This window comes from Zootoca vivipara, chromosome 5 (genome assembly GCF_963506605.1).
Source record: "Zootoca vivipara chromosome 5, rZooViv1.1, whole genome shotgun sequence".
NCBI classification, from domain to species: Eukaryota; Metazoa; Chordata; class Lepidosauria; order Squamata; family Lacertidae; genus Zootoca; species Zootoca vivipara.
In genome coordinates, this window is record NC_083280.1 from 41,636,805 (window position 1) to 41,890,023 (window position 253,219).

A 253,219-nucleotide genomic window follows, 5' to 3' on the forward strand; every position below is an offset into this window, starting at 1 on the left:
CATTTTATTTACATTTCTTGCCTCCCTTTCCTTCAAGGCGCTCAATGTGGTGTACTGTACATGGTTTTCCTTATTTTATCTTCACAGCAAGTGAAGTGACTTAAGGCCAGCCAAGTGAGCTTCATGGATGAGTGGGAATTTGAACCCTGGCCTCCCAGGTCCTAGCAAAGCAAGAGTACGGTACAGTAAATGCAGACCTACGGTAGCACTGAAGGCAAGAGGAAGAAAGTGCTCAGCTCTGCGCCTCTGGTGCAACGCGGCATTGCATCGCAAACCGTGAACTACATCTCCCAAGAACGTTTGCAGCCGGCCCGCCTCTCATTGGCCGGCACATCCGTGACATCATGTGTTTTGGCTCTGGGAGGTCACATGTTTCGGGGTCTCCTTTGTTTTGAGTTGAGCTCGAACTTGAAGCAGACAAAAAGAGAGAGCGCGAGAGCGGAGGAGACGCGGAGCCGTTGTGCGGCTCCTTCTGATCGGCAGAAAACTGTGATTGACAGGTAAATGGCTTGGCTAAACTCAGGAGGCCAAAAGTATAATTGGGGTCAGGTGGCCGGCGCAGGAGTTATTTCCTTTCGAAAAGCAGCATCAAGAGGCGCACAACCATAATAATACCTACAATTGTAATGGGTTCGAATGCAAGGCTCGTGGTAACTCCCGTACAGTAATAATTACAAACAGAAAATATGTCCTCCCTTAACATTTATGTTTTCACCCCACCCCAGTCCGGCTTTTCTAGGAAACTTCGTATGAAATGAATTTCAGCGAAGATTAAATTGCGTCTGGATTCTGCTATGGTGTTCTGTTTTTAGATCAGTTGTGTCAGGTTTGCAAGGGAGAGAAAATCCCGTTGATATTGCAATGTCTAGCCGTTGTTATGTTGGCAGGGCAGAGATAAGTTGCCCTGGCGCAATTTCCATTTTCCCCCTCCTGGCTAGTATTAAACACGCAGCGAAGCACAACGCCGTTAATACTGTCGAGCGCCTTGTTCGTGCGCAGAGAAAGGAAGTAGAGTTCAGCTGGAGGTGGAAAACAATGTGCGTGGCGACTGGCGGGGGGGGGGGGGAGAGAGAGAGTTCGCCTCTTTCCTAGGTCGGTACTTAAGGACACGTAAATTCCGGATTTGCACTGCCATTGGGCGAGGGAGGGGAGCAATACTGCAAGTTCTTGATTTCGAATGGTAAAGTTGTCAGGCCTCTTGTTATATTAAGGTTTCGTGCTTCGACACCCAAGGATTACGAGTGGAACTCGATAAAGAATTTTTTTCTCTCCCTACTTTTTCCTCTTTCCTCTAAACAGTCCACCCAGTTGGACATCTACTCCGTAGATTGGCCAGGCACTTGTGTTTCAGGCCGGCACTAGAAAGCTGGATTGGTCAGAGAATGTTGACAGATCTGGATCAATCTCGCGAGCATCTGGAAAGTGTTCCATTCCTCCCCCCTCCTCTCTCTCTTTTTTTTTAACAATGTTCCTGCGTTTTGATATGGACGGTCACCCTGGTCTAAATTTGGTGGCTGTTTTATGCTTATGCGAATAGGCTGGTTCGTGCACTCCGTCTTCGCTTGCGCATCGTATTCCCGTTGGGGTGAATCCTAGTCACTGGAGCTCCGCTCCCCCCCCCCCCCGCCCTTGAGGTACTTGGCAAAGAGGCTGCGTTGGCTGCAAGTTCCTCTGGACCAGACCACTTTTTCAGGAGGGGGGAGGAGGGAGGCCTCGCAAGGAGCCGTTGGAACACGCAGGCCTTTGTGAGGAAGTGGAAATGCTGCTCCGACGCTTTGGCTTAGACCCGAACCGCGAAGAAGCGTCGGGAGGCGGAGTCGCCTGAGGCCCAAAATATACAGTAATCGGGTCCGGGTGACCATCCCTTAGCGCGTTATGGTTGGTTCTCCGCTCCCTTCTTCGGGACAGCTGGAGGAGTGATTGGATCGCCGCACCAGCCGGAGAGAAGGGGGGGAGCGGTGGGAGAGTCGCGCTCTCTAATTGGACATAAAATGCGGGGGGCGAGGCTTGTCTTCCAGGGCTGTTCAGGGTGAAGGTGAACTGGAGGATGTGTTCGAGCGCGCGCCGGGCCGAGGCGTCGCTCGGGTTCGAGCCGAGGCCGCTTGTATAACGGCTCGAACCGGACGCTCACTGCAGGTTGACGCGAGAAGGCCGTTATTTTGCCTCAAGTGCTTTAAAGTGACGCCTGCCTTTCAGTCACGCGCCTGCTTTTACCCGGAGTTTTATTTCTCATATAACACACTTCGAATGTGACTTAAGTCAAATGAACACCTTTCCTCCTGCTCAGTTAGTGCTGGGCTCTTTACATGTTCTTCATAGGGCCCGTTGATGCCACAGCGAGTCTCGCAGCAAATCATACCTCTCTTCAGTACAATGGGAAATAATGAAACCCCAGAAGAATGACGAGTGTTAGTCATAGTGACATTTATTTTTGCAGACCAAACAAAACACAGCCCCCCCCCCCCCGTCCTTGTAAAGGGTGGAAGGAGACTTGTGTAATTTCGAGATGATCTGGAAAGGAAAGAGGAAAATGTTGCCAGGTACTTTGGCTCTGCTGTCTTTTTAAAAACAACAACAACAACATGTTTTAAGTAAGGGAATTATCTGGAAAGGAAACGAGGTGAACATTTGCAACTGGCTAATAAGTAGCATCATAATGTTGACTGACATACATTTCACTGGCGAGTTAAGCAGAATTATTAGTTGATCGTATCTGTCCAAAGAGAACATTTTATGGAACGTTAAGATTTCCTGGTAGTATTTACATTCTCAGATTTCAGCCCTGGGGTGGTGGGGCACACAGGGAGCAGAATAAGGTGAAGTGAGGGAGATACATAGGTAACATTAGGTGAACACAAGGAAATACAGTTAGGCATATTGGGTCTTAAGGAAGTCAATATCAGTGTCCTGTTTCTGCTATTTTACCTGATCTCAGGTTAATTATAAGAAAAAAATTATAACAGCATAAGTTACAATGCAGTCTCACCTACTCAGAACTGTTGGCAGGAAAGGTCAAGCTGCCTGATACACTGTATTTACAAAGAGCTAAGGAGATAGTAAAAAGACTGAACTGCAAACCATGACCTAAAACCTTACTTTAGCAAGTACTTACTTTTGGAATCACTTTGATGGCCTTAGGTGAACCATTCTTTTCTCATAAAGGTGCAAGAACAGCCCTGCTAGGTCAGGCCAGAGTCCCATCTAGTTCACTTCTCTGCTCTCACAGTGGTCTGCCATATGATTATGGGAAACCTACAAGCAAGACCTGAATGCTCTCTCCAGAGCCCTCTATCTGTAATATGAGAATAATCATACTTACCTATATTACTGATCTATTTTATTATTTACTCTCTATCTCACACTTTCTCCAGGGCAGCAAATACATCACAACAAAACAACTTTAAAAAAAACCCACAGATCATTCAACAGTGATCTCAGGGTTCTTGGGAACAGTGCTTTCAGCCATCAAATGACTGGGTAAACATGAATACTTTTTAAACTTCCTCCTAAAAGTCAGCAATGAGGGAGGGAGACACTCCTGCACAGAGGGGGCATTCCACAAACAAGGAACCACTTCTGAATTGACCCATCATGAGTCAATGCCAACCAGACAGCCTCCAGTGTTGGCACCTACCGTATATGCAAAGTGGTCCCCAGCAGCAACACCAGTTTCAAAGTGCAGTATACGAAAGGCAGATACAGTCACAGTAAAACAAAAAAAGTTATTATTAACCTAAAATACTGTAAAAGAGCCGGGAATATTTAAAAAGCAGTCCTAGAATGAAAGTACATTTAAAGGTGGCCCTATACTAAGAAGGTCTGGAACTAGATAGTTTTCAAAGTCTGCCAAAAAATAGGAGATGAAGAGGACAAATGTACATGTGCCTCTCTTGGGAGGTCATCCTAAATTAGGGTGCCGTAGCAAAAGAGGGCATATTTCTCATCGCCACCTGCTGCACGTCTGTTGATGGGAGGACAGAAGGAACAGTCACAGAGATATAATAAAGTTCTTGGAGAGGTTCACATGGGAGGAGATGATTCCCAAAAATACCCTAGGCCCCAGACACTTTGGGGATTTAATGAGAAAAACAAGTACCGGTACCTTAAATTGAGGCTGGAGGCAAACTGGCAACCAGTAAAACTGGCAGGTGAACTGTATGCGCTCCAGTCTATTGACCCCAGGGGAAACTTGCAACCATATTTTGCACCAATTGGAGTTTCCAAACTGTCTTCAAGGGTATCCCCAAGGAAAATGCATTACAGAAATCCCACTTGGAACTAACTAGCTCAGAAACAAACTTAACTAGGGCCAGACTCTGCTTCTCCAGAAGAAAGTACGACTGAAGAACTATCGGTAAATAAAAATATACTCCTATACACTACAGCTACCTGTATATATAAGAATACAGTGGTACCTCTACTTATGAATTTAATGTGTTCCGAACACACATTCGTAAGTTGAAAAAAAATTGTAAGTCGAATCCCATTGGGAGAAAAAAATTGTAAATAGAAGCAACCCTATCTAAAAATTCGTAAGTAGAAAAAAATCCTATCTAAACCGCATCCAAGATGGCGGACGGAGCTCCATTAGTAAGTAGAAACATTCGTAAGTAGAGGTACCACTGTACTCTAAACTGTGAACCTACTGCTTCAGGGGGAGTATGACCCCACACAAAACCATCTATACACTTCTTCCAGGTTGTTGTAAAGATTATTGATGTAGTAGATGTGAGGCACTTTGTTAATAGCTTAACTATTGAGTCTCTGAATCACATATTAAAGTTATTTAAGGTCTAGAATAACAATCAAATGGTTTTAAGATGACTTTTTATGTCTAGTATTAAATATGGGTGTAACTGGGCAAAAGCAATGAAATTGTAAGTGATATTTAAATAAAAGAGACAGCTTAAATGCTAGAAACTTATGTACGGTATATTTATCTAAGGTAGACAAGACTAAAGTGAGATAATAGCAAGAGTCATGCTTCTAGGAAACACACCTGGTAAATTCAGTCCGTTGATTTGTGCGAGATAATGCATGCATGCATAACTAATATATTCATATTGTTTCCATTTCACATGGCCTGGTCACATTGAAATGATACTTTATGAGTTTTGAGCTGAGAAAAGAACTTTTATTTTAGATACATTCAGAAAGCGCAGGAATGAATGTGAAATAAGGCAGAGCAGAGGGAAGGAAACTTTCTATCTTTCCCCTTGTTCTTCTCCATTTCGTAATCTTCCAATAATGACGGACCTCTAGTCATTGATGCAGTAATAATCTCACTTAACCTGGGAAATTTAAATTGCCTGATTTCTTGATTGCTGTGGTCTTTCACCTTTATTTTCCCTTAGGTCATGGCATTTTAAATTAAGGATTCATTTGCACAGTTGATCTCATGACAAATGCTTTTGCCCAGTTTCAGTTGGTGCACCAGTTGCGCTCATTCTTGGCACAGCCAGACCTGGCCTTGGTCCCGTGTGCACTAGTTACATCTCGACTGAAGTACTATAACATGCTCTGTGTGGAGCTGCCCTTGAAAACTACTCAGAAACTTAAATTGGTGCAGAATGCTGCTACTTAAAATCTTGACAGGGGCAAGGTGAGCAGAATCATGTAAACCTTTCATTATATCAGGTGCACTAGCTTCAACCTCAGTTCCAAATGCAACTCAAGGTGTTGCTTGAAACCTATTAAGGCCCTAAATAGCTTAAGACCAAGCTACTTGAATGACTTTCTCCTCTTACATGAATTTCCCCATTAGTTATGTTTGGCTGTTATGTCCCACTTGCACATGCTATTGCCTATTTCTGTGGTGGCATCTTGTATGTGGAACTCCATGCCCCATGATTTAGGTTATCTCTTTATTTATGTTCCACAGGCAACTGAAAAATTAGGGTGGTATCCAACTAACTTATGCTTGTGCAACAGAACTCCTGATGTTTGCTCCACTCTCTTCCTAAATTTGCTCCGGGGGTAGAAGAAAACCCAGAACAGATTTGGGGAGAGGGATTTGGTTTTACAAGTGTAAATTTTAGAAGCAGTTAGTTGGATATCATCCTTTATTTTTTTAAGCAAAGTTTTGACTGTAGACAAGTAAAAGCCAAGACAAGGAAGGTAGGAGCTAAAAATAAGGCTGCCCAAGAGAGATGCAGGTGTTTTCAGGGACCAAAAGGGTTAATACAAATACAGCCAGATCCTCCCTTTTGTCGTATACACCTGTTACCTCATCCTCCCAACTAGAGTTATGATCAAGTCTACTTGCAGCCAAGCAAACACTCCTCCACTGATTCTGTATCTTACACTGGGTCTGTGTTCATCTTAGTTCTTGGTGGATGAAGGGGAAGAGACTGGATCCATGGTATGATGTAGGAGGTTATCTAAAGCCCCAGGTGAAGTATTCAAGTAACTTGGCTGGTCAAGCTGCTTAATGGGTTTTTCAGGTGTGCTGGGGTTTTCTCTGGGGCCTCAAGCATCTTTATTGCATTATGTTCTCCCAGGATATTGAATATTCAGCCATAGGGGCCCCAGATTCTAAGCTTACATTTTAAAAGCAGTCTCTGGCCCTCCTAGAAAGAAAGCTCTGAAACAAAATGTGCAGATGCTCTTCAAAGAGATTCCTAACCTCCCTTGGTGGGCTAAGAGTGCTCTTTCCCTTGACTATGCTTTGATGGTTGTGGGAATGAGGTTGCAGTCAGCAAGCGTAGTGGTTGGTGAAGCTTTAGCCCCTTTCTCCTTCAAGGTCCTTCATGGTATAGGACTGAAAAGTTCAGTATGAAACATGAGCACGGCTGGTATCTGGGTGGCACTTCACTCATAAGGGCATGCAAATGTCCATGCAGCGTGTGTGACTCAGTGATGTTATATGCACGACCATCTTGGAGCCGGATGTTTAGAGAACCAAACCTAGTTACTATCATAATGTAATTGATGGCATTTGCAATTTGAACTAATGCTTTGGAATTATTTTTTCTCTTTAGCACCCAAAAGACGACACTCATCAGTATTTTCTCCATGGTATTATAAAGAGTTGATATAACAATGGTACTAATAATGTTGGGACGCAGATTGAACAGAGGGGAGAGCCGAGCTCAGGAATCCCCGGTCACGAAGCGTAAAGTTTTTGAAATGGACCCAAAGTCTTTATCGGGCCACGAGTTCTTTGATTTCTCTTCTGGCTCATCCCATGCTGAAAGCATACTGCAAATTTTCAATGAATTTCGTGACAGCCGCTTGTTCACAGATGTAATAATCTGTGTTGAAGGCAGGGAATTTCCTTGTCATCGAGCTGTTCTTTCAGCATGCAGCAGCTACTTCCGAGCTATGTTTTGCAACGATCACCGAGAAAGCAGGGAGATGTTGGTAGAAATCAATGGAATTTTTGCAGAAGCCATGGATTGTTTTTTACAATATGTATATACAGGCAAGGTTAAAATCACAACAGATAATGTGCAATACCTCTTTGAAACATCAAGTCTCTTCCAGATAAGTGTTCTGCGTGATGCTTGCGCTAAGTTCCTGGAAGAGCAACTGGATCCTTGCAACTGCCTAGGAATCCAGCGTTTTGCCGATACACATTCACTGAAAACACTCTTTACCAAATGCAGAAATTTTGCACTGCAGAATTTTGAGGATGTGGCCCAGCATGAAGAATTTCTTGAACTTGGAAAAGATGAACTCATTGATTATATTTGCAGCGATGAACTGGTAATTGGTAAAGAAGAAATGGTTTTTGAAGCCGTTATGCGCTGGGTTTATCGGGCTGTTGAACTCAGACGCTCAGTGCTACAGGAAATTCTCACACATGTAAGATTGCCCTTGTTACACCCCAACTACTTTGTTCAGACAGTGGAAGTCGACCAGTTGATCCAAAACTCCCCTGACTGCTATCAGCTGCTGCATGAAGCAAGACGATACCACGTACTTGGAAACGAAATGATGTCCCCAAGAACTAGGCCACGGAGGTGAGAGGGCTGGGTTGATTTTTGTTGTTGTTACATTCCTGAATAAATTCTTCATTATACTGATAGCTTTTATTTGAAACATTCAGTCTATTAAAAAACATTTAACCAATTGACCAGATAACATACTGTATTTTGTATTACCTCAGTAAAGATGTGATTTGCTTTTTATCTTTAGGCTTCTTTGTGTTGAAAAATTAAGGAACAACATGAGACAGAATGTGCGGGAGGGAGTACATCACTACCACACAAGAAATGTTAAACACATTTGAGTGCTTTATATTTCAGTTACTTCAGTTGTTATGTCTTGAAAGTTTCTGAAGGCTAGTTGTTTTTTTTACTGAAACAGAGAAACATGACACCCCCCTGAAAATGTGACTTACAGGGCAATCCTAACCATGTTGGGATTTGGGGAGGGCTCAATGGTAGAACATCTGCTTTGTATTTAGAAGGTCCTGGGTCCAGTCGCCAGGTAGGGCTGGAAGAGACCCCTGCTCTAAACACCGGAGTGCTGCTGCCATTCAGTACAGATAGTGCAGTACAGTCCTGCACACAAACCTCGGTTTGCGACCGCTTTGGTTTCCGACCACCGTGGACCCAGAAGTGTTTACATCCGGGTTCCGCAGCGCTCGGATGCGCAGAAGTGATCTGCGCAGCGCGCGCACACGCAGAAACGCTCTATCAGCGCTTCGTGCACGCGCAGAAGCGTGCCTTCAGCAAGCGACCGATTCGGGGCACGCCCGGCTCCGCGGAACTGATTGCGGTCGCAAACCGAGGTACCACTGTACAGTGAAACCTTGGTTCTCGAACTTAATCAGTTCCATAAGTCCATTCAACTCCTCAAAACCAAGGTGCTGTTTCCAATTGGCTGCAGGAGCTTCCTGCACTCAAGCAGAAGCCACATCAGACGTTCGGCTTCCAAAAAATGTTCGAACGCCGGGACACATTTTCGGCATTTGGGAGCCGATTTGTTCGTCAACTAAGCCATTTGACAACCAAGGTTCCACTGTACTAAATTAGATAGACTGGTCTCAGTCAGTGCAAGGCAGCTTCTTATGCCTACTCAGAATTAAGTCCAGTGGGGCTTCTCTGCAAGTAATTGGCTTCGAATTGCAGCTTTTTAAGCATGTCTGAATTTCTATAGTACGTGCCTATAGACTAGGGATAACTTTTCCTGCTTCATGTGAACTCTGGTCCATTAAAGCCTAGTACCAGTGGATTGGTTAGTCTTTAAGGTGCCACAACTTTGTTTTAGTAAACTTGTGGATTTATTTATTTTGGAAATTAAAAATATATATTTATGTTCTAAGAATACAAAAAAGTATTTACTACTTTGAATAAATTAAGGACAGATAAATTGACTTTTGTTTTTCATGTTTTCTTCAGATTCTGGTTTATTTATTAGGTTTTTCAATAAACTACTTTGGTTTTTTTGTTTCTAGGTCAACTGGCTATTCTGAAGTGATAGTTGTTGTTGGGGGCTGTGAAAGAGTTGGGGGATTTAATTTGCCCTATACAGAATGTTACGACCCCATGACAGGAGAGTGGAAATCACTGGCTAAATTACCAGAATTTACAAAGTCTGAGTATGCAGTTTGTGCTTTGAGGAATGACATCCTCGTTTCAGGTAAACAATTTATATTACACAAACAAGCACTGTAGTGAGAATACTATTATCATCAGTTTATGGAAGTATTGTGGGAAATGGAGAGGTGGACTTAGTGCTACTTTTGCACATTGTCAGAAGCACTGAAAAGTGAATGCACAAATTACTTAGGCACCCACTTTTGGATAGCATTCGAAGAGGTGACTTACATCACCACAGCTAAGTTATATGTGAAATGCACTTTACCACTAAGCACAAGTTTTCCCCAGCTAGGTAAACAGCATCCAAAGTGTAAACTACTCCAGAAAAAAGTACATTGGTGGAAAGAGGTATTGCTTTAATTGCTCAGTAGAAAAGAATTCTAGGAAGTGTTTTCATATATTGTTGTGAACTTTATTTTCAGAAATATACTTTTATCATGATATGGCATTGTCCACAACTGGGCACAATGGAGCCAACCCTTTGTTTAATAACAGCCAAATTCCTGTCTTTTCTTTTCTTTCAAATGAGGTGGAAGAATCAACAGCCGTGATGTGTGGATTTATAATTCTCAGCTTAACATTTGGATCAGAGTTGCCTCTCTAAATAAAGGGAGGTGGCGTCATAAGATGGCTGTTCTTCTTGGTAAAGTAAGAGATATTTGTTATTTTCTAATAACATGGTTGAAATGAACATCACATATCTAGAAATCAGACTGCATTCTCTCAATTAATTGCACCACTTTTAAAATTGAAGTGGATGTCAACTCAGTTCTGATTTTTAGTCTGTGCTATATAGAACTACACATTTTGCCAGTAAAAAAATAATAAAAGAAAATGGCCAAGGAAAATAGTTTATTTAGGAAGCCTCAGTTTTAAGCATGCACAATATGTGAGATTGTATATTATATTTACAGTGCACACAGTGTGGAAATTAAGGAAGGAGTCTTAATTTCCAATATCCATGCTTTTTGGTGTGTGTGAATTTGTAACTGCATTAACTTCCTTTTCTTAAACTGCAGGGGGGGAGGGATTGGTCCTAAAATACATAAATACATTTTCACAACTCAACAGGTCACAAATGAAAACATTGAGGCTTTGTGTAATGCCACATTTTGGTTTGCTAAAGTAGCCAGGCAATAAGCATATTCTGGCAACATTCTCTTTTTACTTTTAAAGGTATATGTGGTTGGAGGATACGACGGACAAAGCCGACTGAGCAGCGTAGAATGTTATGACTCATTTTCCAATCGATGGACAGAGGTAGCATCTCTTAAAGAAGCAGTGAGTTCTCCAGCAGTTACCAGCTGCGTGGGCAAACTGTTTGTGATAGGTGGAGGTCCTGATGACAACACATGCTCTGATAAGGTTGGGTAATTGTATTCACTTTCTTTTCTCTATTTTAGTAACATTCAAAATGAATAATATATAAAAATTACTAGTAATTAAAAACCAGCGAGAACCTACCATAACATGTTGCAAGATATTCCCAACTCCTGTTCTAGGCCAGGGGTTCCCAACAAAATTTTCTCGAGGACCCCTCATCGAGCCGCTATTGTGACAAGGACCCCCATTAATTCCTAATCCTAAAATTAAAAAGTGAGAGCCAAATTAAGTCTTTTTAGTTACAACAGAGTACTCCAGTTAGTTTAAATTTTCAGTTCTTAATGAGATGAGTTAAATCTGTCCTTTGAGTCCATTATTTCTGAAATATTAGGTTCCAAACTTGAAACTTTCACTCTGAAATCCGACTGCATGTCGAGCCGATTCCTATATTTGTTTTTCATGAAACACATGGAAGAAAATGCTTGCTCACACCGATATGTGGTTGCAAATGGAAGGATCTTTTTTCTCCAAGTTTCTTGTACTCCTTGCGTGCTGATGCCCAGAAGTCTGTAATTTTATCACTGATGAAAATGTTTTTCATCGTACCACAGCTGGACAGATCCACAAGTTGATCTTGCTCTTCTTTTTTTGTGTATTTCTTCACAGCTGAAGGGATTTCGAATCCATCTGTCGTCAGGGTCAGGTTCAGGGAAATACTCTCTAAAAGTGGTGGCTAGGCTGCGTAGATGCTCGGCTACATTGATCTTGATCTGGTCAGGCAAACTCTCCTCTGATGGCTCCAAGAATTGTTTTAAAGTAGAAAAGTTAGTTAGTTACTTGTTTTCTATCCTTGACGCCCAGATCTGACACTTTTTGACCATAGCACTAATCTTATCCTCAACTTTGAACATGTTTACATTTTTTCCTTGTAAACTCAAGTTTAACACATTCAAGTGTTCAAACACATCAGCTAAGTACGCAACTGAGCAAAGCCAAGAGAAGTTAGTGAGAAAATCCGCGTACTTTGTGTCAAGAAGGAAGAGACGAACCTCGTCTCTAAGTTCAAAAAATCTTGACAAGATCCTACCTCGAGAAAGCCATCTTACTTCCGTATGAATAAGAAGTTGCTCATGCTCACTGCCGATCTGTTTACACAACAAAGAAAATAATCTGGATTGCAGAGGTCGAGTTTTAATGTAGTTGATGATTTGAACTACTTCTTTAAGTATCTTTTGCAAGTCTACACAAATCCAGAGTGGACTCCCTGAGTGTCTTGCACACTTCCTTCTGGCAACTCCTGCAGCCCAACTGGTGCCAAATGTATTGCTCGGCTTTCCTTTGGACCACATCAGCGAGGCTGAAAAGGGGGTGTCTTATAATTTTGCAGCCCAGGACCTCCATATACACAAAGTGACCCCCAGGGAGGTCACTTTGGTGCAGAGGCACACTCCATTGCCTCTTGATACAAATGGATGCCAACCACAACAATTAATTATAATATTGCATTTTATTGTATTACACTTTGAATACTATGGAAGTAAAAGAAGCAAAGAAAAATACAATTAAGGAATTATACAGCATATCACAATTTCTACAACTGCAATAAAATTTACTAAGTGTTCCCCCAAGACCGTCAGCAATATTAAGGTGGTCCGTTGGCACATCGCCCCAAGGAATCCTGGGAATTGTAATTTGTTAAGGATGCTGGGAAATTGTAGCTCTGCTATGGGTAAACTAGAGCTCCCATAATTTTTTGGGGGGTGGGGGTTCGTGTTTTGAATCTGCTGTAAAGGTATGTATCATGTTTCACAATGGGCAAAATGCTTGTTTTTTGGGGGGAGTAATATCCATTTCCATTTGGTTTTTTTAAAAATGTTTTTAATACTGAAATATTGCACACAGTGATATTTCTGTAACAAAGGCTGCCAAGACCTCTTTATATATAAAAAAGAATTGTGGCCCGTATTAGTTAGTACAGTATGATGGGCGTTCCTTTTCCAATTGGATATTTTACATCAGGCTCCATGTCTTGGGCCTGACCTGATCCCACCCAGATCAAAGCTCCATCCCATTGACCCACACAGCCTGTTTGCTGTCACTTTCCTCGCTGGGCAACATTTGCTGGAACTGGGGGAGCTGGAGGCACGAGGGAAGTGGCTGGAGGAGGAGGGGGAGGTCCTGATTGTTCCTGCGTCTTTGTGTGTGTGTGGAGAGAGAGAGAGATGTGTCGTCGGCTTCTCTTCTCCTTTGGAGAGGCTCCTGAGTCGCAGGTGCGACGTGAGCTGCAGACAATGGGCGCTTTGAGAAAGGAGGCCGCGCTATGGGGGCGGGGAAGCGGCGTGCGCTTTGGGTCTGGCGATCTCCAAAAGCTACTGCGCAGGGCCGAGTCAGAAAAAAACTTTATAAAAAACCTTTGCATCCATTTAAACACCACCGCATTCCGTTGATTCAAGCTACAGGACCGTGACAGAACTATAACAGTGACAGAACGCTAACAGAACTCTTCCAACAGAGCAAAGCCTCTTCTCCCTCCTCCCTATGTCCCAGTGAGGGAGAGGGTGGCAGCGGCAGCGCGTTCGGGGGCCCTCCGATGTGGGCTTCAGCGCGCTCGGAGGCTCGGGGGCTCTCTTTCTCCACCGGAGCGCCGGCGCTCCGCAATGTAGCCTGCCCCAAGCCCCAAGGCCACGGCCGGGCGTCCTCGGCGCCGATCCGGTGCGGTCGCTGGGGGGGGGGGTTCGGCTAACAACGCAGCAGCGGCTGCGGTTTGGGTTGCTTTTTACCGTTTGGGGGCTGATTTGGCGGCGCTGGCACGTTGGTTGAGTTTAGGAGCTCCACGCCAACGTGCCCGCCGCCATCTTGCCTCGCCGGAAGACCCCGTTGCGGACCCCTCCGGCATAGCTCGCGGACCCCTGGGGGTCCGCGGACCACCAGTTGGGAACCTAGGTTCTAGGCTCCAGCAAACCTGAAACAGAAGCCTCATAGTTCTGTTCTGTGTTTTGGGTGGGGAGCCTTCAGGAGGCATAAAAGGAAAATAGATACTTGTGGGGGGCAGGGGGTTAATATTTCTCCACCCTCCTAAAGCCTTTCTGTGCTGTGCTATATAGAGCTAAGGTATTCAGTTTGCAGGGTGGGCTTCCTTTCCTGAGCATTTTATTGCTTTATAGTGGGGAGGGATGTGGTTTTTTATTCCCCATCTCCTAAAACCTTGCTTTATAATATGTATTCCAACAACCCTAATCTCTATGTCCAGGCTTGTGTAAGCTAGGGGCTTGAACCACCACTCACTGCCAGTATTTCCATTGTTCCTGGAGACAAGGCAGCTCATAGTATGCAGTCCTTATCAGGCTGTTTGGCGTGGAGGTTATCTTCTCTTTTTTGTAATGTGTTAAATAATAATACCTAACAAGTCCCCTATGTCTGCAGAAATTGCTACATTGTTTGTGGGTGGCCCGATTTTACTGCCAAACTGATAGGCACAGAACCATCGAAGTTATTTTAGAGCCCTCACTGCCTTGCTTGGCATCTCTGGAGGGGGTTTTACTGCCTTCCATCCAAGCTTAGAGGAGAGTCTACCTTCAGGATAGACTGACAAAACACAAATGGTCAATAAGTGGCATGAGGTACTATGCATGTGTGCTGAGTCCTCTGCCTTTATTATTGTGTTGGGGAAATTTTTGATGCTTTGCAATGGGATAATATTTCATATTCCCCCGGGAATGGTGAAACCTCACTTTTGTTTGTGGGTTGCCCTGGCTTGTCTTCAAAGTGATTGGCCACGGAGCAACAGAATTTTACTATTATATAAAACGGTTGCATTACTAATGTTTTGCCCTGTGACATGAAGTCCTTATAGAGTCTCACTTGCTAATTGGGTTGGCATGAAAAGTTCTTTGATAATTTGCAATTACACAGTTGACTTGCTCAGCCATTTAAAGATATCATTCAATCAGTATTAACAACTCGGGGAAGCTGAAACCATGATATCAAGTTAGACTAGAAGAGCTTTGAAAGTAAAATGTGTTTGTTACTTTTCAGGTTCAGTCTTACGATCCTGATACTAATTCTTGGCTACTCCGTGCAACAATCCCCATTGCAAAGAGATGTATAACAGCTGTATCACTAAACAATCTCATCTATGTTGCGGGAGGGCTCACAAAGGCAATTTATTGTTATGATCCAGTTGAAGATTATTGGATGCATGTGCAGAATACATTCAGTCGACAGGTAACAACAAAGAACTAGCAAAGTTGCTCCTTTGTACATTGTATTTATCCAAATTTTAAACACATTGTGTTAGATCCAGATAAAAGCACATCTAATGAGGCTGACAAAAGCTAACTTTCTCATGAAAAGGCTATACCCTAAGAAGCAATGAAACAGGCTGGTGTTCATGTTAGCTTTCCAAACTTTTCATGTTGGTGAAACACTTTTTAGACATGCATCATTTCGCGACACAGTAATTCAGTTTTACTAGCAAACCAGCGGTTAAACTAACCCCTTTCCGGTTCTGGGAGGAGCCAACTTCAGCCAACACACTAACGTGTTGCAACAGTTTGGAAAGCTCTGGCCTACAACAGAAGGCCTAACACTTAGTAGAATTACACAAACCCTACTACTAGAAAACAGTTTATCATTTTGCTACAGTACTTTTGCCAACACATTTATAAAACCCATAAAGAAGCTTACTCGGAGGGTACCGGCCTCTGCTTATCCTATATTTTTACTCCTGATTTTCCTCTCATCTGTTTTGTGTAATATCTAACATCATTTTTGTCTGTTGTTTTGTAGTTTTCCATTCTTTCCAAAGTGTTCTTCTACCTAGTATTTAAGACAACTCACAGCTCTTCTGCTTGTACTCCTTTTCAAATGTTCCAGCATATTTCCTCATTTGCTGCCAGTTATCTATCTTAATTTTGTTTTCACATCATTCCTCTTTTCTTATATAGTACTGTGCATCCATTTTCTTAAACTTATCACTTACTTGATACTTATCTAGCCTTTTCCCAGCACAGTTGGCCAAGGATAGAATCCACTACAGATGTTCAACTATTGGGCCAAGATTAACAAAATGCTACAAAATTATTATGCTGCTCAAATCCAAGCCCAGACTGAGGAAATAGTTTATTGTAGCCTAGCACATCTATTTTAGGGTGCATCAGGATGAGAATAACATACTAATAATCACAGCTATAAATGTTTTAATTATCAATTTTCTTCATGTATTTGATGAACAGGAAAACTGTGGCATGTCTGTGTGTAATGGCAAAATCTACATCCTTGGTGGGAGGCGAGAAAATGGAGAAGCTACAGATACCATTCTTTGTTATGATCCTGCCACCAGCATCATCACAGGAGTAGCAGCAATGCCCAGGCCAGTCTCATACCATGGCTGTGTGACTATTCACAGATACAATGAAAAGCACTTTAAACTCTAAAAAAGAGGAGTCTGTAAATACAAACAAGTGGCATATTACAATCAGGATTTGAAAGCTGCCTTTTCCAAAGTATCATCTGGAAAGATACAAGATTGTACTTTTTCCTTCTACAATTTTGAAAGTGATTCCTATTGTAATTGTTAAATGTTTTCAATAACCACAATTCAGTCATTTTTCCCAGAGCAATCCTAACCCTTGATCTGTACTGCTGGTGGGGTAAAAGATGGGCTCCCTCTCTAGTGGGATCAGTTGGCACCGGGCTCTGCTGCCACAGTGTCCCCCATTGTGCCCACTGAAAGTGCAACAGAGCAACGCTAACACAGGCAGTGACTGCCATAAGAACCCAAAATGGGCAGGGTGGAACAGGGCAAGCAATGGAACTGCTAAATCCAAAGCAGATCCATTTCATGGCAAGGAACCTGATTTGGGCTTCTCGGCTACATCAGCAAGGAGCTAGTGGAGCAAGAATGTTGGAAACAACTATCCCTGCTCCCCCGCCCCCCCCCCAGCCCAAATGCAGATGTCACAGTGATCCTTCTGCTCTGTTCCACCCTGCTGTACCCTGGGCCCAGTTAGGATTGCTCTGTCCTAACATGTTCTGGTTTGAAAACTTATAAAACTGGCACTTATCAATTTATATTAGTAATTATATTAGTAATTAGAGCATGTTCACTTCTATGTTATCTGTAAAACAAAACACCTTGGATTTTGGGTGTATAGCAGTGCCTTTGGAAGTATTCATCCCTATTTTATATGAAGCATTATCTGCATATTTTCATACCTTATTTGTGGTAAGCACTGTTAACAACAGTGTGGGCATTAGAATTGGAATTCTGTCTGAAGATCTAAATAACTTCCAAATATTGCATTGGCCTTTGGTAACACGATAGACCCCTCATCAGTAAGCACTATATGTACAGGGACATTCAGTGAGGAAAGCACACACCAATCACACATGGTTATTTGAATATAATCATGGGATTGCTTTAAATCTTGCTTCTACACCAAGTCTGAGAAGCTATTGATTCTCCCTTGAGTGTTCAGAATTCCCACTTGAAAGCTATCTGAGCTCAAATCACAAGTATCCACTAGAAATGTTCTGTAGAACCTATGAAGATTTTCTCTGATTAAGATTAAATTTGTGCTCAGGTTCAGTATTGTTTACTGTTCTCAGATAGCAAGTCAATAGATCTTAGGGGTAGGGAGTTCTTGATTATGATAATACCTTTAGAACCAATAAGTTAAAAAAACCTGTTGATTAATACCGGTTTGTCTTAGTTTTATTTTTTTTAATGGAATAGGGCAGGCAATGCAGCTATTCTTGAAAATTTGGCAGAGATCCACACCTTGTGGTATGAATCATCATCTGAGTTACAATATTTTACTGTAGCACTCCTTAAACAGCATAAGTAAATTTGTTATACTTACTCATGTCTCCATGGAAGAACTCTGTTATACCTGGTCACTGAATTAGTAACTAAACATGTAATTGTCACTGCACTTAATTTATGCTGTATTTTGTTAATGATCAGTGGCCTGTGATAGACACAGCACAATAATAATTTGCTGCAAATGATAAATAACTGATGCAGCTACACAGAACTGACAAAATTAATTATGCAAACATGTCTAATACAAGAAAAGTCCATTATGTCATATTAAACTGTAATTTTAATTTGTACTTTTATGTCAGTTTCCTGAGCCTTACTTTGACAAGTTTCCTAACTCTAATATATGACAAAGTTTGTACTTAAAGTGTTTACGTTGCTCTGAATACTATTCTTTTTAGGACAGTGCATATGATGCTTATGTAAGCCAATCCATAGCCTCTCATTTTTATGCATTTCCATTTTACATTGTCCATCCAACGTATACTAGCTTTATGGGTCTGCAAGGTTTATTGTTTCTTAAACTGACATTTTAGTTTTATGTAAAAATAGATTGTGAAGCAGTGAATGAAACAATGGTCCTTGCAACTACTTAATCCGGCACATTCCAATGAATGCAATTATTAAGCAGTAAGTCTGAGTTTTGTGGCCTTAGTATCCCTTATTTAACACATCTGTTTTGTTAGGAGGTTGTTGAGCCAATATTTGTTTTCAAAAGAAGATATGGCTCAAATGACCCACTGAGTGCTTTCTCATATGTTATATGACTGTGTTGAGTCTTCCATGTTCTGACTATGGAAGCAACTACATAGTAGTATCATTGCCTGTGCTTCTATCATTGAGTAAATTGTGCTACTACTATTTTCTAGATTAAGCATCTTATATAGTGAATATTCAATATTAGCTGTATGAATGAGCAATACTATATCTTAACCAAAGATTGCATTTTTCTGATCAATATTTTTTCTTTAAAACATAAAAATTAATGCATAAAGTGTATATCACTTTGTATGTTTCTATAAAGAAAAAAAGGATGAAGTGGATCCTCATGCCATTATTCTTTTGAATGGGTATACATTTTAAAGAAGTAGTTCACAAGTGGCAGATATTAGACAATTTACTGGATGGTACCCAATACCAATATTTTCATGGCTACTCTTTTGGAGCCAACATTAAGCTTGGCTCCCATTGATATTGGGCCATGCACAGACTATGATGTCTGCATTTTTCCTTTGCTGATTTCTTTTTACTTTGGGTAACATCGCAATCACTGCAACCTTAGAACTTCAAGTTTAAACACACATATCTGGGAAAAGGCCCCATTTCTTTTGAATATACATGTATAGGATTGCACTGCAAATCATCTGTGTAACATCAATTATTTGAGACACTTTAATGATGCTAGTTTAAAAAATCTGTTTGTAGTTGCAAATAAATCAAACTGCTTTTAGCTTTTTGAAAACGGTACTTATGCATCTGCTTGTAGTTTGGCATATGTCAGAATAATATTTGCTTTATGCAGGAAATTAACCTTTACAAACTTTATATATAGTTTATTTTATCCTAATTTACTTGCATGCTCACTCTCCCTCCTTAGAGTTTACTTAAGTGGAATTCACATGGAAAAATTGATTAAGGGGGAAACAGCTGCATGTTTTACAGTGATTTGCATCCTTCAGCATGAATCTTTATGGAATATATTATTTCGCTTTAACTCACCTAAGTTCACTTTTGCTGTATACTGCGAGCTGGGTCCCTCTTTTTTGACTATCCTCTGGTCTGTGCTTTGATGCTGTGACATAGCTTAGCCTCCAGGAAACCTGATACTTTGCATCAGTGCCTTTTTTCTGGGGATACACAAGGGTACGCAGTACCGGCACATTTTTTTCCTAGAAGAAAAGCACTGCTCTGCATGTTTGTTTAGTCCCAAGCGAAAGGGGGGTGACTTCTGATATAAGGAATTACAGCCTTACTATACTAGCTGCAGACTTGATCCTCAACCTGTGCTTACTGTGCCTTAAACCTGATCCTGGTTGGGATCCAGCTGTGGACACAATAAGGCCTACCACTGCCTAATTCTGATTTAAACCACATTCATTTGTGGGATGGGCACACAAGTCATCTGTAAACCTCAGTAGTTTAATTGTATTTTTGTAGCCCCATCAAGGCTGCAGATTCTACCTCCTCAGTCATGCAATCTGGGTGCATATCCCATTCCTAGGAGAAAATACATTTGCTTTCACTTTTTCTTTCTCAACACTGCTTGCACTAGTATCTTGACTTTTGATATGCAGAAGTAAAATACTATGTCGGGTATTCAACTCCAAGTAGACACATTGTAATTAATGAACATGACTAAGTTAGGTCCGTTAATTTCAATAGGTTTATTCTGAGTTTGCTTATTTGAGTATCTTCCTAAAACTGGTGAAAATATTATAAAACAAAGAAAGCAGAATATTTTACATGATGAAGCGATCTCAGGAATCACATTTCATTTTCTAATTGAAATAAAATATACATCTAATCCAGTGATAACAAGTAGAAAGTTACTGATTTATATCCAAGTGTCCTAAAAAAGGAAATATTTGTGGAAAAGAATGAGATTTGGCAAACCAAAAGTTCTCATTCCTATGAATAAGAACCATTGCCAGATAACAATAAATATACTGTGCTACACTTTGCTTTTGTACTCGTGAATAACTGTACAGTCATTGTCAGGAAAGATGGCGATTAAATATGATCTAATGAAGCTCTGTTTTTTAAAAAAATGCTGTACATATATAATGTTTGTGTTTACAGTTCCTTCTGAATTGCACGTATAAAGTTGTGCCTGCTTTGTAAATACACTCAGCTTTTTATGGTTGTGAAGCACCATCCCAGATATACATTGGATTTCATCTTGAAGTTGTTGGTTTTGGGTTGTTGTTTTTTTACCATTTTAGAGGTCTTTTTTAGTTGATTAAAGTTTATACAGACAATTATCAGTAAATAGTGAACACATATAGTTAAAATTGCAATATATATTTGGGCAATAATGCTTTTTTAAAGATGAGCAATTTATTTACTTGACAAAATATATTTACAGTGCAAGCCTATAAGTATCTACGCAGAAGTAGGTCACTGAGTTCAATGGGGCTTACTCCTAGCTAAGCAGGTATAGGATTGCAGCCTTAGGTGTAGCTATAGCCCATTGTGAGAAAACAGTTGCTGAACATATAACATAGAATCATATATCTTGCAAAAGATACCTGTTCAGCAACATTTCCTGGACCCTTGTAAACAAACTTACTTCAAGAGCAATTCAAAAACTGACTTGTTAAAGCATAGAAAATGTTACCTGCACGCAAAATGAAGATACCTGTTTGCATTTGGTGAGCTCAATAAATATTCACAGTGGTTTCAAAAAGTGAAATGTATTCATATTTGGTCACTGAGTTGTGCTTGCTGCAATTTTTTTTTATCTTTCCCAAGATTGTATATTAACATTGCCAGTTGCATGAAAGAAGTAGTGAAGGAATGGGTGTTAACAATTTTGATACTGAAATGAAACATTTGTTAAGGATTTCGTTTTGAAAGAAGTGAGTTTTCTACCTGTACTTCCATTTCTCTAAAACTAGCAGTCTGGGAAATAACTTTGATTTTATTATTGCAATCTAATTCTTAGAAAAACGGCATTGTTTCAATCTGCTTCTTTAAAAATATTGCACCCAAAATTTGAGATGAGTGCCTTCTAGACTTGCCTCCTTGGCAAGTCTAGTACATTCTGTTTAACATAATACCCTGTACACCGCAGGAAGGCAGAATCCAGACTTGTGAGATGTACTGTACTTTACTAGACCATCAAGATCCTTGATACAAGATACAGTACAAGATACAGTAATAGTTTGGAATGGGGATAGTTTGAGAGATGTACACCTAGAATTAAGGAACAGGGCATCTTAAACACATGCTCAGCCCCATAATTTATTCTCAGTACTGAACTCACTGTTTTTTCACAGAAAATTCTATGCCCCGTTTCCTCTAAAGCTTTCTTATTCTTGACAGTCCAATTTTGAAAGAGTGAAAAGCCTTTTACGTTGGCGTTATTACTATTGAAAAGCAGAAATCCTTGCTGATATACTGTAAATAGTCAAGAGATCCTGATCTATTTCCATATCCATCCAGATACTCTGTCACTTTTAAGCACCCTGAAAAGGTTGCTTTTGCAAGATTTTCAGATTTAGCAGTTTGACGGGTATACAATGAGTTAACTTAGTACGTTTCAAATCAAATTCTTACATGAGATTTGTCCTCCTAATATAATTGAAAAGTATGTTGCTTAATATTTTTCTTACCAATGAAAAACTCAAATAGGCCAACATTCCTTTTCAGTTCAGTTACAGCGCTTTCTGAATACAGTAATTATGTCAGTACTGCAGGATAAATGGCAGCTAAACATATAAAACTCATCATGTGAAATCTTACAGTTGTAACTCAAGGATTTCATCTAGTGACAGCAGTTTTAACAATTATCATTCATTTATATGCTTTATGAATGCATTGCCCTACCTAAGTCTGTTCTCAGAACTATGTTAACACTTAGTTTGTATTGTTGTAATGCTCAAATGATTCAGACAATATTTTAATGTTTTGTGTATGTATTTATAGGTATGTGTGATTTCTTTTTGTAATCATTTTAGAATATTAAAGATGGTTATTTAGAAATTATACATTTGAAGCTACTGTGTAATGATATGTAGCAGTATTTAAGTGTGTGTGAAAAGCATGTGATTTTAGCTTATTTTGTATAATTAATCCAAAGAATAGAGAATCTGTATGTTTGTAAACAAATCTATTCTTGGTGTAATCTTTGCCAAAAAAATCAAATTCTGAATAAATATTGCTAATTTGCATAATTTTGGTTTGCCTCTTTTCTTGCTTTTTTTTCTCATTGAGAATTTTGCCCTACCAGAGTTTGGAAAACACAGGTTTGTAAAGATTGGCCATATTATTCCCATGCTTATATACTCTGAATAAACCTCCTTTGTTTTTCACTGCCACGTGTATGTTGGTTTCTCACTTCTTGCAGATGGAAATATTTATTTTCCCTGTGCTCAGAAACAGCGTTTACTATTGCTGGGAAGATGCCATTTTACACAGCAAGCGCTGCTATTTTCTGAGTTTTATGTCATGCTGGCTCAGACCAAGTCTTGGTCTGTTTCCAGCCATGGGCATTCACAAGCCAGAATATACTTAAAGATGAAAATTCAGATTCTGCAAAAGATTCAGTACAAGGCTATATGCTACTGAGCTTATATAATTGTGCTTATAACTGCATCTGTCAGCATGAAAATCTCCATTATTCAAAGTATGGGTGTCCAGTTGGCAAGTTCCTTGCATACTTGTAACTCAGTAAAAGATCACAGCCTTGGCACTATAGGACCCTTTATGCACACAATTTTAACTAGCTGAGACTAGTTTATAATACTTTGGTGTGCTGCTCCTTATTCAGTGTGGAGCTGCAAATAGGAACTAGGATATGAAAAATATTGTGTGCTGAAATAAGTTCAGAACCACCTCAAATCATGTCACTGGTGCCTACTTCACTATATCTACCACCTTATCAAGTTCAACATTGCAGATAACTTGGTTGTTATAATTCCTCCTCTAAACACTACCAATATAATTTTTGAACTCAGAGATCCGGAATGGTGGTCAACCAAAATTCTTCTCCCAGGTAGCAATTTCCGCAACAAGCTTTCAATCAACCTGTTGTTGTTGTTTAGTCATTTAGTCGTGTCCGACTCTTCGTGACCCCATGGACCATAGCACGCCAGGCACTCCTGTCTTGCACTGCCTCCCGCAGTTTGGTCAAACTCATGTTCGTAGCCTCGAGAACACTGTCCAACCATCTCGTCCTCTGTCGTCCCCTTCTCCTAGTGCCCTCAATCTTTCCCAACATCAGGGTCTTTTCCAAGGATTCTTCTCTTCTCATGAGGTGGCCAAAGTATTGGAGCCTCAGCTTCACGATCTGTCCTTCCAGGGAGCACTCAGGGCTGATTTCCTTCAGAATGGATAGGTTTGATCTTCTTGCAGTCCATGGGACTCTCAAGAGTCTCCTCCAGCACCATAATTCAAAAGCATCAATTCTTCGGCGATCAACCTACACACTCTGAATTATCACTGGGGGGGGAAGATAGACCCTGTTCCCTAGACTATTAACAGCTAAGCTTCAAAAATGCCACCCATTTTCACTACTGTTTGTGCACTTAGACCTACTGGTGAACATGATTAGCAACAGGACTGACAGCGAAATTACTTGTAACCATGGCCATAGCCAAAGGGGGCAGGGAGGGGCAGCTGCCCCCCCTAGATCAAGTAAAACAGTAGAAATACTTAACTGACTGACCAATCACGATGGTTCTGGCCCCCTAACAAAACTTTTGGGCCCCCAACAAAGTCCTGCCCCCATAACAAAAATCCTGTCTACACCCATGCTTATAACTAGAGTTATCAACAACAGCAAAGCCCATTAAATATCAACATGTTCACAGAGAACACTGCCCTATTTATATCCAACCTGAATAATTAGATCCCCATGTTAATGTTGTTAATGAAGAGCTTTGGGAACTTGCGAAAGAGTTTGGGATCCACTGCTGTACTGCATCATTTATCTCAGGAAAGGATTCGTCAAGCCTGGAAAAAAGGTGGGCAGCAGATACGTGAAGACGAGGAGTTCCCCCCTCTTCTTTCTTTTGGACTCGCTGTTCGTGAGAGATCAGCGGAGAGATCTGGTCCTTTCCGGTTGCATGTGAGCAACCCACTGCCCAAGATCACAGCTTAACGAGCCGTTCCAAAACCGACCATTACATTGGTTCCAGGTTCATTTTAAATTTAGCCCGATTTGCGGGGGTTGGGGGGGTGTTGCTCTATAACTGACCAGCTTCCCAAATTCTAACCCCTAAGATTGCAAACTAGCAGTCCCCCCCTTTTTTTAATTGCGGGGGCCGAACTGCTACGGGACAAAAACAATATTGCAAAAAGCAATTAAAAATCGCAATCGACCAACAGGAGATAAAACATTACCGTAGTCAAAAGAGGAAAGAAAAGGCACTTAAAAAAAAGTTTCTCAGGGAAATAGAAAGAAAGAAAGAAACCAGCGCCTCGGGCTCCTCGGATCCTTCAGCATCTGGGCTGAGCCCAAGCCGCGGCTGCAAAGAGAGCGCCCTGCCGGCGGCGCCCCCTCGCGAAACCGGCTTTTCCCAATGCCCGCCCCTTCTCCGCTCTCCGCCTGCGCAGCCGCGCCCCGCCGTTGCCGTGACGGGCAGGCGAGAGGGGACGGAGTTGATGGCGGCTGCGCGGTAGAGACGCTGGCCTCGCTGGAGCTCAGGGCTGGGCGGAGGCGAAAGGGACTCACTGGCGGCGGCGGCGGCGGCCCATCGGGGCGTCTTCGGCGAAGGCGGGTGAGTTGCGCGGCCCCGAGACGGGGCTCCGCTTCCCGCCCGCGGGGCTGAGGAGGAGCGGGGCGTTTGCGCGCGGGGGAGAGAGCGCCCCCCTCTGGCGCGGGGCCTCGACTCTGGCAGCAGGCGCGGGGGTCCCCATCCCAAAGAAGAGGGTGTCGAGGCGCTCGCCTCCGCCAGAGTCCCCGAAGTTTGCTCGCTCGTGCAACTTGGTCGGCGCTGGAGCCGAAAAGTCCCATCTGGCACCCCGATCCTGGCCGTGTTTGCTTGCTGCTGGAAGTAAGACCCGCGGGAGCTTATGGTTAACTTTACTCCCAAGTTAGCCCTCTGGAAGCTGCAGTCTTGCAGACGGATCCTAACTAAGCGCGTTTACTTGCGGGCACGCGCAGCCCCAGTCCCTCGTCGAGTTTGCTACATGTCCCGCGGATTGCAACTGGTTCGCCTAACGCTGCAAAGGATCGGGCTGTTAAAGAGGGCAGTACGATTTTATGGCTACCTGGAAACAAGTTGCCAGGCACATGTAGGACCAGCCAAAGCATTGTTGTTTCTCACAGGGGTCTTCCCAAAGGCCACCCTACTGAGTTTTGCATGTTGCGTGAACATCTTGCTAGAAGCCATCCTTGGTGTGCTTTTCCTTGATGCTCCTGCAGTCATTCAGGCTTGTTCTGAAGACCCTCAGAAAGTTGGCTCCTAATAGCACAAATGGCTCCTTTGCAAACTAGCATGCCACAGTGACTCACTGTTCCTGTGCCAGCTTCCTTGTAGCCCCATCATAACTTGCTTCCCAGTGCAATCGTTTATGTCTACATCTATTCTGAAGTAAGCCCCATTGTGTTCAGTAGGACTTGCTCCCGCTTAAATGAGCTTTAAAGTCCCACGGTGTTTGGTAGTAATGCACCGTGACCGAAGCAGCATTTTGCAATGCCTAATAATAGCTTGAGCTATCAGCTTGTTTTGCTTTGGTCACTCGTAGTTGTGATTTGGTAAAGATCTTAAGTTGGAAATTGAAATACTATTCTGCTCGTAACAGAACATGCTGGGAAACTTGAGCTTCAAGAAAATGATTGTTTTCACTTGTCTAAAAGAGTTTTTCTTCAACAGGGGTAACTGGAAAGGAAACTGAAAAGCCTTCAACAGAGGTACAGTGACATTTGAGGGAAAACAGATTCTGCCTTTTTGACACATCTGAGGTAAAATATTGCAGAAAGGTTTTTTTCCATTCATAATGGCCTTTCATTGTCTTTCTGTGTGAGTCATTCACCGAGGACATCTATGTATTCACTCATATGTCTTCGCACATAACTTTGCTAAGGAGAGTGAGCAGCAAAAGGAAGGTTTCGACAATGTGTGAAGAAATAATTGTGCAGGATTAGGGCCTTTGTTGGTGGCTGGTCACACATTTGCCCCCTCTAGGCATTCTGATGCCAGGTAGAAGAATAATCCAAGGGGGGCACGGGCACTAGCTCTGTCTCCCCTTGTTGCCATTCTCTTCACCCCCCATGAGTAGCAATGTGAAGAATATCTGTTTGGAGTCTCAAACAACAAAATGAAAATAGTCCATCATAATAGCAGATTATGCATTAATAGTAGCCCTCAGGTGTTCTGATGCTATTTAGATAAATTATTGCAGTAGATGCACACACACACACACACACACACACACACACACACAGAGGGATGGTTATGCTGCTTTGTCCTTGGTCATTCTCTTCACCCTCCAAGTTAGAGGACAATTGGGAGCCTTCTGAACTCACGACACATTTTAGATCTCTGGAAAACACGTTTCTGGAGCGCGAACATAATGATAAGTCTGAATACCTTGCTCATCCCTATGGGGTGCCCTCATTGTAGTTGCTCTTCATAGCTTCAGAATGCCTGACTAACACTACTGTTACTGCAAAATCTGTTGCACTGGACTCTTTTCACTTTGTTATTTGAGGCTCCATGCAAATGATAACTTTTCAGAGATTTGGAGGCTGTATAGTGGAGCTGTCTGTGGTCCAGCGGTTTATTTCTAATTTTTAAATATCTTGTTTATCCTGTCATGGTCTTTGGTCACCTCAATTTAGCTGGGTTTTGTAGCATTTCAGATGGTACCCTCCCCCCAAAAAAACCAAGAGAAACTCATAGAAATGTAGCCAGCAGTAGATGTGCGGTTGTTTTTATGTGACTATTGCTTATGATAATTCAAAGAAAAACAAGGTACTTGCACTTGATTCCTAAACCAAAAGAGCTTTTTTTAAAAAAGAGGAAAATAAGAAAAAAGAAAAATAGGACAGGTTTTTACCGCAAAGTAGCTCAATTCAGAATATAGCTTGAAGGAGCTGGATTACTTTATAGATCTTGGAGTTTTGGGGAGCTGTTGAGACAGAAACTCAGTTCACAAATTACTTGTGTGTAGGTACTCAAGATTTCAAGCTGATGCAGGGCTGTGTTTCTCCTGATATTGTGATGTTCTGCTAGCTCTACCATCTGATATGTCTGCATGTTGAGCTGCTTTTGTTTAAAGGTTGTGCACAATGAGGATGCCGAATTGCACAGGGTTCCTAATCCTGCAGAGCCCCTAAGTGTTAGCAGTTGTTCATGTTTAGGGGTTCCTTCGGAGGCAACCATGTTTCAATGTGCCATCATCAGAGAGTAGATGTAGCAAGACATTGTGAGATGAGAAGTGTGGTCCTGTTCTGGGTTGAAACTATGAGTTCCCTACACACAAGTAGCATATAAATTGATCTGTACTCTTCCTCCCAGTTGGAAGGTTTACTTCTTCTGCAATGTGACCTTGTAAATGGAAAGATGTTGTCAGATGTTTGAATTCACTGTTTGTTTCCCCCCCCCCCTTCCCTCTAGTGAAGTCGCCAAACATGTCCGGAATCAAAAGAACTATAGAAGAGATGGACCCAGACTACGAGGAGATCTCGCATGTACCTACAAATAAACGTCATAAAGTAGCTGAGCAGTCAGGTAAAAAATAAAAAATAAATTCGGAAATTGAAGTGGGACAGAGATAAGAGGAGAGTCTATAGGTATTGGTTTGTGTTAGATTTCTAAAATATGCAGAACGCTGCTGTTTTTCTTTCAAAATAATAGAATTGGTTTCAATATTTCTTTGTGTGAAATTCAAGAGCTTGACTGATGGATCAATTGCCACCATTTCCCATTTAATTTTATTAAAAACTTAAATTACTATAGCCAGACTGTACCTGAACTGCAATAATACTTGTTATTACAACACTCTTCTCACATGTTCTGTGGTAGTGGATTATTATTATTATTATTATTATTATTATTATTAAAAACCACCTTGTTTAGTCGTTTAGTCGTGTCCGACTCTTCGTGACCCCATGGACCATAGCACGCCAGGCACTCCTGTCTTGCACTGCCTCCCGTAGTTTGGTCAAACTCATGTTCGTAGCTTCAAGAACACTGTCCAACCATCTTGTCCTCTGTCGTCCCCTTCTCCTTGTGCCCTCCATCTTTCCCAACATCAAGGTCTTTTCCAAGGATTCTTCTCTTCTCATGAGGTGGCCAAAGTATTGGAGCCTCAGCTTCACGATCTGTCCTTCCAGGGAGCACTCAGGGCTGATTTCCTTAAGAATGGATAGGTTTGATCTTCTAGCAGTCCATGGGACTCTCAAGAGTCTCCTCCAGCACCATAATTCAAAAGCATCAATTCTTCGGCGATCAGCCTTCTTTATGGTCCAGCTCTCACTTCCATACATCACTACTGGGAAAACCATAGCTTTAACTATACGGACCTTTGTCGGCAAGGTGATGTCTCTGCTTTTTAAGATGCTGTCTAGGTTTGTCATTGGTTTTCTCCCAAGAAGCAGGCGTCTTTTAATTTCGTGACTGCTGTCACCATCTGCAGTGATCAAGGAGCCCAAGAAAGTAAAATCTCTCACTGCCTCCATTTCTTCCCCTTCTATTTGCCAGGAGGTGATGGGACCAGTGGCCATGATCTTGGTTTTTTTGATGTTGAGCTTCAGACCATATTTTGCGCTCTCCTCTTTCACCCTCATTAAAAGGTTCTTTAATTCCTCCTCACTTTCTGCCATCAAGGTTGTGTCATCTGCATATCTGAGGTTGTTGATATTTCTTCCGGCAATCTTAATTCCTGCTTGGGATTCATCTAGTCCAGCCTTTCGCATGATGAATTCTGCATATAAGTTAAATAAGCAGGGAGACAATATACAACCTTGTCGTACTCCTTTCCCAATTTTGAACCAATCAGTTGTTCCATATCCAGTTCTAACTGTAGCTTCTTGTCCCACATAGAGATTTCTCAGGAGACAGATGAGGTGATCAGGCACTCCCATTTCTTTAAGAACTTGCCATAGTTTGCTGTGGTCGACACAGTCAAAGGCTTTTGCATAGTCAATGAAGCAGAAGTAGACGTTTTTCTGGAACTCTCTAGCTTTCTCCATAATCCAGCGCATGTTTGCTATCTGGTCTCTGGTTCCTCTGCCCTTTCGAAATCCAGCTTGCACTTCTGGGAGTTCTCGGTCCACATACTGCCTAAGCCTGCCTTGTAGAATTTTAAGCATAACCTTGCTAGCGTGTGAAATGAGCGCAATTGTGCGGTAGTTGGAGCACCTGCACCACAGCTATTATCTTAATTATTCTCTCTCTCTCTCTCTCTCTCTCTCTCTCTCTCTCTCTCTCACACACACACACACACACACACTCATATAAAAATATAAAAACATTTGGGTCCAAGCTATGCATTTAACCAAATGTGTAGTTTGGTCCATGTATGGATTGCTGAATTTATGTGTCCAACTAGGCTTTTGATGAAGATCTCCTGAAATGGATTCAGTGATTGACTGTTCAACTTCATCAAGCCCTTGTCAGAGCTTTCTTTCACCAATCTTCATAGTTTGGAGCTGTCATTCATATACTGTATTCATATATCAATTATTGTATTATGGTTCTTTAAAATATTACCGTGTTTCTCATATTATAAGACACGTCTTATATTTATTTTTCTCTCAAAAAAACACACTATGGCTTATTTTCAAGGCATGTCTTATTTTTTTCCTCCTCCTCCTGCCGCGGCCGGCATTGCTGCTACGCCTATCACTATGTCTTATTTTCGGGGTATGGCTTATATTCCTTGAATGCTTAAAAATCCTGCTATGGCTTATTTTATGGGTATGTCTTAAAATATGAGAAACAGGGTACATATTTTTCTTTTATTATTTAAAAGTTGTGGGGTCACACATGGGTGCATACACACATACAAACAAATAAGAATGGCATACTTTTTTCATTTCTTCATACTTGACCTGGTCATTTTGATACTAAAATGCAAGCAAAAAGTATGCCAGAAATCCACACCGTCTTCCAGGCATGGAGGACTGTGTTGTTGCAAATGGCCTTAACTTTCTTGCCCATGAGAATATTCTTCCTCTTTGTGGACTCTTCCTTAACAGCACGAGATGCTGCAGTACAGAAGATTGAGGCAATTATTAAAGAGCAGTTTTCTGTAGAAATGAAGAATAAAGAACATGAGATTGAAGTCATAGATCAGGTATACAAATTTCAAGCTCAGTATTCTGTGGGAAGGGTTACAGTCACTATACTTCATAACGGGACTTTCATATTCTCTCCCCCCCCTATTCATAGCGCTTGATTGAAGCAAGAAGAATGATGGATAAACTGCGAGCCTGCATTGTTGCAAACTACTATGCTTCTACTGGTCTTCTTAAAGTCGGAGAGGTAAAACTGATAGTAATGGAGCATGTGACTTTTTGAAAGAAAAAAATGTGTTTACGAAAAAGGAAAACTGCCAGATGTTTGGTGGTCTGCAACCTCCAAGGAAGCCATGGTCAGATGGGTGCTAGACTCTGCAAGTGTTTATCAGCACAATATATGCTTTAATCAGGTGGACATGTTACTTTCTGTCATAACTTTACTTCTGAGCAAAACTGAGATGTGCTGCCTTCTTCGTTGTTTCAGGGAACCAAGACCTGCGACCCTATGGTTTTTAACCATCCATCTATCAAGAGATTTTTGGAATCTCCCTCCAGATCATCGTCTCCTGCTAATCAGGGGTCAGAAACTCTGTCAGTTAACCATTCAGAGAGTGAATCATCCCAGCACATGGACTTTCTGATGGGAAAGGACAATGGCAGCCTGGATGTAGAAGAGCGATTATCAAACAAGCTCGACCAGAGGCTGAGCAAGAATTCTGGGCAGGTAAAATGAAGCCGATGTGTTAAAACAAGGCAGGAGGAAGGGGGCATAGCTGCCAAGTTATCCCTTTTTTAAAGGGATTTTCCCTTATGATGAATAGGCTTCCTCACGAGAAAAGGGAAAACTTGGCAGCTATGGAAGGGGGGGGGGGGTAGTGTTCTTTTGTATTCAAAGGCAGACGTGGCAGATATATTCCTGACTTCTGCTGTGCCTTCTGAAACCCACAGAGATGGTTTCATCTTCAACACTCCTCATTAGCACTGTTGTAGAAAGGGGTCAATTACAGGTCTAATTATATTGCTTTTTGCTGCCTGTTTTCTGCTGATGTAGCACTATATGCAGCGATAATTTCAAAAGCATTATGCTCCATCATCCACAACATTTCCCCCCTTCTTAACTTTATTTTGTTTTTGTTTTTTATTAAAGATTTTCTTGATTTACAGAAATATATGCAATGTCTCTCGTAACATTTTTTACAAATCGGTTTCATTTGTTGAGACATTGGGAAGAAAGAGGGGGATAGAAATAGATAGAGGGAGATGGGGTTCTTAACTTTATTTTTCAGCTTCTACAAATATATATAACAAATAATCCCCATATACACCCCTCCAAGACATGTTCCATGCATATACAATTCAAATAATACAGTCAGAAGTTTGTACAGTTTCTACAACACCTTTGGAGAGGGCAGAGAAAAGGGTTATTTTCATCTTAGTTGTTGTTTTAAATGTAAGAGAATGTCGAATTGGTCTGTGACCGTTCAATAAACTTTGATTTGATTTGATTTGAATGTGAGAGAATTACGGTCCCTGTCCCTCAGAGGAGTGGAAAGAAATTTAATCCCCAGTATTGGCAAACCTAACCCTTTATGTGATGAGGCAGAAAAACCCTTTCATGGAACAAACCTAAATTGACCCTTTTTTAAAATTCTGCAGCAGCTCTGCATCTCCCTACTCTTGCTTAGATTTGCAAATGTACTAAACAGCTTTAAAAGGGTATTTTAAAATATGCTGGTGGTTTTATCATTTTCAGGGTTGTTCTCTATTGACCTTTTACCGCAGGCAAGTGTATGTCCTTTTTGCAACTTAAACAGTAGCTGTATCTTCCTTGCAGGGGGTAAAATTAGAGTAAATGTGTGTGTAAGCAGATTTCTAAACAGATTTTATTTTGTCCTCAGGGCACTTCTGGTGTTGCTAGAGGTCACAAAGGGGGCCTGAGAAATGCTGGCCACTCAAATGATGAACATTCGCGGCTGTTTGTGAAGAAAACCATAGTGGTTGGCAATGTCTCCAAGTTAGTATCTGAAGTCTTGTTCCTGAAGTCTTCTAGTGGATCGCACCTAGAGAAATGGCTAAACAATGTGTGATTTAATATTTCAAAGCGATTCTTTCTTTCCTCCCTCTGCCAGGTACATTCCTCCTGACAAGCGAGAAGAGAATGACCAGTCCACTCATAAATGGATGGTGTATGTACGAGGGTCCCGAAGAGAGCCCAGCATTCATCACTTTGTTAAGAAAGTCTGGTTCTTTCTTCATCCCAGCTACAAACCTAACGATCTTGTCGAAGTCAGGTAACAGCACTTTCGGTGAAACTTCCAACATGCCCCAACTGACTGACAGATTTTCAGAACCTCAGTGATTTTTACTTAGGGGTGGGGTGTGTGGTTCCAGTACTCTGGGAAGGGGGTTGAAATCCTCCCTGGCTGATATGTGGCATCATATGCCTAAGAAGGTAAACGCAGAAGAGTGCATAACCCTTCCCCTACCTGCTGTTTTTCAGTCAAGATCTTATGCCAGAGTAAGCCTGTATCTGAAGCCCAGCAGAAACAAAAGGCATACTGAGCAGAAAACAGATGGCAGAGATTGTGTGAAGCAGCTCAGCTCTTCACCCCATCTGTGTGTCTTCTCAGAATTTCAGCTTCCTGTCTGTTTTTTTAAGCATGGTGCTGAGATGTGTATTTAGCTATATCACAGCTGGGGAACCTGGGGTTCTTCAGATGTTGTTGGGCCTCCAGCCAGGTCCCACTAGCCGCAGCCAACATTGGCCAATGGACAACGATGATGATGATGATTACAATTTATTACTCTCCCTTTACCCTAAGGTGCCAGTGCAGGTTACTAGGTAAAAACGTAAAATACCCCTGGACAGTTAAGTCCAGTCAGAGGTCACTGGGGTGTGGCGCTCATCTCGCTTCAGGCTGAGGGAGCCGGCGTTTGTCCACAGACAGCTTTCCAGGTCATGTGGCCAGGATGACTAAGCCGCTTCTGGTGCAACTGGACATCACGACGAGTGCCAGAGTGCATGGAAATGTTGTTTGCCTTCCTGCCACAGCAGATCTAGTTATCTACTTGCACTCGTGTGCTTTCAAACTGCCAGGTTGGCAAAAGCTGGGACAGAGCAACGGGAGCGGGTTACTAAAAGAGGAACACAACATTAATAATAAAACACAGCACTGCAAACAGTTTAAAACAACTCAACATTACAAAAATAAGATCGGTTCTAAAAATATACATCTCAAGTGTCAAAAGCCAGGGTAAAGAGTCTTCAGCATTTGCCCAAAGCTGTATAATGAAGGTGCCAGACAAACCTCTGAGGGGAACTGTAATCCAACATAGGGGGGACCACGGATTATTTCCTCAGGAGCCTGCTAAAACCTTTTCTAAAATCAAATAGCCAAGACTGCAAATATTAGGGAGGCTTGAAAAATTTGAGTAGTATGTTCAGTACTTGAAATCCTTAAGATTCTTTGGCACTGTCTCGAATACTTGAATATTACCATGGTAACTCTTTGCTGGTCTTCCACCTTATATGGGCCTTGTTGCTTGTTCTGCTCCTCCAAATCCCAAGCTCAGAAGTATCTTGTTTGTAGTGGAAGACTTTTGTTTTGAAAAATGATCCTTATTTCTAGAGAGCCTCCTTTCCACCTGACTAGACGGGGCTGGGGAGAGTTTCCTGTCAGGGTTCAGATTCATTTCAAAGACAGCCGGAACAAAAGAATTGATATCATACACCATCTGAAGGTAACTTTGCTGCAATGATAATGCATAGATGAAAATACTCTCTTTGTATTTTTATTGTTTTGCTCTCACAAGAAATAACACAGTAAACCCTGTTTTCTATGCTAGTCCTTTTATGGTTCAGAATAGTTGTGTCTTCTGTGAAGCAATGCCCTTCTCAGGGAAATAAGTATGGCTCCCTCTTGCTTGGCTTTTAGAAGAGTCCTAACTTTTTTCTTACTATAGTTTTGCTTTGGGGTGATTTTAGGGCACTGTGTTTTATTTACTGGTTTTATTTTATTTAACAAACGTTTATATACTACTTGATTGTAACAAAATCTCTGAACCTAAAACAGAACAAATAGCCCTCCATGCTCAAACAAGTCAGAGTGCGTAGTATCCAATGCCAGTCATTCTGGCATCTGAGACAGAAAACCCTACATGTACCTCTTCCCCACCCCTACCCTCTGCAGTTAAAATACAAAAATAAGAAATTAAAAAGTCAACAACTTTCTGGCATTTTGTGGTATACTCCAAACCAACTGCACGGGGCAAAGCTTCACTCTGCCTATGGGCAGGGCCAGTTCTGTTTATTGCTATGTGTTAAGTTTTGTGTATGTGTATATATTTGCTAATATTTGTGACAAAGACACCTAAACTTTTCCTTTCCTATTTGTTTCATACAGTTGGATAGGACATACACAGGTCTCCAGACGCTAGGTGCTGAAACGGTATGATTTTTAAAAGTTTTCCCGGGCTTTTCTTGTAAAACTGTAGAATGGAAGCAGTGATCACTTTCTTTGGCCATCTCCACCCCTGCCCCCCAAAGTATGAGCAGTAAAAATAGCTATCAAGCAGCTTACATGTTGAAAGTGCATTTTGTAAATTGTGTACTGCTCTTGACAGGTAACTGGTTGGGCCAACAGTGTCTGGTTAGCTTTGACATGGGGTGCCCATGCTGGCTGCTCTTGGTCTTAGGCAGGATTTTCTGTGACCTTTTAAGGCAGGCATGGGAAGCCTCTGGCCTGCAGGCCAAATTAGGCCTGACAGGCAACCCCATCTGGTCGAGGCGATTTTGTTCCACTTGCACCCAGCAGTCCACTCATCTGAAGTCATATGTAGAACTGCATCTGCAAAGGGAGCGTTGCAGTTGGAAACCTTGGAGTGCACTCATGATTGTTCCTTTGCAAGTACCGCGGGTTACAAACACCTCAGGTTACAGACTCCGCTAACCCGGAAGTAGTACCTCAGGTTAAGAACTTTGCCCCAGGATGTGAACACAAATCGCGCGGCAGCGGGAGGCCCCTTTAGCTAAAGTGGTACCTCAAGTTAAGAACGGTTTCAGGTTAAGAACGGACCTCCGGAACGAATTAAGTTCGTAACCAGAGGTACCACTGTAAAGCATTTAAATTCAGTGCTGAGTACAAGTTGCATGCCTGGGGTCAAGTTCACTCAGGAGATCCCAACTGGATTTGATGTTAGGGATCAGCTCCCTAGCAGATTGGCAGCATGGCTTGCATTTGGTGGCAGATTTTAAGCAATGCTAAATGTAAGCCCTGCTAGTTCAGATGGGGATCGGATCCACCTGATGTCATATGACCAGCTGATGTTCTCTGAGCAATACCTGCTTCTGTGGTTGGTTGCTTATACTTCAACTATTGGGTTACTTGAACTTGAGTTCAGGTGGATTTTAAGCAAACCAACACAATTCCCCCAAACCAGGAGTTTCTGTTGATGGGTGCAAAAGGTTTAGAAACTGGTGCCCTTTGTATCTGAGTATGCAGCGAAGTCCCTCTCTGCATTGTTGTTTTTCTCTTGAAAGGTGGTGGACGTTGAATTGCACCGGCATTCTTTTAGAGAAGAGTATGTCTTCTCCCAGTCTTCAGATTCTGATCTTTCTGATGCCCCCACCTCGTTGCATTTGCCATTAAATATGCCAGCGCCTGTAAAAGCATCCTCACCAATAAAGCAGATGCATGAATCCATTACGCACACTTCTGTTGAGAAAGGTAAAATAAAAACACTGGTGTTACTTTAGTTGGCCCTTCTGTTGTTAACAGCTGTGTTTGTGTTTATTAACTAAAAATAAAATTAAATATTAATATTAATAAGGGAGGGAGGTCAACATAATATGTGTGTGTGTTAGAGGTGGAGGAGAATTTGACCCAGACTGGAAATTGGCTGATCTGTCCATCCCATAGTATGTATCCACCCTAAAATATATTGGGAAGGGCCATAGCTCTGTGGCAGAAGGTCTCAGGTTTAGTCCTTGACCATCTCAAGGTAGGGCTGGGAAAACCTTGGAGAGCTATTGCCAATCAGTGTATACTCTATGGACCAATAGTCTGACTAGGTATAAGGCCGTTTCCTTTGTTCTAAACAGTGTTAAGTTGTAGAGTACATTATGATGAATAAATTCTGCTCCTGAAACTTATTGGAGACGCATCCTAGTTGACGTGCAGTTTCAGTGGGTGTGTAAGGAGAGAAACTTTTTATGGAATAAAAAGTCTGAACAGGAAAACACTACGCTGCTTTGGAGATGGCAGCCTTTCAGATATTGAGAGCTCATTCCGAGGGGCAGAAATAGGATACAAAGTTGTATTTAACATTTTTCTTTGTCTGCCTAGAAACACTTCATAACACTTTTAAAAAAACTTTTATTCATCAGGGTTCAGATCTGAAGCCGAAAGACATACAACCTTCTATTCCTTGCCATCATCTTTAGAACGGACTCCCACAAAGCTGGCTCCACAGAAAGTTACTTTTGGTTCTCACGGCAACTCAGCTTTTCAGCCAATTGCTGCTAGTTGCAAAATAGTGCCTCAGGGTCGAATCCCAAGCCCTGCGGAGTCTCCGGGCAAGTCTTTTCAGCCCATCACCATGAGTTGCAAGATTGTGTCAGGTATGGCTTGGTTTTTGCATCGAATAGTGTTGTACAGCGAGATTTAGAATAAACTGCCTGCTCTTGCACTGAGTACAGTTACAATTGTGAGAAGGGGTGGGGGAGTGCCACAGAAGTCAAGCCTGAAGCATGAGATGGTGACACTCAAGTAGACGACGCTATGTCACATTTGCAGCCTCCATACTTAGGAGTAGTTTTGCTCCTAGTCTACTGAGCCCCTGTCTTCCAGGTTGTAAACTCTATAGTTCGTAGGTAATAAGGGGCAAAATGCTAAGAAGCATTGCAAAAGTTTTAATGCTACTGGGGATGAACAATGTTTGTCCAAGAAGAAGCCCACAGCCTTATAGGCACATAGGGCCAGATTCTTGTGTCCCTCAAATTGGCTGGGAGGTTGTTGGGGGAAGGTGAAGCAGAGGGGAGATTTTTCCATCTGATGGAGCAATCTCCTTAGCACTACCTTGATAATTCCTTCCATAGTCCTCTATAGTTTGCTGTAGAAGTTGGGATGGAAGAAAGTAGCATCTTCCAGTGTTCTGACTTTCTCTATGGAAGCCTGTTTCTGAAGGAAACACAGCAGGTGCCTGATTTTCATGGAGCTGCTTCTACACTTGCAGTAGAATTGATTCTGCAAATTGCTCCTATTGTTGTTGTTGTCATTACGTTACCATCACTTTGGATATCTGTCTAACATTTACAATGGAGAATCCCTTTCTGTTTCCTTAGGATCTCCAATATCGACCCCAAGTCCTTCTCCACTACCTCGAACTCCAACTTCCACTCCAGTCCATATGAAGCATGGGGCTGCCACCCCTTCAGTCAATAACCCGTACGTTATTGTGGACAAGCCTGGTCAACCGGTTGGGGCAGCGGCCACGAGCACAGGTGTGGACTAGATGTGGGTGGGGAAGAATGTGCTCTCCTTTCCAGAGCCTTTGCAGTGTGTGCCTTGATTTGCCTCAGAGGCAGAATGCGCAGAATAACCCCTAACCCCTTGTGTGCTTTGCTCATGTCTTAATTGTCATGGCTGGATACCGGTGGAACAGCCATCTCCCTCACTAATTTTTGTTTTGTTTGCAAAAGTCTAACCTACGCTTAGCCTAACCTAAGACTCCTTACTCCACAGACCTTACGACAGCCTTTAGCAACCCAGTCCCCTCTAGATATTTTGGTCTACAACAAAACATCCATCCGAAACATCTTGCAGACGCTGGGTTGTTGAAGGCTGCCTTATAGCGTGCTTTGTTACCCTCATTCGCTTCCATCCTCTTTGATCAGTTGGCCAGGGACAAGCAGTTGTTGTAAAGTGAATTGCTTGTCCAGTCTTAGTTCCATTGAGCAGCTTGTTGCAGCTTTAGACATACCATGCAAACATTCTTCACTGCAGGCAGTTCCCTGTAAAAGTGATTGTGTTGTGTGCATGCTAAGAACATAGGAAGGTATCTTACACTGAGTCAGATCAGTGGTCCATCTAGTTGTCTAAACTGACTGGCAGCAACTCTCCAGGGTTTCAGGCAGGGAGTCGCTCACAGCTCTACCTACAAATGCTGGGACTTGAACCCGGGGTCTTCTCCATGCAAGGCAGATGACCTGCCATTGAGCTACTGCTTCACTTTTCCTACCTGCGCTTCTCTGTTCTACAGTGTAACACAGGCTTCCTCAACCTCAGCCCTCCAGATGTTTTTGGCCTACAACTCAGAGGAAGGGAAGCATACAAGCCCCACAAGAGGCTTGTTCTTGTAACATTAGACCAGGCTTCCTCAACCTTGGCCCTTCAGGTGCTTTTGGCTTACAACTCCCATGATCCCTAGCTAGGAGGACCAGTGGTCAGGGATGCTGGGAATTGTAGTCTCAAAACATCTGGAGGGCCAAGGTTGAGGAAGCCTGGTGTAACATATAGAAGGTGGGGGATGGGAACTTTCGCACCCAGAACTTTTTAGCTCGGAGCCACTGCTGAGAGATGGGGAAAGTGTGTAGGAAATGGTGGCAACCATCTCTCACATGAGTTGTGCCTAGTCCTGGCAGAGCTGTAGATTCTCTGGGGCTGCAGTCGGCATAGGGGCACAGAAGAGGTGTATTGCTTTCTAGCAAAATGGGAAGCGGACTGGCGAATGAGCACCCATCCTCTGTGGCTTTGTGGGTGGGAAGTGACTGTGTCCCTCTCTGCCTGTGAACCGCCTGCCATGTTGCCTTCCTTGCAAGCAGGCACCGGTTGTTCCATCCCGCCAGTTGTCTAGCAAGGAAAAGGTGATTCTGTTCAGAGCGCTGTAATGTGACAGTTGTTAGTACACACTGAAGCTACACCAGGATGGCCAAATGTGTGCTGTTGTATTTCTCAATATATAGGTAGCCCTGGAAGTAAGGCTACAAGTGTTTCTCAAGCTTCTCAAGGGACGGCATCTCCCGTATCCAAGATCCCTGGGAGCAGTTTAGTAACCTCTGCTGTCAAGGTAACATTCGTTTGTTTGGCTTTTCTATTTTTGTTTTGTTTTTAGAAACTTGTTAAGGTGGAGCATTTTGTCTTTTATTCCGTGATAGTCCATGGCAGTGTAGTGTCTTTTTATGGAAACCATTCGTAGAGTTCTGGTTCATTTTATTTATTCATTAAATTTATATCCTACTGCTCCTCCCAGGGTGGCAAGCAGTAAGTGATAAAACATCGTAAAAACATGGTTAAGTGTTTTATTTCTGCATCCCAAACATCTCTTAGGTTGGGTCTGCTTTCAAATGTCTCTCAAGTGTTCTATCCCTAGTGTTCCCCCACCAAAACCACAATTTTCTCTGTATTTCATGGCACTATTTTTCAGTGGTGTTTGCAGAAGCCAAAATGCCAGTTTGCAACACTGTCGTGTGTGTCTCTATTTCTAAGTCCTACTGAATTCAATAGAGCTGGCATCCTAGGTAAGCATGCATAGGATTAGGGACTTGGGACAATTCCACACCCCACCCCCACCCCGGGCAAGGCAATGAACTTGCCTTCATCTGCCAGAGGAAAAAATGGTTCAATGGGTAGTTTGGGCATGGCCTATTTATAAATTACATTGGTGGAAGACACATGATCTCCGTAGTCGCAACATGATTCACATTTCCAAAAATCAACAAGTAAGCTGAGGTTATTGAGCGCATTTCTTGTTAAGTGTGGTGTCATCTTCTGTGTAGGCACAAATTTTGTATTCAGGGCAAACAGAGAGGTAGCACTTGACAACTTTATAGCTACCATTGTCAAAATAATATTTATGTAAACATTTGGGGTGAGTGGAAGAGATTCCAAAGAGCCAGTGATGATTGGGAACCGAGCCAGTAGAGAAGCACTGGGAGCAATTCATTTGGCTTTTTAAGCTGACACAGAGGAATAATGTTAGTATACTTCTGGGCTGGGGAAGACGTCTCAAAGGTACAGAGCTAAATTGTTGCTGATAAATGGTACTTCAGAAGGTGATGGATTTGTAGCAGAATTTGGAACTTTTGAATACTTGCTTTTATTACTGCTTACAAAAGAGAATATTCACCATTAGCTAGATCATCTTAAGAAGGGATAGTTAAGCTTGTTGTGTGTTTCAATAGACTGCTTCCAGCATTTAAAATAAGATAATGTTTGTCTAGAATTGTTTCCTATGCAACTTGGGTGTTGATGCAAAAGTAGTAGAGAAAGCCATTCCTTGGTCACTTATGAAAACATCTCTACGTAGCAAGTTCTGTGCCATTTTAACCAAACTTGGCACAGGTTAATGATGGTGATTTGTAATGAACAACATGCGTTCAGTAACAAGCTCATTGTATTTGGGAAGATTTTAATGAATCAAAGCCCTCCGAAAAGTGAGGATCTCTATTTCTGTACCTAACTAGGGCTGCTAACCAGTTAAATGCACTAAACATTATTTTTGCATCTGCCATTTTAACTGTTCAGTTGAGTACATTTATTACCAAAAGTTCAGTATTTAAAGGAGGACAGCATAACTTATGATATAATAAAGGTATGATTGCTAGAAGTTTAGATTCTCTTTAATTTTAGAATCACAACAGAACCAACGGCTTTAAGGTAATAAAACTTTGTGTCGTTAACTCTCCGTGAAACCCAGAATTTTTTGCAGGCCCGGGTTGGCTTATGTTCCTTGTCTTGAATAAGCTCATTTCTTGTATCATAGTGCTTTAAAAAAAATGCATAGTTAACTTAATTGTCTGCTTTGTATAATTCTAGCAGGAAGACTCTCTCTTTGCAACCATGCCGCCTTTGTGTCCAATTGGGAGTCATTCCAAGGTACAAAGTCCTAAATCTGTGACCGGAGGATTTGGAACATTTACAAAGGTATTGGAAGTCTTATTACTCTCTTTGCAATGTGTAGCAGCAGTGCAAGCAGCATTTAACAGTGTAATTTGTCATAAAGCATTCTAAATGTGTGCTTCTAACTTTCGAGATTTTTGTTATTGCTTGCTCAAGTAGATAGAGACTTTATTTGTATTAGCTAGCTAATAGCCAAAGCAAACTTGCCCAAGTATTGAAAGAACCCATTTTGATTTTCGTTTCGCTCTTTCCATAGTGTCTAGGGAACATAATGACCTGACAAATTTACCTTTCCACCTTTTCCTTTTTTTATCGTTACACAAGCAACTGACTTTCTTTGGGGGAAGATGTTAACATATAAGTAATATATGTGGTGCTTGGTCTTTATATATCAGTAAATATTTGGCAACTGATCTACCATGAGCTCTGATATTATACAGTCAAACCTTGGATCCTGAACGCCTTGTGAATCAAACGTATGGCTCCAGAACCTTGCAAACCTGGAAGTGAGTGTTCCGGTTTGCGAATGTTCTTTGGAACCGGAATGTCTGACGGGGCTTCTGTGGCTTCTGATTGGCTGCAGGAGCTTCCTGCAGCCAATCAGAAGCCGCACCTTGGTTTACAAACATTTTGGAAGTCGAACGGACTTCCGGAACGGATTCCGTTCGACTTCTGAGTTACCACTGTACTGCTTCAGGGCAAACCAGACATGTTTCAGATATTTTTGCAAATGTACTCCTCTTCTGGTAACTTCTCTCAGAAGCTGTTCTTACCGTGTCCCCTGGTTTTAGGATACAGATGCAACTAGGAACTTTTCAGGGACAGTCATATATGAATTACTTAGTGCTCAAACAAGCAACCTATTTGTTTATTGTAAAAAAAAAAAATAGACAGCCATGGTGTGAGAGCTTTTATGGTTTTTTTTAAAGTAAAGATTAAATTCTTACATTCCACTTGATTTATTTGAAGGTAATAATCAAGCAAGAGCCTGGAGAACCGCCCCAACAGTCTCCAGCACCAGCACCAGTGACTGCGACAACCTCTCAGACCTCAGTGCAGCAATACGTTACGGTGAAAGGAAGTCACATGATTGCTTTGTCACCCCAGAAGCAGATTGTGAGCACTGGAGAGGGATCCACATCATCCAAGGTAAAATAGTTTTCATTTCTTTTGATTTCCTTTGGCTCTTTTCACCTGGCTGTAGGTCATCCCAACCTGTTTTCAAGCTGTAGTGTGCAGACGTAGATTCGAACCTGGATTTAGTTGCCTGCTGTGCTCCGCTGCTGAAGTGTTTTCATTGATTTCATTTATACGTTTGTTTAAAACTTTTTTGGTGGGTGAATGGAAGTATAGAAGTACCTCAATTAAATAAATGCATTTGTGTCTACTAAAGACACAGTCAGTGCTTTGGGAGTGTGGGAAAACACCAGTACAGGAACCATGTAGTTTCTTTGTAAACCTGCATTTTGCATCTGGGTACCATGTCCTGCATCTGTTCCCACACAGCTGCCACTTCAGGCCCAGTTTGTGCAGCTGACCTTTTTGCATTTTTTAAATCCCATTGCAGTAATATTGTATCAGTTGCCTTAGAAAAGTTATTATATTTGTTATCCATAGATAGGTTTGGGTTTATGATGGGCTTTTAAGTGGTATAACGTTCATATAATCAAACTGAGTTAATTGATTATTGTTATGTTTTGAGTCCGTATGTTATAATGCTGTGTTGTCTTTCATGTTTTCCTACTCTCCAATGGACCAGTTTAATTAATAGATGGCCACAATCTGTTTTACTGTAGGTCATTGGTGTTCCAGTCGGGTCTACTTTACCCAAGCAAGCTGTGGCTATCGGTGGCGGGCAGATACTAGTAGCAAAATCCAGCCCTTCAGTCACAAAGGCCGTTGGTGGAAAGCAAGTTGTAACACAAGGAGTTGCAAAAGCAATTGTGAGTGGCGGTGGAGGGACCATCGTGGCTCAGCCTGTGCAGACTTTAACGAAAGCTCAGGTGCCCTCAGGAGCTCCCAAAAGTGGAACCCAAGGACCAGGTAAAGCTATCTTATTTGCAGACACTTTCAGAAACAATTGCATGGAACCAGTTAATTAGTATGCAATTCTGGAATATTGTGGTAATCTTCTCAATCCAGTTGAGGTGGGACATGCATAAATTTACCAAGCAGGACTGTAGAAAAAGCATTTTTAGTGTTAGTTTGTACTGTTGTAACCCATGTCTAGGCACTGAAGGGAGCTGTCTTCATGTTACACCTGTGTAACATCACACTTCTGTATCTATTCCTATTGAAAATGCAGTGAGAAACAGATTGTCCAAGAGCTGTTTACCACAGCAGCTGCTTGCAAGAAGTGGTCTTTTGCCTCCACCAGTGCAGATTTCTTCATTCTTTCTAAAGAATATATTTTGTTAGTTTTTAGAAAGACAGGAGGAGCATGGGTGCAGGGTCAGAAAGACAGTTTGCCCCCTTCCAGTGGAAATTTCTTGTTCTGCCTTGTGAGCTTTCATTTGTTCTTCTTCCTTGTGACTCCTCTGCCTTCAATAACTTCTGCTCCTTCAATAAAGTTTTGCTTATGCCCACACACTCCTCTTTACAGAATGAATTCCCCAAGCATACGCCCTTTTGCAGTTCTGTTCAGATTCTTCCTCACAGCCCTCTCCTTCCACAAGATCTTGTTCTGCTAAAGCTTCAAAGTATTCACGTGCATGTTGCCTCCATCTTCCACCAGTCTTAACTGGAGGTTGAACGCTCTCTGTATATAGAGCGTTTGCCTCTTCCTTGCTGTGTGAAGTGACTTGAACTTGAATCCCAGTATGAAAAAAATATATTGTTGCAGTCATAGTGGAAGTCCTTGGCTCGCCATCTTCAAAAAAAGTACTCTGGAAATAAATAAAAATGATACAGAAAAAGATTATTGCTGGTTTTGTCTGTTCCTATTTAAAATAGTGTTTGGCAAAAGACGGTCTCCGTATAGCTGGGCGATCTTCATTTTTGTTTCTGCTTTTCCTTTCAGTGATGGCAACATTGCAACTTCCAGCCACAAATCTGGCCAACTTGGCAAATCTGCCCCCCGGGACTAAGCTGTACCTTACCACAAACAGCAAGAACCCTTCTGGGAAAGGAAAGCTGCTGCTTATACCTCAAGGAGCCATTCTGCGAGCCACAAACAATGCCAGTTAGTGTTAAACAGGTTGAATCTAATGTGCTTGGTGTAGTGATTCCGTAACACACATGAATGGAGTAGACGCTGCTACCCTAGTCTGGCCACGCGGCGTTCCCCTAAAGGCAACAACTGTTATCCTTGAAGCTTGTTAAAATGCATAATGGGACTGGGCTGCCCTGCCTATGTGATTGTTTTGTTTGTTCCAGATCTGCAGTCAGGCTCTTCAGCAAGCGGAGGTGGGGCAACCCAAAGCACAAGTACTGGCTTATCACAGCATCTTACCTACACGTCCTACATCCTCAAGCAAACACCACAGGTCAGTCATAGTACAGTTTTCCGGGATGAAGGCCCATCACATGGGCCCATGGTTCCAGCTGTCATCCAAGAAAAGGAAAGGCACTCAGAGTTGTAGGAAGTAGGCAGGACCAGTCCTCTTCAACCGCATTTCTTGCAGTCACTGTGGTCTTTGTTTTGGACTTGGGAGCGGGAGCGGGGGTTCTCCATGAGTTTTGCCACTCCCTGCTGTTGATCTCTGCTGTTGCTGGATGCTAGATAAAAGATGAATGGCTCTGGCTTAGGTCACTAATACAATTGGTTAGAGCAGGGAAAGCCCATGTGGTTGCTGGGCTCTAATTTCCACCCTTTCTAACCACTGGCTATGCAAATTGTGGCTGATGGTTGTTGGGAATCCCAACAATATGTGGAGGGCACTACATTGGTGATATACTCCTGGGTTAGAGTATGCCTTACATTTGAGCCTAAAGGCTTAAGAAGCAAGAATCTGCCTACTCGGGGCCCTTGTCTTGAGAAAGGACAGTCTCTGTGAATCTGCATTGACATTTTTTCTTGTCTCCATAGCAAAGATGTAAGAGTTATAGTTGTGCAGGAGGCAGTTGCATTATGTAGTACGCTAGTGGCCAGGCTGAACTCAATGAAACAAACAGTGAGGAAGGCGTGTTTTATGAACATTTGAAACCGTTTGACAGGATAATTTTAAAATAAAAATAAAATGTTGTTCATTATTAGCCATCCCCAGCCTGTCGCCTTCCAGATGTTGTTGGACTTCCAGCTCTCTCCCATAAGTCCCAGCCAGCATGGGCCATGGCCAGGCATGAGGAGAGTTGGGAGGCCAGCAACATCAGGTTGGGGGAAGCTGTAGAGTTTCTTAACTGAGATGAGGTGGTATTGCCCAGATAAGTGGTACTGGAAGAGCAAAACAGTTTGCCTGTCCAAAAATCAAAGCTGAGAGGGCCAGAATTTGCAGTAGGGCTTCTTCTTCGGAGAGGTTTCTCTTTGGTGATGGTGGTGGGAGCAGAGTCCTCTGGGCACTCACTGTAGCAGTTTCCTTCTCTTGGTCCAGGGCACCTTTTTAGTTGGCCAGCCATCTCACCAGAGTTCTGCGAAACAAGCAACATCTGGAACAGTTGTGCAAGGTAATGCAAGTGCCGGGACACCATCTGCACAAGGACACCAGGCGTTGAAAGTGATAACTGGACACAAAACGGCAGCTCTGTTTGCACAGGTAACTACCATGTTTGATTGGGACTGAAAGAGCAAACACACAACTTTGGGCTTGTGTGTACAGTGAAACAGTAGCCCTTTCAGTATGCCTACATATCATGTAACTTCTGAAATGGGAGGGGGCTTTCAAAAGGTGCTTGTGATATGACATGGGGCGGGGGAGGTCAGTTATCCAAATGAAATAGTCCTCATCAGAATAGTGGGATTGGGAGTGGCGAAGTAGAAGCAAGGAATTACTTTCACTTGCTTTCCAAAATTAACTGTATTGATCTGTTGTACAAAAGGATAGAATAGGATAGAATATAATAGAATAATAGAATAATAGAATAGAATAGAATAATTTATTGGCAAAGTATCAACCATACTTGGAATTTTGCTTCAACTACATTGCATTGCAATGTAAAGAAAAAGCGTACCTCATACAAACACTATTCCCCTCACAATACAGTGGAACCTCGGTTTACGAACACAATTGGTTCCAGAAGTCTGTTCATAAACCGAAGTGTTCGTAAACCGAAGTGAACTTTCCCATTGAAAGTAATGGGAAGTTGATTAATCCGTTCTAGACGAGGAAAAACACCCCCTAGAACGGATTAACCGCTTTGCTCCGATGCCTTCGCGGAGGCTGGGGAGCGTTTCCGCGACTGGGCTGCAGCCGCGAAAGTGGTCCCCGGCCTCCGCAAAGATATCGGAGCAAAGCCCCAGCCTCCGGAAGGCATTGGAGCTGGAACTTCGCTCCGATGCCTTTGCAGAGGCGGTCCCCGGCCTCCGCAAAGGCATCTGAGCGAAGTCCCGGCTCCGATGCCTTCCGGAGGCTGGGGAGCGTTTCGCGACTGGGCTGTGCAGCCGCGAAAGCAGTCCCCGGCTACCGGAAGCCGGGGACCGTTTTCGCGGCTGCACAGCCCAGTCGCGGAAACGCTCCCCGGCCTCTGGAAGGCATCGGAGCGAAGTCCCAGCTCCGATGCCTTCCGGAGGCTGGGGAGCGTCGCGAAAGTGCTCCCCGGCCTCCGCAAAGACATCGGAGCGAAGTCGCTCTGATGCCTTTGCGGAGGCTGGGGAGCACTTTCGCGACTGGGCTGTGCAGCTGCGAAAGCGGTCCCTGGCTTCCGGTTGCCGGGGACCGCTTTCGCGGCTGCACAGCCCAGTCGCGGAAACGCTCCCCGGCCTCCGGAAGGCATCAGAGCCGGGACTTCGCTCCGATGCCTTTGCGGAGGCCGGGGAGAGTCGCGAAAGTGCTCCCCGGCCTCCGCAAAGGCATCGTAGCGAAGCCGCTCTGATGCCTTCCGGAGGCCGGGGAGCGTTTCCGCGACTGGGCTGTGCAGCCGCGAAAGCGGTCCCCGGCTTCCGGTAGCCGGGGACTGCTTTCGCGGCTGCACAGCCCAGTCGCGGAAACGCTCCCCGGCCTCCGGAAGGCATCGGAGCCGGGACTTCGCTCCAATGCCTTTGCGGAGGCTTGGGAGCTGCGAAAGCGGTCCCCGGCCTCTGCAAAGGCATCGGAGCGAAGTCCCGGCTCCGATGCCTTCCGGAGGCTGGGGCTTTGCTCTGATGCCTTTGCGGAGGCCGGGGACCGCTTTCGCGGCTCCCCAGCCTCCGCAAAGGCATCTGAGCGAAGCCCAGCCTCCCCGAAGGTATCCGACGCTCCGATACCTTTGGGGAGGTTTGGCCTTCGCTCCGATGCCTTCGGGGAGGCCGGGCCTTCGCTGCGGGCCTCGAGGAGGCATCGGAGCGAAGGCCCGGCCTCCCCGAAGGCATCGGACACTCAGTAGACCTCCGGCACCTCGGTTTACTAACTTCCGGGTTAGGATAGTTCGTAAACCGAAAGTTCGTAAACCGAGGTGTTCGTAAACCGAGGTACCACTGTACAACAGCACAGCGAAAAGACCCCATACCACCAACTGGCCTCCCTTCCGCCCACAACTACAGATTCAACAATTTGATGGCACAAGGAAAAAAGCTGTTCCTGTGCCTAGACGTTTTTGTATGTAGAGTCCTGTACCGACATCCGGATGGGAGTAAATCAAACAGGTGATGACCAGGATGCGAAGGGTCTACAGCAATTCTCTCTGCTCTCTTCCTGACTCGAGCAACATAAAGTGTCTCTATTGGAGGCAAACTAACACAAATTACCCTCTCTGCAGTTCTTACTTCTCGTTGGAGCCTCTTCTTATCCAGCTTAGAGGCTGTACCATACCAGACAGTAATGGAATTACAGAGAACAGTTTCCATAGTAATCCCATCAAACCCAGTGGGACTTTCTTCTTCTTGGTATTCCATGTTTGCAGGCCCATCCCAAAGCATTTAAAAACAGATTGGGAGGAATGCCTGCACATTTTCATCACATTTTTTGGCAAACCTTTGATTCCTAGGAAGTTGCTGTTTCCACTTACATTTTTATTTTAATTTCAAAGGCAGCTTCCAGTGGACAAGCATCACTGATGAAAATATCCGATAATACCCTGAAAACCTTGCCAGCATCCTCGCAGCTCTCAAAACCTGGCACCACTGTGCTAAGAGTATCTGGTGGAGTGATCACTGCAGCGACAACGTCGTCCGTGACTCTGCCAACAAATGGAGTTGCACAGGTGAGGTCAATTGGTATGTCAGGTTTCTAGTGTGCAAGTGCAACCGCTCAGGAAAGTGCGGCTTCTGCTTCATCAGTTTCGATTCCCTTGAAGTAAAAGGTATTTTAAATTTTCAGAAACTGTCCTGCTTGCTACTAGCTTTGCTTAAAAAGAAAAGAAATCCCTTGGTGCAATTGGATATTTTGGCTTGGCTTATTCACCCAAATTATTGAGATGAATTTTAGTTTTACTGTAGTTCAATATTTGTGGTTGCCACTAACCCCTGACTCCTCTAGTTCTGTGGCTTGGCAGAATTTTTATTCATTTTGTTACATGTGCGCCTCTCCTGCCTCCCACAGTGGAGCTCCGGGCAGCATACAGATCCCAGGCTGGATCAGCAGGCAGAGGAGGGCTTAGGCAGCTCTCCTGTTCACTCTGTGATTCTCTCCTACAGATTGTTATTACTATTCATTAAATTTGTATACTGCCCTTCATCCGAAGATCTCAGGGCAGTTCACAGAGGCCCCCACTTAATCTTGGGTTACGTGCATGTCTAAAAGCACAAGTTTGCGAGGGTAATGTGTACTTCCACATTAAGTTCGTAAGGGATGAATGAATTCGTAATCCGTGCTGGCTGGTGTTCTTCAACCCAATATTCGATCATTTTAACACAGCAAGCGGACAGTGCAAGTTCTAGCTCATCTCCAGCTGCAGGCCCTGTAGTGAAGGCGTCTGGACAGCAGCCACAAGTTTCTGCCAACCAGGGCCAAGCAGCATCGGCTGTGCCCAATAAAACAAATGCATCTGCAGTTGTAAGCATTGCTTCTTGGGTGGCTGCCCCAGCCCCAACATCTGGGAAAACTGCAGTATCAGGTAAGGAAAATTCCCTTTCCTTTGCTCCTGCTACCTTTTAAATCTAGACCTATAATGCATTGATATTTTGGGTGCTGAAATGGCAGAATTTGGAGGACCTAACTAGGCCACTGTATTGACCTCTTTCAAAAGGAAATCAAAAGTGCTGGTGTTTGGTCTGCCTCTAGGCCATTTAGGAGTTTATCCTGAGGTCAGCCTTCACACGTATGCATGAGCTTTGAGTAGCATCTGCTCTTTGATCCATTATTAATAAAGTGCCAATTGGCGAGTTCCGAGGATGCGGCCTTTTTAGTGGTGGCAACACTATTGCCGAATCTTCTCCCTGGAAAGTCCACCAACTTTCTTCTGGAAAAAAACTTTCTGTCAGACAGTTTAAAAATCTGCTGCTGCTGTGCTTTTCTGCTTGTTTTCCTTGGTTTATTTAATGTGTGTTTTTATTTATGGGGGAGATGGTTTGTAAGCCACTTTGTGGGGAATTTTTTTTAGATACGGGATATAAGCAGTTATAGTAAATACTTTGATATGGCAGCAAGTGGTTTAATTTTTTTGTATGTAAGTAACTATTTGGAAAAGTTAAGGTGCAGCTAAATTCCACATCTGTGTCTGCTAAAAGGGTACGGCGTTCTTAAACTCTTGCACTGCTTCCAGAAGATGCACAGATAGGCAAAAACCTATGTTTTCAAGGGAAAGGAGTTCCACAGCTGAGGGTCTGTTGCTGAGAACTCCTCTCTGTGTGCCCTTGAGAGGTACATGGATGTTTGACTGAGAGGGCCCTCACAACACACAACTAGACTTAATGTGGACAATATGTGATCAGGAGCTCCTAATGGTTATTTCACTTGCCAACCTGATTTGGCTCCCCTGCAGCTGCTAGTCTTCTTCTTCTTCTTCTTCTTCTTCTTCTTCTTCTTCTTCTTCTTCTTCTTCTTCTTCTTCTTCTTCTTCTTCTCATCCTCCTCCTCCTCCTCCTCCTCCTCCTCCTCCTCCTCCTCTCTTTTGATATCTTTAAATTATAAATCCTCAATCACAAGAATGAAGTGTGTTTTCTTCAACATAATTTACCTGTTCAACTCCATTTCCAAATAACAGAACTTTGTTCTGGATAGGCAGTATTTATCAGTGGTACATCGCTACATCACTGCTTTAGAAACACTATCTTTGCAGAAACAACAATATTAATTATTGCTATTATTTTTGTAATTTTGACTTTTCAATTGTAGCCACAAATTGACTGTTTAATTTGTCAGACTTCCTTAGTGGTGGTTTTCAGTTGATGCTTGATTCTGTTTTTATCAGCATCCCTCCCCAAGAGCTCTCTTTAAGCATGACTTCTCTTCTAGGATTGTTAAAGATCCACTCCAGTCAAAATAGTCCCCAGCAAGCTATTTTGACGGTTCCCAGCCAACTCAAGCAACTTGGTGTGAGTGCTGCCTCTGGAGGAGTCCAAACAATATTGATGCCCGTGAACAAAGGTAAAATGCAGTTTGGCAAGACTACAAGTGTGTACATATGCTTTTGATGAGCGGTAACCATACTATGGTTTAGGTAACCATATCTTGGCTTAAGAAACTAAGGCATGGATTTAACATTTTGGCTGCACACGCAGCCCCTTTGTGCAAAAAACTAGCTGACCAATTATGAAGTCTATTTACTAGAGTTTCCCATTTCATCTCAACCAGGAAATTATAGTTATGAGCTTTGGAACAATCCAGGTTATTAAGCCAACTTCAAACTAGAATAGCCTGGATTGTTCCAAAGCTGCTAACCACAGTTTCCTGGTTTAGATGAAATGGGAAACTATGGTCAAGTGGATACTTCCTGGTTTGTTTGCCAGTTTGTACAAAGTGGATATGTGCACAGTCAAAAGGCTTGTTCATATCTTAACATATTAAGTGAAGGCATGATCATCCAAATGCAGTTGTTATTACCGGTATGTGATACGCAACACACACTACTGACACTTAACTACAGTATAGACTTAAGTTACTATAAACAAGTTACAGTTTCTGCACCAAAATACTATAAACAATTGATCTGTCCATCTCCACTAAGGATTAGTAAAATAATTGAGCAATACAATTGTCTACCAATTTGTTTGTTTGTTTGATTGATTGTTGAAAATATCTACATATCAATGTGAAACCAGTGTTTTTCTTTTCTCTCAGTGATACAATCACTTTCATCCAGCAAAGTGTCTGCTGTCACACCCGTAACCTCAACAAATGCAGTTGTTCCAAGCCCTTCTGCAGTGTCTGTTGCAAAAGGTAAAATTATTTGTCATTGTGATCAGACCTTGCCCTTGCTCATCTGTGGAAAATCACTGACATCATTATTAGCGGTTGTAATCGGATTTATTTTATGTTTGACTTTTCTTCTGTGGACATTTTTACCAGGACATTTTACGCAGATACAAAGTGTGAGGGACAGGGGATATCGCGAAGTCCCTCCCCTCCTGAGTTCAAGCCCGTCCCCGAGCAAAGGGGAAAGCAGGGAGAGTTCCGATTCCAGTGGGGAAGCAGGAAGTCGTGTCCGAGGCTCAGGCAAGGTAGAGGAGCCAGGGTCCCAGGTGGGACAGGAAGGGGCAAGCAAGGGGGGAAGACCCATCCCTCCAACTCCAGAATTACGCAGGAAGAGGAGGGGCAAGAGGATGGGTCTGCCAAAGCTTTTGTGTTGGAGAAAGACGCGCCAAAAGCCATTAGGAGGTTCTGAAACCGACTGACAACATCGCTCCGTGTAAATAGCAATGACTTGAGCACTGTAAATACGCAGCACCAATAAAAGAATAAAATGCAGAGCTGCGTAGCGTCGTTACTCTGAAGTAGTCCACTCCGGCCACTGTGACAGCAACCTCCTAATCATTTTTGGGCTACTTCGGAGTTGCCGGGATGAGCGTGTCCGAGGCGGAGAAGTGGCGGCAGATCGCTGAGCAAGCCCAGCTAGAACTGCAACAGCTGTCGCTGCAGGCGCAGGGAGAATTGAAGGCAGCTAAAGAGGAGACTAAGAAGGTCCAGGACGACCGGCTACAACTTGCGGAACAGGTGAGAGAGCTCCAGGAAAAAGAGCAGCATTTAAGGGCGGTGGCGGTAGACCTCCAAAACAAGCTGGATGCAGAGAAAAACAAGGCGGGAGGGGCTCCCCAAGTCCAAGTGCTGCCAGGAAGGAGAGCAGGGACCCTTGTAAGCAAGTTCAATGGAGACCCGAAGGAGTTTCAGGGCTTTGAGACTGAGATCGTGTATGCTCTTGAGCTGCACCAGAATGAGTTCCCCGATGATGAGCACAGAGTAGCGTTTATTGTGGAACATCTCACCGGAGCAGCCAGGGAGTGGCTAAGACCATTAATCGCAACCAAGAATCCTTGCATGAAAAATGTCCAACAATTTCTAGAAGGTTTGAGGACGATGTATTCGTCCGATAGTCATTTGGACCAGACTAAGGAGGAACTGCATAATTTACGCCAAGGAAATATGACAGTTCGCGCATATTGGGCGAAATTCACCATGCTGGTGCACAGACTGGGGTGGGTTTTGGATTCGCCTCCCATGCAAGCTGCGTTTTACTTGGGTTTGAGCGAGGAGGTGAAGGATGAACTCTCGAGAGGTCCAAAGCCCAGTACTATGGATCAGCTGAGCAAAGCAGCTCTGGCGGTGGGGGTGAGGCAGGAATCCCGGTGGAACGACAAGCAAGCGACGCGCGCAAAGCGGGCTTGGTTCCCACGGTCGCAGGAGAAGCCACTCCCTCAACAACCCTTTCAGGCCACGCCTGGAGCCAGCCAGGACCAGGAGCCCATGCAGATTGATAGCGCGCGCGCGCGGGCTTTTCAAACCCCAGCGGCGCCAAGACGCAAGGAGGGAAGGGGCGGGAATTGCTTTCTCTGCAACTCACCCCAGCATCTCGTCAGAGACTGCCCACATCGCAGGGAGTGGCAAGGAAAGGCGGGAACGGTGGTGCCCTCCCCCACTGACGCAGCACCACAGCAGGGAAACGGGAAAGCCTGGCTGCAGGAGACAAGGGGCAGCAGCCAGGCACAGTCAGCAGACAACAGCCCCAGCCCGCCCACCCGCACAGAGAGGTGCAGAGCCAGCCCACCCCTCCCAGAGCAGGAGTGGTTCTAGAAGTGACGCTAACGCTCCCCAATGGCTATCCCCTGACGGTCCTCGCCTTAATTGACAGTGGGGCGTCCGCCAACTTCTTCTCGAGAAGCTTTGCAGAAGAGCACCAAATCCAGCTTTTGCAGTTGGATTTTCCTCTGCACGTAGCAACCATTGACGGCAGGGAGCTGCTGGGAGGGGCCATCACACATCAAACCCCCCCCATGAGAATGACGGTGGGAAGGCACTCAGAGACACTGGCGTTCAACGTCACCACCATCTCAGACCCCCCCATCGTCTTGGGCATGAGCTGGCTGGCGCGCCACGACCCCTCCATCAGTTGGCACCAGAGGTGCATCACGTTTGGGTCAGACTTTTGTCTGGAACATTGCATGCAGCACCAACCAGGGGAGGGGCCTCCGATAGCCACGGTGGCCACCATGCATATCAAAGGGGGTGAGGCAATACCCAAGCAGTACTGGGACCTGCAGGAGGTCTTCAGCGAAGCGGAGTCCGACCACCTACCCCCGCACAGGCCTTTTGACTGCCAGATCAACCTGGTGCCAGGGGCGACGATACCCCCAGCCAAGCTGTACGCCATGTCAGACCAGGAGCTGGAGGATCTGCGCGCTTTCATCGACAAGAACCTCAAGCGGGGGTTCATAAGGGAAAGCAAGGCAGCAGGGGGCAGCCCGGTCTTCTGGGTGGACAAGAAAGACACGCAACAGCGCCGTCTTGTGGTGGACTTTAGACGGCTGAATTCGGTGACAGAGCCCGTGGCTTTCCCCATGCCCAGAGTGGATGATCTCCTGACAGCGGCACGCAGGGGCAAGATTTTCACCAAGCTGGACCTAAGGGGGGCGTACAACTTGATCAGGATCCGGGAAGGAGATGAATGGAAAACCACGATGTTCACGCCTCTGGGCTCTTTTGAATATCTGGTGATGCCCTTCGGTTTGCAAGGGGGCTCAGCATGCTTCCAGGCCTTCATGCACCACGTCCTGGGGTCCCTCCTCTTCAGGAAATGCTTGGTCTTCCTAGATGACATCCTTATCTACTCGAATGACCCAGTGCAGCATGTGAAAGATGTCAGAGAGGTGTTGCAACGCCTGAAGGAGAACCACCTGTATGTGAAGCTGGAGAAGTGCAAGTTTCACACCAAAGAGGTGGACTTCCTGGGCTACAAGCTGTCAGACAAGGGGCTGGCGATGGACAAGGACAAGGTGCAGGCCATCCTGGACTGGCACAGCCCCAGGACGCGCAAAGATGCCCAACGCCTACTAGGCTTCGCTAACTTCTACAGGAAGTTCATCAAGAACTTCTCTCGCGTTACGGCTCCCATCACGGACTGCCTGAGAGGCAAGCAGAAGTTCAAGTGGACACCAGAGGCGCAAGCAGCGTTCGAAAGCCTCAAGAGAGTGTTCGCCTCAGACCAAAACCTGTTCCATGTGGTGCAGGACGCGCCCCTACGCATTGAGACAGATGCTTCTGAAAAAGCTGTGGGCGCAATTTTGTTGCAACTGGACGCCAACAGGGAGTGGAGACCCTGTGCCTTCTTCTCCAGGAAGCTGACACAGCCTGAACGCAACTACACAGTGTTTGATAGGGAACTTCTTGCGATCTACGCTGCGTTCCAGCACTGGCGACACTTCCTGGTGGGCGCGAAGCACCCCATCCAGGTGTGCACAGACCACAAGAACCTGGAGTTCTGGAGAACTGCCAGGGTGCTCAACCAGCGGCAGATACGGTGGGCAGAGTTCTTCTCGAACTTCAACTTCTCCATCCACTACATCCCGGGGGAGCAGAATGTCAGGGCGGATGCCCTCTCCCGCAAGCCAGAGTACATGGAGGAGGAGGCGCCACCAGCCCCAAGGCACATTTTCCCCCCGTCGGCATGGTCCTGCGGAGCAGCTGTGGTGAGCGAGGCAGAACTCACAGCACTGACGGCAGCGGATGAATTTGCCAACCGCATCTTCAGAGAACTGAGAGGGGGGAGGGAGCAGGCAAAAGACTTTGCAGAACGCAGAGGGCTGCTTTTCTACAAGGGTGCGCTGTACCTACCCACCACCCAGCTTCGCCGTACGGTCCTCAAGCAGATGCACGACAACCCTACAGCGGGGCATTTTGGAAGGGACAAAACCGCTCACCTAGTCATGAGACACTTCTGGTGGCCAGGGGTGCGGGAAGATGTTCGAGACTATGTAAGGGGCTGTACCACCTGCCAGCGGGCGAAGGTGGTCAGAGCAGCGCCACCAGGGTTGCTGGAGCCCTTAGCCACACCACACAGGCCGTGGGAAGTGGTGTCCATGGACTTCATCACAGATCTGCCTTCGTCCAGGGGTAAGACTGCAGTGTTGGTGGTGGTGGACCTTATGTCCAAAATGTGTCACTTTATACCGTGTGCCAGGGCAGTCTCGGCAGAAGAGACAGCCAAACTGTTTGTTGATCACATTTTCAGACTGCATGGATTACCTTTAAGGGTTATTTCGGATCGTGGCCGCCAATTTGTTTCCAGGTTCTGGCGGCGGCTCATGAACCTCCTGCAGGTGGAGGTCAGCTTGTCGACGGCTAGACACCCGCAGACCAACGGACAAGCGGAGAGGGTCAACGCCATTCTGCAGCAGTACCTGAGATGCTACGTCAGCCAGCGGCAAACGGACTGGGTGGATCGCTTGCCACTAGCAGAATTTGCCTACAACAATGCAGTGCACGTCTCCACAGGGGTGTCGCCCTTTAAGGCCAATTACGGGCGCGACCTCAGATCTTTCCCAGAGAGGGAGAGGGAGGAGGAGGAGGAGGAGGGCCCACAGGCTGAGGATTGGGCAGAGGAACTGGAGACGGTGCACCAGCAGCTCAGAGACCACTTGGAGAGGGCCAAGGAAGCGTACAAAAAGGGGGCAGATCGCCACAGGCGACAAGGGGAGGTCATCAGGGTGGGGGACAAGGTGTGGTTGTCCTCGGAGGGCCTTCCCACCAGAGGGAGGTGCAAAAAGCTGGCACCCAAAAGGCTGGGCCCCTTCACGGTCACGCAACAGGTAAACCCGGTGGCATACAGGCTGGCACTGCCAGAGGACATGAGGGTGCATCCAGTGTTTCATAGATCGCTGCTGTCGCCGTACAGGGAAAGCAGCAGGCTCCGAGACAGCGAACAAACCCCCGAGGGAGGGGGGGAGAGGGAAGGCAGGGAGCAACTCAATGAGGCCACGGCCATCCTGGATTCAAGGTGGGGGGTGGGGGGACTGGAGTACCTCATGGCATGGGAGGATGCTCCACCGTCCCAGAATGAATGGGTCCCAGCCACTCAGATACAGGAGGAATTCTTGGTGGAAGAATTTCACGCCCTCTTTCCCCACAGACCCAAGCCCTGGCACATGGAAAGGGAGGGGGAGGAGGAGGAGGCACGGGAGAGCAGCTCACCATGGCGCTGGGAAGCGGAGTTTGAGGAACCAGAGGATGAGGTATGGGTGTCACCGAGATCCACCCAGTCAGAGGAAGGAGCAGATTGGCAGAACGTTTTTACCCCCACCAGCTCTGACGCCACGGACTTTTTGGGATTCCCGTCCGCCCAGGCGGAAGGGGGGGGCTCGCAGGACTGGGGGGAGGTATTCACACCAACGGGCTCGGAGAGCACTGAGTTCTTAGGCTTCCAGTCGTCACCGACACATGGGGGGGGCCTGGGGAGGGGTGAAGGAGAGCTTGGGAGGGGGGTGGATGTGAGGGACAGGGGATATCGCGAAGTCCCTCCCCTCCTGAGTTCAAGCCCGTCCCCGAGCAAAGGGGAAAGCAGGGAGAGTTCCGATTCCAGTGGGGAAGCAGGAAGTCGTGTCCGAGGCTCAGGCAAGGTAGAGGAGCCAGGGTCCCAGGTGGGACAGGAAGGGGCAAGCAAGGGGGGAAGACCCATCCCTCCAACTCCAGAATTACGCAGGAAGAGGAGGGGCAAGAGGATGGGTCTGCCAAAGCTTTTGTGTTGGAGAAAGACGCGCCAAAAGCCATTAGGAGGTTCTGAAACCGACTGACAACATCGCTCCGTGTAAATAGCAATGACTTGAGCACTGTAAATACGCAGCACCAATAAAAGAATAAAATGCAGAGCTGCGTAGCGTCGTTACTCTGAAGTAGTCCACTCCGGCCACTGTGACACAAAGACTTGCCAGCCTGATACTTTCATGGCAAATGTACATGCAGAAAAATGGCATAGCTGATAAGCCTGATCCCAGGAATGGCAGGTCAGGTCTCTGGATCTCTCAAGTGCCCTGGTTTGAACCCTAACCCCAACTACCTCTGGCACTAACACTACCAACAGTAGGTCCATGCCTCCAGATAATTCTGTGGCAGACAAGCCCTGATTCCTCACCAGCAAAGCTCTTTCCCACCATTGTAGAGGTACCTCCGCCCCATCAAGACAGCAGGACTGAGAGCATGGATCACTCCAAGATTTATTTATTAAGCTAACAAATAAATCTGCAGTAGAGTAGAACAATGCTACAAGATACTCAGAAGGCACTGATATGTCCATGGTCAAATTCCTTTATACATGAGAACTAAAAACGCATACTGCTGAGGCATAACAATATAGGTGCATTTTTCTCTGTAAGCAGTATCCTAAAATGTGGTTAATTAAAAAATGCTTTTCAGCAGCTCAAGAAATACAGAGGTGGTTTCACTTGGGAGTCTTAGGGATAGTGCTAATGAGCTTTTAATGTATTCTTCCCATAAGAAGCTGCTGGTCTCAGCAGAAATGTTTTCCAAAATAACAGAACAGAAATATTCTTGTGTGGGAAATGAAACTTCAGGTCATTATCTTCCAAAAGAAAATTATTCCAATATTCTGGACGGTGCTGTTGACTTCAATTCCTCCACCAACACTGCTACCATCTTCTTTTTCCTAATTATTCTTTTTTTTCTGTCAATTGGATGGAGACTTTTCAGAAGAGCATGGATATTTTAGAACTGTTTGGATGAATTGCAGGATTTTACACATATTTTATAGGACAAGCAGGGACCTGGTTGCTCCAGCAACAAATTCCCTGGAGTAACCAGCCAGCACCATCTCAAGGTCATTTTCTTGACCTATAAATACATAAAAATTGCAGTTATTCAATTATAAATAACAGCTTTTACTCACTCCTTTATTAGCTAATTGACAGGTTCAAGGTTAGGCAAACATATATATTTTTCCTACAGCTGTCTTTAAATTTTTAACAGGTGTATTTATTTTAATTATTCTTTTATCTTCTGAAGTTAAGCTGGAGCCTGATTCAGGAGGACAGAGCTGCAGTTCGCTTGTCTCCCAAGATGGTCAGGTGACAGTGAAAGCAGAGGAAAATTCTGAACTTGGAAACTATGTCATTGGGTAATTATTCTTGCCAAGTTAAAACTTCATGAGTTGCAATAGGGATATTGTTCACTGGGGGCCATATTTGTGTGTGGGGGGGGTACTCATAATAAATGCTTAGCTATACATTTAAACTTCACTTGGATTACATGAGGTGGAATTCCATGCATCTCCTTTTGCTAACACAACAAGACAGTAAGAGCTGTTCGGCAGTGGAATTTGCTGCCAAGGAGTGTGGTGGAGTCTCCTCCTTTGGAGATCTTTAAGCGGAGGCTTGACGGCCATATGTCACGAATGCTTTGATGGTGTTTCCTGCTTGGCAGGGGGTTGGACTGGATGGCCCTTGTGGTCTCTTCCAATTCTATGATTCTAAGCCCTGCTGATAAGAAATGAAATTTCTTCAAGTGAAATAGTGGCTCACAATCCAAAAGTTCTAAGACTAGCTATAATGGAACTTATGTGGGCACCAAATGAGTAGGCAGAGTTCTTGCTGGCCAGAATAAAATTCCGGTACTGCCGCTCACTTCACCGAATGGCTTTTGATCCAGTGGAGGCATCAACTAATGTAAGTGACGGTGCAGGAAGAGTCAAGGGGACAGAAGTAGGAAGTGGGAATTGGCAAAAAAAATCCTCCCCTTCCCTTAACATTAGCACATCCTTCCATTGGGTCAAAAGCTGTTCGGCTTGGATTTCACCCTATGCTCTGCAGATGCACACTTGACAGTGCGCTGGTTGCTGCATCAGTTTCATTCTGTCTGCTGGATACAGCACTGAGAGTTGCTTTAATGTGCTTTTGCAAATGGAGCATGGAAACAAGTTAGCTAAACCTTGTATATTTTTCTATAGCTCTCTGCAACAGCTGGATATGTTATGTTAGTCCTTCATGCATTTGAGTTGTGCTAACCAGATGCTTCTTGAGAAGGGCCTGTTTTGGGGCATCTTGTGTGCATGAGTTGACCTAAAAGCAATAATATAAAACGTGCTCTCATGATTTTTTACAGGACAGAGTATTTGGACAACCTCCAGCAACTTTTGACAGCAATAGTAAAGAAAGTGCCATTGATTGCTGAGAGAAGTAAGAACCTTCAGGAAAACACACACACACACACACACACACACACACACACACACACACACACTATTTGCATGCCACCTTTCCATAGTTCAAACCATGTTTGAGGCAGCTTACATCATGAAAAACATCACCTAATTACAAACGTAACAAAAGTAGTCATAATCAATAAATAAAAGATTTAAAAGTACACAACCAAATTGAACAATTTCTTTGCCAGTGAACTATGACCTCTGTGGCCATTTAACTTTGAGATTTCATCATGGGAAAAAGCAAAAGAACTCAAAAGATGTTCTTTGCAAAATATATAGAAATCTGGACAATCTCAGTACTCTGTATAGTTCCAATCTCACTACCCAGCCAGATGGGCAGGGTATAAATGATAAATTATTGTCATTATTATTACTTAACCTTCTCTGCACAAGTTGTGAGTGTTGCAGGCTGCAATCCACTATTCATGTTGTTTAAAATGTTTCTTAATAACTCCTTATTGGAAGATACGAGTGGTAGTGTGCTGAACTCTGACTCGAATTCACACAACAAAAATTCAACTTAAAATCAAAGTTGGGGTGCCACCACAAAAAAGGCCTGCTCCTTTGTGGTAGGATAACATGCCTCTGTTAAATAAGTAATGCCTCTCCAGATTACTAGAGATCTTCTGCAGATGCCCCTCTTGCATACTGCCACCTTCAGGTACTTGGGGTCTCAAGCCATTTAGGGCATTAAAAGTATGCACTGACCCCTTAAATTGGGCTTGGAAGCAAATAGGCAGCCCGAGTAGATCTTTCAGAATAGGTGTCTGAACAGCTCTGGTTGTACTTGAGCAGCTATGTAACGCATTGCAGTATTCCTGCCAGGAGGTTATCAAAGCACGGTTCACCATGACTAGGCTGTCATGGAAATGGTTGCAAGATGACAATGGCATCAGTAATACTCAGAAGGAACTACGAAGTTTCCAAAGCATTTCACATGCATTATCTCGGTAATCCTTAGCCTTACTGACAGACCGGAGATACGTATCTTAGCACTGCTGGTAGCTGTTTGCAGCCATTTGTCAATTTAATCCATCTGTTGCTAATTAAAGTATGCATTGATTGCCTACCTGCAAGCTGCCCATACTGTTAGCACTATTAATGTTTCCCTGGTAACTAACCTTACATGGCTTGAGGGAAGCTTGAAAACAGCAGGAGCAAATGTGCAAAACTAGGCGGCGTAAAGAAAATGTAATGACAGGAGATGCCGTAAATATGTGTAATGCCTCTTTTTTTAAAATGCTGTGTAATTGTGTGGGCCTCCTATTTGGGAAACAATGCTCTTCACCTCTGTTTTGCATTATTCCCCCCCCCCCAAGCCTCTTTTCTGCTCTTATATTTTCTTTTCTGGCATTTATGGGTTCTTTTTACCAGCAGAGTTTCTATACCTTTCCGCAGTGTCGTCGGTTTTTTAACACAATTGGCCTTAAGTGATTTTCTTAGCCTAGTTTAATGGACAAAGGTAATTCCTTATTATGGGTGCTGCTGACCAGTTTTCATTTTTGAGAAATCAGAACTCTTTGTTTCCATTTTCCTCTTTCGTTTCACTTTGTCCTTTGGCTCGCTATAAGATAATACGAACTTAGAAAGTGCTTGTGTTCTATATGCCTCGTAACTAAGGGAGTTTGAGCCTTTTTCTCTGAGGAAAGGCAACAGAAGAATCAGTATTCACTGAGTGGGTTGTCTATTAAGAACGGAAACCCTGAAAGCGATTTGATGCTATTAGAATGTCCTGCTGTGGCAGCCATTTCGCTTACTCTCTGAATCGCTGTTCATTTTGGCGGAACACAGGAGTAAGTGTTTAGATGTGATTGCCACTTATTTTTTAATTCTGAGGCTCAGGAAATGTACTCAACACACACACTTGTACTTTCTCCCTCATGCAAAATGATGTGCATAACAAAATGTTCAGGAATAGCCAGTCACACAATAAATTTAGTTTCATAGCTGTTAAAATTTATATATATATATTTTTGGTGCTTTCTCCCTGCTTTTTAGCTGAAGATGCCAACTCTTATTGTGCCAGTTCTGTGGAACAATATTATAGCTGGAATATTGGAAAACGGAGAGCTGCAGAGGTAAATCTTCTTAATGTGCTCTATAAAAATGAGCTTAAACCCTCAGAGAAATGTCTGGCTGGAAATCTGTGCTTTTGTGGAGCTGATTTTTATTTTTAAAACCTCTTCCAGAAGCCTAGCTTATTATATATATATATATATATATATATATATATATATATATATATATATATATATACATACACACACTCATTTTCTTATTTCTAATATAGTGATATTGGCTTAATAAAATGTAAATAAATTTGAGGCTTCCAGATATTTTTAGCACTAAGTGTGAATCATTGTGTAAATTTCCTATGACTTAATTTGCGTTAACTGTTTTTTTTTTCTGAACTTTAAGTTGGTGTAACCTGCCTGCTGAAGGGTGAATGATGATGGTAATATAAGAAATAGAAACGTGGTTCTTTGAGACTTCTACCGTGTCCTCATTCTGCGATGTCCAAGTTTTGTCTGAATAACCTAGATCATATGGAGTTAGTCAGGAGGCAGCATGGTTTAGTGGTTAAGAGTTTTGGACCAAGAATTGGGAAGACAAGGTTCAGTTTCTCCACGCAGCCATGAAGCTTGCTGCGTTACCTCCACCAGTCATACAGTCTCAGCCTAACCTACTTTGCAGGAATGCTTTGCTCATAAAAGGTGGAGAAACTGTATGTTGCCTTGAACTCATTAGAAGAGGGTGTGTAATAGAAATCGGACACACACACACACACACACGGTTATGTGCCCAAGGAAAGTGGCAAAGACTTGCTAAAAACTTCAGTGGGTCTTGCACTGGGGGGGGGGGGAAATCATGAAAGCTGTAATGAAATGTAAAAACAATGAAATTAAGGACACCTTCACTTTAATTTCCCATTGGAGATTTATTACCATTGTTAAACATACTATGACTAACTTCTTGGCCTATCTCTGGACAGAGGATTTGCTATTCATTTCTTCTTGTTTTGTTTTTTTCCTTATTTGTTCTTCTGTTTCTCTTTCCTGTTTCACAAAACGACCCCTCTGTTGCGCACAGAATCCAGGAAAGTAGGGAGGGCACCCAAACAAGGCACACATTGTCGTCGTCGTCCCCCCCCCAAGATGTAGCAGGCTGCAACAATAGACCCATTTGCCTCTACAAGTAACAAAATAGTTAGAAAGCTTTAGTCTGCAAACAGGGAGGGAAGCTGGGAGCATGATTCATGAAATTGTACAGGAAGGGACTGTGCTATGTGTGTGGCAAGGGGCTGGTGGTGCAAGTTTGTAATGCACAATTAAAGTACCCCTTGTTCTTCGAATCATCTAGAAATACACTAAGAAATCACCATCAACTTTAGTTTACAGATTGAAAATCTAAGGCCATACACTGATCAAGAAATGAACCCGTAACTATTTCTTGGGAATAACATGTAAAATTACCTATTTTCCTAATGCCCTATTTTTCATCATGGATCTGATGAAATGCATTCATGTTTCAAAAGAATTTTGATACAATAACTATATCTGCAGTGCTCTTGGTTGTTGTTTTTCTGCAATGAACTACAATGGATTATTTATTTATTTTTACTAATTTGCCATAATTGGTCCTATTTTAAAGTTGTAAAAGATGGATAAAAACAGTGGGGTTCTTTTGTTCTAAATCTTATCTCTTGTCCTTTCTGGATTTCCCCCCATTATAGTGGCAACGAGCACTGACAATAAGGAAAATTCTCCACGAAATCATAGAGAAACACCCAAAATTTCACAGCATTGCCCCCTTGAAAACAAAGCAGGTTGTAAATTGGTGTCGCTCCCGTGGCTACACACCACCTGACCCGGAAACACTGAGGAATGAAGATTCCATAGAAGATGTGCTGACACAAATAGACAACGAGCCAGGTAAGGAGTCTTATTCCAGAACATCTGTATCTTGGTGGTGATTTAAGAACGCGCCACCTCCAGAATTCCATCTATAAGCCCCTGGTGCCAGTTCAGTTCTGTTCTGTCCATTGCAGTTTGTGCTTTGGGGATCATGCACTAAAGAACCCACCCAATTTAAGAAAATTTGCTCTGATTCGATGCTCCTTTGCTCTTTGTTGGGTTTGGTGAGATTCAAAAGAAACCACAAGGTTTTTCAGGCCATCACCACCATTAGAGGCACAGGAGAAAACGTGGCAGTCCGGAAACCAAGTTGTACCTGATTTTGACAAAGCAAATCTAGAATCCGTGTTGCATGGCATGGTGTATTTATGGTGCACTATTTAACTGTGACGGATTGCCTTTCTGTTATAAGGGGTGGGGAATATTTTCTATTCCAAGGGCCACATTCCCTCCAGGTCAGTCTTCAAGGGGCCACCTTGCCGGCAATGGCAATGGCAAAAACAGGCAGAAAAATTGATGTGATTCTTACCTCTGTGCAGTAAGCTACATTCAAGATATGCAGTGGTAGTTTCTAAACACCCACTTCTCTCCATCCTGCATGCATTATTGGAGTGCATGGACACATTCCAGCCAGGCAAAAGCATGCATGGAGGGTGTAGATAAGGACTTGGGGAGAGGGGATGGCCTGGGAGGAAATCCTGAGAGCTGGATAGAGAAGCTTGAAGTGCCACATTTGACCACCAAGCCTGAGGTTCCCTAGCCCTACTTTATAGACAGAGCATGCTGTTAACTTGCTCATTTGGAAGCTCTTCCAAATTGAGATAGGTTAGGAACTAGCAATAGGAGGGACCCAGGTGGCGCTGTGGGTTAAACCACTGAGCCTAGGCTTGCTGATCAGAAGGTCGGTGGTTCGAATCCCTGTGACGGGGTGAGCTCCCGTTGCTCGGTCCCAGCTCCTGCCAATCTAGCAGTTCGAAAGCACGTCAAAATGCAAGTAGATAAATAGGAACCGCTACAGCGGGAAGGTAAACGGCGTTTCCGTGTGCTGCTCTGGTTCGCCAGAAGCGGCTTTGTCATGCTGGCCACATGACCTGGAAGCTATACGCCGGCTCCCTTTGCCAATAATGCGAGATCCCAGAGTCGGTCATGACTGGACCTAATGGTCAAGGGTCCCTTTACCCTTTACCTAGGAGCTAGCAAACGTCGTTTTGCAAAATCCATAATTGATTTTGGAAACAGAATTGCTGCCCTCCCTTACTTTTCCAATCTCTCTCTCCTGAAAGTTTCAATTCCATTTGGCAGACATAATTCAGAAGCATTCTATTACTACTAAATGACTTCTATTGAAAGTTGATATTTTCTACACTCTTCCCAGAATGGCGGGTGCTTGCTTGTTGGGAAAGAGTGGGTTGGGTTTTAAGTGGCAGCGAGATTGGGGATTAAAGCAGGAATAGGCAGAAGGAATGATTCAGCATCTGTTTATTCATTCTGCAATGCAGAAGATGTTTCCGGGTTTTTCTATCCAAAACTTGAAACTGCAGAAATAGAAGCCAAAAATCAGATTTTACTGGAAAGCACTTGACGTAGTATTAAAAACGAGGACATGGAAAGGGAGGAAGGGAGGGGAGGGGTGGGTTTAGGTTTCTGCTGACCATCCCTGGCTTCCTGATATATGTGGATCTAGAACGTGTTCTGTAGGGAACGTCACATCAAGAAAGACTGCAGTCAAGCCTGCAGTGGACTAACACAAAAGGAGGCAGCATGCCTCTGTGGCCCAGTTCTTGCTATATGCACGACTCACTCTGATGTGGATTCCTGGAGTGTGTTTCTGTTGGTCTATAGAACTTCACAAATGTACCCTTGTAACCATTTTAAAGAGCTTGAAAAGGAAGTGCTTTCTCTTGGTGAGAGTGGGCCAGTTTCTCTCCGTTGTCTACACTGGTTCCACCTTGTGCTCTACCAGGGGAGGTGATGAGAGAATGAGAGCAGGACATTCTTTCTGTGCATCTGCCATGTGTTTGCTTTATGGGTAACTTTCCTATGGGCTACTGCAGAGAAAAGCTCTAGACTTGCACATCTGACCCCATAGGCATCTATATTGTTTCGGAGAAGAGCGAAAATAAGAGAGGTGGTCTCGCTTTCCTTCTGTCCATAACATGTGATCAAATTTGTAAAGTTAGTGCCCGGTTCTAAATTAATGTGTTGCAAGTGGAAGCATTTTCTTTTCCCCTTTGTTGCTACCCTTGGACCCAGATACCGGGGGGGGGGGGGCAGGGCACCTCCTTTTCACTTTGAAAATATTTCTTTCTTGTTTGGAACATTGATTCTAAAAATCATTTGCCTTAGGGCTAAAAACTGTCATTCTGTAACCTCTTAATTTGGGCCTGGAAAGCAATGGGCAGCCAATGCAGAGTGCTGTCTTTGGCCCTTTAACCTCCTATGCAGTTTGAGGCCAAGATGCCTGAAGGACTGCCTGCACTTATATTAGCCTGCTAAGGTTTACAGTCGGCTACTAAAAGGCCATAGGTTCCCCATTCCTAGACAAAGACCTGTGATAGGACTGGAGCCAAGTACCCCACTCCTCTTCTCCAGAGCAGTTTTGCACTTGTTAGTAAAAGGCTCTTGAAATGTTGATGCCCACTGCGTATGAGTTGCTTTTTAAAGCTTCCTCCTTCGTCACAGTAATATCTATAAACAAATATTCTTATGTTTACTGAACAGTGTGTTTCCTCACTCCAGTTCTAAAGTCAACAGCTCTGACTTGCATTATTTTTGTGTTTTTTTACAAGGAGGGCAGTGAAATAGGCACATTTATTCCAATAAGACTAAAGCTTGACAGTGTGGATGCAAACCTGTAATGTTTACCCAGCTGCTGTGGGACTGGAGTCAGATTGCGTTAAGAAATGTCAGTCCATCTACAGCATCAGTCTCTCTATTTTTATGGGCTCCTTTTCAGGCATAACGATGATGGCAACTTGAGATGGCAGGATGTTGTCACTGGAAACCATGTTCTGGTGTTGGGCGGTAGCAATTAGGGCTTTTTCCTCCTTGCAGTTCAGCACAAACTCTGAATGCCTTTTAGTTGCACCCATCTGTCACTAGATGCAGATCTGTTTGTAAATCCTCTTTCTGTCTTCCCAATTGCTTCTTGGGAAAGAATGCTCATCTTCTTACACCACTGGGGAAGAACTGTGTCGAAAGCTGGAAGAGCTGGAGCGGTTCCTCAAGCAAGAGCCAGACAATGACGAGGAAATAGACATTATCAACGTTGCTGAGCCTCTGAAAATAAACATTAAAAAGGAACCAGAGGAGAAGCAAGAGGAAGCAAAGTTCTACTTGGCACCCCAACCTACATCAGAGTTTGTGCGTGAGACAGTGGAGCAGGTACAGAGAGAAATGCTCTTCATAGCTAGTTGAAGAATTATTCAGTGCCTCAAGCTCTTGACAGTACTGTATAATACATTTGTCCTGTGATACAATGGATGCTCGGGTTGCGAACGTGATCCGTGCGGGAGGCACGTTTGCAACCCGCAGCATTCGCAACTAACCCGCGTCTGCGCACACACAGGTTGTGATTCGGCGTTTCCGCACATGCGCAAAGCGCAATTTAGTGCTTCTGCGCATGCGCGTGCACCGAAACCCGGAAGTAACCCATTCTGGTACTTCCGGGTTCGGCGCGGAGTGCAACCCGAAAAAACACAACCTGAAGCGGCTGTAACCTGAGGTATGACTGTACTTGCAAGCTGTGTTGACTTTTTCTTTACAAGGCTGGTTGGAGCTTGCTGGTACTCCTAGACTGCCTGTAGTGTCTCGTTCTGGGTTTAATCCCCACCCTCAATTTGCCTACAGCAGCTTTCCTCAGTCTGGTGTCCTCCCCATGCTTGTCTGTTTTGCTGGCTGGAGATGATGGGAGCTGTAGCCTGAAACATCAGGAAGAGGCTCTAGGTTGAGGAAGACTAACTTAAACTGATAACAAGAATCCCAGGACCTGATGTGGAGATGGTGACGTTTAGCCCATAGCAGAAAGAGAACGGGGCTCAACACAGAATGGGCAGGCCCAACTGGGGGATCCAGAAATTTTCCTGTGATGTGTCTGCCACATATCTCCCCCACCCCTCCATGCCAGCAAGTAGTTCTGTCAGATTGTCAGAATCCCATATTAACAGAATGTTTTGGTCCTATTTGTCTGCTCCTTTGTTTAGTAGTCAAGAGCAGTAACCTTTTATTCACCCTCTCATTTTATAGATAGGAATTTCCTTTCAGCCCGTAGAGCTGCACAAGAACGTCTATGCGTCCGTAATAGAAGATATGATTTTAAAGGTAAACTGTTATAAAACTTTCTGTCATTCAACAGTGTGACATCTGAGTCATAGCTTATTGAGTGAAATGCAGAAAATTTAAGTTGTGGCTTATATGAGACCGCATGTCCCAATCCTGTTTTATATATATTTATATACCAGTAGGTATGGTGTTGACAAGTTAAACAAACACATCTTTCTTTGTAAATTTGTGCATGGTGATGTGTCGATTTTATAAGACATGGTTTGCGATGATTAAAAGCATTTCTTAACTGTTTATGTTCTCTATCCTTGAAACCCTCTTTATAACAGGCCACAGAGCAGCTGGCAAGTGATATACTAAGAGAAGCTTTGGCAGTTGGTTACCAAGCAGCACCTCACAGCAGGTATACTTGCTTAGGTTTTACTTCTCCTGTGTAACTTGTGTGGCATTTGTGCATTAGACAGAATCTGTGTTTACTTTGAGGACCATAAATTTAAATTGGTTCAGAACTAAGAGGCACCAGAGGTCTCCAAATCACTCACAGACAGTGATAAGACATGGTTCCGTGTCTTCTGGTTGATATTCTGTGTGCCCCCCAAAATCCACTGCAATCCTAGATTTCTCAAGGTATTTTCTCTAGGCAACAATCATTTCTCTACCAGGGAAGAGAGAAAAACAGCTTCAAAATGGGCCAGGGAATCCTGATTCTAGAGAGATGTGCACTGGGGAATATGCAAAAATGGCTTCTCTTTTCCATTGTCTTTAGGAGGAACTTCCTGAGTTATTTTAAAGCCATTTTTGCATCTTCCTTTGAGCTTGTGTGACACTCTCTAGTCTAGCACTTATCAGCCACAGCTCTGATTTGTTAAAAACCACTGAAAGGAGGGATTATCTCACAAAGCAATTGCTTCAAATGGAGCCTCACATTTTGTTTGTAACTTTTGTTCTTAAAGGGCTTCAGGATATTACTATTTTAAAAATGAAAGTTCAGAGTCTGGGCAGGCCCTGATAATAGTAAGAAATTAAAATTTGTTCACGGTACAAATCCAGGGCCATCTTAAGCATATTGGGCGGGCAGGCGCCGTGGTGCAAAGATTGCTCCGGCGCGCCCCCCGGCCCCGCCCCGTTTCCCGCTGCAGCGGGCGGGCACAGCGGCACCCCCCTGGCAGCCCAGCGCCCTGCGCCACCCAGCCTTGCCTTAGAGCCGGCCCTGTACAAATCAATACCAGTTTATAGCTGCATTTTTATTTGCACTTGTGGGTTTTGTTGTTGTTTGCTTAACCAGGTGCTTAGATGGAGGCTTGAGGACTAACATTCCATTGATATATTCTCCCTTCTCCCTGCCAGGACTCCAAGAGAGATTACCGTGATGAATATTCACCAAGCCATCTGTAACATTCCCTTTCTGGACTTCCTCACAAACAAGCATATGGGCATATTGAGTGACGAACAGTGATCTGGCTGGAAATCAACATGAACAGCAGAATAAAGATCTTGGCACAATCCCATTGTGTTCAAATAAATATATATTTTAGTGTTTGGACTAGGCTACCTTGGATACTACAAATTAGTGTTTCAAAAAAAATTAAAAAGAGAAAAATCTTTTAAAAAAAAGACCTGTTCCAAATTATCTGCCTAATTTCATTAGCGGTTGCTCCTAGGTGAGCTACCTGTGAAAATTATGATAGCACATTAGATCATGGCCTAGACTGCTGGACTCCTGCTTTAGCAAGGAAATGATTCATTGCATAGGGCTAAGTTAGTGTAATTCAGAAATAAATGCAAGCTTCCTATTCTCTTTGGAGAATAGCTTCCTCTGACATTGGTGGTTAATTGTAATGATGGTGGTTAATTGTAATGATGGTTACCGGAAACAAGCCAAATTCAACCTATAGTTCATGAAGCTGGCTTGTTTTCACTTGCCATCAGTTGGACAATATGTTAAACTCTGGTTAGTCTAGGACAGAAGCAAAAGCTTCTGATATCCTTGCTGTTGCATCAGAGGAAGGGAAGCATACAAGCCCCACGAGAGTCTTGCTCTTGTAACATTAGACCAGGCTTCCTCAACCTTGGCCCTCTAGGTGTTTTTGGCCTACAACTCCCATGATCCCTAGCTAGCAGGACCAGTGGTCAAGGATGATGGGAATTGTAGTCTCAAAACATCTGGAGGGCCGAAGTCAAGGAAGCCAGCATTAGACCAGTGTTTCCCAACCTTGTGCCTCCAGATGTTTTGAGACTACAATTCCCATCATCCCTAGCTAGCAAGACCTGTGGTCAGGAATGATGGGAATTGTAGTCCGAAAACAGCTGGAGGCACAAGGTTGGGAAACACTGCATTAGACCATGACTGAGCATTACATACCAATACAACCAATGAGTGGCTTAGGTGTATAAAAAGGCAGCAAATTCTGTTATGGTGTAAGATGACATAATAAAACATGGTAAGAATTCGTCTAGGCTAGGTTGAAAGCTTGTCCAAGTTGACAAATATTGGCTCTCAAAAGGAAGTTGTTGCCAACCCTCAAATCACATGCCTAATTTTTCATCTATACTGCGAAAATAATATTCTGTCTCCCCTCCCCCCCAATGGACCACAATTGGATCCTTTACTTGACCAATAAAAAAAAGTTAAGCTATAGCACACTGAGCTTTCCTCTAATTTTTTGCTGAGTCAGTTCAAATCTTACTTTATTTTCTGATTTTAAAATCTTAAATTGTGAGGAGCCATTTGTTTGAATTCCAGATAATAGGAATTGTTTAGCCCACACTAAAGTATGTAATTGGAATGTAATACCTTGGCTCAGAGAATACTTTCTCCAAAATTTGTTGGTTTTCATGTATGTGGCTCTTAGAATATTAAGGCACTAGGAAGTACAGTTTTAAAAAGATTTTTTTTAATGTAAAAAAATCAGTCCATTTGGTGACCTAGATACAGTCCATGTGTGGCTTCCTTCTCGTGATCTTTACTGAAAACATGCAGTGCCCTGCCGGACACTTCTCCAACATTTTACTGACCACACTGAACAATCCAAATTATCAAAGGGGAGATAAATTTCAATGAAATTAACCTGGGTAGAGTGCAGAGTTTTTATTGTGCTCAGCATACTTTCAAGGTGGCTATACAGTGTTTGTAGGGGACGTGGGTGGTGCTGTGGTCTAAACCAGGCATCCCCAAACTTCAGCCCTCCAGATGTTTTGGACTACTATTCCCATCTTCCCTGACCACTGGTCCTGTTAGCTAGGGATCATGGGAGTTGTAGGCCAAAACATCTTGAGGGCCGCAGTTTGGGGATGCCTGATCTAAACCACTGAGCCTCAGGCTTGCTGATCGGAAAGTCAGGGGTTCAAATTTGCACGACAGGGTGAGCTCCCGTTGCTCTGCCCCAGCTTTTGCCAACCTAGCAGTTCGAAAGCAAAGCAGTGCAAATAGGTACCTCTGTGGCAGGAAGGTAAATGGCGTTTCTATGTGCTTTGGTTTCCATCATGGTGTCCCATTGTGCCAGAAGCAGTTTAGTCATGCTGGCCACATGACCTGAAAAGCTGTCTGTGGACAAATGCCAGCTCCCTCAGCCTGAAGCGAGATGAGCACCGCAACCCCATACTCACCTTTGACTGGATTTAACTGTCCAGGGGTCCTTTACCGTTTTCTTTTTAGGGTGTTTCAGCATTGTTTTCTTTCATTCTGTAAGTCATTCTGCAACCTTCCTGGATGCCCACACATCCTGAAAAACCCATAACCTTCCGAAGCTGTGCAGAAGACAGCAATGCTGAATACCAGGTGCCTGGCCTGCTGTTCAGGAGGGGGGAGGTTGGGGGGGGTGTAAGCTGGGTCTCTCAATGCAACAAAGTTTTTGGGTGGTTAAAAAAAAGATTTCAGTAACAAAATGTGATCAGCATGTGCACCAATCTTAGAAGCTCAGTAGCACACATCCTGGCTTCTCACACTTCAATTAAAACTCAGGGGAAGATAGGAGATATCACAAAGCTATCCCACTGGACATTTTGAGATTTGGAATTGCAGGCAGTTAGGGAGGCTATAGAGTATTGCAAAAAAGTTTTAACGGGAAGCGGGAAATACCAACATACACCCGCTGCTCAGCTGCCTCAAACAATAAGGTAAGCTAAAAATAAACCCACACAGTATAAAGAAATTCTAAAGCACCCTGAGAAAGTGGCAGAAAAACAGACACCTGTTTGCCAGGTGGAGAGAACTTTGAGGGCATGTTTCGGCATGAAAACCCTTAACCTCGCTGTCAGGCTTGTTGACATTTAACTAGTCCACTCACAGGCCAGCAGCAAAAAGTACTAACATCTATCAGTAGATGACTTGTAGGTGAACAATCTGAAAATAGAGCAAGAACACTGAAACCAATATTAATCAACCTAACAAAGAAAGGCTGTTGTATTGAGATAGCAAAGGAGCTGTTTCTCGGTGGAAAGGGGGGGGGATCTGCCCCATCCAAAGTTCAGCATGCTTCAAGTGATTTTTAAATTTATTTTGGGCAAACTTCCTTCATTGGGAAATGAAAATGGTGCCCAGCAGTTACTCTAGGCTGGTTCGGTAATGGTGAAGTAATAATGCTGCTTCCACACACCCAGATTGCTTTTGCTAAACCAAAGTGAATGCTTTCAAATGTGTTGAAGGCTACCATTGTCCAAAACGGTCCTTGGCTTAAATTCTTTGCTTTGCCTGTATTATAATGTATAATTGTGTAATATACATTTACAATAAATTTTCTTTATTAAACATGATGGGGCTGGACTCTACTACTTTTTTCATGCTCCAAGCCTATGTTGCTTTCCTATACATCTGCAATTCAGAAGAGTCAGGAGGTGAGTGGCAGCTGCCGTGTCAATGCCCACCAGTCCTACTAAATTGACTACTTTTTGTACTTTAGGAATGGGGAATTGTGGCCTCCATATGCAGAGGCTCCCAGACTCCATCATCCCCAGGCAACCTCTGCTAAAGGTCAGGAAGGATGGGAGTTGTAGTCAAGCCACATCTTGAGGGCCATAGGTTACCCATTCCTGCTATGCTCCCTTCTCAGGTGAATCGGTTTTTTTCCCTTGGAGAACGCTGTTCAACAACAGTTGCATAGCAGTCTAAACTTCCATAAGGACTACAGAATACACTTGCAGAACCAGCTACCATAAAGATGGAACCACATAAATACAGATGTTTACTTTTGTTGCCTGAAAAGCACAGTATCATTGTCTAAAGCTACTTCTCCCCCAAAAAACTATTGGAACAGGGACCAAGATGAAGAGTTAATTTTTACTTACCTGATGCTTATCTTCCAAAATTTCAGAGATTAAAATGAGAGGCAACTGTAATATCCCAGTCCTACCTCACATACCCATATGCTGAGGGGTGTGGAGCTACTGTACTTGAATTTTTTTGCCCTTCACTCTTACGAACACAAAAACTTAGAAAAACCTTGGTTGAGTGCTTCTCTGCTGTATGTCCCACCAAGACTCCAAAGAAACATTATTGTGGTAGTTCTCCTGACAAAATTTCAATGTCCAGGTTGTGTTCCCTTAACAATATTCAATCTTAATTACCAAGCTCTATGGACGATTCTCCCAAAATCCCTGTGTCCCTTGACTGAGAATATAATAATACAGCCTGTTTCTTTCTCTCTAGCTTTAAATAAATATCTAGGCCTTGAATAAAAGGATGCCCCTCTCTTCCCTTTAAATTGTAGTCTTTCTCAAACAAGCCCACCTTTTGAATAAAGTCAATAAGACAAAGAAGTCAATTGTCATACTGATGAATAACAGCGAGGCTTGCAGGATGCATGTTGCCACAGCAACCAATTGCCAGTAAAATGGAGAGCTAAGGAAAGTTATATTGACAGAAGAATTATAGGACTGCTTTACACATTGAAAATAGTATGAAACACTCAAGTGCAGCAGCATGTTAGGATTTCATTTCATCTTATATGCAAGTGTGCTGCTGTGATGGGCTATATATATATATACTTCTATACTGCAAAATACACAGCTGTTCAGCCACTACCGATGCACAGAACTAGATGGAAATAGCATCATCTGTGAAGAGACCCCACCCCAATCCTTAAACAGAGGTGGATTCCTCCTCCTTAATCCTTGCCAGAATACCTGCCATTTACTGAAGCAAAAAGTACCTGCGGCTGCTTAATCCTTCTACTTTTCTTTCAAAGAAAGGGGCATTTTTTTTTATCAGAATACAGGAAACACTTGTGTATCTGCAAAGGCAGCTTCCTACAATAGTTTATAACATCCTGCATAAGGCTGGGAAACAATACTGCAATGTGTTCATAGCGTAGGAAGTGACTTTATGGAAAATAATCCCCCTCTTTCCCGCTGCACTACCACACACAATAGTGCCGCTCAGTTGAGCCCAAGTATATATAAACTGCAATGCATCCCATACAGTAAAGAGCACTGCCCTGATCTAATGTGAGAGAGCTGTGACCAGAAAGGGGTTTATTTTGTGAATCTGTTCTACCAGGACCACAAATGTTGTTCTAGGTGTGGGGCACCAAGCATGTATGTGCAATGCTCTTACACACCTAGAGACCATCCAACAGGATCAGAACTATCAGCTCTCTCCATGCACAGATCACCTGCTATGTGGGGAGATGAGGAACAGATTCAGGCACTGAATCAAGGCACTCCCTAGGGCTGGCCATATTTTAGGTTGGGGGGTGGGGGAGAACAGTGGAATTCAACCAGTGCAGATCTCAGCAACACTCTTGGTTCCCTAAAGCAGATAATAGATTACAAATGTTATTCCTCCTCGGTATACATGCAAACCATCGAAACGTTTTAGTACTCCAAACAGTTTCCATTAAACTGAAGACTGAAAAAGAACCTGTAGCCAAAATACATTTTTATTAAATTATCTTTAACTCCATAAAATACAAACTTCATGTATAGCTGCTTTGTTGTCATCTTTTTTTTCCTTTTAAGAAATCTTATTAAATTAAAAGGAAGAAACCAAATAGGCAGTGTGGTTTTCTTTTGTCTGTTTAGTAAAAGTCTGAATTGCAAATAACTGAACCAGTTAAAAGTCAACTGCTTAAATATATCAGAAATCGTCAAGCAGAATAAACAGGTTTTTGCTCAGAAACATTCAACATGCAACAAAGAATACTTTAACTATGTTCCTGAAAAACCATGATTCTTATCCCCAATCCCTTCCCCAAATTCTTTCTGTGTGTGCTTACATTAGATGTAGGGCCATCTGTCAAATGGTCCCTGTATGAAATCTGATTGATTAGACAAGCACCCACTTATGAAATAGATGAAGAATGAGTTCCAAAAGCAGTTTGTGATATGGCATGATGTACGAAGGAAAAATGAAATGAAATAAAAACTCCTTTTGGGCATACCCAAGCCTTTGAAGGTGACTAAAGTAACTCTGGATCCTGGCTGACTGATGAAATCCTGTTAGGCACATCTACATCCCACTGACACCAGTAGAGGGTGAGCGGACTGTCATCTCTTTTTCTTTTATAATAACTGGGAGTTTGGGACACCCAGTTTTCTCAGGATTATACCCAATATGGTTCTTGCTTAGCCACTTATGAACAAACTGAATATTTATGTTATCAAGAACTTCTTAATTCGAATGGACAAATGTCAAATTCGAGTGCCCCAGTGCAAAGCTCCCACGACTCCAATACAAACACATACATGTACTGTATAATTGGAGTAAGGGCCTTGGGGCCTCCCAGAGATCAAGTATTGCTTTTGGTTTTTTTTCCAGAGCCCGCCAATACTAGTCAGCATTTGTGTGGAGCACCATGAAGTCCCTGCTTGAATATAGCCCACCAGAAACTGTCCACCGCCAGTGGGAAACCCATGACCCTCCACATGTTGGTGAGACTACAACTCCCATCAGCCTTGACCACTACCTGTGTTGGCTACAGCTGATGGCAGTTGGAGGCCAACATAATCTGGTGGACCCCAGCCTACCACCGTAGGAGTGACGTACACTGAAGTCCCTAGGATCAGGGCAATAGATCATCCTGACATTTACAAATGTCAGTTGGCAATTCGTTAAAATATATACAATATATGAGGAACTGAACTAACACTAAGAAATGGCTTATTAAAAGAGCCTAGGCAAAAGCTGCTTTTGTCTCAATATGATACAAAAATGTAGGCTAATGAAATTTCAAAATGATCCCTGTTTGCAAATTATGTTATTATAATAGCCACTATGTAACATTTCTTTAGTACTAGCATTACCAATATGCAGGCAATAATTTAGGATTCTGAAGGCAATCAATGTTCTACCTTGCATTCTCAAAACAATTAATGATAACTAAAAGAATACTAAGCATACTCTTATTATTATTTTGAGGGGGGAAATCATCTGTTCTATGTACAATATTTACATACATATTAAATAGCACTATTACAACTTGAATTGGTCATTGCTTTAACATCTGGTCCATTGCAAAGTTGTGAGCTAAACAAGTTAGTGCTACCAGTTCCCAATAAAAGCTGGTACTGTGTCGGGAAAGTTTCAATTTCCCTTGCAATTTGCCTCCGATGGGTTTTTCCTCCACAGGATGTAATAGTTTCCCCAACCCTAAAGATGTAACAGGTACTTCAGGGTGGCTATACCAAAGTTGTGGAATGAACTTCCTGGAGAAATACGGTACATAAATATACCTCAGTGACCATAAATGTGAGGCCTACTACTTTTCACAGGTGTATCCTAGCTATTGTATGTAGGCCCAGCAGTAGTTGGTGCTAGGTATTAACATTAGGAAATGTTTATGGTGCTGTGATCCTTTGGCTGTTATCTTGTGTTTTTAGTTATATTTCTATGGTTTTTGTTTTATTTAGATGCTTTAATGTACACTATCTCAAGGCCCTATTGAGTACAAATAAATAAAGTCATCAAGCTTTTAAAAAAATTCCAATTTCATTCAATAGTATCGCTCTGGGGATTCTTTTGGCCTACTAAAGATGTGGGATAGAAATAAATCTTGATCAAGTCTTGATTTTCAGTTCCAGAATAAAGGCTCCAGACCTTTGGGAGTATTCTAAAATGGATGTCAATATTGAGTGTGTATGCACACCAACTTAAGAGCAGCTTGTGCCTTGCCTCAGAATGACCAAGGACTGGGCTCTTAGGAAATAAAAGGTTTGGCCTATCCAGGAGGAAATAAAGCAGAAATGTGAGACTGTGAGACCTAGGAAAACCTCTCTCCAAAAGAGAAACAATCTTGAAACCAACCACAGCTCCTTTCAAAAGAGCTCCACAGAATGGAAGGAACCTGGTGAAGTATTTAACCGGAGTAAGGGCCTCTGAAAGATAAAATATTGCTTCTGTTTGTTCAGAACCCTGTAAAATCCAGTCAGCATTCGTGTGGAGCACGATCTAGGGCAAACTGCTCAAGGGCCACACTATTCACCTTGAATGACCCTCAGCAAGGAGACATCAAAAGTCTTTGCAACAATACGATATATGCTTTGAGGTTGATCCCCAGATCTAAAAAGAAACAGCAATGTTCAAAAGCTACCAAGTCTCACTTTCATTTCTTATCAGTGTAGCTACACAACATTGAGAGGGGAGTGTTTTACTATACACCTTACTCAGCCCTGCTCCATCGTGTTCTTCAGCATAAGCTTATAGCTTAAAATGCTGCTTTTTGCTGACCAACGTCAATATCCGGAATACTGAAGCCAGTCAGCCCACTGTTAATGAGCCTATTTCTATGAAAGTAGGTCATTCTCCCCTAGTATATTCCACCATCTCAAACTCAAGTGCTTTTTGATTTACATGTTCGTAATAGATGCATAAATTCTGGTATTCGCTGTAGCTGCTTTTAATAATCCTTGTTCTTATCTCAACACCACTCGTGAAAGTTGCATAGCTGTACATTTTCACAACCTTAACATTCAAGCTGCCTGGATGGGCAATGTGCATGATCCAGATTCATACATTGAGGATGCGAGATGGTGCCTGGAAAACGGCAGAAGGATTCGGAGAAAACTTAGTCTTCATTTCTGGAATCTGGAGAGAAGGAAAAGATGCATGATTAGGTCCATTGCTACATACAAGAACATCAGCGTAGGCTCCAGCTACAGGCTGTAGCTCAGTGGCAGAGTATCAGCTTTGCATGCAGAAAATCCCAGGTTCGATCCCCAACATCTCAAGGAGAGAACCCTGTTTGAAACCGCGAATAATCACTGTCAGTCAGTGTAGACAGTACTGAACTAGCTAGGCAAATTGTCTGACCCAGTATAAGGCCTATGTACCCATGTTCCTAGGGACACGGGTGGTGCTGTGGGTTAAACCACAGAGCCTAGGGCTTGCCGATCAGAAGGTCGGTGGGTCAAATCCTCACGACGGAGTGAGCTCCCGTTGTTCGGTCCCTGCTCCTGCCAACCTAGCAGTTTGAAAGCACGAAGTGCAAGTAGATAAATAGGTACTGCTCCGGCAGGAAGGTAAACGGCATTTCTGTGCGCTGCTCTGGTTTGCCAGAGCCTAGTCATGCGGGCCATGACCCGGAAGCTGTACGCTGGCTCCCTTGGCCAGTAAAGCGAGGTGAGCGCCACAACCCCAGAGTTGTCCGCGACTGGACCTAATGGTCAGGGGGACCTTTAGCTTTACCTTTACCCATGTTCCTATCCTTCGAGAACACCAAGAAGAGACCCACTGTATCAGAGACGTGCCCCTCCAGATATTGATGGACTCCAGCTCCCTTTAGCCCCATCCAGCATAGCCAGTGGAAGTTACAGTCCAGCAATATCTGGAAGGCCACAATTTGCCCACCCCTGCTCTACATGCTGGGAAATATTAAAGAGTCTTCTCACTATGCAAAAAATACTTTTATTGTCAGGCCTGCAGCCAGTTTATATACTGATCTACAGACAGAATCCAGCCCTATTATTAATACAAGGCTTGTGCACTGCATAAATATGGTATGTGACGTAATTCAATGAGGTTTGGAGTCAAGAAGCTGAATTTTCTTCTTCCTTGTGCTTATATTAGACAGAGGGGGAAAGAAGTCTTTTCTACGGCCACAAACTGTGCTTCATGGCCATGACGGGAGGCTATATTCAAGTGAGGTGCCCGAGGGCTGATTCAAAGAAATTCGCCCACTCGCAGCTGCCGCTGTAAAGCCCTTTAAATTGGCATCCTCGGTGTCCTTCACAGGCATGCAAGCTAAACCCCACACTTGGTTGGACCAGCTCACTGAGGAGAGCTCAGATGTTACTCCCTGCACATTAACGGCCAGGATGGGGCAGATTTTTTCAGCTGCAATGATGGGCAAATGAGCTATGGAAAGGGCTGTACAGCATTTGATTTGCATGCACAAAAGCCCCAGGGGCTCCAGGTTGGGCTGGAGAAGGTAACAGTTTGAAACTTGGAAGAGCCACAGTCAGTCAGTGTCGACAATACCAAGTTCAATGAACTAAAGGTAGCTTCCTGTGAGTACATTTGAACTGGTGGCGACCTTTCTGCCTGTGTAAGGCCAACATGCAAGCAGTAATAAGGTGGAAAGGGGAAGAGAACCCCTTAGAAACCCTTACCATGTTTAGAATTGCAGACTTTATTCTTCCTCAGATGCCTCCCTGAAGGAAAAGTGGTTTTTTATTGATAGCTGGGGATAGGGTAGAACTGGAAGTAAAGCAACTCAGGGAGCCTTCTCCCAAATATCTCCCATTCCAACACCTTACGACATTTACATTGCTGATCACGTCCATAACATCATGTTCATAATATGGCTGAGAGTTTAAATGCATAGTCAACTCAAAATATCCTCCTCACAACTGGAATTTCACTTGACGTGTGGAAATTGATTGAAGGAATAGCACGGATGCAAAAGCTTGGAGCCTTAGGAAACAAACTCCCCAAGCTATACCTGATCTGTTTAAAATAATGGGTTAAACACTGCAAGTATGTATTTCTGAAGATCTCCTGAATCTATGGGTCTTAATAGTGCTGAGTTGTGGCCACAGAGAACCCTCTTTTTTCTTGTTTTAACTTGTTTCATGATTTTATAATGCTGTTAATTTTATATACCACATTGGATATTTTAAACAAAGTGGCCTAGAAAAGTTTTCAAATAAGTAAGTAAAATCCTGAGACTTTTAAAGATGTACTGGTTAATAGTGTCTCGGTCTGATTTTTCTATATAATGCCTCTGGATCCAAACAACTTTTTTATTTTTTTTTATTTATGAATTTATAAGAGTACAAAATACAGAACTGAAGAATAAAAGAAAAAAGTGAAAGAAAAGGAAGGGGGAAGGGGAGGATAGTTCTATTCCGTTGACTTCCTGTCCATCCTTCCATGGCTCCCTAAAGTTTCCCATTGCTGCTGCATATTATATTTTTCCTAATTACATGATTCATGAAAATTTTATGTATTCTAGCTTTACCTTACCATGGACATGCATGCCAAGCAAATTTAACACTGTACCCCTCCAAGTCAAGCAGTTCAGTATTCTCCAACTTTATCCAATCTTTTAACTAGCACAAACATGATACTTCATAATATAAATGCAAATCTGGCAGTGAGAAGGCTCCTCTTTCCCTAGTGTCAATCAGTATCTTATATTTAATTCTTGATTTCTTCCCCTGCCAGATAAATCTAGAAATACTGGATCCAAACATCTAGGGCTCAAGTTCAGACCTTCTTATTCCTTGGCTAATGCTTAATTTATTAAGGGCTAATAAAATAAGTCTTGTGGACAATGTCCCGTGTATCTGCTGCTAAATTAATATCTCTGCTCCTCTGTTAAAGGATAGAGGTAGGCAAGATATCAGTTACTGCAGGGGCTCAGCATCTTCAAATTTGCACTCCCTCACAATATCTCCACCAGATGTTTGAATACCCATCAGCCACAGCTAGTATAGGTGTGCTGGCCAAAAATGGTGGCAACTAATAGTTCAAAATACCAGGAGGGTACCAGGTTGGGAAAGGCTGGTTTGTGGAATCAAGGGGTCATTGCTTTATTGAGCAAGCTAGAAAATCAAAAACATATCCATAATCTGTGGGCTTCCACAGTTAGAAGCTTAATCTTGCCTTCTGCATAGCTGATTTAGCTACCAGAATGTTGTCAGCTGCAAAATCCTTGGTTAAAAACAAACTGGGGAACAGGAAACAGGACTTGGCTGCTTTATAATTTCATCAGGAGCTCTCCTCCTTCAAGGATGATGTTAAAATGGAGAGCTACCTGCCTAAATTAATACATTGCCCCTCCAGGGATGGCTTTTCTGCATTAAGATATCAATCACAGCCTACAAAGGTGCTTGAAGGTCGTCACCAGATTAGTCTCGAATGGCGCCAGTGTATTTGCGATTCTGAAGATAGCAAGGATTTCACAGATATTAGAAAGAGATGGCTTTCTGCAGGGAGAATTAGTTATGTGCCCATTATAGCCAAAATTACATTTAAATGGCATGGGGATTATGAGATGTATAGCCTTGTTTGCCCTCATATGAAGCAGAATTAGAGCCAAACGGATTAGCCTTTAGGGCAGCAATTGAGTGAAATTACAGTACTGCTGTCTTACTGGTGCAATTTTTCAAATAACAGTTTGTTTATGAACTATCTTGTTATAATAGATGCTTATGATAATTCTGTATGAACTGAGTACCGTGTTTCTCATATTATAAGACATGTCTTATATTTATTTTTTCCTCAAAAAAACATACTATGGCTTATTTTCAAGGGATGTCTTATTTTTTTCCTCCTCCTCCTGCCGCAGCCGGCATTGCTGCTGTGCCTATCACTATGTCTTATTTTCGGGGTATGGCTTATATTCCTTGAATGCTTAAAAATCCTGCTATGGCTTATTTTATGGGTATGTCTTAAAATATGAGAAACAGGGTATAATACATGTTTATATTTGTTTTCTTTTCAATATACCCTTTCTGGCTCCTTTCATTAACCAACTTGATTGAATGACTATGCAGAAAAGCTCTTGCAGTTGCAATAGACCACTTTAAGCTGTCAGATCCTGGCTCTAATTCAGCTCAAGTTGTGGGTACCAACTCCTAGCTTCAAATTAGGTTATGAATCCCTACCTGTGTATAAAACAAACATCTATCCAGCTCAATGGGGCCCAGATGAGCACCATAATAAATATGGGGTGCACATCTGGATGCACATCTGCAGAGGAGCTCCCTTGCTGAATCATGGCATTGGTCTTTTTAATGGGTTAGCTACTCTTTTGAAAGTTGAAGCATTACTCGTGATGTGTTAGTGTTTTCCTGGGCTGAGTCCTACCCACATTAGCAAACACCTGCATTTCAAAGATTTTGCAAAGTTCATTTACCTTAAAGTCTGCTTTGTAGCTGGATTCTTGCGCAAAGTGATCCTCTGGAATAATGAAACCCTGTGTTGTCTTTGTAGGCCTTGATCGTTTTGCTCCAGTCCATGGACGATACTCATGCCTAAAATGAATTTGTAAAGTGAAACAAAGGTGTCTAAAGGTACAAAAAGTGGGCGCCCCTACTCGGAAGTAGACGAAGCTAGCTTGTTTAGAATGTTGGAAAAGGTAAACTGCAAATATATATCCACATGTATTTTTTTAAATTTACCTTGTTCTTTGATCCACCTCAAAATAATATGAAATTAACAGGAAACACTTTGATAGCAATGGAAGACGAGGCAGAGAACTGGTGCACAAATCTCTGTCCTTCGCCTTGTGTTGGAATACCTACAGACATTACCTGCTCCCAGGCAAATGCCTTGACCTTCCCTACCCTTGATAACAATTGAACACCTTTGCTTATTTGGAGACACTTGATTCAAATTCAACAGCTGGCATTATCAATACACCACTGACATCCTATTAATTGCTTGGCCAGCATACAAAACCATGCTGTGCACAGGACAGCTGTCCTTTGCCAGAACAAGCTGAGTCAAGATTAAAAACAAATTAAAAGGCATTTGGGTTTTTTTAAAGAGCCAGATTTCCAGAGAGTTAAATAATCTGGGCAGCAGGAAAGCAACCAGTGACCCAGTCCAAAGGAAGCACACAGAAGGGGAAAAGAGAATAGAAAAAGAAAAGGCTGGGTCAAGCCAGGGCTTTTTGAAAGCCTCATCTGATAATCTCACTGATTGCATGATGCCTTGTCTGTAGCAATAAGGTCTTGCTGGTGACCGCTGCAAGTTAAGGCAGAGGCAGGAGCCTAGCACCTGGAAAAGAGGCAGAAAGGGCTCACCTGAGAAAGAACAGGAAAGACAAAAACATGCTCTGCTATTTGTTTTCTATATATTCACTCAATACTCCATGCAATCGTGATTTGTTTTCTTCCTAGAGGATTATAGTGGAAGAGGGTGAGCACTGCATTTGGGAATTAAGTTTTGCAGCCTGACAGCTGTATCCAACTATTATACTCAAGAGTAGACCCATAAAAAGAACTCTCTGGCAGTAAGAGCTCCACTGGCTATCTCAGAGGGTGGTGGACTCTCCTTCCTTGGAAGTTTTTAAGCAGAGGTTGGGTGGCCATCTGTGAGGAATTTTTAAAACTGGGATTCCTGCATTGCAGGGGGTTGTACTAGATCACCTTTTCCAGCTGTATCAAAAGACTTGACTAACTTGTCAATTGATTTCAGTGGGTCTGCTCTTGAGTATGACTTAGTTGGATACAATCCTATATAATTCTATCTCCCTTTTAAATAAATACTGGGGAGGGGAGGTTAGCAGCTGGAACATTTATTCATAGGCAAGATATTTAAGCTGTTTGGGTACTTGCTTTTTTTTTTTAAAAAAAGGAAAGCAATGGGATGATTAGGGATGTGCGACCGGGGGGGGGGGGAGGACTGGGAAAGTATTTCAATGTGCTTTGGAAAGTACTATAGATTTCTCAGTATAAGAGGTGCCATCTACCCAATGTCAGCTTGTTGGGTTCTGGAGATCCTTACCTCCTGAATCAAGATTTGGTTGTGGTGACTATTGCATGTATTGTGCTTTGCCTAACAGCACTTCTGTATAGCGGAAAAACAAATATGTGGTCGGTGGGAGGGGGACCTGCATATATATAGTCACGTGTCAACAACTGCACACAGAAGCATGTTGCTTCACTGAGATGCCACAAGGACCCTACCCTTTCAAATGAATGTACCAGGACTGGAGAGACCCAGGTTAAAATTTCCCCCAGTCATGAAGCTCACTGGGCAACCTTGGGCCAGTCATTCAACTATTCATCCTAACCTATGGTACTACTTCACAGGGCTCTTCTAAAGATGAAACTGGAGAAATGGAAGCATGTACTTAGTTCCTTGGAGGAAATGCAGAAAAACGAGCATGTAAATGGCCTAAATACGTTTTGGGTTTTGTTTTTTTTTAAAAAGCAATACCGTCAAGCTGGCAATGAACGCAATACGGAAACCTACCAAATGCAGGTTCCCTACTCCTATTCCCTGGACAGAAATGCTTTATCTGCGGGAAACGGTTAACCCTTGGCGAGGAAGACGAAGTGAATGTGCTCCATTACATGCTCAGGGACACCCTTTTTCTTTGCGTCTTTATTCCTTCCAGGGCTGAGCTCTGGCCCATGTGTGTGTAAGGCATGGGGTATGGGGCAAGAGGAGAAGTTCTGCGGGAGCTAAGCCCTGCTAAGAAAGAGGACCCCCTCCCTTCCCCAAAATAATCCCCGGCAGCGGCCCCGATTCAGCGCGTTACCTACCTGTAGGAGGAGGTTTCGGGGCCGCCTGGCGGCGAAGAGGAGGACCACACCTGCTTAAAGCCGCTGTACTTGCTACCCACCACCTCCTGCCCGGCCGCCGGCAGCACGTACACGTGGGAGCCCCCCGGGATCGCGGCGTGGGAAGGGGCGGTTGGGACGGCGGCAGCGGCGGGGAGCGCCCCGGGGGCTTCCACCCGCCTGTACTCCCCGATCCAGGGCAGGGCGTCCCGCTTCTGCACCGGCCACGCTTGGAAATCCTGCTGGTACTGAGTCTCAGCGGCGAAGGGCTCTTTCCGGTAGCCGCCGCGCGACTTCTTCGACGGCCTCTTGACGCCCCCCAGGCCGTCCTGCAGCGACGGGGCGGACGCCGAGACGGGCAGCGCGGCGGTGGCCGCCCGCGGGTGGGTCTGGTGGGGGCGGCTGCTGGTGCTGCCACCTGTTGGGATCCGAGGCGGCGGGGCGCCGGCCGTGTCCGTCCCCTCGTCGGCCGGCTCGTCGATGTCGGAGTAATTGTGGATGGTGAGCGGCACGGACAGGTCCGACTTGTCCAGCTGGTTCCAGAAGCGCGCCAGGCAGCACACTCGGCTGATGCAGGGCCAAGCCATGGCGGCGCCACCATGCACGGATGCGGGGACGGGAGGAGATGGAGGGAGCAAGAGAGGGAGAGGAGGGGGAGTTCTGCAGCAAGAGTGGCGGCTTCCCCCCCTGCGCGCAGCAACGCTCCCAGCTCGCCCCGTCGCTTGCCAATAGCAGCACCTCCTCCTGCCCACTTGCTCGCTGGCTCCCCCCCCCCCACTTCTCTTTCTCCACCCCCCCTCCCCACTTTGGTCAATATTAGTCCCTCTTTAGAAGGCTGCCAAACACGTGATGTGCACCATCACCGCCCCCCCCCCGCGACAGAAGGAGCTTAATGCAGCAGCATCTGCCAGGGATATACAAAAAGAACTGGGGGGAGAAGAGGGAAGTGGGGGTGACACATAGCCCCGGTCCCAGAGCTTTGTGCCCATCCCTCCAAGGGCTTCGCGCTCTCTCTCTCTAGGAAATGCCCTGCACCGCTTGCCTCTTGAATCGAAGGCAGCCCAGCTCCATCGGTATGCAGATCGACGCGCCTTTAAAGAGATGCTAATACAGTAAAGCTTCGATTATGCTGGAAGTACATGTCCACTGCAATCTGTGATTGGCAGTTGGTGGGGGTGATTAGATCAGGGTGGGGGTGGGGAGTTGGATTATTAGACGCTAGGGTGACCCATCATGTATCAAAGCAAAAGGGAAAACAAGCAAGAGACAAGGTCTTTAGGATATTTTTCAGACGTTCACAACAAAACTTGGGGCCATATGCACAAATTGAAGGAATATGCACTGCTAAAGCACTGAGATGAGCATTCCTTTTCCTCCAGGCTCTCCTTAGCTTGCTCTAGAGTCTAGTGGAGTATTTAGAACACAGGTGCTGTTTTTAGAAGCAATGAATAAGAATGCATCCCAAATACACACAAAAAGTAAAGGTGGCTGATGGCGAACACTCTGCATGTAACAACAGTTCACATGGCTTAATATATGCTAGAAGCAAACTTTTGTTGCATGTGTGAAGGAGATAATATTGTCTCCAGTACACAGCAAAGCAACTAATCAAGGTGGAAGTTGTTCTTTGGAAAACAGGCTGAAGTTATCTACTTTCCTGAGAGCCAGCTCCACTCAAGCACAGTGGGACTTGCTTCCATATAAACATGCAAGGGGTAAAGCTGTTAGTATCTTTACAGACAGCTAAAGGCTGCAATATAATTGACACTATCAGTTGCATAATTAAAATTCACCATTGTAAAAATGCTCCCAGCTGCAAGATATTGATTCTTAAAAGATTAGTTCCAGTCAAGTAATGAAAAATTCACAGAATACAGGATTAATTAAAAGATGCCTGTTTTAAAAGTGGATATCCCTGGTCAATGCGCTATGTGATACTGTTAAATAAAAACATCATACGTCAAGATAAACAGATTAATAATGCTGGGTTGGAACCAGAGATGCGTGAGCAAAAGAAGTTCTGGCATTGTGCTGTTTTGTGAACTATTGTGCAAGAACTAGTGGAATGCCTTATGCAAATACAAGCACGCCCTGGGATTTCAGTTATTGTGCTGAATCTTGCCTCATGTCAGAACAACAAAAATCCCCTTTCTCTGTCAAAAAAGCACTTTTGTATCCAACCCATTTAGAATGCAGGACTCCTTTTCAATATGTTGCACTGGTTTCATTTTATACCACAGTAGGATCACAAATAAAACTGGGATCAGACTACAAATATGGGGAAAGAAGAATTATAGACACAGGTGCATATTCAACACTATCTGTTTTTATTTCATGTTGTTGCTATCATCTACAATTATACCCTGCCCTTCTAACAAGTATTCAAGGCAGTTTACAATCAAAATCGCTGTTTCAATAAACACATCTTCTTCTTAAAACCTTTACGCTCAAAGAATGAGGACATCTTCAAGGAAGTAATGTTTTTGTAGCCAATTTAATAGCTTAAGTGGACCATGTCTGTAGACAGTGGTTGAATCCAGAATTCCCATGAGCAGACCCATTCCTGATTTTCCTTGCTTGGGAGGTGGTGCTTGAGACTGCAAGGAAAATTGGTGAAAATCACTCTTCCGCACAGCAAACGTCTCTGGATCTCAGCCCTTTCTACAAGTGGAAGGGAGAACTTCATTTACAGACAGGCAACTGGATCCAATCCTATGCTAATCCTCACTAAGCACAGCCTTAGTAACCTTTTGTCCATTCCTACTTATTTAAAACTGGTTCAACTTTTTAATAAAGCTATAGATCAACCATTGGAAGCAGAAGGCATTCTGTTGCTTTATTTCAAACAGTAGGGTTCAGAAGGAAATTGTGTTTATTTGCAGCAGCAAAACTTTTACATAGCCTAGCTTTAGAAAGAAACAAATTTAGGTAATTGCTAAATATTTAGGTTATTGCTAACACAATAAAATTAATCAAATACAAAAGCCTCAGTATTTCAAATACCTTTAAGTTATGGGGGAAAGGTGCTTAAACTTCCTGCCATACTATCTCTAGAATTTTAATAGGTCAGTAAATCTGAGTTCCCCACTCCTACCCACTGTATAGGATTTGCCATTTTTTATGTATTGAGAAATGCTCTGAGAATATCTACTGAAGAGCAGAGCATAAATATATAAATAAAATGTAATGCACTTGAAAAATTCTAAAAATAGTGTTATAAATATGTTACAGGTGACCTTTGGGATATCCCTCACCACCATAAAAAATGATCTATGATATTTAACATGACAGCTTTCCCTCACTATGCTTGCAGTAGTTTAATGATCTGACCAGAGGGCGGAAGGGTTGCATTTGGCTGGCTAGCTACCGGTAGCTATTGTCAGAAGATGGCCAAATCATCAAGTTTTTAAAGTCTAAGCCTAATAGAATCATTAGCAGAGAATGCTATTACAAAAAGTAACATGTCCTAAGAGTCTCCTTCTCCCAAAAGGCTTTTCATTGCACTATGTTAAATCACAAGGATTTGTCACAAACCCCTTTGTCACAAAAGGTATAGGATCTGTGATAGTTTTGTTTCTCAGGCTCTTGTAACAAGTAGGGTTGTCAAGTTTTGTTTCCAAAATCCTGACATATAGGGCTGAATGCCTCTATTTGAGTCCTTTCCTCCCTTAGAGAAAATCTTCCCAAAAAGAACCTAAGGACAGCATACCCTCCAACATTTCTCCAATGAGAACAGGGATGTCCCATTCCATAATGACAATTTTACTATTTATACCCCACACACCTTACTGGGTTGCCCCAGCCACTCTGGGAAGCTTCCAGCATATATAAAAATTTAATAAAACATTAAACATTTAAAATTCCCTATATGGGATTGCCTTCTGACAGCTCGGGCGCTGGATAACTCCATACCCTCCAACATTTCTCCAATGAAAATAGGGGCACCCTATGGAAAAGTGGAACATTCCAGGATTAAATTGGAAATTGGGATGGCTTCTCTAAATCAGGGACGTCCCTGGAAAATTGGGACACTTGGAGGGTCTGGAACAGGCTGCCTTTCCTTTGTTAAGAATGAGCTTCTTAACATTTTGCAGTGCCCGAGAGGGAGCCTGAAGTGAGATGTCAGGCAGCAATTTTAACAAGCGGGGAAAGGGGAGAAAGAGGATGGTTTCTATTCTGGTCTAGCTAAGTCATCTGTGTAGTCTTAATGAATGCTACTGGCAAATGGTGCCAGCCCCCATAGTGTGGGGTTTATTTCATTTCTTTTAGTAAGGGACTCACCTGGAGCAGCCCAATGTGCATGCCCTTCCATTCACAGCTCAGACCTCTTGCAGCAAATGCATTTGTACTACTCCCCGCCCCACATATTTGAAAGAGGCCATAGCTTACTTGTAGAGCACAGCTCTTTGTGTGCATAAAAATATATACGCCTAATAATATCAAACATCATTGCAAATTAAGACAAGGAGAATGACAAGGCAGTTTCTTAACCAAAGCTCTGTAGTATCAGGATTTTACTAAAACTGTTGGCATCTTAATTTATTTCTAAATGAGAAGCTATCAGGCAACTGATCCAATTTTATTTTTACTCCAATAGCCAGAGGAAATAATACAGACTCCCTTAATAAAGCAATGAGATACAAATCTTTATTGTTTTCCATTTGGTTATGTGTTTATCCAGAAATGCATTTATTTTGGAGCGTTACCACATTTAGAACTAAAGATCCCATTACGGTGTAAGTAATGTAACAACCAATCCACTTTCCAGTCTTCAAAGCGGCACGCCATTTCTGTACAAGTTTCTTCTAAAAAGCGCCAATTGCGAGCTCCACCTCATTTATTTGGTCTCCAAGTCCTTATTGTGTGCCATGCCTTCACCACCGGTTCTCTATTCTTCCATATTAGATTATGCCCGTACGTTACATACCACCTTAAAAGCAACAAACACATAACTTCAACTGAAATTCTTTCACAGAACACATTATAGGTATATATCATGAAGCCTTATGGGCCAAAACCACTTCTCAGTAGAAATTTTACAGGGCTATTTTAAATAAATAGAAGACAAACAAACTACAACACACTGAAGCACCACTCTCGTAGTACTAGCACCGTACAAAAACTTACATGCCAAAGAGAGCCCCTCCAACGTGTGCAGCATGGTCAAAAAACTTCCAACCCAAAACAACTCCGACCGTGTCCAGTGCAATAATGGCTTTTAAAGCCTAGAAATGAGTAAACAAGTACAGCATTGGCAAAAAACACAAATAACAGCAACATTCTCTTCATCTTTCAGCAGCTTCAAAAATGATAAAATGAATCTAGTCCACATTCATAAATCCCATTTAGTCATGCCTAGTCAATGAGAACAAGGGCGAGGGTTGTAGCTGAATTTGAGTAAAAGCCCCATCCCTACCATGGATATATTGAGCAACTTTGAGCATGTACTGTATTGGCCTGAATATAATAATAATAATAATAATAATAATAATAATAATAATAATAATAATAAATTATTTGTACCCCACCCATCCGGCTGGGTCTCCCCAGCCACTCTATATTCGCGACCTTACCGAGCGGTTCCCCCCACCAGGAAGCAGCCTGGGAGTGCGGGGTAGCAGCGGCCCACACCCGCAAATGAGCCTTGAATTTTAAAGGTGCGGCTTATTTGCGGGTGCGGCTTATATTCGGGCCAATATGGTAACTCTCTCCCAAGGCTCAGTTCTGTATTGGTAAAGAAGACCCGTTCTACCAGCTCTGCTGAGAGACCAGCTCCTTTGGGAATCCTTTCCCATCACCTGATAGCAGCCATTCCATCTGGTTGCAAAAGAGGAAGACTGGATGCAGAGTTGGACTGTATCACAGAAATCACGATTTTCACTTTTTGAAATATGGCAACCTTAGTTCCTCCCCAGAAAGATTATACCAGAAAGATATGGAGGTCTCGTACACCCCAGGTAGTGTGGTTGCTGACCTTGAGCCAGACATCTTGGAGAGTGAAGTCAAATGGGCCTTAGAAAGCACTGCTAATAACAAGGCCAGTGGAAGTGATGATATTCCAGCTGAACTATTTAAAATTTTAAAAGATGATGCTGTTAAGGTGCTACACCCAATATGCCAGCAAGTTTGGAAAACTCAGCAATGGCCAGAGGATTGGAGAAGATCAGTCTACATCCCAATTCCAAAGAAGGGCAGTGCCAAAGAATGCTCCAACTACCGCACAATTGCGCTCATTTCACACGCTAGCAAGGTTATGCTTAAAATTCTACAAGGCAGGCTTAGGCAGTATGTGGACCGAGAACTCCCAGAAGTGCAAGCTGGATTTCGAAAGGGCAGAGGAACCAGAGACCAAATAGCAAACATGCGCTGGATTATGGAGAAAGCTAGAGAGTTCCAGAAAAACGTCTACTTCTGCTTCATTGACTATGCAAAAGCCTTTGACTGTGTCGACCACAGCAAACTATGGCAAGTTCTTAAAGAAATGGGAGTGCCTGATCACCTCATCTGTCTCCTGAGAAATCTCTATGTGGGACAAGAAGCTACAGTTAGAACTGGATATGGAACAACTGATTGGTTCAAAATTGGGAAAGGAGTACGACAAGGTTGTATATTGTCTCCCTGCTTATTTAACTTATATGCAGAATTCATCATGCGAAAGGCTGGACTAGATGAATCCCAAGCCGGAATTAAGATTGCCGGAAGAAATATCAACAACCTCAGATATGCAGATGACACAACCTTGATGGCAGAAAGCGAGGAGGAATTAAAGAACCTTTTAATGAGGGTGAAAGAGGAGAGCGCAAAATATGGTCTGAAGCTCAACATCAAAAAAACCAAGATCATGGCCACTGGTCCCATCACCTCCTGGCAAATAGAAGGGGAAGAAATGGAGGCAGTGAGAGATTTTACTTTCTTGGGCTCCTTGATCACTGCAGATGGTGACAGCAGTCACGAAATTAAAAGACGCCTGCTTCTTGGGAGAAAAGCAATGACAAACCTAGACAGCATCTTAAAAAGCAGAGACATCACTTTGCCGACAAAGGTCCGTATAGTTAAAGCTATGGTTTTCCCAGTAGTGATGTATGGAAGTGAGAGCTGGACCATAAAGAAGGCTGATCGTCGAAGAATTGATGCTTTTGAATTATGGTGCTGGAGGAGACTCTTGAGAGTCCCATGGACTGCTAGAAGATCAAACCTATCCATTCTTAAGGAAATCAGCCCTGAGTGCTCCCTGGAAGGACAGATCGTGAAGCTGAGGCTCCAATACTTTGGCCACCTCATGAGAAGAGAAGAATCCTTGGAAAAGACCCTGATGTTGGGAAAGATGGAGGGCACTAGGAGAAGGGGACGACAGAGGACAAGATGGTTGGACAGTGTTCTCGAAGCTACGAACATGAGTTTGACCAAACTGCGGGAGGCAGTGCAAGACAGGAGTGCCTGGCGTGCTATGGTCCATGGGGTCACGAAGAGTCGGACACGACTAAACGACTAAACAACAACAAGTTCCCCCCCTCCCTGAACTGCTTCCTTTCTAGATGGTCATTATAAGAATCACTATGTAATGTTTAGCAACAGGCTCCTGAGTTCTATTGTTTTCATTTCCCTTTTCACCCCTTTTTCCTTTTCTGTTGTGTCTTTTTAAAAGTTAAGCCCATGAGACAAAAACAGGTAGCAACAGAGGAGAGAAGTTGCTTCACTTCTTTCAAGTCACTTACATTTCCAGCTGTAAATGTGAACATTGGAAGGAATATGATGGCTAGCCTGGCTTCTGGCATCTTCGTACATACTGCTGCAAGGACCATCATTATAGCACCCGACTAGAATACAAGCAAAACTTTAAAAAATTAAAATTGGCTAATTGGCAATAAAAATGCAAAATACAAAAGCAGGAAAAATTCAATTTAGAATTGAATTTCTGTTGAAGTCAGAAAAGATTATTGCTTATCTTGACCTGAGGTTCAACAGAATTGAGTTACTGTTAATTTTTTTTGCCAAAAACAGTTAGGTTCACAATGGCCATTAACTGTTACCAATAAGATGTGGAAATGAGGCTGCAGGTTCTCAGCTACCGGTATGCCAGCTGCAAAGACCCTAAAAGTTAAGAGAAATACTAAAGACAAAAGGGTGATATCCAACAAAGTTCTATTCAGAATAGACAAATTGAAATTGATGGGCTTAATGTGTCTGCTCTGCATATAACTTAGTTGAATGTCACCCAAACTCTACAGCTATTTTAAAACAATTGTATCAGTGAAGGGGCCTGTGGCAAATCCCTTCTCCTTAAGAAAGCACAGACTATTTCCTGTCTGTGAATAAATCTTTCTGATATTCAAGATAGAAAATATCAACGTGAAAACAATACAATCTGATATAACATACCCAACCTATTCCTGATATTGACAAGTTCATTCATGTTTTACTCAGAAGACAGTGCCAATGAGTTCTATGAAACTTACTCCCCAAGTAAAGATGTACTTGGGGGTAAAAGCTGCAGTGGTAATTAGTTGTTTTGCTGTGAATTAAGTCCTATTGATATTGGGACTTAATTCAGAATAAGGCTACAGAAATATGACAGTAAAACTATAATCCCAAAAAGCTAGTTAGGAATCCAATTGAAATCCATGGGACTTGTTTCCAAATACAGTAAGTGTTTAAATGGAAGTCAAGCTGGAAATAGTTCTTATTGCTGAGAATACTAAAATGCACAAAATGAGCACCATAAAAATTTGAGTTGGCACCATCACTGATTTTACTTATAGCTTATTTGATACTGAGGCATCTCTTTTTTTATTATTATTATACAAACCATCTAACCCAGTGGTTCCCAACCTTTTTTTGGCCATGCCCCACCTAAACATCTCTAAAATCCTGATGCCCCCCCCCGACATATAATTCTTATTATTCAAAAAGGGAACTTCTATTCACGTGGAGAACGCCATTAACTTTGGTCTAACTCATTATCAAATTGCCTCCCTTAAAAATCAAATTGCCCCCTTGTGGGGCGTGTGCCCCAGGTTGGGAACCACAGGTCTAACCAGCGGGGGGAAACAGTTAACTAAGTAACTTTTGCTGGGGTGAAGCTTACAGACCGACCCCACCAAAAAAAATATTTCATTAGATTTCTAACCTACTCTCCACTGTAACTTTTCTGTTTTCAGAAGTCAAGTTATTTTGGGGGGAAACAATGTGCTCCAAAACCAGTCTTTCACAACAGACAGATTGGTTTGTACTCAGCAGGACTTACTGCTCCAAGTGATGATCCAAATCTTCCTGTGACTGTTTTGCAAAAATAACTCACAAATGTGGAGAAAACCCCTAGAAAAATAATAATGTTGTCAGAAGCACGAATTCAGTGAGGGACATGAAACATTTAAATATTCTCATTTTACTGTCCTAGTTTCATTTGCTTCATTAAACCCATGGCTTTCACAGCGCACTGGACTGTCCTACAGATGAACACGCAATTCTTAAGGCAGACACAGGTTCATCCAGAATAGGGTCTCCAAAGTTGGACTGATTTATGGCATTGAGACAAACAGCTTCAGAAGCGGTTCACTTCTACTTAGTTTTTCCCTCTGGGGCTCTGAAGCATGATCTATGCCTAAGCCAAGAAAGAAGTCATTTACCTTTTATTTTCCTTTATTTTTTAAAAAAATATGTAATAGTACTTCTTTTATATTTCTATGAACTATAACATTTTAGCAAGTGTAACTTCTACCTAATTTAGGAAAGCTAATTCTGTGAAAAAACCACCCCCAAACAACTATTAAAACTATCTAAACTAAAATGGTGGTGACGTCTCAAGGGTGGCCCACCTTAGATTAGCGTGGTTAATGGACCAAAAAACCCAATCCTAGTAGCTGGCCCCTTGATCCTGGGCTTGGGACATTACTCATACTAGTTCATAGGATACTGCTTGGGGAGCTCATCATTTAATTATCTTAGACTTTTCTAAACTAGTCTTCATCCAGTCATGTTTGAAGAGGATTATATTGATGAATGCCAGTTTCTCTCCAATGACCAAAGAATGTTCATAACACATAATAAAAGCTACTTCAGTGCAAGTCAAATACAAGTTTTAAATCACCCTAGGAGCCCATAAAGCAAGCACCCCCAAACTCCGCCCTCCAGATGTTTTGGGATTACAATTCCCATCATCCTTGACCACTGGTTCTGTTAGCTAGGGGTGATGGGAGTTGTAGTCCCAAAACATCTGGAGGGCTGAGTTTGGGGATGCCTGCCATAAAAAGATAACCAAGGAAGGCAACTTACCTGCAGAAAGGTATGCTGCCATGAATTGCTCACGTCCCAGAAGATTGACTACACTGGTTGAGAAGCTCCACAGAACATACATGTTGGCTGCCATGTGTAGAAATGAGAAATGACTAAATGCAGATAGCAACATGGGAGAACACACAACTCCTAGGGCAAAAGGAAGAAAAGAGCTGTTAAGACTATTTTAGCATTTCATCTCTCCATTCACAGTAGTTTACAAGTTGAACTATTAGAATGGAACTTCTCAAGAGAAAACATAGTCATCACTGGGTTTTCAAAATCATTAAGCATTATGTTCTTGCACATGATTTTACTTCTCAGAAAAGCCCACCTCTCTTTAATCATAATTTTAAAAAAGATTACCTTAACATTTTTGCCTACAATGTGCCTCTTAGGTCACACTTGTACAATGACTTGTACGTACAGCTTTCCCTCCACTGTAGATTTTGGCATGCACATAAAAATATTTATCTTGTGTTTAGACAGTTTAGTGCTTTAGTTGAGAAGGATGAAAATGAACAGTAGCTAAATAAATCTTAATCATCCACTTCTTAGGAGATGGGACTCCTCAACAGCAAAAAACAACAAAACATTACACCTTACATAACAATGAAGAACTGATAACAGATAGGACAAGTGAATATAGAGAAACAATGAACTAAGATTCCCCTCACTTCTAATGCACTGTTAGGCAAGGTTTTACAAATTATGAAGGAAAGAAAACACCAAAATTTTAACTGAGAATCTGAATTTTATCCCATCTTTCTGCAACTAGTATATATTGTCACAGATTAGCTTATAGTAAACTACTCTGAAGTGTTGAAAAACCTAGACATTTTTGTGTTTTCTACAGCTAGTGTATCTGCCTGGCATAATTTTCAAGGCTTTGGTGTGCTCTTTCAGCATGGGTAGGCAAACTAAGGCTTGGGGGCCAGATCTGGCCCAATCGCCTTCTCAATCCGGCCTGCAGACAGTCCGGGAATCAGTGTGTTTTTACATGAGTAGAATGTGTCCTTTTATTTAAAATGCATCTCTGGGTTATTTGTGGGGCCTGCCTGGTGTTATTACATGAGTAGAATGTGTGCTTTTATTTAAAATGCATCTATGGGTTATTTGTGGGACATAGGAATTCGTTCATTTCCCCCCCTTCAAAGTATACAGTAGTCCGGCCCCCCACAAGGTCTGAGGGACAGTGGACCAGCCCCCTGCTGAAAAAAGTTTGCTGACCCCTTTCTTTTAACATATTTGACTATCATCTTCTTTCCCTGCCTAGTTTAGAACTGAGTGTATCACAAAGCAAGAAGATATTCTACTTCTGTAAGATATTTACATGAAGCTAAAAATATTTATGCAGGTAAATTGTTTCATTAGTTTGTCCATCCCAAACTATTTGTATTGTGGAAACCAATTTGCTTGGCATTTCCTTAAATCAGGTGGTCAATCCACAGACCCAAAATAAAATAAAACACAATCTTGTACAATTTTGCATGTATTTTAATGCACACTTACGAGAAGTTGGATTAGATGTGAAATATGTAAGCATTACTCGTTGCAAAGAGGGTATCTTCCATAAACAGAATACAAAGACGTTTGCAGCTATAATGCCTACGGATTTAACAAGAAAAGTGTAGTGACAAACCAAGCAGTGAAAGCATTCTAATATAAAATGTATACAACCCACAAATAGTTATTGCAAACCCAAGCACCACAAAACAGTTATTTTCAAGTGGATTTTCTCTCCTCCCCAGAAAGAGATGTCTGGCACCAACATTACAACCCTTCAACGGCTAGGTGAAATATATTTATTTTCTCAGACACTGCACGTGTTTATGTTTACTCTGCTTTATAAAGTTGTTACTGCTGCCTCTGACTTTGCTAGTTTGTTAGTAATGCTGCGGTTTCATGGTTCTATTGTATTTGTATGAATAGCTTTATTCATGCCCACATACATGTCCAAATGGATGAAGGGAAATCTAGAAATATATATTTCTGAAAAGAATATTTTCAGGAACAAAACAAAGCCAAAATTGCACTGTCCATCCAACACAATTCACAAAACCCGGAAGATATTTGAAGGTAGCTCTGTATAGGGAAGTATTTAATGTTTGATGTTTTATTATGTTTTTATATTTGTTGGAAGCTGCCCCGAGTGGCTGGGGCATCCCAGTCAGATGGGCAGGGTACAAATAAACTACTACTACTACTACTACTACTACTATTCAAGCACCAATGATGATGGTGATTATTTGAAATCAAACTGCACTGGGCTTTGTAAGCATCCACAATGAGCTGATTACTGACAATTGCAAAAAGCTGTGCCATTGCCCATGTGTTCTGAAAGCAAACCATGAGGGCAAAGGAAAAGGGGTTACCTGGGGTCATCATGACATCAGGTGACTGAAGCAATGCACTGTCAGAGTTGACCTGCAGGTAAGGATTTGGCCCTTCAAGCAGTTCCTTTCCCCCCCGTGCCTTGGATGCAACCCAGTATTCATTCAGGTCACAAATAATTGTGCTCAAACGTTCTTTAAAGACTATGTAGTGGTGCTGTTGCGGCTACTCTCGAGTAAAGATGCCCAAATCCGCTCTGTCTTTAAGAGTTTTATTGTGCATAGTATTTACAGTGCAGAGATAGCAAAGAACATGATCTCTCAGTCACTCGCAGAATCCGGGATTGGACGTTTCCTGTTGCGTGCCCAGCATAAGAGTTTGGGCATCCCGAAACGCCTCCTCCCGACCTTACGTTTGGTGGCATGCCTTAATTCGGGCACCAGAAGGGGCTGCCTGTTCCTCTCCACCTGTTGGTCAGGGCGTTGCAATGGCTCTCTAGCATAGCCGAGCCCTGACTCCTCCAGTCCACTGACTTCCTCATTCCCCCCACCTGACCCGCTGCTGCTGCTCTCACTGGGCGAAGTGCTGGTCAACAGGAGAGGCGGAGGCTCCCTATACGGAGGTCCCCTGACAGACTACTTCTATTTTTGCTTTCATATGAGACTTTTCAGAAGTTGCCTACAAAATACTAATGAACTGTAATCCACCCTTAATTTTTTTTCCTTACTGATGAAGAATAGAGTGTGGAAAGAAACGTGTTACATCACCACCACACACTTATATTTGGAAACCATATCTTGATTTGGTAAACCCTATATTCTTCAGGAAAAATCAATTTCTCAGTCCCCAATAACACATTACAGTGGAACCTCGGTTGTCGAATGTAATCCATTCCAGAAGACTGCTTGACTTCAAAAACATTTGACAACCGAGGCGCAAAGGGCGGTCAGCGAAGTCAATGGAGAAAAGGGGGGGGGAACTCCCCAGAAGCCATTTGACGTTCGAAAACAGAAGCAATTACTTCCGGGTTTTGGGTGTTCGAGTTCTGAAATCTTCGGTTTCCGAGAAGCTCAAAAACCGAGGTTCCACTGTATCACAATTATATTAAAGCATTTACTAGGTAGTAAGCAAACTATTTTTGACATTCTGTTACAACTTTCTAGTAGCAGAACCAGCTCCTATGCAGGAAACAATCTTGGAGACTTACTAGGTCTTGGAGAAAGTCTTACAGAAAGCAATAGGCAAGGGTCTTCAACCTTCTAGAACAGGGGTGAGAAATGTCTGGCCTTCAGCATCTATGGCCATGCAGGCTGGGATTGTTGGGAATCCACAGGTTCTCCATCCTTGCTCTAGAAGGAATAATCTGAGCATAAAATCGCACTGCCTCCCACTAAGTTAGGGAGCAATATTACACAATGTTAGGCCAAAATATATAATGTAGTGGAGCGAACTAAACACATAGGTGGAAAAGACTGCCTTAGGTTTAACAACTTGTAAGCATGTTATCAAAGCTATCTAGTGACATACTGTACCTGTTTGCCATATTTCTCTTCCTGAGAATGTCTAATACTTGTAAGCTAACACAAACCTGACACAGTACGTTGCCCGTTGCTCAGACTATTCCACCACTGGTTAACCTGAAAGACAATGAGCAGTCTTAATCTGGTCTGATCCAATATATACAGTATCTCAAGACAATGGATATTAAACTCATTAATATGCAATTTAGTATTTTCAATACACAAAAGCATTGGAGAAATAAAGTTTGCAAAACAAAAGAAGAATATTCTATCCCAAAACTTTTCTTAGAAAACTGTAATTATACATAGGTAACAAACACCTATCTTCAAAAGATAACCGCACTCCTCTCTGGTTAGTGTAAACCAGGGCTGGGAACCTTTTTTAACCTAAGGGCAACATTCCCTTGTGGGTAACCTTTTGGGAGCAGCATGCCAACGATGGGCAGGGCCATAAAGAAAAGTGGGTAAAGAGATTACTCTTATCTGTAACAAATCTAAATACTATATCCATGCAGTAAATAAGGATTTGTTCCTTTTTATGTCTGATTTCTAAGTGATGCATTTTCCTAATGAAATATACATATTTTATATCAATTTACCTCCTGCCAACCTAGCAGTTCGAAAGCACATCAAAATGCAAGTAGATAAATAGGAATCGCTATAGCGGGAAGGTAAACGGTGTTTCCATGTGCTGCTCTGGTTTGCCAGAAGTGGCTTTGTCATGCTGGCCACATGACCTGGAAACTATACGCCGGCTCCCTCAGCCAATAATGCGAGATGAGCGCGCAACCCCAGAGTCGGTCACAACTGGACCTAATGGTCAGGGGTCCCTTTACCTTTACCTCTGGATTGCATATGCTAAACATTGTGATTAGCTATATTCAACAGGTATGTTTCAAGTTTGTGAAAGAATCTTCCAAATAAATGAAAAAAGTGATAATGAATTGACCCCATCTCTAATTAAAAATGTTATTTCTTACCATCTTTCTTTAACCCAAAGATGTTATCTTATTCATGATGGCTGAGTCACACTTTAACATCCATATTTTTTCTCTTACTATTGAACATATTATATATATATTTTCCCCTCAAGGGTTTTTCCTTGAGATTTGTCAAGAACACTAAGATAATATCCAGAAGGCTTTGCAAGGTAAGGCACAATAGAAAAAAAATTCAGTCATCATGTACAATAGTTTCAATAGTAAAATCATAATTAGTGCCCAAAATACCTGCCTTCTGAAGTCCATCCCTTTTTGTGGTCGCACCTTATCCATCCAGTCTGCTCGACTATCTTCAAAATAGTTCTGAACCTTGGCTTTGAGGTGTTCATATTGCCAAATAGCAGCTGATCCAAAAGCACAGCCTGAAAACTAATATATTTAATTAATGTTTCAGGTGACACATAATTCAGATAATTTGTTACCATAAGCATTCAAATTAGCACCAGAAGACAGTTAACTCATTGTATGGCGTGACCTCTACAGTTATGGTGGTCTACAATACCAGTAATATTTTATCTCTATTCCCTACATAGCTTTTGGAGTCTTTAGATTGGAAATACAACTTCTATTAAATGCTTTAATTTGGGTGTTATGCCTAAATACAAACTATCTATATATACAGAAGGCATGGGGCTGCCCACGCTGGGGCTGCTCCCAATATCCCTGCAAAAGCTGGCCCCAACCATCTGTTTTCAAACTTCTCAGATTGACCAGAAAACATTTGAGGACTATCTACCTGTGTTTGCTTCAAAGTGAATAGAACATGATGGGAATCTTGATAAAGCAGGATTTTGTACTACACATATGTTTCCACTCACATTTAAGTGAACATGAGTAGAAGCCGCATTCAGACCTACAGTGTTCAGAACAGAAACAGTGGGTAGGGACAGCCCTGTTCTTCCTACTCAGGCATTATATGGACATGGGTCCCAAAACTTTAATTGTTCTACAGATTTATTTTTTTTAAAGATACATGTATCTTCAGCTGTCATAGTGCTGCAATGGGTTTGCCTGCCAAAATCCCACCTCTATATAATCCCTGTTCTATATGAAAATTCTGTAGTTTACCACTAAACAAACCAGTTTTTGTTAATTACATAAGGACTGCTACACATTATCTGCAATATCAAACAATCATTACCCCAATTGTAAAGATGAATGGCTTCACAAGGATTTTCACTGAATGGGAAGATTCTTGATAGGCTGGAGGAGACAAACTACTTTTCTGTGGCTTAATACCAGTTTTTGGGTTTGGTGTTTGGGGATCACTCTTCTGTGCTGGTCTTCTGAATCCATTTCTTTGTTGTGTATATAGGGTATTTCTAAAAGTAAATACATATGGAACACAAAGTGGATTCATTCTAAATGTTTCCAAGATGTTAGGAAATATCAGTTTCTTACTTAAGAAATTCCAGATTAAGAGAAGCCAAAAGCACCTTCTCACCACTCCAAGGTGTTATGATCTTTTTGTGATTTGCCTATCCAGAATATACCTTTCAAAGTTTGTATGTCAACTTGTTTTGCACCTTACATGGTTGTCTTAGGCCACTTCAGCTATAACACTAAACTATGACATACTAACAGCAGTTTAGGAACCCAAACGATGCCTTGTGTTCCGCCTATATAGACATAGTTTCTGTCTTATTCTCATTTTCCTAATCATCCCTAGATGTTATCCCAAGCAGCAGCTTGTGAGAAAAAAGAAACACCTAAGCCATGTTTTGTAATTTCAGTAGGAATATCAATTGACACTTGTCAAAAAGCTTTGTAGTTTCAGAATCATAATTTGTCAGATGGGACTGGATATCAGAATAAATGATTTTGTTTATGGTTCTCACTTTGGATATTACTATTACTATTATCATCATCATCATCATCATCATCATCATCATATTTGTATCATTGCTGTTAGGCACCTTAAGCATGATTTGGTAGATGGGATGTAAGTTTAACAAGTAAATAATTATTATCAAGGTGCTACCAATGAAATCTTATATTTTCATTTTGTACTAGACTCTGTGAAGCTACTTCAGTCCATGTGTCTACCAATGCACCATTGTATCATTGACAAACACACCCAACTGTCTTTCTCCAATCCGTTGGAATAAGGAGACGCTGTGTAACTGCTGGACCAGTGTCTGGAGGCATCGTTCTTCCCTCATCCACAGCCACTCCTTTACTACAGGCTTTCCCTCTTCCCCGCCCTCGATCAGGATGGGTGGAAAAAGAAGCACAGGACCTGGATCCAACCCATCGTTCTGGGTGCCGTATTTCTTTTTTAAAAAATAACAGACTCCTGGAAAAGCCGAGCGGCAAAGTTGACAACCCCACCGCTCTCCCAGGCACACCCTCGCAGCGAACTCCTCGATACCTGCAGCAGCACACCACCTCACCCACCCCCAGCCCCTTCCTCTAAACCTCACCGCCCTTCTCCTGTGGGTAGCGGCTCCGCTCCATTCCTTACCTGTGTGTCCGGATTCCACGACTACCCCATAACTCCTGTCTAACCCAGACTCGGGCACAGCAACTCCACGCCATTTTCCTCACCCTCCGAAAATAACGCTTCCGGGTCGGCGGGCGCTTCCTTCCGCCATCTTGAAAGGGGAAAGGGGCTGTCTGGCGCCGCCTGATGACGTCATAGCCAAGCGCCGAAGCAAAAATACCGTTACCTTGCCTACCTCTCCGGGAAAAGGGCGGCGCGGCCTACAGTGCCGTTCAGTTGTGACGGTCTTCCGGCAAAAAATTATTGCGGCGTCCTATTGAGAGAAACATATGGCGGGGGTCTTATGTCGCCATTTTGAAGCAATTGGTGTTGGCCGGATTACGTCCCCATTTTATCAAAGGGGCTCAGGCTGGACTGGGCACCGAGGCTGTGCCTCTTCCTTGCCAGAGGGCCTGTTCTTCCTCGGGGCAGCAGCGTCCTCTCATATGTTCTCATGGGAAAAGGAAAGCGCAGGCATGGATTGTGTGGGCAGCAGCAGTAAACAGCAGAAGTAGGAAAAGATGCTGACGGAAATCAATGATCGCCGTTAGCCTGCTGCTCTTCAGTTGGGGACGTTTACCATCTTTTTTTCCTTTTCTTTGCAGGGCCTGTGTCAAGTAGCTTTAACTGGCGAAAATGGAAACGAGTTTTTCCATTTTCCAATATTTTAAAACCGCTATTCATTTCCCCAAAACCTTACAACAAAAGCATATTTTGAAAATCAAAGTCAGGAATTGGCAAAGTATTGTGGAAAAACTGCACCCTTAATTGCCTACATAAGCTTGATAAAATAAAAAAGCTTTCAACAGGCGTTTAAAAGTTGAGACAGAAAGTGCCTGCTGAACCTCTTGGCAGAGTATTTCACATCTCCATGCTGCTAGATTTGTGCTGTTGTATAATGGATGTGGATGGCGCTGTGGGTCAGAGCCTAGGGCTTGCTGATCAGAAGGTCGGCGGTTTGAATCCCCGTGACGGGGTGAGTGCCCGTTGGGCAAGGTAAATGGTGTTTCTGTGCGCTGCTCTGGTTCGCCAAAAGCAGCTTAGTCATGCTGGCCAGATGACCTGGAAGCTATATGCTGGCTCCCTCAGCCAGTAAAGCGAGATGAGCCTTTTATAATGGTTATAAATACAGGAATCTTGGCAGAAAAAAAAGTTGGGAATACAATCTGATCTTTAGCAGCATTTCTGTGGCAACAGTGACCTCTTTTGTGATATCCTTCATTGAGAATGAAAATAAACATAGTACAGTATTGGTACAGGAAAGGAGAGAATGAACCTTGGTTTTAGGGAAGTGTCAGAATTACTAATGCTTCCAAGTGAATGACTTGGAACCAAAAAGTACTGCACTTGTAGCATCCTACCCATATCTAGACATTTAAGTGAGCCCATGCCTCAGGATGTTTACAGTGGACCCAGAATCACTGAATAAATAAAGGCACATCTTCCTCCCATCATTCCTTCCTACTTTACATTCCCCATAATCTTAGCAAAAATGGAGCTGGAACAATATGTCAAGCTAATGCCTAATTTGGCCTTCAGTTTTAGCTACTCCCAAAATAGAGCTAACACCCTGGCCTATTTTACAAACTTGTTGAGTCAGATTAGAGTATATAAAGTGTTCAGAATCATCTAAAAGTTGCGTTATGGTTGTTGCTATATGGAGGATTATCTTGAAAATACTTATTGTTTGGGTGTTTTTGTTTTTACAGATTGGAAAAATCTCATTTTTCACAGCATCGTTTCTCTGAGATAAAATCATGAGTTTGTTTTGGAAAACAGGGACAGCCAATATGGCACAATCCAAATGTCTGATACTACCTCTCCCATCAGCCAGCATAGCCAATAGATAGAGAATATGGGAGTTGTAGTCCTTAATGTTTAGTGAACACCACATGGCTTCTCTCTTTAAACGTAAGGAACGTTGGAAGTTAATACGGGGTCAGACACTAGAGGACTACTACAGGTAACAGGTGATTTTATTCTGGTTCTGTAAGAACCCTGTAGCTACAGGGTAGCTAGCCGGGTTTTTTGCCCCGGGTGAAGCCTCCAGATGGGCGTCGTTGAGGTTTCCAGCCTGTGTGTGTGTCTGTGTGCATATACACATGGTGGGGGGGCAAACTGGGTCTTTGACCTGGGTGAAAAAAAGGATTGATTCGCCCCTGCTGGAACAGGATCCATTTTGAATAACATAGTTCATTGGATCAGCTATAGCTGCTATACGTCTTGTGCAATGGTGAAGTCAATGAACTGGCTGGAAGCATTGATTTTTATAACAGAGGGGAAAGGTCCTAAAATGTTACAAAACGTTCACTCTCAGTTTGGCAAAACTGGCCCTCACAAGCTGCTGATGCGTCTCTGGAAAAACGTCAAAAGGGGAAACCCAGAACACAACTACCTAAAAGTAAGTACAGTACATATATTATACAGGACATTGAATCTACATTGTACACTTCATTAAATCCATTAAATGTGTTAATTCAGTTAATTGGCTTTAAAATAAATTTGGAAGTTGCAATTAATGGTTTGCTGATAATTCTTTATGAAGCAAACAACATGTAGCCGCATTACTTCCCCAATCCTCACTTCTCCCTTCCTGCTCAAACATAACCCACCTCTACTTTTTCAAAGAAGCAAATATTGAAATGGAAATTATTATTATTATTGTTATTGTTATTGTTATTATTATAGATAACAGTGAATTCTTATGCCAGAAATACTGCCCTATGTACCATGTTTCCCAATAGTTCTGATTCTAACTACTACAGTATTCCACATGCAATGGTATGTGCACCCCAAATGTATTTGAAGTTCCCATCTTTTCTGCATTTTATTCTCATATCAGAAATAGTGCTCTATATGCCATGTCTCAAAATATTGACTGCTGTTCTGCAAACAGTACTATAAATCCACTGTAAATGCATTAAAAATTAATCCATGCAGTATATCAGAGAATAACTTTTAACCTACCATGCAAAGAATATTTTGTGTTAGAACATAAACTAACAGTTGTGTTTTCTTCTCAGCATAAATATTCCTCGTATAACAAGTGTGCTATTACATGGTCCCTTATCAACTTTTAAAATAGGATTTTGGCATCACAATTTGAGAGTGAATCTTTGAAAATTCACTTGTCATTGAAGGATGGCATCATCAGCTTTTCAAATCTCTGCACTGCTTCTGGCTTTTCTGAGTCTCATCCTTTTACTGGTTGCCACTGTGTCCAACTACTGGAAAACGTCTAATAAAGCTGCAACACTTATTACTGCAAACTGGATTTATGAAGGTCTCTGGATGAACTGTGTAGCTACTTCTATGGGCTCAGTTCAGTGCAAGGAATTCTTTTCCTTGCTCAGTTTGGAAAGTAAGTTAACACTTTTCATACATAAAATGCTGGATTCTTAGTCTGAATTTGTGGGCTACTTATGCCAACATCTGACACTGTGTTTATAGATATGTAGGAAAGAACTTTAATGCAAGCCTATAGAAACAAACGTCCCATATATATTCTGTGATCAAATGCTGTGTCAACAATAATCTAAATCTGTAATTGAAAACATTTGTATTTTTAGAAGTACTGTATACAGATAGTACAGTTTACATGCATTTGTCCCACTCCAGGAGTGTCAATGCAAAGGAAGGAGCTCTGATGTACATACAGTGGTCAGTGGCTGCTCCCTTTCAATACAGTATTTAAAAATGCACATTTACAAAGTATATGTCCCAGGTAATCACTGTCACTATTTGATCTCTGTTTTTGCCTGTTGGGCAACATTTTGTTAACATCTTTGGTGTGAGATACTAGAGCAGTCATTATCCAGGTTCAGCTCCCTCCCTAATCTCTCTAGAACAGAGGTTCCCAAACTATGGTCTGTGGGCCACCAGCTTCTTTCATGTGGTCCATGGCATGTGTATGAAGATCTGCAGCTAAAGATGGGCGGTAGCACATCCATTGTATTTGATATTCATAATTGATTTTTTTTATATAGAATTCAATTTGTAATATAAAAATATATAAGAAATAAAAAAATGAAAGAGGTAATAGCATACAATTAAAAATCATACAACATCTAACACATCACGTTGTAATTGTTGCAACAGGCAGAAAGATCATTAAGTGGTCTGTGAAGATGCTCAGCAATTTTCACGTGGTCCATGGTGGGAAACATTTGGGAAGCTCTGTTCTAGAAGTTAAATCTCAGACATGGATGAAGATATACCTTTAGTGTTGCACATGCATGTAAATCTGGGTGGGGAACAGAGTTTGGCTGGTGAGCTGGATCCTGAGTCCTTACTCTGCGGGCCATTTTGACAGGTGGGTGGTTCTCCAGACGTTGTTTGATTCTCATCATAACCTACCATTCGCCATGCTGGCTGGTGCTCGTGGGAGTTGAAGTCCAATTACATCTGGAGGGCCACAGGTTAGCCACCCATGCATCATGCAGTGCTTTCATGTTATCATCACTTCTGATATATTAAACTTCATTGACAGGTATTTCATTGCTGTATAAGTCTACAAAATCTGATAAATGTGTAGCATGTTGGTACTTGATTTTTCTGGATGTGGTATAAATAGCTGAGTTTCCACAAGAAAGCTACCATTAGTGTAGTTGCTGATAGTTTATCTTCTAGACACATTCATTTTCACTATTTTCCCATGGAACTTGACACTATATACTTAAATATCATCTTAACTCTTAGTTTATCCAGGGATCATTAAAAATAAATAAATAAACCATTTGAGTAGGTCATTATTTATATCTTAACTACTTTCTAATTATGCCTTAATCTTTGAGACTTTGTCTCCTGCTCTGATCCTTGTGCTGTGTTAAATAAACATAGAAATCATGTGGTGTCAGGCTTTTATTTTGCCCTGACGAAGATGCATTAACAAGGAATCAATTTCCTTATCAGTAAATCATTAAGACTTGCAAATTAAACATTCTGCAAACAAGTATTGGAGACAGTGCTCACTCAGATCTTGTTTTTCTACGTCAGGGGTAGGCAACCTAAGGCCCGGGGGCCAGGTGCAGCCCAAACGCCTTCTCAATCCGGCCCACGGACAGTCCGGGAATCAGCGTGTTTTTACATGAGTAGAATGTGTGCAGGGCCGTCTTAAACTTATGTGGTTCAGGGATCCCTTGGGTGCCCCCCACCCTCTGCGCCTCTGCGGCCAGAGGATGCCTTCACGGCCCACCCAGCAGCCCTGACCCGCTCGCCCACCCGCTGCATGGCTCACTGGTGGGAGCACACAGCCCGGGCGGGTCCTCCTGAAAAGAGCAAGGCGCACAGCCCGCCCCCCCTGGCCGGCCTGGCGTTTGTGCCAGAGGGCTGCCTTCGGGGGCGGAGGGGTGGCTGCTTCCTGCCAGGAAGACGGCGCTTGGTGCTCCACGCGGGCGGGTGAGTGAGCAAGGCGATGGCACCGCCGCGCCAGGGTCTGTGGCTGGAGCTGGAGGCGCTGCTTGCATGGAGTGGCGGCCGGGCGGGTGGCTACTTTCTGGAGGAGCGCTGGGTGCCCAAGTCTCCGGCACGGCCGCTGCGCGTCCTGCTGGCCCAGCTATATCCCCGGCGCCCTTCCCCGCCTTCAAGGCGGCTTTGTCGGAGGCGTGGCGATCTGCACCCTGAGGAGCGTGCGGCATTGGGCGGCTGGGCTGGGCTGAGCGGGTGGGGGGCGCCGCCCCTCAAAGGAGGCAGCTCCGCCGCCGCTGCCACCTTGTCGGGAAAGGAGCGAGGCGGACGTGCGGGCGGCTCCATGTGCCTCCTCAATGCGCCCTTCAATGCGCCCCTGCCTCTGGAAAGATGCCCCTGTCTCTGGATTATTTGTGGGGCATAGGAATTCGTTCATATATTTTTTCCAAAATATAGTCCCGCCCACCACATGGTCTGAGGGACGGTGGAACAGCCCACGGCTGAAAAAGGTTGCTGACCCCTGTTCTGCGTAGTCCAAACACAATCTAGACTTACTGTCTATTAAATGTTCCTGGAAAGTGCTTCTTCATGGGCCAGTAATATTCCAAAAAGAAGGTTTCAATGCATATTGATCCTGCATTATCCCCTATTGTGCTCATTTGAAAATGGATAGAGGCAGTCCCAGAAACAGGGGTATATCCACACCTGCCCAATGATGTGGGTGGGCATACTGTATAACAAGATAGCAATTACCATTTCCACCTTCATCTGGGGCAAGGGTGTGTGTGTGTGGATACATCCCCATTCGATTCCTGCATTGCAGGGGTAGGACTAGTTGATCCTCGGGATCCATTCCAACTCTACAGTTCTATGATTCTGTGATAACCTAAACAAAGGAAGGGTTTTCAAATGTGCACCAGATAACTACACCCATGCTTGTGAACAGTGGGATTGAAAATCATTCTAGATTAAAAGCTCATTGCAGATGAGCATGCACAATTCTGTATGGAGAAAAACTATTTATTTGTACTACAGATTGGTAAGTACACAACCTTAGATTAGTGTCCTAGTAAGTCATTCTTATAGCACATTGTGGGCAACCGTTTCTGTTGAGGAACATGCTTGTTCATGGGTGAACTTTTGGGGGCTCTGTACTGGTAGTGGTGGAGCTAGAACTGATGATAGGGAGAATCGGAGACAGAGTGTTCTGAATTCACCAGTTCCTGGTGGTGCTTTAGATGGAGTTGCAGTCTTGCTAAAAGAAGCTGGTAGTGTTTGATGGCATTTGACTTGGAGTTTCCCTCCACTCATGTTCAAACTGTCTCCCAGCTTGTTTCATGCCGTGAGCTCTGGAGTATATCAGGGAGCCAAGTGGGCTCCATGAACTAGCAGAAGTCACTATGGGGTGATTGTTTCAATTACTTGAAGCATTAGATAGCTATGTAGATGTGAAAAAATATCCATGCCGTAAATTTTACCAGAAAAAACTGATCAATAGCATTTGTCCTTTTGCAAATCCAATGTAATTAGCACTTTTCCCCGTAAACCACGCCTCCAATTATTAAAAGCAATGTGCTACAAATCTTATCATTTAGTTGACGGAACAAAGATCAAAGGTGCCTTCATTTTGGAGGAAACTGGAGCTAAGACAGCAAGTGGCCTTTAATGGGGAGATACTTCTTATATTTCATCTTAATACAAAATAGATAATATATCTGTTAGAAGTTTCAACCATGTCTGCTGTTTTGGAACTCACTGGTTTTGTACTCACCTTGGGTGGCTGGGTAGTGATTGGAGCAACTTTAAAAAACAGTTACTGGAAAGTCTCCACTGTACATGGGAGTGTGATTACAAGCTCAAGCCTGTATGAAAACCTGTGGCACAGCTGTGCGGAAGATAGTATTGGAATCTCCAACTGCAGAGCGTTTGATACACTTTTGGCACTTCCTGGTATGTCTTTATTTGATGTACATGTCCACATCTTTATCATGTGAAATAATTCATTGGGTGGGTGCATGAAAAGTATATATAGTGAATTTTGACTGAAAATAACATCAATGAGGCATTTCCCTCAAAGAGCTTGTCAGGTCATAACAACAGACTGTTTGTTTGAGCTTCAAAAGTGAAGGATTTTTGAAGTTTCTTGGCAGGTCGATATTTGGAGGACAAGATTCTCCACCTGCCCTGAAAGATGATGCATCAGAACACATTGAGAGTAAAGTGTGTGTGTGTCAGCGCAGGAAATTAGCATTCCCTTACTGAAGGTAAAACATAGTCTTCACAGAGCTTTAAACAAAATAACATTTTTTGGCTCTTATTAAAAACAGCTAAAGGTTTGTGGTGGCAGGCTATTCATCTGTATAGGGAAGGTATTGTTGGCATTGGCAATGGGACAATGTATTGTAGAGAAGCAACTGAGCTTTAAATAAGCTATTAAAAATAACTGTACACAGTGGTGTGCCTGTTATATAGGGGGATTTGTCACCACTGAAGTGTTGGGTTATGATCAGGCTTTATTAAAATTACATTTGAAAATTTGCATTTTGCTTTGCATACACTCAACAAAATCTGCATTGACCTGAAAATATATAGGCTTGCTTTTCTGCATTTTCAAATAATGTACTTCTGGCTTCCATGAGTATTCTGCAGAGGCAATGCTACAGGGATTAATTCCCTTTGGATAAGAGAGAACTGGAGGTTTACAATGTATAAGCAAAGCATGTTAGAAACAAATACTGTATTTTTCCGTGTGTAAGACTAGGTTTTTTTTAAAAAAAAAAACTAAGAAATTAGGTTTGAAATTGGGGCTCGTCTTATACATGGGTAGTGCTAAGGGGGTGTTTTCTCAATTTGGAGTCCCCAAAAATAGGGGGCGTCTTATACATGGGGGCGTCTGATATGGTAGTTTCTTACAGCAAGTAGAACAACTGCCGAGCCTGCATCAGATTCCTCAAATGAACAGCATGGATCTTCACACCCTTCTGGGCTACTTCTAGTTCAGCTACCTCTGGCTAAAATCTCTCACTTTATACAGCCCCTTAGAGACATTATAACCTCATAAACAAATGCGTGTGATGTGGTTGAGAGTGGAACCTGCAACCAAGATACCATAATTTCCTACCTGCACACATTTGTTTTGTGTACCATCTGAAATTGGCCCTTCTTTGCAAATGCTTACTTGCTCCAGTCTATTTCTCTGTTCTTCCCACTAGCTGAAGGCTGGGAGAGACATTCCAGGTCAATAGTATCCCCAGTCATCAAGGAACACCGCTGTCCTTTTGTTAGGTCCAAGCAATATTTCAGTTTGTCAGGCAAAACCATAGTGATGGGGACCCAGTCACAGTAATAAGGACAGCCAAACTCATAACAGTGTTTTATAGATTGTTTGAGCAGAGCATGCCAGAGTTATGACTCTGCCCTCATTTTTTACAGTTTCTGACCTTCTTGTCCAGTGTTTCTCAACCTGTGGGTCACGACTTGCAAGTAGGTCATGAATCCTGTGCAAGTGGTATACAGGCTGTATCAGTAAACCCAAAATAATTGATTGCTTTAAATCTTTCACTGGTATAATGAATATATCTTATAACTCTCTTATTTTGGTGCCAAGTTGCTGTATTGCAGCTGAATGTCAGAAAGGCTTGAGAGTTAACATTTTAACACTGGGGAATCGCTTTTTGGCAACTGCCAGTAGATCTGGTGACGGCTGGCTACATGATGCTCATACAGGAAGTTGTCTGAAAGACTGCTGTACTTCACTCCTGATGGGCAGGCACAAATGGCACCTTGTGTCAAGCTGTCCATTGCCAGATCTGTCACAAGATGAGCTAATTATTAATAGTGATTTGAGGTTTGCTGCGTCAAAATAAGAAATAATATCTTTACTCTGTCTATCAATAGTGATCTGAGACTACATGAGGCAGCCATGAAACCTTGCATCGACCTGCTTGGTTGGAGAAATGCAAGCTCAGCCATCTCACTGATACTTGCCAAAACAGACTTTATTGTAAATAAAACGATTAAAATATTTGTAGTTCATTATATCAAACACTGCTTGTGTAACCTTTGTTTTTAGAATAATTTTTATAGCTCATGAAGCAGTATCCTGCAGCCAGGTGGTATGTGTTCTTATATTCTCATAAACAAAACTGAATAACTTTGTAGGTGCTATAAATATTTCAACAAATCCACATCAATAGGGGTGTTAAGCAACTTTTGGCTTGGATGCCTCAAGTAATGCATATAAAATAGACAAATGCATGAAACCAAAGAGGCAAAGGCGTCAGTGCTGAAATTCATGTGACCCTAAAAGGATGGGTTGACATATCTGAGCTAGTGTTACCTTCTGGAGGAGGGATAAATCTTTATTCCTTTGCTTTATTGCTGATTTCCTACAAGTTCCTGTTTATTAGCCCAGTTTGTGGTTGAGATGTCATGACCTTAGTGAGAAATGACTAACTACAGTGGTGCCTCGCTTAACGAATGCCCTGCTTAATGAAATTTCTGCTTAACGAAAGGATTTTTTGAGCGGAGCTTGCCTCACTAGACGAATGCGTTTTACGAAAAATTCGTCTAGCGAATCGCGGTTTCCCATAGGAATGCATTAAAATTCAATGCGTTCCAATGGGCAAAAAAAGTCAAAAAAAATTCAGTGCATTCCTATGGGATTCGCTAGACTAATTTTTCGCTATAAGAAAAGACCCGTGGAACGAATTAATTTTGTCTAGCGAGGCACCACTGTAGTTGGTTGTATTATATGTTTTCTGAATTGTGACTCAGCTTTTGGAAGACGATTCCATTGTCTGTACAAAACTCCATTCTTTCCTATAGGAGGTGATAATTAAACTTTGCTCGTAACACAGGATTAGTTTTCTGATCTTTATATATTAATAGGTCAGGATATTTACTCATGCCTTTCAGGGTTCATTTAAGATAAGAACAAGTTTCAGGGTTAAAATAGGTCATCATATCAAGTTGTGCCAACTTCACTGCTGCTATGATCTACAGCAGTGTTTGGGAAATGATTTGGGGCGCTGGAACGATCCAGGGGGGTGGTAGTAGCCCTGGGTCAATTGAGGGGCATGAGATAAAAAATAAGGGGGCGGTGGAAGCATAAATAAAGAAGAGAAGAAAAGAAAAAATTGAAAAACCATTCATCCATTTTTCACTCGTGTAACGGTGCTTACCGCCAGGTTGGGCAGCATTGTGGTATAGTGACAATGCCTCCCCTGGATCCGGTGGTCGTGCTGGAGGCAAAGGGTTTTCCTAGGCTTGGGTGAAGCCTTTTTGGCTTCACCCAGGCCCGAAGTGGATCGCAGCTTGTCTGCCCATTTGGGAAGGCTGTGGGGCGGATTGGACTACTGTATTACTTCGATTGAGCATGCATGGGGTTCAGCTGCTTGTTAACTTATTTTTCAAGAAGTTGTAGGCATAAATGTAGATACATAAAAACACAAGTTTGTCATTGCACCTTTCTGTTTATTTGCTTAAAGAAAGTAAATTCCCAGGGGGCGCTGAGTATTTTTTTCCTGAAAAGGGGGTGGTAGGCCAAATAAGTTTGGGAACCTCTGATCTACAGCAATAAATCATAGGAAAAGTTCAGACTGGCACACATTGCTATGGATGCTCTCCAGGGTTTCAGGCTGAGTTCTCTCCCAGCCCTACCTGGAGATGCCAGAAACTGGATGTTACCATCTCTGTGAAAAATAGGTGCTTTGTCACTGACCTTCCTCGTGTATCTACTTATATATTTTTAGAAACTTGTAGTGTTTGCACTTCATTAAGGAATGGAGGGCTACCTAGCTTTGGAGATTACGTAGTTGACACTTCACACGCAAGTAGCTGCTGACACATTTGCTGCCTTGCTTATTATATTTGAAGTAAATTACTCAGCTATCTGATAAGAGGGGCAATCAAACCTCTGTACTGAACATAGTAGCAGCCTGTTCTTACTGATATATATAGTTGTGATAGTATGGGAGACCATTTGCTTTGCAAGAGCGGTAGACTCATAATCTGGGGAACCGGGTTCGCGTCTCCGCTCCTTCACATGCAGCTGCTGGGTGACCTTGGGCTAGTCACACTTCTTTGAAGTCTCTCAGCCCCACTCACCTCACAGAGTGTTTGTTGTGGGGGAGGAAGGGAAAGGAGAATGTTAGCCGCTTTGAGACTCCTTCAGGTAGTGATAAAGCGGGATATCAAATCCAAACTACTCTTCTTCTTCTTCTTCTTCTTCTTCTTCTTCTTCTTCTTCTTCTTCTTCTTCTTCTTCTTCTTCTTCTTCTTCTTCTTCTTGCACCAGCATAGCAACAGATCATGTGGCACCCTACATTACGTAAGGAGTGTGGCAAGCAAGCCCACCCAGAGCTAACCCAACCACACAAGCATGTCAACTAGTGGTTTTAGCAGTGTGACCAGGATGTAGCATGTTGGATTCCTCCCCCCCCCTGCCATGTGTCGGGTCACCAAACATTGAGTCAGTTGGCAACTACTTGACGTTTAGAACACATCTGAAGGCAGCCCTGTTAGGGAAGTTTTTAATGTTTGATGTTTTAATCTCTGTTGGAAGCCGCCCAGAGTGGCTGGGGAAACCCAGCCAGATGGACGGGGTACAAATAATAAATTATTATTAGTATCATTATTATTATTAGGATTGTTGAGAAAGAGCTGTTGGTGCCAATCACAAAATGGTTGCTGTGGGGAGTGGTGTAAGATAAAATGACCATCATGTCTAAAAGTGATAAGAGGCAGGGCTACAAAATGATGTTGGCATTTCCCCTGCATTAATGGAGAGACGGGCATCTATATCAGCCATTGCCATGCTTGCTCTCAGAGAGAAGCTCTTTGCAGCTCTTCTCTCTTCAGAACAGAAAGGAGAGAGGATATCTGATCCAGGCATCCAATGAAATGTGAACATGTTTATGGGGATGTGTTCAGTGTAGGGGAGGGTGAGCCACTGCAAACAGGAACTGAGCAGGAAGAGCAAACAGTTCCTTGTGCATTGTGGATTTTTAAGGGAATATTTACTGAGCCCTTTCATGCACACCATAGAGGGTACCAGTAGGCACATTGGTCCCTATGGTAGCCCCCTGCAGGTCTAACTGAATTTGGGCATTTAAATAGCCACTTCTTTGGATGCTTGTGGGAAATAAGTATGATGTCCAGGCAACCAACCACCAAAACTGTGAAGTTTTGTTTGGTTGTATCCAGTGGTGGCTTTGCACTGTGCATGCTCAGGGTACCTGTTTTCTACCAATCCCCGCTCCCCACTGCAGTTCCCACGCTCCACCCAAAGGTGCTGAACCCCCTGGGACCGTATTGGTTATGGCACAAAAGTTGCAGTAAGAAAGTAGGCTGGTGGGGTTGCTCAGCAAAAATAGTGTGCCTCGAGTCATGGGCCAATGAGGGGTCCCTCTCCCCCCTTAAAGATACAAAGTAAAGGTTAAAAAAGATAAAGGATCCCTGGACTGTTAAGTCCAGTCAAATTTGACTACAAAATGGGGTGCAACACTTATCTCTGCTTTCAGGCCAAGGGAGTCAGCATTTTTTCGCAGGCAGCTTTCCAGGTCATGTGGCCAGGATGACTAAACCGCTTCTGGTGCAACGGAACACCATGACAGAAGCCATAGCACACAGAAACACTGTTTACCTTCCCACTGCAGCAGTACCTACTTATCTACTCACACTGGTATGCTTTCGAACTGCTAGGTTGGCAGGAGCTGGGACAAAGCAACAGGAGCTCACCCTGTCATGTGGATTTGAACTGCTGACTTTACGATCAGCAAGCCCAGAGGCTCAGCGGTTTAGACTGCAGAACCACCTGTGTTTCTTTTCCTTACCCTTTATACAAAGTACTCACATAGATCCATGTATGCACAGGGGCAGCCTAGTCATGCTTCTTGCGGCAATTATTGTGCAGTTATTTGAACTGAACGGTCTTTGACCTTGTTTCTTTCTGCTTCTACTCTCTGCGTCTGGGTTCTAATTTTTAGAAGAAACTAGCTTTGCTTTGATGGTGTGCCATTAAATATATATTTTACTCAAAACTCCCCTGCTTTCTAAAGGAGGTTCCAGGTTTCTTTCTTTCTTTCTTTTAAAATGCCTTTATTTTGCTGACCATTAGAGGGACAATACTGCTTCCTTCCTTTTTTGTGCTCTGACTGCACACAAGTGCTTTGTGAATTGAGTCTGGAGGGGAAGAGCTAGATTGAGACTTTAAAAATAGCCTTTTAACTAAAAGGATTCCAAAACAAGCAAGTCCACAGTCTCTGTCCTTATTAAACCAGTGAAAGTATCTGCCAGAACTAGAAATGTATTCTTAAAAAGAAAATATCTGATCATCGAGCATTATGCTTTGCCCCTGTTTCATAATAAACTTTGTGGTGGCAATTATACCTTGGACTGCCTCTGGATTTGCTGCCAAAAGCAAGGCAGGAGGTAGGGTGGCTGCTTAGGAATGACCGAAAAAGAGGTACTGCCTCACCAGAAAAATGGAGGTCAAAAGAGGACACTATTAGAATCAAGTGGTATATAAATTCTGGTTCAATGTCTACAAATATCTACAAAGACCAGCAGTAGCGTTAGGGTGTGTATATCTGAACCCCCATGCATGCCCATCTCCCACATATATCCCACACACACTCCCAAAAAGTTTAAGATCTTTAAACATTTGTACGTTAAGACTATGTGTTCCTACCCTTGTTTTTATGCTCAGAAGAAATTCACAAATGAGAAATAAAGAACGATTGGTTGGTTACTTGAAACAAAAGTTACAGAGTATATGGATGTTGTTTTCCAACAGCAAAGTTAAATTTAAGCAGTCAGCATACAGTATCTCACAGCATGTATACCTTGATCTTGAGAGGGAAAAGGATCCCTAACTATTTCAGAATCCTAGACATTGAGTATGACCATTTCCCACACTAAAATAAAGAGAAAAGACAACTTCTTATGTAAAATTCCTAACTTTGGCCGATTCATACCATCATACCTGCCAAGTTCCAGCCTGAGAAATAAGGGACAGGACCGGAAGTAGCAGACCGGAAGTAGCGCTGCCGGCATTTTGGAACTGGGCAGAGCATGCTCAGAAGCGACTTTTGATGCTGCTCTGCCCTGTTCCAAAATGGCCACCGCACCAGAAGTCGCGCTGCAGCCATTTTGGAACTGGGCAAAGCAGCATCATAAGTCGCTTCTGAGCATGCTCCGCCCAGTTCCAAAATGACCGCCGTGCCAGAATAAACCGGGGGAAAACAAAAAAAAAAATCTGTTTTTTCAGCTGGGGACAGCTGGAAAAACGGGGGTTTCCCAGGGAATACGGGAGACTTGGCAGCTATGCATACCATACATAAATAGACTATTTATCCTGTTATTTTTACTGTTAAATTTATATCCCACTCTTCCACTCAAAGCAGCCCAGGGTTGCAAACAAGTGACAAAACAATCAAAACATCCTTAAAACATACTTAAAGCAATTCTACTAGAGATTCAAAGGCCTCGACTTGTTGAAAGAGGAAAGCCTTCAGTAGGCACCAAAAGATGATGCCTATTTAACATTCGAGGGGAGGGGATTCCACAGGATAGGGGCCACAACACTAAAGACCCAATTCCTACATTGTGTGGAATGGACCTCCTGATGGTGTCCCCAGGAAACCCTCACCTGCAGTGCCATGGCAGATTAGGTATATACTTTGTTGCTTGAAACCTGCAAACTACATAGATGTTTACATTACCACCAGAAGCTCATTAAAGAGTATGATAATGCTAGATGATAGCGTAGAATTCAGTTGCATAATAGTTACAGAAAACATGTGGCTTACATTTATTTGTCACCTGTTCTTGTCACTTGATTCTTTTATCATGTGCTGCAGCTGCTATTCATTGGTACAGTGGCTTAATAAGTTACTTTATGAATCAATACTTACCAGTGGATAGTATTCTAGGGAATTTCTCACTAACTACATCATAAATATGCTTTCATTTTTTTATCCATCAGCTCCCAGCCTGAATGTTTTAATTGTTTTTACTTATAATTTTAGTGTTGTATTTGTTTAGTAACCTGCTTTGAGGTTTTTTACAATCAATTGGTATATAAATTTAAATGAATGAATGAATGAATGAACATTCAGGTAATTGGGGTGTCAGTGCTGCTGAGCTACGCAGAGTCAAGATATAATAATAATAATAATAATAATAATAATAATAATAATAATAATAATAATAATTTTATTTATACCCCGCCCTTCCCAGTCAAGACTGGACTCAGGGTGGCTAACAACAAGAATATCAAAGCAAGCATAAAAGAAACAATTCAATTAAAATGCAGATTAAATATAAATAGAAACGACTTTGCAAACCCAATATTGGATGGAGAGAGTAGCTTCAAACATTAAACTGGCAAAATGACCACCAGATGGTGGAGAAGTTTGCTGGTTGTTGCTCATCTCTGTGTGCTTGCATTCAGTCTTGACCATTTGTTTCCAGATCTGTCCACCATCAATCTTTGCTCCTTTCCTTTGTTATGTTGGTTGCTAAGCATACAAACAGGTATGAGATGAGTATGACGATTGGTGTAATGGCTTCTAATATCTCAAAGGCATGGAGGACTCCCTAAAGAAGGGAGGAACAGTGATATCCTCAATGTTTTTCTTAAAAGGAAGGGGCATTTGGGCAACTCTCAGAGGAGAAGTCAGACCAAAAGACAGATTCACATACATGTGGGTAATGTAAGATGTTTCTGACAGTCTAAGGGCTTGAGAGATTTCCTCTAGGGTGTAATCATAGTTTGGGCTGGTTAATCTCACACCTACCTCTATGGGCTTCCTGATACTGCCTTCTATGAAACCAGATATATAGATATATGTACCATCTGCCCATCGTTGCTCCCAGCAGCCACACATTTGGATCAGTGGGCAAGTATTGCTATTTGACATGTCCTTTGCCGAAACTGATACCTTTCTTGGCGAATATTCCTTTCCTCTGCAGCTTATATTCAAGCATGTCGTGCCCTGATGATCACTTCGCTCATCTTGGGTATGTGTGGGACTCTGCTGACATTGCTTGGTTTGAAGTGCACTCAACTTGGATCCAATAGTGAAAATACAAAATCAAGAATTGCCATGCTGGGGGGAATGATCTTCATTTTAGCAGGTGAGTTATCAGTAGACCCTGCACCAAAACAATAAAGCTAATGGTTCTCCAAGGATGTTGTGCACCATGCTGGTGTGGCAGGAGGATTCAAGGACAATCAAATAAACATTTAAACATTTCAATATAGTATAGTATCAAAATAATGGTTTTTTTATTTGAAGAATATGAATTGCTATCTTCAAAATGAGAGAGATTGAGGACAATCCTACTAGTGATTCAGAATCGCTGTTAGAGTGCTGGAGAAGATGTGTTTATAATTATATTTTAGGAATGATTCATGTTCTTACGCAGCTGCATTGTTTTATGCTTTCTGGATGCCCCATGATCATATCATAAATTAGTTGTGTTCTGTGTTATAAATCAAGCACTGCTAATTGTTGTTTATTTTTGTTTTCCAATGTATTTCTTATCATATAAAAAAAAAATCTCATTTTTATATGTGGCCCAGAGAAAAAAGTTTGAGAAGCAGTAGAATAATAGGAAAGGAGGCACTCAATTGCCATCTTATTCAATCACAATGTAATGAGGCAGAAACACATCCATCCAGCAGCCCTGAGCAAATTAACCAACTCAACTGAATTGAGTATTCAGCTGAAACTCATGAGACCGAGTAGGATTTCATTAATCAGCTGATGGCTTTATTATATTTATGTACATGTTATTTCTGTAAGGCAAGGCTGTGGAATTAGTTAGTTCCCTCCATTAAAACGGATCTGTATTGTTTCCCTAGGTCTCTCATCAATGGTTGCTATTTCTTGGTATGCAGAAAGGATCACAGCTCAGTTTTTTGATTCATTATATGGTGGAACCAAGTAAGTTTACAGACTTGCATGTTGTTGTTTTTAAAAAAATCTCAGTTCACTAACTGCAATATGTAAATGGCTTTAGGCATTGTCAAAACTCACATGAAACTAACATTTGGCTTTAATATTTTTTGCATTGCACCTTTCTTAACAAAAAAATGATGAGATTCATAAGGATACTTTGAATGCATTTTTGCATTCAGTAACATTCTGCTGCTTTCTGAATTGGCCTAGTTCCTGATTTCAGTCTGTTGGTCATGCTGAAATGTGACCAAAGGACAGAGGAATTAATGTCTCTGACAACCATAATAGAAGATAGGTTTAGGGGTGGTGGTAAAGGATTACCTGCTTTGACCCACCTCAGTGTTTGCAGATCATCTGTTTGAGACAAAATCCATTTCTCCTGCCTTCTACAGAAATAACATTAGAAAAATATGGCAAAATGTATCTATTTGATTGTAATGATGCTTCTACGAAATCTTTTTTTTCCAGATTTGAGCTAGGATATGCACTGTACTTAGGCTGGGCTGGTTCCCTCCTTTCTATGCTTGGCGGGGGCTTCCTGACATGTTCAGCATGCAAAGAAAAACACAGGTAGTTGACCAATTGCTATTACAAGAGTAAAAAGTATCAATGAAATTGTTAAAGGTTTTACTGAGCAGTCTGTTTCATCTGGTAACAAACCCCAAGGGTTTATATTGCTTTCTAAACATTTTGAAAATATACAGTATAATATATGCAATGAAATGCATGAAATAATACCGAAAAAGATGGGACTTTCATCTGAGCAAACATGAATACGATTGAATTATAACCTCTACTAGCTGATTAATTCTAATGTTTTATTTGAGAAGAGTTCAATGATCAGTTTATTGTATGAAACAGCTGTGTGTACACAGCAACACTGCTGGATTTGCCACAAAGAGATGATGCAGCCCCTCTTGATTCTCTGATCAATGTACCTGTATGAGCCACCGTTTTCAAACACCTGTTTGTCACATTATGGATATTTGGTTTACACTTTAAGAACCGTAGGTGTTTACTTAAAAATGTATACCCAGAGCCAAAAAATGCATGCTAAAAATGTTCAAAAAAAGCTTAACATTCTACCAATAAGTTGAGGAGAAAGGATCAAGTTACCCTCCAGAACAGACTGGTGGAGCTGTTTTTATTTATTTACTTCTCATATGTATACCCTAACCCCGAATACATTTTGGACTACCGGTACAACTCCCATCAGTCGCAGCTAGCACAACCAACAGGGATGATGGGAGCTGTAGTCCAAAACATTTGGAGGGCACCACATTGGCCACCCTTGCCCTAACACTTTTTTGTATGAACTAAGGATAGCATGTATAGCAGTTATAATTAGACTGAGAGATAATGACAGGCCCAAGGTTACCCAGTGAGATCAGTGGTTAAGCAGAAATTTGAACACATACCTCCCCAGTCAAATTAATATACTCAAACCACTACTATACTCTCTTTTAAGAGAGAGAGAGAGAGAGAGAGAGAGAGAGAGAGAGAGAGAGAGAGAGAGAGAGAGAGAGAGAGAATGAGAATGGCTCCGTGTGCTGCAGGTGCTAGATCAGAGAGAAACCATTTGTTTAGGACCTGTTTGCATCTATGCAGCATAGGGAAGTCTGCACCTTATTTTCTAATTGACCTCTATGGATTTAAAAAGTGTTTGACATTGCATTTATATTTCCTCTGAGTAATGCCTGACTCAGTTAAATTTCTCAAAAATAGAGAGAATGAATGAGAGAGCAGCAGCACATTGACACCTCTTTTTAATTACAGAGACTACAAGTATGCTGCTACCCAGCACGGCAAGGATGCACGTATTTACATCAAACAGTCCGAGACAGTCACATCTGCCAAAGACTACGTTTAGATTTTTAAATGTTTCACATGTTCTAACTCATTATAACACCTAAGCCCTCCATTTCCATTTCCACATTCCACTTTCAACAGACATTTTACATATATGTAGAATTTCCTTCTGGTAATAGTTTAAGCTACAGTGGCATTTGGGTGTATGAGGACTAATCTAGTAAAGAAAAATAATATGTAACATGTTAGCATATCCCCCCCCCCCAACAAAAAAAACCACCCAGGACTTTTATCTACTTTATCTACATTTATCTAGTTTGTCATAATGTTGTCTCATTGTTGTAGGGAACACTGTAAACTTAGAATCATTTCAGGAATAAAACGTCTTATCTCTCTCTGAAGGATTCAGTATTTAACCATGTGTTATGTACTGAGCTGAATCCTAGAACAATAGGATTCAGAATCAGCGGGAGCTACCCAATCCAACTCCAGGTGGAAGTGAATCCGCAACCTGATTGGCCTGCTGGAGCAGCCAATCAGGCGGCTGGCAGAAGTGAATCTGCTACCTGATTGGCCTGTAGGAGCAGCCAATCAGGCTGCAGGCAGAAGTCAATCCACAATATAATTGGCCCACAGGTGTAGCCCTGAAGTAGCCAATCACGCAAGGCCCATTGTGTAAATAATGTATATAAGCAGATGGTTTTGGGAAAAGAGCCATTCGTCTTCTCTTCTCCTCCTTGATGACTATGAGCTGAATAAAGAGCATGAAATTCACTCTCGACTCCGAGTATATTTCACCATGCAATATGCAAACACTACGGTATATGAGGAGTGAACTGATTCTGACAAGTTATCATGGACCTTAATAATATTGGTACAACAGTATTTGCATAGTGCTTTAGAGTGTCCAGAGTGCTTCACACACATATTATCTCAGTAACCATTACAACAGTCCTGCACGGTTGACCAGGATAATCCCCATACTGTAGATGGAGGAAGGGGCTGAGGAAGAGAGAGAAATTTGCTTAAGGCCTTCTACCAAGGTTGTGATGGAGGCGAGATTTGAAGGGGAAACATTCTTGCTCACCTCACTTAGGCATTGCATCACAGAGCTCTCATTGGCCAGGGCTACTGTTAAGAGACTTTTTGTGCAGAACCTTTGTTACATGTTTTGACCTGCTGCTTATGAATGTATGTTCTACCGAGTGCTAACATCTCTACTGTTTGTGTATATTCAATAAACTTTGGGTTTTTGCTTCTTTATAACAAAGTTTTGCTTCTCTTGTGTGTTATTTTACCCACCGTTAGACACCTGGGCCCACATTTCCATGAACTTAGGCAAAGATAGCCAATGTGCTGCTTGCATGACCACCCCACCAATACGTCTTACGGCACCTGCAAAAGGTCTTAAGTAAATATCTTCAATAAATGAGAGACTTGTTTGCTCTTCTTCCTCAGTTTCTATTTGCACAGTCTCAGTCTCCCCTACAATTCTACAGTTCTATGATTAAGCTGCCTTGCACATAAAAAGTAAGCCATCGGGGCTCTTTGATAAGCATGAACTAAGATCATTACTTCCACACCCTAAATACTTGATTCTTATTGTATAATCAGTCATCAATCATAATCACTTTCAGAAAAATATGCCAATTCACTAGCAGAGTCCTGTTAATCAAAAAAGAAAATACTGATATGATTTTAATGTAGACACACAAATAGCTACAGGCAATCATAAATGCAGGCATAAAATGCAGATAAGGGTAGGTTGGTTTATTTTACATATTCGCAAAGACAGTTTTCATCTTGCCCAAGGCCGTTATTTGTTGTTCTGTCCTTCCTTGTTATGGACTTTGGAGCCAGCTGTTAATAATGTATTATGAGAGTAGAAACTTTTATTTAAATATAGGTGATGGTCATGCCCTGTGGGTGCTCGCAACATGCTCAAAACAGATATCTATTGGTGAATTAAAACACATTTTAAATAAATTTTCAGCCTTGAGTAATGCGATAGAGTGCCAACATTGTGCATCATTTCTCGAAGATGGATACCAACAACACCAAAGAAACACACACAAAAACCCTCCAATCTGGAGGGGCACATAACCAATTTGTCCTCAATGTGCAACATTTACTTTGTGGCTTCAGAGACTACTAAAGTTCCAAAGATTAATGTTTTGGGGGATGTCTATGACCTCTGGGCAGTCCACAAAAACAGCTCCTCAGGAACTAGGCAGATGAGAAGCATGCTGATGGTTATCAGTCACGGAGCAAGTCTGGATGATCTGACTTTTGAGCATCCATTCTGATTTGCTGTTAAGCAGAGGCTAAACTATGCTCAGTCTTTATTGATCATTTGTTCTGATTTGTTTGCCAGGTGGTTATATGACAATGATTTGCTTGTGAGGTGATTACATGTTTCGCCATCAACCATTTGTTAATCACGCACTTTTCAAAGGCTTTCTCCTTCATTTTTCAAAAAGCAAAAAGTTCATTTTTTAAAAAGTGGACATGTTGTGTAGGACAAGCAATAGCTTTATTCCACTTTGATTGTGCAAACATAAGCTCCTGCACACACTTGAATCTCTCCCACAAAATACTTGTGGAATAACCAGCCTCATATAACCATGCTTAACTCTAAGGGGTTAATACCATAGAGTAAGCTGCCCTGCCAGGCTTAGCAAGGTCAGTTCCCCTCAGCTTGGGAGGGACTTTGTAATGGAGCCTATTGTTTAACCAATCTTCCTGAGAAGCTCAATGTGTGAGGTTTGAGTTGATTTCTGCAGCTCAGACCACATGGCCACTCTACTCTTGAGTTCCTATACCAATAATTTAGGAACTTTGCCACTTTAACTAAGCCAAGTTTTATTGCCTGTGCAACTTTTTCAGAAGTGCAGGAACCTGACCATTGGATAGTTTGTAAGTAAATCATTTTTAACTTACCAAACATGTGGTATTTTTCTATGCTAAGGGAAGAGGGAAGTTTTGGAACTCAGAAAGACATATTTGAAAGGCCTAACAGCCTGCATTTCCATGCTTTACCTTGCTGTATATTTTGTGATTTTAAATCTCTGCTGGGGTTCTCTCACCAAAGAGTACAGTACTTGCCACAGAACTGGATCTTGGCATCTAGAGAATTCTCCTTTCCATATACAGTAACCTATATTTTTTATTTGCCACCAACAATACTGACAGTCTGGAGGCATCTACAAACTTTCCAAGCTCTTAGGACACACACACCTCCTTCAAGGAGTCCCCCCCCCCCACCGCAATCTGAATCAAAACAAAAATGTTTATTGCGAAGTTATTTTTCGAGAAGAATCCATTTGATGCTGCATTTGTAAATGTCCTTCATATTTTTGTAACTGGGACCAAAAGCCAACATTGGGCTCTGCTACCGGCCTGGCCATCTTCACAATCTACAGGGAGGAAAAAAAAGAAATCGATTACACACAAAGGAAATGACTTTCCCACAGGCTGGCTATTTACAGCTGCCCTAAAAGTGGAACAGTATCACTGAAAAGAAAGGCACAGAGTGACATAAATTTATATGCTAATTTATAAGCACAGATGCAAATTCATAAATAATGAATGTAAATTTAACAGACATGCAATACATCTCATCATAGCAGTCTGTAGCAGGCATCCTCAAACTTCGGCCCTCCAGATGTTTTGGGCTACAATTCCCATCTTCCCTGACCACTGGTCCTGTTAGCTAGGGATCATGGGAGTTGTAGGCCAAAACATCTGGAGGGCTGCAGTTTGGGGATGCCTGGTCTATAGGAATGGGCAGATTTGTCAATTTCTATTTCTACCAGTTTTGCATCGTTCCAATCTTAAATTCAATTTTTGCACATTTCTATATCAGTTTGGAGGATTATTATTATTACTTTCCCCCCCATATTATTACTTTTTAAATAAACAGTCAGCATGAAAATTCATCACCATTTGCTACACACCATATACACACTAAAAAGCACATTTCTTCCCTCTAAGAATTCTGGACACTAGTTTGGAAGGGCTGCTGCAAATTATATTTTTGTGGTGAGTGAACTACAGTTCCTAGAGTTGGGGGAAGCCCTGCGCTTTAAATGTATGGTGCATATGCAGCCATAGTATATTAAGGTCCTGGCAAAAAGAACCAAATTGTTGCTGTTTGCAGTCCTTGCCACCCCTTTGCCCCCCAAAACTAGTTTTCTGGCAATACAACAGAGGTCTGTACTAATGCTAGAAACAGTCAATAGTTTTTAAGAGAGTTGAAAGCAACATGTGAGTGGCATTAACTTACAATAGTGTACGCACATTTTTTGTCTGCCTCGGCTTGTTCACACCTGTCACACTGAGGTACAAGCTGTCACTGCAACTATTGATGTGAAAGAGTGTACACTTGATTTGTACAACTCAGCTATTCACAGCTACACACACACTTTGCACTCATTAAATGTTGCATGTGAATAACTGCATGAGTGTACAGCTCAAGTAATATGTGCACACATTGTACACTCATTTAAAATAATGTGTAGAAGCCCTTACTGTTGCCTCTGGTCAAGTAGCTATTTGTAAGAGAACAAACACCTGTCTGGCAGAGGTAATAGTGTGAAACATGTCCATGCCACAAGCAACTATTACATTCTTTGAAAACCTCTTGTTGCATAAATTTGACTAACTCACCTTCAGTCTAGGATGATTTATTTTTAAGGAAATTGCATGAGTGGTGGCATTCTTCTGAGAACCGATTGTGAATAAAGACACAAACAACATACAATAGTTCTGAAATGAGTGAGTATTATTATTATTTTATTTTATTTTAGTGCATAGGGAGGAAGCTGCAAAACTTCCTGTATAACATTGCCAGATTTTATTTCATAGGAGTTTAAAAACGCGTGAATCTGACAACTCAGAATTTACTTGCCATTGGAATTTCATTGTGCCAGAACACCCCCAACAATCTCCAGTCAGAGTTGGCTTTATTTGCCCAACTGAGAAGGAAATTAGGCTGTCTTGAAAATTAATTTTCTTTCTTATCCTTATGACACTTTCCTTGGAGAGAGAAAACTGAATCAGAACTATTGCAATGACTTTTATTATGCAAAGCACATAGCTGCCAAGTTTTCCCTTTTCTCGCGAGGAAGCCTATTCAGCAGAAGGGAAAATCCCTTTAAAAAAGGGATAACTTGGCAGCTATGGCAAAGCATTTCAAATTAGAAAGTAAGATGCTCTTGCCAATTGAAATACAAATGCTTCTGCATTTCAGGATTAACAACCGAGCTATAGAACAAGATAGTTATTTTTCCTGCATGCTCACAATACCTCAAAGGCATCCTTCAGGCTGAGATTTTGGTGCTTCATCAAGTAGGCAGTGCAGATGGCAGCAGATCTGCTGCGGCCGTTTTTACAGTACACTAAGCACTTCCCACCGCTCTGGACTGCGCCCTCTATGGCATCGCTGCTGCGCTCAAAGTATCGATACAGGTCCTCTGAGGGATCATCAAAGACGGGGACCCTCAGCGTCTGGACTTGCTGAAAGCTTGGGAAGGGCTGCTGCCTGGAGACATTGACACAGAACGTAATCCTCTCTTGAACGAGGAGATTCTCATCGCAGGCTGACCTAGAATTGCTAATGAACAGAGAATCGGTGACCTTGCAGAGGGTCAACATTTGAAGGGGAATGGCGGGGCTGCAGGAAGAGGAGCAGCTGAAGCTTTCCCTGGTTCAGAAAAATGACGGGGAGAGGCAGAGCGGTGCTTAAGACTCACCTCCCAAAAGCGCACAGATTGTCATATCACTCTGGATGTCTTGTTCTGCAGCCATCTGCAGGCTGTGCTATATTTATTCTACTTGTAGTCGAAAGGATTACATTTCAGGCTGTCCTAATGTCTTCTGTTTTGTTTTTTGTTTTTTAATGGTAGCACTTAGCAATATTGAGCTTTGGACAGTCGCTTTGGAACAATAGAGCAATTATTCAAGACTCTCTAGAATTTCTTTAAGATCTCTCACACACACATTATAATCCAACTTGTTGGTTAGAAGACTCAGGGCCCCTCCAAACTGGTGTTTTATTGCAGCTTTATTCTGCAACATGTTCTTGACACAGTAATAGTGCATTAGTGATGGATTTGTTCTGCTTTGTGAGCTGTTCTGTGATGCAATTACTGCTGTCTGGAGGGGCTATAGTGCAATAAAAGTTGAGCAGAAGGGGAGAATCTCCATAACATATTTGGTAAGAAAAATTAGGGGATTCTAGCAGAATCATCCTGTTTGCATAAGGAAGTGTGTGGAGGGACCTTTACTGCAGTAATTTCTACACATAGTCACCAGGGAAAGAACGGAATTGAATAAGAACATATGCCAGTCTGGTGGGTCGACAGGCGTTATTAGCGAATTCCAGCATCAGGAAATAACACTCCCACAGAATTCTGCAGTTGGCGAAGTGTCTGAATAAAGCATGTTTGCAATGTTTCTTCTTTGGGAAAGTGAGAAAGCTATTAAGACATTGTGAATATAGATAGCTTGTTCCAGAAGGGTAGCCATGTTAGTCTGTTGCAACAAAAAATAGAAAGGTGTTTTGTGGCATCAGAAAAAAGATTTGTGACATAAGCTTTCATGAATGAAGTTGGCTTTAGTCCAGGGATGGGCAGATGGCAAATCAGTACATACGGTATGCATCGATTTGAGCAATTTGCAGTACTGTAGACCAGCAAGGATTCTGACTCCCAATTCTTCAATGGCAGCAACAATAAAAAAGCTCCCTCAAGTTTTGAAACATGTGAATTCCAGTCCAACTCAACCTCAGCCAGCAACGACAGGAAGCAGTCCAGCTTCTCTGACTTTAAGAGGCTGGCATAAGCTATGTGCTGGAACATTTAATGAGAGCTGCTAGCATCCCCCAAACCAACTTGTCTAAAAATAACAGTAAAGGTTATAAAGCACTCACCGATAAGTCAGATGTTTACTCTTGTCTTTTTGATTTCTAGAGCCTAGGGTAGGGAGCATGTCCACTATAACATTCCACTGCCACAAAAAGGGGATCATCAGGTTGCCTGAGTATATGAACTGCCACCCAGCAAGTCTTGTCACACTTAAGCTATGGTCACCAGATTTTTTTCAAGGAATCTGGGGGGTCACTTAAAAAAAATTCATGCTTAATTATTTTAGGAAAGGGTTGCCCAGAGTTCTTGACCTATTTTTAGGGGGGGGACCCCAAAGCTGTTGGGTGCGCACCTCGACACAAGGCAGGTGGAGAAGCCCATCTACAAACACACCAACGCCCCCAAAAAGAGGTTGGGGAGGGGAGAGATCGAGTAAAGGTGCACAGTGGTCTTGGGAAAACATGCATTAAAACACACACACAAGACACCAGCTTCCCATAACCGGGAGACCACTGGAGGGCGAGTGCTGTCTCTATGGAGATTTAACTGGCGGTGGTGGTGTCTCATTACCAAAGGTGGACAAACAGCGAACTCGCACACAGCTCTCCTCACAAGAGAGGCTGCTGGTGCCGGAGGAGGGAGGGAGGGAGGCTTTGTCTCCCGAGAATGTTTCAACCCCCACTCCCCGTGCCCCGCTCCCGGCAGGAAGGCAGCGCATCACTGCCGGGGATAAGGGGCGCCGCAGCGCCTTCCTCGCCCCCCTTGTTAAATTCACCATCTCCGCAGTTGGAGAGAGAGGAGGGAGAGAAAGCAAAGCTTCTGCGCTCCCCCCCCTCTCTCTCTGATTTGAACTAACAGTAACATCATGGCCACATTTCACTAGCCTGAATGAAACCAAGATACACTACATCCACAGCATTCCCCAATCAGCCAAGTGTGTAACTCTATCAAAAAGAAATAACATTGGCCTGGTATGACTTGTTTTTGGGGGGAACTCATGCAGGCTCTCAGCATCCTTTTCCAGGTGCTCACAGACTGACTGTTGAATTATCTGTTCTAGGACCTTTCCTGGTATGGATGTCAAGCTAACTGGTTGGTAGCTGCCTGGGTTCTCTTTCCCCAGCTTTTTGAAGATGGGGACAACATTTACCTGCTTCCAGTCTCCAGAGCCCTGATTTGTTCTCCAAGAGCATATAATTTCTAATATTGAGCTGTCTGCAAGGTAAGCACTTATAACATGACTGAATAGAGAGAAAGGCTACCCAAAAAAATGTGGTGGAAAGGTGAGTCATAAATATTTGAAAAATAAACAATTTAGTGATAGAACTCTGAAGCTTACAAGAAGACTCAGAATCGTATTTATCTTCCCACACATACCCCAGGAGCATTCATAACCCATTGATTCCTCCTTTGCGGAAACAGCAGATAGCAGTGCTATAGCTTTTCATCTGTTACAAGGCACACAAAGAACTAGGTTCTAAAGTGAAATTTAAACTGCAGGCACCATATGTCACATATGTAATTTATGGAATTTTTGCTATTGAGACTTGTCCAGTGATATAGTCCTTATGGTCCAAAGCTGTTGCCCATATCAATTTTGTATTGGCAAAATCCTTGATATTTGCAGGCATCCATATACCTGTAAAATAAATGTCTGTAGTATTGGGATGAATGGCAGGACAACAAAAGTGGATTTGATTAGCCTTTATGGTTGCCAAGAGACTACTGCTTAGGGCCTGGAAGGATAAACAGCCACCATCAATTATTGAAAGGGACCCCTGGCCGTTAAGTCCAGTTGCGGATGACTCTGGAGTTGCAGCGTTCATCTTGCTTTACTGGCCGAGGGGGGCCTCCGTTTGTCCACCGACAGCTTCTGGGTCATGCGGCCAGCATGACTAAGCCGCTTCTGGCAAACCAGAGCAGTGCACGGAAACAGCATTTACCTTCCCGCTGGAGCGGTACCTGTTTCTACTTGCACTTTGAGGTGCTTTCGAACTGCTAGGTTGGCAGGAGCAGGGACCGAGGAACGGGAGCTCACCCCATTGCTGGGATTCAAACCACCGACCTTCTGATCGGCAAGCCCTAGGCTCTGTGGTTTAGACCACAGCGCCACCCGCGTCCCACCATCTGTTATACAGTGGCCTACATACCTTACTGGATGTCTATCTCAACATTTGGAGGGAATATATCAATTCATGTAAGATAGATGTATTGATGGATTATTGTATATTTTAATGTGGGCAGATGGGCTTTTTCCTCCTCAGTTAAAAAAGAGACTGGGAAAGGGAACAAATCAGTTTTGTTTAGTGGATCAAGTGCAGGTGCTGAATCTAGAAAACCTGGCTGCACAGTCCATGCAGGAACTCATTAACAACATGGGAAATGTATCCCTCACCCTGCAAGCAGCATTCTACTTGTCCAATGGGAGTCCCCCTTTCCCTCCCACCACCAAAATCTTCTCCAGAGGATCTCCATTGTGCAAGCAAAACAACAGCATTGGTAACAACCCCTAGTGGCAGCATCTAAGCCTGTATACTCCATCTGTAAAATGAGAATACAGTGGTATCTTGGAACTTGAACGACTCTGTTCTCGAACGTTTTGGCTCCTGAACTCCCGAAACCTGGAAGTAAGTGCTCTGGCTTTCAAACGTTCCTCAGAACACAAACGCCCGGCGCTGCTTCCGCTGTACAAAAACCTAGCTGTTGGCCAATCAGAAGCTGCGCCTTGTAACTCAAACGTTTCAGAAGTTGAATGGTCTTCCGGAATGTATTACGTTCGAGTTCTGAGGTACCACTGTAAGTGTTACTTAATTTGCATGGTTGCTGTTAGCTTGAAGGATTGAAAAGCAGCATAAAGCACCCCACACTTTATAAGAGAACTCTGTAAGTAACGTCATCAGTAGACAAAGGCAAGGCGAGCGCAGCCATACCATGCATTAAATACATTTGTAATAGGCCACAACTCACACCATCATTTTGAACAAAGCAGTAGAATCCAGTCATATTGCAAGGGAGTTTTATTTGAAAAACCATAAAGTTTGAAAAATACGTTCAATTTGTCAGGGGAAATAAAAGCTTATATAAAATGAACAAAAATATTTGCTACAAATATTCTTAAAAGGGTTGTGAAAAACAGTTATAGTTCTACCACTGTGATTCTCCCCACTCCATCTGTCAACTTTTAAAGGAAATTAGCATGGAAAGCATTGCTTGGATTTCTTAAAAAAATCATTATGCACCTGGAATGTTTATTACAGGTGATTTAACATTTTAAATAAGACATGAACTGTAAAGAAATGTCAGAGCAACCTCTTTCAGATTTCAAATCTCCAAAGGAAAGCAGAATGATCAAGCATTTCTTGCATTCTCGAAGCAAGAAAAGCATGGGGTGTGTGGGATCGATCTCTCTCTCTCTCTCTCTTGTGAATGGCCGAAAAGAAGAATCCAGATCAATAAATAGGTCCAATATCAACCCTAAAGCTCCCCATCATTTGGAGTGGAGTACCAGAGTCCTCTTTTCTGTGCTGCAAGCGCAAAGTAGGTGCTTTCAATGTTGACACCCAACATCTACGCATTGCAGCGTGAGGAGAAACAACTCGGGCACAAAACAAGGTCCGCAAGTCACCAGAAGTATCCAGAAGCTCAGCGTGCAAAAACGCTCAGCATTCCGGAAGGTGGAAGTTCCTCTCCATTCCAAGACTCTCTTCTGAAACTGTAACAGGCTCCATAAAGATACACTTGCCCCACCTGGGTGCTCAGTTGCTGTTCCTTTGTGGGATGGGGAGATTTTCATGAAGGTACTTCATACTTCCTTGCTCAGAGAAATCAGAAACGATGTGATTCTCCCCTCTTAGCAGCCACTTTGTGGTCAACAGCCCCTCAATTCCAACTGGCCCACGGGCATGGATACGCGATGTACTGATGCCAACCTCAGCTCCTGTGTGCAGAGAGTAGAATACAGTCATACCTTGGGTTACAGCCACTTCAGGTTGCGGCTTTTTGGGTTGTGCTCTGTGCCAACCCGGAAGTACTGGAACAGGTTACTTCCGGTTTTTGGTGCATGCACAGAAGCACTAAATTGCGCTTTGCGCAGAAGCACCGAATCGCAACCCGCGCGTGCCTCCCGCACGGATCACATTCGCAACCCGAGAGTCCACTGTAACTGGGTTGAAGAGGGCAAGAAGGAAATTCTCCAGTCTAATGGCACAAGTCAAGTTGAAAAGACCTCTTTTCACCCATATTTCAAGATCCCCCCCCCAACTTTCCCTCATCCTTCTTGCACTGCATTTGAGCTCTGGACCTGCCAATTTGCTCCTCATGAGGTTTAGACATCTGTGGATCTGCGGTTTCATCTTCTGGCGCAGCACCACAATGAATGCTTGAAGTAAAGCAGCTAATTCCTCAGTGCCCACCGAGTAATTTATCTTAAGGCTTTTTTCTCACTGAATTGCCACATTGTGCGGGACTTAATGCAGAGTTTGCTCACAGACCTGCGCTTTACCCATATGCAAATATATGTGTTGCCATAGATTACTCCAAGCAGCAGTCACTCTTTTGTCACTGACTGCTTCAGCTGAATCACTCTTACAGTACATCTCTAATTATTAATAATAAATAAATAAATGATTTATAACACGCCCACCTGACTGGTTTGCCCCAGCCATTCTGGGCAGTTTCCAACATAATATCTAAACATCAAGCATTATAAATGTTCTGATACAGGGCTGCCTTCAGATGTCTTTTAAAAGTCAGGTAGTTATTTATTTCCTTGACATCTGCTAGGAGGGCATTCCACAGGGTGGGTGCCACCACTGAAAAGGCCCTTTACCTGGTTCCCTGTAAGTTCACTTCTCGCAGTGAGAGAACTGGTAGAAGGCCCTCAGAGCTGAACCTTAGTATCTGGGCTGAACAATGGAGGTGAACTGGGCTGAGGCCGTTTAGGGCTTTAAAGGTCAGCATCAACACTCTGAATTGTGCTCAGAAACGTCCTTGGAATTAGGGAAGTCTTCCCCAATTCTGGGTTCCCAGACGTTGTTGGACTACAACTCCCATCATGCCTGACCAATGGCCATGCTGGCTGGGAATGATGGAGGCCGTAGTCCAACAACACTTGGAGATCCAAGGTTGGAGAAGGCCATTCTCTTCATTGTCAAAAATGCTCTTATTTATGGTAGCCTCTACCTCCAACTCTTCCTTTGGGATGGCCTGGATCACTCTAATTCTAAAGTACTCCAAAGCTTTAAAAAGAAGTTGCAAGTAAATCTCCTTAAATATTCTTAACTTTAAAGGTGACCATGTATCCTCCCTGAACACTCCCAACCTCACACAAAATGTGTAACTTGGCCACCAGCGGCACAGGGCACCCATCGCCCTTCCTTACCTAGCCCAAAGCGATAGCCATCTGAGAAGCGGGTGCTGGCGTTCCAGAACACACAGGCACTGTCCAGGTGCTGGAGGAAGAACTCTGCTGTTTTCTCTGGGGGTGACAAAAAGGAATTTTTTAACGCAACTGCTTTACAATAGAACTGTGCCAAACGTGGGCTGAAACAGAATGGTCACTTGTTTAGTCAAGACCTTTTAGAATTTTTTTTATACCACTGCTGCCTTTTATTATATTTAAAAAGCTTGTTGATGCTTTGTTGTCAGCCAGTCTGTGTTGCAAAGGTGGACAGGATAGAAGCTTGAGTATGAATAAATTTTATATTATGTCTCTTTGCAAGGGGGACTTGCAACAAACGAAGTTGCTGTGTGGAATGCTCCTGGCTCAAGGTTCCAGCCAGCCAGTCATGGCTTTTTTTGCAGGATATTCCATCCCATTTCCCCACTGCTTTTCTCGTGTTCAGTCCTCGTTGGAGCTTTTACTCCCTTCTTCTGGCTTGGTGCTGTTTTGACGGGCACTCAGAAAATGAGCTTGCCATTCATTTATATTCTTCTTCTTCTCCGTAGAAAAAATAAATGTTAACAGCAGGGAGCTGAACACTCAACAAGAGCAAGCAGTTTTAGAAAGGAGGGAACAAGGTACCAGAAAAATTTGCAATGTTACTTTTAGAGAGTGCTTTGTTCATTAAAAAAATGTTTAGGGGTACTCTCCTTTTGACTCAAGAAAATCACCCTTTTATAGTTCAAATCGGGGGGGGGGGAATACAGTATATGGACAAAAGTACAAAGATTCACAAAATGTTTAGGGGTATGCGTCTCCCCCCCAAAAAAGCACTGCTTTTAGAACATGGAAGTTGTTGCAGTTTCTTGAATGTTGATGGAACCCAAACAGCAATTTGGACATAGCCAGTGGGATTAGTGACTTGGCCCACCCCCCCAACCCCCAAAATATCCACTGGTGGAGGCAGTGGTGGGTACCAGATGGTGGGTATCAGAAGTGGACAGAGTGCTATTACACTGATGTCCTGCTTGCAGGCTTTCCACAGGCATATGGCTGGCTACCTTGAGAACAGGATGCTGGACTAGATGGGCCTTTGGACTAATCCAGTGTGGCTCTCCTTATGTTCTTAGTGTGTGCTCCTCTTGCACTGTTTTGGTAACTCCAGCCACACAAGAGAAACCCAGGCCACAGCTCCTCCCCACACCTGCAGCAGTGCTCATGTACCTGGGAAGGGCAATGCAGGCAGGGGAAGGAGATGTGGCTTGGAATCCTCCAATGTGGTCCAGGTCACCAGGTGTTTGTTCCTAGAGCAGCAAAGGAAGAGAGGCACATTGTTGGGGGGGGGGGTGCCAGGCCCTAGAAAGGTAACTTCAGAAAAAAAGCCCCTCAAAGTTCCAAACCAGGCAATCCTGGGCACCACAATTCAAGAAGGATACTGACAAGCTGGAACGTGTCCAGAGGAGGGCAACCAAAATGGTCAAAGGCCTGGAAACGATGCCTTACGAGGAACGGCTTAGGGAGCTGGGTATGTTTAGCCTGGAGAAGATAAGGTTAAGGAGTGATATGATAGCCATGTTCAAATATATAAAAGGATGTCATATAGAGGAGGGAGAAAGGTTGTTTTCTGCTGCTCCAGAGAAGCGGACACGGAGCAATGGATTCAAACTACAAGAAAGAAGATTCCACCTAAACATTAGGAAGAACTTCCAACCTGTGGTTAAAGGTACGAGGCAATTCCAAGAGTGGCAAAAGATTTTATCAAGATTTGTCTGGCAGGGGAAAAAACCTAGAATAAAACATAAAATTTTGGTAGATAAGAAAGAAAGAGGTGGATTCGCCCTGCCAGACTTGAGACTTTATTATGAAGCGTCTTGTATCTGTTGGATAAAAGAATGGATAATTCTAGAGAATACGGACTTGTTAGATTTGGAAGGTTTTAACAATAGATTTGGATGGCATGCATATTTATGTTATGACAAAAAGAAATCACATACCGGGTTTACGAATCATGTGATAAGAAGATCTCTATACGAGGTGTGGGAAAGAAATAAAAGGCTGTTAGAGACTAAAACACCCTGGTGGGTCTCACCAGCAGAGGCATTAACAGTTAAGAAAGTAAATATGGAGAAGAGGCGGGCCACGTATGAGGAAATCTTGACGAAAACTGAAAAAGGATGGAGTTTAAAACCTTTTGAGGACATTAAAGGAGTGTTAACAGGATGGATAGAATACCATCAAATAAATGATGTGCTTAAAGAAGATAGAAAAATAGGTTTTGAGGATAAAAGATCCAAATTTCAAATAGAAGTGCTAGAAGGCAAAACAAAGCTTTTGGCAAAGATGTATGATTTGTTGTTGGAGTGGTATACAAAAGATGAGTTGACAAAAGAAGTGATGATTAAATGGGCAAAAGATTTGGGGCATAATATTGAATATGATGCGTGGTTGAAATTATGGAATCAAACTTTAAGATTTACAGCATGTACTGCCTTGAAAGAAAATGTATATAAGATGATGTACAGATGGTATTTAACTCCAGTTAAATTAGCTAAAATGTATAGAATGAGTGACAAAAGTTGCTGGAAATGTAAAGAGAAAGATGGTGAATTTTATCATATGTGGTGGACATGCGAAAAAGTTAAAAGATTTTGGGAAAGTTTATATAACGAATTGAAAAAGATGTTTAGATATACTTTTCCAAAAAAACCAGAAGCATTTTTGTTAGGAATAATGGGAGGAGAGATTAGAAAAGAAGATCAAACACTGTTTATGTATGCAACAACCGCGGCTAGGACTTTGTTAGCCCAAAAATGGAAATTACAGGGGGGCTTCCGGGTTCAGCGCCAGCGTCGATCGGCGGGGTTTCGTCTCGTCTCCGAGACGGCCCGTCTCTGCTAGGAGTGGGGAGGGCAGCGAGAGCAACGCTGCGCCCCTTAGAACCTCGGGAAGGGCGTCCCGAGGGCAATTTGCTCGGCACAGACCCAATCCGGACTCCCCAACTCTTCGGTTAGCTCTAATAAGAGCTCCAGAGCGAGGAGGGTAGAAGTCGCGGGGGCCATTTTGAGCGGCAACGTTATTCTAGCAGGGAGAAGCTTCAAGCCGAAGACGGAGAGCGCTGGATTCTTCCGAAAATAAAACGATTGGAAAAGACTGTAAGTAACCTCACGATTTGGATTATAAAACAATTTGGTCTGGGAGAGAGGGGAGAAAAGAGGAAGCCACCCCCCCCCCACGGCAACAAAGAGACAGTAAATAGAAACCCGAAGCCATAAACAGAAGATTTGTAATTCAAAAGGATCCCTCAAAGGCATCAAAGAGAATATCCCCTTTGATGCAGGGTGAAAAGGGGAGAGAGACTGTGGTTTATGACTGCCCTGCAGCAATGAGGTAAAGCCTAAGAAAAACCTTGCTTTCCCTCGGGAGCCGGCAGCCCAGGCAATCCAGTGAGTTGATCAGGATTTATAAGTCAATTTTTACTTTACTTTGTATTTCTGGACTTTGTGGAATTTCTTTTTTGGCTTAAGTGCTTGTGAAATGTGAGTTCGAACTTTATTGTTAACAAGACTTGAAGAATGCAGCCAGCTTGTTAAAATGGAGTCGAGAAAATAAACTGTGATCATATTCCACCCCACGTGATAAGTTTTGACCTTGGCAGGACTGAAATATGTCAACAAAAAAGTGTTCCCCTGAGTTCCAGCGGTCTGTTTTGACCTTAATGTGGGAAACAAGAATAGAGTTATGTCAAGAGGAGACACGACGACAGGAGTTACAGCAGAAATTTCAGGAGGTGATGGCGGAATATGATTTTCTAGGAGATGAAGCTTTTGACACTGAAAAAGAGCAATGTGAGAATGACAATGATGGGGAAGGAAAAGATGAAGATGAGGACTGTGATGATTCAACACAAAATGAAACACACCATGAAAAAAATGATGACTTTACTCTACAAAAAGTTGGATGGAGTGCCCTGCCTTTGAGGGGGGCACGATTGGTATTATTGGAGCTCCAGAACGCCCACAGGGAAGAAGGAAAAAATATGCAGAGAAGAGAAGAAATTCAGGGGTCCTGTATGGTGACCTGGATGGCAAGAGACTGCAAACAGGGGGTGGGGTGAAGGGAAAGTGATGTTGTGATTATAAGGATGGATTAACAGGTTTATAACTGGTCTGCTGATTTTGGAATTTGCTGGATTGGGGGGGGGTGGAGCCGGTAATCGGGGATGTAAGGTTAAATTGAGAATAGTTATAGTTTTAAAAGTGAATGGATTTTGGAAAATGTGAAAATATGGAGGCCTATAGAGGGAGAAAAAAAATTAGGCACGGGAAGAGAAAATGGGAGTTTGAATTTTCAGTGATTTGAATATTAGATGAAAATGTTAACAATTGATTTATAAGTTGTATAAGATACAAAGGTGTATTTTTATAAAGTAAGAAACTGTTGCAGATGATAAAAAAGGGATGAAAACCGGGGAAGGGGGGGAGGGGAAGCCCATAAAATATGGTTTTTCAACTATGAATGCAAGAAAAAATTTTCTGTTTTGTATTGTTTTTTTCTTTTTTTTTTTTTCTTCGCCCTTTCTTTTTCCCCTTTTTTTTTCCTATTTCTATTTTTCTCTTTTTTTGGTATAACAATAGATGGTTGGATGGATGTCCTCCTGCGTACTGCCCTGGTTTGCTGGAGCTCCCTGGTGGCAGGGGGGGGCTTTGGGGTCAGGGGAGGGGGAGGAGGACAGAAATCCAAGCATAAAATGGACCATTTCTGACTGTTCACAAACATGGGATACTTCTGTGGCAGGGGAGGACCCATGTGGGTGGGTAGGAAGGAGGTGGAAAAGGGGTTTAAGTATGTACCGTTTTTTTTGTTTTTTTGTATTTTGTAAAATTAATAAAAAGTATGTTATAAACCAAAAATGGAAAGTACAGGAATTACCTACAATTGTGGAGTGGCAGACAAAAATGATGGACTATGCTGAACTTGCTAGATTGACATGCAAGATTCGTGACCAGGGGGAGACAAGGTTTCAAAAGGACTGGAGTAAATATGTGGACTATATGGAGAAAAACTGTAGATCGTTAAAAACTCTCGCAGGATTAAAATAAACCTTACGAATTGTTCAATATGTCAAAAAAGGAACTGCAAAAAAGGGAATTAACAAGAAACCCGCATGAAGGGAGGGGGGGAAGTCATAGCTCGGCGGAGCAAGGTAAAAGATGTGAATATAAGATTTTGTATAAAAGATTGGTTTTGTTAATTTGTTGAATTTGGAAAATTGGAATAAAATGTTTTTTTTTTAAAAAAAGGAAGAACTTCCTGACAGTAAGAGCTGTTCGGCAGTGGAATTTGCTACCAAGGAGTGTGGTGGAGTCTCCTCCTTTGGAGGTCTTTAAGCAGAGGCTTGACAGGCATATGTCAATAATGCTTTGATGGTGTTTCCTGCTTGGCAGAGGGTTGGACTGGATGGCCCTTGTGGTCTCTTCCAACTCTATGATTCTATGGAGCCCCTGAATGCAGAAAGAAACCATCACAAGGAGTGTAAATGCACACGAGACGTTAGACTAGCCACTAACCGTTCTCTGTGATGATTACATCTGTGTGGGAGCTCCCATATTTGTGGATGTGTTCAATAGCATCCTGTGTGCTGTCCACCACTTCAATGCAGCACTCCAGGTCCCCATATTCCGTGCGGAGTGATTTCACCTCTGAGGGGCTGAATGTCAGGTAGGAGGCAAACTTGGGGCCAGCGTGAACCTTCACCTGATGGAAGAACAAAATGTTTTCACTGCACATTCCTCTTCCAACCACTTTCTATACAAAGAGGGAAGACAAACAATGCTCAGAAAGTCCATTGCTCAGTGATAAGCATGCACACTGTTGCCCACACGAAAGATTCCCCTGCCCAATCCCTGGCATCTCCAGGAAAAAGGCCTCTTGTCTGAAACACCAGAGAGCTGTTGATATTCAGAGTACAGTCAATACAGAGCTAGACAGTTAGCATAAGGCAGTTTCCTATGTACCTTCCTTTGTACTTTTGAAGGAAATTATCTTCCTCTCTCTAGCACTTTCCTCACAGTAGCCTACTGCCCCAGTCCCATCCTGTTTTGTGGGCTTGGTGGCTGAATCTCATTCAATCCTGTTGTTCAAAGCTCTCAGGCTTCAAGTTAGTGGAGAAAGCGCTTTCACAAGCCAACCCCAAGTCCTCCTTCAAGAATGCCAAACACAGCAACTAACCTCTCACTATCTTTTAAGTTCTGCCCATCCCTACTACAGAAGATCAGCAAGCAGAAGATTCCAGTCTCCAAGAAGCTCGGACTAAGATAACCTCAACAGGAACCTGCTTTCCATATATGCTTGTCTTCTATGGCTCTTCAGCAGCGCAGATGCATTCCAGGACCTTGACACCAAGAGGCATCATTAGAAAAGCTGGCTCAAAGTGCAATGCATGCTCAGGACGAGCCACACACTACTGTAAAAACAAGGCCATGGCTTAAATGAATCTATATCATTCTGCAACTGGAGCAGACGAACACTCCTCAAGGTATGCATCTGCAGCATCCATTCTTGGCTGGCATCTCACGGAGCAGAAACTCCTGGCAGCCACACACACACGTTCAGCCCGTTGCAGCCATCTTTACTTGCCTGTTCCACTCGCAACATGTCAATGATCTGGTCAAAGACAGGAGTCCTCAGCAAGTCCCGGTGTATTAAGAGAGTCTCGAGCGCATTGCAGGCTGCAGGATATTCACACTTGGAGTCTCTCACTGGATGAATGACAAACTATTGGTTACAAAGGTGCTGCACAGCATGCAGGGTCAGATATTGGGCATGCAGGATCTATACTGGGGTTTTGCTAAATACTAGAATCCACCAACCGTAGTCGATCGCTTAGAGAGGGGAGCTAGTTACCTATTGTACCCCATGAACAAGACACTGGGATTGCCTGTGGACAGAGGTACAAATATACATCCAAGTTACTAAAGATCAGGGATTCTAACAGCCTCGTTTAGGAAGCATAAGTATTTTCTTGCTACTTATACTGAAAGAATTAGGAGTCAGAAACTGTCATTACCCTACTGAAAATTATCCTCTGATCTACCTATCTACCAGTAGATCCCAATCTGACTTCCATCCCTCCCCCTGCTGTAGAGCACCTGAAATAAATAGGTTAAGGAGGAGCATGTTGACCATCCATGCCCTCTCATACCGATCACTTAGCCCAAACCCTTTTAAGAAGAAGAAAAATCTCTGTCCTCTCATCTCACCTATTCTGGTGACCTTCTCCACACTGGCCTCCAAGTCCACATACACGTGACAAATTCCTTCACTGTGGCCCATCACTGGGATTCCTCTAGCAGCTTTCTGGATATCCCGAACCAACTGAGACGAGCCACGGGGGATGATCAAATCTATCAGCTTGTCTAAACGACAAAGGTCTTCCACCTCCTCCCTGGTATTCACCTGTAAAGACCACGCCAGGAATGTTACAGAGGTTGCCCATGGAAGAGTAAACACAGTATGGGACAAAACAGGGAATACATACCCAGTAGGGAAACTGCCCAGCTATTTGGGCATGTGTGTGTGTGTGTACAACAGAAAATAAGTAGCTTGTCAAAGCACCTGGACAGAAGGTAACAAGTCCCAAAGCAGCACAGAAATGTTCACAGAGGCAGTTGATTGCCTGGAAATAGCTCTGCATGGATCACAATTACAGATTACAGACATTTCCAGGATCCCTGCCCAGTCCCAAAGAACTGCCTGCCATGTGTGAGCTCAAAAGATAAAAGATTTGCTTTAGGTACTCAACACAAAGAATCACCAACCAACTTGAAGCAAGATTTAAGCAGCCTAACACATTTCAATTAAAAATGCATCTTCCTCTTTTCATAAAAGGGAAAAAATACTTTAATGAAATTCTTTCTACTGTACCAGGGTTCTCTTTCAGGCACCATTACTCAATATTTCTTTTTAACTCAGATTATGTGGAGCTTTAAAAAATTTTTGATTCAGTAATCTATCAGATTTTGACCCCACTTTGACGCTGCCCTCCCAGCCTGTGTTTTGTCACCACGGTGCTGCCCCCTCCCCACTTGCTGCTCATAGGCACTTACCAGCTGCACCGCATCCTTCACCCCGTGGGTGGAAAGGGCTTCTTGAGTCAGATGGTGAAGGATCTGGTTGCTGTGCGATGCCTCTTTCCCTCCTTTCAGCAGTAAGCCATTTCCACTGGCAATGGCCAAAGCAGATACCTGCCAGAAGGGAGTGCGAGGAAGACAAGCATTAAAGAACACATTTATAACCATAGCAGCAGCTAACAATTATAATGTATTGTGAGAGTGCTGTGAACCATTTCTGATTTAACAGTAATAAATGTACAGTGCCATATTTCATGGGCAGCCAATGTTGTGCCCTACGCTGCTGAACTACAATAACCATCAGGCCCAGTCAGCATAGCCAATGCTCAGGGATGATGGGAGTTGAAGTCCAACAACACCTAGAGGACAATGCAGTGGCTACTCTTCCTTATTCCACTTATTTTGAATCTTCATTCCCCCTGTCCCTTTCTTCCTCTCCTCACCACCATTCCCTCACTTTTTGACAATATAAAACACTGAATGGGTTATGGTCCCATCAAGCTCAGATCTGTCACTTTGCTGTATTTCAATAGTAATGCTTCCAAGGTTGCAATGCTGCGTGTTTTTCTGCTAAAGCTTTGTTTTTGGAAGGGCCCAAATTGCTAGTGGGTATGCAATATATCTGGCTGGGAAGCAGAGGAGTTGCTATAACTATGTCCCTTCTGAACCGATCAAAATTCAAGGAAAGATGCATAGCTCCAGAGGCTACGCGGGCTGCGCAACTTTTTCATAGAATCATAGAGTTAGAAGAGACCACAAGGGCCATCCAGTCCAACCCACTGCCAAGCAGAAAACAACATCAAAGCATTATTAACATATGCCTGTCAAGCCTCTGCTTAAAGACCTCCAAAGAAGGAGACTCCACCACACTCCTTGGTAGCAAATTCCACTGCCGAACAGCTCTTACTGTTTAAATGGACCCAATGGAGGGCACTATACAAAATAAAGGACAAACTATCAAGTTTGCTACAACACATTCACATCCTAACCACAACACATAAACCTCAATTGGCAACACTTTCAGTACTAATTATTTCCCTCCTTGGGGGAGCAAGGTGGGGAAATCCACAACCAGAGACCTTCTCAGCTCATAGCAAGTTATATTTGCTTTGTTTCCCAGGTGACTTCTTCACACACCTGGGGGAGACAGTCGGGCCGGGATTCAAAAATCACTAATAAGACCCCAATAGGCACAGTCACTTGCTCCAGCTCCAAATCCTTCGCTACTCGTGTTCTTCGAAGGACACGGCCAACACTGTCTTGTGACGACGCTGCAATCTGTCGCAGCCCAATGGCCAAACTATTCAGCTTGGAGGTTGACAGGCTGAGTCTCTTCAACAAAGGAAGGGCCAACCTTCCTGAAATGGAAGCAGAAGCCAGTAAGTCAGACTTCATTTCATGAATGATTAGAATGAATCAACAGGGAAAAAAGACTTCAATCTGAACACTGAGTCAGCAGATGGAAGTGGTTGCATCTGAGATCTTATTGATGCAAAGGTTTTAATAGTATTTGTCTTGGTTCATGGTTTATATTTATTTCTTGTTACATTTGTTTGTTACAAGCTGTGCTAAGAAAACTTAAAAACTTATTCTGAAAACAATACAAAGGTGACAATATTCAGAACAATCAAAGCACTTATCACATTATCCTTTCCTGCAATCTGTGTTTCAGCTGGTCTAATGAACCACATGAATGGCTTTATGTAGAGAAAAAGTTTGCAACCATGGAGAAGTCATGGGCTTTTCTGGAATAGGAAAAGCCTTTGTGACCTTGTTGCAAGATCTTCACCTGGTTCCTTTAGACAACTGTGAAGCTAGGCTGTCTAAAGGTTTTGGCTAAAAAGATTTCCTCTCTGTTTTGAAGCTGAAGTAACCCCTTGGGTAGCATGAACAACAAAGGTGCTCAGGTGAAACAAAAACAAAGTCTCCATGTTAGAGGAACATTTGGCCAAAGGCTTCCGGATGTTCCCAGGATTTCTTCATCTAATCTTTGTAGTCTGTTGAAGTAATAAATGGCAGCCTCGGACATCTCCGGCATCACCCACTTGGCCTGATGAGAAATTGTGCTCACCACATACCCAACACAGATTCCGCCCACTTTACCTTTCTTCTCAGCTTCTTCCAAATCTTTCTTGTTGGCCTGAAGAATCTCTTCTCGCTGGTCTGTCAGAAGGTCAGCAAGATGATAGATGATCTCTGCTCTCTGTAGTAAAATAAACAGGGAACCACCATCAGGCATTTGATTGTTACCGGCTCTCTGGTCACCATATTGACATAGGAGATGTTGTTCGCTCCTTCAAACCCACAGCCCAATCTCTCACTGAGTTGCCAGGCCCTTTGGTTTATCTCCAAGACTGCTCATCTATTCTTCAGTCAAGCTGCGGGATAGGTATCCTTGCCAGTTCAGTTTGCAACTCAGTTTATTCCCCCTGGAGCACCTGCTCTACAAAAATCAACCTCCCCTCCCTTCTCCCCTCATCCTAACCATGGTAGAAGGTGCCACATGCTCCAAGTGGACTGATCTTCAGATTTCAAAGCTGCTTGAGCTATGACTCAGATCAGCCTTCCTGATGTTTTGGACTATAACTCCCATAATCCCTGACCATGGGGCCATGCTAGCTGGGACTGATGGAGTTGGGAGTCCAAAATATCTGCAACTTGGGGGAAGATTAATCTAGGCTATCAAGAGTAAGGCATGCACAACTCTCAGCCTGTACGACTCTCGTGGTCCCTTTCAACTCTACAATTCTATGATTCTGAGCCAAACAAGGTTCCAAGAGCCACATTATCATGGCCCACTAGGAGCCTGACAATCACTGTTTTGCAGCTCAAGGCAGGCAAAAAAGCAGGAACTTGATTGAGCTACTTACGGCTAGAGGGATGAATTTAGCTCAGCAGGTCTTGAAAAATAGCAGGCCTGTTCCGTATTATATAGTATATGTACTCTTTGACACAGATGTCAAATTGCATGCTTGCAGAGGTGAAACTCAATGTACTTGATCAATCTTAATAATATACATTATGCGACTGACTGGGCTGGTTACCTGTTCGGGCTGAAGTGCTGCCAAACTCCTGCCTCCTGTTCGAGCCATTTCAGCTTGCTGTTCCACAGTTGGGCCTTTAAAAAAATAAAATAAGCAGAGGGTGGTTACATACTAACTCTCATACATACTAACACCACATACTCAATGGAGAATATTTAGAAGAGTTTATCTTTGCTTCTCCCACTCTTGAATCAAAATATGGCTCAACACTCCACCCCACAAGTCCAGAGAAAAGGGTGCACATTGCAGAAGCAACATTCCCCCCCCTAAATGTTTAGCAGGACAACCCCTAAAGGGGCCTTAAACACCCTTCTGAATAGAATAGAATAGAATACTTTATTACGGTCAAAGACCAGCTCTTGTAAAAATCCCAGTTCCAAGGAGCATAACATATATATGTGACACTTTGTACAACAATAAAATTGATATTTGTAAATGCAATGCGCATAGGAATACTTAAAACTTAAGCCTTAAAACTTAATAAGCTGCCGCCGAGAACTAGGCCTAGGTTGCTTGGGAAACCTTATTTTGGGACGTTCAGACGGGCTGGTTATTCTCAGTAGAAAGTCTGTGTCTGCATATCTGGACGCAGAATCTGGCGACCGTCCTGGTTATCTTCTGGTCTTTGCCTAGCAGGAGCAGGTCGTATATTTGCTTTTCCGGGAGGCCTGCTGACCTTGCCAGTATAGGGTCCAGGATCTCCCTCCGTGCCTCTTCTTGGAAGAGGCATCTGAAAAAAAGGTGCTCTGGGCTTCCTATTTCCCTCAAAGGGCAGAACACCCTTCTGTCTCATACAACAAAAGCATAAATAGTTTCATCCTCACAGTTCTTTTGTGGTTTTTATTCTACAGCTGCAGTAAGCAACTGCCTCCAGCCTCCCAAAAATTCTGCACCATGACTGTCATTCTTTGTTCCCAACAAATTCTGGACCGGGCCATGCTAACCTACCTGCAGGCTTCACCTCTGAAAAAAATGTGCCAACTTTCTTCCCTTCCACAATGTCTGTGATGACATGGCCAGAGATCTTGGGGTGAGTTCCATTGGCAATCACTACCGAGGTACCTCCCTGGAGAGCCCACAGGGCAGCTTTCACCTGCAAATGAAGAATAGTTTTGAATGCGCATTTTCAAACAAAAGAGCATTGCTGTTTGCTGTAATTTCTGCTGGGGGTGTAAAAACTCGTTTAAGCGTCAACACTTTTTCAAGACATAAAAAAAACAGAGGTAACTTTCCCCATTAGCCAGGGATGGGGAATCTGTGATCTTCCAGATGTCGTTGGACTCTAACCCCCAACAGCATCACTAATGGTCAGGGATGATGGGAGTTGTAGTCTGGAGGGCAACAGATTTCTCATTACTGTCATAAGCACCTCGTAGTTTATCTCACAGGCATGGCATAGGATGCAACAGAAAAGTGTTTTTTATAAAATAAATATATAAAATTAACATGTTTGTTATAAAGGCTAAACAAGGTCTTAAGATATTGCAAAGTGCCCTCCTATTTCCCCCAGTAAATGGACACAGCAAAATGGTGAGGAGTTTGACCAACCTTGGCCTCCATGCCTCCCATTCCCACCCGTGATTTGGTTCCAAACGTCACAGACTGCTGGTCTCCAGGGTAAAATATGTCAATGAGCTTTGCGTCATCTGATCCTGGGGGGCTATCAAAGAGTCCTGAAATGGAACGGTGGAAATGAGCTATCGGGACATACCTTCAGTATCATTATGGTTGAAAAACAATGCGCATACATTTGTAAAATAAATCTTTGACCTCTACCATTCAGACAAGAAAAGAAAAAAGACTGAGGGAATTGGATCCTCTGAACCATAGGGACTGCATTGCTAGTATAGATTCATCCAGTTGGACTGTAAGCTATCACACTAAGGGATAGCCAGAGTCAGAATTTAGAAGCAAAAGGCAGAATATGGTACCTCAGGTCAAGTGATCTGGGAAGAGGTGAATCCATTTCTAAGCTCTAAGAAACTGTCACCAGTCCAAGACAAATAATGTATACTCTAGTTACAGGTAGGTAGCCGTGTTGGTCTGAGTCGAAGCAAAATAAAAAATTCCTTCAGTAGCACCTTAAAGACCAACTAAGTTTATATTTTGGTATGAGCTTTCGTGTGCATGCACACTTCTTCAGATACACTGATACACAGATACAATGTATACTCTGCTCCTCTGTTTCTAACCAGCATGAATAAAGCAATGGCTAATTCCTTCTCCTTTAAAGGCACGCACTGTGAATATTGCAGTGTTCTGGCTGCCTGCGATTAGCCTCACAGTCAATTCCCTAAATTTCCTCTTCCTGAAGCACAGCGCTGAAAAGGATCACAAAGCTGCATTGCCCATTTAGCCAGATACAGAACAACTCTCGTACCCTCAACATCCGAAAGAACAATCAGCAGGTCGGTCTTCATTTCCACAGCCAGGCGGGCTGCTAAGCTGTCGTTGTCCTTCACACTAATTACCTGGAACACACATTTTAAAAGTCAGCAATACTAGCCAGGCGAGAGCTAACCCAATACCCAAGCGATTCACAGAAAAGCAAAGCGCAACAGTAGATGGTTAGGAGTCATACTCCCAGCCTCGAGTCAACAGCTAGCCTCGCAAGCAACACCAAATAGCCAGATCTACTACATCCACAAGCAGCAAGTCACCTTGGAGAATCCAGAGCATTAGGACGTTAGCGTGCACTACAGCCAGGAGTCAGCATGTTAGCGGGTCCACGAGCGAGCAACCACCACCCACTGCAATGCGCTACCCACGTTTACCCCCTGAAGATCACTGTTTGGCTCTGGGGGAGGAACCACAGCATCATTGGTGTTGATGATGGGGACAATGTTCATCCGCAACAGTTCGTGCAGCGTCCCGTTTAAATTCCGACGCTTCTGCTCGTCATGGAAATCCAAGTTGGTGACTAAAATCTGGAAGGAAGAAAAGAACTGCTCTGACAAAAATTATCCACTATCAGTTTCGGCTTGAAGAGGGCCGCCAAGCATGCAAGTTGCGAACGAACCAGCTGAATTCTTACAGCAAGGAAACGGAGGTTCCGTTAAGTCAAAGCAAACAAAGCAAGGGGTCGATGTACAAACCACTTCAGATGCAAAAGCTCGGCTAGCCTGTTGTGAAATCTGAAATGCAATTATCGTGTCCTTAATGGGTGGAGGAAAGGGGGAGTATTAGGTTGGGCAAAGCGAAGGAAGAGTTGGCAGCCCTGTTTAGGGAAGTTTTTAATATCTGATGTTTTACTGTGCTTTTAATTCTGTTGGGAGCTGCCCAGAGTGGCTGGGGAAACTCAGCCAGACGGGTGGGGTATAAATAAGTTGTTGTTGTTGTTGTTGTTGTTGTTGTTGTTGTTGTTGTTATGGGGTAAGGTATTGGCATGTACTGAACTGGGAGGGCCCTGGTGTTGGAAGGAAGGAATTAGGCTTCCTGGCAAATAGCATGAAAGAGAGCCTTCTTCTAGGAGTCGAGAGAGAACTTGCATGGTGCCCAAGGCAGCTGATAAGACTCTGAGGAGGAGCATGTACAAAGTTCCCTACCTGGGCTGCGCAGATGCTGTACTGTGTGAACATGGCCTCATAGAGAGCCATCAGCCCGCTCTGACCGGCAGCTGCACAGGCTCGAGCCTCCAGCACGGGAATCGCCTGCAAAGATTAGAGAACAAAGTCAGCCAGGAACAGCAGTTTCTGCACCACCACTGAAGAACACAGGTCGCTCTCCCACTTGCTCACCATGTCCTTGAGCTGGTTCTGTCCTGAGTGGAGAGCCTGCCTCACACTCTGAGAGAGCAAGATCTCGTGACGCAGCCGCTGCTTCCCAAAGGCCACAGCCCCGCTGGTGACGATCATCATCTCCCGGCCCTGGTTTTGCAACATTGATACCTGCAGGCACGAGAGAAACAACTCTTGGTCTAACTTAAAGCCATCTTAGCTTGCTACCAATTTTTAGACGCCGTTGCGATCATTCTGTAGGAAAACCTTTCTCCAAAGCAGTAAGAATGTAAGCTTTCTTGGGTTTATATAATGTTGCCGAGCACATAGGCCAACTCGGAGACAATCCCCACTCTTTGGAATAGATTGGGGAAATAAATATAACCACTCCTCCCTATAACACCCTAGGTTTATTATCAGTTTCGTGAATATGGCATTCCTGCCTCAACATGACTGCAGCAATATCTCGGTGGAAGATGTTTTGAGCACTCTTGTTACAATACATCTTTAAAATGAGGATTATTTATTCCCCTTATGTTACTTCCCCACTTTGGGGGTTGCCATCATTGCAAGATAACACAGGCAGATCCTGAGATACTATTGGTCTTGGTGGGAATCTCAAAAGCATTGCCTTTTCATGTTAATATTTTAATATTAATCACATGTGTTTTAATATTAAACCATATTTCTGCCCCTCCACACTCTACTGCCCATTACATTTAAGTCCGCCTTCAACTGTTATCTGTGTATTCAAATATTCCTCTAATCCAGTGGTTCCCAATTAGCTAAGTAATGCAGATCCCCTGTTTTTCATAAGGCAAGCCTTGGACACCCCTACTTTTGGAAATAATAATAATACCGTGTTTCTCACATTTTAAGACACCGTCTTATAACTTTTTTCCCTCAAAAAAACACTGGGTGGCTTATTTTCAGGGAATGTCTTGTTTTTATTACGTCAGGAGCAGTGCCCCTCTTGCTCCCTGGCTCCCTGCGGGGCAGGATTCTTGACTGAAAGAAAAGGACGGGCAACAGCCACCACCAAACTCCGTGAGAGGGAGTCTGAGGGAAGGGAAGTGTGTGCGTCCCTGGCCCAGCCCTCTCTCCCCGGCCCTGGGATGTTCGTGAGGGAGGGAGGGAGGGAGCTCCTCCGAAGGGCTGCTCTCTCTCTCTCTCTCCTCCCAGGTGGGGACTCACTTAATAGCAATCTGCTACACTGGAGCTTCTTAAATTTAAACCAGTACAGTATAATGGAATCTATCTGTGTGATGCAGTACGTATAGCAAATAAGGATCTCTACCAGCCAGCCCAAGACTTAAGAGCGAAAGTTCCAACAATGTAGCACTTTGTAGCACTGATAGCAAAGAGGCTACCGGCTGATAAGAGATACTGTAGAAAACAAGGCAGTTGAGCAGCAATTAAAATGGTAAATGGTAGCAATTGTAGCAATTGAGCCAGCAGGAAAGCGGGGTGAGATAATCTGCTGGTCCTAACTGCTTCTCTTACCCACAAAATGTTAACTTTTAGCAGCTCCTAAACAGCGAGAAGCCACCGGCAGCGATCCCGGTACCAGTAAAAATCCTTAAAGGGGCAGCTCTACAGACAAGCAATAGAAAGAAAAAGAATCCTCACTTTTTAAAAGGTTTTTAAAAGGGGGGAAGGTGGGGGGAAGCGAGAGGTGGGCTCTGTGTGTGTGTGTGTGTGTGTGTGTGTGTGTGTGTGAGAGAGAGAGAGAGAGAGAGAGAGACACGCAGGGGAGAGAGAGAGAGAGAGAGAGAGACGCGCACACAGAGTCTCTCCCTAAAGGGGAAGGCAGCGTCTTCAATCGCCCCTCTTTTCTTCCTCCTGTTTCATCTCCTCCCCACCGCAAATGCCACTTTTCTCCTCTTCACTCACACAGCCTAGCTAAAAAAAAAAAAATCGAACGGGAGGGGAAATCACGAGTCTGCAGCAACCAGCAGCTATGGCTCTTCGGTGCATTTTTACAAGCTTTTAAAAGAAATACGTGTCTTTGGAGCGACAGCAAAATGGGGAGAGATTTTTAGGGGGGGGAGTTTGCTGGCGGGAGGGGGGAAGGGTCTATCACTATGTCTTATTTTCGGGTTATGGCTTATATCGCACAATTGCTTAGAAATCCTGCTATGTCTTATATTATGCCTACGTCTTAAAAAAGGAGAAACACGGTAATAATTTTATTATTTATACCCCACCCATCTGGCTAGGTTTCTCCAGCCACTCTGGGTGGTTGCTTTTATTATGTGAATGGTGCCACCATACCCTCCAACATGTCCCTGCGCAAAGCATGTCTTCTGGGCCACACTCCTGCGTGAGTCGTGTGACCTGCATGAGTCATGTGACCATGTGAGGGCATGGCGCCCCAAAACAGGATGTTCTGGACAGTTGTTGGGTATGTGCCACGGACCCCCTTGGGTGTGGGTGTGTGTTACCACTGCTCTAATAATCCAGTCTTCTTCAACTGATCTCAGGGTGGCGTACAACACAAGCAAATAGCCAAATTAAAACAACAAAACCAACAGCAAGCAAAATAGCAGGAAACGGCAATCTTTGAAACACACTGCGGGCTACACATTTCTAGCAATAACCAGGATTAACTCAAAGCTAATGGCCTACCAGTGCCTGGGCATTCCAGGGTTTGGTAAGGAGAACAAGCAGCCAAATGCCCACAATGCCTCCCGGCCTGGTTACCTGCTCAACAATGGATGCCAATCGCCCCAGGGCTAAGCCACATTCGTCTCCTCGAGTCACAACAGCGCTCCCTAGCTTCACCACAATCCTCTTGGCATGCTTCAGCTCGCTGCGGTGAGCAAACGACTTGCCATGGGTTCGGCTGAGGGGCACTGTGATGAACGGGATGTTACTCCAGCCCCGAGCAGACTCATTCCTCAATACCAGGTTAGGAGCCAGTAGACCTGTGGTTGAAACACACAGCAAAAGCATTAGAGGCAAGTACATGGAACCAAAATCCCCCATCCCCTTTCCCAGGTCCCAGGTCTGGAGAAAGTGGGGGAGTCTGAACATATCACCTGCCTCTAACTAGTGTCCAGCTTTTAAATGAGAGAGAAAAAACATTAGCCCATTTTGCAGAGCAAAATAAGTATTCCAAACACCACTTGACCAACTGACCAGAATATTCTGAGGTCATACTCTGTCTCTTGGTCTCATTGCAGTTATGTTGATACTTTAAATACCATGACCCACAGAAGAGCCAACAAAAATCAAAGGGAGTGTGTCACCTTATCCCTAGCCACATCTCTGCCAACTGTGGCATCAGTCAGTGTTAAAGGCAGATATAATTTCCTCTACTCTGCATAAGCTAAAGATTGCATCTTGCATGCCATATATTATTATTCCTTCAGTAGCACCTTAAAGACCACTGAAGTGTGCATGCACACGAAAGCTCATACCAAAATAAAAACTTGGTTGGTCTTTAAGGTGCTACTGAAGGAATTTTTTTATTTTGTTTCGACTCAGACCAACATGGCTACCTACCTGTAACTAGAAATATATTATTATTATTATTATTATTATTATTCCACCTTTTTGCCCTGGCGGAACTCAAGGCAGCTTAGATACAAACGATACACTTGGAAACACTAAAAACATAGGAAAAAAACATCATTTAAACACAATTTAACATTTATAGAATTAAAACTAGATACATATATTTTTAGCACTAGTATGCTTGTTTTGGTAATTTTTTTAACCAGTTTATTAAAACATTTTTGGTTTGCTTTTATTATATTGTGCTTTGCACTATGTTGTGGTGTGTCTTAATATTGTGTCGTTTAATATACCTTTGGCATTTTATTTTAAAATGGAAAGGTGGGATGTAACTGCTTTTATAAAGAATGCAAACCCTTCACACTCCCTGTAGTTTATAATTGCCAGCTAACAAGCACGGTCTATATCACCACCTAGAGGTAAGGCCCTCGTTTCCCCCTTACACACATTCTTCATTTAGCTCCCCATTTGTGTTTATGCAGCATGATACTGACAGGCAAATAAGGAAATGGAACTACTGGCTTTATGGAAGCAATATCCTTTTCCTTTAGGCTGAACATCAGCCGAGGCAGCTAAGGGCTTGAAGACACTATATTTCTGCAGCAATGCTTCAACAAGCCAGTAGGGGGCAGAGTAACACAATACATTGCCAAAGCCATGCTGCTCGCATTTTAGCAGTACAGTAGTTAAGAATCAAGGGACCCAGGTGGCGCTGTGGTTAAACCACTGAGCCTAGGGCTTGCTGATCAGAAGGTCGGCAGTTTGAATCCCTGTGACGGGGTGAGCTCCCGTTGCTTGGTCCCAGCTCCTGCCAACCTAGCAGTTCGAAAGCACGTCAAAATGCAAGTAGATAAATAGGAACCGCTACAGCGGGAAGGTAAACGGCGTTTCCATGTGCTGTTCTGGTTCTCCAGAAGCGGCTTTGTCATGCTGGCCACATGACCTGGAAGCTATACGCCGGCTCCCTCGGCCAATAATGCGAGATGAGCGTGCAACCCCAGAGTCGGTCACGACTGGACCTAATGGTCAGGGGTCCCTTTACCTTTAGTTAAGAATCAGGACACCTAGGTCTGGAATTTCAATGGCTGAGAAATTCCCAATTCTGCAGTGTTAACAGAAAGGCCTCTATCCACAGTTGCCTCCTTCTGATACATACAAGGGTGCGAGCCCGCCACGTCAGTCTGCCGCCAGAATTGTCCTGAAGAACGCAAGGAAGGGAGAAGAGCAGCTCTGCACAGCATCTTGATGGAATCAACAGCGCCTACAAGAGAACAAGGAAGCCTATATTTATTATTATTATTATTATTATTATTATTATTATTATTATATTTTTATTTATACCCGCCCTCCCCAGTCAAGACCGGGCTGAGGGCAGCTGACACCAATAAAATTACAATAAAATGTAAAATAAAGAAAAACAATTAATTAAAATACGAATTAAGATACAGTTTAAAATTTAAAAATTTAAAATGCAGCCTCATTGCATTTTCTCCATTATTCCTATGATTCCTAATGATTCTCCATTATTCCTTTGTCCCAGACAGTCTCCCCATGGCAAGTTGCATGGCAGCCCTACAGCAAAGGTTAATATGTGAGAAGTGGCTCATCACTGCCACCCAGGATTTCCCTCCAGTGTTTCAGTGGAAGATTTGGGGGGAAAGGTGAAAAATCTATTGTGCATTGTTTTTCTTTTCCAGAATGATGTGGAATGCTTTTTAAAAACAATGCTGCAGTGAGTTATGCTACTTCAAAAACTCATAGAGTTAATATTCAACGGTAGTATTGTTGCTTGGCAGGGGGTTGGACTGGATGGCCCTTGTGGTCTCTTCCAACTCTATGGTTCTATGGTTCTACTTGCAGTATTAAACAAGCAATATTCTTCAGATCTTTACACTGGGAGTGCATTTTCGAAGTGGTAGAATACAAAGCATCTTCTCCATGTATTGGGTTCAGACTATATGCCTGCTAAGCATATTGCTCCTTTAACAAACAACAATGTACAATGCAGCCCCTGATTCTTCACTTGACTCAAATTCCTCCTAAATCAAGTTTGAAGATACACAAATACAAGCAAGGACCCCCGGACTGTCATGAGAGGGCAGCAAGAATTTGCTTCTTTTTACTCTTGCACACCTTCTACTTTCTGAAGGCCATGAAACTCAGTGCAAAAGAAGCTTTTGATTAGGCAAATGCTCATTAGAGAAATAAACTTGAAATGCAATCAGTTTCAGAATCGAGGGTGAACAAAATAAAAAACAGAAATATGGGTACAGGATAGCCAATTTTCTTTACAGTTACTGTGAAGCTTGCTTCTGAGTGCAGATGTATATGTAGCCGGCTCCTAATTAAACGTACACAAGACTATGACATATGACTATCCAAATTTATTGCTGGTCTTTATTTTAGGTATTTTCCAAGCCCTTTCTCTTAAAAATATTATTTGTTCCTGCTTCTGCAGGATAATACCAAGGCTAAGACCAGATAACAAATCTTTATTATAAAGCGGATAGTTTCACATGTTCAGTTTACTTTTAATTTCTTTTCCTATCTTCCCAACTGGCAAACACCAAGATATACCTAGGTTAGAGTTCAACAACTTGCAGCTCCAACACTGGATACATTTGTAACTATTGTTTGAATAAAACCGAGACCTTTAAAACTCGCAAATATAGCACCAACTGTACAATTTCAGCTGTTCAGTTACACACTATATATTTCATGTTCTTGAAATAGTTAAGTAAGTTCTAATTTGGTAAGAAAGTAACCATGCTATGTATTACAGTTTTCTCCAAAATTGCATGCATGCATACATACAGACCAGGAAAAGCGAGGAAACATTGGTTCCCCTCCCAGCACCACAACCAAGGACCTTCCAACATTCAGCCAGAGAACTTGCCTGTCTAACACAATCTGCCAGAGATAGACACCTGGTACTGTGGGTTCAGTTTCAAACCTGCTTCAGACAGGAATTCAATCCTTCCTGAAAGTGTTGCTGCTCCATTTGCACTGGAAGAAGGGAATATGAAAACAGTGGCAATTCCAAAGATTCCATCCCATTCTCATTTTGACAAGAGCAATAGCAAAAAGAGGATTTCCATGTTTCTCACCCAAGCATTTCAGATAAAAAAGAGTCTGGAAGCCCTTGCAGAAAAGCACTCCAAGAGAAGTGCTAAGACAAGGGAAGCATCACTTGATGACTCAGTAATGCTACAAGCCCCAATTTCTGCCTTCAGCTCCCTAGCACTGGATTAGAGAAAGCAGACATATGCAGCCCAGGAACTGGATCCGAGAACTGTCTTTCTGAAAGTATCGATTCCAGGTGTAGAAAAGTCCCAGTGTCTAATAAGGGCCTGCCCCTGCTCTTCAAGAAGAAAAGCTGCAGGCAGGGATGTGGGAGGGGGGGGGAAAGGGAAACCTCAGATAGAAGGAACCGCAGAAGTGTCCAGAGTCGAGAGAGTTAATTCCTGAAAATCCAGCTGAAGCACATTACGACACTCCCTGGCCAATCCCTGAGCTGCTGCCTGGATGAGCCACATCAGCTCCAACAGAAAGACGGGAGAGCCCTGGAAGGAGCTGATGTAACCTGACTCCCAGCAGTCAAGGCATCACCTCCTCACCCCCTTCCACGTTGCAGCACAAAATCCAAGTTGAAGGCTGAAATGTCAACAAGTGTTATAGATCTCCAGTGCAGACCAGATCTGACAGCCAGTAATCAGGCCCTCTCTGCCTCTTCGAAACACACAGACACACACACACACACAGAGAGAGAGAGAGATCCCCAGGTGTCTTCTCTCTAAGCACTTTCAACTCTGCTAAAGATGTGAAAATTGCATGCATGTTTCAAATGTGAATTACCTCTTTTCAAACATGGAAACCAGACCCTGCTTCCATGCATTTTAAAGAAACAAAAACATGCAGCAAAAATTTCATACCCACATACGGTATCTCACGATAAGTGTCCCAAAGCAGATTTGGTCCCAAAGCACATGTCTTGGTATAGAGATTATACCCCAGAAGGAAGGAAGGAAGGGTCACCTGGATGGAGATATTCCTTGTGCTGGTAATTATCCAGGAAGGCAATGGAACCAGCTCTAGGAAAGTGCGGCCTTAGGCACTCCAGCAACCCAGATTGAGGGCTGTGCCGTATATTGTTAAAGCGACACTTTATGCACACTTGCTCAAAAGCTAAGCCCCGTTGTGTTCAATGGAAGTTACTGCTAAGTATGTCTGTTTAGCTTGACAGCCTTAAGAAGCATGCCATCTTTATGTCAGCCTCGACTTCAGATGTAAAACTCACCATCTAATAGTAAAGGTAAAGGGACCCCTGACCATTTGGTCCAGTCACAGACGACTCTGGGGTTGCGGCGCTCATCTCGCTTTACTGGCCAAGGGAGCCGGCGTATAGCTTCTGGGTCATGTGGCCAGCATGACTAAGCCGCTTCTGGCGAACCAGAGCAACACACGGAAACACCGTTTACCTTTCCGCTGTAGCGGTACCTATTTATCTACTTGCACTTTGACGTGCTTTCGAACTGCTAGGTTGGCAGGAGCAGGGACCAAGCAACAGGAGCTCACCCTATCACGGGGATTCGAACTGCCGACCTTCTGATCGGCAAGCCCTAGGCTCTCTGGTTTAGACCACAGCACCACCTGCGTCCCCTTCCACCATCTAATACAGCTATGCAAAAGTGGGGTTGACATACACCTTAAGGTTTATATGGATGCACTGCCCAATCTCCGCCATCATTTCCCTTCAAAGACATCTTCCATCTCTTTCATCCCTTAGAGCTCAGGGGAAAAGATGGTCCACACGCTTCAGCTTTAATTTCCATTTTGACACACCATTTCCTTGCCCATCAATTACACAATCCCAAATTATAGTGCCGCCCAGGTGTCCTTTCTCCAAGAGTTCCAGTGGCACCACATGCCTCACTTTTCCACCACATGGCAGCACCATCAAATTTAAAGGACAACTTCTGTGTTGCTCCTGCCCAAGAGATGGGATAAGGCCTGTGTGTTTCTGCTGGCCACTGAAGTGGCGAGAAGCATAACAATTTGGAGTTTCAAAATACTTCAGCCTCTGCTTTGAGACATGGTTTCACATGATTGCTGAAACTTTCTGTCAAGGACTACGGGTCGCTGAGCAGAACCCGGAAGAAGAAGAGGGCAGCCAGCCAAAAAAGCAGCAAATGGTTGCTAGGGGAATGCAGCATGCATAGAAACAAGGCTGAGGAATTATATGAAACAACTGTTGTTGTTTAGTCGTTTAGTCGTGTCCGACTCTTCGTGACCCCATGGACCATAGCACGCCAGGCACTCCTGTCTTGATATGAAACAACAATGCCCCACAATTAAATCTTTGATCCATTTTTAAAGATCGGCACTGAAGACAACGATTAGAGAAGCACAACAGAAAAATAAAAATAAAAGTAAAAAATATAAAATCAAAAGAAGCAGTTTCAAAAAAGTGGAAGTGACAGAGTGGAGAGAATTATAAGTTATGTGATTTGATTTTTTGTTACAGGTAGGTAGCCGTGTTGGTCTGGATCGAAGTAAAATAAAAAAATTCCTTCAGTAGCACCTTAAAGACCAACTAAGTTTTTATTTTGGTATGAGCTTTCGTGTGCATGCACACTTCTTCAGAAGAAGAAGTTCTGAAGTTCTGAAGAAGTGTGCATGCACACGAAAGCTCATACCAAAATAAAAACTTAGTTGGTCTTTAAGGTGCTACTGAAGGAATTTTTATTTTTTATTTTTTGTGTTATTGGTATTGTATTATTTGTTTATTATAATGTTGTTATGATTTAAATTTGATGTATTATGTGTTTTAATTTGAATATTAATAAAGTTTATTTTATAAAAAGGAAAAGGAAAAAAAGAAACAAGGCTGAGGTCAGGAGCTCATTGATGACCTCTCAACACCACTTTTTCCGCGTGGATATAATCTCTGTAAAGGAAGTGTGTGTTCTGCAACGTACAAATTGCTGATTTTGCTGTCAGATTTACCGGAATCAGCCAGCTAATGCATGTGACAGCAGTTCAGTCCATGTAGTTAACAAACAGGAATAACAGGATAAGAAAGGACTGGATTATGGGATAGCACTGGCCCTCCAGTAAGGCACAAGTGAGGAAGAAGGGAAGGGGCAAAAGCACCAGTTCCTTAGCTAGAGTTCTAAGGAGTGCTCTGTGCAGGAACAGAACCTGCATATAGGACTGCAGAGGGAATATGAAGAAGAGGGGCTGGCAAATGGGGACTGTGCATGCTTGGATGGGAATCTAGGGGCAGCCTTCCCCAGTCTGTGCCCTCCAGATCTTTTGGGGAACCCCCATCAGACCTAGTTAGAATGACTATGCTGGCTGGGGTTCAAGGGAATTGTAGTTCGGCATATCTGGAGGGCACCAGGCTAAGGAAGACTCGTCTGGGGTACATCTCTGAAATAGGTTTTTCTTCTTCTTCTTTTGGTCACAAGTTATCTTGTACTGACAATTCGGCCCTGTATTAAAGCCTCCTTAGGAAATTACCTACAAGGGGTCAGTTCAATATTTAACTAAGGGTTGAAGGCTGTTTTCTGATCACTCCTCAGTACATAATTACATAAAATCTGATTCCTTTGGGCTGAATTCCCAAGGAAAATTCGCAAGAGGAGCATGACCAGAAAAGGTTGCCATGTGACGACTCCCCCCCCCAAGCAACTTAGGTAAAGGGACCCCTAACCATTAGGTGCAGTCACGGACAACTCTGGGGTTGCGGTGCTCATCTCGCTTTATTGGCCGAGGGAGCCGGCGTACAGCTTCTGGGTCATGTGGTCAGCATGACTAAGCCACTTCTGGCGAAACCAGAGCAGCATATGGAAACACCGTTTACCTTCCCGCTGGAGCGGTACCTATTTATCTACTTGCACTTTGATGTGCTTTCCAACTGCTAGGTTGGCAGGAGCTGGGACCGAGCAACGGGAGCTCACCCCATCACGGGGATTCGAACCGCCGACCTTCTGATCTTTACCCTAATAGCTGGACTCTATTGGAGGAATATGGGGGAAGATTTTGTTCATCCTTTTTCTGTCCAGTCCATCCTTTAATTCTCCTACTCTTTGTCAGCATATGCACTTTCTCTGCCAGCTATTAATATGCAGAAGTTTGAAGAAAAGAAAAAAATAATTTTGCACACATTGCACAAATAGGAGGCTTCACCATCACAGGGTGTGGCAATAACAAGGTTGCCTTTAAAAAAAGAAAGAACTAGGTATCAGAGAATTATATTTCATTCAAGATCTGAAGCAAATCACGTGACCTCAGAAAGCTCAGTAAAATCTTATGCATTAGTTGGAAACAGGAGTATGCACTGCTTTCTCTATTAGCATGAACCAGTAAACCTTGTTTCGATATAGTACATCCCTGTTTTTATTTCCAACCACTCGGCAGCAAGTCAGCAGAAGTGAGCCTTAAATTAGGGGTGGGGAATCTTTTAAGTCAAAGGCCACAATCCCCGAGGGGCAAGTGTTTGGCTAAAGCCAAAAGCAGGTACTGTACGGCCAATTCCAAACATGGGTGGAGCCAAAACCAGAAGTACACCAGTATACCTTCCTGCAAGATGGAAGTTATTCCAGGGAAGCGTAAAATAAAAAAAATACTATCCTGGTGCTACAAGGGCAGAAGGTGGCAACTAGCAATCTAATGGTATAGCAAGCTAAGGACAAATTTCAATGGCATAAAGTTGTCTCAGAGCAACATTTGTCCAGAATATTATACTCAAAGGCAATACCTTCGCTAATAGTTCCGCTAACCTTCGCTAACCTTTCCATGGTTACCTTTGATCACTCAAGTAATGCCACATGTCTTTTTGTATCCGCTTGCACCCAGAGAGGTCACTTCAGTGCTGCCAACACAGCAAAAACTACGTAGGAGGCAGCAGTTACAAGTTACTGGTCTCTGCAGCCACAACAGGGACTGTGATTCTCCAACAATTTGACTTCACCCCTGGAGGCACACACTCCATTGTCTCTAGAGCAGTGTTTCCCAACCTTGTGCCTCCAGCTGTTTTCGGACTACAATTCCCATCATTCCTGACCACTGGTCTTGCTAGCTAGGGATGATGGGAGTTGTAGTCCCAAAACATCTGGAGGCACAAGGTTGGGAAACACTGCTCTAGAGGCAGACAGATGCCAACACCAGCAACTCCCAAGTGTAGCTATGTCTGCAAGCTTTAGAAGCAACTTTGTGTGAAGTCACAGAGCACAACCCAAGAATAGAAAGTTCATGCCCGGCAACGCACTTGCCTCTTACTTCAGTCCCAAAGTCCTACAACACTTGCTACTTTATGCAGGGCAATACAGTTGTAACAATGAACTATCTTTACAGGAGCAAGCCTAGCCCTAGGCAACCCTCAGACTTGTCTGCTCCCACACACTCCTCTCCTCCTCTGGCATGGCCACAAGGAGAAGCTCTTGCTTCCATTTTTACTAATGGCAATCTCCACCTTCCGAGTTCCAGTCCTCATAACTACAACTGGCTGCCTTCAAAAAACCAATAATTTCTTTCGGAACATATTGTTTATTAAACCAAACCAACAACACATAACAAGTGAATGTACATAGGCTAAAAAGAATATTCATTAAAATGCTTGTTAACTCCAGCTGTAGGTTTTCCGCTGAAATACTTACAAAAGACAGAATTGTATCCACCTCAGCTTGCTACTTTATTTTCAAGCTATACTGTGTGAAAAAAAGCACATGGAGGTATTTAAGTTGTTGTTTAGTCGTTTAGTCGTGTCCAACTCTTCGTGACCCCATGGACCAGTATTCAGGCATATGCATCCATTAGCTAAAACTGCTTAATATAAATAAGAAGGGGAGACATATCATGTCAAGACTTACCCGTTCAGTTCTGGTTAGACTTAATTTCACTCTTAAGTCCTGAAAGCTTCCCTTGGGAAAACTCTTGTTTAGAGCATAACAAGTTACTGCAAATCCAGCTTGTCTAGTCTGGCAATCTGCAGTGGCCCAACCAAGCTCAACATTTCAGAGGAAAACTACTGCTCCCCCCTCACCCCACTAATTATATAGAGATCCAATCAAGCAGTTCTAAACGAGGGGAAAATTCCGGTTCAAAGGCTAGAGCTAACAAAGGCACCAAAATAAGATTTAATCTCTGCCGTTGGAAAAATTGGCTGTTTAGAAGATGCTAGAAAGACCTGGAAAAGAAAAAAGCTCCTGCTGCTGCACCACTATTATTAATAATTGCATGTAGCAGGAAAAACGAAGAAGTTTTGAGACAGTTAAATTAAGTCCACACACTTAATTTTACTGGGTTTTTTTTACTGCTTTGCTTCTGTGTATTCAGCACACTAAACAAAATGAAACACTAACATCCTGACCAAAATTGGACGTGCATATTTTATTTATTTTTCTTGTTTAAGCTAGCCAGATATTATTAGTGTAATTTAAACTTCTTTCCTAGGATCTAACCCTGCTTTTCATGCTAAAGAACCCCTATTTTTAGAAGTTCCAAAGCAACCATAATCTTAAATTGAGGAGCCTGCCAACTGAACATAAGAACTTCAGGGCCTTGCTGGATCATGCCAAAGGCCCATCTAGTTCCAGCATGCATGCAGCTCTTTCAGTGGCCAACCAGACACTTACGGGAAGCCCAAGAGCAGAATCTGAGCACAACTGCACTCTCCCCATCTGCAATTCCCAGCAACTTCATGCTTCTTAATCAATTGTGCATGAAAGCTTATATCACAGTACATCCAGCCTTGCATTTAACAGCTTGCCTGGTACAAGTGCATAAGCAGCCCGGTGTGTGTGTGTGTGTGTGTGTGTGTGTGTGTGTGTGTGTGTGTGTGTAATTGCTCCATTTCTACTCTGCTAGCCATAGAGGAAGGAAAGTCTAGCAAGTGGGCTAGCAGAGGAGGTAGAGCGATCCACCCCTTCTTTGGCAGCAGCCAGTTGAGAGCGGGATCTTGTTGTCTGGACACCCAGGACCTCCAACCACACTGCCCAGGCTCGTGCCCCAGAAAGGTCACTTTGGTGCTGCTAATGCAGCAAAAAACCTTTTCTTACTGGGCTAACAGGAGGGAGCGCAGCCAGTGTGGAAATGCAGGCTAGTTTTTCTTGCAAACTAGTCATTTTTGTAGGCTTACTTACAAGACTCACAGATCTGTTCCCATTCAAGGTACCACAAAACTCACTTTTGCTGTAACAGACTATGCAGCTGCACCTCTAGAAATGATCTCCACATCTGTATCTACTCAGTTTTACAGTTTCTCCTGAGCCTTTGTTCCTATATCCTATAATAAAAGTGGCCCAAGTTGGAAAAGAGGACCTCAGGAAAGTGCTGGTGGTCAACAAAAGAGGTTTAAAGACTGTCTCAAGGCAAATCTTAAAAAATGTAGTATAAACACCGACAACTAGGAAACATTGGCCCGCGAGCGCTCCAGTTGGAGAACAGCCTTTACCAAAGGTGTCATGGGCTTTGAAGAAACTCAATCTCAGGACGCAAGGGAGAAACATGCTAAGAGGAAGGCACGCTTGGCAAATCCACACCATGATCAACTCCCGCCTGGAAACCAATGTCCCCACTGTGGAAGAAGGACGTGTGGATCCAGAATTGGCCTCCGCAGTCACTTACGGTCCCATTGTTAAAACCGTGTTTATGGAAGACAATCTTACTCGGCTACAAGTGAATGCCAAAGAAGAAGATTCCTTTCCATACAATGTGGAGTTTACAAGAGTCTTTCTACATATAGCAAGTTTTGTCAGTGAGATTTTAAGCTTACATTACCTACTTAAGAACTCCCAACTTCTAGGCAGAATTAATTCCAGCTGATGTCCCAAATTCAATGCCTTGATTCATGTAATCTGCAAGCACATAGCTTTCCCTCTCCAACACCCAGGAGTGGGGAAAAACCCAGAGGGGGGAAAACACATTTTTTCCCTCCTACCCATTGTTAAATAATGACCTCTTGCCCCTCTAATCCAAAAGGCAACATGATCTACAAAGATAGAGACAGAGGAGTTGAGAGTAGCACAGAGGAAAGGGTTACAGAGACAGATCTGTGTATACAGTATAAGCTTTAGAGAGATTTTAGTAACCAGCAGCAAAGCAGGGTTTGTGCAACTCATCAAAGTCAAAAGAACAGAGAAAGAATCTGTTTTTAAAAGCAATCTTGCCCAGAGATTGGCAGGCTGAAAGTTTGGTTGTTTAAAAAAATGGAAAGAAAGAAAGAAAGAAAGAAAGAAAGAAAGAAAGAAAGAAAGAAAGTTCAAGCAACATCACAACTCCACAGAAAAGTGGGAGAAAGCTTACCCTTTAAAATACCCCTCTATAAGGTGAGAACTCAGCCTCATCCAAAGGTAGGATGCAGGTGTAACAACTTCACCTGCACATTTATAAACACAAGAAGAGGGCATCAGGGTTAACACAAGTATTTATGGCAACCCTGATTGATAAACATTTTGCATCCAGAATGAGACTTTGCCCTTCACTTTATAGTAATTTTGAAGTCTGCCCTCTCACAAGGAACTCATCTCAACTTTCCAAAAATGCAGAATAGCCTTTATCATGCCAGAAAGAGGCATAAAAGCAGGGGTTGCGATGGAATGGAAACTGCTCTCGCAGAAGCTGTGTTGCGCTTGCCTTTTCTTTCTTTAAATCTAAAAAAGCATTATTCTGCACACACTTTTCTTAAAATTAAAACACTGCAAGTCAGACGGCACTGCTAGACGCTTGGTGGCCTTTATCGTAAGATCAACCAGCTTCCTCCTAGATATATGCCAAGAAATGATTCTAGGACTGTGCGTGACGCTTCACACAAGGTGGGCGCAGCACCAAGGGGCTGGGCATGATGCAAGAGGCACCATATATGTCATCACTCTCAACAAATGACCCAAGACAGCAGCAGCCGATGCCCCGGACTCTTAGAAAGGCTCTACTGTATATTCAGCCTTCTTACGTCATATACAGAAGACAATATCCTTTATTTAAGTGCCCTGCTTTCATGCCCACAACCACCAGCAAGGGTTCAGCACCCCCGCCCCTAACCTGCCAATGGAAGCGTGGGGGGAACGGGGGGCACAAATATATCTCTTTCCCACTTGGATCGCCCAGGGGGTTAAAAACGTGGGAGTGGGAATGGGGACTATGTCCTCTCTCCAGGATGGGTGGCAACCGGGTCCGTCAGATCCCAGCCGGGTCATGATCAGAGCCCGACTCGCTCTCAGTGGAGGATGGGAACACAGACCGGGGCGACCCTGAATCCCTTTGGGGCGCAGGGTCCCCATCCCCAGTTCCGCCCCCTACGAGCTCTCGCAATGGGAAGGAAGCGAAGGGATCGCCGGGCCGCTCCCCCCCCCCCGCCCCAGACTGCGCCCACCCGCCTCCGGCATCACTTACAAACTCTCCGGACGAGGAGCGGAGCGGAGCGCACCCCGGACTCCCCCCAACACCGATCCGGGCGGCGGCAGCGATGTCAGCAGAGGCACTTCCGGCCAGGGACTCCGCCCCCTCCTTCTCCACCCATCCCCATTGCTTGCCTCGTGGCACCTGCCTCCCCTTAACGTGGGTGGGCTCCTTCCGACCCCCTATCTGATTGCAAAGATCTTCAGATTTATTTATTTATTTGGCCGTGCAAAATAATAATATGAAGCGTTGGAAGAGTTCGTCCTGCGAAGAGGAACTGGCCTTCTCTTGCGGAAGAGGAATTGTTATTCAAAGGATGCGCCGGGTAATGGCAGGGTCTAGGGCCGCCGCCCCACCAAGGCAGTTTTCTGCCTGGGGAAGAACGGAGCCTGTCCTCTTCGCCCTGTCAATCGTTGCCCAAGACCTGCCAGGGGCTGTTTGGGAACCTGAGGCAGAGAATGGCATCAGCAGCTCCCTCCCTCTGGCAGGAAAATACTGTATTACTGCAGCAAATGAAATAATTTAGCAACCTTGTTCTAGTTATAGCAGGGCCAAGGCCTGGAAGGGCCCAAAGGAGTTGTTTCTGTTTAAATGTACATTGTCCCGGCTTACCACCCTTACCTGGGTTGTCTTTGACAGCTCTGTGAGGCAAATCCTTATTACTGTGCAGACTTAAGCATGTTTACTCAAGTAATCCCACAATTCAGTCAGATCTGCTTCCCTAACAAGTGTATTTAGGATTGTAGCTTTATACCCATTTTACAGGTGGTGGACATAACTGAGGCAAAGGAAAAGTAGCTTTCATAGGCTACTCCATGGGTCCATCGTGGGCAGGGATTGCCCAACTAGATTGCACTGCTGTCTCTGCTCTTACAAGAAAATATAAACCTCGTAAACCATCTGGGCCTTGCGGCAAGCTAAAGGCTGGCATGTGGGCACAAAATTTAAAGACAGCAACTGAACAGTGTAGTTGACAATCCATGTGCATCAGCATGCTAAAAGTTGGTAGAGTTCTACTGATTTATAGTGGCTTACTTTAAATGACAGTAGATTCCAGTTTTAGAATTACAAACTTGAGAGCAGCATCACTTAGGGACCATATGGGCCTTACCTTTCTGAAACATATTTTGGAATGTGGTCAGGTAAGAGAGAAAAGATGCTCTCAGCCTCCCCCTGCCACTTTATATGTTGCTTCATATTGATTTTTCAGAGTATTAGTAATCATTCTCCATCCCACGTTTATGTTAGTAATGTATGCATTTTGTTTTGTGTGTTAATTCAGAAAGTGGATTTTTTGCTTGTTGCTATGGCTTCCCTTAGTACAATACAGAATAGCAGACAAAATATAATTTTAGTCTGTAAAATCCAAGTGCATATCCTTGCTCCATTATAAATCTTATTGGGTGACATTGTGCAGACTACCCTACCTCAAATAGGTTATAATTTGTAACATTTGTTCACTTTTTTAAAGTGGGATAAAAATGTAAGTTTAAAATGTTAAGACATGTTGTAACCCACCTTGAGATAGGAAAGAAAAGGAGTTACTAATTTACTACTTGCACAAAAAAGTCCTGAAAGTCAGGAGGCTACTTCCTTTGCTTTTCAACCTTTCCACTGGAAGTGTCTTGCTGGGAGAAGTGGGGCAAAGCAGAGATTAAGAACTTTGTCCTGTCCCTCTTTGCTCAGCACACAAGGAATTTGCAGCAGAATTTAGTCTCACAAGGACAAATGCAATATCTGTCTCTCTCCCAAATTGGAACTTTGTGCTTCAAAACAAATGAAGGGACAGTCCCTTTCAAGTATATTTTGTATCCGACTCAGTTCAGCTGTCATACCCCCCACCCCCCAAGTGAGAAGACAGAGTGACAATTTGGACCTATGCACTTGACCTTAAGCAGATATTATCGTATTGTAACATTGTCATATATTGTTCTATCAGAACAGGTTTTTTAAAAAAAATAATTAAAAAGGAACATGGCAAAACAAAAGGGTCCAGGCTTCTTTCTGGAGACATTCAGGGGCAGGTCAGGAAACAGCTTGTTCCTAAGAGTTATCCATTAGGGAGTTGGCCTCATGCTTAAACACCTAAAGTCAACAAAGCTGGACTTTGTTATTGCATGCTCTGTGAAGCCAAAGCCCAGACGGGCAAAATGCACTATACAGCTGGGGCTCACACAGGAATCATGTGCTCCTTACAATCAGTACTCAGATATGGGTGCTGCGCAGCCAAGACCCTAAAACACAAACCATAAAACTAAGATGCATGGAGCAGCATATAGTCAGGGCTGCAATCCTAAGCAGTGTCACTTGTAGGCATTCTCTTACTTCTGACTAAACATGGTCAAGAAAGTACAGCACATGGCCTAAATGTTCCTTAAAGGCCACTTCTAGGAATATATGTGCAAATGACTGCTGAAAGTGAATTAAGGAGACAGAATGGGTTCTTATGGTTTGCCAAGACAGAGCTTTATGAGACTTTCATAGGAGTGTGAAGGTTCTTTAAGCATCTACCTCTCACCGTGTGAATATGAGTCTGCCCAGTGGTGTGACTTTATACTAAATAGGGGGACACTGACAGCCTCCTACTAGAAACTACATTTTGATAAGGGTGAAAAACAACGGGGGGGGGGGGAGAGAATCTGCTCCTACAAAGAACATCTCACCCACAGAAGCCCCACCTGCACTGAAGTTATTTATGAAATAGACTGCCTACAGAATTGAAATTAGCCAGCTTTTAAAAGAAAAATAAGTGGAATCAAACATAATGTGACTGCAGTGGAAAGGGTATAGTGTTCTTTTTTTATTTAAATCAAATACAATGTTTACAAAAGAGACACAAAGTAAGAAGCAAGCAAGTCATTCACATCAGCACCACTTAGTCAAGTCAGCCTAAATCCAGAATCTGGTTCCAGTCACACACACACACACAAACACACACACACACACACACACACACACACACACACACCAAGTTTCTATTTCTGCAACACTGGATCTCTGTAGCTAACAGTTACCCATTTTTTCCATGTATGCAGTACCTAAGACAGTTGCCAGCCAGTTTGCTATGGTTGGTACAGATGGAGATTTCCAACACCAAACAAAGACAATTTCTGCAGATAACTACCATAAAGGTTCATAATAAAAATTGAGTTTGTCCTATACTTTTCATCCACCAGAAAATGTAATATATATATATATATACCTTAAAATAGTGTCAATATCAGATTTTTCCTTTTTAAACTTTTTAAAAATACTCCTTCAGCATAAATTTCATCTGACTTAAGAATTGTCAATCTCACGTTTCCACTTTGTTAGAACAAAGGTTGTTAAACCTTTGAAGTAAATCATTCTTCATTCCTTAATATTATCCAATGCTGAAATTTTTATTTACAGTATCTTCATCTTTCTTTTGGGAAGCTCAGAGCAGCTTACACAAGTCTTTCAGAGAACCTTGCCTCCAAGTGAGCCCCACTTAGCATCATATACTCTGAACCAAAGTATGCTGAGGGACGATCACACACAAGAAAAAGCAGCTGAGATACACTTAGAAGGACTTTGCAGATAAAACCCTTAACACATTTACAAGGTACTACTTACTACTTTTCAGATGAAGAAATCCAAAACTAGGGGTGGAATTTGATCTGAGGTGCAGTCTGCACCCTTATTTGTGGTATGTTCAGTGATATTTCCGTGGAAAAAGAACTATAGAGTTGGAAGGGACCCCAAACTCCTCAATGCAGCATTTCAATTAAAGCATACATGACAGACGGGCTCTCTAACTTCTACTTTAAAAACCCCCAAGGAAACAGAGTCCACTAAGTCTCGTGGGAGTCTGTTCCACTGTCAAATAATTCTTACTATCAGAAAGTTCTTCCTGATGTTTAGTCGGAACCTCCTTTCCTGTAACTTGAATCCATTGGTTAGGGCCCTAGACTCCAGAGCAGGAGAAAACAAGCTTGCTTCATCTTCCATGTTAGGGGACAAAACCTATAATTTTTTGCCACCCACACAAGCAGCCCAAGAAACACATTTTCACAGTGCTCTTTTTTTGCCAGGACCCCAGGTGACATGAGGACAGACAAGCAAGGAACTGGGCCAAGGCATTATCACATGTGATTTCATATCACACTCCAACTGGAAAGCTGTAAATTACTAGTCCTCCTACTTGGACTTTGAGGCTAATTTTTCCTAAAGTGTCCTTATTTTAGAGTTGACAGGGTAGGGTCACTACCTCAAGATTCAAGGCAACTCTGAAACCATAGGCTTGAAGGTCACTCTTCATCTGATCATAGTGGACATATTTTGAGCAACAAAAGTTCAAGCTAGTTGGATTATTTGGTATGAGACATATTATAAAGATATAGCATGTCATTTTGCTCCATTCCCCATTGGCAATGCCTCTCGCTAAGCTTTTACTGCCTCATAAGGGCTACAAAAGTAGACGGCTACCTGGAATTAGTAGACTTGAGATGTATACTGTAAAGGCAATACCATTATTATCCCATGACAATGGGTCCCTCTACCTCTCATAGGCATCCTTAATTTAGGCTTCAATTTTGCAACTATTGAACCTGAGAGTAAGAACCATTGAACTCCACGGGACTTACTTCTGAGCAGACATGTATAAAAATTGCACTCACAGGGTGTTTTAAAAAAGAAAAGAAAAAAAGATGGTTGTTATTTAATAACAAATAGGTATTATACATTTTTCCAGATGCTGGAAGAAACTATAATTCTATTGTATTGCAGGGAAATGCTAAGAAGCAACTATGTTAGGACAGGCCTACACCGATTACTTGGACATGAAAGGTATCATTACTGAAATCTGCTAAACAGCCCCATATGCTGTCAAGCAATAAAGCAGAACAGAAATTATATTTGTCCCACATCAGACGCAGATAGGCAGAGTAATTATAACAAGATGCCCCCACAAAATACTTAATTTTTTATACACTGGCTTTATTAAGGCTGCTGCTTAACGTGTAATATATTAGGGAAGAACTCGTCAGTAGGACATAGGTTGCAACGCTCCTAAAATTAAAGCCCACTTCCCAAGCTCCCATAGTTAATACACAAGTGTGCATAAGTTCTATAACATAAAAGGACATTTAGCATCAGTGTAGCTTTGTATCCTCAGTGATTGTGGAGAGATTTCTTTTTCAGTAATCGTGTCCCAGTTTGACTCCTCTAGGAAAGCCTGCCATAGTTAGTAGTATAAAGGTAAGAGACAGGTATTATCGAAGTGAGTCATGAAAGGCGTGATTGTTTTATCAGGAAAAGAGGAATGATATTAGTTTTTAATGACAATCCATTAAGATAAAATAGTTTCTTTCATTTACAAAGTTGTGAGTTATCAAGTGTCCCAAGTTTCCCCCTAACAACAGACAAGGGAAAACAGACTGAAAGCTATAGGACTTTCTACTTCTAGTATTTTCTTCAATAAATACTATGTCAGAGTTTGTGATTGGGAGCTTTTTCCTTGACTGAGATCTAAAGCAGCCTGAGATCGTCCTCAAGCACTTCCACACTGGCAAGGGTTTTGGGGGAATGTAAGGGGATTCATAGAAGAGGCTCAAAAGCTCCAGAATGAAGAGGAAGAGTGCCCACGTCACATTGGGTCCCACCTCTTTCTTCACTAGATTGATGGCCAGAGGGTCTGTCTTGTGGAGTAAAGAAAGACATCCATAAAGAGGCATGGCACGTCACATATGGCACAACTTTTAGCACTTACCCTCATGAGCTGAATACCAAATTCATGTGTGGTATGTGCATTTGACCAGCTCACCATGGGCTGGTGAGTTTTCAACAGGTTACCACAAGCCCAGATAGTGATGTACAGAGGTTCCTAGACTTGACTACAAGCACCATAGTCATACGACGCGCAGTTTCCACTCTGTACCCTCCATTAGGAGGAGACTGTTTCTGAAACACGCTTCCCCCCAAGAGTGCATCCATTCTGATTCAGTCACTTCATAGCAAGCAATGCTAGGTAATACAAGCAATGCCAATATGGCTCTTGCAGATCTTGTTCTTCTTATAAAAAAGACATTCATGAGACAAGTAATTTACAAAATGTTAATGTCACCAGCAGAGTACCAGGTAGGCTGCCTGAGCTGCTCACAGCTCCACTCAATGCCACTTTAAAAGGGAAGAAGAAATCAAATGGAAGCTTCCAATAGGCTCTGGGCTGACTGCGGGGTGGCTCTGGCCATTTAGTAGCATCCGTGAAGGCAACTGCAGTTGTCAAAGGCAACATGTTCACCACGTTGCCGATGGACTGGAAGAAAAACAAACTATCATTTTAGAATGTACAGAGCCTTGCTTGGTTCCTACCTCACAGCAAATTGCTCCACAGGCCTCTTACACTAGCCCATCGTAATTCAGAGCCGTTGCCTGAACATGAAAGGGAAGCCTGAGACAATTGTCTTGGGCTTGTGACATGACATGTTTTTCCTTGCTATCTCTCAAAATAGGAGAGTGGGACTACTCTACAGCAAATGGAACTGAAAAGAAAAGCAATATCCATTTCTATAGCTATTATTTCCCACCACCAGCTCCCCTTTCACCTTACCACTGACAGCTGCAAACCTGTCCTTTCTTTGTGATGCACAAACAGGCATAGAAGTGAAGAACACAGCCTAGAGACCATCCCCCCACCCACTGGACCTCCTGACACACAACTATTAAAATTATTCTATCACCTGTTTAGCCTCCTCCTTCTGGCTGTGGACAGGAGCAGGCTTCCCTCATGAGCTCCACAGTGGCAATAGGTGGTATTGCACTACACAGAGAACTAGTCTCTTGGCTTGCAGCTCTCTCTGTCAATGTAGCAGATTAATCCTATACAACTCCTATAGTCTTCCCTCATGCTCCAGTGGACAGGAGCAGGCTTCTTCACTGATCTCCTAATATTTCCTAAAATTCTGGTTAAGTAGTATGAGTTCTTATTTGTTACAATCATTTTTACTTTACCTTGGAAGACAGTTAATAAGTAATAGTGAAATAAAGTGGTACCTTGGTTCTCAAACACCTTGGTTCCCAAACGTCCAAAACTCGGAAGTGTTCTGATTTTTGAACGTTTTTCGGAAGCCAAACGTCTCATGCGGCTGTCGGCTATTGTTTCCGGGGTGCCTGCACCAATCAGAAGCTGCACCTTGGTTTTCGAACATTTCGGAAGTCAAACAGACTTCTGGAACAGATTAAGTTTGGCACTCTTGTTTTTGCTATTTTGCGTTGTTGTTTTTGAGGCTTTTTTGGTTAATTTGTTTTTGTGGCTGTGTGGAACCCAGTTCAGCTACTGATTTGGAATGGACTTCCAGAACGGATTAAGTTTGAGAACCAAGGTACCACTGTAATTCATTGGGCTGGTTCAGATTTATTGCTAAACTATGGTTCAGCCAAGGGGTGGGGAACCTCCAGCCTCCAGGCCAAATGTGACCTACCAGGCCTCCTCATTCAGCCCACCAGGTCACTTCCCCTCAAACATCAGACAGTTCAGTCAGTCGAGCATGAGACTCTTAATCTCAGGGCCGTGAGTTTGAGCCCCATGTTGGGCAAGATTCCTGCACTGCAGGGAGCTGGACTAGACCAGGGGTTGTCAACCTGGTCCCTACCACCCACTAGTGGGCGTTTCAGGATTCTAGGTGGGCGGTAGGGGGTTCTACGGCACAAGCTGAATCCTCCTTCCATCGAGCCCTGGTGGGTGGTAAGGAAATTTTACCATCAAGAAAGATGCATTATTGGGTGGTAGGTATAAAAAGGTTGACTACCCCTGGACTAGATGCTCCTCATGATCCCTTCCAACTACAATTCTATGAGCTACTAGTACAGCTGATCCCTGCAGAAAGCAGGACTGAACTACCCAAAGCATAAGTTGATGCATGGGATATTCATCCTGCTTGGTCACCCTCTTGCTTTAGGTGGTCCTGCCCAATTGTCAAAGTTGGCCTGCAGGGTAGGGAGGGAGGGAAAGATCTGGCCCCTGGTTTAGCCTTATGTGTACAAACCACATTAAGTCTTGGTCTCCCCTTTCTCCTCTGGCATGTGTCAGAGAAGATTATAGGAAGCATCTGCTTCTAGTTTTTAACTAAGCAAGTTCCTGAAACAGGGCAACTCTGGTAGGTTCAAACACTATGTAGTGAACAAATCAGAATAATAAACCACTGTTCGATCCTAGCTTGTTTGAACTACTCAGAGTTTGAACAAACCAGAATTCATTGAGTTCAGATGCAACAGTGAGCTCTGGCTAGTTTAAAATCGGATTTGGCTTTCAATCTTCTCTGTGCACAAAAGAGGTCAAATGTGTGAACTCACTATAGCTCATACACTTTGCATTACACCTGAAATGCTCCAAAGAAACAGAAAACAGCCCTAAGACATTATTTGTGACAGACCTTCAGAGATTTGCAGAGATAATGGTATCGTGCTCCCAATATTTGAGCTTGCGGATTAGACAGGAGGCCTACGTGGGCCCATATCACTTGGATCTTCAGGGAAATGGGAACCATACAATCCCCCTCCTAGAAAGAAAAGGGAAAATTCTAAATTAAATAAGAGAACTCCCAAAGAGCTGTAATCCTGCTGAGTAATCAACAGTGCAAAGGGGAAGGCTCAGAATTACTGCTAAATCTGTGCTCAAATATGGAGCAAAACATGGCTATACTCTGCCTCCACAGTTGGAGGCAGTATGCTTCTGAATACCAGTTGCTGGAAACCACAGGAGGGGAGAGTGCCCTTGTGCTGGAATCCTGCTTGCATCTGATTGCCCACTGTAAGAAGAGGATGCTGGACTAGATGGGCCATTGTCCTGATCTAACAGGCTCTTTTGTGTTCTTATGAAGAGAGTGACATCTCAGAGGTAGTCAGAATTGCATGGGGATACAGAACATGATGTTTCTACAGCTACTTCTCCTTTCATTGGGAGGATCAAAAGGAGACAAAAGACTTACGGCCCAGTTGAAGGAAGTTCTATGTGAATACAGTAGGGACCTGTGAATGTGCCACTGGTCTTGGCAAAACACAATGTGCTCCAGCATGACACGGTTAGAGGGAAGTTTCTTCTAGAGGGTAGATGGTTGCCCTTTCATCCTTCAGGTGCTGTGGCAAAGCTTACAATAGGATGTCAGATACAAAGCTAGCTACTCTGCCTCTCTGCATATTACCTGCATTTTGCACCCCTGGGTGAAGATGTTGGTCCGCTCTCCTGGACGGCTTGGGTCAGCATTGCCAGTTATGGCCAAACCGCCTAAGTTGTATGTACCCTCGAAGGCTTGGTATAGTGTCTCTTGGAAATGGCTACAGTTTGCTTCCTCCAGCTTGAAGGGTACACTGGAAATCAGACAAAACAGGGAGCATCCATTGGTCTCATGTCAGTGAAACTTAACCACCATTCAGAAACACATTACCTTTACATTACTTCTCAGGAATTACTAAACTGGAACATGTCTAAACCAGTTCTTCAATGGAGGTACATTTGGTGAGAGGTTATAATTATCCCTTGCCAAGTTCCTTAGTTTATGTGCTAAGCAGTGAATGTTAGCTCTGATTTACAAAATTTGGCTGTCTATACAAGTCTGTACAAAGAGTGTAAACATTCAAGAGAATATGAGGAATATTACCTGAACTGGCAGCTTGTCCTCACATTCTCTCTAAACTGTACTTTATGCCTTTTAGTTGCTGAGCACTGACCATCAACTTGATTCTGTAAAATAGTTATCTGAGGACAGCGGTGTCAGGAAACTAAACTAGAATACAATGGAAACCAGAGAAACTGTCTTCGGTCTCATGGATAGAAAGCAACTCCAAGTGTGTACATATGTACACAACTCCAATATGGTGTGTACAGATGTACACAATCATTTGTTTACATTTTAACTCATACTCATCCTAAAGGTTTGGAAAATATCAACTACTGATAAATAATCTGAAATATTTTAAGACAAATGGTTTTAATTTAATAAAATTTAATGAAGAAAAGGCAGCCAAACATGAACACCTCAACACTTTTGCCAGTGATTAAATGCAGCACATGAACAGCAAAGAGAATACATTCTCAGTTGCTCAGTCTTGGGTATTATGGTAGGACATATAAAAGACCACCTCATCTTCAAGAACCATTCACAGGCTGTTTATAACCCATAATTGACTCATGGCAACATCTTAACTGAACAGCTGGACTCATCCACATGTTCTTTCTATTGGATCCAAAAACTAAAAAACAAAAGGATGTTGCATAGACCTGAAAACAATTGAAATGCCAAGCGCAGGAATAAACAAAGAAGTATATAATTGCATATACACATTACCACACAAGCCTACAGCTTTTTAATAAAATCTGAGGCCAGCAGATCAAATAATACATTGCAGATAGCTCTGTGGGATGCTCTCATTTGTAGTTAAAAGTGGGAGATGGTTACTCAGGTCAAGAGCATTAATTCTGGACATGGTTCTCACAGGGCATTCACATATGTATTAATATATGCATTGATATGAAGAACAGTGGGTGAGGTCAAAATCCTCTATACAGCTCTACAATCATCTAAGACTCCTGGTATAGATACTAGATCAAACACAGTGCCAGAAAGGATACATGCTGCTGGGTGCCATTATACAGAACTATCAGTGGTGCTCCTATAATATATCCAGGGTTCCCACTTCTCTGTTTGGTGAGAGAAGGGCTCCTCCTCTGCAAGAGACAAAATAAATTACATCAACCTTATTATACCATCATCTGTACATACTTTGAAATACAATAATTAGCAAGGGACAAAATTCAAACCTGGCCTAATGGTTAGGATTGACTTGCCAAAGAATTGGGAGCTGGGAGCTGAGCCCACTCATGCCAGACGAAGGGGGCCTTTTTTTGTCGTTACACATACTAAAATCCTATAATAGTGCATAGAAGTACCATACATGAATCCACTGACCCAACACCGCAGTGCTGGATTATAGATAATATTGGGGCACTGTCAGACATGTGAATGAAATGGAAATAAAAAAGAACACTGGCTAAAACCCCAGGCAGGAATCCTTGCATGATGCAGCTGCTCCCATGTGATGTTATAAGGCAACAAGTAATGTAAGCAGCAATTTGCAGGATAACAGTGGAAACAGTTTTGCAGAGATTTGCAAGAAGTCTCTTCCCTAGTGAAAAGCAAGAGAAGAAATTATGTTGCCCTCACGTTCTGCTTTAGTCACGATTACGTCAAAGTTAATAGATGAGCAACTTACAGCATTATTTCCTTTCATAGGTGTGTGTGATTTATAGGAAAGGCTACATGTCTTTTAGACAAGGAATAAGTATGCGAAGTCAGCATCTGTGGCACATCTTTCATTCTCTAAGCAATTGGAGAATTACTGACATAGGCAGAAGAGAAAAAGTGGCAAGGAAAGGCAATGAATGAGGATGATTAGTTTGTGTTTGATGCAGAGGGAAAGAGAAGAGTATAGTTTGCCCAGAAATTCATACTCCTATCTCCTCTGCACTGTCTTCATGACTCTTATCAGTCACATAGGCTCAGACTATGGTCTCTACTATGGCACTCCACTCTCCAAAATAAGTCATGAGGCAGACATAGCATTTTTTTACACAAATAACTGGTATTACAGGAAGTGAGATTATGAGACTAATACCATTTTAAGCAATTGGTTGCCTATTCATCTGCTTTACTCTGTTGTTTATGTGATTGCTTGACAGGTACTCAAAGTGAGAGACAAATTTAGCAGATGGAAGGAGGAAAAAAAACAATTTAAATACTTTCCAGTCTGTTTACCACTCCATCACCACAGTTTGTGTAAGAGCTGATCAGAATATAAGATTACAGGCAAAGCTAAAAGTGTACTAGACGAAGTGCACAGATTCTGTACAGATTGAACATTACAAACACAGAATCTTCTTAGAACTGCTGATGTTAACCAACTAGACAAAATAAGTTTCCAAAACATTGTACCTTTCCCCTTTCAGTGCATGCAAGACCTATGTCCATTTAGAAATGTTTGGCATGCCATTTCAAATCACTGTTAGCTTCCTTTCCCTAGCTACAAAATAAATTTGCATCACTTTTTATCAAAGTGATTCAAAGTGATGGAGACTTCTCTAACTTGATGTCAGACTTAGAAAATGCTTCTTCAGTGCAGCAGCCTGAGACTTTGACAGCCTTGAGAAGAACCTCGACTTCTACGCCATCACAATGGTTCTGCAGCAGAAACTCAATCCTTTCTTTGACCACATACAGCCAAGAAATAAATATGGAGCCACACTTGCAAGCCTGTTTTGTGTTTCAGAGTAGCCATCTCACTTCCACAACAGCACCACCATTGAGGCCCATGACAGTAGAATACTGACTCTGGGTTCCATTCTCCTTGGGCTCATAACACAGCAAATAATCCAGTTGTACACAATGGCCCCAGCCCAACCCTTTCCCCCACAGTCCAAGAATGCATATAAGAACAAACACTGACCCCAAAATGAAGAGAAAAGTGCTGCTGCAGTGTGGCCCTTGGATTCCCAGATATACTGGCAACTTTGAATTGAACAGACACTTTCTGAATTCCATGAATCCCATTGAACTCCACCTCATAGCTCACCTAAAAGTATGACATACATGTCAGTGAGAAGGTATGAACTTAGGAAAGCATGTCAAAGTACAAGTAGATAAATAGGTACTGCTCCGGCGGGAAGGTAAACAGCATTTCCGTGTGCTGCTCTGGTTCGCCAGAAGCGGCTTAGTCATGCTGGCCACATGACCCAGAAGCTGTACACCGGCTCCCTTGGCCAGTAAAGCGAGATGAGTGCCGTAACCCTGGAGTCGTCCGCGACTGGACCTAATGATCAGGGGTCCCTTTACCTTTACCTTTTACACCTCCCCACACTTCTACTAATGAGGACCGCACTTGCAGAACTAATGATACCTCAGAAACAACATTGTGGCACGTGCTACCACTCAGTGAAGGAGATGCAGGCTGTGAAACAGGGATGATGTTGACCTGGAGACACGAAATATATTTTCAGTTCTCATATCGTATTTATCTTCACCCACATAATCTATCCGAAGTCATCTTAGACCAGTGGCATTCAAAATTTCCAACCCACTTCACAAAAAATAATCCTCACAACTATTCTGCTACTTGCAGCGGGGAACTTAAGCATTCCCTTGAGACCATATACACATAAACTAACATCTTTACAACACTTATTTCCTTCCCCGTCCATTTTCTAGATTGTGTTTCAAAATTATCACTAGGCAGAAACAAACTAAAATCTCACCTGTATCGGTTGGAAAATAGTCATGTTGACTGGGACCTGAAAAATGAAAAGCCAGCTATACTTTAGTGTCTGCACAAAATTATGATTTACAAACCTTTGAACCCAATCTTACAGTCTTGTCTTCTTTGCAGTGTTCTTTTATCTATTGGGGATGAGGCATTATTTAGGAACAGGCAAGGGAAAGGTTTATTGCTACAACAAAATTTGAACCCTATTGGTTCTTCTTCAGGGAAATTCAGAGAACAATAATTCAAAATTCAGAAATTCAGGTAGCACATCTGAATTTCCCTGAAGTAGAGTTCAAAATGTGTTGGATCAATAAACCTCTTTCTTGTAAATCCCATTGTTTTGCTTTTGTTTCCAGTAGCTTTTTTTACAGTGGGGGTTCTTATTTTTGTTGGACATTAATTAGGAAAAATCTCTTAATTTGTATGCCCCAAATACTCTTTATGCCTGTAGTAGGCCAACAGAAATATCAGAATCACAGAATTGGAAGAGACCACAAGGGCCATCCAGTCCAACCCCCAGCCAAGCAGGAAACACCATCAAAGCATTCCTGACATATGGCTGTCAATATCAATTGTTTTGACATTAAAAATAAATATTTTAAAACCTATTCTTCATTTGGCAAGGAAGCAGAAGACTCAAATGTGCTTAGGAAATGTAGAAACATACTTGAATTAGGAAAGATAACCAATACTATACCAAAATAGTAAAATAAAAAGAATTACCTTCAGCACACTGAAGCCACGGTAGTATGAAGCTGCATCCAGTGCAGGGTCAGTGGTGCAGCTGCTTGTTAAGTCAGTAAGGATCCGAATGCAGCTTGTGTTTTTGCTCTCCAGGAAACCTAAGTAATTAACAAGTCACATAAAGGGGTAGGGACAAGCAGTAAATGTCATCCTAATGCACAGGAATCCACAAATGCAGTCAACTGGGCAATCCAACCTGTAACGTGCCATGTGTGTGTATGTCTTAATTCAGAACTCCCAACTCTTTAGTCACTGCCTTTGGAACCCATGTTGCCCATCTTAGACTATATTACCTGCTTCTTTACCTCAAGAGAGAGAAGTATTTTAAATGCTGCTGGCAGCACTGAGAGGCTCTTTCAAAATAATATTAAGTTGCATATTGTATTGGAAAGCAGATCATATCACAGGTTGAAACAAAAATGTTATGCACTGTGCACTCTATTGTAAACTCCCTCTCTATCACCACCACCCCACTTGTCAGACAGCAAGAAAGAGAGGAACTCCTTTATATTTGCTATTGTACAGCAGGAAGGCAAAAAACTCATTAGCTGCTAAAAACAATTACTCGGCACTGAACTCCAATGAAGTTTGTGGAGCAGATGTCAGGACTTGGCTGAAGTGCCCATGCTCACCAGCAGGATTCTCATCTATGCAAAGTTGGCTGGTTCCAATGCCCACTGGTTGTTTGAGTATACTTAATACAGATGATGCAGCAAAGTAAGTCTGTATAGGATCCCCCACCTGAAATAAAAACAGAGGGTGTTATTCAACCACGTTTCATTCAAAGTAGATCCACTAAAATGAATGAACCTAACTTAGTTATGTTGATTAATGCCAGTAGGTCTACTGTGAGTAAAGCTTAGTTGAAGAATAATAATTTTATTATTTATAACCCACCCATCTGGTTGGGTTGTCCCAGCCACTCTGTGCCGCTTACAACACATATAAAAACATAATAAAACATTAAAAACTACCCGAAATAATACCACCCAGAGCTGAAAAGGAATCACTCAGAGCAAAGCACACACAAGAGAGGCCCATAATCATCTATTCTACTGCATGAGGATGAATATTTAAATAAACTTAGGAACACAGGATGCTGCCTTATGAGACAACTGGTCCAGCTAGTTCAGTATTGTCTACATAGACAGTTTCAGTAAGGAGCCTCTCCCAGCCCTAACCAGATATGCTAAGAATTGAGCCTGGAACCTTATTGTAAGTTACTAGGAAGGCTTCATCCATAGAGGAAGTATGGAGACTGAAAAGGAAAACTTAACCCTGACCTCTTCTGTCTAGATATTCTGTCTAGATTTTCTAGAAGCAGCATTCTCACCACAAAAACCTCAAGAGAAAATCCTTGATAACTTGAGGCTAACTCACCCGGTAAAAGGCAGGTGGTGATGACAGAACTTGATCAGGCAAGTTGAAAGACGACCCTCCATATTGTGCTGAAAGTGCTGGAAAGTTGACTTTTGTAACCACCTGTGGCTGCTGTAAATAGTTCAGCTTTGCTATATGTAGAATTGCAGGGGGGTGGGGGTGGGGATAAGTGCAACCAAAACATCAGAGTGTTAAAATTAAATCTCATTCCCCTTTGCAAATCTATCAAACTCCTAGAGGGAAGGATTTTTCAAGGCAAGCTATAGGACTTGGTGCTTGTTAAAGTTTTTTCCTCCACTTTCTGTTAGAGGGCACAAAAATACTGAATGACTGCAATCTCAACAGACGTCAGGATCAGAGGTTTTATTATCCTAGTACAATATTTTCTTGCTCTGCTACTACAGGATGCTCCCTTTTACTCATTGCACTGGGTGTACAATGCACAAACACTGGGGAGGCCTGCTTCTCAGAATAATGACAAAATCATGCAAAAGGCTCTTGGGGAGTAGATGAATGAAGACAGCACCTTGTGTCACACTCTGTGGATCACCAAATAGTGTACATAATTGCAACTTCGATATTAGTAAGGGAATTGTAGACAGTTCAGAAACAAAGTAGGCAGAGTTACATGGCTCAGAGCCTAACCCACTTGGCAACAAGTATCTGAAGAAGTGTGCATGCACACGAAAGCTCATACCAAAATAAAAACTTAGTTGGTCTTTAAGGTGCTACTGAAGGATTTTTTTTATTCCACTTGGCAACAGGATGTCACCAGCTTTTATGAAGCAAACCTCTATCCTTGCTCTAAAAGGAAAAAATATACATATAAATGAACAGTTCGTTATCTGCCCTATATAAATGCAAATTAGCAAGTACAATCTGCACTTCTATTTTTAAAATCAGCTTCAGAGAAGAACCTTGACCAAACAGAATAGCAACCTGGATACTGATCTAAACTTACGATCATTTAGCTCCACACAGAACAGCAATACACATCCACCAGGACCAGGAAGGACATCAGTACGGTAAGGGGTGTTATTTTGGAAAATTGTGGATTTTTCCACACACACCTGACTCACAGCCCTAATAAGAAAACAAAAGCACACAAAACCATACCACAGGAGTGTTATTTAAGCAAACAAAACTCAATAATATGTTTCCTGAAGCACTTGCCTATTCTGTGGATGGCTGGCCTAGCAATCTGTCACTCAAAACCATCAGAATATAAGACACTGTGCATATTGATATGGTCCCTGCATCAGTTTGTCATCCATCCTGTAACAAACTTGAGAAGCTATCAGCATCAGAGGTCACCATAAGGGCAAATTTTACTATGTTAAGTTTGCCTAGTATAGGATTAGTTAGACCATTATTTTGCTTAAGTATTTTATTTTTGTTGTGATTGTGCATACTTGCTCTCTCCCTCCTTTCTTTTTAAAAAATAATTCCTTTAAAATGAACTGCCTAATTAGGATTTTAAGCAATACTAGTTTCTTGACACACTCACAGTACCCCCCCCCCCGGATCATTTGATCTATGCTACTAGTTTGAAGTGCTTGGGAGGTCAAGCAGGGTGACTGGCTGAAGCTATAAGGCATGAGAATTGGGATTTGGCTGGCAGTATCCCTGCTTATAGGCAACTATAAGCAATCCTGTACTCTGTTGACCAAGTGAGCTGGGACAGCTCTGGAGCTGGGTGCTACCATCATTGACAAATAATATCTATCTTGAATGGTGATGGAGCTTCAACACTCATGCAGAGGTCTTTCCTAGCCCAGCTACCTGAGATTTTGTTATCCAGAGATACCATGGCTTCAATTTGAGACATGCAACACATGGGCTTTACTTCTAAACTACTAGCATGCCCTCAACATTTGTAAAAGAAAAACAAAGGCAGCAATATTAGAAGCTTTCCCCTTCCCACATCTTTATAGGACACAAGATAAAGGGGTACTCTCACTTAACCTTTCCCTGTAACTCTGCTTGCAAGTTGTCTACAAACAAGTTGGACATACAGTACTCATGCCTTTTTCTTAGACGACACTTAGAGACCTTCAGGGCAGAACATACTAAAGCTTACATTCTTACTCTTTCACTAATGTGTTTATTGCTCCTGTCGGAATTCTCCAGCATAGGGGTGCAAATCTCCTATCCACTCAAACAGTACTCATGGACCTGACCACTGCCACCACCAAGCACCCTGGCTGAATGAAGCTAGCAGACTCATTCAGATCCCAGGCCACCCCCATGTCTTAACACACTGTGAAGATAAAATTGTGCCCATGCATTTCACCTGGTGCTGCCTGGAAGACAAAAAGAGAAGGGACATTCAGGGCCCCCTGTGCTACAATCTGAGCCACAGCTTGAATCACAGCAGCAGTTGAGGTCGCAGAAGCCTGGGTGCAGGTCACAGGGGCAGATGGACGAAGAAGCGCCTGTGGGGGACAGAGAAAGAGTTAGAACTGGAGACTGTGAACTGAGAAACGGAGTGGACTCGGTAAAGTATCGCCTAAACGGGGAGGGCGGGGGGGGGAGGGTTATTCACATATTGCCTTTAGGGAACCCGCTGCCCCGGTTCACCCTCAGCCTCTCCCTCCCTCACCAGCTCTGGGGTCGAGTCTCTCTTTCCTCTGGACTTCGGCCGCCTCACTGGTGGGCGCCTCACTGGGGCTCGTCTCATTCGTGGACGCTTCCTCACTGGTGGGCGCCTCACTGGGGCTCGTCTCATTCGTGGACGTTTCCTCTGCTTCTAGAGTGCTGTTTTCATCCCGGGGCTTCGCCTTCCCCGACGCCGCGACCAACAACAGGAGCAGCAACGAGAGCATTGGCTGGGCGGCGGCCATAGCGGACGCATCGCCCCGTTGCTAAGAAACGGTAGTCGCACGTTCATGACGTATATGCGCAAAAGAAGTACGTCCGCCTCAGCCGCTTCCGTGTATCCGTAACGGTAAAAAAAAACCCATAGAAGTAGGAAGTGAGAGGAGTGAAAGCGCAGTCTCCGAAGTTTGTAGATAATTGTTTGCTGAATTTTGCTGTAGCTGTGATTGGGAAACAGCAAACAAAAGGCAGCAACAAACGAAATTAGCACCAGACTGCAATTAATTCTCTAGCTCAGGGTTAACCTATGAATATATGTTTTTTAAAACTTTTTTTTCAATATAAAAAATAGCCGATTTGTTTCCTTTATTGGAATATATTAACAGGGAGGGATCCCTCCAGCTTCTCACTCTTTGGTAATGATGATTAGGATATTTAAATAGCATCTGATATTTAGTGAACCAAGGTTGTAATTTGGTATGCTGTTACTATATTATTCTGAAACTGTTACTTTTTATTTGGCCAAAAACAAACAAACAGCAGGGTTTAATTTTCTCTTAATAGCACTGACCATATCAACACAGCTTACGTCGCTGGTTTGGGGAGGGGTTGTATTGCAGTCCACTGTTAAGATTGCAGAGGTGGTGCCGATGTTGGTTTGCATTTCCCGCCAAAAATCCCCTGTAAAAAACAACAACACTTAAGCTTGTTGTACTGTATTAACCAGCCGTTTCCCGCTGCAACTCTGAGATGGATCTGGCTGGGGGTTGCATTTAAAGCACGACCCCCCGTCCCGCCCCGCCGGCGAAGAATCTTGGGAAGAACTCTACTTTGTTGATGGTGCAGTGTATAGTGATGGGTTAACTACTTTGGGGATAAATGCACATTGCGCATAGGAGCCAACTCCTAGGGGCCCGAGCAGGTCCCTTCGTCCCGTCCCCCCCCCCCCTAAAATATTTGAGGGGCAGGCCTCCCCGTTGATGGGCATTGCCATTCAAATAGTGTGCTTATGCTGCATCATGCGATTGATTATGCGGGGTGAGACTTACCTGGACTCCCCCAATATTTTATACAAGTTGGCACCCCGATAGTGTGTATGAGTTTGTACGCTTTTGTAATTCGCCAGCAGGGAGCAGCAGAGAAACTGGTTAGAATGGGGAAGGAGGACCTGAGGCTATTCTGGTTTGAAAACGGGACCAGGTTCAGAGCGGGGGGTGGGGTGGGGGTTAATAGCAAGCGGGGCGATGCTGATCTGGGGCATGAATAGTATGCCTGAGACAACTTCAAACAGGGAGAATCTCTCTCTAGATCTGCAAAAGAGGGATATGGAGTGTTAAGCTTCTGCACGTGCTCAGTTATCCAGAGCTCTCGTTATAAGGCTTGGGGAATCACCTTGAATGTTCCATTTATAGCCCGTGTGATTTGTTCCACCCCATGCTTTTTGCTACAAATCCTGAACGGATACATTAGAAATTCCTTTTAACTGGGGGAGGGAGACTATAGCATCATGTTGTGCAGCAGCTATCGCTAACCAGGAACACACAATACAAATTAAGAAAATGGTATGTGTGAGACCCTATTCTGAATGCAGGATGCAATCACTAACGTGCTATTTTTTAAATATAAGATGGATTGTCTGTCTCTGTCTGTCTATCATTTGATTTGACAAAACTTGTATGGCTTTGTCTTCCCGCATTAGCACCACTAGGAGTCACCAAAACCAGACCTATAAAAGTATACAGGCTGTTCAATTCTACTTCTGCGAAATGAGTGGGTGGATTTCAGAAAATGTGCAAACATCATGAACTGAAGAGTAGGGCTACTCTCATTTGTGAAAATGTGTTCTGTATGCAGAGGACAGAGTCTGTATACAGTCTCATCCTGCAGCAGCCAAAGTATAATTTTAAAACTGAATTTGTGCATCTTGAGCTTTCTGTGTTAATGTTTGCTAAGGCAACTATTGCAAAATATGCACCCATAATTACAGAAATTCTTAACAGATCTTTCTAGCATCTGATTAGGAAAGCATTGACATGCAGTTAACATGCAGAAAAGATTTCTGACCATATACACACACCACACGTCAGGAATCTTATTCACTGTCCTTCACCATTTTGACTTTCCAAAATAATTGTCTTGATCGAACTTCAGAATGTCCCTCCAGAATTTAAAGTACTTTCTAGATCCACATGCAGTGTGAAACATGGTTAAGACTGTCTTCTTTTCCATGTTCCTTTTTAATTAACCTTGTAACATCTCATTTCACTCTCAAAAAGCTACCTTATAGTGTTGCATGCCACCTCAATCTCTGAGTGCTGCAAAATTCCAGGGGTTCTAGGCTCTCACTAAGGGTTTGATTTCCTCAGAATGAGGGACAGTGGAGCCTGTGGTGTCTTTAGTATTTATGGTTTATTTACACATATCTACAATCTGAGCCCATGATTGAAGGACTCACAACTTCTTCCATAGCCACAACCTTGGATTCAGAAAGAAATAATGTCTGTCTCTGGTTTCCGCCTGACTCCAACTTCTCCTTCACACACACCTTAAATATCAACTCTGGCCTTTTCTTTCTAACTGTCTCTCCAAGAACAAGACAACCACAGACAAGTTTGACTTTTGCTTACTACCAGCTTTCATCTGAGGCCCTTATTTGTGTGCCTATTCCATGAAAGGTCTGGAGGGTGGCAACACAAAAGAGCAAGCCTTTTCTGCAGTGACTCCCTGCTTGTGGAATGGTCTTCCCAGGGAGGCTTACCAGGCACCTTCATTGCATATTTTTAATTGTCATGCAAAAACACTCCTCTTCTCCCAGGCCTTTGACTAATTAAACAATCTATGGCCGGGGGGGGGGGAAGGGGTTGTTTTTGTTTGTTACTATGTTACATATTTTTGTGTTTTTATATTGTAAACCAGGCATCCCCAAACTTCGGCCCTCCAGATGTTTTGGACTACAATTCCCATCTTCCCCGACCACTGGTCCTGTTAGCTAGGGATCATGGGAGTTGTAGGCCAAAACATCTGGAGGGCCGAAGTTTGGGGATGCCTGTTGTAAACCAACCTCTGTGGTCCTTAGGTGAAGGGCAGTATAGAAATTTACCGGTAATAAGTAACTAAAATAATAACACAGTTAAGTGCAAACAGTGTCGAACCACACAACAAACGACTCTAGACATGGCACGGTGGAAAACTATGAAGTCATTCATGAGAGAAAGCCAATGTTGTTAAAATGAATATTCTCCCTTGTCTAATTTATATTCTTAGAGGTCTATCTGCCTTCATCCCAAAAATCTTATGTGACCACAAAATTCAACAAGGATTTCTGGGTCTTTCTGTGCAACACACAGATTGCACATACTGTACCAGTTTTAAAAGGCACTTAATATATTAAAGGTGATCACAATTCATTCATAATATCCCAGATCCTGCAACTGAAACTTCCCCATACTGTACTTCACAAATACATAGGTGGGCAATGCTGGAAATGTTTGCAGTGGGCCTCTTCTTATGGGTAGCTGGTAAGGAAAAGGTTCCAAGCACTTTGCTGTAAAATAACAAGAATGTGTTATCATTAAGTCAGCCAATAACATTTTGGTTCACCCTAGGCAGATAGTTTGTATTTGATCCTTTCCTGATTATAATTGTGCACAGTATTACTCAGTTGAGGACAGTAAGAAAACCTTTCCCTTCACACTCTGATACAAATTTGGGTTTTCTGACATTAGATTATTAGAGAATTAACTTATCTTGTTTGAAGGACTTTATACTAGATGCAACCTTCCCAAACTCCAAGAAACAGGAGCTCAAAATTCTTAGTCCAGACTCAAGTGCAGGCAAACACACACCACTGAATACATAACACAAAGACTACTTCTAGGCTGATGCTATTTTAAGCTTTGATTCAATCTTGATACCAGCCAATTCAGGTTTTGCCATTACAATTGACTTGGAGGTCTTCTGCAACAAACTCGCTTCCCCCCAAATCAGAGTTTTTGTGATAAGGAAAGTACAGGCAAATGTATTGGAAAGCATGGGGTAACAATGGCTTGTCACAACGCTGTATAGCTGACTGTTGTTGTTTAGTTGTTTAGTCGTGTCCGACTCTTCATGACTCCATGGACCATAGCACGCCAGGCACTCCTGTCTTGCACTGCCTCCCACAGTTTGGTCAAACTCATGTTCGTAGCTTCGAGAACACTGTCCTCTTAGCTGTCTAAGAGGAACAAAATATATTTTAGATATGATATGTCTTGGCTGTGCACTATATATTTTCCTTCTCACTTCCCTGCTCCCTTTATTGCTCTTCTCCCCCACCCTTCTTATGTTTTCAAGCACTTTAACATACAGAAACAGTGAGCATTTGTGGAATGTGTTTGTTTAATGTTTGTGTATATGTAAAGAAGAACATACTTCCACAGACAAACAAAAAGCCCTGACATTTTGTTTCCAGCAGAAGCCCTCTACAATTCTGCATGGAGGATTTTAGGATCACGATGAGGCAGTTTTGGAAGATGTTCCTCATCATTTGTTGCTATGTTCTGTCTACAAGAAGATAAGACATAAATATTTGGAATGTTGTTGTCTTGGTACTGGCTAATGGTCAAGAGACACGATGGAAAGAGCTATCTCACATGCTTTTGCAGTGGCAAGTATGTGCAGAGAAGGACCTGAGAATAAAATGCTACGTATCTTCAAAAACCCAGTTTTCTAGAGATCTACCTGTCCAAGCACCCCTTGTTGTTGTTGTTGTTGTTTGGTCATTTAGTCGTGTCCGACTCTTTGTGACCATGGACCAGAGCACACCAGGCACTCCTGTCTTCCACTGCCTCCCACAGTTTGGTCAGACTCATGTTGGTAGCTTCGAGAACACTGCCCAACCATCTCGTCCTCTGTCGTCTCCTTCTCCTTGTGCCTTCATTCTTTCCCAACATCAGGGTTTTTTCCAGGAAGTCTTCTCTTCTCATGAGCTGGCCAAAGTATTGGAGCCTCAGCTTCAGGATCTGTCCTTCCAGTGAGCACTCAGGGCTGATTTCCTTAAGAATGGATAGGTTTGATCTTCTTGCAGTCCATGGGACTCTCAAGAGTCTCCTCCAGCACCATAATTCCATCCGGATGGTTCTGTCTTTCAGGAGCAGATCAGAAATCTCTCTGATTTTTCACTTTTTGCATCTTACACCTTCCAGGATTATTGAAAGGTGCTAATGCCAATCTCAAAATTTGGTAAGTCAACCTTGCTACATTGGGGGGCCCTACTCTGGCTCATTCTGCTGAGTAAGGCCCTGGGCTTCTGTCCCAAATCCTGTCTTCACTGCACCACTGCATCAGCAGCCACTGTGCCGTATATGGGAACCAGGAATCAGAGGTCCAGAAGCACAGTAGATACTTGTTGCCCAAGAGAAGTTCCAGCCTTACCTGGGGGAGCTAATTGCCCTTACAGATCAGGTGGTTAGGGACCCTTTACTGTCCATCCTGAAGCCCCAGTGGCTTACCAGACAGACTAGTCCAGGCATAGGCAAACTCGGCCCTCCAGATGTTTTGGGACTACAATTTCCATCATCCCTGACCACTGGTCCTGTTAACTAGGGATGATGGGAGTTGTAGTCCCAAAACATCTGGAGGGCCGAGTTTGCCTATGCCTGGATTAGTGTATACATGAGTTGCTAATTCTAACCCTGGTGAAACTAAAGATAAGAAGTGGTGACTTATCACAGGCTTCTCAATTAGCCCAAGGCATGTGAGTATACAACCCAAGCTGGAGGCACAGATACCGTAGCAGCAAAGGGAGAAAGTAACTAAAAGAGAGAGAGGACCTATTGTATATTTAATAAGAAATAGCTTATTAAACTCCTCTAATGTGCCCATCAATTTAAACCAGGGTTTCCCAAACTTGGGTCACCAGCTGTTTTTGGACTACAATTCCCATCATCCATGACCACTGGTTATGCTAGCTAGGGATGATGGGAGTTGTAGTCTAACAACAGCTGGTTTGGAAACCCTAATTTAAATGGAGAACGTTACGAAGGCTCCAAGATCCAATTCCCAATTTCTAGCAACTCACTGATTTTCGTGATCCCCTGCATTGCATCCTTCCTTACAGGCAATATTTTGCTAAACACTAAGGGCTTGTCCCCCACCCCTTCTTTTTGCCCTGCCACGTTCCCCTGGTAAAACCTGCTCTTTACCTCTGCACAAATAGGAATCAGGTTTTCTGCAGGTTGCTATTTGTTCCTGTGCAGTGGTGAAGAGCATGTTTTCCAGGGGAAAGCTGTGGGGCAAACACAGAACCGCTCAGACCCATGCCTAGAAAGCATGGGGTAAGCAGAAGTGTGGACAAGCCCACACTCTAGATGCCAAGACAGCAATTTCTGTCTTGGTGCCAATTACGATGTTGGAGCTTTGTTGACTTTATTTAGCCTTCGGCAATTGTAAGATTGTCACTAGCTGGAAACAGGAAGCTTTGCGATAACTTTATGCTGCCCCAGCAAAAGAAGCCTGGCAGGCAATTTGTCAGACTTTCACTTCTTGCTTCCACATCTAATTATTTACCCAGACACTGAGCATATATTGACCCCGCACCCAATTTCCTCTTCTTTCTTTATTATTCTAAAACACCCTCTACAGTTGTCTGTGTAGTTATTAGAATTCAAAGTGGATGGTGATCAGTTTTTTCAAAGTTTTGCAAAGTGTTTACTGTTTTCTCCCTTTGACAAACACCCCTAAACAAGTCAAAAGCATTTTTTTGAAGAAGCAATCTGGCCATAGCACATTCACCTAAGTATCTATAGGCCCAGTGTTGAGGTTTTCATGTAGGAATGTTCTAGGAGGGTAATCTCTTTCCTCCTCTAATGTTCAGACCAAAAACAAAACAAAACCCTCCTCCACTTGTAAAATGACCCCAGAGAGAAGAAGCCACATTAGAATGGTGGGTCTAGAGATCAGGGTTTCATAGGTCTACTCCAGACAATATGTTTATTCAGCATTCATCCTAACTTGCTTGCACAGTGGCTATGCATCTTCCTGTTAAGCAGCTGTTTATCCCACACTTTTTGAGTGCATTTCCCAGGCACTTTCTGAACCGCAAAGTTCAGTTTTGTTTTTGTTTTTTTTTAAGTGAATTTGTTGTGCTGGAGCACTTTACAGTACTCCACTTTAATTGTGTAAATCTAAATATCTAGTATGCTATTAAATCACCCCTGCAAAATATTGGCAGTCTAGAGGCGACCCTAATGGATTCCACACTACCTGAGTTATATACAGGCTCATATTTACAACGCCAAGCTCAGGTCTCGCTGGCACAGATCACTGGTGTATCTGGGGCTTTTAAAATACATTACAAACTGAGACGCCATGAAAAGTCCCTTTATGTTCTAATACATTGCCTGTGGCACTGTTTAGAGAAAAATATTTCTCCCTAGAAAGTAGTGTGCTCTGCTTCTTTTATTTAAGGCATGCCTTTTAGCATAAGGAAGTTGGGAAAGGCATGGCAATAATGCCTCAACGGGGCATATGGCAAGTCCCTGTGCAAGTTCAACTTTAAACCGTCCTTGTACAGCCAGCTGGAACAAGAGCGATAGTGCAGTAAAGTCAATTAGAAACCAGAGAACTGTTTAAAAAAACATGAATTGATGTTGCCACTCGTCTGGGGGGATACTAGCAGGAAAAACCCAGATGTGATGATTCAGCATATGGGGTTTGTGGTAAGGGGGAAATATTTTGTGCTTAGTCCGTGAAGGCTGCAATCATTTACATACCTACTCAGTAATAAATACCATTAAGTTCAATGAGACTTACACTTAGGTAGCTGCATAGAATTGCTGTCTGTTACCTATCTAGCCAATCTTGATTGGATTAGTCTCAAGAGACTACAAGTTGTGAGGCAAGTTTTTGAAAAACTGTATTTCCTGTACTTTCTGTAAAATATGTGACTGCCTAAAGAGAAAAGCTTTCATTTAACTGTGAGAAAGATGGGATTCCAATTTATATGGTAAGGGATCCTGGATCCTGAAGCAAACACTAGATTTGTAGCAAAAATCCAGCAAAGGACCAAACATTTAAATTATAACCAGACTAAAATATCTAGGATTCTCGATAGGAGAAAAACTAATAGAAAAAAATCCAGAAATAAAACCAGAAGAGAAGTTGACAATCTGTAGTTTGGCCTCATGGGGGACCCAGTGGGTTAAACCACTGAGCCTAGGGCTTGCTGATCAGAAGGTTGGCGGTTCGAATCCCTGTGACGGGGTGAGCTCCCGTTGCTTGGTCCCAGCTCCTGCCAACCTACGTGTTTCTCCGAAAATAAGACACCGTCTTATATTTATTTTTCCTAAAAAACCCCCACAGTGGCTTATTTTCAGGGGATGTCTTATTTTTTATTACGCGTCCAGCCTTGCCTCTTCCTTGGGGCCCTCCAGAACTGCGCCTATCACTATGTTTTATTTTCGTGGTATGGCTTATATTGCGCAAATGCTTAGAAATCCTGCTATGGCTTATTTTATGGGTATGTCTTATTTTAGGAGAAACAGGGTAGCAGTTCAAAAGTATGTCAAAATGCAAAAATGCAAGTAGATAAATAGGAAACGCTACAGTGGGAAGGTAAACGGCGTTTCCATGTGCTGCTCTGGTTTGTCAGAAGCGGCTTTGTCATGCTGGCCACATGACCTGGAAGCGATACGCCAGCTCCCTCGGCCAATAATGCGAGATGAGCGCGCAACCCCAAAGTCGGTCATGACTGGACCTGATGGTCAGGGGCCCTTTTACCTTTTTTTTTTAGTTTGGCCTCATACTGCATGACTGCTTTTTTATTAGTGAACTGGGAATGACCTGGCCCACAAACTTTGCATTTGTCTGCTGGTACCATGTCCCTGCTCTTCCCCATTCTTTAGACTCCAGCCGTATTTCCTAAATCTAATTGTAAGAGAACAAAATTTAAAACAGGAATGCGACTTTGAGGAGCTTTCCCAATGTTAGGAAAATATACTTTAATTATACTTCCTCATTTTCCTCTTCTAACTAAAATAGTTTTTGAGGAACTACAGGACAACATTGTTTCCTCGTGATGCCACGCAACTGTAGGGATCAGAACTCCTGGCAGTTGCTTGCCAGTCCAAAGATGTGTAGCCACTTGTGCTTCAGCTCTCAAATGAGTATCTCCTTGTACTGGGATGGAAACTGACACTTCTCTTCTCTAGATGATGATGATGATGATGATGAGAATTAGCACAAAAGAGCTGCTTCTGTAGCTCACATGGAAAAACATTGTGTATTTGGGATTGCCAAAAATGGTTTTTACAATATACCTCAGCAAAGACTCCTGAGTAAGCCTAGCAGTACCCAATATCAGGTGTGTGAACTGTGCAGTACAAATAAAAGCAGACACAGTTTTAACAGATAAAAACCTAACCATGCAGAAAAGCCCTAATTAGCCAGCTTCTTGCAAGCAGAAGCAGACAGCTTGTGGTTTTAAAACTCTGTGAGCAAATAAACAATTGACTGCATAACCTGTGGAAAAGGCTTAGCAAGCCGAGCAGTGTTCATTTTCTGCTTACCACATGTCCACAAATGAATGTCACCCATGCGACCTGAAGTGGAGCTGACTCATCACATCTCTACTCTCTCATGTGGGAAATAGCATATCCCCACCACCACACACTTTTGTGTGCTCTGAACCTACAGTGGAATAAACCACTGTTTCCTGAGGCTAGAATGTCAATTGAATAGGACAGGGCATTGTTCTTTGTAAGAAGAGAATTTAAACTAAAGATGGTGATATCCAGCCATTCAGGACTATGTAAGTTTTTAAAGAAGTGAAACTGAGGCAAAGAGTAAGAAAACGACTGCCTGAATCACACATATTTTAGCGTAGCATTATGTGCATGAACCTTAGGCTTGCATGCTCTCCTCTCTTCCGGCGCAGGCATAAGAAAAAATCGTAAGTTTTTCCTTCCATTTTCAGCTAACTGTAGATGTGGTTTGTTATGTGCAAGGCTCATAACTATGGTTAATCTTAACAATGGTTTAGGGAAGCCATTGACATTGGATTATTTATTTAAGCCATAGTTAAAACTAACCACAGTTTATCTGGGTTTACCTATGACAAGCCATAGCTAGCTGAAAATAGTAGCAAAACTCCTGAATTGCCTTACAGTCATACCAGAGGAGGAGAATAGATCATGAGCATGAGGCTCATTCATGGAATGCTAAATGCATGTACACATTGTATACTAGATCTCCAAGCATCTCATAGTTTATTTTCCTAAAATACTGCAGCAACAATAACAACAATAAATCTTTATTACGGTTGTAGACCAGCATATAAAATACTGTACTTTGATGCAGTTTCCTCCTCAAGCCGGTTTCACTCTAACTTATTTTACAATGTGTGGTGAATTCCAAGAGGTATTACACAGTTAAAATGTTTATTGGGGTAGACATACATGCGAAATATCAGATGGGGTATCACAAAGGAGCACCCCACTTCCCATCCACCCCCACTGCCTGCCATCTTGTCCTGATTCTGTTGATTCAGAACTAAGACTGCCTTTTAAACCATGTTTGCTCAGACGTATGTCCTATTGGATTCTGTGGGGCTTCCAAGCAGCTCCCTCCATGCCTCTCTTGCAAATAACAACACCCCATTCTGCACAAGAGCACATCAACAGCACCAGCCACTGCTCACTGAAGGAGAAAAATAGATTGCTGGCTTTTTAAAAGGTGGTAGTGGGTAAGTTGTCTGTAGGTCAAAAGAGGGGCTATAATTGCTAAGAATGAGTTTAAACTTTACTTCTGTTGTGTGTTCACTGTCTTAGACACTTTTCTTCTCTTACCTGGGATTAAATCCCATGGCTGCAGATGGCAGCCACAGAAAGATGGTTTCTAGTGGGGCAGAGTTGGAGGGATGAAAGCTTCGCCAATAGGAGTTGGGGTAGGTGGGTGGGTGGAAGGCTGGTGGGGATGGAACCACATCAAAGCACATGCAAACTTGACTCGAAACACAGTTTTAGGACGCACACTCTGAAGCAAATACATTTTTTAAAACTCTGACATCGGAATTTTCATGCTACCAATATATAGGGTATGCAAAAATTAGTGGGTGTACATTTGAACCTCCCGGGACACATTGTAGCTGAACTTAAAGTGTTCATTGGGCAACAAAGGAACTTCAAAGGGAGACTGCAATGTGAAACTACTGTACTGAATTACAATCCACTGAGAAGTTCAAGAAGTGAGAGCTGGACCATAAAGAAGGCTGATCGCCGAAGAATTGATGCTTTTGAATTATGGTGCTGGAGGAGACTCTTGAGAGTCCCATGGACTGCAAGAAGATCAAACCTATCCATTCTTAAGGAAATCAGCCCTGAGTGCTCCCTGGAAGGACAGATCGTGAAGCTGAGGCTCCAATACTTTGGCCACCTCATGAGAAGAGAAGAATCCTTGGAAAAGACCCTGATGTTGGGAAAGATTGAGGGCACAAGGAGAAGGGGACGACAGAGGACAAGATGGTTGGACAGTGTTCTCGAAGCTACGAACATGAGTTTGACCAAACTGCAGGAGGCAGTGCAAGACAGGAGTGCCTGGCGTGCTATGGTCCATGGGGTCACGAAGAGTCGGACACGACTAAACGACTAAACAACAACAACAACGAGAAGTTCAATGCTATCACTTGTGGAACAAATCAGGACAAAGGATTTTAAAACAAAACAAAACAAAACACCATGCTACATATGTTGATTAGCTTACCAATGCCAGGATGTCTGTGTTGTCATCAACAACTGTTGATAACGTAATTATTGGCAGCTGTACCTTTTGGCATTTCCTTTCCTTCTGATCTCACTGTCTTTTGCACACACCCAATGCATAGACATACCTACAGCTCAGGATAGAAATGAATGTGTTTGATGAAGTGGGCTGCAACTTTATGCCATTACAAGTATGACAAGTCTTTCGGATGCCATGAGACTCTTTGTAGTACACCGCTCTGCATCTGATCCTATATTTCATTTCTATAGTGCATTCCTGCACTATAGGCAATTTTTATCTCAAACAATTTAATCAAATGAAGATAAGGGTTTTGTTTTCGTTTTATTTTTTTTTAAAAGAATTATGGTGAATAAACCTTCACTTGATATAAACCAGGATGGAGGTGGTGTTCTGGGTGAAAGGCCAATATCACTGAGCATAGGCTTAGTCTAATTAATATTTGCACACGCTACATTAATACTTTAATATTGTTCGTGCGCTTTGTTATTTGCAAATGTTACTTGTTAAGCAACCTCGTTACGTAACTTGCTACTTATTACCTTGCTATTTGTTACTTTTTAAGTCGCCTTGGGGGGGGGTTGTATCCTGAAAGGTGGGGGATAAATAACGGTAATAAATCGACGGCAATATTTATAAGCCTGGAAGATGGACATAGCCAGGATTTATGTTAGGGGGGTGGACAGGCTTCATGTTGGGGGGGGGAAGCAGAACCTCAGTTTGTTAAGTATTTTTAATGATTTACTTGATGGGAGGAGCTGCCCCCTTGCCCCCCTGACCCCCTTGGCTGCACCCATGGCCTGGAAGCTAGCAGGATTGGGGGAGTCCAGGAGTCCAGGCCATGAACACGTCTCCCACTCCTGTACCGTCTCTTGAGTGCTAGGCAACTTCAGAGGCAGGCAAGTCATTGTTTTGTACACAGCAAAGTCACTGTTCTCCCGGCGGGAAAGGACCGGCCACGGGGAGATACAGTAGATATGCATCTGCCTCTGGTTGCAACTCTCCAAGTTGGGGAGGCAAAAGCGTGCTTGTAGTTGGATAAAAGAGACCTCAGCTGCCAACAAAAAGGGGTGTGTATGTGGCACTTGAGGCCCTGGGGGACAAGAGCAGGCTGCAACCCTGCGATATCTATTGTGTGTGTGTGTGTGTGTGTGCCTTAACTGTGTGTGAGTGCACAGCACAACACTGACCTGCTTCTAGGTTCCTTCTGAGTCATGCGGAGTTAAGCTAACCCCTCCCACCCACAGTGCTGGACCGTTAAATAGCCCCGCTGAATGTGCCCCTCGCAGAGCCAGCCGAAGCTGAGGAGAGAGAGAGAGGGGAGCGGGAAGTGGGCGCAGGAGGCAGTGATGGACGAGCCAAAGGGTAAGGAACCAAAATAAGTCGCTCTGAATTGGAACAGGGGGAGAAAAGAAAGGAAGGAAGAAAGCCAGGCATCCCCCCTCCTTTCCCTCCCCCACCCCCTACTCTCCCCCAAAGGAAGAAACTGAAAGGCGGCGCGGGGGGTGGGGGGGAGGAAGGATTTTTGCTGGCAGCTCTGCCGGGCTGTGATGTCAGCCTCGACACTCTCAGACAAAAAGTTTGAGGAATTCATGAATATTCATGGGGAGGGTATAGTCATTCGGATTTGCCATTCAAGAGGGAGCTGGTGGAAACGTCTTCCTTCCAAATGTGTCTCCCAGAAAGCAGGGGAGGCTCAGGCTGCACAAGCTCCCTGAGGAACCCTGTCCCTTTTGTGTGTGTGTGTGTGTGTTCCTTCCCGAGGTGATGAGTTCACCGTTAAGGAGATTTAGTTCAGTCCCTGAAACATGCAGGTTTTCTGCATTCCTTCCAGTCTGTAAAAGTGGCATGGGTTTTTCTGCTCCTAGTTTGCGCTGTGTGGGAAGCTAGAGATGAAAGTGTGTGTGTGTGTGGTTGTTTTTGTAGCAGAGAGAGGGCGACCTTGCCTCCGGAGGTCAGGAACCAATGAAATGAACTGTGGTAATTGGGACATGTCATGTAAGGTGATTACATGGAGCAGGGTCTCCCATGCAGGGTTGTTGTTTTCGTTGATTAGAATGAAGGAGATGGAGTAGATTCTACTTGTATGTATAACCATAACCTGGTAAGAGGGTGTGGGGAGGACACAGCGGTGCCTTGGAGTGTTTTTACACAAGCAATCCAACTGTTCCATATTCAGCACACCTGCTACTTTGTATTATCTTTGGCACTCCATATTGCATTAATCAAAATAATGTGTGGCACAGATTCTGGGAGAGAAGCTCCAATGTGCTTTTATGTGTCTAGTGTTGCCACTCTCTGTGTCATCGCTGCACCCAAGAGGGAAGGATTGTAGCTTAGTGGTGAAACAGATGCTTTGCATGCGAAAGGTCCTGGGTTCTGTTCTTTGCCTTTTCTGGTTATAGAGCCAGAGAGCATAGGGTAGGATCATAGAATTGTAAAGTTGGAAGGGATTCCCCAACGATAATCTAGTCCAACCCTTTGCAATGCAGGAATCATGGCTAAGGAATATTTGACAGATGGCTATCCAAACTCTGTTTAAAAAGCTCCAGTGAAGTGTCCACAACCTTCCAAGGTAGCCTGTTCCACTATCAAACAGCTTTTACAACCACAAAATTATTCCTAATATTGAGTTGGAATCTCCTTTCTCGTAAATTGAATCCATTGGTTCAGGTCCTATCGTCCTGAAAAGAAGCTTGCTCCACCATTCAGATATCTGAAGATGGCTATCATATCATCACTCGTTCTTCTCTTCTCCAGGCTAAACATGCCCAATGACCTCAACTATTTCTCATACGGCTTGGTTTCCAGACCCTTTGTCATGGGAAAAGCCTCTTTGCCTGGGACCCTGGAGACCTGCTGTCACCACCGGGCTAGACCACCAAATTTTGATCTGATGTACAGCAGTTTTGTACCTATGTGAATGTGCACAGCAGGGGTCACCAACGTGGTGCCCTCCAGGTGTTCACCACATCTCCCATCATTCCTGACCATTGGCCAGGCTGGCTGAGACCGATGGGAGATCCAATCCACAACACCTGCTGCTGCAGTCATGTGATAAGAGGATGCAAAGCAGCTCAGGCTTTTCTGGCTTCACTGCTGTCAGAGCAAAGTGGCTTTTGTTTGTTTAGCAAAAAGTGCTGGTGGAAAGCAGTGGCTGCATCAAGGGACAGGTGTGAGTTGTGGAGGAGCTGGAAAGCTGTGAAAGCAGAAATGGGTCCGCTGGTAGTAACAAATGTACACAATGACACTCTTCATAGGAATATAGAGGGTACCGGTAGTATCATCTACCAAAGTAAATGGAATGTGAAAGTTGTCTATAAGTTGCATTGTTGCTACCGTAGCAGTAATCTTTTTCCCCTGACAGAAGGCTGATTCTTGAGTCTTGACTGTGTTCGGGGTTTCTTCTGCTGGCAACTCAAGTTGGGCTGTTACAAAATGTTCAGTTACCTTTCCCACACTTGATATGTTTTTTCTTTGTTGCCCAGAAAGTTGTGCCATTCGGTTTTCTGCAGCAGACACAGGAAAGCCTCTTCTCCTTTTTTGTGGTCTCCTGGCTCGTGGGCTTCCACTTCCCCTTGGGACAGGAAACGGAGGACCCACGAGGGGAAGCTTTACTTCATGCTGATGGGGTTGCCCTCTTTAAACCCTCATCCCCCGTGACTGATTAGTGTGGCAGAAAGGAAATCCAATTTGCCTGGAGTGATGCTGCTGCTGCTTCTCCCTCCCACTCCTTTCTCTCCATAGCAATCACCTTAGATAAGAAAATGAGAAAGTCAATCTCCTCTTCCCAGTATGTTGCTCAACAGGTATTTGTAATGGTCAGAAGTTGGTTTGAAGTATTCAGAAAAAGAGTGCTCATGTATTTGAGGAACATACTTTGCTAACCTCTTCCTGTAGGTTCTGGGGAAGAGTCTTAACTTCTATGAAATCACCCTTTGAGTGATTACCTCTGTGTGATGTGGTAACTAGAGGATAACTGGTGTATGACTGACAAAGCAGTTTGAGATGGGTGTGAGGTTCTGTTGATGAAATCACATCAGCTTTATCTGCCTGTTCCTGGATCATCTGGCCCCCTGATGGGGTGGGGGTGGGCCCCTTTGCAGATGCCTGGCAATGCCAACCCTTGACAGCAACCCTACTAGTTATGCCCATTGCATCTAGAGACTGAGGCTCTGAGCAGCTGGAAAATCCATGTAGTGTTGATGTACTTAGTGCAAACCATGGTTCCCTTTAATGTATGGTTCAAATCTGAGATTTAAAGCACAGTGCTTCTCCAAAGAATCCCAGAAACTGTAGTTTGTTAAGGGTGTGTCAGGATGCTGTCAGTGGCTCCCGGCTGATTGCCCAGGAAAGTATAAAGACAAGGAAAAGTTTCTTACAGTCCTTTTTTATTCCAGTCTTTACAGAGAGAGGCTATAGAACCCAGCCTCTTGGATAATGGCATTGTCTCAAGTGAATCCCCACCCCGTCTCTCCCGTTTCCTCATTCATCATCATGATCATCATCACCTCCTCTACGTGACCTCTGTCTTCAAGCTTTTTGCTCTCCTACTTTTAAGGCTCACCAGGTTCTGGAAGATGGAGGGTCTGGAATGCTTTCTAATGACAGCCTGTCAGTCAGGTGTTGCTCTGGGTCTCCCATGATTTCCCAACTTTTCTCCTCATCTGTGACCTCCCTGAAAGGGTCAGGATGGGGAGATGGTCTCCACCATTCCTCCTCTGCCCAGGGTGCTGGGAATCGTAGCTCTGTGAGGAGTAAACTAGAGTTCCTAGGATTATTTGGGGAAAGCCCTTAACGTTGAATAAATGTGCTTTAAATGTATGTTGTGACTGTGACCTTTCTTCACCATAATGGTCATGCAATACCAACTGCCCAGTGAAAGATGCCCAACCAGGCTCCTGACAAATCAGTGAGGAAAAGACCCAGGACCTAAAGCAAGATAAGTCTGAGCACAGAATCACAGAGCTGGAGGGGATCTTGTAGGCTATGTAGTTCAACTTGGTGGATGCAGAACGTGCAGCTCTAGAGCATCGCCAACAAATACTTGGCTAGCCTCTGCCTGAAGATTTCAGTGCAGTTAGGTGAAATGATGGTGGGCTTAAGGGAGGCTTCACTTCCTTGGTTGCTTAGAACACAGAACAAGCAAACCTTAGAACCTCTTGTCTACAACAGGGATCTGTCAGGTCTTGTCAAGTTATCTGTTTTACCATGTTGGTATTCTAGAGACTTCCTGAAAGTCTGGCTTGTAAATCTCCTATCTCTTTCCTTTGGTCAGTTCTTAATGGTGATGATGAACAGACAGATGAAAGTCTTGTCAGATAAAATTTCCAGTACTACTATGTTAATAACAAGTCTTGTTACTGAGCTTTCAGACCCTGCATTCAGGTCCCACTTGAGTTTGAACCCTGTCAGGTCTGGAGATAGGAAAAAGGAAAACTCACCATCAAGTTGTTACAATTGCATGCAGCTGTTCTTGGTCACCACTGCAGAGCATCATAGAAGGGCAGGAGATGTATCTGCCTCAACTGATCGTTGCTTCCAGGAAGAAAGCAAAGAGGGCTAGATCCTGTTGGAGTGGTGTCTTCAACAGGAGCTTGCAGGAGTCATAGTGTGCCTGTAGGAGATGCAAATTGTGTGTTCCTGGGTGGTCTCCACAAGATGCATCTTTGGGGAAAGTACCGTATTTCCGGCGTATAAGACGACTGGGCGTATAAGACGACCCCCAACTTTCCCAGTTAAAATATAGTGTTTGGGATATACTCGCCGTATAAATAAGACGAGCCAGCGTATAAGACGACCCCCAACTTTTGAGAAGATTTTCCTGGGTTAAAAAGTAGTCTTATACACAGGAAAATATAGTACTTATTCCAGACACCAAGCAGAGAGTGTCTCGTAGTATGTGGTCAAAGAAGGTCAAAACTGCCTTCTTTTTCCACATGGATATGAAAGATGCATTTCTAGAGAGCAAGAAACTTCCCATAGCACTGAACACAGCAGAACTCCAATATGCTAAGTGTTTGGCAAACCATTTCCCTAATTGCTTGTGTCTGACTAGATGTTACATAGTCATCATGCAAGTGTTTACTGCATAGTCTGCTTCCCAGGTTAGACAACCCACAAAATTGTTATCTTGTTCTCGTCAAGTCCTTTGCAAGAACCCAAACAGATTGGAGGTTGGAAGAGGCTGATAAAGTCGTGATGATGCTTCTCTTATATAAAAAAAATTCTTTTCCATGTTGGAATAAACAACAGAGGCTGTTATTCGTGATCATTATCCAAATGACAGGGTGTCGAATGTCTCGTTTTCAAGCAGAAGGCAGAGAGATGAGAAGGAGAGGAGACGCTGAGCTAAATTCAAATGCTTAAAAAAAAAACCCAACCTGTATATCCCTCCCCCCCCCAGCTTTTCAGAATGATAAGACCACAAAATATCATGAGTGGAAGAAACACACCACCATTTTCCAAAACCCCTTCAGAAGTATGCAAAAAGATATAATTCACATTATTTTCAATTTCTGCAATGTGAAGCGCAGCTGGAAATATTTAGCATCCATTTGTCTTTTATGAGGAAGGAACTGACAAGAACTTTCTAATGCTTCTTAGTATACTTCAGGAACATTTCATAACAACATTGAAATGTAATGGAAATGTTGGCAGGGTTCTTAAAAGAGCCGGCATTGTGTCCTATTACACTACAAAACAGTATGGTAAATAAACCCACAAAAGTTACTAGCTTGCTAAGTTTTATAGGCCACGCTATGAGGCCAGCAGCGTGCATTTTCACATCGCACAGCACATTGCGTAACTATGGCGCTCACTCCCACAAGAGGAGGAATGGCCACCAACTTGCTTAGCATTAAAAGATGATTAGACAAATTCATGGGGAATAAGGCAACCGACAGCAAACCCTGATGACTATGTCCTTCCTCCAATGTCAGAGACGGTAAGCTTCTGTATACCGGTAGTTCAGGATCATTCTGCCCCATCCTCTGCTACTCCATTGCGTGTTCCTTTCTCTGTAGGTAGAACAGAAACTAAGCAGGCTGGAGAAGGAAGGATGGGGCAGTGTTTCCCCCCCTGTGCTATTTCTCTCTCACACCTGCATGGAAATCCTGAACTCCTTTGACTGCCAGGCAAGATTTTAAACACATGATATTGGTTGGTCTTTAGCATTCTCAGAGAATCTGCCACCAACATGTGACCAATGCTTAGAAATAGCTGGGTGCAAAGCGACTCTGTAACCTTAACTATCTGAAAGTGAGCTGTTTGGAAAGCATATGTCCAGAGGCAGTGCGAGAAACTGCAGAGAAAGAGATCTCTGTTGATGCTCAAATCTTTGAAGGTGTGCCTCCTCTTCCTCCATTCCCTGGAGGATGGGCTTCTGATTCACTCTCTGCAGTCCATTACAGCACACCACCGGCAGTCTATAAACCTCATCCAAGGAGCATACGCATCTTGCATGACATGGGGTTATATCACCCTGTCCTCATGTCTAAAGAATTTAGAACACACATGTGGGGATTTTGATGATGGGGCCTGTGATGAAACGGCATGCTGCACAAAACTTTGTGCAAACAGCCAGGGCTAAAACCAAGTAAGGAAAGGCATATTGCTAACCCTTGTCTTCTCAGAACCCTCAGGAGTCTCAGGAGGACTCAAGATGCAAATACTCAACAGGCGTCTCAGCTCCATACATGCAACGGGTGACCATAGGGCTATCTTTACCCGGGGTGCAAGGGGTGCAGGGCACCCAGGAGCTGAATTCTGTGGGGTGCCAAATGTATACCTACTGTATATCAGTCCCCCTTGATCGGTGGCAGTGAAAAGCAATGGAGCGAAAGTCCCCGCCCCCCTCCTTTGTTGCTCTGTTACTCCATAGTGCAGGCATCCCCAAACTTCGGCCCTCCAGATGTTTTGGACTACAATTCCCATCATCCCTGACTACTAGTCCTATTAGCTAGGGATCATGGGAGTTGTAGGCCAAAACATCTGGAGGGCCACAGTTTGGGGATGCCTGCCATAGTGTCAAATATTCCCGACGAGTCAGGAAACAAAAACTTTGAGTTTGCTCCCCCCCCTTTAAAAAAAAGCTCAACAACTTTTGCTTTCCCCCTTCCAAAAAAAGCTCAATAAAAGTTAATTTGGTGGTGGCTAAACTAAATTTGGGGATGCTGGGCAGATCTTCGCACCCCAGCTGTGCATATGCTAAAGACGGCCCAAAATTATCTAATACCGAAGGAGGACTTTGGGGCACCAGAGACAGGGGGCCTGAGTTGGTGACACACACAAAATAGAAAGCAGTACTTACTCACCCCTTACTGAGAATCTAGGCATAGGAACTATCTGTTGCATCTGCTGACCATTGCTGGTCATTGTAAGTTCCTGCGGTTGCAAATACACATCATACATTTAAAGTACTTGACTTCAACCCAAAGAAACCTGGGAACTGTAGTTTACCCTCACTGAGCTACAATATCGAGCATCCTTAACAAACCAAAGTTCCCAGGATTCTTTGGGGAAAGTCATGTGCCTTAAGTGTATGGTGTGTACGCAGCCTTGTGGCTCTGCAGGCAGTCCAGCAGCTCTCCTTGAGGGGCAGCAGCAAGGCCTGCAACACAGACAGCAGCATCAATGCCCAACCTGAATCCAGCTGTTCCTCTGTGGCACAGTGGTTTGGAGCACCATTGCTGTTTTGCCCAAGGAGTGTTGAAATGAACATCCCACTTACATGGAGGCCACATCCATGCCATACATTTAAAGCTGTTGTACCACATTTTAGCTTTCCCCAAAGAACCCTGGAAACTGTGGTTGTGAGTTGCTAAGAGACTCCTACGGTATCCCTGCCGCAGAGCGGCATTTCCTAGAGTTCCCAAGCCCTGGGAAGGAGGAGTGATTGTTAAACCGCTCTTGAGAATTGTAGCTCCGTAAAGGGAAGAGGGGTCTCCTAACAATTCTCCATCCCCTTAACAAACTGCAGTTCCCAGGATCCTATGGGGAGAAGTCATGGCTGTTAAAGTGGTATCCAGGGCCGGATTTAGGTTTGATGAGGCCCTAAGCTATTGAAGGTAATGGGGCCCTTTATATGTGATATTCTAGGGAGCAGGCTAGCAGGCGGTGCCCATTACTTACATCATAGGAGCCTACACAACACAAAACACTGTTGCTGTATGTAGGTTTTATATAATTTGTTTTTTATCTTATATTTTGGAAATGTACACCCAGTTTTTTCCCCTTTACAATTTTTTCTGGGGGGGCAAGAGAGTAGGGCCCTAAGCTATACAGTAGCTTGTTTAGCTTATACGTAAATCTGGCACTGGCACTGATAGTTTATATTGCCTATTGTGGGTGTAGCCTGAGAGGGGGAGCAGGGTCATGCCCCTCAGTCACCTTCACCCAAGCCGGCCACGCACCAGACCAGCTGTGTGTTTGGTGAGGATGAGAAAGGGCCCTTCTTGGGCACTGAAAAGCCTATGTTGGCACACACATAGGATCTACGCTCATACAGTGGTACCTCTGGTTAAGAACTTAATTCGTTCCAGAGGTCCGTTCTTAACCTGAAACTGTTTTAACCTGAAGCACCGCTTTAGCTAATGGGGCCTCCTGCTGCTGTCGCGCCGCCGGAGCACAATTTCTGTTCTCATTCTGAAGCAAAGTTCTTAACCCGAGGTACTATTTCTGGGTTAGTGGAGTCTGTAACCTGAAGCGTTTATAACCTGAAGCGTTTATAACCTGAGGTACCACTGTACTTGTTAAATTCGTGTCCTTTGAGGGTCACAGCTGGTGTGTGGTAGGGCAAGCCTGTGAAGTTTAACTGAACCCCCTTTCCTGAAAAATACTTCCTCTGAAAGGACCTGAAGTGTTGGAACATTTGGGAACAAGTCTTTGCTTTTTTGTTGTGTTTATCACACCCTCCCATCTTTCTGGGCTTCAGTTTAGCTGCCAGCCTCACCAAGGTGATTATCAGAAGCAGGTTCCTCACAGCTAACAATTTTGAGAGCCTAGGAGTTGTACCTGCCAACGTTAGCATGTGGTGTGCTTAACACAATGAACCATATGCCCTAAGAATAATTGTGAGCAAAACCAAACAAGTCAATGATATTGCAAATAGAATTGCTTTCAGACATTATCATAGACCGGAACAGTCTATCCTCTGTGGGTAAATACACTAAATTATGCTCCTTATGGGAGCAATCCATCTCAGAGCTCTTTGTTCTTGTCCTAAAAAGAACCTTTTAAATGAAAACAATACCATGACTTTCCTGAGAACTAACATTCAAAAACCGCCTGGGGGCTGAACAGAGAAATATCTTGGCTCTTTTTAACCACACATTATTATTTTTATTATTATTACAAATGATTTTGTACTGCTAAGGAGTGGGCCTCATCCTACATGAAACTATTAAAATGCTTGCAGTGTTAACTCCTTCCTTGTTTTTGTTTATATTTAAAGTAACCTTTAACTTAATGCTGCAAGAACTGCCAGCTTAAATGTCTGCATAACTCAGCTATTGTTGCAATAACCCGTACAGGCTTTGTTCTTCTTACGGTGTCTAATGACCACCTTTCAGTTTCTAAGGAGCTTCTGCTGCTGCTCTCCAGTGGTTGAGCTGAAACTCAGCCAGCATGTGACCTTTGCTAGGGATATTTTGCAATGGTGTTTTGAAGTTCGTTAACTTCTGAAACCCCACCTCTAAGCGGTGCTATAATTTGAATTGTGAAGGAGTACTTGCAGATTTTAGGAGTACTGAAGTTTGCTCCCATAGCTAAAAACATTTGTATGCTTGGCACCCCTAAAGGAAAATACCACAAGTTCTTAGAATCAGTGCTACCTTGGACATAGAAGTTATCTATGAAGACCCATTCCTAAAGCCACAGACTGACAAGTGGTGCAGGAAGACCCTATTTCCAACAAATAGCTTGTCCCTCCTCTGCCCCCTTCCAGCAGGATTGTAATAAAATCCTGCAGAGACTGCCCCTTCATTTTTACAACACATCCATTCACACCAAGTTGTTACTGTAATGCAGTCACACTGCATTGCTCTCAGCCTCCCTAAGTGTGGGAAGAGTAGGCTATAAATTAATAAATGAAATAAGACACCATTGCAGAGCTGTATACTGTCTATATTCTAGTATGCACACTTGGCAGAAGTGGAAGTTGGTGCTCAGTGGTGCCACAGAGCTTGCCCCATTTAAACTTTGGAAACAGCCTGCAGAGTGAGACAAGCTTGCTGACAGTTTGATGGGTAGCTCTTAATTTGAAAAAAAGGGACACAGTGTGAGTATTGTTATTTGGGACATTTAGAACCAAATATGAAAAATGCACAGCAAACAAAAGCTATGGAAGTTTAGCATCTGCTAGGAACACTTTGGTCAGTATTTAAAACTGCTTATATACCACAAACCAATAATGTGATTTGGATTTAAGCCAGTTTAGTCCTTTGTTCTTGATTGTACTTGATTGGCACTCTAGTATGGTGCATCTGCAACAGCCCACCTGGACGCCTTCATCTGCCCCAGCTGCAACAAAACATGTCTCTCCCGTATCGGTCTCAGCATCCAACAGCTTGACCTCCCAAACACACACGCACCAAGGGGCAGTCATCCATTGTCTCCTGAGACAGAAGGATGCCAACAAAGGATTTTCCTTTGTGGTGGTAGCAGTAAAGCCTACCACCACAGAATAAAACAAAAATTCCTCCGTACAAATCACCTAGTTCACGTTACCTCTTGCAAAATATAACCCTTTGTAAAATGATGTAAAGAAAAGTTTTAATGCTGAAGTTCTGCCATTTTCCCAATGTGGTGCTACTAACACTGTCATTTTATCTGAAACAGATTTCACCAGTACCTGACACTTTTCAAATAAATTGTGTTGGCCCCCATCCCTCCAAACTTGAGCTAACCATGAGAATGACAAATTAAGCAAATTAACTGATTTATCTCCTGCCTTCCTATAAGATCCAGCAGTTACGGTATTGTTGGAAATCATCCTCTAAGGAGACAATTGGAGGAGGATGTATGAATGAGTGAGCGAGTGGAGGCAATGAACTCAGATCACCCATGCAGTGCAGACACGCTGATTATTTCCAGCCGTTTCTACTCCTGTCCCAACAGCTGTAGCCGATTATACTAAGTCCCATTTCCTCACCAGACATGAACACAGTTACATAAAGCTGCTATGTAGGCAGCAGCATCTTAATCTCTTTGATGCCCCTAATAAGGTAAGTATGCTTGGTCCAAATGTGTGTACAGAATTTCTGTTTTGGGTAATCACATTCCTGAGCTTTTAAGAAGAACTAGAGGTGCTTCTTGGAGAAAGGTCAACAGGAAAAAAACCAAAACCTTTCTGCTTTCTTCACAGAAAGAAGCAGTGTTTGCTTTTCATTTTTTAAAAGTTTGCCATCCCTTGATCAAAGATCAGTTTGTTAGGTGGCCTGCATGAGGCCCAGGAAAAGGTGAATCGGGTGTCCTAGATAAATGGAGAAACAACTTTTTGCACTGTGTCATCTCTGTTATCTTGCTGTACCAGAGGGAGCATGCTACTGTCATAGTCATCAAGGAGAAGAGGAGAAGAAGAATGGCTCTTTTCCCAAAACCATCTGCTTATATACATTATTTACACAATGGGCCTTGCGTGATTGGCTACTTCAGGGCTACACCTGTGGGCCAATTATATTGTGGATTGACTTCTGCCTGCAGCCTGATTGGCTGCTCCTACAGGCCAATCAGGTAGCAGATTCACTTCTGCCAGCCGCCTGATTGGCTGCTCCAGCAGGCCAATCAGGTTGCGGATTCACTTCCACCTGGAGTTGGATTGGGTAGCTCCCGCTGATTCTGAATCCTATTGTTCTAGGATTCAGCTCAGTACATAACACCCCTCCCCTCTAAGTTCCAGTCCTGCCCGGGAAGTTGCATTCGTAGTCCCCAAGGTCTGCTGGCCGCCTCTGTGTGCGTTGTGGCCTGGGGTGTTCCTTGGTCAGGGGTTCTGGTTCTGGCTCGTGTTCCGAGGCTGCTGGCTGTGCCGGGGCTGTCTGGTCTGGCGCCACTGAACCACTAGGTTGTGGCTCTGGTTCCGGTGTCCTTCCAGCCTCGGGGCGCCCCTCTGTGCCTACTGCTTCTGCTTCCCCTGCCCACCCCTCTCGCTCTACAGGCCTCACTGCCCTGCTGTCCCCTTGGGACCCCTCTGTCCCGCTCTCCTCCCGGGTTCCTCCTGGGAATCGTCGCCGTAGCTGGTCGCAGTGGCGGCGCCAACATTGCCCCCCTTCCGTTAGTACCTCGTACGACACGGGACTGGTCACCTTGGTGACTGTGGCGGGTACCCATGCTGGGCCTGCCCCAAAATTCTTTGCGTACACTGCGTCCTGGGCCACAAATGTCTGGGGGTTCCTGCCTTTCCCCACCACTACCTCATCCTGAGCTCTGTCGGGGTGAAGTCGGTCCAGTCTAGTTGCAAGGCGCCGGCCCATTAGTAGTTCAGCTGGGCTCCGGCCCGTCGTTGTGCTTGGGGTGCTGTGCTGTGCTAGAAGAAATGCGGCAAGGCGGTATTCCCAGTCCCCTTGTGTCATGCGGCGGAGGCTGTCCTTGGTGGTCCGCACCATGCGCTCCGCTTGGCCATTGGTGGCAGGGTGGAATGGTGCTGAGCGGATGTGGCGGATGGCGTTCTGCGCTGTGAAGGTCTGGAACTCCTCTGACGTGAATGCGGTTCCATTGTCCGAGACGAGGGTGTCAGGGAGCCCGTGGGTTGCAAAAAGCTTACGTAGTACCCGGATGGCTGCCGCCGTAGAAGTGGACGGTACCAGTGCGACCTCCAGCCATTTGGTGTAGGAATCCACCACTATGAAGAATGTTTTTCCCTGGAAGGGGCCAGCGAAGTCCACGTGCAAGCGTGACCATGGATGTCGGGCGGACTCCCAGGGCTGGACTGGGGCCCTTGGGGGATCCGGGCGGGATTCTTGGCAGGTCTGGCAGTGTTGTACCCAGGCCTCTATCTCTCTGTCAATCCCCGGCCACCACACATAACTCCTGGCAAGGGCCTTCATCCTCACTACCCCTGGGTGTGTCTCGTGTAGGGCTGTGAGGACCCTTTTGCGGAGGGGCTGGGGAACAACAACCCTGCTTCCCCATAACAGGCACCCCTTGTGGGCCGACAGTTCATGTTTGCGGTTTGTGTAGCCAGCGAATTCTGGCCCGGGGCTGCTGCTGGGCCATCCTCGCCACACCCAGTCCAGGACCCGGGAGATGACCCTATCTTTTGTGGAATGGTGCGCAACTTCTTGTGCCTGAATGGGTCGGTCGGGAAGCAGCTCCAGGGTCATAACCTCTTGCGCAGGCGCTGGGTCGGGGCCTGTTTCTGGTAGTGGTAGCCTGCTGAGGGTGTCTGCGTGGCCCATCGCCTTCCCAGGGCGGTGGATTAGTGCATACTGGTAGCCGGCAAGGAAAATTGACCACCTGAGGACACGTGGAGACAACACTTGGGGGGTCTGCTTCTCGGGGGCAAACAGGCCAAGCAACGGCTTGTGGTCAGTCACTATGGTAAAGGGCCGCCCGTACAAGAAATCATGGAATTTTTTTACGCCCTTCACGATTGCCAGACCCTCCTTGTCAATCTGTGAGTAGTTTCGTTCGGCTGCAGCAAGCGTCTGTGGAGAGGAGACGTTTGAAATCGCCCGGGCTCTCCTTGCACCTAGAGATGTCGCTACCGTCTCTTACAAAACAATAATGGAACGGCTGAAGGAGCACTTCTCACCACAGCCCTCGGTGGTAGCTTGCCGAAATGCCTTCTACGCAAAGCGGCAAGCCCCGGGGGAAACCATAACTGGGTTTGTGACCTCCCTCCGCCAAGCCGCCCGGCTATGCAACTTCTCAGAGTTGGAGAACATGCTTCGTGACCGCCTCGTCGGTGGCCTGAGGGACGAGATGTTGCAACGACGCCTCTACGCCAAAAAAGACCTCACGTTCCAGATTGTCAGTACATAACAACTGAAAAACAAAGAACTTTATTTAAACAAGCTTTCTTTAACTCCTAATTTGTGTCTGACCCTCCTCCTCTCTTTCTTTACTTTCTGTGCTGAAACACTTTCTGGTAGCTGCTCCTGTGCCATCCCTCTGTGTCACTACGTTTCTCTCCCTGACTGCTGCCCTAAGCCTCTTACTTAGTTTCACACACTTTGATACAGGTGCAATCCAACTTGGAATGCTGTGTTCAGTTCTGGTTGCCTCACCTCAAGAAGGATGATGGATCAATGAGAAGGAGTAACGTTGCTTTTTGTTTAGAGCAGGGTTTCCCAAACTTGCGTCCCCAGCTGTGCTTGGACTACAGTTTCCATCATCCCTGACCTCGGATCCTGCTAGATAGGGATGGTGGAAGTTGTAGTCCCAAAACAGCTGGAGACCCAAGTTTGAGAAACCCTGCTCTAAACGAAACACCACTGGCATGAAGCCCTCATAATGTTGCCCAGAAGGAAGTCCAAGCCTTGGTCTGAGAGAGCCCCACCAGTGTAAGGGGAGAGAAGTTTGTCGTCTTCTCCATGTGCCCCAAACTGGTTTAGCCCCCTCCAATCAGCATGGCCAATTGTCAGGGGTGATGGGCATTGTAGTCCAGCAGCATCTGGAGGGCACCACGTTGACTGCCTCTGCTGTAAAGCTTTTAAAGCAATGTGTAGTTTGGTGCTCAGAAACTCTGTTACGTGTGCAGAACTTTGACTCCTGTGTGCCTTTAGAATCCTGGCTTAAGATTTCCAACTTCCCCCCTTTGTAGTGCTACCCTGGCAACTTTCCATTTCTTCGCCTCTCACCCTTGTCCTATTGACAAGGCCCCCTTCACATGGAAGATAAGAAATGAGTAAGAACTGGGGCAAAACAAAACAGCATCATGTTTCCAAAAAATACAACTGTGCACCTTCCTCTCCCCGCCACCTTGTTGTGAACAAGGATGGAATTTACTGCCGAGGGAAATGGATGGATTTAGGAAAAAATGTCCAGAAGAGTTTGCGGAGGACAGAAAGGTCAACTAACAACAGTTTCCAACATAATATTTTGAACAAACGTTCCCCACCCCATGTGGAAAGTGTTAAGTCGGGACTCTCGTTCCTATGGTTACTTTTGGTCAGTTTCCTCAGATACCACATGTGCGACATCTGTGGAGAGGGGAATCAGAATGACATCCGTGTGGGTGAGAGAGTGATTAGCACAGGGATGTGGAACCTGGTGTCCCCCAGATGTTGTTGTTCAACTACACCCCCATCACCCCTGATCATTGACCATGTAGGCTGGTGCTGATGGGCCTTGGAGTCCAACACCTTATGGAGGATCACCCCTGCCTTAGGGATATAACCCTATGTACACTTTGCTGGGAGTAAGCCCCGTAACACATAGTGATCAGCAGCAATAAGAATATTCTTATAGATGGGCCTTTTCTAGAGCCCATTTTGAGGCAATGCCCTCAGCTGTGCTGTATGGCAAATTTATGCGGGCACCAATTCATGAGCGCCTTTGCCCTTGCATGTCCAATAAGGTAGAATCTGTCACTCACATCCTTTTAATCTGTGAATTTTATAGTGAAGAACGAGCTCGACTTATTTTACCCCTTTTATCAAAATTTATACCCTTACAATATTATTTGGAATTCTCCTCCGAAATCTTACGAAAATTCCTTCTGGAAGATTCCTCAAGTCCAGTATCATATGATGTGGCCAAATTCTGCACTTTAGCTATTAAGAAACGTAAATCTCTTCTGTTGAATAATACATTGCAAATTCCTTTTGTGTAACTGTTCTGCTTCTGGTCATGTTATTGCTGATTTTTTGTTTGGAATTATGGGGTACTTCGTATTGCTGGCTTTTGCTGTAATAAAACTGAACTGAACTGTTTCCCCATCCCTGCCTTAGGGATATAACCCTATGTACACTGGGAGTAAGCCCCATAACACATAGTGATCAGCAGCAATAAGAATACTCTTATTAGTGACAAAATCTGTTGCATATTTACTTGGCTTAAACCAAGGGTAATCACTGAGGTGCCCTCCAAATGTTGCTATTCCCATCACCCTAAATCATGGACTGTGCTGGCTGAGTCTGGTGAGTGTTGTAGCCCAAAATCTGGAGTTCACCACATTGGCTAGCCCTAGCTTAAACCTTCCTCAAGCTGGTGCATTCCAGATGTTTTGAACCACAGTTCCCATCAGCACCAGCTGGCCTTGGCCAATGGTCAAGGATGACAGGGACTTGTAGTTCAGAACACCCAAATGGTACACCAGGGTGGGGGAAGTCTGCCTTAAAGCAAAGTTGGGCAGATTTCTGGCTTCTCAGATCCAGTTTGCTTTTTAATTGAACCCCACGATTTACCAAATGGAACCAAGTGCTAATGACATACGGAAAGACCAATAGGACCAGCGGTGGCTAGTGCCCATTGAGATTGGTAGGGCAGAAGGCAGGAAGTCAACAGTAGGTAGAGTCGGAGCCAATGGCAGGTGCAATTGGCAGAGCCAATTGGTTCTAGCTGTGCTGTAGATGTGTTCTACAACAATGAGAATGAGGAATAGGAAGCCAACAGGCAGTGTCACTCCCTGGAGAGGTTATAAGAGGGCAGGCAGGTGGGGACTGGCTGGTGGCAGGATGCGGTTTCACTGCTCCACTTGCCCTATTGAGCTGCCGTAGATCTTCATCTACTTTATGCCTACCACTGTCTTAAAGCAGCGTTTCTCAACCACTGTTCCGCGGCACACTAGTGTGCCGCGAGACGCTGGTTGGTGTGCCGCGACGTGCGGCAACGAGAAGGGCGATTTGCATTGTCACGTGCCTGGCGGCCGCCAATAATCAACGCTGACCCACCAGAAAGCAATATTTCTCCTCCTCTTTCCCAAAGCTCAGTGCAAACGAGCCTGGCGGCCGCCAATATACGACACTAGCCCGCCGGACGGCTTGTGAAGCCTTATTACAGGAGATTGCAACCAACACAGCAATTGGCAAATGTTTCTTACAGTCATAATTATAGTCAATATAGGGCGGCACAGAGTTAATTTTTTTAACTTTTTTAATGGTGGTGTGCCTCGTGATTTTTTTCACGGAACAAGTGTGCCGTGGCCCAAAAAAGGTTGAGAAACACTGTCTTAAAGCACTTAGCTCTGTTTCTTATTGGAACTGAAATACTGCACTGGCCATTATTATTATTTTGGGGTTGGAAAGCCAGTTCTAGAAATGTGATGAGTGCAGGCACTGCCATTGTTCCCTCCTTCTGAAAATTGGAAGTCTGCCCACATGAATTAGCCTGAAATCCTGGCTGAGACTGGAATCTTACCTTATCAGTCTAGTGCAGTGAAGTCGCATAATAAGTTATTTAAAACAACAACAACAACCAACAACAACCTTCCCAAACCTCCCTTACTCCAAAAGTTCACTTTCTGTGACCTTCTTATCATAATCAGAGCAGGAAGAGTTACTGGCAGCAGCAGATCTTTGAAACGCCTCATTCCTTAATTTGTGGGGCAGTTTGTTTGAATGTTAGGGATACTCAAAGAAGAAGGAACAGCACACTGAAAAAAAACCTATCATAATTCTGTGTCTTATTTCACTGTGGAAACTTTCACAGAATATGGATTTGCAATAAAATAGTGAGAGGGGGTGTGTCTGTGAAAGGATCCTACTATGTAACCAAGATTGCAGGAGACACAGATTTATGGCCTTGCCACAATGTGAGTTTCCAAAGAAGAGGCACTGTTTGAAATGAAATTAATCAGAACAAATGGTGTTACGGCCAGGAAAGTTTGTATATTCTCGAGCTGAAATATTAACCATGGTAACGCAGAATCAATCGGCAGTGAGCTTTTATTTTCAGAATGAGACTAGTTTCCCAAGAAGAACTTTTCAGGGAGAAAAAAAAAGGCAATAGTTTTAGATTGTGTGTGGATTATGTAGCAAAAACAAGTACCATTGATACTGTGTCTCTCAATAATCTTACATAACTGGGTGTAGACGAGGAAGAAATCCCATCTTGTCCAAAGCTCCTTGAAGGAATGGTTGGGTATAAATCTGACAAACAAGCCATTTGTCAATATGACTTCTCCAAACTCTAGGACTTCTGGTCTCTTTTCAAAACACCATCACTGCACCTGTTACTTCTGGACAACAAATGGGTCTCTGTGTAAGAGCTCATTCACAAAAAAGGAAAATCCACTTCATTTGGTAACCTTTTCTCAAGATCTGCTCCCCCACCCCGCACTTGAACTGCTGTGATGTGGGGCTTCCTTCCACACTTGTATAAGGACTTTCATCTGGTCCTCTACAATAGGCTCTTGTCTTTGGATCCCCACTCCCTACAACTTCTTGTTTAAAAATACTTCAGAACTTTTTGTTCATGATTGTTTGGAATGGAAATATGAGCAATACGGAGCACAGAGCAGGATATTCATGCTGAACAACATCCACTGACCTCTTAAGTTTCTAGGAAGTCCCACTATGGAAGCTGACCTCTTGGAGACCAATCTAGGCTTTAAAGAGCAAAGTACACAGAGAAGAAAGGCAGATTGGGGTGCTGCTGGTTTCATTTCAGCCTGAGGGTTTGGAGCTTGACTTGGGGCTGCTGGGCTGGGTTCTTCCCGTTACAAGCCATTAAAGCCCAAATTCTTAAACTGGAAATCTATTTTTTGATGGACAGGCTGCCTGAGAGATTGCCTGGATTATACCACGCCCATGGAAAATTGATCATCTGAATAATTTGTCATGATGAGGACAAATCGTGTTTTTGCTTGCTGTTTCTTGAGCCACATTAGGAAGGTTTGTGATAGTAGGCAAAAACACTCCTTGGACTTCTTTTTTAAAAAAACCAGTAGCTTTTTGCATTTACCTTTTTCCATTGGTGCACCTGTGCAGGGGGGGGGGAGGTATCCCTTGTATAGAGCGATTTTGGTGGAATTGACAAGTGCATTGAAAGGCATTGTGTCTCAGTAGCCATAACTTGCCATGGCTGCCGAGTGACCATTTTATTGCAGTGCAGCGCAGTGCAGTGCATTTATAGGAGTTGTGCTATTCACTTCAAACACATTATCACAGAGGCTATCCAGAGGTGTTTTTTTACCATTTATTATGTTTTTTAAAAGCAGTGGTTTTAACAAAGCAGACTGCAAGGAGAAAAGTGGAGTTAGGAACCAGAGAAGAGCAGGTAGCAGTACTCTAGGCAAGTGGTAACCAAGGTGACTAGAGCTTTTGCCAAGGGACCAGAGAGGAAGGATATTATGTGTATATTTGACAAAATTATACATAAAATGTGTACAGGAGAAATTTTCACACCAAGAAAAACTGATGAATTGTTGTGATTTTTTAGAAAATTGCAAACTGATGTGAAAATGTGGAAAACTGAACTTAAGATTGGAAAAATGAGAAACTGAGAGAAATCATGAATGGCATTTGCTGGACTAGTTGGGTCTTTGGTCTGTTCCACTAAGACTCTTCTTATCTCAAGAAGAGATTCTTGAGGGATCCTAATATTAAGAAGGGAAGTAGGGGAAGAGCTTCCATTTATGGAAATTATTTTATGTACACATTATTCCTTTTCCTCTTCCAGGTTCTTATTTAGGACCATTTGCACAGGCTTTCCATGCCCAAGAGAGACAAGTAACAATGCAGAACTGCTGGCTCTGAACCCTTGCTTCAAAACATAAGAACATGGAAATGAATTAACTTGAGAGTGAGATAAATGATTGTCAGGTTGTGGAGGCTCTGCAAGAGTTTGTAGAACTGCTTAGGAGGCTTTGCCTTTAGAATTTGCTTGATCCGATAGGTTTCCAGACCGCTTTGGCAGCATTTTTGAGGAGTTGGCAACTCTCCTCTTGGAATACCCAAGTGACTCAGGTGGTTGACATGGTTGCCCCTGAAAGCTCTCTCCTATTGGTTCAGGGTAACTCCCTGGTTCTCCAGGAATCTGCTAGAAATGAAACTGTTGTAACAATGACTGCAGGGCAAAACTGACCAAACACTACCAGTACTTGAGAGTCCATTTGAAAGCCTGTTCCATGATAGTATAGGTAGCAATTAAATCTTAGCTTTTTCACCAGCATTGCATCTATACAATGCTATCCAGCACAACTATTTCAGATTGTCAAAAAGGCCTCCTCAGTTTTTTGCTGTCAAACCTATAGAACCATACAAACGCACAGTAGCCCACAACAAGCCTTAATTGCACTACAGACAAAGTTGCTCACATCCTCTCAAAGCTTTGTACTGGTGATTGGCCTCTGCAAGAGTGGATCTACACACAGGAAAAACCCCGGTATAAATAAGTCAGAAATTACCATCTTTTTCCATGTATAACATGCCCCCATGTATAAGATCACCCCTATTTTGGGGGACTCTAAATTAAGGAAATGGGGGAAGATTGGCCAGAGTTCTTAAGCTTTCTTGGGGGGGGATGCCGACAATTGGTCACCCACCTGACCACCCCTGCCATTCACACAACCCGACGAAGCCACCGATTTGCCCGCTAACCCCCAGCAACCGCCAATTGCATTTGCTGCAACAGCAGCCAATCGCCACAGCAAAAAATCACCTGCCCAAACGCCACTCAAAATCTCCTGCTTGCGGCTATCACCAATCACACGCCCCCCCATGCACTATCCGTGTATAGAATGACCCCCAATTTTTAACAGTTCTTTATAATAAATAAACCTTGTCTTATTCATGGGAAAATATGGGAAATCGTTATAACATAAGAAAATAAACACTATGCAAAAATCTATGCCATACATAGCCCAAGTAGATCACTGTGAATATGCTTTGCCTGTGTTTGCCCTTGAGTGCAATTCAAGCCAAAGGACATGTTAAGCTATTCATGCTGCTGCTGCTTTTAAGTGTTCTTATGCTGGTCTCTTTTATTTTGAAGCAAAAGGAACCAAGGGTGAGGGGCAAACTGGGGCAGGGATCAGTGTCCCGTGTTGGTTCCTGCTGAAAATTGCCCTTCCCCAGTTGCTGTTGGCCCTCTGCAAAACGCTATTTACTTTATGCTCTGTAAATTTGTCTAATCCTTTTTTTTAAAAAAAAGATGCTATCACCACATCTTGCATCAGTGAATTCCATTGCTAAACAGTTTCCATATCAAAGCAGTAGACACAGAAGTATCGGTGGGATTCTGCAGGCTTCAAAGTTGACAAGGGTTCTGCCACCTCCATTATCAAAGTCAGTTGTGCTCTGTTATCTTTTCCCATGTGACATGCCAGCCACAAGACATATGTCAAATGCATCTGGCTGTCAACACCATCTAAGGAACACTGAGGCTAACCATTTCATTTTCCTGAATGGGTCACTCGCAACGAAACCAAGGGGATGGAGAATGTCATTGATTTAGCCCATGTTATGAAAGTTGGGAGATCCCTGGCAGTGGTGCAGTTATGTAAATAAATGATCTTTCTAGGAGGGGGTTCTTAAGATGGCATTTGGATATTACTATCCTTTCCTGAAAATGTGGGAAGCCTGTTGCATGTGGGGGCCCTTTTGCTGATTCTGCTGTGTCTCTGCCCCAAAGTCCTGCCCTGATGTTATCACTGCTGCCAGGGCTGCTGGCTGCTGCCATTGCTCCGGCTTTGTGTCAGCAGGAGTGGGGGGATGCAGCTGGGAGCTGCTGTCTGCACTGTTAGAGTAAGGACCGAGTCTGTGGGACCGTCTCCAGATGGAAGGAATGCGCTTGGTGCTGATGTGGTGAATGGGGGGATTGTCAGGCCGAGCTGGCTGGGTCTCAGGGAATTCCTGTCTGTAACCTTCCCCGACGACATTTTGCCAGAAATAAACCATCGATTTGCTGCCAACACAAACAGAAAAGCTGGGATTCCACGCTGAGCACAAAGCCCCTGTGTGCTCACTTCCGGGCGGTGTGATCCTCTGTGGGAAAGGGGACTGGGATGCGGTATGTCTGTGTGTGGGGTCGTATCTTAGCTATTCCTTCACTATAGAAACGGGTGCAACCTCACAGCTTGGAATTGTAGCCTGGCCGTCATATTCTGCTTACGCACCATACATTTCAAGCTCAAAACTTCCCTCAAAGCACCCTGGGAACTTAAGTAAATTACAGCGCCCAAGGAGCCTTTGCAGGAAGTTGTGTGCTGTAAATGTATGGCATGCACGAGGCAAGAAGGATGAGCAAGGGTGTTCTGTTTAACACCAACCTCAGCTTTTTGTCACCTGCACTTGTCTCCAAATGTTCAAAATCCTTCAGTTTCTCAAGGTTTTCTGTCAGGAGGAGAAGCTGATGTTTCATTCATTTTACTCCTGAGAATTTCAGGCTACAATCTGTTTCCCACCTGAAGGGAAGAGGAAAATGAAGGTCAATGGTTTCTGTGGAGCCCAGAGCACAAGCTTGTGCCTTAGCATCAGAAGCAGAGAAGGAGGTGATGTATGAACAACAACAACAACAACAACAACAACAACAACAACAACAACAACAAATTGTACCCTGCCCACCTGACTGGGTTTCCCCAGCTACTCTGGGTGGCTTCCAACAGATGTAAGAACACATAAGCTCTACTGTCAGGGGCAATATGCCTTTGAACATCAGTTGCTGGTAATCACAAGTTAGGAGCAGGCCTGGCTCGCCCATTGACTCTAGTGGCGCAATGCACCACGGCGCCTGGGCGATCAGGGGGCGCTGAGGGGCGCCCCAGCAAGTGGGGGAGCTTCGCGGCGGCCTCCCTTTTCCCTCCACCAGCCGCGCCGCGAGAGCAGGGAGGGAAGCGAGTGGAACAGGGGCACTAGGACCCTGTTCCGCTCTGCAGCGCCAGGGTCATCCCTCACCCCGGCGCTGTGTTTCATTGGTAGAGGTGACGCCACATGGCAGCACCTCTACCAATGAAATGCAGCACCCTGTTGGCGGGAAGGAACCCGGCGTGGCCCGGCCTGCCCAGGCACCCCGCTCCACAGGGAGATGGGAGGAAGGCTGCACGGAGCAGCGGCGCCCCCTCCCCCACTCAATCCGGCGGCATCGGACAGTCAGGCAGCCTCCGGCACAGCGTGGCCCTGCTGTGAGGTGCAGGGGCCGCCGTGAGGCTCCCACCGCCCGGCACGCCAGGTAAGAGTTTTCCTCTTTTTTTTAGAGTGGGGGGGGCGCCCAAGGGATCCCTGCACCAGGGCGCCCGATGACCTTAAGACGGCCCGGGTTAGGAGAGCACTCAGGTCCCGCTTGCTGGCTTCCCATAGGCACCTGGCTGACCACTGTGAGAACGGAGCACAGGACTAGGTGGGCCTGATCCTACGAGGAACATCTTATGCAGTTTTCTTAAGCTCTGCATTGAGAGCATAGCTCCAAGTACTTGCATATTACAAAGTGGGGTTCAGAAGAGAATGTAAATGAGAAAACACACATGCAAATGCTTTATCTCAGGAACAATGGCTTCAATACAGTTTTTCAGCTGAAAAACTACTGATGAAATAATACCGATTACAGAACACTTAAAACCCAGTGCCGCCTTTACAGATTGGTATAGCTTAATTTTCTATGCAGATGGAAAGCATGTAGGCAGGAGGCCTTATTTCCTTTTATGGAATGATAGCTAGAGGTTCCCTGCTTGCTGCGTTTCTTTGTGAGATAACTGCACGTTCGTATTTGGTGCGATTGTAATGAGATCTCTCTGCTGATACTGTTTGTAAAAGGAACAAAATGAGCTGTAAGTCTGCCTTCGGTTCTGTTAATGTTACTGCTTGTTAAATGAAACTGTGTTGAAATGTGAATATGATCTTAAAAGGGATTGTTGTGCTTCTGTTATATTTTCATATTCATCCAGGTGCTTATCTTCGAATCATCAGAGCAAATGTAAGCACTAACTTAATTTGAACAAAAGCGGAAGGCTGCTTGCCAAATTACTTTCACGGTGGACCTACCACTTTATTTCTAATGTTGTGTGTCCTGTATGTTCCTGTAATTTTTTATACTACAAATGTTCCAGGGATTTATTATCCCACTTTTGTCGTGTTATAGAGCAAGCCCCTCCAGACAGCAATAATATTGTAATACTAGGGAAGCATAGCAGAAAAACTAATATAGCAGAAGGATGTGTGGATGGGCCAGTATAAACCCTCCACTAATGCACTATAATTGCACCAGTGACGTGTTTCAGAATACACAAACCCCACACACATTTGGAAGGGTCCTGACTCTCTGTTCAGTTAATTTGGTGAATCTCTGATTCAACCCAGCTGGACGCAGCTAGACAGGGAGTGTTGATATGCAACTGCAGCACTTAAACCACTTCCTCCTCCTTCTCCACCCCACAGGCCCAATGCCCAGTTTCTGCCTATTCTGTTGGACAGCCAAGGAGGTGGCTCTCCGCCACCCTGGGATTTCCCCTTGCTCTGGAGTCCTCCTCTGATTTAATAATCCAGTTTCCCAGCCTTTCGAGGCATTGTTACCATGCTAATTGCCATCCCCGGCCAGCAGCACGCAGCTCCAAGAACAAGATTAGATTCCACCCCTGTTCTCAGTGGGGTGTGTGTGTGTGTGTGTGTGTGTCAAAGGGGTGGGTGGGAAGGAGGACACTGGGAAGCATTGTACTCTCCTTCGAAGGGTGTAAGATTAGTTGCCTTATTTGTTGCTACAAATCACCTCGGCTAGGGGCCTCAAATGATGCCCACTTGGCAAAATGCTGCACTGTGACCCTTGATTTCCAAAATGAGAGATGCTTAGCTTGAGCTGACCTGGAAGTCCTGCCCTTTGTGTCGGACATGTGGTGGGTTAAAGGTAAAGGGACCTCTGACCATTAGGTCCAGTCGTGACCGACTCTGGGGTTGCAACGCTCATTTCGCTTTATTTGCCGAGGGAGCCGGCGTACAGCTTCCAAGTTATGTGGCCAGCATGACTAAGCCGCTTCTGGCGAACCAGAGCAGCACATGGAAACGCCGTTTACCTTCCCGCCGGAGCGGTACCTATTTACCCTGTTTCTCATATTTTAAGACATACGCATAAAATAAGCCATAGCAGGATTTTTAAGCATTCAAGGAATATAAGCCATACCCCAAAAATAAGACATAGTGATAGGTGCAGCAGCAATGCCGGCCGCAGCAGGAGAAGGAAGAAAAAAATAAGACATCCCTTGAAAATAAGCCATAGTGTGTTTTTTTGAGGAAAAAATAAATATAAGACATGTCTTATAATATGAGAAACACGGTATCTACTTGCACTTTGACATGCTTTCAAATTGCTAGGTTGGCAGGAGCTGGGACCGAACAACGGGAGCTCACCCTGTCGCAGGGATTCGAACCACCGACCTTCTGATCGGCAAGCCCTAGGCCCTGTGGCTTAACCCACAGCACCACCCACCGCATCCCCCATGTGGTGGGTTAGTTAGTGGTTATAAAGGCACCTCAGAGGTCCTCAAGTCCAACTCTCTTTCAGTGCAGCAAAGAGGCCCTTCAACCATACCCAGAGGCTCTCTCTTCTTTTATTACTTAACACATGCTGAGTCTTGACTTTGTAATATTGCTGGGTCTAAGCTGTGGCTAATATAAAACCCAGGTTCTCCAAACCAACAGAGGTGGCTCTGATACCTTTAGGATAACCAATGAGAATGGTGTGTATCTGAAGAAGTGTGCATGCACACGAAAGCTCATACCAAAATATAAACTTAGTTGGTCTTTAAGGTGCTACTGAAGGAATTTTTTTATTTTGCTTCGACTCAGACCAACACGGCTACCTACCTGCAATGAGAATTTATTTCAGTATTTCCCCTCTCAGCCTGGTAACGTATGCATGTTATTTTTGATCTTTTTTCTCAACGGACTTCTGCTTCTGTAGCCTATATAATGTTGTACTCTCGCTATTGCTTTGCATAGCGAGCCATTCCAGGTGCAGCACTAACCGGGATCTGCTTGCAATCCTATATCACAGCCTTCTTCAACCTGCTGGTCTCCAGATGCCCTCCAGTCCCAAGTATCTGGAGGCCAGTTGGTTGCAGAAGGCTGCTATATACACCTGCAGTCAGCTCCATTGAACTCAGTGGAACTTTGTTCTGTGCAGACAGATGTAGATTTGCACTATGAGTTTCCTTTGGATGAAAGAGCACTGAGGGAAATGGTGTACAGTATTTGCTTCATTTACAAAAATGCATGCATAGCCCAAGTATAAGCAAGAAGCAGGCACTCCTATGAGGAGGGAGATCCTTCCATGGTTATTCATCTTCAGGAAGGTATCTCACCTCTCTTCCTTTCTCTTTGCCTTGTTATAAGATTTTTAAGGTCTTTGATATATAATAAATGTTCATAAATGTACAAGGCAAACATGTACATAAATATATAAACCAATGAATGAAAACAGTACAGGAAGACAGTCCTGAAACCATTTTGACTCCCAAACTGACCAAATGTTTCTCTGCAAGGAGGGAGGGGGTGAAGGAACCTTCCCATTGTCTCAGGAATTGAGTAATTAGCATCTCAAAGAAATGACCAAACTACCAGGAAAGGCAATCAGATAAGGCATTATCAGATAACCTTGCAGACAGGAAAAACAACAACATTCAAATTTCTGTTGTAGACCGCCTTTTCTGTGATGTAGGTATGATGTATCTGGGGTGGTGGTCTTGGGCTACACCCTTTCTGTGATGTATGTATGATGTATGGAGTGGTGGTCTTGGACTCCAGGGTGGACAATTTAAATGTCTATGTAAGGGCAGGCACGCTTTGGTTTGGGGTCATCCTCCTCTTTTCTCCTGCGTGAGAGGGAGCACCCTGTTGCAGCAGTTCAATAAAGATCAAGCTTACTAGCTGCTTTGCTTCTCAATATTTTCTGGTTGGCCTCTGTTATTTTCTCCTACCAATGGAGAACCTACAAAGGACTCAGTAAGGGCTCTTGTGTACCCCATAAGGGAATAAGGGCAGATTTTGTTTACAACAGCCTCCATGTTCAATAGATCTGCTCCAAAAGAGCACTAAAGAGTAGTTTTCCCAGGGGAAGCAGCAGGAGAAGAGGAAGCGTGGATAAGCCCACTATATTCAGACAGCAAACTCATAACCAAAGCTTTTAAAAGCCAACTAAGACCACCTTCCTCTTTTGTTGATGGTTTCTATTTTCAACTTTTATTTCCTCTTTGCCAGCTAGCAAAACAATATGCTTGGTATCTAAGGTTGCAACAGCATGCTCTAACAGTCAGTATTTTGCAATTGGGTTAAAATAAATGATACTTATTAAATATACCACACACCAGTTGTTCTACTGCAGGGGTAGCCATATTGTGCCATTCAGATGTTATGGACTACAGCACACATTGGTCACGCTGGTTGAGGATTATGGGAGTTGTAGTCCAAAACGTGGAGGGTGCCGCATTGTCTACTCCTGTTCTATTGCATTAAAGCTCTAACTTCTATAGGAGGAAAGGAGAATCACTCTTCCCATCTTTAGGCTTGTGCTTAAAGGAAGATTATAATAAGTGTGAAGTATACTTATTAACAAATAAAGTGTTAAGTTAATAAAGCATAACCATTTAACTTATTTTGGATTTTCAAAAACCCATGACAGTGCTGCATTCACTGAATGTGCTTCAGTCCCTGAAAGTCATTCTGGCGGAATTTGCATCCATTTCAAATTGTTGGCAGCAGTATAATCAGACTGGAGCCCGTGGAGAGCCCAGAACTGATTTGTTGTGGAATTTTAGAACTCCAGGAATAGCTTCTGCAGAAACGCAGAGACCAAAAATAAAAGCAGAGCCAGAGAGGCTTGTGCAGCTGGGCAGAGATCTAGCATCTGGACTAGCAGTGGGGTGAGTGGCAGCTGATTCCTGGCAAGCTTTGCCGTGCTGTGTTCCAGCATCAAAGAGGAGTGGGATTGCTTCCTTTTCTGTAGCTGCATCAGATCAGGCAGTGACAATCAGCCTTGTGGCATAGCTGGCCAAAGGGTGGGAAAAGTGCAGGAAATTGTGGCTAAAATTATCAAGGGGATGGAACAATTTCCTTATGAAGAAATATTACAATGAGTGGGGTTCTTTAGTTTAGAAGAAAATGGTGAGCAAGGAGGACCACCAAAAGGGATGCATAAAAAGGGTGTGGGAAACGAGGGTAGAGATAAGTTTTTCTCCAGCTCTCAATAATACTGGAACCCAGAGTGCAGCTGAATGGTGGGGGATTCAGGAAAGACAAAAGAAAGTGCTTCTTCTTAAATTGCCTAGTTAGGTTTCAGAATCCTCTCTCGCAAGAGGTGGTGGTGGCCACCAACTTAGGCATGCTGTAAAATGGGATTAGATTAATAGATCCCCAGTTGCAATGGGGATCAATGAATGGGAACGGACTGCGGTGCTCATATGCCGCTTGCTTGTTGGCTTGCTGCAGGCATCTGGTGCCACTGTAGGGAAACAGGTGGCTGAACTTGATGGGCCTTTGTCCTGATCCAACAGAGGCGTTCTTATGCTGTGTGGTTTGTAATGCCGTCTTCACTTTGCTGCGATTGCAGGTGCCAAGCTGTGCAAGCGTTTCCATCCAAAATATGCTGCCATGGGATTTCTTTTAATAGTGGCTATAATTGCTTTAATCACTGTGGCTGTCACGCAGAACAGTTCTGCCACCAAGAACAGAAAGGTAAGTCACAGAAGAGCCTCCTGTGGAAGCACCGTGATTGGCTTAGGCCAGTGATTCCCTGCACTAGTGCAGTGTGGGAAGGGCTAATGTGAAAAATGAAGCATGTTGGATGCATCTACCACTCCCCGTGCAGGTTGGAAGAGAAATAATCCCTTCCTTTCTCCATCAGTTTACCGGTAGTGGCAACATTTTGAGGGAGGGAGCAAGGATGCGCTAGGATTCTCTTATGCTATCCATTCTACAGCTACGGGGCAATCCCAGAAGGTTCATCATTGCCCACAAAGTAGGCTCCTTCACCTGTGTCCTGATTGGCTGGGCAAAGAGGAGGGTGGGTTACCAGGAAGCAACTTTGAATAATACAGGTGAAACTCGGAAAATTAGAATATCATTGAAAAGTGCATTTATTTCAGTAATGCAACTTATTTTTTTATTTTTATTTTTACATATGCTTTCCTTTGGAAATTCCACAGTAATAAAACAAATAGTTACAATAATACCAAAATTAAAAAAAATATAAACATCGCTATTACATTTCATTAATTACATTCCAAATTGACCCGCCTAGTGACAAATAATTACTATTACAACAAATAAAGGCTTGACATATCTTGCTTTGGATGTCGTGCATCTATCTCATATATTGGTTTCACCTTTTAAGTTGCGTTATTGAAATAAATGCACTTTTTGACGATATTCTGATTTTCCGAGTTTCACCTGTATAACCTGCATTTGCAAGAAGGATACCTGGTCCATTCTTCTTATGTGTGATCTGCGAAAAGATATATGTATTTTTCAGAATAGAAGAGTAAAGAGTGCCTTCAAATTTCATCCAGAAATAACGAAACACTTTTGCTCCAGATTTCTAAGGTTTTGTAAGCACTGGCTCGAGCTCTTGAGCTACAAGATACCACGACTCTTCGTGCCCCCTCCCTGCTGTGCTTTTATGGTCTGGTTGATTCATCTTTTCTACCAAACATCTCTGCTGCAGAATTTATCCTGCCCTATTCCCATGTCAAGTCAAATACCTTCCTATTGGTCACAATACAAAAAACCATCAGTGGAACTGTTAGTAATTCCTGCACGTAAAATTATCCTTCTCAATGTCTCTAGGTCCAGAGACAGGTGTGTCTTTAAAAACCTACCATGGCTTCTCATTGTAGCCCTGAGTATCTTACATTCAGCACACATGGACTTGTGTCTGAAACCACAATCATGTGAGCAGATCACTCAAGAGTTTATAAAAGGTCCCAGATAGGCCATATTTGCAAATCTAAAGGATGCAATGATTTGAATCTAATTTATTTGCAAATACAACATTGATTGCAAAAAGATAGGAAATGAGAGGGGTATGTTTGCTTAAAACACACACACACACACACACACACACACAAACACCTGGCTTTTATGGTAGCTACGGTAGTAGAAACAAATTGCAATTAAGTGCATAAACAGAAATGCGTCTCCATCACATCTTCCCAATATGCTGAGTTTTACTGAGCAAAATTGTGGTTTTGTTTCTTCTGCAGTATGGGATTGTGCTGGACGCTGGTTCTTCTCACACTAACTTGTATGTATATGAATGGCCGGCAGAGAAGGAGAATGACACAGGAGTTGTGCAGCAGGTGCATGTCTGTGAAGTGGATGGTAAGAAAGTGGGGAAGTTGGGGCTAATAGGATGATGAAATGATAGTGGAGTGAAGAGGACAGAACAGAACAGAACACAGCACACTCCAGACTAACTCCAGGCTAAAACTGGCTCACAAAAGTTCTGCGTTTTCTCTCCCAGGTCCAGGAATCTCAGGATATGCTGACCGTGTGGGAGAAGTTGGTGTCCCCCTAAGGCACTGCATGGATAAGGCAAAGGAGATAGTACCCAAAGAGAAACACCCAGAGACGCCAGTTTACTTGGGGGCAACAGCTGGCATGCGGCTGCTGAGGTAACAAAGAAGGATACAATCTGCACTCTTTGAAATATCATGTTCACTAGGGGTGAGATCGCAAATGACAGTTTTCAAAGGCTTCTTTGGAGTTGACAGGGATACTCAAACTTGGCCCAGTTTGTCTTTTCTTCCTCTCACCCCTGGGAAGATTTAGTTACATACTGGCACTGCGCAGTGTCTGCATTTCACAAGCATGTCATTGCTGCCTTCAGTCCCTTGTTGTTTGCTCAGCTTGGTCCATATAGATGACAGTTCAAACCGGAACGTGTATCTCTGCCTGGACACACTGATGCAAAGTGGTTTGCTTCCCCCTTGCCTAATTTGCTCTGTGTGCTTGGACCCCCAGCTTATAAAAGCAAGCGCAGGAAGGAGCACCATCTCTCCATTTCCTTCACTTACTATTCTACATTGTGATGCCCAGAGGTGTTGCCATAAGCTTTGGCTAAATCGGGATCTCCATAATGGCCATCATTCACTCACACAGCTATTCTGTGCCCAATCCACAGTGCTAACGCTGCAATAGTTACGAAGATTATGAAGGCGAGACTTCCTCCTGGTGTATCAGGTGCTCTTGGTCAAGAAGCTATGTGTGCAATAGAATGAAGGATGCTTCTGATTATGATTAAATGTGATTATATAATAATAATAATAATAATTTATTATTTATATCCCACCCACCTGGCTGAGTTTCCCCAGCCACTCTAGGCGGCTTCCAACAGAACATGAAAATACAATAATCTATTAAACATTAAAAGCTTCCCTAAACAGGACTGCCTTCAGATGTCTTCTAAAAGTCTGGTAGCTATTTTTCTCTTTGACATCTGATGGGAGAGTGTTCCACGGGATGGGCGCCACTACCAAGAAGGCCCTCTGTCAGCACCAACACTTTGAATTGTGCTCGGAAATGTACTGGGAGCCAATGTAGGTCTTTCAAGAGTTATGTGGTCTCGGCGGCAGCTCCCAGTCACCAGTCTAGTTGCCGCATTCTGGATTAATTGTAGTTTCCGGGTCACCTTACAGGGGCTTCAACTGGATGACTGTTGGGTCCCTTCCAACTCTACAAGTCTATGATTCCGTGATACATTTTTGTCTGCTCCTGTTTTTAAAATCACATGGAAGGAGTATGGAAGGAGCCAGAAAAGGGCTGGAGGTGCCTGCCCTCGAACAATGTTAGATAAGCCAGATATAAGTAAAATCTGCACCTTGCAAACCTCTCAGGTCATTCTTCATAATTTGCATGTCATATCCAAGCATCTGCTTTATCCATTGTCACAAACACGCACATCTTATATCATTTCTTGGCCACTTCCCAACATGCACTTTTAAAAAGCCAAAGAAGGAAATGGAACTATCAGACATCTGGCCTGAAGTAGCAGGGAACGCTGGCAGATTAATTTTTAAAAAAATTGTTGAACTGCTCTTTACCCAAACAGGTTCCAGGGCAGTGCTGAATGATAAAAATACAATATAATAAGACAGCATAACGTAACTCCTCTCCCTCTTTCCTACATGCAGACTGGAGAACGAGAACACTGCTAAAAGTGTCCTCTCTGCAGTAGAGGAGACCCTGCGCTCATACCCCTTCCGTTTCCAGGGTGCCAGGATCCTCGCTGGTGAGGAAGAAGGTGCCTATGGCTGGATCACCATTAATTACCTGCTGGGCAACTTCAAAGAGGTAACGTGCCATGTCAGAAAGGAAACACTGCTCCCTGAAGCTTGGCCATGGTGTATTTCCATTTTTAATAGTGATGACTCCTTACAGCAGGGACGGCAAAACTTGTGGCCAAGGGCTGCATGTGCCCTACAACCTCATTTCATGTTGGTGGCAGAGGAGTGGGGAGGATGGAAGCGGCAGAGAGAGAAGGAAAGGGAAAGTCCACCCCTTTTGACTCTGGTACCTGCCCACCAAGCAGCACATATCCCTCAAAAGATTGCCCCTAAAGGATCATGGCTCTTGTAAACAAAAAGAACAAGAAAAAGAAAAGACTCTAGTGGCATCCAAACCTCCAAAACAATTGTTAAGAATGGAAATATAATGCATTGCTGCAAATATGACAAAGCATCTTCTTGTGCCACTTTTTAAAGATGCACAGATTGACTGTGACATGTGCTTTTGTGGACGAGAAGCCTGAAGAAATGGGCTTCAATTTTTAAGGTGCCACAAGACTCTTTGCTAAAATACATTTTACTAGCATGCTGAGTTAAGAAGTCTCCAACCCGCCCCGCCCCCTGCAATATAAACAAACTATTGTTGGCCTTCCCATACTGTATATCATACTTGAATGATCCTTGGTTTCTCCCAACATGTCTATTCCTTCCTAACCCACTTCTTCCCTGTGCTAGCACACCTCTAACCATCTGATTGGCCTGACTCCATGCTTCCATTTTCCTGGATTGCATCCTGTGCCACGTTTCCCACAAGCTGGATCTTCTGTCCCTTGACAAGCTCATGCAGCTTCCTCCCATCTGGTGTGCTCTTTTTGCAGTCTATCTGGCCAAAATTCCTGCCCCGCATCTTCTTCAAAACTGGAACCATAGGGGCGCTGGACCTTGGGGGAGCTTCTACACAGATCACCTTCGTACCAGACCAGGAGACGCTGGAGTCGCCAGCAGATACAGCAAACTTCTATCTCTACGGCAAACAGTACACTGTGTATACACACAGCTTTCTGTGTTACGGGAAGGACCAAGCACTCCGGCTCAAGCTGCTCCAAGATATCGCAGTAAGTTTGGGGGGACTCTTAAACTGCGTGCCCAGCTGAAAAGCCTGTTGTGTCCAGCTTTCATCAATCTGAAGATTATTCTTGTTGCAATCATACTAAACCAGGAGCAGGTGAAGCAGGGTGGTGGCAAGGTCAAAGCTGTACAGGAACATTGGGAGGAACAGCAGACTGACTTGCACTGTCTACCTAAGCAGACTTGTCCCACTGCACCTATGACTTCTTCACTTAACAACCTACATTGGAGTGGGGAACCTTGTCCAGCCGCTGGGCAGATCCCACCTCCCCCATACTCTTGGGCCACTTTGGCATCATTCTGAATTGAGGTGACAAGTTTAAAGTGCCTTGTTCTCAGCACCAATCAGCTGATTGCTGCAGATGCTCCGTCCCACTTTGCCTGTCTACCTGCAAATGGACATTCTTCCTCTGCAGGCTAGAAAAACTGTCTGAAGAGCTTCTCTACAAATGTCCACCTCTAGGTTGAATCCAAATGGCATCTGCCAACAGACAGCTTCAAAAGAGTTTGCAGTCAGCTCCACTCAGTGCTGTTAGAGAGCTTCAGTTTCCAAGGGATAATCAGGAATGCCATGTAAGCTCCTGATTGCTCCTTGGCAGCCACAAGTTTACCTGCCCATGCCAGACATCACAAATGTGGGGCAGATGAGTGTGGTTTGGGGAAAAATAGCCTTGCAGGTGAAATTAGGATCCCTGCTGGCCGAAATTAGCTCCTAGTCCAGAGGTTCCCAATGGCTGACCTACATGCATGTTTTTCAATATTTTTCCTGACATGCTTCCGTCTGTCCATCTGTTGGTGTTTTTGTTTTGTTAACTTGGTAATAAAGTAAAAAAAAAAGCAAAAAGCAAATATAGTAACAATATGGATATTACTTGCTGTGAGCCTACTCCTGCCTATATCCAGGTTTTGCGTTGTCTTGTGTCATAACTAGTTGTCGGTGTGTGTAACTGCCCATCCACCCTTTTTCTTCTTTTCACTGCAGGACTCATCGAGTAGCAGAATCAGAGACCCATGTTTCCACCAAGGATATGAGAGGACTCTTAATATTTCTAACCTGTGCAAAAGCCCCTGCACAGCTCCAAGCATCACCCTACCCTGCTCCTCACAACTCCAAATTGAGGGCGCTGGAGATTATGAAAAGTGCCTGACAAGCATTGAGAAAATCTTCAATGTTGTCCACTGTCCTTACTCCAGCTGCTCATTTAATGATGTTTTCTTGCCTCCAGTATCTGGGGATTTTGGGGTGAGTCCATATAAGCACCTGCCTCTCTCCACCAGGGCAGAAACTGGTGGCTTTACCCTGGAGGAAGGACTTTTGGAGTGCAATTTGCCTTTCCCATTAGTATAGGCTTGTATTTAAACAGTAGCCTGGGAGCCATATGTGACCAGGAATTAGATGGAGGCAAAGGAAAGACGGATTCTTTCACTCTTCCCCTGACATCTTGCTTGGTTTCTCTGCTAGGTGCACCAGTTTGTTATCTTCCTCTGTCTGCCACTAGGTGGCAAAGTCCAGCTGAGCTACACTTAACCATACAAGAACATGAATGTTTCTTAGGATTTCATTAGCGCCCAGTTCAAGCAACAAATGACTTAGTGGCATAGAACAGCTACATGCGCAGCAGGAGAGAAGGCCTGCTGGGCATGAAGCATGGGGAGTGTCTATGGGGTCTACTGCTCTTGGATGCAGGGCCAGCTCTTCGTAGACCCCCGGTGGCGCAGGGCACCATGGCGCCGGCCCGCCAGGAGGGCGCCGCGAGCTGCGCCCGCCCGCTGGCCGGCTGGTCCGCCGGTCCGCTGCGCAGCTGCGTGCGGCGCCCACCTGCCCACCGTGCTGGGAAACGGGGCAGGAGGGCGCCGGAGAGATCGCGCTGTGCCTGCCCGGCCGCGCAGCAGCGCCGTGCCCACCCGCCCACCGCGCTGTGAAATGGGGCGGAAGGGCGCCGGAGAGATCCGGCGCACCATGGCGACAGGGGCGCTTAAGACGGCGCTGCTTGGATGGGATGGGAACTCACAGCGGGAAGAGGGGCTGTCCCAGGTTCAATTCCTGGCATCTCCAGGTAAAAGGAGCCTGCACCCAAAGATGTGAAAGGCAGAGCCACTGCCAGTCAGAGTAGACAATATTGAGCCAGATGAGTCAATAGTATAAAGCAGCTTCCTGCCTTCCCTCAGGAAAATATTGGGCCATTTATGGTGGAGACAGCAAGGAACTGCTGATAATAACAACAACTGATTAGTTAGTGAGCTAGAGATTAGCTATCTCTTCTGCTAAACATACCCCAAAGTAATGTACACAGCATAATCATGAAACCATACACCTACTCATAAAAGTACATGTACAGCCAACAAGCAAACAACAAAGAGCATTTAACACACCGCCACCACCTAAAATCATCCAGGGTAGAAGATAAAATGGCAGCAATAAGCCTAGATGTTAGGCATAAAAGGTCTTTCAAAATAAAGATGTCTTCATTTTTGGTGAGAGAGATGCACTGGAGGCAGCCCAATTGACTTTGTTTGCTAGGCCACGTGGTGTTCTGTCTGTATGGAGAGCCGAGGGAGTTGTAGCCTTCTATCCTTTGCCCCGGAATAGATGAAGTAGGAGTTCATTATCTACAACCCATAGCCAACTCTCCCCCCAGACTAGTGAGGACCGATGGAGGGAGAACCCTGGGCTCCATTTCATTTGCATTTTTTGCAAACAAGTTCATTTCTTTTGTTCTTCAGGCGTTTTCTGCATTCTACTACGTAATGAACTTTCTAAATGTGACGAAAAAGCCTATGGACCAAGTAACAGAAGAAATAAAGAACTTCTGCTCCAAATCCTGGAATCAGGTATGTCATTTTTCCAAACTGGGAGGAATATGAGTCCTGACTCTGAGGAGGTGTGGCTTCCAACTGGCATCATTCGTGGTTTGTTTGGTGGTGTGGAGCCACGCACCCAACACTAGCATTGCTGTAGCCTTCCTGGGCAGATCTGCCCTTGCCCTGTCCCAGTCCTGTCTAGGCAATTTGCACCACTAGGGTAGTTGGGAGTGCAGCTCTTCCCCAGCACACCAGCTGGTACTGGCATTAGCGCTGCTTGATGCACCAAATCCAAAATCAAATTGGCTGTAGAAGAGAAGCCCCACAGCCTCACTTGTCCTAACACAAGATCTGCTGGATTTAAGAGCTATTTTTGCCAGTATATATACGTGTTCATGGAAGACAATCTTACTCGGCTACCAGTGATCACCAAAGAATATACACATACCGAGAGAGTGATAGCAATGTTTGTTAAATTTTGATGCTATTATTGTGAACCCCTTTAAGCGGAATACAAATATTAAAGCAAAATCACATCTATCTTTTTATCTTTCTTTCTGTTGACACATGAAAGGGAACTTCATGTCATGGTTGACAACACACTTCAGTTACGGTTGTATAAATCTGGAAGAGGAAGATGCCTGGAAATAAACTGTCTTCCTTTCTCTCTGTCCAGGTGAAGGCTGAATTTCCTGCAGTAAAGGAGAAGTACCTGAGTGAATACTGCTTCTCAGCGACTTACATTTTCTCGCTGCTCAGCCGGAGATACAACTTCACCATGGAGAAATGGCAGGGCATCCACTTCCTGGGGAAGGTATCTTGGCATGCAGAGACAGGAATGGCATGGGGTGGTGAGTGGGAGGGCTGGGAAGCACCCCTTCCTCATTGGTGGAGAGGGAGCTGCATACAGGCCCGCAATACCTCAAGGACCGCCTCTCCCCAAATGAACCAAACCAGACTCATCAAGCATCATCTGAGACCCTTCCTGCAAGAGGCCTGGAAGGTGGCAACACAAGAACAGGCCTTTTCCGTGGTGGGATCTTTGGATGAGGGGTGGTGTACAGATTTAATTAACCATAATAAATGTGTCAATGCCCCCATTCCTCACTTCCCTTAGGGGTTCCTCTGTGCTTCTGCTGCGAGTGACCCTTCCCTCTTCTTTTCGTATCTATTTCAGATTGGCAGCAGCGACGCCGGGTGGACTCTGGGCTACATGCTGAACCTCACCAACATGATCCCTGCGGAGCAACCCTATACACACCCGCTGTCTCAGTCTAGCTATATTACCCTCATGGCCATCTGCTCCATTATGGTGGTGTGCCTGCTCGTCATAGGCTACGTGAGCTATCGCAAACCAAAGTGCCTGAAAAAGGAAGTAATTTAGAACTGGGGTTGGCCTAGCCCACAGCAAAAACACAGCAAGGACCGCTAGAGCCGAGTGTTCTGCTGAAATGGCTGACTTTGTACAAGGGCCTTCTGCTGCGCCACTTTCTCTAGCCACCGACAGATGCCAAGAGAGCAGCGTGCTTTCCTTCTGTCATCTTCCCCCATCCTGGAGATCCGCCTCCCATCCTGATCCTTGGTGGGGGGAGGGGAGCTGATTGGTGTGGGGCTCACATGCTGTATTAAGAACACCTGCTTCTCTCAGGTCCACCCCTCTGTGCATTGCCTCAGCCCTAGAAATGAAACATGTGGGGGAGGGGGGCACCAAATAAAAAAGTGGCCGGCTGGACAGTGCAGGGACAGATTCTAGCCTGGAAGGACCAGCTGCTCTCAGGGTTCCACATCCTCTTTTGCTCCATTGGAAATGTCAACAGTCATTCATAAAAAATAAACAAAAAACATCCCGGAGGCACCTGTTACGTTCATGGCGAATCAGCTAGCACTTGCCATGTCATTTCCCAGGGAAGATCCCCTCTTCGAGACTTTTGACAAAACAGGCTACCTACGTGGCTAATCGTCAGCCAGGAGAAAGCAGCGGAAATGCACCCTATCCAGAGAAGGCCTCAGAGCAAAAATGCATATTTCACAGAAATTAGTCGGTGAGAGAGGAACTCTTCCCCCAAGTGCCATGGCTGCTCTACCTGGGCAATAGCCCTTGTGCTGGCTGGTTGACTTGCCTGCTAATTGAATGGATTAGTCAAGGTGATCTGCAGGCAGCCGCTCCCTATGGACTGTGTGGATTCTGAACATTGAGGCCTGACGTAGCACACTCCTCCTAAAGCATCCTCCTATGTCAACAGTATAGGTCTTTGGGAACAGTTAAACCCCAGCCTTGGCATCCTGGTCCAAATGAAACCAGCTATTCACTTTGCACACATGTGTACAGCTTTGTATTTGTATTAAAATATTAAAGATGTTTTGATTAATGCCAGTGTAATTTTCTTGTCATTTTCCAAAGGAGGTGGGATGGGATGGTGCTATTAGAAGAGAAACCAATTGACCTTCAGAGAAAAAGGAATGACCTCACAGGCGGAGCAGGACTTGACCATACCTGCCATAGGTGGCAAGGCTTTATTGTATTTATAGTTTCTCAGCAAGGAGAAGAAAAGCGGTGTGGCGGTTATCTTTTTCCTTTCCCGTTGGCCAGTAATGTCATGAATCGGTGCAAAGGACTGGGAATTCAACATCCTAGTGCTAATGCACAAAAAGGTGGTAAGATTGATTCCCACAATTACAGGCTGAGGGCTCATCCAGACTTCTGCTTCTCCTAATACATTCCCCCAGGAAAACCTGATCTTTACCACTAAATCAGTGCAAACGCCAATTGGGTTTTCTGCTGATAAATGTTTGCTCTGATTCAGTGTTAAAAAGTGGGTTTTCCCAGGGAAAGCAGTGAGGCAAACAGAAAACCTCTGGGACCTGTGCCTAGAAAACATGGGCCAGGCAGAAAGCCATTTGGACCCATACTTTCTAGGAACAGGACAAGCAAGTTGGTGAGCCCTGATTAGCTGTTTGGATGCAGCCTTAAAAAAAGCAGACTATTTCCCCCCTTTATGATTTAGAAGCTCAGTAGAAAGGCAACAACTGACTGCAGATGAACAAGCAGACTTCCAGAAAGGCAGCAGTACACTTGATTTGTTTTATCCCATCTGAGCACCAAATAAATGCAAGGTCTGAGGATCGCAGTGCTACAATCTCTGTCCAGTTTTGCGGCTGGGTGTGGCTGGCCCTGTAGGCTCATCAAGCAGCAGCACTTCTGGGGCATGTGCTATGTGCCAGTCCCCTTCTGGGTTTGAGTCCTCTGTTTCATTACCTGAAGAGAACTTAAGGTCCCTGACACTGAGTAAATCAGAGACAAGTATATTATCTGTTGTTGTACTCCGTCAGGGTGATCGTTTGGTATTGAGCTATCTTATCAAAGATGATGCTAAATTGTTGTTTTTTTAAATATAGTAAATGTCTATTATGCATCGTATTCCTTGTGCTGAATTTCACCTGAATTCTATTTTTCTGTGTCAAGTTTTCCTTTTTGCAGTGACCTTTGGTTTCAGCAGATAAGGTATTGACTGGCAGACTGACTGAGCTTTACTCAAATGTGAAAGAGAACTATTGATTACTCCCAGAAAACAATCTCATCCATTGATCCATGACCTGGGAAGACAGCCTTTCCACTCATCCCCCCCATCCCGGTCCATATCTGGAGAATGATAGGAGGAGGGAGCCAAAGCGATCTTTCTTCCAGCTGAGATAGCTAAGGGAACCAAATTAATAATGATGAACAACATTGTTTAAAAGTGGTAATAAAGTTGTTTTAAACTGGCTGGCTAAACTAGGTGAGGGTAGCTGATGGGTCTCAAACCCTCAGTGAGTTAGGAAGTCCCCCTGCATGTGAAGACAGGCCCTGGAAGGTTTAGTGGATGAGACCAATAGTGGGTCCAATGTTTGAGAAGGTGGTTACTGCACATGCAGTAGATGGAACAGTGAGGCAGCCCATCTAGGAGAAGAAAAGCTCTGATCCTAAACCTTTGCTGCCTTGGGGCTATACTAATTCGTGAGAAAGGTTTCAGGAGCAAACCTGGAGGAAAAATCTGTACCCACTGTTTTGCAGGACAGAAGAAAAGGCTAAGAGTACCGTAAATCTCCACTTCAAGGGAGACAGATTGTCCTGTCCTCTGCCCTAGGCCACATTCAGTCTGCAAGGCACCTTATTTGACACACTGTTAGTTTGCTGCTTCTTGTTTTAGTCCATGATGGAGCTGTGGCATTTCAATCCGCCTGCCATACCAGGGCTTAATTTCTAAAAACAAAGATGCCATGGCCCATGCTGGCTGTGCTTTGGAAGCCCTGCGCCTTAATCCTGAAAAAGTGGTGTGACAGTTCCTCAGTAGAGACAGGGAGGCACGCTCTGTGCTCAGAGGTGCTTTTCTTTATAGTCCCAAGTCTCAGGTCTGGAGCTGAAAAATGGCCAAGTCCTGGCACAACTGGAGCCCTCGGCAGAAGATGCCTCAGCTCCTGAATGCGCCCCTTGTTTGTGAGCGTTTTGATCAGGTTCCTCCTGGCCTGCAATGAGAGTCAGGCAGTTTTAGGCCCCTGTTTACCCTCGAGTTAATAAATGAACAGGAATCAGCACAACTTTCCAAACTACAGAAGCTTGGAATGATTCTGGCTCCAGGAACTCTTTGGGCGGCGGGGGGGGGGGAAGAAACAGACAGACAGACAGAGAGCGCGCGCGCAAGTCAAGAGCTCCGAGTTGTAAATTCCTCCTGAGCTGTGAGGGGCATTCACTGAGATAGCCCTCCCACTCTTACTACTGCAGGTGCAGTGGGCTGGCACTTGGCTGTGAAACTGGAGAGAGCTGGTTTGAGTTTGCACTTTAGCTCCTGGTAGGCAGGGAGCCTAGGCTGTGCTCACATCTCGGCGCAAAGAGCTGCATGCCGCCCACCGGCAGGAGGATGTCTCAGTGGCTCTGGCTCCTTGGAAGGGCCCTTCTCCTGGCAAGGGTGGCTGCCTCAGTGAACTTCTTCCATCACCGCTATGAGGAGCTGGTGCAAGCCCTGTTTGATGTGAAGGGCGCCTGCCCATACATTACCAGGCTTTACAGCATTGGGCGCAGCGTCCAGGGCCGCCACCTCTATGTGCTGGAGTTCAGCGACTATCCTGGCATCCATGAGCCCAGTAAGTGTTTTCCTGGGGTTGTAACCCTTTCCTGCGGCTGAGCAGTTGCTTCTTTGTGTGCTTCCATCCCATGCCAAGTTCCGGAGCAGCGAGATTCAGTGCTGCCCTGGCTTCTAACCAGGAACCCCTGTGGCCAGCAAAGCCCAGCCCCACAGCACTCCTAGCTAGGGCAAGCTGAGGCTGTGGGGAGGAGGAGCTGTGCAGGATGCCGCCGTGTGTCAGCTGACAGAGACTCGCCATGGCGACTTGGCATGTATTTCTTTTCGTTTGTGGAGGGATTTCTAAAACTTGTCCTCATTTGTTCATTTTACACTTGAGGAATCGAGGGAGAAGGATGTGTCCAAAGAGCAGTCCGAGGTCTGTGGCTGAGGTAAAATTTAAATCCAGCTGCCTGGGGTTCAAGTCCACCAGATCACTACCCGCTGCGCAACTCTGATTCTAGGAAGAAGAGCTGAAGGAACTGGTTTGAGGTTTATGGTTAACCTTGGCTGGTGAGGGAAACCTCCGTTTGGGGCTCCCTAGCTTTTCATACTGCTATGGCAGATATGGCTTTGGTGGAGCCTAATACCTCTGGAACGAGGACGCGGGTGGAGCTGTGGGTTAGACCACAGAGCCTAGGGCTTGCCGATCAGAAGGTTGGCAGAATCCCCACAACGGGGTAAGCTCCCGTTGCTCGGTCCCTGCTCCTGCCAACCTAGCAGTTCGAAACTACACAGTGAAAGTAGATAAATAGGTACCGCTCCAGCGCTGGTTCGCCAGAAGCAGCTTAGTCACACTGGCCACATGACCCGGAAGCTGTACGCCGGTTCCCTCGGCCAGTAAAGTGAGATGAGCACTGCAACCCCAGAGTCGTTCGCAACTGGACCTAACAGTCAGGGGTCCCTTTACCTTTAATACCTCTGGAAGAAGCAAGGAATGGGTAGGGCACTGAAATAGGTAGATGCTGAGGACACACAGATACTGTAAGTGACAACAGGCACCAGAGTCAAACCTATGAGGCAAGAGTTGTCAAGTACCTCTTCCATCAGAGGTGAGATGATCATCAACAAGAAAGGGGGGGGGGACTTTTATCTGGCAATGATGCCCTGGTTGTTGAATGCCCTCCCCAAAGAGTTCTACAGTATCTGCTATAATGTTGCTACCGTATCATTTCAGTGACAGGCAAAAGCAGTTTTATTTACTCAGGCATTTCAACTGACATGAACTGATTCTAATTGTTCAAGACTTTTTGGGTGCTTCCAGGCAAGTGTTTATTGTGGGAAGGTCATTAGTATCAAATGGTCAGCCTGTATCCCCCCCTCCCCTCACCATTCAGCCCAGCATTTTATCTGCACAACAGCCCTGCAAGGCAAATTATGCTAAAAGCCAGTGAACTTCAGGCTGAATGTGAGGCTGTGTTTTCTCTCTCCAAGCCCAGCAGTATACAATGTTGGCTAGGGGTGCTTCTAGATGGGTGCCTAATTTGCAAGCGGGTTGTTGAGATATTGCAAATGGGCAACGGGATTATTATAGCACCAACCCCATAATAAACACCCAGCAGGAGGTACCATAAGAATGCCTGCAGGGACACAAGAGAGGGAGGAGGAGCTGAGGAAGAGGGGATAAGAAAGGGAAAGGGCTGGTTGCAGATGCCAGATTGCTCAAGAGGTGTCTGGATACGTTAGGATTCCCTTTGACCTTGTTTTGTTTCATTTGGGACTGGGAAAGTTGTTGCAAGCACGCCACCCTTCCATTTCTCCAATGTGCAATTTAACTGTCTTCTTCACCCCATAGTGCCATCTCTGACTGTGGGATTGAGCAGAAGGGTCCTTTTGCAGCCTCCTGTCCTCTGAAGGCTGCTTGTCTTGCATATGGAGTTAAAGGGGCCGCTTTATGGGGGGGGAAGAGTGGTTTTAGAGAAAAGAATTTGACACCAGGCCAAGATGAAGGATTGATTTGATTTTGCAGTTCAGTCTAAAACCCCTCAAGGCTTTTGAAGTTTGGAATGTGACATACCAGTGAGAGGAGATGAAGGAACTGGGAAGTGGCTGTACAAAATAAGGGCATAGAGAGAACCTGACCTTGTTGATTTGAATGGACCCTCTCATCAGCCCTGAATCAAATAAAATGCTTCTCCCCAACCCCAAAATTTACACCACTTCCAGACAGGCCATTGCTTCTTGCAACTCTCTTGGGGCACACATTCCCAGGGGTTATGCCACCCTGACTCCACAATTCTTTGCGGGATTCTGCAAGGTGGAGAAGAGCTACAGCTCAGTGACAGAACTTTGTCATTGTCAATGGCTTTGCATGCCAGAATATCAAGGTGGGGTTGGGAATCTCCCCGGTCAGTGCCACTGCCAGTCCAAGCATCAAGCTAGGGGGACCAATTAAATGAAGTGGCCTAAGGCATCAGCAGTTGTTTGTGACTCTGTGATCTAGATCAGTGTTTCCCAACCAGTGTGCCTCCAGATGTTTTGGGACTACAACTCCCATCATTCCTGACCACTGGTCTTGCTAGCTAGGGATGATGGGAGTTGTAGTCCCAAAACATCTGGAGGCACACTGGTTGGGAAACACTGATCTAGATCAGCCTTTCCCAACCAGATGTATTGGACCCCAACGCTCATCAGCTGTGCTAGCTGGAACTGGTTGGGGAAGCCTGCAGTAAATGGTGTATGACCCCGACAGAGAGACTCTTCACAGTAGCACAAAAGGGCACAGCTAGAGTTTAATCCCCGTGGGATGTCGATGGGGAACATGTGCCCCCGCCTTCTTCCAAGTGTCTACGTTTTCAGAGCACCAACCAACCCTGGGTATTATTCCAGCCACTCTGTTCTAATCTCAGCAAATCTCTCACTTTCCCAGTGGAGCCAGAGTTCAAGTATGTGGCGAACATGCACGGGAATGAAGTGCTGGGCCGGGAGCTGCTGCTCCAGCTCGCAGAGTTCCTGTGTGAACAGTATCGGCATGGCAACCAGCGCGTCACGCAGCTCATCCATGAGACGCGCATTCACCTCTTGCCCACCATGAACCCAGATGGATACGAGGTGGCAGCTGCCCAGGTACCAGGCAAGCATCCCTTCCTTATCTCAGTAGCCATGGTGATGTCTGAGGAGGCAAAGGGAGGAATAGCAGAGGGGTAAACATGCAGGAGGTGGGGTCATGGAGGACAAGTCTATCAGGCTCCACTAGTAGCTCATACCCGTCATTGAGCTTGGATCCAAATGAAATCAATGGGTTAAGATAATCATGACTTAAGTTGCATTTATTTCAATGGGGACTAAGTTCAACTTACTTAGTCTGGATCAAACTCATGTTTAAAAGGTCCCCTGACAGTTTCTATGAAGTTGCATCTATAGATATGAATTAATATATGTACATTTTAATCCCTCTTTTTAATGTTCCTTTTTAATGAATGAGTGTATGGGTTTTGTTAGGGGTTCTGAGCTCCTAGTCTTTTGCTGGATCTTTTCCTCCTTCTAAAATCTTCTGTGTATGTGGGTATTTACTTTATTTACAGCAGGGGTGGCTAAGCTATTACCCTCCAGATGTTGTTGGACTACAACTCCCATCACCCATGACCATTGGAAAGACTGACTGGGGCAGATGGGAACTGGAGTCCAACAACATCTGGAGGGGCACAGGTCAGCCACTCCTGCTTTACTAGGCACCTTGCAGAACACAGTGCTGGTGAGACCCCAGTCACCCTCCCTCTTAATTTGCCCAGAGGCAAATTAGTGTCATGAGTCTGTGCCCCAACATTTTTTTTAACATCACTACTGGGGAAACCAAAACTTTAACTATACGGAGTTTGTTGGCAAGGTGATGTCTCTGCTTTTTAAGATACTGTCTAGGGTTGTCATTGCTTTTCTCCCAAGAAGCAGGCATCTTTTAATTTCGTGACTGCTGTCACCATCTGCAGTGATCATGGAACCCAAGAAAGTAAAATCTCTCACTGCCTCCATTTCTTCCCCTTCTATTTGCCAGGAGGTGATGGGACCAGTGGCCATGATCTTGGTTTTTTTGATGTTGAGCTTCAGACCATATTTTGCGCTCTCCTCTTTCACCCTCATTAAAAGGTTCTTTAATTCCTCCTCACTTTCTGCCATCAAGGTTGTGTCATCTGCATATCTGAGGTTGTTGATATTTCTCCCGGCAATCTTAATTCCAGCTGGTCCATGGGGTTACGAAGAGTCGGACACAACTAAACGACTAAACAACAACAAAAGCAATGCTTTTGCCTAAGGCAGTGTTTCCCAACCAGTGTGCCTCCAGATGTTTTGGGACTACAACTCCCATCATCCCTAGCTAGCAAGACCAGTGGTCAGGAATGATGGGAGTTGTAGTCCCAAAACATCTGGAGGCACACTGGTTGAGAAACACTGGCCTAAGGGGTCAGCCTGCACATTGAACCTTTGTAGCACAGTGTAGTAAAATTTAAGCTGGTTCCTATGAACCCAGAGAAATGGATCCTGACCCAGGGAGTGCCCAAGGATCCAGGCAAGCAGACAAATTTAAGCGTCTCCTGCCCACCAAATAACAGAGACCAAACCAGGACGTACGAAGCAAGGCACTTTTATTTTCGCTGTTGCAACAGGGTCCTTCCTCTCACACAGGAGAACAAGGAAGGGCCCCAAACAAAGGTGTCCTGTCCTTAAAAAGAAATTTGAAATTGGTTTCAGCCCACCCCCCAGAAGCATCATCCATATGTCACAGAAGGGGTGTAGCCCAAGACCCCCCCCCTCCCTAGATTCATCATAGGTACATCATGAAAGGGGAGGTCTGGTGGCAGTAATCTGAGCATCCTGGACCCTGCCCCCTGCCCCCAAAACCTAATCAACAAAAAAGAGAGATATTTACATTTCCCTGTTTCCCAGCCAAGTTAATCACACCCTTTTGTCTGGCACTCAGGTATCAGGATGCCAGGGATTATCACTTTAATTCCTGAGACAATGAGAAGGTTCCCCCCACCCCACTTCTTCCTTGCAGAGGAACGCCAGGTCTGAGAGAGTCAAAATGGTGTCAGAAAGGCCTGTCTTCCTGTGCTGCTTCAGACATGTGCCTGTACTGTACATTCATGTACATGTTTTATGAACAATTATTATATATATATATATATGACCTCAAAATTCTTATAACAACAGTAATAGCCAAGCTAGTAGCACTGGGAGTTTTTTTTCTTAGGGATTTGATTTAGTCATACGGTAGCTTCTAGATAAGTTATGTGCCCTTCCACTGCATTCTGGTGATGGGCAACCAAAGCAGGCTGAGATGCTTAGAAAGCCCATTTAATGATACTGGACTTATTTCATCTTTCAAGCCCCAGAGTTATTGGTCTAGCTATTGTGTTGATTTATTTCCACTCTCACTGGATTTCTGATGAAACTCATGCGGTGTCAATATATATCATAGCTGCCAAGTTTTCGCTTTTCTCGCGAGGAAGCCTATTCAGCATAAGGGAAAATCCCTGTAAAAAAGGGATAACTTGGCAGCTATGATATATATTCCCAGAGCTCCATGACTTGAATGCATTGGTTTCATCTCTGGTACTGTCAGTAATTCCTAGCCTTTAAATGCCAGAACAGAAACTGTACTGAATAGGGCCTGGAGCACTGCCGAGTAAAGTATTTAATCTCACTGGAGACCCAGATTGGTCATGCTGCTCTTCTCATTACTTTTTCCTTTATTGGGCTTCCCCATTCCGTTGTCTAGGGGACAAATAGATGCAAGAATTTCTGACCATAAAAATATGAGGATTTGCTGCTGGGAGGGGAGGCGGGGGATTCTGTGGATTCTGAGCTATTTTGAGTGCAGCAGTCTGTTGGAAAGCAGCAAATAAAACAAACTCTAATCTAATTTAAACTAGGGTGGCTGCTGATAATGTTAAACAGGGTCGGAAGATGCCTGTCAGCTGGGATTAACACTCAGAAGCCCAGAGATTTTTTGCATATCCTTGTGTTTCCTGAAATTCTCATTGACGCATACACCAGCAAAAGTGGCCAGGTGGGGTTTGGTGTGCACTTAGCCACGCCCAGGACTCACGTGTGAACCATCCATTCTTCTCTAGAGCCAAAGTCCCTTAGGATACCTCGTTGGGAGAAACAATGCCAATGGAGTCGACCTTAACCGAAACTTTCCTGACCTCAATACTGTCATGTACTACAATGAGAAACAGGGTGGACCCAACCACCACATACCCTTGCCGGACAACTGGAGGAGCCAGGTAACACATTACTGTAGACTCACTCAATGCCTTGTCTGCCTGGGTGTGCTTCACAAAAACAACACTCACTTCTGGACACCCCTCCAGGGCTGTGGCAGTTCAGGTTCCCCTCTCTATGACCCTCTTCTTCTCTCACCTCAACTCCCACATTAGTTCCAGTGTTGTTAAGCACATCCAATATCCATCTCCCAGTTTACTCCCAATATCCAGCACACTGGGTGTTCTGTTTCAGTGCCACTGACCCATGGCTGCAGCCGGACACATGGGATGCTTGGGTTTCATCCCACCCACCAATCGGACCAGTGAGGGCTGTGAAGTCCACAAGGTTGATTTCTTGCAGTGATGCAGAAGTAAAGCTTATACCCCTTGCCATTCTCTTGGTCTTTCACTAGGAGCCAATCTACCCATTCAGGAAAAGCATGTGCTTCCAGGACTGTACCACTTCACAATGCAGATAGGGTAATCACATATTTGAAGATCGTCTTCAAAAAAAAAAACCCCTCTCCTCAGCACATATAAAAGTGGCACATTCCAGCCTGGCACAAGCCTATGGCATACTAGGGCAAATGCCAAATCCCTAGGAGGGCTCACTCCAGCTGTATGCCAGACAGGAATGCCAGGCCAGTGAGGCCAAAGTTGCCACCATTTTTATTTCCACAGGATGCAATACATCTGCTATCACCATATAGTAAGCATTGGGGGGAGGGCGCTGGAGGGGAAGACCACTGAGGGTGTTTTATGTGGGTCATGAACACATTAAGGGGCAGGCCATGCAAGAACCTTTCTCCTTGATATGATAGCTTTCCAACACCAGGTGACTTGACACGGCAGAGCACTCAGTCATGGAAGTCTACCTCTACATTTTGAAGGAGTAAGGTCCTAGCAGGACTCTGCCCCATGTTTGTACCGAACTGTAAATGCTGGAAATAAGGATGTGGTTCTGGCCTGGTCTTCCCTGCTTGTCCCCCTTCACAGGTGGAACCAGAGACTTTGGCTGTGATTCAATGGATGAAAAGCTACAATTTCATTCTCTCGGCCAATCTCCATGGTGGTGCCGTCGTTGCCAACTACCCATATGATAAATCCCAAGAGCAGAGAAGCCGGAGTGTCTGGCAAGCACAAAACAGCCCCACTCCCGATGACAGCCTCTTCCAGAAGGTGAGTGGTAGCAAAGATAATAGCCATGGGCACTTTCCCTGGGTGCTGGATTTTGTTTGCTCTGAGCAGTGCTGGAGTGTAGGTCTTCTTAATGGGAAGCACAGGGAACTGATGTTGCAAAGTCTGAGAGCTATGTGTGTCTTTTTATTGTTCGCAAAGTAATGAATTTGAATCTGGATTCTGCCTGTGCCCTGCAATGCGTATGAAACTGAGTGGGTAGGAATCTATGACTAGCTTGGCACTTTCTTTACAGCTGGCCAAAAGCTATTCATATGCCCATGGAACGATGCACCAAGGCACAAATTGTGGAGATCTCTTTCCTGATGGCATCACCAATGGAGCCTCCTGGTATTCGCTCAGCAAGGGTAAGGCCAAGGGGGTAAGGCAGGAGCATTCAAAATAGCCCATGTAGGAGGAACAGGGAATGGAGAGACTGGGAGAAGAGGAAAGGGAGAGGGAGAGACTCAGCTAGGTCATTCTGGAGGGAAGAAACGATACATGGGGCCCCACCAGGAAATTCTGTACAGTGGTACCTCTACTTACAAATTTAATTCGTTCCGAACGCACATTCGTAACTCGAAAAATTTGTAAGTCGAATCCCATAGAAATGCATTGGGAGAAAAAATATCGTTAAGTTGAAGCAACCCTATCTAAAAATTCGTAAGTCGAAAAAATCCTATCTAAACTGCATCCAAGATGGCGGACAGAGCTCCATTCGTAAGTAGAAACATTCGTAAGTAGAGTTATTCATAAGTCGAGGTACCAGCACTGTACATTGGAAGAGGAGATAAAGAGCAATGGCGCCTGTGCCTAAAGATGCCTGTTTTGTAATATGATTGTTTTTCCATCTGTTCCTGAAATGTGGGGGGGTGGGGAACCTTTTCCACCCTAAGGGGCACATTCCTTCATGGGCACCCTTCTGGAGGCCACATTTCAGTGGCGCACAGGGCCCAGAGTCAAAGTGAGCACAGAAACGGATGTGAAATTTACCTTTGTAACATGGGAAATATTCCAGCCCTGCAAAGCTCAGGCACACCAGAACTTACACACGTCTCTTTACCTGACCCCCACAATCCAGCAAGGGGCTGAGGTGATTTTATCAAACAGGGGAGGGGGAACTTGCTTCTTCCCAGGGCCACATGCATGCCAGTAGTGGGTGTGAAAGCACTAGATATAAATGTTACCTTTGTACAGCAGGCTGGTTTCCACACAAACTCACAAGCCCCTCTCCGTCTTCCATCCAGGTAAGCAAGAGGCATCATCAGAGGACAAGGGCATGTTCTCCAACCAGGCAAAAGCAGAGCCAGGAAGGGGTGTGGCTTGGGGAGAGTTCCAAGGGTCAGATTGAGAGGACTGGAGGACTGCATTCAGCCCCATTGTGGAACAAATCCAATATCCTCATCTCTTTGCCTTGCAGGGATGCAAGATTTCAACTATCTGCACACCAACTGCTTTGAGATTACCCTTGAACTGAGTTGCGAAAAATTTCCGCCAGAGGGCAGTTTGGTGTTTGAGTGGCGGAAAAATGCTGAAGCACTTATCACCTACATAGAGGAGGTAATAAAGCTGCCAGGGTGTCATCCTGCCCAATCCCCCTACAGAGTTGTCTCATTTCCCCCTGGGTCCTTTTTAAAAAATAAATAAATATGGTGTTACATTGACTACTTTCCAATCCTCAGGTGCAGACGCTGATCTGGCAATTTGTCAGTTTTTATTTTGCTCATTAGCTAAATTTCTCGTCAGCACTTCCTGTCTTAGTTCCCCAGACTCACCTCCAATGCTCCATGGCAGCTGCCTTATGCTCAGTGCTTTTTTCCCTTTTTTTAAAAAAATGTTTAGGCGTACTTTAATTTTCTTACTCATATTGAAACACTGCCCCTCAATGAGGCCAAACTTAGATGCACAAAATGTTTAGGGGTATGCACCCCCCTGCATCCCCCCAGAAAAAGTACTGCTTATACCAGACCATGACCAAGTCAGAGCACTTGTCCATCCAATTCAGTACTGAAAGTTACAGGCAGGGCTTTTGGCAACCTTATCTGGAGATACCAAGGACTTTTGGGATCTTTTGCATTTGGAACATGTGCTTTATCACTGAGCTAGAATGCATCACTTTTGACGTGTGAGTCAAGATCTGTTCTTGGGAGTTCTTCTTCTTCTTCTTCTTCTTCTTCTTCTTCCTCCTCCTCCTCCTCCTCCTCCTCCTCCTCCTCCTCCTCCTCTTGTTCTTGTTCTTGTTCTTGTTCTTGTTCTTGTTCTTGTTCTTGTTCTTCGACTTTATATACCACCCTATACCCGGAGGTCTCAGGGAGGTTCACAGAGCTAGGAAAGCCGAACCACTGCATTCTGGATCTAGGCAGTGTGGATTCCCTTTCCCCAGTTCTAAGGGTATCCACTTATTAGTTTGGTATTTGTGTTTTGCAGGTTCACCAGGGCATCAAAGGTCTGGTGTCTGATGACAACAACAACAACAGGCTCGCAGGTGCTGTCATCTCCGTCAAAGGAATTGCCCATGATGTCACTTCAGGTTGGTACCCAGCTTGACACAGGCCAGACTATTATCATAGGTGGTAATTAAATGGCATTACTGTACTGTATTTGTATTTCCCACATTTATAATGTGAAAGAAAAACCTTCATATAACTGCCAGGCATACTTTTGCTTTGAAAATGACTCTCTTCTGCTTTCTGCAGTACGTTAACGGCATTCGCAGTGAGTCATTCTGGAAGACTAAAAGGGGTTCTGAGAGTCTGTTGCAAAGATGTCTATTCCTTGTGGTCATGTGCTATAGGGGCTATAAAGGGTATAAGCTTCTCATATAAAAACAAGCAAACAAAATAGAAAAGGCCGTGATTTATGCCCAGTGCTTTTTTTCTTAAAAAATGTTTAGGGGTACTCTCATTTTGACTCAAGAAAATCACCCTTTTATAGTTCAAATTGGGGAAAATAAATACAGTACAAAGATTCACAAAATGTTTAGGGGTATGCATACCCCTGCGTCCCCCCAGAAAAAAACAGCATTGGTTATACCTATAGCTTTATGGTCTCGTAGGCAGCCAGTTTCAATATCTTAGTAGTCAAAGAGTTCATCTAGTCCAACACACACACACACACACACACACACACGATGCAGTAAATCTGCTGCTGTAGCAGTGGGCCATTCAGCTCAATAAGCCTTTTCTCCCCCCCATTAAAATTTTGGGGTGCTAACCCCTGCTCTTCCCTGAATTTTCTGCAGGGAACTATCAGTGATTAGTGGAAATATTGTGAAACAAACAAACAAACAAACTTGTTCTCTGGCCTGGCAGAGAGCACATTGCAAGCTTGAGCTGTGTTCATAGTGAGTGTCACTGGGCAGATACCGGTACATAATTGAGCAGTTTGTTAGGGGAGTAATCAGGACCAGCTGAACCCTCATTCTGGCCAGGGTTCCCCCTTCTAAGACCCCCTAATTTTGGGGATGAGGCCAGGCAAGGCAAGCCCAAGTGGTGTTCTCTGGCTCTGCTCCCTGTATCTTCTCAGCCCCTCTTTCTCTCTGGTAGGAGAACATGGTGACTATTTCCGGCTGCTGCTGCCTGGTACTTACGCAGTCACTGCATCAGCAGATGGATACCAGCCACACACAGTGACTGTGACGGTGGGCCCAGCTGCACCCTCGGTGGTGAGTGTTGGGGAAAGGTTAAAGGTGCCAGGTTCTTCCAACTGGGCCTTCAGCACGTGAATTAGAGTAGGGCCGTCTGGGAGATAGTGGGAAGAAACCTCCCCTGCACCCCTATGAGAGTTGGGTCATGGAATTAGGGTTAATAAAAATGTGGAAACATTGAGAGTATGGGAAAGCATTAGCCCAGCCCAGCTTCAGAAGTTCACCTTCTCTTCCAGACTGGTAAGGAGAAGACCTCGCAGCATTTCCCTTAACTATTGCCCTACTCGGCCCTGTCTATGACCTGCTCATTGGGTGCAAAGAAATACAGGATGGATAGTTTAAAGCAGGCCACTCATGTAAGGTGCATCTCTTTGTGCTCCAGGTGCCCCACTAGAGCCTTAAGGGGCTGAGAAAACCATGCAGCTCCTACTCCTCAAGCTGTGCTACCTGGGGCCATGTCAGCACCTGACATCCTTAGGCAGCTGCCAAGGCCCCAGTTCTCCAGCACTGACACCTGCCTTACATCACCTTTAAAAAGATATTAATTCTGTCCCAGAGTTCCAAGTAGCCAGGTGGCTGATATTAGCCACCATTTAAATTTTCCCACATTTCTCCCCACATAGTGTTACCTTCAGGCATTGTAGGAAATTAAACTGGCTAATAGCCCAGCACTGCTCAGAGCACTCTTGTTGCCATTTACGAATACCCAGCCCCAAATCTGGAACTGGTAGAGTGCTAAATAAGGTCTGTCCAAAGATATAAAATAGTTATTGCATCTTTTCTTGGCCCACCCCGATTAAAGGCTGTGGATGCTTTTTTTTAGTTACGCAGTGCTCTTAACCTCAGCTCTAATTCTGTCGTTCTGCAGAACTAAAAGTAGCAAATAACCTCTCTAAATTCTATTAAGCTGCTTTGGAAAAACTGTATTTGAAGCAGGGGGTGTAGTTAGGGAGAATGAAGGCCTTCTGCCAGTCTGCAATGGAAAGTTGGAGAATCTCTAGATATGTTCTTCACCCCTGACCTTTTGCTTTGCTATTTATTTGTCCTCGGGACCTTGTGTAACACAGTTGTGTTTTAACTCAGCAACCATATTCCATACAAAAGAAGGAAGTTTGGCAAGTTTCCATTTTTTGGCAGTGCTGGAGTGTGGGGGCTGTGCATGCTTTTTGTCCTGAGGTGCTAGAATGGTCATTTCTCTGCGTTAACTGTCCCTGTTTACCATCCCCTTGTAACTTGGGGTTGGCACAGGACTGGGCTTTCAGGACTAGGAAGCCCAGACTGATCTCAGTGAAATGAGAAGGAAAGTCAGCCTAACACCCCCTTCAGGAAAGCCTACTCAGTCACCAAGCTGCCTTCCACAGCTTGCCAACCTCCTGGGCCTTAAGGCTGCATTCTGCCACTCAAACAGCCTGCAGCCCTCCTGAGACTCTGTGGATCTGCCCGTCTTCTCTGTGAGCTTCTGATCTTCCCCAATTCAGCCCCACCCCATTTCAGGAGAGGAGACAGCCAGATTTTCTGGAATGCTCTTAATGCATTTCTGATGATTTACTGAGAGGCTCCACTGCCAGGGAAACCCTCACTCTGGAAGGGGGTGTAGCATATTGGGGGCGGGGAGTAGAGTGGGGAAGGCAGTGCTGTGAATCAGAGCTCGGCTGAGCCACCTGCTGGTGGAAGGAGAGATGGAAACCTATTGCTGACTTTTTGGATCGTTAGCCAAGAGTAGACCTCCATGTCTCATCAAAGAGTAAAATAAACACTTTCCCCCTTAAACTTACTGAGCTTTGTTACTGGCCTGCGGCAAGCAATGTTCTTATGCTTCAAGCATTTGAAACATAGCATTTAGTGTATTTGAGGCCATCACTGAATCATGGACTGTGTAGTGGTGGATTTGAATACTATGGTGCTCTGTGTGAGGCCAAAACTTGGAGCACCCCCCCCTCCAGCCCTTGTGCTGCCTTCCCAAAGGCAAATGAGGAACTTCCCTGCTTTGGGAGGAAGGTGTGAGGCTCTGGCAGGGTGCTAGAGCCCTCCCATCTCCTTCCCAAAGCTGGGAAAGCGCTGATTAGAAAAGGACTCCAGAACTCTGTCAGACATCCTTCCCAAAGCCCAAAGCCTCATTGACTGGGCTTTGAGATGGCTCCCCCTCAGCTCAGAACCCAGTCCGTGGCACTACTTGCACAGCCCAATTAGAGGACAGCCAATATGACACAGGGCCACCCTAGTATCAGCACCTCTGACATGGCTGGTGTCATTGCTGAGTTGCTCCTCTTTAAACGGACGTATACTATCTTGGGATGATTAATTTTACACCTGTTTTGGATTTGAGCTGACTTGATTGAGCCAGTGCAGGAGTAACATGGTACAAGAGGTGGCTTTGCATTGAATGGCGGCATGGATTCCAGTGGTCTTCTCTCTTCCAGGTGCATTTCCAACTTAGACAGAGCACTGTGGACAGCCCTCGTGTACAAAAGGCTTCTGACAGGCTCCCCAACGGTAAAGCCCTGCATAAGAAGGTTGTGCCACGAGCTGCCCAATGGGAGACGCCGCGGTGAAGGCAGACCTTGGCCGGATGAAAGCTGGTGGAGATATCGAACATGAGATGTCAACAAGGCTGACAGATGAACTTTCCAAGATCCATCTCTTGTGATACCCATAAACATGAAATGAGCCTAAACCTTTTTGTTTATTGTTGTTGTTGTTTAGTCGTTTAGTCATGTCCGACTCTTCGTGACCCCATGGACCAGAGCACGCCAGGCACTCCTGTCTTGCACTGCCTCCCGCAGTTTGGTCAGACTCATGTTCGTAGCTTCGAGAACACTGTCCAACCATCTCGTCCTCTGTCGTCCCCTTTTGTTTATTAAATGGCTAGTATTTAACTGCACTATAGAAAAGAAAAGAAAAGAAAAACTCTTCTAGAAAGGGGTGGGCAGGCATTGGAGCCTTCTGGTCTATGATGTGCATAAGGTGTGCATGCACAGGGGACAGAAATACCTACACACTTGTCATGGTGGGAAAAGGTCAGGAGGGAGTAGTGATTGAAGGGAGGAGCCAGAAAACATAACACCAAAATATTCCTTCAAGACTACCTACTAGTTCAGATCAGAGCTTGGAAAGTTCATTTTAGCAAGAAATTCATTCCATTTCACCCCCTCCTAAAAGGAATTAGTTACCGTTCAAGTTCACCCCTTCCCCCCCCAAAGAGGAACTAATTCCAGGGCCGTCTCTAGGCCCGGGTCTGGTGGCGCGGGGCACCGCTGTGCCCGCTGAGAGGCACGGCAGAGGCCGCCCCAGGCGCACCTCTCAGCTGTTCAGTGGCTTCAGGCTGCTCTCCGGAGGCGCGTGGGCCTGGGGCCACCTCCGCCGCACACAGGGGCGTCGCAACGGGACGGGCAGTGCCCCCTGGGAAACGGGGCGGGCGGGGGCGGCGCAGGGATCCGTCGCGCTAGGGCGCCAGGTATGCTTAAGACGGCCCTGACTAATTCTGTGCTGGTTCAAGTTACAATTCATTTTTTCCAGCCTTCATAATTTTACAAGTTGCTAGCTAAAATATAAAATATACTTAAGAAGACTATGACAACATCAAGATACACATACAGTGTAATGTGGACAAATTTATTTATTTTTCCCAACAAGTATTATTTTAAAGCTTAAACAGCAGCATCAGTTTTCAGATATGTAAAAATGGTAAATGCAATGGCCATAATCAAACACAGAGTGCAATGAAAGTCCTGTATAAAGGTCTGTGCACTGTAGTTTCTTAAAGGTTTCCTGGGAATTGTAACTCTGTGAGAAGTAATCTACAGTGCCCAGAATCCTTTGAAGGAAAGAATCTGCTTCAAATGTGCTTTATAGGTATAGCATTTGCACAACCTCAGACTACTTGTGCTCTTCAATTGCATCAGAATGAGAAAGACTATGTTGCCCTCTACTGGCCACTGAATATTTTGATCATGGGTATGGAAGGCTTTTATGGGATGCTTTTAAGGTCCCTGGATATGTGAATTAATTTTTCAAACGTTTCCAGTATGTTGCGTTTCCTTCTATTTAAAAACAAAAAGCAAAAGCAAAAATAACAACCTTGTGCCCCTCCCTCTGATATTTTGAACCATAGGTGCAACTATATTGGCTCATATGAGGACGTTGTGAAGCCTTTTGGATGGGAGACCCCGATCCAAGCAATTTCATGCATCAAGTATTCACTAGTGTTAACTGCTATGATCATTTATAAGCCATTATACAGTGCACTAATTTATATACCACTTTTACTGGTAAGTGCCTTATATCGGTAATGGTAAGCATAGTGGGCTTTGTAATCTGTACAGTATAATGCTTGCTAGCCTTGCAACAGTGTTAAAATGCAGGCCCTTATTAGTAGCATTTTGCAGGCGTGGAACTGAGGCTGATTTGCCCAAAGTCATATAAAGGGACCTTGGCTATCCACTGCATCACACTGGCTTTCTTGATCAGCCACAAATTTATTTGATAACCCAACTCAAAAACCTTTCGGGATTCAGAATTTCCAGATTTATTATCTTGGAAAGAGATAGGGAGTCCTCCTACCTTATTAATTTACTGCAGATGAGAACTCGTTTGGAAAACGCAGCATGTAAAACCAGTCACAGTGAAACTATCATTAGAGGTGTATGAAAGAGAGGCTCGTCTTTTACAAATTACTTTCAACTTTTAGAACCTCCCAACAACCATCTTTGGAGCTCAGTTTTCTTTGAGAAAAAGTCTTTAAAAACCACACTTGTCAAAGGTGCGGATTCCTTCTTTTAGCAGAAGCAATGTCCTCTTTGTTTCCCAAGAGGTCTTTGTGCGATTGTTGCCTGCCCCTAATTTGCATAGATGTCCCGCCTTCTCTGCGAATAGTGTTAAACATTGCAATATATAATGCAGAGGCTTTGGAGGTCAACCCGCTTGGAAACACAGAGATTGCTGATGCAAAGCATTCTTGTGTCACGGTCCTTTGCCTTGCTTTGTTCCCCACTTATCCTTCAAATGGTTTCAAAGAAATAAAAACAACATGCATAAACATTTACAACAGGCACACACTGTACATAACTTTATACCTGATGAGCTGGGTCTGTCCTTACTAAAAGAAACAACATGGTTTGTTCCCACAATAAGCTATGAGTGAGATCCAACATAGTGCAAGCAGGTGCCTGTTTGTGCAAGGGGGCTTCTCCCTCTCCCCTTCCTATAGCCCCCCATGCACCCCCAAAATCTGCCTCAGAGGGCTGGGGGA

General features: G+C 43.8%; 10 protein-coding genes across 27 annotated transcripts; 5 read left to right on the forward strand and 5 right to left on the reverse strand.

Moving 5' to 3' along the window:
- The first annotated feature begins 366 nt into the window (after positions 1-366).
- On the forward strand, positions 367-21,687 carry KLHL24 (kelch like family member 24). 2 transcript variants are annotated; one of them, XM_035133319.2, is made up of 7 exons: positions 367-500; positions 6,981-7,964; positions 9,404-9,588; positions 10,078-10,196; positions 10,725-10,913; positions 14,907-15,095; positions 16,106-21,687. In XM_035133319.2, the coding sequence occupies exons 2-7, from the start codon at positions 7,042-7,044 to the stop codon at positions 16,304-16,306; spliced, it is 1,806 nt and encodes a 601-aa protein (XP_034989210.1). In that variant the 5' UTR covers positions 367-500; positions 6,981-7,041; the 3' UTR covers positions 16,307-21,687. The 2 variants fall into 2 exon arrangements, with proteins under 2 accessions (XP_034989210.1, XP_034989211.1); XM_035133320.2 differs by lacking the exon at positions 367-500 and adding an exon at positions 5,420-5,602.
- Positions 21,688-25,030: 3,343 nt separating this feature from the next.
- YEATS2 (YEATS domain containing 2) lies at positions 25,031-73,103 on the forward strand. 3 transcript variants are annotated; one of them, XM_035133233.2, is made up of 32 exons: positions 25,031-25,136; positions 26,235-26,323; positions 27,981-28,094; positions 30,566-30,663; positions 30,759-30,851; positions 31,092-31,331; positions 32,506-32,621; positions 32,737-32,898; positions 34,237-34,348; positions 35,011-35,055; positions 36,147-36,333; positions 36,993-37,226; positions 37,950-38,108; positions 39,570-39,673; positions 41,422-41,529; positions 42,475-42,654; positions 43,302-43,548; positions 44,525-44,686; positions 44,881-44,990; positions 46,035-46,196; positions 48,604-48,777; positions 49,431-49,629; positions 50,970-51,101; positions 51,795-51,893; positions 58,959-59,070; positions 60,054-60,127; positions 62,155-62,234; positions 63,890-64,088; positions 67,228-67,454; positions 68,316-68,390; positions 68,681-68,754; positions 69,699-73,103. In XM_035133233.2, the coding sequence occupies exons 3-32, from the start codon at positions 27,995-27,997 to the stop codon at positions 69,805-69,807; spliced, it is 4,173 nt and encodes a 1,390-aa protein (XP_034989124.2). In that variant the 5' UTR covers positions 25,031-25,136; positions 26,235-26,323; positions 27,981-27,994; the 3' UTR covers positions 69,808-73,103. The 3 variants fall into 3 exon arrangements, with proteins under 3 accessions (XP_034989124.2, XP_034989123.2, XP_034989126.2); XM_035133232.2 differs by having other exon boundaries at positions 41,425-41,529; XM_035133235.2 differs by having other exon boundaries at positions 25,067-25,136; positions 26,235-26,272.
- Positions 73,104-76,686: 3,583 nt separating this feature from the next.
- Positions 76,687-85,731, reverse strand: MAP6D1 (MAP6 domain containing 1). Of its 2 annotated transcripts, XM_060274662.1 has the most exons (4): positions 85,005-85,731; positions 82,646-82,763; positions 79,893-79,934; positions 76,687-78,369 (listed from the first exon to the last, which is right to left on the reverse strand). In XM_060274662.1, exons 1-3 carry the CDS (start codon positions 85,607-85,609, stop codon positions 79,923-79,925), a joined length of 735 nt encoding a protein of 244 aa, XP_060130645.1. In that variant the 5' UTR covers positions 85,610-85,731; the 3' UTR covers positions 76,687-78,369; positions 79,893-79,922. The 2 variants fall into 2 exon arrangements, with proteins under 2 accessions (XP_060130645.1, XP_034989814.1); XM_035133923.2 differs by lacking the exon at positions 79,893-79,934.
- Positions 85,732-87,349: 1,618 nt separating this feature from the next.
- On the reverse strand, positions 87,350-102,755 carry PARL (presenilin associated rhomboid like). The gene is made up of 10 exons (XM_035133780.2): positions 102,614-102,755; positions 101,291-101,471; positions 100,378-100,518; positions 99,217-99,265; positions 96,807-96,902; positions 95,295-95,444; positions 94,267-94,337; positions 92,738-92,839; positions 90,150-90,247; positions 87,350-89,952 (listed from the first exon to the last, which is right to left on the reverse strand). Exons 1-10 carry the CDS (start codon positions 102,685-102,687, stop codon positions 89,856-89,858), a joined length of 1,059 nt encoding a protein of 352 aa, XP_034989671.1. The 5' UTR covers positions 102,688-102,755; the 3' UTR covers positions 87,350-89,855.
- Positions 102,756-102,816: 61 nt separating this feature from the next.
- Positions 102,817-122,078, forward strand: LOC118093828 (claudin-15). 4 transcript variants are annotated; one of them, XM_035133569.2, is made up of 6 exons: positions 102,817-105,032; positions 105,655-105,992; positions 119,015-119,179; positions 119,910-119,991; positions 120,475-120,576; positions 121,783-122,078. In XM_035133569.2, exons 2-6 carry the CDS (start codon positions 105,773-105,775, stop codon positions 121,874-121,876), a joined length of 663 nt encoding a protein of 220 aa, XP_034989460.2. In that variant the 5' UTR covers positions 102,817-105,032; positions 105,655-105,772; the 3' UTR covers positions 121,877-122,078. The 4 variants fall into 4 exon arrangements, with proteins under 4 accessions (XP_034989460.2, XP_034989463.2, XP_034989461.2 ...); XM_035133572.2 differs by having other exon boundaries at positions 105,717-105,992; XM_035133570.2 differs by lacking the exon at positions 102,817-105,032 and having other exon boundaries at positions 105,081-105,992.
- A 3,027-nt stretch (positions 122,079-125,105) lies between these two features.
- DUSP28 (dual specificity phosphatase 28) lies at positions 125,106-129,263 on the reverse strand. The gene is made up of 2 exons (XM_035133574.2): positions 127,123-129,263; positions 125,106-125,231 (listed from the first exon to the last, which is right to left on the reverse strand). The coding sequence occupies exons 1-2, from the start codon at positions 127,468-127,470 to the stop codon at positions 125,106-125,108; spliced, it is 474 nt and encodes a 157-aa protein (XP_034989465.1). The 5' UTR covers positions 127,471-129,263.
- A 2,420-nt stretch (positions 129,264-131,683) lies between these two features.
- ALDH18A1 (aldehyde dehydrogenase 18 family member A1) lies at positions 131,684-165,003 on the reverse strand. Of its 8 annotated transcripts, XM_060274664.1 has the most exons (19): positions 164,863-164,969; positions 163,777-163,849; positions 153,626-153,730; positions 151,654-151,877; positions 148,972-149,121; positions 148,780-148,884; positions 148,003-148,179; positions 147,615-147,705; positions 146,783-146,907; positions 146,183-146,327; positions 145,235-145,308; positions 144,294-144,393; positions 143,328-143,548; positions 142,167-142,304; positions 141,321-141,516; positions 140,698-140,819; positions 139,629-139,815; positions 134,062-134,157; positions 131,684-132,618 (listed from the first exon to the last, which is right to left on the reverse strand). In XM_060274664.1, the coding sequence occupies exons 3-19, from the start codon at positions 153,708-153,710 to the stop codon at positions 132,437-132,439; spliced, it is 2,418 nt and encodes an 805-aa protein (XP_060130647.1). In that variant the 5' UTR covers positions 153,711-153,730; positions 163,777-163,849; positions 164,863-164,969; the 3' UTR covers positions 131,684-132,436. The 8 variants fall into 8 exon arrangements, with proteins under 8 accessions (XP_060130647.1, XP_034989285.1, XP_034989286.1 ...); XM_035133394.2 differs by lacking the exon at positions 163,777-163,849 and having other exon boundaries at positions 148,009-148,161; positions 164,863-165,003; XM_035133395.2 differs by lacking the exon at positions 163,777-163,849 and having other exon boundaries at positions 148,003-148,161; positions 164,863-165,003.
- A 1,353-nt stretch (positions 165,004-166,356) lies between these two features.
- On the reverse strand, positions 166,357-183,121 carry TCTN3 (tectonic family member 3). Its single transcript, XM_035133867.2, has 14 exons — positions 182,867-183,121; positions 182,558-182,699; positions 181,226-181,347; positions 180,265-180,395; positions 179,517-179,625; positions 178,864-178,982; positions 178,133-178,168; positions 177,778-177,852; positions 177,328-177,453; positions 175,457-175,552; positions 174,486-174,583; positions 174,030-174,195; positions 173,262-173,387; positions 166,357-171,145 (listed from the first exon to the last, which is right to left on the reverse strand). Exons 1-14 carry the CDS (start codon positions 183,105-183,107, stop codon positions 170,918-170,920), a joined length of 1,815 nt encoding a protein of 604 aa, XP_034989758.2. The 5' UTR covers positions 183,108-183,121; the 3' UTR covers positions 166,357-170,917.
- A 12,934-nt stretch (positions 183,122-196,055) lies between these two features.
- Positions 196,056-234,597, forward strand: ENTPD1 (ectonucleoside triphosphate diphosphohydrolase 1). Of its 4 annotated transcripts, none has more exons than XM_035133513.2 (10): positions 196,061-196,200; positions 224,245-224,369; positions 225,896-226,013; positions 226,156-226,306; positions 227,825-227,984; positions 228,796-229,032; positions 230,028-230,288; positions 231,770-231,877; positions 232,524-232,661; positions 233,025-234,375. In XM_035133513.2, the coding sequence occupies exons 1-10, from the start codon at positions 196,110-196,112 to the stop codon at positions 233,229-233,231; spliced, it is 1,596 nt and encodes a 531-aa protein (XP_034989404.2). In that variant the 5' UTR covers positions 196,061-196,109; the 3' UTR covers positions 233,232-234,375. The 4 variants fall into 4 exon arrangements, with proteins under 4 accessions (XP_060130654.1, XP_060130655.1, XP_034989404.2 ...); XM_060274670.1 differs by lacking the exon at positions 196,061-196,200 and adding an exon at positions 196,209-219,478 and having other exon boundaries at positions 233,025-234,593; XM_060274672.1 differs by lacking the exon at positions 225,896-226,013 and having other exon boundaries at positions 196,058-196,200; positions 233,025-234,597.
- Positions 234,598-236,497: 1,900 nt separating this feature from the next.
- Positions 236,498-250,662, forward strand: CPN1 (carboxypeptidase N subunit 1). Its single transcript, XM_035133932.2, has 9 exons — positions 236,498-236,965; positions 239,813-240,009; positions 243,015-243,170; positions 244,146-244,328; positions 244,582-244,693; positions 245,746-245,885; positions 246,753-246,855; positions 247,871-247,989; positions 250,392-250,662. Exons 1-9 carry the CDS (start codon positions 236,722-236,724, stop codon positions 250,521-250,523), a joined length of 1,386 nt encoding a protein of 461 aa, XP_034989823.1. The 5' UTR covers positions 236,498-236,721; the 3' UTR covers positions 250,524-250,662.
- Positions 250,663-253,219: the final 2,557 nt, after the last annotated feature.

Coding starts and splice junctions, on each gene's coding strand:
- YEATS2 (XM_035133233.2), top strand. CDS start 27,995: ATGTCCGGAATCAAAAGAACTATAGAAGAGATGGACCCAGACTACGAG. Junction 34,349..35,010: donor ATATCATACACCATCTGAAG/GTAACTTTGCTG, acceptor TGTTTCATACAG/TTGGATAGGACATACACAGG. Junction 37,227..37,949: donor GAGTTGCAAGATTGTGTCAG/GTATGGCTTGGT, acceptor CTGTTTCCTTAG/GATCTCCAATATCGACCCCA.
- LOC118093828 (XM_035133569.2), top strand. CDS start 105,773: ATGGCATCATCAGCTTTTCAAATCTCTGCACTGCTTCTGGCTTTTCTG. Junction 119,180..119,909: donor AATGATCTTCATTTTAGCAG/GTGAGTTATCAG, acceptor TTGTTTCCCTAG/GTCTCTCATCAATGGTTGCT. Junction 120,577..121,782: donor GCATGCAAAGAAAAACACAG/GTAGTTGACCAA, acceptor TTTTAATTACAG/AGACTACAAGTATGCTGCTA.
- ENTPD1 (XM_035133513.2), top strand. CDS start 196,110: ATGTGCCCCTCGCAGAGCCAGCCGAAGCTGAGGAGAGAGAGAGAGGGG. Junction 224,370..225,895: donor CTGCCACCAAGAACAGAAAG/GTAAGTCACAGA, acceptor TTTCTTCTGCAG/TATGGGATTGTGCTGGACGC. Junction 229,033..230,027: donor AGCTGCTCCAAGATATCGCA/GTAAGTTTGGGG, acceptor TTTTCACTGCAG/GACTCATCGAGTAGCAGAAT.
- ALDH18A1 (XM_060274663.1), bottom strand. CDS start 153,710: ATGCTGTGCAGAGCTGCTCTTCTCCCTTCCTTGCGTTCTTCAGGACAA. Junction 148,180..148,779: donor ACAGCATCTGCGCAGCCCAG/GTAGGGAACTTT, acceptor TTGTCAGAGCAG/TTCTTTTCTTCCTTCCAGAT. Junction 143,549..144,293: donor GGAAGAAGCTGAGAAGAAAG/GTAAAGTGGGCG, acceptor CTTCCATTTCAG/GAAGGTTGGCCCTTCCTTTG.
- MAP6D1 (XM_035133923.2), bottom strand. CDS start 85,609: ATGGCTTGGCCCTGCATCAGCCGAGTGTGCTGCCTGGCGCGCTTCTGG. Junction 82,764..85,004: donor CCCGAAACCTCCTCCTACAG/GTAGGTAACGCG, acceptor AATTCATTTTAG/GCATGAGTATCGTCCATGGA. Junction 78,370..82,645: donor GCTACAAAGCAGACTTTAAG/GTAAATGAACTT, acceptor CCTTCTCTCCAG/ATTCCAGAAATGAAGACTAA.
- CPN1 (XM_035133932.2), top strand. CDS start 236,722: ATGCCGCCCACCGGCAGGAGGATGTCTCAGTGGCTCTGGCTCCTTGGA. Junction 244,694..245,745: donor CTGGTATTCGCTCAGCAAGG/GTAAGGCCAAGG, acceptor TTTGCCTTGCAG/GGATGCAAGATTTCAACTAT. Junction 245,886..246,752: donor TTATCACCTACATAGAGGAG/GTAATAAAGCTG, acceptor TGTGTTTTGCAG/GTTCACCAGGGCATCAAAGG.
- TCTN3 (XM_035133867.2), bottom strand. CDS start 183,107: ATGGCCGCCGCCCAGCCAATGCTCTCGTTGCTGCTCCTGTTGTTGGTC. Junction 180,396..181,225: donor CTGTGTGGAGCTAAATGATC/GTAAGTTTAGAT, acceptor TTCTACATATAG/CAAAGCTGAACTATTTACAG. Junction 174,584..175,456: donor ATAATGGCACCCAGCAGCAT/GTATCCTTTCTG, acceptor CGCTGTCCTCAG/ATAACTATTTTACAGAATCA.
- KLHL24 (XM_035133319.2), top strand. CDS start 7,042: ATGGTACTAATAATGTTGGGACGCAGATTGAACAGAGGGGAGAGCCGA. Junction 7,965..9,403: donor CCAAGAACTAGGCCACGGAG/GTGAGAGGGCTG, acceptor TTTTGTTTCTAG/GTCAACTGGCTATTCTGAAG. Junction 10,197..10,724: donor TGGCTGTTCTTCTTGGTAAA/GTAAGAGATATT, acceptor TTACTTTTAAAG/GTATATGTGGTTGGAGGATA.
- DUSP28 (XM_035133574.2), bottom strand. CDS start 127,470: ATGTTGACCCTCTGCAAGGTCACCGATTCTCTGTTCATTAGCAATTCT. Junction 125,232..127,122: donor GCCTGAAGGATGCCTTTGAG/GTATTGTGAGCA, acceptor TCCTCCCTGTAG/ATTGTGAAGATGGCCAGGCC.
- PARL (XM_035133780.2), bottom strand. CDS start 102,687: ATGGCGTGGAGTTGCTGTGCCCGAGTCTGGGTTAGACAGGAGTTATGG. Junction 101,472..102,613: donor CGTGGAATCCGGACACACAG/GTAAGGAATGGA, acceptor ATTTACTTTTAG/AAATACCCTATATACACAAC. Junction 90,248..92,737: donor TCACATTTACAGCTGGAAAT/GTAAGTGACTTG, acceptor ACTCATTTCTAG/GCTTTAAAAGCCATTATTGC.